Source organism: Pleurodeles waltl, chromosome 4_1, assembly GCF_031143425.1.
Source record: "Pleurodeles waltl isolate 20211129_DDA chromosome 4_1, aPleWal1.hap1.20221129, whole genome shotgun sequence".
NCBI lineage: Eukaryota > Metazoa > Chordata > Amphibia > Caudata > Salamandridae > Pleurodeles > Pleurodeles waltl.
This window is the reverse complement of record NC_090442.1, coordinates 22,555,084-22,843,441: the sequence shown is the minus strand read 5'-3', so window position 1 is coordinate 22,843,441 and position 288,358 is coordinate 22,555,084. Positions and strand designations below refer to the sequence as shown.

The following is a 288,358-nucleotide window of genomic DNA, read 5'->3' as shown; positions in this document are numbered from 1 at the left end:
GCTTTGACAAGGCCTCAGGCCAAAAAGCAAAAAGGACAGGGTGACTTGGATCCTGGAACAATGGACCAAGTGCTCCCTAAAGCTAGGGTTAGTAAAGATAAATCACTACCTACTATCCCTCCCTCTACAGATGATTCAACTTCTGAGAAAGAAGAATTTCCACCCTGTGCAGAACCTTCACCAGAGGAGCTGGAAGCAGACACTGCTGAGCTTTTGGGTGGAGGGGGGCCTGCCAGGGAGGAGCTGAGTGTGGAACAGCAGACCTATCCCACACTAGAGGGTCTAAGACAGCAAGCTGTCAAACAGCAAAATGGGGATGTCAGTGACTCTCACAGAGTTTACTGGGAGGACAACCTCTTGTATACAGAGGCAAGGGACCCAAAACCTGGAGCTGCCAGAAGATTTGTTATTCCCCTGCAATACAGAGAGTTCCTCCTAACTCTAGCTCACGAAATTCCCTTGGCTGGACATTTAGGGCAGATGAAAACATGAGATAGGCTTGTCCCCCTGTTTCATTGGCCTAGAATGTCAGAGGACACAAAGGAATTTTGTAAGTCTGGTGTCACCTGTCAAGCCAGTGGCAAAACAGGTGGCACCCCAAAGGCACCCCTTATTCCACTGCCTGTGGCTGGGGTTCCCTTTGAAAGGGTAGGGGTTGACATAGTTGGCCCCCTTGACCCTCCTACTGCTTCAGGCAATAGGTTTATCTTGGTGGTAGTGGACCATGCCACAAGATATCCTGAAGCAATTCCTCTAAGGACCACTACAGCTCCTGCAGTGGCAAAGGCCCTCCTGAGAATCTTTTCCAGGGTGGGTTTCCCAAAAGAGGTGGTATCAGACAGGGGTAGCAACTTTATGTCTGCATACTTAAAAGCCATGTGGAAGGAATGTGGTGTAACATACAAATTCACCACGCCTTATCATCCACAAACAAATGGACTGGTTGAGAGGTTTAACAAAACTCTCAAAGGAATGATAATGGGACTCCCTGAAAAACTCAGGAGGAGATGGGATGTCCTGATAACTTGCCTCCTTTTTGCTTACAGGGAGTTACCCCAAAAAGGAGTGGGCTTCAGCCCCTTTCAACTCCTATTTGGACACCCTATAAGAGGTCCTCTAACACTTGTAAAGGAGGGTTGGGAACAACCTTTAAAAGCACCTAAGCAAGACATAGTGGACTATGTACTTGGCCTAAGATCCAGAATGGCTGAGTATATGAAAAAGGCCAGTAAAAACCTTCAGGCCAGACAAGAGCTCCAAAAGCAATGGCATACCCAGAAGGCTGTTCTGATTCAGTACCAACCAGGGCAGAAAGTGTGGGTCTTCGAGCCTGTGGCCCCAAGAGCTCTCCAAGATAAATGTAGTGGTCCCCACATTATTGTTGAGAAAAAGGGAGAAGTCACCTACTTGGTTGACTTAGGCACTGCCAGGAGTCCCCTTAGGGTGCTCCATGTCAATCGCCCGAAACCCTACTATGACAGGGCTGATCTCACCCTGCTCATGGCAACAGATGAAGGACAGGAAGAAGAGAGTAACCCTCTCCCTGATCTCTTCTCTTCCACAGAACAAGATGCTCTAGTGGAAGGTGTGGGTTTGGCAGATTGTTTTACTGCTGAGCAGAAAAACCACTGCATAAATCTCCTGGGTCAGTTTTCTGAACTCTTTTCTACTGTGCCAGGCACCACTTCTTGGTGTGAGCACACTATAGATACTGGAGACAGCTTGCCTGTCAAAAGTGAGATCTATAGGCAGCCTGACCATGTCAGGGACTGCATAAAACAAGAAGTTCAGAAAATGCTTGAACTGGGAGTGGTTGAGCACTCTGAAGTCCATGGACCTCTCCTGTGGTACTTGTACCAAAACCTCATTCCAAAGATGGGAAAAAGGAAATGAGATTTTGTGTGGATTACAGAGGTCTCAACCAGGTAACCAAAACTGATGCTCACCCTATACTTAGGGCAGATGAGCTAATAGATACACTGGCATCTGCCAAGTATCTAAGCACCTTTGATTTGACTGCAGGGTATTGGCAGATCAAGTTATCAGAGGATGCTAAAGCAAAAACTGCATTTTCAAACATTGGAGGGCACTACCAATTCACAGTAATGCACTTTGGTTTGAAAAATGCACCTTCCACTTTTCAAAGGTTGGTGAATACAGTCCTGCAAGTGTTGGAGGCTTTTAGTGCAGCATATCTAGATGATATAGCTGTCTTTAGCTCCACCTGGGATGATCACCTGGTCCACCTGTGGAAAGTTTTGGAGGCCCTGCAAAAGGCAGGCCTCACTATCAAGGCTTCAAAGTGCCAGATAGGGCAGGGGAAAGTGGTTTATCTGGGACACCTTGTAGGTGGAGAACAGATTGCACCACTTCAGGGGAAAACCCAAACTATTATAGATTGGGTTCCCCCTACAACTCAGACCCAGGTGAGAACCTTCTTAGGCCTCACTGGGTACTACAGGAGGTTCATAAAGAACTATGCCTCCATAGCAGCCCCTCTTAATGACCTCACTTCAAAGAAAATGCCTAAAAAGGTATTATGGACAGCTAGCTGTCAGAAAGCTTTTGAGGCGCTGAAACAGGCCATGTGCTCTGCACCTGACCTAAAAAGCCCATGTTACTCCAAAAACTCATTGTCCAAACTGATGCATCTGAATTAGGGGTAGGGGCAGCCTTATCACAACTCAATTCTGAGGGCCAGGATCAACCTGTTGCTTTTATCAGCAGGAGGTTGACCCCTAGAGAAAAGCGTTGGTCTGCCATAGAGAGGGAGGCCTTTGCTGTGGTCTGGAGACTGAAGAAGTTGAGGCCATACCTGTTTGGCACTCACTTCATTGTTCAGACAGACCACAAACCTCTACTTTGGCTAAAACAAATGAAAGGTGAAAACCCTAAATTGTTGAGGCGGTCCATATCCCTACAGGGAATGGACTATACAGTGGAACATAGACCTGGGAGTACCCACTCCAATGCAGATGGACTCTCCAGATATTTCCACTTAGACAATGAAGACTCATCAGGTCATGGCTAGTCTTATTGTCCTTCGTTTGGGGGGGGGTTGTGTAGGAAAGTACCATCTTGCCTGGCATGTTACCCCCATTTTTCACTGTATATATGTTGTTTTAGTTGTATGTGTCATTGGGACCCTGCCAGCCAGGGCACCAGTGCTCATAAGTGTGCCCTGTATGTGTTCCCTGTGTGATGACTAACTGTCTCACTGAGGCTCTGCTAACCAGAACCTCAGTGGTTATGCTCTCTCTTTGCTTTCCAAATTGTCACTAACAGGATAGTGACTAATTTCACCAATTCACATTGGCATACTGGAACACACTTATAATTCCCTAGTACATGGTACTGAGGTACCCAGGGTATTGGGGTTCCAGGAGATCCCTATGGGCTGCAGCATTTCTTTTGCCACCCATAGGGAGCTCTGACAATTCTTACATAGGCCTGCCACTGCAGCCTGAGTGAAATAACGTCCACGTTATTTCACAGCCATTTACCACTGCACTTAAGTAACTTATAAGTCACCTAAATGTCTAACCTTTACCTGGTAAAGGTTGGGTGCTAAGTTACTTAGTGTGTGGGTACCCTGGCACTAGCCAAGGTGCCCCCACATTGTTCAGGGCAAATTCCCCGGACTTTGTGAGTGCGGGGACACCATTACACATGTGCACTATACATAGGTCACTACCTATGTACAGAGTCACAATGGTAACTCCGAACATGGCCATGTAACATGTCTAAGATCATGGAATTGTCACCCCAATGCCATTCTGGCATTGGGGAGACAATTCCATGATCCCCCGAGTCTCTAGCACAGACCCGGGTACTGCCAAACTGCCTTTTCCGGGGTTTCACTGCAGCTGCTGCTGCTGCCAACACCTCAGACAGGTTACTGCCCTCCTGGGGTCCAGCCAGGCTTGGCCCAGGAAGGCAGAACAAAGGACTTCCTCAGAGAGAGGGTGTTACACCCTCTCCCTTTGGAAAAAGGTGTCAGGGCTGGGGAGGAGTAGCTTCCCCCAGCCTCTGGAAATGCTTTGATGGGCACAGATGGTGACCATCTCTGCATAAGCCAGTCTACACCGGTTCAGGGATCCCCCAGCCCTGCTCTGGCGCGAAACTGGACAAAGGAAAGGGGAGTGACCACTCCCCTGACCTGCACCTCCCCTGGGAGGTGCCCAGAGCTCCTCCAGTGTGCTCCAGACCTCTGCCATCTTGGAAACAGAGGTGCTGCTGGCACACTGGACTGCTCTGAGTGGCCAGTGCCAGCAGGTGACATCAGAGACTCCTCCTGATAGGCTCTTACCTGTGTTGCTAGCCTATCCTCCTTCCTAGGTAGCCAAACCTCCTTTTCTGGCTATTTAGGGTCTCTGCTTTGTTGAATCCGGTAGATAACAAATGCAAGAGCTCATCAGAGTTCCTCTGCATCTCTCTCTTCACCTTCTGCCAAAGGATCGACCGCTGACTGCTCAGGACGCCTGCAAAACCGCAACAAAGTAGCAATGACGACTACTGCAACCTTGTATCGCTGATCCTGCCACCTTCTTGACTGTTTTCCTGGTGGTGCATGCTGTGGGGGTAGCCTGCCTCCTCTCTGCACTAGGAGCTCTGAAGAAATCTCCTGTGGGTCGACGGAATCTTCCCCCTGCAACCGCAGGCACCAAAAGACTGCATCACCGGTCCTCTGAGTCCCCTCTCAGCACGACGAGCGTGGTCCCTTGAACTGAGCAACTCTGTCCAAGTGACTCCCACAGTCCAGTGACTCTTCAGTCCAAGTTTGGTGGAGGTAAGTCCTTGCCTCCCCACGCTAGACTGCATTGCTGGGTACCACGTGATTTGCAGCTGCTCCGGCTCCTGTGCACTCTTCCAGGATTTCCTTTGTGCACAGCCAAGCCTGGGTCCCCGACACTCTAACCTGCAGTGCACAACCTCCTGAGTTGTCCTCCGGCATCGTGGGACTCCCTTTTGTGTCTTCAGGTGAGCTCTGGTTCACTCCTCTTCGTAGTGCCTGTTCCGGCACTTCTGCGGGTGCTGCCTGCTTCTGTGAGGGCTCCCTCACTTGCTGGGCGCCCCCTATGTCTCCTCATCCAAGTGGCGACATCCTGGTCCCTCCTGGGCCACAGCAGCATCTAAAAATCCTAACAGCGACCCTTGCAGCTAGCAAGGCTTGTTTGCGGTCTTTCTGTGTGGGAACACCTCTGCAAGCTTTTTCACGACGTGGGACATCCATCCTCCAAAGGGGAAGTTCGTAGTCCTCTTCGTTCTTGCAGAATCCACAGCTTCTACCATCCGGTGGCAGCTTCTTTGCACCCTCAGCTGGCATTTCCTGGGCATCTGCCCAATCTCGACTTTGTCGCGACTCTTGGACTTGGTCCCCTTGTTCCACAGGTACTCTTGTCCGGAAATCCACTTTGGTTGCATTGCTGGTGTTAGTCTTCCTTGCAGAATTCCCCTATCACAACTTCTGTGCTCTCTGGGGAATATAGGTGCACTTTACACCTACTTTTCAGGGTCTTGGGGTAGGCTATTTTTCTAACCCTCACTGTGTTCTTACAGTCCCAGCGACCCTCTACAAGCTCACATAGGTTTAGGGTCCATTCGTGGTTCGCATTCCACTTTTGGAGTATATGGTTTGTGTTGCCCCTATACCTATGTGCTCCTATTGCAATCTACTGTAACTTTACATTGCTTGCATTGCTTCCTTTTGCTATTACTGCATATTTTTGGTATTGTGTACATATATCTTGTGTATATTTGGCATCCTCATACTGAGGGTACTCACTGAGTTAATTTTGGCATATTGTCATAAAAATAAAGTATCTTTATTTTTAGTATATCTGTGTATTGTGTTTTCTTATGATATTGTGCATATGACACCAGTGGTATATTAGGAGCTTTGCATGTCTCCTAGTTCAGCCTAAGCTGCTCTGCTATAGCTACCTTCTATCAGCCTAAGCTGCTAGAAACACCTCTTCTGCACTAATAAGGGATAATTGGACCTGGTACAGAGTGTAAGTACCCCTTGGTACCCACTACAAGCCAGGCCAGCCTCCTACAGGCACCATGGAGCCGGAACTCCCATTACTCCCTGCGATAGTGTTCCTGCTCCTGTACGATGACCATCAACGCCGGCGCCGAAGAAAACGGTGAGTACTGCACCTACGACATAGGGGAGGCAAAAGTCAGGGACACACACGCAACACTCCCACCCTGACCCTCACCCACTACAACAGACACACCAATGCATATCCAAACATTACAGTAACTACCCCCAACCCCCCCGGAATAATGCAAAGACAAAAGGAAATGAGTGAAACCATTGTAATGTTTAAAAATACAGTAAGCTAATATATACAGATATATATATACACATTCAACAAAATATACATCACGATTAGTAGTGCAGGTAATGCACCATTCAATGTCTGTGGACCACTGGCCCCAAAATGCATGGGTGAGGCCCACACACGATACGAGAACACTGCTGGGGCATCAGATCGAAATACAACAGGCACCTCAGGGGGAAGGGTAGGGGGGCACCTCAGCCGGATGACAGCACCACGCCAGATCCACGAGGGGGCTCCATGCCCATTGATGTATCCTGGGGAGTGCAAAGTCACAGTCTCACAAGTCTCTATAGTGGGTGGTTTGCCAACTGCTTTATCCTGGGGAGTGCAAAGCCATAGTCTCACAAGTCTTTTCAGTGGGTGGTTTGCCCACTGTACCATCCTGGGGAGTGCAAAGCCACTGTCTCACAAGTCTTTTCAGTGGGTGGTTTACCCACTGTACCATCCTGGGGAGTGCAAAGCCACAGTCTCGCAAGTCTTTTCAGTGGGTGGTTTGACCACTGCTTTATCCTGGGGAGTGCAAAGCCACAGTCTCACAAGCCTTTGCAGTGGGTGGTGTGCCCACTGTACCATCCTGGGGAGTGCAAAGCCACAGTCTCACAAGTCTTTTCAGTGGGTGGTTTGCCCACTGCTTTATCCTGGGGAGTGCAAAGCCACAGTCTCACAAGTCTTTTCAGTGGGTGGTTTGCCCACTGTACCATCCTGGGGAGTGCAAAGCCACAGTCTCTCAAGTCTCTACAGTGGGTGGTTTGCCCACTGCTTTATCCTGGGGAGTGCAAAGCCACAGTCTCTCAAGTCGATAACAGGCTCCACTGGTTCTGGAGGGGGTCTGGTGCCTAGAGTGCTTTATCATGTTAAGGACAGGCGCAGTGGATGCATGTCTCCACTGGTTCTGGAGGGGGACTTGTTGCCCAGAGTGCTTCATCCTGTTAAGGACAGACGGAGTGGATGCATGTCTTCACTGGTTCTGGAGGGGGACTGGTGCCCAGAGTGCTTCATCCTGTTAAGGACAGACGGAGTGGATGCTGTTCTCCACTGTTTCTGGAGGGGGACTGGTGCCCAGAGTGCATCACTGTCCCTGTGACAGTCCCAGTTCTGTCACTGCCCCTGCCGCACATGGGCTAGCGGTGCTTGAGTTGGCGGTGCTTGCCCTGTTCAGTTGTGCTTGCCATGGCGGTCTTTGCCCTGTTCAACGGTGCTTGCCCTGTTCAGTGGTGCTTGCCATGGCGGTCTTTGCCCTGTTCAGCGGTGCTTGCCCTGTTCAGCGATGCTTGTCATGGCGGTCTTTGCCCTGTTCAGCGGTGCTTGACTTTGCAGTTTCTGACCTGTTCAGCGGTGCTTGCCATGGCGATCTATGCCCTGTTCAGCGGTGCTTGCCCTGTTAGGCGGTGCTTGCCATGGCAGTCTTTGCCCTGTTCAGCGGTGCTTGCCCTGTTCAGCAGTGCTTGACTTTGCTGTCTCTGACCTGTTCAGCGGTGCTTGCCATGGCGGTCTTTGCCCTGTTCAGCGGTGCTTGACTTTGCAGTTTCTGACCTGTTCAGCGGTGCTTGCCATGGCCGTCTATGCCCTGTTCAGCGGAGCTTGTCCTGTTCAGCGGTGCTTGCCATGGCGGTCTTTGCCCTGTTCAGCGGTGCTTGACTTTGCAGTTTCTGACCTGTTCAGCGGTGCTTGCCATGGCGGTCAATGCCCTGTTCAGCGGTGCTTGTCCTTTTCAGCGGTGGTTGCCATGGCGGTCTTTGCCCTGTTCAGCGGTACTTGACTTTGCAGTTTCTGACCTGTTCAGCGGTGCTTGCCATGGTGGTCTATGCCCTGTTCAGCGGTGCTTGCCCTGTTCAGCGGTGCTTGCCATGGCGGTCTTTGCCCTGTTCAGCGATGCTTGCTCTCTTCAGCGGTGCTTGACTTTGCAGTTTCTCACCTGCTCAGCGGTGCTTGCCCTGTTCAGCGGTGCTTGACTTTGCTGTCTCTGACCTGTGCAGCGGTGTTTGCCATGGCGGTCCCTCATTGCCCAGCGGGGCTGTGGCTGCCGGGGCCCTCCTGGGCACTGACTCTGGCGGTAGTCTCCGGACCAGTGACGATTGGACTGCCCTCCTGGGCACTGACTCTGGCGGTGGTCTCCTGACCAGTGACGATGGGACTGCCCTTCTGGGTACTGACTCTGGCGGTGGTCTCCGGACCAGTGACGATGGGACTGCCCTCCTGGGCACTGACTCTGGCGGTGGTCTCCTGACCAGTGACGATGGGACTCTCCTCCTGGGCACTGACTCTGGAGGTGGTCTCCGGACCAGTGACGATGGGACTGCCCTCCTGGGCACTGACTCTGGCGGTGGCGTCCTGACCAGTGACGATCGGGAGGCCTCCTGGGCAGCGGGGATGATGGCGGCCTTCTCCGCCGTGCTGCTCTTCCCAGACTTTGGCGCTTTCTTCTGCCCCTTCCCCAACTTGGGAGGAGTCACAGCTGACTCAACACTCCCCCGGGACACTTGTGAGCGGCTTTGCCGGCTGGAGTCTTTCCCCTATCCCATCGGGCACTGTCCAACTTCTGGTGCTTCACAGGGGGGGGACTGGCTGTGCTTTGGCTTTGTGTCACACTGGCTGCCCTGGTGCCCGGTGCACTCCACATACCTCTAACAGGCACCACTGGTACCGGAGATTTTTTGGCTGAGGTGCTGGTACGGGACCTATGAATTGGAGGGGGGGGTGGTGGGAAAGAGGTCAACGTTGCTCAGGAAAAGTTTCTGACGAACACTGGGACGGGTAGCTGGAGGGGGTCTGGGAGTGGAGGAAGAGGAGGTGGTTGTAGGAGGTGTAACTTTGGATGATTTGGGTACAGGTGCATGTTCTAGGGGCTGTTGTGAGGTGGATGGATGTTGGGTGTGTGTGTGCCAGCGTTTGTGTACTTTGGGAGGGGGCGTCACAGACACACTGGGAGAGGACACAGGTGACGTGTAAATGGTAGTGGGGATGGTGAGTGCAGGTGAGCGGGTTGTGGTGGTGGGTGTGCTGGTGTGAGTCCTAGTGGCTGTAGTGGTAGTGCATGCAGTGGAGAGTGTAGACGACACTGGGAGGGAGGAGGGAGACAACGAGGAGGGGGACACAGTGGAGGTAGTGGATGTTGCTGTGTCTGTATGTGGGTGATGCTTGTGTGAGTGCCTGTGGGATGTGTGGTGCCTATGTTTGCCTGAGCTTCCCTTGTGTGTTGACGTGTGTGCAGGCTGGTCTGATGGTGTGCTTGGGATAGGTAGAGGTACAGGGGATTGGGTCTCGGTGGAGGAAGTTGGAGGTGGGAGGCTAGACACAGGGACAATGGCTGCCATCAGTGCTGAGGCCAGAGATTGCAGGGTTCGATGATGGGCAGCCTGACCAGAATGAATGCCCTCCAGGAATGCATTAGTGTTGTGCAACTCCCTTTCTGCACCCTGGATGGCATTCACAATGGTAGACTGCCCAACAGTGAGTGACCTGAGGAGGTGCAAGCGCCATCAGTGCTCCATATCCTTGCAAGTGGGTCATTTCAAACAACAGTGGCCATGGCATCAGGGATGTCCCAGCCTATGTTATCCAACGTGTTGTCCAGAGTGTTGTCTGCCCTGCTTAAACACATGAGGAGCTACATCGTTTTCCCTCAGGTGGAGGATTTGGCTACTGTTAAAGGTGACTTCTATGCCCTTGGACATATCCCTAACATCATAGGTGCCATTGATGGGACCCATGTAGCTCTGGTCCCACCCCACAGGAGTGAACAGGTGTACAGGAACCGGAAGAGTTATCATTCGATGAATGTACAGATGGTATGTTTGGCAGACCAGTACATCTCCCAGGTAAATGCTATGTTCCCTGGCTCTGTGCATGACGCCTACATCCTGCGGAATAGCAGCATCCCTTATGTGACGGGTCAACTCCAGAGGCACCGGGTGTGGCTACTAGGGGACTCTGGTTACCCTAACCTGTCATGGCTATTGACCCCAGTGAGGAATCCCAGGACAAGGGCAGAGGAACACTACAATGAGGCCCATGGGTGGACTAGGAGGGTGATCGAACGCACCTTCGGCCTCCTGAAGGCCAGGTTCAGGTGCCTCCATATGATAGGTGGTTCCCTATTCTACTCACCAAGGAAATTGTGTGCCAGATCATCATCGCCTGCTGTATGCTTCAGAATCTTGCTTTGCGACACCAGGTGCCTTTTCTGCAGGAGGATGGTCCAGATGATGGTGTTGTGGCAGCTGTGGAGCCTGTGGACAGTGATGAGGAGGAAGCAGAGGAAGAAGACATTGACAACAGGGACTCAGTCATACAGCAATATTTCCAGTGACACACAGGTGAGAACACTTTCTTGACTACTACAAGTACTTTAACACTTCTACCTCTATCCTGTCTGTCAATTTCAACCAGTATTAGGTAACTGAGTTGTACATTTCCATTACGGTTTCACAGGTGTGGTTACCAACGTGTGTCATCTGCTTGCATCCTTCATGGACTTGTGATGTGTGACATAGATATGTTGACATTACTATTGAGAATGAATTTTGTCACTGTCATAGCTAATACACATTTTCTAAATCACAGACTGACTCCAGATTGTTTTGTGGTTCAAGGGTGTTTATTGAAGTGCTAATTATTGGAGGGGTGGTAAAATGGTGAGGGGTGTTGGTGGAGGAATGTCCATGGCAGAGTCCAGTCTATTACTCTCACAGGTGCACTGCCCATATGGCCATAGGAAGTGGAGCTGGGGCTGTTCCAATATGGACAGGGTTACAAAGTGGGACAGTGGGATGACAATCAGGGTGGTCTCATTTCTTGGCAGGGGTCTTGCTATCGTGCTCTGTCCTGTTCCTGGATCTCAGGGACCGCTTGCGGGGTGGTGCTCCGTCTACAGGGGGTGGGGTGCTGGTGTGGTGGTCCTGTGGCGGGACGTCCTGTCCACTAGCGCCGGCGGAGGTGGTGGGCAGTTCATCATCCATGCTAGTGTCAGGGGCCCCTTGGAGTGCCACGGTGTCCCTCATGGTGTTCTGTATGTCCTTCAGCAGCCCTACGATGGTGCGCAGGGCGGAGCTGATGGTTCTGAGTTCCTCCCTGAAGCCCAAATACTGTACCTCCTGCAGGCGCTGGGTCTCCTGAAACTTGGCCAGGACCGTAGCCATCGTCTCCTGGGAGTGGTGGTATGCTCCCATGATGGAGGAGAGGGCCTCGTGGAGAGTGGGTTCCCTTGGCCTGTGCACCACCTGTCGCACGGCAGCCCTCCCAGTTCCCCTGTGTTCCTGTGCCTCTGTCCTCTGGACCTTGTGCCCACTACCACTGACCCCAGGTCCCTGTTGTTGTTGGGGTTGTGGGTTATCCTGGGTTCCCTGTAGTGGTGGACACACAGCTGATTGACGTGTCCTGGGTACGGAGGTATGGGCCTGCTGGGTGGGTGCTGTGCTGGTGTTTCCAGAGGGTGGAAGGTCTGTTTTGGGCTGTGCCTGTGTGAGAGGAACCGACTGTCCCGAGGCCCACGATGGTCCGGGCTGGTCATCTGGATCCAGTTGGCCAGAGCTGCTGTCATCACTGTGGGCCTCTTCTGTGGGTGGGGTAGAGATGTATGGACCCTCATGTCTGGTGACGTTAGGTAGTGGTCCTGCAGGGGTGTAAAAGTATGATTATTGCATGTGTGTGTGTCATGGTGTGCAATGGGTGGGTGAGTGTGTACCCCAGTGCTAGCATTCCACCAGAGGGTGGAAGGTCTGTTTTGGGCTGTGCCTGTGTGAGAGGAACCGACTGTCCCGAGGCCCACGATGGTCCGGGCTGGTCATCTGGATCCAGTTGGCCAGAGCTGCTGTCATCACTGTGGGCCTCTTCTGTGGGTGGGGTAGAGATGTATGGACCCTCATGTCTGGTGACGTTAGGTAGTGGTCCTGCAGGGGTGTAAAAGTATGATTATTGCATGTGTGTGTGTCATGGTGTGCAATGGGTGGGTGAGTGTGTACCCCAGTGCTAGCATTCCTGTGTGGGGGCTTGTGTGATGATGGTTGGGGGGGATGTTATGGGTATGTGCCATGGGCATGCTTTAGTGAGGGGTGTCCATGCTTTGTTGTGTCATGCAGGGCTTGGTGTTGGGATGGGAGGTTTGTGTTATTAGTACATTAGTGAGGAGTTGGAGTGATAGGGGAGGGGGTGAGGGTGGGGGTGTGTGATAGCATGCAGGTAGGGTGGGAGATATGATAGTTAAGATTTGACTTTCCAGTGTCCATTCCTCCACCGACTCCTCCGAGGCCCTCAGGATGCATAATGGTCAAGACCTGCTCCTCCCATGTTGTTAGTTGTGGGGGAGGAGGTGGGGGTCCGCCGCCAGTCCGCTGTACCGCGATGTTGTGCCTGGAGACCACGGAACGCACCTTTCCCCGTAGGTCGTTCCACCTCTTCCTGATGTCATCCCGATTTCTTGAGTGCTGTCCAACTGCGTTGACCCTGTCGACTATTCTTCGCCATAGCTCCATCTTCCTAGCTATGGAGGTGTGCTGCACCTGTGCTCCAAATAGCTGTGGCTCTACCCGTACTATTTCTTCCACCATGACCCTGAGCTCCTCCTTGGAGAACCTGGGGTGTCTTTGCCGTGCCATGGGGTGGTGTAGGTGATGTGTGGGGTGGTGTATGTGGTGATGAGTGTGGTGATGTGTAGTGGTGTGTGGTGTTTTGTGCTTGGATGTTGTGTGGGTGATGGTGTTGTGTGCCTCTGTGTGGTGGGGTTGTCTATTCTGTGCTCTCTCTCTGGCCTTCGTCAATAATTTTGGGTTGTAGGGGTTTGTGGGTGATGTGGGTGTGTGTTTTATATTGTGTTGGGTGTGTGGGAGTGGTGTTTGTATGTGTATCAGGTGTGTGTAATTCGAATTGTCCAATGTGGCGGTGTTTTGGAGATGTGTGTGTATTTTGAGCGCGGCGATGTGTACCGCCAATGGAATACCGCGGTTGAAAGACCGCCGCATGGATTTGTGGGTTGTGATAGCATGGGCGTGTTTCTGTTGGCGTGATGGTGGAGGCTTTGTTTTCGCCAGTTTATCACTGACCTTTGGTGTGGCGGACTTGTGTGGGTGTCTGAATTTCGGCAGATTCCGAGATGTGGGTCATAATAGCTGTGGCGGATTTCCGCGGCCGCGGCGGTGTATTTGCGGTCTTCTGCACGACGGTAAGCAGCTTTTACCACCAATGTTGTAATGACCCCCAATGTGCCAAAAATATCTCAGAGGATATACTCCCTTAGGAAGTAAGTAAAATACACAAAATATACACACAAACCAGAATCGGGTAAGTAAACAGTTAGAAAAGTAGTGCAAACACTGTAGAATACAATAGGATGCAATAGGCCTAGGGGCAACACAAACCATATACTAAGAAAGTGGAATGCGAACCACTTAGGGACCCCAGACCTAGTGTAGTGTGTAGAGGGTTGCTGGGAGTGTAAGAAAACACTAAGGGTGTCCAACATACCCCACCCCAAGACCCTGAAAAGTAGGAGTAAAGCTATCCTACTTCCCCAGAAACACAGTAAAGTCGTGATAGGAGATTCTGCAAAGACCACAACAGACTGGAAAGCACTGAAGACGGATTCCTGGACATGAGGACCTGCAAAGGAAAGGGACCAAGTCCAGGAGTCACGAAAGTGTCCAGCGGGGGCAGGCGCCCACTAAAACCCAGATGAAGGTGCAAAATGGCTGCCTCCAGGTGGAAGAAGCTGGAGATTCTGCAACAATGAAAAATGCCAGGAACTTCTCCTTTGCGCAGAAGATGTCCCACGGTGTGCTGGAGGATACAGAGTTGTTTCCACGCAGAAAGACCACAAACAAGCCTTGCTAGCTGCAAAGGTCTTGGTTAAAGAAAATGGGTGCTGCCCGGGCCCAGAAAGGACCAGGAGGTTGACCCTTGGAGGAGGAGACAGAGGGGGCACTCAGCAGCACAGAGAGTCCATGCAGAAGCTGGCAGCACCCACAGAAGCACTTGAACAGGCATTCAAGAAATCTGAGCACAGCAGTTGTCTCAACACTACAAAGGAGGGTCCCACGAAGTCGGTGGTCAACTCAGCAAGTTGAGCAATGCAGGACGGAGTGCTGGGGACCTGGCTATGCTGTGCATGAAGGATTCCTTGCAAAAGTGCACAGAAGACCTAGCATCTGCAGTTCACGCAGTACACAGGATTACTGTCTAGCGTGGGAGGCAAGGACTTACCTCCACCAAATTTGGACAGAAGGACCACTGGACTGTCGGAGTCACTTGGATCTAGCTCCTGTGTTCTAGGGACCATGCTCGTCGAGATGAGAGGGGACCCAGAGGACTGGTAATGCAGACGTTTGGTGCCAGCGTTAGCAGGGGGCAGATTCCGTCGACGCACGTGAGATTTCTTCTTGGCTTCCAGTGCAGGGTGAAGGCAGACAGCCCTCAGAGCATGCACCACCAGGAAACAGTCGAGAAAGCCGGCAGGATTAGGCGCTACAATGTTGCTGGTAGTTGTCTTGCTACTTTGTTGCAGTTTTGCAGGCGTCCTGGAGCAGTCAGTGGTCGATCCTTGGCAGAAGTCGAAGAGAGAGATGCAGAGGAACTCTGGTGAGCTCTTGCACTCGGTATCTGACGAGAAGCCCACAGGAGAGACCCTAAATAGCCCTCAGAGGAGGATTATCCACCTAACCAGGTAAGCACCTATCAGGAGGGGTCTCTGATGTCACCTACTGGCAATGGCCACTCAAAGGTCTCCATTGTGCCCTCACACCTCTACATTCAAGATGGAAGATGTCTGGGACACACTGGAGGAGCTCTGGGCACCACCCTTGAGGTGGTGATGGACAGGGGAGTGGTCATTCCTCTTTCCTTTGTCCAGTTTCACGACAGAGCAGAGGCTTGGGGATCCCTGAACCGGTGTAGACTGGTTTATGCAAGGAGGGCACCATCTGTGCCCTTCAAAGCATTTCCAGAGGCCAGGAGAGGCTACTCCTCTCAGGCCCTTAACACCTATTTCAAAAGGGAGAGGGTGTAACACCCTCTGTAAGAGGAAATCCTTTGTTCTGCCTTCCAGGGACTGGGCTGGTCAGACCCCAGGAGGGCACAAGCCTGTCTGTGGATTGGCAGCAGCAGTAGCTGCAGTGAAAACCCAAGAGAGCTAGTCCATGTTGGAGCCCCGGGGATGGATTGGATTGGCACCCCAATACCACATTTGGCATGGAGGGACAATTCCATAATCTTAGACAAGTTACATGGCCATATTCAGAGTTACCATTGTGAAGCTACATAGAGATATTGACCTATATGTAGTGCACACGTGTAATGGTGTCCCCGCACTCACAAAGTCCGGGGAAATTGCCCTGAACAATGTGGGGGCACCTTGGCTAGTGCCAGGCTGGCCTCACACGTAGTAACTTTGCACCTTACCTTCACTAGGTGAGGGTTTTACTTGTAGGTGACTTATAAGTTACTTAAGTGCAGTGTAAAATGGCTGTGAAAAAACGTGGACGTTATTTCACTCAGGCTGCAGTGGCAGTCCTGTGTAAGAATTGCCTGAGCAATGGGTGTCAAAAGAAATGCTGCAGCCCAAAGGGATCTCCTGGAACCCCAATACCCTGGGTACCTAGGTACCATATACTAGGGAATTATAAGGGTGTTCCAGTGTGCCAATCAGAATTGGTAAAAATGGCCACTAGCCTGCAGTGACAATTTTAAAGACAGAGAGAGCATAAGCACTGAGGTTGTGATTAGCAGAGCATCAGTGACACAGTTAGGCACCACACAGAAAACACATACAGGCCACAACTATGAGCACTGGGGTCCTGGCTAGCAGGATCCCAGTGACACAGGCAAAAACAAACTGACTCACGCAAAACTGGAGGTAACATGCCAGGCAAGATGGTATTTTCCTACAAGTGATGATTGTGACCATTAGTGTGAAAAATACAAACAGTCCTAACATCCTGAAATAGTCATAACAATAAGCCCTGCTTCCCATCCTGGTGTAAAAGAGGAGCTGCGACCCCATACCTGGAAAAGCGCGTAGGATCTACCTTTTGTTCTGCCGACTATCCTCTTGGTTAGCTGGAAGACAAAGCCAGGGTTGGTGAATCTGTCGATGGACTAGCACACAGCGTGCAATGGCTCTGTCCAGAATGCCCTGTTTTGACTCTTGGAGCAGTGATACTAGGTAAATTATCGTGCACAGCCTTGAGCAGGGCACAGAGTGAAATGCGTGCAAAGGACTGATGTAAAACACAAACCCCAATGCCTTCTCACAAAAACCGCTGAATAAGAATTAAAAAACACCAAACTAAAACTAAGCCATGCTAAAATGTAATAAAATGAGTAAACAAATAAAATGTACATGCAGGCAAAAGAGCATAGGCCGCAGGCCTAAAACTAAAATAAGGGTGCCCAAGCAAGGTGCTAAAATGAACCCACAACACTAACAGATCCACGCATCTCTATCAAACAAAATAAAGTTCTTTGTCTTTTGGAAGTGGAAGCTGTCCCCCTTGGATGGCCTTCAGTTTGTGGATTTAAGGGCACTTCCTTTTAGGCCTGGGGGATGTGATCAATGGTTTACAGCTGCAGAGTTGTCCCCCGCTGCTTCCAGATCACAAGGAGTTACAGTATAATCCTATCCCTCGGACAGTCATTTGCCTCTCACAATGACCCTTCTGTACAAGGCCTCCCAGGGATAGTAATGTTGATGTAAATTCTTCACCCCTGAGAGTTCCCAAGTCACTCCCTCTCCTCTCACTGTCATCCTATGTGTGGTGGCCACATCTCCCACCATGAAATGAACTGCCCTGCACCTTCTCCCTGCCCCGAGGGCTGAATAACTCTCAATGCCCTCCACTCTGCCCAGCCTGATGAGATGGGAATGAAAAGCTGAGAGGCAGAGACCTACTCAGTCATAGATAGTGAACATCTTGGAACAGAAGTCTGGTTTCCTCTTCAATGGACATTCGTTTGTACAGGAGCAGATTGTTCTAAATGATTTGCACCATAGCAAGGATGTTAAAATCACTAGGGTTAAAACTAAGTATTGTTGATAAAGCCAAATTCCTACGAATTATTCTAGAAAACCGCTTCTCCCTACAAGGCTGCAATAATAACATTGTGAACGATGTGCTCACAATTTACACCACTGGTGTCAGATGTTGGTACAGAAGGTGAGGGAGAAGCACTACAGATATTTGTAAAGACACATATTTACAACTGTGTGGAGTCACACCCATCCACTACTCCTTGTGCAACTATAACTTACACACCCACTGTTCCTCATGCAGATATTATTCCCCACCACAACTCTTACACACCCACTGCTCCTCATGCAGATATTATTCCCCACCACAACTCTTACACACCCACTGCTCCTCATGCAGATACTATTCCCCACCACAACTCTTACACACCCACTGCTCCTCATGCAGATACTATTCCCCACCACAACTCTTACACACCCACTGCTCCTCATGCAGATACTATTCCCCACCACAACTCTTACACACCCACTGCTCCTCATGCAGATACTATTCCCCACCACAACTCTTACACACCCACTGCTCCTCATGCAGATACTATTCCCCACCACAACTCTCACACACCCACTGCTCCTCATGCAGATACTATTCCCCACTACAACTCTTACACACCCACTGCTCCTCATGCAGATACTATTCCCCACCACAACTCTTACACACCCACTGTTCCTCATGCAGATATTATTCCCCACCACAACTCTTACACACCCACTGCTCCTCATGCAGATACTATTCCCCACCACAACTCTTACACACCCACTGCTCCTCATGCACATACTATTCCCCACCACAACTCTTACACACCCACTGCTCCTCATGCAGATATTATTCCCCACCACAACTCTTACACACCCACTGCTCCTCATACAGGTGTCACTTAGACACCCCCTGATCCTATGCAGATGTCACTTACGCACCCAGTGCTGCTTGTGCAGGTGTCACATTTGCACCCACTGCTGCTCACGCAGGTGCCTTTTACACAGGCTCTGCTTCTAGTGCAGGTGTCACTTACACACGCTGGTCCTCGAGTAATTGTCACTTACACACCCACTGCTTCTCGGTCAAATGTCACTTTTACACCCAGTGCTCCTCATGCAGGTGTCACTTAGACACCTCCTGATCCTATGCAGATGTCACTTACGCACCCAGTGCTGCTTCTTCAGGTGTCACATATGCACCCACTGCTCCTCGTATAGCTTTCACTTATACACCTACTACTCTTTGTGCAGGTGTCACTTATAGTGCTTAATTTGTAAATAAAAAGGTGCCCGTGCCCAAAGCCCTCCTCTTAAACATGCGGCTGCTACAATGAAATGTGTGAGTACGGAATACTGAGGCGGCGTGATCCTGAAGCCATCTCGGGCCTCTCACTGCCCCTTCAGCTCACTCTTGCAGCTTTCTCCTTTCTCCCTTTGTGAAGCTTTTTTGTTTTTCCCTTCCTCCATCTTTCCTATATGTGTCTTTTGCTCGCAGCAAATGATTGAGGCAGAGGAATAAGCCCCGGCCCTCAAAAATAAGTGCCGGTGCTCAGCACCGGAAAGAACAAGCACAAATTAAGCACTGGTCATATATGCACCCACTGCTCCTCGTATAGGTGTCACTTACACACCTCCTGCTCTTTGTGCAGGTGTCACTTATGCACTCACTGCTGCACATACAGGTGTCACTTACACAGCCACTGCTCCTCGACAGGTGTCTTTTACACACCCATTGCTCCTAGTGCAGGTGTCACTTACACACACTGCTCCTCGAGTAATTGTCACTTACACACCCACAGCTCCTTGTGTAAGTGTTACTTACACACCCACTGCTCCCTGTGCAGGTGTCACTCACACCCACTGCTCCTCTTGTAGGTGTCACTTACACACCCACTGCTCCTCGTGCAGGTAACACTTACATACCCACTGCTCCTCATGCAGGTAATACTTACACACTCACTGCTTTTCGGTCAAATGCCACTTTCACACCCAGTGCTCCTCATGCAGGTGTCACTTACTCACCCATTGCTACTCGTGCAGGTGTCACTCACATGGAAATAACTGCGATCAGAGTAGACTTTCCAGAAGCATAGGTGAAGCTGGGTTGGGTTTGTGAAATGCCAGTGAGGTTTATGCACTTCCATGGATTTCTGCCCTTTGTGCACGTGAAATGTTGTAGGAATCTGCCACTCAGAAGGGATTTGTGCTTTACCTTCAAAACTGTGAGAACTGTTTCTAAGGATGTGCCAGTAATTAAGCTTTGAGATTAAAAATCTAATTTAAATTAGAAAATTAATTATTCGGTTTGTTGTTCCAATGCTGCAGAACCTGCTTATAACTTCTGAAGTAGTCACAAACATTTTGAGCCAAAAGTTATGTCCTCTTTGCAGAGATTTGTGTGACCTGTTGAAACCTGGGCTCTTTTGATTGCCAAATGATAACAGCTATTGGTTAAAAAGGTGAATTTCAGGGCACATCATCACATGGGCTGAAGGGCAAATAAGCTCCTGGGGAGATGGGCTCACTTGCACCTTGTTTGGAGGGCTCATCAGCATTGCATGAGTAGGCACAACTCTACTTGAAGTGGAGGATATATTAGCGCCTGCAGTGGGGGGGACATCTGCACCCACGATGGAGTGTATGCTGACACTGCGGAAGAGGGGACAGCAACACCTGGGATAGAGGGCACATCAGCATCTTAGGTGGAAAGTACATCAGCCCCTTAGGTGGAGGTACATCAGCCCCTTAGGTGGAGGGTACATCAGCACCTTAGTTGGAGGGTACATCAGCCCCTTAAGTGGAAGGTAGATCAGCCCCTTAGGTGGAGGGTACATCAGCCCCTTAGGTGGAGGGTACATCAGCCCCTTAGGTGGCGGGAGCATCAACACTTCAGTTGGAGGGAGCATCAGCACCGTAAGTGGAGAGTACATCAGCACCTTAGGTGGAGGGTACATCAGCCCCTTAGGTGGAAGGTACATCAGCCCCCTAGGTGGCGGGAGCATCAACACTTCAGTTGGAGGGAGCATTAGCACCGAAAGTGGAGAATACATCAGCACCTTAGGTGGAGGGTACATCAGCACCTTAGGTGGAGGGCACATCAGCACTTTAGGTGGAGGGTACATCAGCCACTGAGGTGGAGGGAGCATCAGCACCTTAGGGGATGGAGGATCAGCACCTTAGGTGGAGGGCACATCACCACCTTAGGTGGAGGGTACATCAGCCCCTTAAGTGGAAGATAGATCAGCCCCTTAGGTGGAGGGTACATCAGCCCCTTAGGTGGAGGGTACATCAGCCCCTTAGGTGGAGGGAGCATCAACACTTCAGTTGGAGGGAGCATCAGCACCGTAAGTGGAGAGTACATCAGCACCTTAGGTGGAGGGTACATCAGCCCCCTAGGTGGCGGGAGCATCAACACTTCAGTTGGAGGGAGCATTAGCACCGCAAGTGGAGAATACATCAGCACCTTAGGTGGAGGGTACATCAGCACCTTAGGTGGAGGGCACATCAGCACTTTAGGTGGATGGTACATCAGCCACTGAGGTGGAGGGAACATCAGCCCCTTAGGTGGAGGATACATCAGCACCTTAGGTGGAGGGAGCATCAACACCTTAGTTGGAGGGTACATCAGCCCCTTAAGTGGAAGGTTCATCAGCCCCTTAGGTGGAGGGAGCATCAACACCTTAGTTGGAGGGTACATCACCACCTTTGGTGGAAGGTACATCAGCACCTTAGGTGGAGGGAGCATCAACACCTTAGTAGGAGGGCACATCAGCACCTTAGGTGGAAGGTACATCAGCACTTTAGGTAAAGGGTACATCATCACCTTAGTTGGAGGGAGCATCAACACCTTAGTTGGAGGGTACATCATCACCTTAGGTGGAGGGCACATCAGCACTTCAGGTGGAGGATACATCAGCCACTGAGGTGGAGGGGACATCAGCCCCTTAGGTGGAGGGTACATCAGCACCTTAGGTGGAGAGAGCATCAACACCTTGGTTGGAGGGTACATCAGCCTCTTAGGTGGAGGGTACATCAGCACCTTAGGTGGAGGGTACCTCATCACCTTCGGTGGAAGGTACATCAGCACTTTAGGTAAAGGGTACATCATCACCTTAGTTGGAGGGAGCATTAGCCATTGGGATGGAGTGCACATCTGCACCTTGGGTGGTGTAGGAGGCTGGCCTGGTTTGTAGTGGGTACCATAGGAACATACACCTTATACCAGGTCCAGTTATCCCTTATTAGTGAAATGTAGTCAGTGTCTAGCAGCTAGGCTGTCTGGAGGTAGCTGTAGCAGAGCAGCTTAGGCTGAACTAGGAGACGTGCAAAGCTCATGCAATATCACTGTAGTCACACAATAAGTACACACATGAAGGAAAATACTCACTGTTACAAAAATAAAGGTATTTTATTTTGGTGACACAAATGCCAAAAATACCTTAGAGACTATACTCCCTTAGGAGGTAAGTAATATACACAATATACACACTAGTATCCAAAAACAGGTAAGTACACAGTCAGAAAACATTGCAAATAGTGAAAATCACAATAGGTTGCAATGGGCCTAGGTGGAACACAAACCATATACTAAAATAGTGGAATGCAAAAGTTGGTTTCCCACCAAGTCAAATGTAGTGTGTAGAGGGGCGCTGAGAGTGTAAGAAAACACCAAAGGTAAGTAATAGAACCCACCCCAGAGCCTAGGAAAACATGAGTGAAACAGAGCAAGTTTCCTGAAACACACCAGAAGTAGTGATAGAAGATTATGCAAGAACCAGAAGCGACTGCAAGACACCAATGATGGATACCTGGACCTGAAGACTTGTAGAAGAAGGGGACCAAGTCCAAGAAGCACTGAAGAGTCCATGGAGAACAGGAGCCCCTGCTAACCCGGATCAAGGTGCAAAAGAAGAACCACCGGTGAGAAGACAAAGTCAGTTATGCATCCAAGAAGACAGATGCGGGTTCCTGGTTGGTGCAGAAGATGTCCCACGCCAGATGAATGATTGCAGTCTCAATTGCGTCGCTAGATTCCGAAAACAAGCCTTGGCACACACAAAGCTTGCAGTTAGCAGAAAATGGCACTGCCCGGAACCAGGAGGGACTTGGTGGCCTCTGCCCAGGATAGGAAGACAGAGGGGCTCTCAGCAACTCAGAGATCCCACAGAAGACCAGGCAGCATGCACAGAAGTCCCACAGCACGGGGACAAAGAAGGTGCAAATGGAGGCCCATGCAGCATGACACAAAGGGATCCCATGCCGCTGGAGAACCACTCAGGAAGCTATGCATTGTAGGAAGGAGTGGTGGAGGCTTAAGCTGTGCTGTGCACAAAGAAATTCTTGGAAGGTTGCACATAAGCCTTGGCAACTGTACGTCACACAGTGCACGGGGTACTGTCTTGCATGGGGAGGCAACCTCTTATCTCCACCAAAGTTGGACAGCTGGACCTTGGGACTGTTGGTGTCACTTTAGTCCACTGTAGGAAAGTACCATCTTGCCTGGCATGTTACCCCCATATTTCACTGTATGTATGTTGTTTTAGTCCATGTGTCACTGGGACCCTGCCAGACAGGGCCCCAGTGCTGATAAGTATGTGCCCTGTATGTGTTCCCTGTGTGATGCCTAACTGTCTCACTGAGGCTCTGCTAACCAGAACCTCAGTGGTTATGCTCTCTCTGCTTTCCAAATTTGTCACTAACAGGCTAGTGACTAAATTTACCAATTCACATTGGCACACTGGTACACCCATATAATTCCCTTGTATATGGTACTGAGGAACCCAGGGTATTGGGGTTCCAGGAGATCCCTATGGGCTGCAGCATTTGGGGGCACCACCTATGTGTAGCGTCACAATGGTAACTCCGAACATGGCCATGTAACATGTCTAAGATCATGGAATTGTCACCCCAATACCATTCTGGTATTGGGGAGACAATTCCATGATCCCCCGGGTCTTTAGCACAGAACCCGGGTACTGCCAAACTGCCTTTCAGGGGTTTCACTGCAGCTGCTGCTGCTGCCAACCCCTCAGACAGGTTTCTGCCCCCCTGGGGCCCAGGCAGCCCTGGCCCAGGAAGGCAGAACAAAGGACTTCCTCAGAGAGAGGGTGTTACACCCTCTCCCTTTGGAAAAGGTGAGAAGGGCTGGGGAGGAGTAGCCTCCCCCAGCCTCTGGAAATGCTTTGGTGGGCACAGATGCTGCCCATCTCTGCATAAGCCAGTCTACACCGGTTCAGGGATCCCCCAGCCCTGCTCTGGAGCGAAACTGGACAAAGGAAAGGGGAGTAACCACTCCCCTGACCTGCACTTCCCAGAGGAGGTGCCCAGAGCTCCTCCAGTGTGCCCCGGACCTCTGCTACTGGGAGGAGAACCTCTTGTACACTGAGGCAAGGGACCCAAAACCTGGAGCAGCCAGGAGATTGGTCATTCCCCTGCAGTACAGAGAGTTCCTCCTAACTCTTGCACATGACATTCCTTTGGCTAGGCATTTGGGACAGATCAAAATATGGGAAAGGCTTGTCCCCCTGTTTCACTGGCCTAGGATGTCAGAGGACACTAAAGATTTTTGCAACTCTTGTGTGACCTGCCAAGCCAATGGCAAGACTGGTGGCACACCAAAGGCTCCCCTTATTCCACTACCTGTGGTTGGGGTCCCCTTTGAAAGGGTAGGGGTTGACATAGTTGGCCCCCTTGACCCTCCTACTGCTTCAGGCAATAGGTTTATCTTGGTGGTTGTAGACCATGCCACAAGATATCCTGAAGCAATTCCTCTAAGGACCACTACAGCACCTGCAGTGGCAAAAGCCCTCCTGGGAATCTTTTCCAGGGTGGGTTTTCCAAAAGAGGTTGTATCAGACAGGGGTAGGAACTGTATGTCTGCATACTTGAAAGCTATGTGGAAGGAATGTGGTGTAACCTACAAATTCACCACACCTTGTCATCCACAAACTAATGGACTGGTAGAGAGGTTTAATAAAACTCTCAAAGGTATGATAATGGGACTCCCTGAAAAACTCAGGAGGAGATGGGATGTCCTGTTACCTTGCCTCCTTTTTGCTTACAGGGAGGTACCCCAGAAAGGAGTGGGCTTCAGCCCCTTTGAACTCCTCTTTGGACACCCTGTAAGAGGTCCACTAACACTTGTGAAGGAGGGTTGGGAACAACCTTTAAAAGCTCCCAAACAGGACATAGTGGATTATGTATTTGGCCTAAGATCAAGAATGGCTGATTATATGAAAAAGGCCAGTAAAAACCTTCAGGCCAGCCAAGAGCTCCAAAAGCGATGGCATGACCAGAAGGCTGTTCTGATCCAGTACCAACCAGGACAGAAGGTGTGGGTATTGGAGCCTGTAGCCCCAAGAGCACTCCAGGACAAATGGAGTGGACCCCATCTCATTGTTGAGAAGAAGGGTGAGGTTACCTATTTGGTAGACCTGGGCACTGCCAGGAGTCCCCTTAGGGTGATTCATGTCAACCGTCTAAAACCCTACTATGACAGGGCTGATCTCACCCTGCTCATGGCAACAGATGAGGGACAGGAAGAAGAGAGTGACCCTCTCCCTGATCTCTTCTCCTCCACTGAAAAAGATGCTTTAGTGGATGGTGTAGTTTTGGCAGACTGTCTTACTGCAGAACAGAAAGACAACTGCATATATCTCCTTGGACAATTCTCTGACCTCTTTTCAATTGTGCCAGGTACCACCTCCTGGTGTGAACACACAATTGATACTGGAGACAGCTTGCCAGTCAAAAGTAAGATTTATAGGCAGCCTGACCATGTCTGGGACTGCATAAAACAAGAGGTGCAGAAAATGCTTGATCTAGGATTGGTTGAACCTTCTGAAAGCCCAGGGGCGAGTCCTGTGGTGCTTATACCAAAGCCTCACTCAAAAGATGGAAAAAGGGAGATGAGGTTTTGTGTAGACTACAGAGGTCTCAATCAGGTAACAAAAACTGATGCTCACCCTATATCCAGGGCAGATGAGCTCATAGATACACTGGCATCTGCCAAGTATCTAAGCACCTTTGATTTGACTGCAGGGTATTGGCAGATCAAATTGGCTGAGGATGCTAAACCTAAAACTGCATTTTCAACTTTAGGAGGGCACTACCAATTTACAATGATGCCCTTTGGTTTGAAAAATGCACCTGCCACTTTTCAGAGGTTGGTGAACACAGTCCTGCAAGGGTTGGAGGCTTTTAGTGCAGCATATCTAGATGATACAGCTGTCTTTAGCTCCACCTGGGATGAGCACCTGGTCCACCTTTGGAAGGTTTCAGAGGCCCTGCAAAAGGCAGGCCTCACTATCAAGGCCTCAGAGTGCCAGATAGGGCATGGAAAGGTGGTTTATCTGGGACACCTGGTAGGTGGAGAACAGATTGCACCACTACAGGGGAAAATCCACACAATCATGGATTGGGTTTCCCCTACAACACAGACCCAGGTGAGAGCCTTCTTAGGCCTCACTGGGTATTACAGGAGATTCATTAAAAACGATGGCTCCATAGCAGCCCCTCTTAATTATCTCACTAGTAAAAAATGCCTAAAAAGGTATTATGGACAGCTAGCTGTCAGAAAGCTTTTGAGGAGCTGAAACAGGCCATGTGCTCTGCACATGTCCTAAAAAGCCCAAGTTACTCCAAGAAATTCATTGTTCAAACTGATGCATCTGAATTAGGGGTAAGGGCAGTCTTATCACAACTCAATTCTGAGGGCCTGGATCAACCAGTTGCTTTTATTAGCAGAAGGTTGACCCCCAGAGAAAAGCGTCGGTCTGCCATAGAGAGGGAGGCCTTTGTTGTGGTCTGGGCACTGAAAAAGTTGAGGCCATACCTGTTTGGCACTCACTTTATTGTTCAGACAGACCACAAACCTCTACTTTGGCTAAAACAAATGAAAGCTGAAAATCCTAAATTGTTGAGGTGGTCCATATCTCTACAGGGAATGGACTATACAGTGGAACATAGACCTGGGAGTACCCACTCCAATGCAGATGGACTCTCCAGATATTTCCACTTAGACAATGAAGACTCATCAGGTCATGGCTAGTCTTATTGTCCTTCGTTTGGGGGGGGTTGTGTAGGAAAGTAGCATCTTGCCTGGCATGTTACCCCCATATTTCACTGTATGTATGATGTTTTAGTCCATGTGTCACTGGGACCCTGCCAGGCAGGGTCCCAGTGCTCATAAGTATGTGCCCTGTATGTGTTCCCTGTGTGATGCCTAACTGTCTCACTGAGGCTCTGCTAACCAGAACCTCAGTGGTTATGCTCTCTCTGCTTTCCAAATTTGTCACTAACAGGCTAGTGACTAAATTTACCAATTCACATTGGCACACTGGTACACCCATATAATTCCCTTGTATATGGTACTGAGGTACCCAGGGTATTGGGGTTCCAGGAGATCCCTATGGGCTGCAGCATTTCTTTTGCCACCCATAGGGAGCTCTGACAATTCTTACACAGGCCTGCCACTGCAGCCTGAGTGAAATAATGCCCACATTATTTCACAGCCATTTTACACTGCACATAAGTAACTTATAAGTCACCTATATGTCTAACCTTCACCTGGTGAAAGTTGGGTGCAAAGTTACTTAGTGTGTGGGCACCCTGGCACTAGCCAAGGTGCCCCCACATTGTTCAGGGCAAATCCCCCTGACTTTGTGAGTGCCGGGACACCATTACACACGTGCCTTACACATGGGGCACCACCTATGTGTAGCGTCACAATGGTAACTCCGAACATGGCCATGTAACATGTCTAAGATCATGTAATTGTCACCCCAATACCATTCTGGTATTGGGGAAACAATTCCATGATCCCCCGGGTCTCTAGCACAGAACCCGGGTACTGCCAAAATGCCTTTCCAGGGTTTCACTGCAGCTGCTGCCAATCTGTCAGACAGGTTTCTGCCCCCCTGTGGCCCAGGCAGCCCTGGCCCAGGAAGGCAGAACAAAGGACTTTCTCAGAGAGAGGGTGTTACAGCCTCTCCCTTCGGAAAAGGTGAGAAAGGCTGGGGAAGAGTAGCCTCCCCCACCCTCTGGAAATGCTTTGATGGGCACAGATGCTGGCCATCTTTGCATAAGCCAGTCTACACCGGTTCAGGGATCCCCCAGCCCTGCTCTGGCGCGAAACTGGACAAAGGAAAGGGGAGTGACCACTCCCCTGACCTGTACCTCCCAGAGGATCTCCTCCAGTGTGCCCCAGACCTCTGCCATCTTGGATTCAGAGGTGTTGCAGGCACACTGGACTGCTCTGAGTGGCCAGTGCCAGCAGGTGACGTCAGAGGCTCCTTCTGATAGGCTCTTACCTCTCTTAGTAACCAATCCTCATTCCTAGGTAGCCAATCCTCCGTTGCTGGCTATTTAGGGTCTCTGCTTTGAGGATCTCACCAGTTAACGAATGCAAGAGCTGATCATAGTTCCTCTGCATCTCCCTCTTCACCTTCTGCCAAAGGATCGACCGCTGACTGCTCAGGACGCCTGCAAAACTGCAACAAAGTAGCAAGACGACTATTAGCAACCTTGTATCGCCTCATCCTGCCGGCTTTCTCGACTGTTTCCAGGTGGTGCATGCTCTGGGGGTAGCCTGCCTCCTCCCTGCACCAGAAGCTCTGAAGAAATCTCGCGTGGGTCGTCGGAATCTTCCTCCTGCAACCGCAGGCACCAAAAGACTACATCACTGGTCCTCTAGGTCCCCTCTCAGCATGACGAGCGTGGTCCCTGGAACTCAGCAACTCTGTCCAAGTGACTCCCACAGTCCAGTGACTTTTCAGTCCAAGTTTGGTAGAGGTAAGTCCTTGCCTCCCCACGCTAGACTGCATTGCTGGGTACCGCATGATTTGCAGATGCTCCGGCTCCTGTGCACTCTTCCAGGATTTTCTTTATGCACAGCCAAGCCTGGGCCCTCGACACTCCTTCCTGCAGTGCACAACCTTCTGAGTTGTCCTCCGGCGTCGTGGGACTCCCTTTTGTGACTTCGGGTGAACTCCGGTTCACTCCTCTTCCAAGTGCCTGTTCAGATACTTCTGCGGGTGCTGCCTGCTTCTGTGAGGGCTCCCTGACTTGTTAGACGCCCCCTCTGTCTCCTCTTCCAAGTGGCGATATCCTGGTCCCTCCTGGGCCACAGCAGCACCCAAAAACCTCTACCTCAACCCTTGCAGCTAGCAAGGCTTGTTTGCAATCTTTTTGCATGGGAACACCTCTGCAAGCTTCATCGTGACGTGCGACATCCATGTTCCAAAGGAGAAGTTCCTAGTCCTCTTCTTTCTTGCAGAACTCCAAGCTTCTTCCAACAGGTGGCAGCTTCCTTGCACCCTCAGCTGGCATTTCCTGGGCTCCTGCCCACTCTCAACACTGTTGTGACTATTGGACTTGGTCCTCTTGTCTTAAAGGTACTCAGGTCAGGAAATCCCCTGTTGTTGCATTGCTGGTGTTTGTTCTTCCTGCAGAATCCCCCTATCACGACTTCTGTGCTCTCTGGGGGTAGTAGGTGCACTTTACACCTACCTTTCAGGGTCTTGGGGTGGGCTATTTTTCTAACCCTCACTGTTTTCTTACAGTCCCAGCGACCCTCGACAAGCTCACATAGGTTTGGGGTCCATTCGTGGTTTGCATTCCACTTTTGGAGTATATCGTTTGTGTTGCCCCTATGTGCTCCTATTGCAATCTTTTGTAATTCTACACTGTTTGCATTACTTTTCTTGCTATAACTTACCTACGTTTGGGTTGTGTATATATATCTTGTGTATATAACTTATCCTCATACTGAGTGTACTCACTGAGATACTTTTGGCATATTGTCATAAAAATAAAGTACCTTTATTTTTAGTATATCTGTGTATTGTGTTTTCTTATGATATTCTGCATATGACACCAGTGGTATAGTAGGAGCTTTACATGTCTCCTAGTTCAGCCTAAGCTGCTTTGCCATAGCTACCTTCTATCAGCCTAAGCTGTTAGACACACCTCCTCTACACTATTAAGGGATAACTGGACCTGGCACAGAGTGTAAGTACCCTTGGTACCCACTATAAGCCAGGCCAGCCTCCTACATCCACCACCTGTGTTGCTGGATCCACGCTCGTCGTCTGGAGAGAGGACCCACATCACCAGCCGTCGCTGCAGAGAGGTTCTGCTTAAATAGAGAAGTGACTCGGTCACTCCACCGGAGATTCCTTCGGTTCTTCTGGCGCAGGCTGAAGACAGGCAGTCCTCCGAGGATGCATGACCTGGAAACTGTTGCAGTTGCTGGCAGGAGCTGAAGTTACAATGTTGCAGAAGTCGTCTTTGCTTCTTTTTTGCAGTTTGTAGAGTTCCTGGAGGGTTCAGCTGTGGTTCTGTCAGTAGAAGATAAAGTTAAAGTTGCAGAGGATTCCTGCTGAAGTCTTGCAATCCGAACCTGAAGAAACACCCAGAGGAGAGACCCTAAATAGCCCTGAAAGGGGGATTGGTCACCTAACCAGATAAGCACCTATCAGGGGAGGGCTCTGACATCACCTGCTGGCACTTGCCACCCACATACTCCTAGAGTGCTCCACCACCTTGGAATCCAAGCTGGCAAAACCTAGGGACACTCTGCAGCAGCTCTGGGCACCACCTCTTGGGTGGTGATGGACAGGGGAGTGGTCACTCCCCTTTCCTTTGTTCAGTTTCGCACCAGAGCAAGGACTGGGGTACCCTGTACCAGTGTAGACTGGATTATGCAAGGAGGGCACCATTTGTGCCCTTCAGAGCATTTCCAGAGGCTCTGGGAGGCTACTCCTCCCATGCCTGTAACATCTATTTCCAAAGGGAGAGGGTGTAACACCCCTCTCCCAAATGAAATCTTTTGTTCTACCTTCGTGGGCTTGAGCTGCTCAAGCAACAGGAGGGATGAAACCCGTCTGTGAGGTGGCAGCAGCTGGGGCTGCCTGGAAAACCTCAGAAGGCTGGCATGGCAGTACTGGGGGCACACTGTGGAGCCCCAGAGTGCATGGATTGTACAACCAATACTAGAATCAGTATTGGGGTACAATTCCCAGTTGTTAGACACCTTACATGGCCATATTCGGGGTTACCATTGTGAAGCTGGACATAGGCATTGACCTATGTCCAGTCGACACGTAAAATGGCGTCCCCGCACTCAAGAAGTCTGGGAAAATGGGCCCGGATGACGTGGGGGCATCTCTGCTAGTGCAGGAGTGCCCTCACACACAGGTACTCTGCACCCAGCCTTCAGGGTTGGAAGGCATGACATATAGGTGACTTATAAGTTACCTGGTGCAGTGAAACTGGCTGTGAAATAGTGCATGCACTATTTTACACAGGATGCAATGGCAGTCCTATAAAAGCCTTTGTGTGGGCTCCCTATGGGTGGCAAAAGTAATGCTGCAGCCCATAGGGATCTCCTGGAATCCCAATGCCCTGGGTAGCTAGGTACCATATACTAGGGACTAATAAGGGGTGACCAGTATGCCAATTTGGAGTGAAATACTGGGTGACCAGTATGTAGAGACAAATTTGGGAACAGAGAGAGCATGAGCACTGGGGTCCTGGTTAGCAGGACTCCAGTGACACAGTCAAGAATACTGACAACAACAGTGAAGCATACTGACAAGTAGGCCACAAACCATAAGCACTGGGGTCCTGAGTAGCAGGATCCCAGTGACACAGTTAATACACACTGACAAACAGGCCACAAATGGGGGTAACCATGCTAGAAAGAGGCTGCTTTCTCACAGGTGGAGGGCACATCAGCACCTTAGGTGGAAGGCACATCAGCCACTGGGGTGAAGGGCACATTAGCACCTTATGTGGAGGGAGCATCCGCACCTTAAGTGGAGGGTACATCAGCACCCTAGGTGGAGGAAGCATTAGCCACTGGGGTGGAGGGTACATCAGAAGATTCAGAGGAAAGGCAATCTTCACCTGGAATGGAGGGCACATCAGCTCTTTGGTTAGAGGGCACAGTAGCAGCCTTGATGGAGAGCACATCAGCTTCTTTAGTGGTGGGCATGTCCACACAGGGTGATGAGTGACTGAGCACCAGGGTTGGAGGGCATCCTAAGGCCTAGAGTACAATGTGTAAAAACACATCTGATGCAGAGAACATCAGCATCTCTGGTGGAGGGAACTTCAGCACCTGGGATGGGGGGCACATCAATGCCAAGGTCTGAGGGCTCATCATCACCTGATATGGAGGGCACATCACCACATTTTAGAGGTTACTTCAAGACGTGAGGTGGAGGGAACATAAGCATCTGGACTGGAGCGCACATCATTACTAGTATTGGAGGGTGAACCAGTAGAAGGGTTGGAGTACTGGGTGTGGAGGGCACATCAGTGCATACTTGTGACTGTGAGACAGAGATTTGTCTGAGGTCACACAGAGTGTCATTAGCTCTCACGCCTCTCCCTGCAGTACTGGGCAGTGACACGTCTGAGGTCACACAGTGTGTCATTAACTCTCTCTCCTCTCTCTGCAGTGCTGGGGTTTCTAGGCAGTGATATGCCTCAGGACACACAAAGTGTTATTAACTCTCTCTCCTCTCTTTGCAGTGCTGGGGTCTCTAGTCTGGGCAGTGATACGCCTGAGGTCACATAGTGTGTCATTAACTCTCTCTCCTTTCTCTGCAGTGCTTGGGTCACTAGGCAGTGATATGTCTCAGGACACACAGAGTGTTATTAACTCTCCTCTTTAGTGCTGGTGATTCTGGGCAGTGATATGACTGAAGTCACACAGTGTGTCATTTCCTCTCTCTGCAGTGCTGGGGTCTCTAGGCAGTGATATGTCTAAGGTCACACAGTGTATCATTAACTTTCTCCCCTCTTTCTGCAGTGCTGGGGTCTCTGGGACCATCAGTGATACGCCTGAGGTCATACAATGTGTCATTAATTCTCCCAATGGGAGGGCTCCCAGACCTCATCCCTAGAGAGTGGTAGAGAGACTGATCAGGAGGGTGAGAATGACCGGGTAGGGACGCCAGTTGACAGGGAAGGCCCCAGTGATAGGGAGTCCCTTACTGGGTCCAGTGTAAGAAGAAGGGCTACCTCTCATTCCTTGACGCCTGATGAGCTAAGAGATAGGCGGGAAGAGAGGGACCTAAGTTGCAGTTAGGGCGCCTAGCTGTTTAGGAGAGAAGGGCTGAGGTAGAGAAGGCCTTAGTACAGGAGAGGATGGCAGAGAGGGCCTTTGCCAGAGAGAGACTTGCTGTCGAGCGCAGTCTGAAGGTTCTGGACTCACCAGAACTGCAGGTGGAGTTCAGTGGTGGCAGCAATATAGAGTGCTGTAGCAAAGATGTTCCTCACATACCCATAGATCTGGTACCTCAGTTCCAAGAGGGGGTTGAAGGAATATGAGAGGGCTCTGGAACTGCGCAGGATCGCTGAGAAGGATTGGAGGACTGGCCTAGGCAGCTATATTCCTGAGGAGGGGAGGGATTCCCTACTGACTCTGAAAGGGAGTGACAGGGAGGGGTACTCCACTATGAAGAACGCACTGATTGAGAAGTATGGTTTTTCCCCTGACGATCACAGAAGGAGGTTTAGAGGCTGTAAGAAACTGTCCCACCAGTCTCGACAGGAGTTAGTGGAGGATTGCTGCATTGCACTAGATGGATGGGTGAAGGGTAGAACAGTAAACAATTTTGAAGGGCTGTTTAATCTGATTGTCAGAGAGCACCTGCTTCATTGTTGTTTTTCAGAGTTACGCCAACACTTGTCAGCGTGTGAACACTCTGACCCCAGGGAGCTTGCAAAGGAGGCGGACTTCTGGTTGCGTACCAGAGGGTCTGGTGTGGCATTAAGGGGTGTTCTTAATGAGAGTGGTCTATGTGTTTCCCAACCAGGTGTGGTGGGAAAGGCTTGTGTCCCAGGTAGGTCCCAGTATAATGAGAGGGGTTCGGGATCCCATGTCTTGTCTCAGAGGAGAGGGAGTGTGAGTGGGCTGTGTCCCAGGATGTCCGAGATCCGGTCTCATAGCTTGGTTGGCTTCATGAGTGGACGCCAAGATGGGAGCCTAGCCTGCACCGTAGGGCCAGCTGCTCAGAGGGATCCCATTTTGCCAGTAGGACTTGGGCAGGTGGCTGGTGATAGCGTTCCGCCTGTTCTGTTGTCTGGTAGTCTCATTGACAGAGAGATCCAAGTGGAGTCAGGACAGGAAGGCGTAGAACTGGAACATGCCCCTGCTGTTGTGGGCCTGGGTCCTTGTTCTGTCGCCCCAATCAGGGAAGTACATCAAGGTATTGATTGTTCTCCCCTGCCTTTAGGCTGGTATGGGGTCATGTTGGACTTTTTTCCTTACGCAGGGTCATCCCCAGTCTTTTTGCCTCCTTCTTTCTGGTTTTCGGACCTCTCGCTGTTGGCTCTAGGACTCTGAGCACTTTATCACTGATGACCAGTGCTAAAGTGCAGGTGCTCTCCCATCTAAAGTTGGTATGCTTGGCTTATACCTATTTGGCATACTTAATCTACCTGTAAGTCCCTTGTACTGTGGTATATCTATACCCAGGGCCAGTAAATTAAATACTACTAGTGGGCCTGCTGCGCTGCTTGTGCCACCCACTGCAGTAGACTTTCAAACCTGTCCCAGGCCTGCTAGCGCAGGGCCTGTGTGCGCAGTTTTCTGCCACAAGGACCTGGCATCTAAATTTACTTGCCAGGCCCAGAACTCCACTTTTACTACATGTAAGTCACCCCTAAGGTACGCCCTAGCTAACCCTATGGGCAGGGTGCCATGTATGTAGAAGGCAGGACATGTGCCTGGTTGCGAGGCCTGTCCTGGTAGTGACAAACAGCCTAACTTGGTGTCTCACTGCTGTGAGTGCTTACTTCTCATAGGATTGCATTAGAAATGCCCTGCCTTATTTGTAAGGGGTATTGTCTGATTTATGAGGTGTAGCGTAGGTGTGTTTGGTATGGTTGTAATGGTGATAATAAATGCTGCTTACTGGTGTAGGTGTATTTTTCATTACTATTACAGAAATGCCACTTCTAGAAAGTGCGCATTTATCTGTGCTTATGACTCTGGTGTTTTGCAGCTTGACTCCAATCCACGTCTGGGCAGAGTGACAGTTGGGGCTTTGTGCATACTTTTCAGACAGCCTGTGCTCAGGGAGGGTGGAGGTGTCACAGAGGTGCATCTGCATACTGAATAGTCTTCCTGGGCTGAGAGAAGGAAGAGGTGGGGCACACCTACATTTGTAAAGGCTGGGCCCTAGCCTCACACAATAGGGTTGTTAACCCCCCACTGATGTTTTGAGCCTGTGCTGAAGGAGAGAGGGGGCTCTCCCAGAACCAGTTGTAACTGGCTGGAACCTCCTCTCCCTACAATTGCAAAGCATTGTAAGGACTGAGTATAAGTACAGGGGAATTTTCCCCACAATTTGGAGACTCTTGAACTTACCTGGAACTGGACACAGACTGCTGGAAGAATTCACCAGGAACCGCCATGGACAACTGCTGCTGTGCTGACCTGTGACCTGCTTGGTCACTAAAGAGGACTTGCCACTTGCTACATACTCCTTGTGCTGGCCTGTTGTTGGGCCCTCCACCTGTGGGCTTTTTCTTGCAAGCTTTTGCTCCCCAGGGGCAGGGTGCTGTGGCTCCTGACCCCTGCATTTCACCCTGAAGCACCAGGGGTGCTTCACCTTGCTGAAAAGCTAAGCTCTTGGGAAAACGACCCGGAGGGGATTTCATTAGCACTGGAACGCGCTTCCCCTTGCTGGTGTTTCGCGCTGTGAAAAGCACTATTCCTTTTCTTTGTTAGCCCGAAGAAAATCACCGCCTCAGCCCGGGGAAAGCTGCTGCACTGAGCGGGAGTGCGCACGCTGCTCTGTTCCCCCAGGGAACCCGAAGATTCCTTTCTCAGCAAATTTGGAGCATGAGCGCTCCTGTCGTGCCCCCAGGGAGAAGCAAGCTCCGTGGAGCGCACCCGGGGCACTGGCAGGCACTGACTTTGGTGCCTGCCCCCTTCTCGACGGCCGGGCAGGCCGCTGAGTACTGTGAGAGCCGGCGGGCAGAGAGGAAGCCTCATTGGAGTTTCCCTCACCCCACCAGGCCCCTTTCTAGAGGATTTCTGTCGGGCAGGGGGAAAGAAAGCCTCACCAGAGGTTCCCCCTGCTCCCCCGACGTCCCTGACTCCCTGGTGTGGCCCAGTGCGGGCCGGTCTTGGCAGTTGTGGTCTCTCCCACAGCAGAGGGCCTGGACAGGCCTGGGGGAGACCCTAGGAGACCACTCTCCTCCCCCATTATCCAGAGGACATTGCCCCCCCCCCTCGTGATCACAGGTCCCACGAGGGGCCTGTCTACAAAAGAGAGGAGGTGCGTGCTGCCCTCCTCTGGTCTAAGGATAAGGGAGGCCCCCATTTTGCACAGAGGAGCGCCGGGGCCCCATTTTTCACCTTCTTCATTCTTTGGGCACTAGAGGTGCCTTCATCTTACACAGGTACTTACTAAGGACCAATATATAGAACATACGTTCTTGCTAGAGACTTTTAAGATTTATATATTGCCTACCTGTTTGATGGCATTTTTATATATATGTGCAAATGTTCCTTTTATGGACATAACATGCTAATATATTTTCGACTTGCGATACGTTTTCCAATGTTCCTACTATGGGCATTTATGATATTCTTATGACAAGTGTGTTGGTGTAATAACGTGTTTCCTGACTACTGCTTATTTTGCAGAATACCGAGTAACCTGTGTGTTATGTTTGATTACTGCTAGTTTGCAGAGTAACTAATGTGTAACGTTCTGACAACTGCTAAGGTAGCAGGATGGTACTGATATGTGATGTTTGGTCTAATAATTGCATTGTGTACAATACAGTATATTTTCATATAATCTGGTGTTGTGTTTTCTTTGTGGTGGGGATATTGCGTCACGTGTGTTGTGTGTGTTGTGCAATGCTTTACACATTGCCTCTGGGATAGGCCTGACTGCTCGTGCCAAGCTACCAAGGGGGTAAGCAGGGGTTATCTTGGACGTGTAACTCCCTTGCCCTGACTAGAGTGGGTAGGTTCTGCCTGGCTGAGGTGCATACCCTAGCCAACCAGAATCCCCATTTCTAACACCATCTTACCCTCCACCTTTTTAGGTTGGTGGTCTTTGTATGTTTTTTTTGCTCATGCAGTAAATGTTCTATTTAAAGCACTCTAATAACTACTATGTAAGGTGCGCTATAGAAATACAACTTAATAAATAAATGTCTCAGCCTGAATAAAAGTGACCACCTTTTGTGGCTAGTTGAACAAAGTTCTGTAGACCAGTGTTTGACTCCCCTAGAAGAACCGGACACCATGAGGCTTGGAGGCCAAAGTTTGACTCTGTGAGAAGAACCAGACACCATGGCCTGTGACCGCTGTGACCCCTGCACTCTGTGAGAAGAACCGGACATCTTGAACTCTCCATGCTGTGACCCCTGCCCTCTGAGGTGAGAGGCCAAAGTTTGACAGTGAGAAGATCTGGACACCGTGGCCTGTCACTAGTGTGACCCCTGCACAGTGCAGGTGAGAGGCCAAATTATGACTGTAAGAAGAACTGGACACCTTGGCCTGTCACCGCTGTGACCCCTGCACTCTGAGGAGAGAGGCCAAGGTTTGACTCTGTGAGAAGAACCGGACACAGTGGTCTGTCACCACTGTGACCCCCGCCCTCTGCGGTGAGTGGCTAAAAGTTTGAATGTGAGAAGAACCGAATTGTGCCTCCGGTCCATCTGTCCCCGCGTGAGCGTGTACTGTATGGAAGAGGGTCTAAGGTGGGGGGGAGTTTAGTTATGGCCATCTACATGGGTTTACCAGGTGGGATGAGCTGGCAATGCCCACACGGGGAGATTGAGTTGAAAAGGGCCTGTACCCCACTACTAGAATCAGCTGCCACCAACCATTAGTAGTGTCAGACCCTGGCATGAGGATCGTAGTCACCCACATACTGAAAGGAGCACCCCAAGAGAGTCTTGCACTCTGTCAGCCAGAAAATGCCTTATTACCAAAGGCCATTTGTGAAGACACTTGTGACAATGGTGTCTTGCACCAGAAAACATATGGGGTCTGACACAGCAGTTAAAATGAGGAACCGGTTCTCATATGGACCTGTGCCAGGGACCTTGAATCCCACAAAAGCCCCAGGGTTGGAATCTGATGTCCTTGATGAAATGGAATCACCAGGTAGCTTTATATGTAACATAACATGTCATCACATTGTGTATTGTGCCTCCTCTCTGAGTTACAACTGTGTTCATCTGCAGTGTCACAGAGAGGGTCCACCTTGTGAGCAGGAGGAAGGTTTTAGGTGCAGCGTTCCTCCTCGTGTGACCCTCTCTTAAACAAGGGACTTGTAGCTGACTTGGTGAAAAGTGTCAGACTCCAGGACAGATATGGGACTGTGATGGAAAGTCTGGGACGTCTGGTCACCTAGGCTAAGGTGAATCTGGCCTAACCTTTCCTGAGCTTCTCAGCCACCTGAGGAGGGTGTGACAGACGAATCTTCTGGTGTTTGCTCAAGATCACACTGACTTTATGTCGAGCCCCTCACTTGTCACTGCTGCACACTCTCATCCAAGAGTGAAAATAGTGTTTATGACTCTGTATTTTGGCAGTAGGGAGGGACTATTCTGACATAGGGGCTGATTTATATAATGGCGGACAGCCCATTGTCATACCAAGGGGGCGGAGTAAATTACTGGCGGTCATTTATAAACCATTGGCAGGAAGCGCTGTCACACTGCTTCCTGTCAATGCATATTGCTGTTTGGTGCAGGGTTGCGTCAGCATGCTGTACTCCTGCAAAGTTACCCAAGATGGGAATGAGTCCTGACCTGCCCTGTCACGGGTGTTGTTTGGAGGAGGGCACCTTTTTCAACGTAGGATGGGATTGCCCAGTCACCCTTACAGGACATGGGGAAGATGTACAAAGCATTTTTTCAGTGGCAAATGGCCTGATTCACAGAATCAAGCCGTTTGCGACTGCACACATGCTATTTGTAATGTAGAAATTCCAAACTGTGATTCAGTAAATCACTATTTGGAAAGGGCATGTTCAGGGAGTCCCTTCCAAATAGGGAACCAGAATGGTATGTACCAGTGTTTTGGGACCGAAATGTGGTAGCAAAACATTCCTACTTTACCACCAACTTAAATTTCGTGTTCATCCATTTGCTAATGAGAAGGGGTAACTTGGGGACCCCTTCCCTTTTGACAACATTTTTTTTTTTAATGAACTATTTCAGTTTTATTTGTAAACGCATCCTCAGTTCTTTTAAGGGCAATGGGCTGCATTTTAAAACAAGAACTTGCAATGAAATAGGTCTCGCATCAGCGAGAGTTAGAGCTGTTGGCGTTGTAAATGGTAATGACAAGCTCGCCTTTGGGACCGTATAAATATTTAGCCAAGCTGCACATTAAACCCTTATCAGAAATAAACTGTTTGTGCATTCCTTCATACACTTGGCATTAGACTGTAATGGTCTGAACAGTCCCTACAGAGCACCACATTAAAAATGGCATTCAGAAGAAACATGGTCATATGACCATATATTCAGCCCCTAGAGGGCATAATCACATAAAAAAGAATGATAAGGAACATTGCAGTGTAACCATATAATCAGCCCCTTGGGGGCGTGGCTAGGCCGACCAGAAAGATGGCCGCCACTCTGTGAGGTTCTGCTGGGCTGGGGGCCTGATCCGTTCATTTCTCCTGGTGAGCGGCCCCTTTGCTCCTGGAACGGACTGGAACGGCACTGACAGCTGGGGAGAGGCTACGGGCCACGTCTGCGGACGACCTGGGTGGCTGGTGGTGCTCGGCATGCCCGGTTGTTCGGGGAGGGCCTGGCAGCGTGGGAGGCACGCGCAGGCTTTGGAAGTGGCGGCGGGTCCGTGTGTGACCGGGCCAGAGTGTGTAGGTGGCCTTGGAGCTACCTGCGGTGTTGCACTCCGGCGGCTCCTGCTGGCCGGGCTGGGGCCTGGAGGGGACCTTTTGAGCTTAATCCTATGGTGACCTGCAATCTTCTTCCCTCGGGCCCAATCGGCGGTTGTGGCAGACCGCGGGCGCCCGAGGGAGGTGGGGCCTTGTTTTGTGCTGGTGCTGGCCCCTCCGGTTAACCTTCCTGCGACTGGGCACATCTGGAGAGACTTGCTGTTGCCGTGGGCTGCGTTGGCAGACCACCCAGGCGGTTGGGAGTGCCTCGGCTTGCCCGGCTCTTCGGGGCGGGCCCCGCTGCGCATGGGGTGCACGCGGGCCTTGAAGGCTGCGGACATGTGCCTCTGAGGAGGTCCTGTATTACAGAACTCCTGTTGCTCCTGCTGCCTGGAGCTGGGGCCTGGCGGCGGCCTCGGGAGCCCATTCGTATGGCGCCCTGTCGTCCTCTCGCTTCGGGGCTCAATCGGCAGTTGGGTCGTACCATGAGCACCCGCCAGTTGGGGATTCCCTTTGCTTCAGTGCTGACCCCTCTACTATACTTACCTGAGACTGGGCATTCCTTGGAGGACCTGCTGCCACCCCGGGCTATTGGAGGTCGTGGCCCGGTGCCCTGGATTTGCCTGGGGCCTGGCTGTGGGCTATTGGCAAGACTTGTCCGGTGGCGAGTAGCGGGTTACTTGGGCCTGGGGTGTAGGCCGGGGTGCCCCACTGGACGGCGGTGACCGGGTATCTCCGGCTGTATCTGATCGTGCAGGGCCAGCGTGGGACTGTCTTTGGGGTCTGTCGTGCTGCCTTTTTTCCCCTGCTGCGACGAGCCAGTGCTGTTGCGCTGAAGTGAGTGGTCAAGGAGTGCTGTCTGGTCTGGTGGACCTCTCCTCCTCTGGTAACCACTCACGCCGTGTTACCACAGCCTAAGGTTACATTTGAAGGGGGTAAAAGGAAGGGTGGTGTGTCTTGCCCTCCGGTGGAGGATATGCCATCTGAGGAAGGGCCCCCGGTTGCCTCAGTGAAGGCCATGTTTCTGGACCTTAAGAATAGCCTCGCTGGCATCGACACTAAGTTTGACCAACTGACTGACCAAATGGATAGTATAAAGGCTCAGGTGGATGACCATGATGCCCGATTTGAGCAGTTGGCGGCGCGAATGTCGGAGCTGGAGGATCAGCGCCGTGGTGATGGTGAGCAATTGATGCGTATGGAGCGTGTACTGGAAGTGATCCGTAGCAAAAATTAGGACTTGGAAGCTCGGTCGCGCCGTAATAACATTCGCATACATGGCCTCCCGGAGTCGACAGATGTGGGGCGGATGGAGGATTTTGTGGAAACCATGCTGACTGAGCTCTCCCAGTTGTTGGTGGTGGAGAGGGCTCACAGATCTCTGGGACCTCGTCCGCCGCCAGGTACGCCAAAGTGCGTATGCTGAACTATCAGGATAGGGACACCATACTTAGGCTGGCCAGAGAGCGGAGGACGGTGATCTATAAAAGCGCTGAACTGAGCATCTTTCCCAATTACACTCTGGGAGTGCAGGCTGCACGTAGAGCTTTCTTGCCGATCAAACATACTCTGAGCCAGACAGAAGCTAAATACTCACTTATTTACCCTGCGAAGTTGAGAGTGCAGCATAAGGGCAAACTGCATTTCTTCAAGGATCTGAAATTGGTGGCTAGGTTTGCTAAATCTGTCCCTAAAAAGGCGTCGCCGGAGAGCCCGAGAGATACTGGTGTAGAGAGAGATGCCCTCAGTGACAATGACTAAAAGTTTCTTACTGTTGAGGGTTTTGGCAGCTCTTCTAGAGTTCATATGGAGGGTGCCATGTCACTGTTATACTTGTTCATATGGGCTGCTCTGTTATATACTCTGTTAGCAAGTCCCCTCGCCCCCCCATCCCGTTCGGATGGCCTGGCTCGCGCCCCCCTGGATGCGTATTGTTGTTCTATGGGATATACATTTTGGGGTGGGAAGGGTTGTAGCTATGACCCGATTGGGGGGTCAGCATGGGTGGGGGGTGGAAATATCTTGTTTCTGGTTTGCTTCCTCTATTCTTTTTCCTCTCTTCTTGCTTCTTTGCATGCATGCTGCAGTCACCTATACTGAGATGTTTTGGGAGGGTGGGTCCTTTGCTTGGATATCACAATGGCACGGAGGGATGTGACGCCAGTGCGTTGTCTTACTTGGAATGTGCGCGGACTGAATGATGGGCGTAAGACGATGCTGCTGTCCGCCTCTGTGCAGCGCCATGCAATTGATATTTGAATGTTGCAAGAGACCCATTTAGTCGAGGCACCCAAAAAACAGGTAAAGGCAGGTGGATTGGAGAGTATCATGGTGCGTTTTGTTTGCGATACGCTAGAGGGGTGGCAATTATGCTTTGGAAAGGGCTGCAGTGGCGAACCGAGAGGGTAATTGTGGACCCCAATGGCCGATATGTTATGATGAGCCGCACATTATTGGATAGAACTTGCAGACTAGTATCGATTTATGGCCCTAACACTGATGACCCTGAATTTTTAGGGGAAGTGTAGCAGTTGATTGAGTCATTGGGGAATGGGCCTTTGCTGTGGGGAGGGGATTTCAATGTGGTCTTGGACCCTGTGGCGGATCGTGAAAGCCTGGCTCGACCGCAACATGTGGCGGCTGCCAAGGTTCTGTCGCTTGTGATGGATGAGGGTGCTTTAGTAGACCTATGGAGGGCAAAACACGGAGCTGCAAGGGAGGGCACCTGCGTTAATTATGTTCATAGCAGCTGGTCCTGCATTGACAGATGGCTGGGTACCAGGGATGTTGAGCGATGGACGCAGTCGGTTGAACAAATGGCACGTACCTTGTCGGATCACTCGCCGGTCCTGCTGGAGTTCGCGGTGTCTGGGTGTCCCGGGCGTGCCTTTATGTGGAGGCTGCATCATGGTGCATTGTGTGACCAGGTATTTCGGGAAGAGATTCGTGAGGCTAATACTCATTACTTTGCGGAGAATTGTGGGTCGGTGATCTCTGCCGGAACCCTCTGGGAGGCTTTTAAGGTGGTGATTCGTGGAATATGCCTCTCTAAACAGCATGGGGTGTTGAAAATGTTGCGGTGTGACCTGGCTGATCTGGAGGCCAAGCTTGTTGATATGGAAAAACGTCTAGTTGTGGACTGATCTGGGGACCTTTTGGCTGCCCTGAGAAGCACTACGACGCAATATGAGGAGGCGGCGCTGCGCGAGGTCTGCTTTTTTGGGGAAACATGCCAAGGCGAGGAGATACTGTGAGGGGGAGAGGGCTGGTCGTACGCTTGCAAACATGCTCCGAAAGCCGTGGGCCAGTAACTATATTGTTGAGCGATCAAACAAGCGGGTTACTGGCACTAACGTGATCACGTGTGTCCTCACTGACTTTTTCGTTGACTTATATGCAGAACCTCCTGGGTTACACTTTGCAGCGGCCCATGATTACTTCTCTGAGATTAGTTTACTGTGGTTTGAGGAATCTTACAGGTCCTATCTAGATGTCCCATTCTCGATGGATGATGTGATACAGGAGATTCGTAGTCTGCCCGGTCTAAAGGCACCTGGGCTGGATGGCCAGACTCCATCCTTCTATAAGGAATATGCTGATATCCTTGCGCCGCGCCTCTTGGAGGTTTACGCAGAATCACTCAAGACCGGGGTCCTCCCTGCCTCACTGCGTGAGGCTCTGATTGTAACTATTTTGAAGCCTGGAAAGGATCCGTGCAGTTGTGATTCATACCGGCCACGGTCCTTAATCAATATAGACAATAACATTTTGGCTAAGATGATAGCTGCCCGATTACAGTCGACACTGGCTTTGTACCGGGCCGATCTACATTGCATAATCTCTGTACGTATTTCGCAGTAGTGACTACAATTGACCCTGATGATAATGTGGCAGCGGTGTTTTTAGATGCCACCAAGGCCTTTGAATCCCTGGCGTGGTCATACATGTTTGCCCTGCTGGCTCGGGTGGGTATGAGTGCGCGGTTTATCCAGTTGATCCGCTTGCTGTATTCGGAACCTTCAGCTCGGCTGCGTGTAAAAACCGACCCCTTTTGGATCGCTCGGGGCACACAGCAGGGCTGACCACTTTCTCCGTTGCTTTTTGCAATAGTGATGGAGCCGCTGGCGGCGTGCCTGAGACAGCATAATAATCATAGAGGACTGGCGTTTCGCCAGCGCCCAATATTAATTTCTATGTACGCGGATGACATTGCTTTGTATGTTTGCGAACCGCAGCGTCACCTTGATACTCTACTGGATGAAATAGTGTTTTTTGGTCGGTTTTCCGGGAACACTATCAACTGGTCCAAGTCTGTGGTGTTACCTATCTCTGAGGATACGCGCGGTTCTCCTCCAAGTAAGCTATTGGTTGGGCTGATGGTCCGGTGCACTATTTGGCCGTCTGGCTGAGTAGAGATGTGGAGACGCTTTGGTCTGCAAATTACGGTAAAGCCATGGCGTGGCTAGAGGACAAGGTGGAGATATGGTGAGAGAACAATGCCAAGACCCCGCCAAGAAATGAGACCACACTGAATGTCATCCCCCTGTCCCACTTTGTAACCCTGTCCATCCATCAACTGCCCCAGCTCTACTTCCTATGCCCCTTTGGACAATGCACCTGTGAGACCAATAGACTGGACTCTGCCATGGACATTCCTCCACCATCACCCCTCACCATTTTACAACACCCTCAAATATTTAGCAATTAAATAAACACCCTCAAAGCACAAAACAATCTGGAGTCTGTCTGTGATTTTGAAATGTTGTATTAGCAATTACAGTGACAAAATGCTCTTTCAAAAGTAATGTCAACATACCTATGTCACACAGCTCTAGTCCATGAGGAAACAAAGCAGATGTCACACAGTGGGACCCACATCTCTGAAATCGTAAGGGAAAGTGACAACTCAGTGATCATACACTGGGGGAAAACGACAGACAGTAGAGAGGTAGTAGTGCTAAAGTACATGTAGTAGGCAGGTTTGTATTCTTACCTGTGTCTCACTGGAAGTATTGCAGGATCCCTGTTGTCGACGTCCTCTTCTTCTGCTTCCTCGTCTTCGCTGTCCACAGGCTCCACAGCTGCCACAACACCTCCATCATCCTGCAGAAAAGGCACATGTCGTTGCAAAGCTAAGTTATGAAGCATACAGCAGGCCACGATGATCTGGCACACCTTCTTTGGTGAGTAGAATAGGGAACCACCTGTCATATGGAGGCACCGGAACCTGGCCTTCAGGAGGCCAAAGGTTCTCTCTATAACCCTCCTTAGTTGTAGCGTTCCTCTGTCCTTGTCCTGGGATTCCTCACTTGGGTCAGTAGCCATGACAGGTTGGGGTAGCCAGGGTCACCTGCAAATGTCGAGGGACAACTGTTAGACACACACTACCCTATAGGGATAGCCCCAGACAAATGTTCCCAACAATTATGTTCCAGGTGCTCACCTAATAGCCACACACTGTGCCTCTGGAGTTGCCCCATCACATAAGGGATGCTGCTATTCCGCAGGATGTAAGTGTCATGCACTGAGCCAGGGAATTTGGCATTAACATGGGAGATGTACTGGTCGGCCAAACACACCATCTGCACATTCATCGAATGGTAACTCTTCCGGTTTCTGTACACCTGTTCACTCCTGCGGGGGGGACCAAGGCCACATGTGTCCCATCAATGGCACCTAAGATGTTGGGGATATGTCCCAGGGCAAAGAAATCACCTTTCACTGTAGGCAAATCCTCCACCTGAGGGAAAACGATGTAGCTCTGCATGTGTTTCAGCAGGGCAGACAACACGCTGGACAACACGTTGGAAAACATAGGCTGGGACATCCCTGATGCTATGGCCACTGTTGTTTGAAATGACCCACTAGCAGGGAAATGCAGTACTGACAGCACCTGCACTTGAGGGGGGATTCCTGTGGGATGGCGGATAGCTGACATAAGGTCTGGCTCCAACTAGCCACACATTTCCAGGATTGTGGAACGATCAAGCCTGTAGGTGATGATGACATGTCTTTCCTCCATTGTCGACAGGTCCATCAGCGGTCTGTACACCGGAGGATGCCGCCATCTCCTCACATGTCCCAGCGGACGGTGCCTATGAAGAACAACAGCGAGCACAGAGTCAACCAACTCAGAGGTACGTAAACACAGCTTACTCAGAAAACCATTCATAACCCGATTTATGCCTGTATGAGTGTTGAGCCAAGGCCTAGGTATGTGTGACGCAGTTATAATTCAAGCCATGTGGGCCCCTGAAATGGCGGCTGCCTGACCTGTAAAGTGGGACAATGGGATGTGAGGCAACTGTGCTGGCATTATACACCGTCGCGGTGGGCGGTCGAAGACCACGGCGCAATTCTGCATTGGTTAACATTGGACCCTATGGGTCCAAGGAGCCAATGACGATGTACGCCGGCGGTGACGGTACGCACCGCCGCGGACGTGACGGTACGCACCGTTGCGGACGTGACCGCCATTTTCTATCTGTTCAATCACTTAATACCTGATCTTCGACAGGAGAGGACCTACACTGCAAGTGCTGCTGTGACCTCAGTCTGGAAGAGACAATGGCTCATGCGTCTGGGGAAAGGGCCCCTGCCTTCACCATGGAGGAGTTGGAGAAACTCGTGGATGGGGTCCTCCCCTAATACACGCTACTCTACGGTCCTCCAGACAAACAGGTAAGTAAACTGGGAGCATGCTGTATGGTCAATGCCTGTGTGGAGTGTGGTGGATGAAAGAGAGGGGGGGGGAGAATGAGGCATGCATGAAACAACGGTGAGTGCATGTGCCACATGGCAAGGGTAGGGATGTGGGCCAATGACTGTGACGGTGCAGTTGGTAATAACTTCTCTTTTTCCCCTGTACACTTCCTGTAGGTCAGCGCCCACCAGTAGAAGGATATTTGGCGTGCCATCGCCAAGGACGTCCGGACCCTGGGGGTCCATCACAGACGGAGCACCCACTGCCGTAAAAGATGGGAGGACATTCGCCGCTGGAGCAAGAAGACGGCGGAGGCCCAGCTGGGGATGGCCTCCCAATGTGGGAGGGGTGCCCGTCGCACCATGACCGCCCTGATGTTCAGGATCCTGGTAGTGGCGTACCCGGAGTTGGATGGGCGCTTGAGGGCATCACAACAGCAACTCTCATTCAGCTGATTCAGGGCGTAGTGGAGATGTCTTCTGTGGGTTTCCCTAGGCCAGGGCGAGTGTGCTAGTAAGTCCCCTTTTTCAGGCTGATCCTGTGGCACCTTCCCCACCTGGGTACAGTGCCAACTACAGCTAGTCCGGATCCTGTGACATCCATGTGTGCAGATATCGGCCATAGCCTTGTAGGCCATTTACCAGGCATTGAATAGTGGACCCCAAATGCGCGGCATAGTGCAGGGGTCTTCTGTGTCTGTCGTGTCCGCCAATGGTAGTGGTAATGCATGCACCCAACTTGTCTTTCTTCTGTCTTCCCCCCCTTTTTGTGGTCTCCCTGTACATGTGTGCATTAGCATCATCAGGCGGAGGAGCAGTGGCACTGGAGCAGGAGCGAGCTGCATCCCATATGGCCCTGGAGGGCGACACTACGGACTTTGAGTTCATCAGTGGGACGGAGGGCGAGGGGAGCTCCACGGCGGGGACAGGAGCTGACACCAGCGAAACGGACTCGTCCTCTGATGGGAGCTCTCTTGTGGTGGCAGCCCCATCTGTGCCCCCCGCATTTACAGGTACAGCCTCACCCCCCCCCAGCACCGCCCTCCCAGCAGCCCCTCAGCCTTTGCCCCGTAGCCGCTCACCCAGGAGGGTGGGCATCTCCTTCGCCCCAGGCACTTCAGCCCCTGCCCCAGTAACCCCTGCTGCCCTCAGTGAGGAGGCCATTGACCTCCGCAGGTCCTTCACTGTTTGGCAGTCTACCATTTTGAATGCCATCCAGGGTGTACAGGGACAGTTGCAACAAACCAATGCATTCCTTGAGGGCATTCATTCAGGTCAGGCAGCCCTTCAGCAAGCTTTTCAGACTCTGGCCTCAGCACTGATGGCAGCCATTGTCCCTGTCTCTAGCCTCCCCCCTCCAACTTCCTCCACCCAGACCCAATCCCCTGTACCCTAAGCACACCATCAGACCAGCATGCACACATCTCAACACACAAGGGAAGCTCTGGCAAACATAAGCACCACACATCCCACAGGCACTCACGCAAGCATCACACACATGCAGACATGCCAACATCCACTGCCTCCACTGTGTCCCCCTCCTCCTCGTCTCCCTCCTCCCTCCCAGTCTCGTCTCCACTCACACCTGCATGCACTACATCTACAGCCACTACGTCCATCACCAGCACACCCACCACCACACCCCACTCACGTGCAGTCACCACCCCCACTACCATTCACACATCCCCTGTGTCCTCTCCCAGTGTGTCTGTGACGCCACCTCCCAAGGTGCACAAACACAGGCACACACCCGCCCAACAGTCATCCACCTCACGACAGCCTCCAGCGGATGCACCTTCACCCAAAGTCACCAAACATACACCTCCTACAACCACAACCTCTTCCTCCACTCCCAAACCCCCTCCAGCTACCCGTCTCAGTGTTCCTAAGAAACTTTTCATGTCCACCCTTGAGCTCTTTCCCTCCCCAACCCGTCTCCTAGGGCCCGACTCTCCAGGTCCCAACCTAGCACCTCAGCCACAACATCTCTGGGACCAGTGGTGCCAGTAGTCACCGGATTCTGGAGTGCACCAGACACCAGGGCACCCAGTGTGGCAAGGAGCCACAGCACAGACAGTCCCCCACCTGTCATGCATCAAAAGGTGGCCAGTGCCCGGCGGGAGAGGGGGAACACAACAGCCAGCAAAGCCACTCCCAGTGGCACAGGTGGGAGTGTGGAGTCAGCAGCGACAGGATCACCACGACGGAGAAGACCGCCAGCAGCCCCGCTGGGCCAGAGAGGACTGCCAGCAGCCCCGCTGGGCCAGACAGGACCGCCAGCAGCAGCCCCGCTGGGCAAGAGAGGACCGCCAGCAGCAGCCCCGCTGGGCCAGAGAGGACCGCCAGCAGCCCCGCTGGGCCAGAGAGGACTGGCAGCCGCCCCGCTGGGCCAGACAGGACCACCAGCAGCAGCCCCGCTGGGCCAGAGAGGACCGCCAGCAGCAGCCCCGCTGGGCCAGAGAGGACCGCCAGCAGCCCCACTGGGCCAGAGAGCACCGCCAGCAGCAGCCCGCTGGGCCAGAGAGGACCACCAGCAGCTGAACCGCTGGCCCAGACAGAACCGCCAGCAGCTGAACCGCTGCCCAAGACAGAACCGCCAGCAGCTGAACCGCTGCCCAAGACAGGACCGTCACATGCAGCGCTGCCAAAGACAGGACCGCCACATGCACTGCTGCCAAAGACAGGACCGCCACAAGCACCGCTGCCAAAGACAGGACCGCCACATGCACCGCTGCGAAAGACAGGACCGCCACAAGCACCGCTGCCAAAGACAGGACCGCCACATGCACCGCTGCCAAAGACAGGACCGCCACAGGCACCACTTCCAAAGACAGGACCGCCACATGTACCGCTGTCAAAGACAGGACCGCCACATGCACCGCTGCCAAAGACAGGACCGCCACAAGCACCGCTGCCAAAGATAGGACCGCCACATGCACCGCTGCCAAAGACAGGACCACCACAAGCAGCATGAAGCACTCTGGGCACCAAGCCCCCTCCAGAACCAGTGGAGTATCACATCCACTACCTCTGTCCTTGGCAGGACGAAGCACTCTGGGCACCAAGCCCCCTCCAGAACCAGTGGAGAAAGGCATCCACTACCTCTGTCTTTGGCAGGATGAAGCACTCTGGGCACCAAGCCACCTCCAGAACCAGTGGTGTATCACATCCACTACCTCTGTCCCTGGCAGGATGAAGCACTCTGGGCACAAAGCCCCCTCCAGAACCAGTGGAGTATCACATCCACTACCTCTGTCCTTGGCAGGATGAAGCACTCTGGGCACCAAGCCCCCTCCAGAACCAGTGGAGAAAGGCATCCACTACCTCTTTCCTTGGCAGGATGAAGCACTCTGGGCATCAAGCCCCCTCCAGAACCAGTGGAGTATCACATCCACTAACTCTGTCTTTGGCAGGATGAAGCACTCTGGGCACAAAGCCCTCTCCAGAACCAGTGGAGTATCACATCCACTACCTCTGCCCTTGGTAGGATGAAGCACTCTGGGCACCATGCCCCCTCCGGAACCAGCAGTGTATCACATCCACTACCTCTGTCCTTGGCAGGATGAAGCACTCTGGGCACCATGCCCCCTCCAGAACCAGTGGAGTATCACATCCACTACCTCTGTCCTTGGCAGGATGAACCACTCTGGGCACCATGCCCCCTCCAGAACCAGTGGAGACTGTTATCTGCTTGAGAGACTGTGGCTTTGCACTCCCCAGGATATAGCAGTGGGCAACTCACCCACTGTAGAGACTTGAGAGACTGTGGCTTTGCACTCCCCAGGATTGCACAGTGGGCAAACCACCCACTTGGGAGACTTGAGAGACTGTGGCTTTGCACTCCCCAAGATGGTACAGTGGGCAACCCACCCACTGTAGAGACTTGAGAGACTGTGACTTTGCACTCCCCGGAATTGAACAGTGGGCATGTGGCTCCCTCGTGGATTTGGCGTCATGCACTCAACCACCTGAGGTGCCACCCCTTTCCCTTCCCCCTGAGGTGCCTGTTTTATTGCTATCTGATGCCCCTGCAGTATTCTCTCCGTCATGTTCAGGGATTGAGTGTGGGCCTCGCCCATGCCGTGTGGGCCCGTGTTCCACGGACTTCAATGGAGCACTACCTGGACTACTATTCTTGGTGTATATATTTGTTTATAGTGTATATATTTTTTTTTGTGTACTGGATTTTAATATATTACAATGGTTACACTAATTTCCTTTTGTCTTTGCATTCTTCCGGGGATTTGGGGGTGTAACTGTAATGTATCATGCTGTATTAGTGTGTGTGTTGTAGTGGGTGAGGGTGGGGGTGGGGATTATTGCGTGTGTGTGTCCCTGTTTTTTCCCCTCCCCTCCCCTGTGTCGTAGGTGCAGTACTCACCGTTGTCTTTGCCGCCGGCGTTTGTGCTCCTGGTAGAGGAGCAAGAAGATAAGGGCTGGCAGGATGTGGAGCTCGTGTTCCATGGCGTCCGGATTCCTCGTGGGGTGTGTAGAGGTGAGCATTTTCCCTTCGAAGTCCTGTTTCCGCCGTGTTTTTGTTTGCGGTGAATCCACCCCGGAAAAGGTGGCGGATTGGCCTGATGTAATACTGTGGGCGGTACATTGTCTCCCGCCTGTCTGTTGGCGGTGACCGCCGTGCTGTTTGTTTGTACCGCCGTGGCGGACAGAGTGTTAAAGTGGCTGTCTTTGTTGGCGGTTTCCACCACGTTCGTAATTCCATTTTTTTTACCGCTGGCCTGTTGGTGGTCTTACCGGCGCTTTAACACCGACCGCCAGGGTTGTAATGACCACCTGTGTCTTGTACAGCAAGACCTGACTGCGCTGGTGCGCCGGGCCAATGTGCGTGAGCCTTTTTCCCCTGCGATGTCGGTGTTGGATGTTGCAGATGTGCAGATGTCCAGGGATGCCCGTTTGCATGAATTTCTCTGCGAGTCGAGTTTAACGACTTTGGGTGACTGGTTTGCAGATGGGCGGTTTCACTCCTTGGAGGTGGCGCTTGGAGATGGGCGTGATACAGCGCTGAACCGGCTATACGTACTACATATTGACACAATGCTTCACATGCGCATCCCCTGCTTTCCTGAGCCAAGCGCTAGAGCTGATGTATCGGGCGCAGTCCCCGCGCAGACTTATTACCAAGCTATACACTTGAATGCAGAGCGAGATGTCTGAGACCGAGATTAAAGCTAAGACGCGCTGGGAGGTGGACATCGGCGAGGCTTTACCCGCTGAGATGTGGCGAAAATGCTACGCACATATGAGGGTGCTGCCCCCTAATTATAGACGGCGACTTATCCATTTCAAATTTCTACATCGACTGTACTCTACACCCTGCGGCTTGCGCAGTATGGGTCTGGGTGATGATGCGTGTTGTGCTAGATGTAAGGCTCCGGATGCAGATTTTCTGCATGTGGCGTGGAGTTGTGCTGCTTTGCGTGCCTATTGGACTGAGGTGCTGCAGATGATTGAGGCGATGACTGGTCTTGATCTGCTCTATACTCCTAAACTGGCTCTTTTGGGCTATGTGGAAGAGATCCCCTCCGCTCATAGGAGGCTAGTGGGATTGCTGCTGCTGTTGGCTAAGCACAGAGTTGTGATGTGCTGGGCACGTAGTCGGACTCCCCGTTGTTCTGAGTGGTTGCGAGATGCCTCGTTCTGCCAAGAACAGCTTATGATATATTGGGAATTGATGCCTGAGGGGTCTCGGCCTAGAGACATATGTGCACCCCTGCGCTCCTTCTTGGAGTCCGAGACTCTGATGATATCGGATGGATAGGCATACTTCCCTGTGAATATAAATGGATAGGATCCTCTCCATGACATCCATCACCCTCTGTAGATACTCTGGTAGATGGACGGCTGCATTGGCTTTCTGTGTCTCTCTCTTCTGTCGGTTTCTTCTTTTTCTCTTCATGTCTATCGTTGTCTCCTGTTCTATAGTCCTCTTTCTGCTTCCAGGATTTTGCTGTTCTCTGTTATTGCATTCTCCAGTGGGCCTGTTGGGAGGCCACAGGATATCGGTATGCTAGGCTGCTTTTGATGGAAGCCAGCTTCAATTTATTGTTTTATGGTATGTTGATGCATGCGTTTGCCTTTGCCTACTTTTCAATCAGTCTATAAGAAGAAGTTTTGGCCTCCCAGCTGGGATGCTATGGTTGTGCTTATTATAAATGCTCAATAAACAAACATATAAATAAAAATATATATATAATCAGCCCCTTGAGGGCATAACATATTACCCATTTTCACGCCTAGCAGGCCCTTTAAATATTTAACTGTGGAGTCAGTGGCACACGGGTGCAGTACCACTGGTGGTGGCTTGATGTCCCTGTTGAGTCAACAGCAGAATGTGCAGTACCACTGGCCGTGGCTAGATGTGCCTGTAGAATCAACAGCAGAAGATGCAGTACCACTGGTTGTGGCTAGAGGTCTCTGTAGAGTCAACAGCAGAAGGTGCAGTACCACTGGCCATGGCTAGATGTGCCTGTAGAGTCAACAGCAGAAGGTGCAGTACCACTGGTCGTTACTAGATATCCCTGTAGAGTCAACAGCAGAAGATGCAGTAGCACTGGTCGTGCCTAGATGTTCCTGTGGAGCCAAATCACAGAGTGCAGTGTCACAGAACGCTGCAGGAACTTCTTCTGATGTCAGAAGCTCAGAATGTCCACCAAACCCGGAAACAGCTGGAGAAGTACCAGGTCCTCAGTGTAATGGCTGAAATATTTAGCCATGCTGTACATTAAACCTTTATCAGAAATAAACCTCGTTTGTGCATTAGCAGAAGGTGTAATACCACTGGCCGTGGCTATATGACCCTCTAGAGTTGTCGCGTAGGTTCTCATTATCCTAATGAGACTACTGGATTTGGGTGGCAGAATCTCCCGGACTGCGGGGGATTGAGTCTGAACCTGCTCCAGGTGACATCTGACAGCCTAATCCGGGTTTCTTCTGGCTAACAACCAGTCCCTCATCTCCACTCAAGAGCGGGGATCATTTGGGCAACCGGGTGCATGACATAAATGATTTCTGAGGGAAATCGTGGTCACTCAGATCTCATCCGTTTCTCTCAGTTACATTAGTCTCACTTATGCAAGGACAATCAGAGGCAGAGTAAAGTTCAATAAGGTTTTATTGAGGTAACTGCATCTTAGATAATAAAGCATGTATTGCAATAACTAGGACGATAAAGCATGAGAGAAGTAACAAGGAGAGTGAAACACAGAAATAACGCTACCACATTGTCACTGGGGTTTGAATACATAGTTTCTACCTAGGCTATGTTAGAGCACAGCAGATTAAGCTCTAATTCTACCCTTCGGGTTCCCCCTGGGAAGACATCATCCCTCATACCTGAGCAAGAGGCCTGTAGTCTACATAAGCAGCTGCAGAAAAGGCACCTGGCGTCTCAAGGCCAGGTTGGACAACATGCAACATGCAACGATGATCTGGCACACCTTCTTGGGTGAGTAGTACAGGGATCCACCTGTCAGATGGAGGCAACTGAACCTGGCCTTCAGGAGGCCAAAGGTTCTTTCAATTATCCTCCTTGTTCGCCCATGTGCCTCATTGTAACGTTCCTCTGCCCTTGTCCTGGCATTCCTCACTGGGGTCAGTATCCTTGAGAGGTTGGGGTAACCAGAGTCACCCGCAAATATCGAGGGATACCTGTTAGGCACACACTCACCCTTAGGGACAACCCAATACCCATACACCAACATATACTGGGTGGGGACCTTGGGCTCACCTATTAGCCACACCCAGTGCCTCTAGAGTTGAGCCATCACATATGGGATGCTGCCATTCCTCAAGATAAAGGCATCATGCACAGAGCCAGGATACTTGGCATTCACATGGGAGATGTACTGGTCAGCCAAACACACCATCTGCACATTCAGAGAGTGAAAGCTTTTTCTATTCCTGAACACTTGTTCATTTTTCCGGGGGGGGGGGGACAAATGCTACATGTGTACCATCAATGGCACCAATGATGTTGGGGATATGTCCCAGGGCATAAAAGTCAGCCTTCACTGTGGTCAAATCCTCCACCTGGGGGAATACGATGTAGCTGCGCATGTGTTTCAGAAGGGCAGACAACACTCTGGTCAACACGTTGGAGAACATTGGCTGAGACATCCCTGATGCCATGGCCACTGTTGTTTGGAAGGAACCACTTGCTAGGAAATCGAGGACTGACATGACCTGCACTAGAGGGGGGATACCTGTGGGCTGGTGGATAGCTGAAATTAGGTCTGGCTCCAATTGGGTACACAGTTCTTGGATTGTGGCCCGATCAAGTCTGTAGGTAAGGATAATGTGCCTGTCCTCCATAGTCACCAGGTTCACCAGGGGTCTATACACGGGGGATGTCTCCATCTCCTATTCATCCTCAGCGGTTGAAGTCTAGGGTGGAAAACTATGAGCAGAGGGTCATATTCACACATATGTGAAAATAAAAATGCATTTCTTCCTGTACAGAAACAGTATGTGAATACGAAAGTCAGTTGATGTGCCAATGTCTGCTGTGATGCAGTTAGGTGCCATGGCCTGTGCCCCCCTGAAAAGGCGGCTGCCTGACCTAAAAGGAGGGACAAGTGGAAATGAGGTCATTCCGCTGGTGTTGTGCGCCGTTGCGGTCGGCGGTTGACGACCGCCGTGCAACTTCACATTGGTTTTTATTGGGCCCTATGGGTTCCAGGAGCCAATGGCGATGTACGCCGGCGGTGACAGTATGCACCGCCGCGGATGTGACCGCCATTTTCTATCTGTTCACTCACTTGCTACCTGACCTTCAACAGAAGAGGACCTACACTGCAAGTGCTGCTGTGACCTGTGTCTGGAAGCAACAATGGATAGAGTGTCTGGGGAAAGGGTCCCCGCCTTCACTTTGGAGGAGTTGGAGAGACTGGTGGGTTGGGGTCCTACCCCAGTATACTTTACTCTATGGTCCTCCAGACAAATAGGTGAGTACACTGTGAGCATGATGTGTGGGCCATGAATGTATGGATTGCTGTGTGTGTAAGCCTTGTGTAGGACCCTGACCCCCCGATGTTCTGCATCCTGGCGGTGGCCTATCCAGAGTTGGATGGGCGCTTGACGGTATCACAGCAGCCACAAGGGGGTGAGTACAGATTCAGATTCATTACTTTGCGCGCGTTAAGGTTGTACCTGGGTGAGGGATGTGAGCTGTGGATGCCCTTAGGCCAGGGCAAACTGGCAGGGTTAGGTCCATTGTTGGGCAGGCTCTGAAACACTCCAACCCCAACAGTGTTAGTGGGCATCTACTACTGGGCAGGGTCCTGTTGGTTTCAGGTGTGCAGCCAATGGCGTTGGGCAATGTACCCCATGGGCTGGTGACTAGCATTGTAACTGGTAGTGCATGGCCTAGTGCATAGGGCTGATCCCTGTGTGTTGTGTATGCCAACGGTAGTGTTGTTGTTGGCATTGACCAAGTGTATCCTCTGTCTCTCCCCCCCTTCTTGTTTTGTCACCCTGTCCTTGTGTGCATTAGCATCGTCTGGCGGAGGAGCAGAGGCACCGGCGACGGAGGGAGCTGCATCCCACATGGGCCTGGAGGCCGAATCCACCAACAGTGAGGGCACCAGTGGGACGGAGGACGAGGGGAGCACCATGACAGAGACAGGAGGGGACACTACAGACAGCGACTCCTCCTCCATTGGAAGCTCCCTGGTGGTGGCGGACACCTCTGTGCCCACCCCAACAACAGGTACAGACGCCTACCCCTGTACCAGCACCGCCCTCCCAGCAGCCCCTCAGCGGGTTTCCCGTGCCCGCTCACCTAGGAGGGAGGGCATCTCCTTCGCCCAGGCACCTCAGGCCCTGCCCCAGTCAGCCCTGCTGCCCTCAGCGAGGAAGCTATTGACCTCCTGAGATCCCTCAATGTTGGGCAGTCAACCATACTGAATGCCATCCAGGGTGTCGAGAGGCATTTGCAACAAACAAATGCATACCCGGAGGGCATTCACTCTGGCGTGGCGGCCCAACAAAGAGCCTTTCAGGCTCTGGCCTCTGCACTGATGGCAGCCATTGTCCCTGTCTCCAGCTCCAACCTATCCCAAGCACACCTTCAGACCAGCATTCACCCAGATCAACACACAGAAGTGGCTCAGGCAAACACAAGCACCACACTTCATCTCACAGGCACTCACACATGCACCATCCCCATGCAGACACTCCAACATCCAGTGCCTCCCTGTGTCCCCCTCCTCCTCCCCATCCACCTCCCTCCCAGTAGCGTCTTCACTCACACCTGCATACACTACATCCTCATCCACTACCTCCATCACCAGCACACCTATCACAACACGCCCCTCACTTGCAGTCAACACCCCCACATCCATACACACGTCCCCTGTGTCCTCTCCCACTGTGTCTGTGACCCCGCCTCCCATAGTACACAAACGCAAGCACACACCCACCCAACAGCCATCCACCTCACAACAGCATCCAGCTCATGCACCTGCACCCAAACACAGCAGACTGACCCCTCCTACAACCACTCCCTCTTCCTCCACTCCCAAATCTTCACCCTCTTCCAGCCCCAATGTCCCTAAGAAGCTTTTCCTCACCAACGTTGACCTCTTCCCTACCTCTCCCCCGTCCTTTACCTCGGGCTAGGGTGGCCAGAACCCAGCCCAGCACCTCAGCCACCAAGTCCACGTCCGCTGTGGTTTCTGCAGGTCTGAGAGGCTCTAAGGAGGCACCCGTCTGCCCAGCCAGTGTGCCACAAACACCTGCCAAGGTCAAGAAGGTTCCGCCACCAGGAAAGGGCAAAAAGGGGAGAGCATCCTGCAAGGAAAAGGAGGCACAACCAGCCAGCAAGGCCAAGGGAAAGACTCCAGCTAGTAGAAGCAAGGAGGCGCCACCATCTGCCAGGGCAGGAAGGGGCACAGAACATCAGCCAGGGCACTTCAGCCGTCCGAGGCTGCTGGGGAAGGGCTGGAGCCTCCCCCCTCCACAGGCAGCACCGCCACCTGCACCGCGGCCAGCACTGCCACCTCCCCCACGGCCAGCAGCGCCGCAAGCAGCACCGCCACCAGCAGCAGCAGCCCCAGTGGGCAGCCGTCCGAGGCTGCAGGGGAAGGGCTGGAGCCTCCCGCCACCACTGGCAGCACCGACAACTACACCGACACTGCAACCACTGTACAGCCGTCCTTGGCAGGAGGAAGCACACTGGGCACCAAGCCCACTCCAGAACCACTGGAAGAAGGCATTCACTCACCCTATCCTTCGCAGGATGAAGCACACTGGGCACAAAGCCTCCTCCAGAACCAGTGGAAGAAGGCATCCATTCACCCTATCCTTGGCAGGATGAAGCACACTGGGCACAAAGCCCCCTCCAGAACCAGTGGGAAACTGGCACCCACTTGAGAGACTGTGGCTTTGCACTCCCCAGGACCAAGCAGTGGGAAAACCACCCACTTGAGAGACTGTGGCTTTGCACTTCCCAGGACATAGTGATGGGCATGTGGCCCCCTCCAGGAGCAGTGGTGTTGTACCATCTTCCGGTTGAGGTGCCCCCTCGTCCCCGTCCCCATGAGGTGCCTGTGTGTTTTCAACCTGATGCCCCTGCAGTGTTCTCTCCGTATTGAGGCAGGAGTCAAGTGGGACCTTGGCCTATGTGTTTTGGGCCAGTGGGCCACGGACATTTTGATTGGGCATTGTCCCGCATTTTGTAAATATTGTTTATTTTGTAAATACTGTTTTTGAATTTTAAACGTATGTCTAACTATTTCTAATATAACACTCATTTGACTCCATTCCTTTTGTCATTGCGTTATTCCAGAGGGTTACAGGGTGTATTTGTAATGTTGCTGCATGTGTTTGTGTGTATGGTGTTGGGGGTGGGCGTGGGGGTGTTGCGTGTTGCATGTGTGTGTCACTCTCTTTTTCTTCCCCTCTCCTCTGTGCTCGAGGTGCAGTACTCACCGTGGTCGTCGTCTACGGGGTTGGTACTCCTGGTATATGAGCAGATACACCAGCATGGGGAAGACCTGCAGCTCGGGCTCCATGGCGTCCTGGTTCTTCCTTGAGTGTCGAAAGATGAGTCGTTTCCCTTCAGGACACTGTTTCCGCTGTGCTTTTGATGGCTTTGGTACCGCCCCGTAAAAAGGTGGCAGCTAGGCTGCTTGTAATACCTTGTCTTCCGCCTGACTGTTGCCGGTTACCGCTGCGGTGTTTGTTGCTACCGCCGTGGCGGTCGGAGTGTTAAAGTGGCTGTATGTGTTGGCGGTTTCCGCCGTGGTCATGATTACATTTTTGTTACCACCGACGGCCAGGGTTGTAATGAGGCCCTGTATTTTGAACTATACCCGCATGTTCAGATGACACATAGCGAGGGCCTGGCCTACTTGTTCTAAAACCCCCAGTGGAGTTTACAAAATGTTTATGACACCCATTGGTATGTATTGCTCTCAATAACCACCCACCAGGATGTGAAAGTGAAGCATTAAACGTGCCATTCTGGACCATTCATCAAGCTGATCTTCAGTTGCATTGATATACTTTTGCCATTTGTAAAATGTTGCAGGGGCAGGAATGCTGGGCGCATTCAATTCCTTAATTTTTGCTAAGCCTCAGCAGCTTGTCTGTTGTACAGTTTCATTCACAATTGGGAATTGGTATAGCGGAAATGTTCAAGAAAGACAAGTCTCTGCGGAACGTGTGAGAAGAAAAAAGAGGTTTTAGGACCTCATGACCAGTTAAACCATTCATCGTTCAGGAAGGTAATGATATTAATACAAAGAAAGTAATAACAAAGCCAATCCAAAGGAGGAAAGCTAATATAGTCAAGGAAAGCCACAGATCGTTCCATGGGAAAATTAAGTAATTTGTTTTAAGCCGATTTATCAGCTTACGTGTTTTTGACAGTTCAGATACAGGAGAGGCAGATGAGTCCGAAAAGGTGTCATTGATGTCAGCAAAGTATCCAGAAACAGTTTGTGCAAAAACTGGAGCCGTATTTGAAGGGAGGAGAACTGGTAGGGGTCTCCCGCAGTGGTTCATAATAAATGACGCCATCTGTCTGTGTAGAAGTCGAGTTAAACCGATCAGCAGTTTCCATGCTGCTTGTTGTAATCGATGTTAGTGGAACTAATGCAAGATCATTTTCTACCCTCCCCAAGCTCGGAGAGGTGTCAGTGTTGCTGCTTAAGTCTTGTACCAGTAGTGAGAGGGATTCTGGAACTACTGGTTGTTCCTCCTAGTCTGCTGTGCAGGATCGACCCCATGGTGTAACTTGACATTGTCGATGGAGCCAAAGCGTTTTTCTTTAGAACCAGGCAGCGGTGATAAAATGACAGTTCTGGGACCGTGTATTCCCAGGACTGGGACCGGTGCACGATAGGAAGGACCTAACTCATTTTTCACAGCAACTTTTTCACGTACTAGATCTCCAACCTTTGGAATCCAGCCGGTAGGTGTTGTTGGTACATCCTTAATTCCTATGGAGGCAGCACTGGCAGAAGCGTTGTTGTTACGACTATTGTAATTCCTGCAAGACAGTGACAAGTTCATTTATATCAAAAGGTGTTTCTGCCGCCTCCACGCCAGGACCATCAAGATCTGGAACATACATTTCCAAACAGGCACTCGTATGAAGTATGTCCCCCCAGGGACCTTCTAGGCATAATCTTAAGTGCTCTCTGGACTCCATATAGGTGATTAAGCCAACTACGACCTGTACCTAATACTCTGGCTGTTAAGGATTGCTTTAAATCTCAGTTTTGTCACTCCACTACACTATTTCCTTTGGGATGAAATGGAGACGAGTAATGGAGTTGGACCCCTAATGAAGCCATGGCGTCCCTGAATGCCCTTGAGGCGAAAGCATGGCCCTGTCCGAGTGGAAAGCCGCAGCTGCATATGTGCCGATAAAGACTTGCAAATCTTTAATAACAGTCCGAGCGTCAGCCGAGCATTGTGGTCACACCCATAGAAATCTGGAGCAGGAATCAACAGCGTCTAAGATGTATTTGTATGCACTGTCCGGTGTTAGGGGACCGCAATGGTCCAAGTACACACATTGTAATGGTTTGTTGGAAATTAGGAGGGGTGTCTGCGGTGGGCGTTTGACGGTGGATCCCTTTATTTTTTGGCAGATGTCACAACAAAGGACATATTGCTTGGTCTGTTTGCATAGACCTGCCCACCAATAATGTGCTTGCAACAATGATATTGTAGCCGCCACACCAGCATGGGCATAGGAAACCCCCTCATGCGCTGCTTTAATCAACTCTGATCTTAGGTCTTTATTGGGATTTACTCAAACTCCCACACTTGGTATTGTTACTTCTGCGTTAAGGAGGCCTCCTATCCTGTAGAAATATTTAGAAGGGAATGCTTTTGGGAAAGGCGTGCCTTCAGCTGTTGCTTTCACGGCAGCCCATATGACATCGTCTGGTTTCATTCTAGAGCGAGTTACTGCAGCAACAGAAGCCGTAGCTACTGCTGATCTGGCTGCTTCATCAGCCAATGTATTTCCATCAACGTGTATTCCAACCGGCTGGTGTCCAAGTGTATGCACAACATGGACATTTGGTAGTGTTTCTTTTAGATCCGCTACTTTCCCCCACAGTAGTCTGTGTTTGATGGTGTTACCTTTAGAATCTCTAAACCCATTCTGGCGCCAGTAATGCAGATATTCATTGAAGGACTGGACACAGTAGTACAAATCACAGACAATCAGCGTTAGCTGGTCAGGATCTGTATGTTCCAGTGCCATCACCAGATCCTTCAGCTCTGCTAGTTGTGCTGTGTAATCCCCTAGGGTTTGCGTAAAGGTATATTGTGGATAGAATTTGCCACCTTCTATGTAGCCGCTCATGACTGCGCAAGCAGCGGAGTATTGGTGTTTTGTGCCTATAGCAGGTTGTGCTGAGCAATCAGTGTACATAACTCTTTGATATTGATCAATAGGCAATGTATTTGCCGGAACTGGGTATTCTAGTTCGTATTGCAAAAATTCTTGAGTTTGTAGCTTTGGGTCAAAAATATAGTCTACATCAGTGGCTGTAAGAGACGTTGCCCTTTGGATCCAACGTGGATGTAATGCTTTAGCATTTGAAACTCTGCTTTAGTAACAGCCTCAAGGGCTGGGATTGGAGATACTACAATAATGCATTTCCCCTGGGATAGTGGTCTTTCTTTAATGACAGCCATCTGAACAGCAGTGAGTATTTTCTCAGTGGGAGCAAAGTGTTGTTCTGCTGCTGAATACAAAGGTGATTTGTATGCAATCGGACGGTCTCAACCTCATTAAATGTCACATAGGTGAAACCAATGGTACCAGCAATTACTCTGATGACCAGACGTTTTTTATTGTTCCTTGTGTGTAGGTGTTGCGCTGCAATCATGTCTGTTTGCAAAGCTCTGAGAATGCGTGTGTGTTCAACTTTCCAGAATTTACTGGAGAAATCGGGAAGTATTAAGTTATATAAGGCTTTCTTTGCATCATGTGTAATCTGGAAAGTGAGTTATGCCAAAGTTTAGGAAACCCAATAGAGATTGGAGTTTTTTAATGGTATTTGGAGGTTGTAAATGTACGCATTTTTCTAAGAATTGTGGTGCAAGACCCTTTCCTTCCCTTGATAATTTGTATCCAAGAAACAGGACGTTGACTATTTTTGTTTTCTTGAAATTGAATTTGTAGCCGAATTTGGCAAATCCTACAACAATGCGGGCTACCCGTCTTGGATGTTGCAGTAGTTCATCGTCCGTAAGATAGATATCATCTACATAGGACCATGCTTCAGGGTCAATGTCGTGCAATATTGAAGTTACACGATCCGCAAACAGTCCTGGACTGTTCTTGTACCCTTTTGGTAAACAACAGAATTTTTTCTGGGAGCCCAGTGTGCTGAAACTTGTTAGGTCTCTACTCTCAGGCGCTATGTTTTGGCAGAAGAAACCATTGAAAATGTACAGTGTTGTTTTGTATTTTTTGCACACTATGTTGTTCATAAGTGCTGTACTTTGAGAGTTTTGTATAGCATATGTATGTGTATGACTGTTTAAGTGTCTGTAGTCTAAGGCTATTCTGCACGAAAGTTCTGGTCTAGCTACTGGGAATAAAGGATTATTCATTGGTGAGACACAGGGTTCGATTACACCCTGGTACTCTAGTTGTGTGAGAATTTCCCTCACGGGTGCTTTAGCATCATGTTTTATTGGATACTGAGGTTGAGGTTGGGGTTGATTTTTTTAATTGGGATTACATGACAGGGGGAATCTTTATCCCACCCTACGTGGTTGTGGTATAACACGGGTGCCTGCGCCAATGCCCAATCAATGGCGTAGGATTCTGTGAGCTCTTGCGAAACAAGAGGCGAGAAAGAAGGTTTGATAACCTCTTACCCATATGGGCAAGTATGGACAAAATCAGGTGGCCAATCCCTTTCAGCAAGTAGAATAGCATATACATTTACAACGCAATCCCAAAAGATTGCGTTGATTGTGCGTTCCATGTCTCCTTTTAATTGTAACGTTACTTTGTACACCCTGTCAGGCGTGTTTCAACTTGTAAGAGGTCATCAGTTGCTTTCTCCTCCAGATGCTCTTGAAGATTCTGGCAAACTATTGTGACCTATCTGCTGCGCTGTCTAATAGCACTAATGCCCACTGTAACCGGGCGTCTATTGCCACGGTTACGAACCATCACTACGAGCCAATAACTCCATACCCCGGGGGTACGGCAGAACGAACAACTAAACCAGAAGTGACGTCGGAGGAGGAGTTCCTGGTAACAAACACGGAAGTAGAGAGAGCCGTAGGACAAATGGGGTGTTGTTCCGACAAGCCGGAGGAAGACTTGTGCACGGAGACCGGAGAGAGAGAAACGCCAGGAACCCAAGCAGGACAGCGACCTGGAGAAACGGAAAGAAGGGAGACTGCAAATGAAGACCGACGGAGACCCGAGACCGGAGAACAGCTGCGGGAGGATCCGAAGAGCCCCAGAGAGACGCCGAGGAGAAACGAAGGAAGCCACCACGTCCCAGGAAGGGCGTGGCATACTCAGGTATGATCGTACCTCGCATTAAAACTTCTACCCGAATGGCTGAAGGGTGGGAGAAGCCTTGAGGGAGTGGAGGGAGGACTGGGGAAGAGATGTTTAAGGGAAGGCGATCACATTCAACACACGGACAAGGTGGTGAAAATAACCATCCTCCTATATAAAATTACTATAAAACGGGAGAAAGAGAGAGAGAGAAAACACTATAAATTTAGTCCCCACGCACAACCCTGCACCCCTTCCCTCCCACAACCACACTAACCCTATAAAAACCCTAAAACCAACATCTACACTTACCTCTTTTCCGTTCTTTCTATTGTTTTGGGGAAACCGGTCCACCTCTTCTGGAACGAGCTCCTGACCCTACTCGACCAGCAGACAAACGGGTTTCGGACATCCACTGGAACGACCTGAAGGAAAGCAATTACATCACATCACAGTTATGAACTAAAAGGAAGAAAAAGCGTTCCCCCAAGAAAGACCCTGAAATAGAATACAAATAAAGAAAATACCAACAAAGCCCTGTGCCTATAGAGTCATTTCAATATCCATCATGGGTAGACAAAGAACCCATTACACCCACTTCTTGTTCTTCAATAGAGCCCTCTTCTTGAGTGGCATGACGAATTGCAACTGCTGCCACTTTTTTCTTTTAAATTGAGGTTTTTGTTGGGTAAATTTCTCTTCTTTTTTAACAGAAACTTCTGTAGAGCGCTGTGATTCCTGTCTCAGTTTCACGTACTCAGTTCTTCGCTCTGACCGCCCACCTCTCTCACTGCGTCTTTCCAGTGAGTCCTGAAAGGAACGAGACTAGCGTGTATCAATATATTGATATCTGTCAGGCATTTTTATATTATCTTTATTTCTGAGATTATATCTATTCTGTGGGATCTCCGTATGTGGCGATTCTCCCTTTTCATTTTTAGGTGTTTGCTGTTTTTTATACCAGGGTTTTTTAGAACCCTCAGATGCTTGCTTGGTAGTATCTTTATTAGATTTACCATGAAACTGTGGTTTTGTGGGTCTGACCCCAAGACTATCTCGACCAATATTGAGTAGGTCTCCCTGGTAATCTTTGGCAGCTCACGTTCTTGATCCTGTGGAGGAACGTCCTGGAGCCGCATTCGCACTGCTAGTGCAACTGCTTCCCCTTTAAGGTTGCTTAATATTATTGACCATATCGTGGCAAAATTGCCCATGAGTTGCATCCCCAAGTCCAGGGCAGTCCTGTATTCATCTTGAATCTGTTTTAACACTTCCGGAAGATTGGCAAGTGTCGATGTACCATGTGCGGTAGTATACAGCGTGGCAAATACCGTGACCCAAGTACTGCAGTTATCTACTGTTGGAACCATTCCAAGTGGCAAGCACATATTTAATATTCTATGCTTATCCTGAGATCCCGTATGGGGAAATACTGCTTCCAGCACATTTATTTTTTGTGCTAATCAAAACGGAATCTCTTCTCGATTGGCGAGTACCTTACCCATGATCGAATGTGCAGTCGCCGGTTTAATACCTGGCGTTACTGCATGTGGTTGCGATGGGGCAGCACGTGCTGGGTTTGTATTTAATGTTTGCATTACAAACTGCACTAATCGTCTATATATTTCTGTCAGCTCAGCATATAAGTGGCGGACCTCAGCTACCGTCAATGTTGCCGCATCAGGGTGCGGTGTATATGTGGCCAATAAAGGTCAGATAGGTCTATCATTGCCTAGATAATACCACGGACATCTCTGTATATGGTACTGAGGTGTCTTTGAATGTAGTGAGACAGAGATACCCAGGAGAACCCAAAAATGAGAGCCTGACCAAACGTTGGCGGCGCCATGTCGCGTAGGTTCTTCTCATCCTAATGAGATTACTGGATTTGGGTGGCAGAATCTCCTGGACTGTGAGGGTCTAAGTCTGAACCCACTACAGGTGACACCTGTCGGCCTAATCTAGGTTTGTTCCAGCTAACTAGCAGTGCCTCATCTCCACTCGAGAGCAGGGATGATTTGGGCAACCAGCAGCATGACATAAATGATTCCTCAGGGAAATCGTGGTCACTCAGATCTCATCCATTTCTCTCAGTTACATTAGTATCACGTATGCAAGGACAATCAGAGGCAGAGTAAAGTTCAATAAGGTTTTATTGAGGTAACTGTATCTCAGATAATAAAGCATGTTTTGCATTAACTAGGATGATGAAGCACAAGAGGATTAAAAAAGTAACAAGGAGAGTGAAACACAGAAATAACGCTACCATATTGTCACTAGGGTTTGTACACATAGGGGGTCATTCCAAGTCTGGCGGACGGCAGAGGCCGGCCGCCAGACTTCCCCCCTCCGAAATACCGCTCTGCGGTCGAAAGACCGCGGAGGGTATTCTAAGTTTTTCCCTGGGCTGGCGGGCGGTCGCCAAAAGACCGCCCGCCAGCCCAGGGAAAAACTCCCTTCCCACGAGGATGCCGGCTCGTAATCGAGCCGGCGGAGTGGGAAGGTGCGACGGGTGCTGTTGCACCCGTCGCGTATTTCACTGTCTGCCAAGCAGACAGTGAAATACTTGTAGGGGCCCTCTAACGGGGGCCCCTGCAGTGCCCATGCCAGTGGCATGGGCACAGCAGGGGCCCCCAGGGGCCCCGCGACCCCCCCTACCGCCATCCGGTTCCCGGCGGGCGGACCGCCGGGAACTGGATGGCGGTAGGGGGGGTCGGAATCCCCTCGGCGCCTTGGAGGATTCCAAAGGGCGGCGGTACACTGGCGGGAGACCGCCAGTGTTGCCGGTCCGACCGCGGCTTTACCGCCGTGGTCGGAATGCCCTTGGGAGCACCGCCGGCCTGTCGGCGGTGCTCCCGCGGTCCTCCAACCCGGCGGTCATTGACCGCCAGGGTTGGAATGACCGCCATAGTTTCTACCTAGGCTATGTTAGAGCACAGCATGTTAAGCTCTAATTCTGCCGTTAGGGTTCCCCCTGGGAAGACATCATCCGTCATACCTGAGCAAGAAGCCTGTAGTCTACATAAGCAGCTGTAGCGAAGCACTCAGCAATCAGCATACAGTCGTGGTCATCTGGCTGGAATCTCCCTCTAACGTACATGGGTCAAAGTCGTGTTTTTACAATAACGCAGCTGATGTTCCAAGAAAATATCCCCACGTAAGAGTGTATATGTTTCTGTGAACCGTGGAGACAAAGCGTGCCACTTTTGCCGGCAACCTATCTCACTGCAGCCTTGAGAAAGCACAGAGTGAAAGACATGTCTTGGGGTTGTTGTGTGTGTGTGTCTGAGTGTGTGAGTGCGTGTGTGAAAGCGTCTGTGTGTGTTGTGTTGTATGTGTATGAGTGAATGCATGTAAGAATGGTGTAGTGAGTGCATGTCTGCATGCTAGTGTGTCTGTGTGTATGAATGTGTGAGTATGTCTGGACGATTGCGTCTGTGAATGCGTGTATGCCAGGAAATGAGTGAATGCGTGTATGCCAATGTACGTGAATGACTGCATGTGTGGTGCGCGTGGGTATATGTGTGCGTGTATGCGGGGAGGGGGGTGTTGGGTGAGGGGCACTGTGACTGTAGTGGGGGTTAGGGGGTGATTTGTGCGTGCGTTTATGAGGGATGGGGGTGAATGCGTATATCGGAAGGGGTGGGGGTATTTGAATCAGGGGGTGGGGGTGTTTGGATGGATGGGGGTGTTAGGTGAATGTTGGGGGGGCCACCTACCGATGACAGAAGGAATTCCCTGTCACCGGTAGGGCCGACCTCCATGGTTTTCTTGGTGTTGAGAACGCCACAGAAACCAAGGCCGTAGGCCGGCTCATAATGACACTGGCAGTACTCTGTGGGCTGCAGGGTCAGAGATTGACATCTCCGGCCCATCGGCTCATACCGCCATGGTGGTATGAGTGGAGAAGTGGCAGGTTGGCTGCAGCCAACCAGCCACACTTATCTGGTGGTATGCACCACCAGCCTAATGGCAGTAATACCGCCACATTAACCCTGGCAGTCAGAAGACCGTCAGGGGCATAATGAGGGCCTATGTCTACAATTAGCACTATGCACTGCAGTGCCTGTGCACCCTTGCTGCTTGTTTGTAAGATCCAAATGCACAGCTCACGCCTCCACTACTGGCACCTTTGACTTTGTTATCCCTTTCACATGCTAAAAACTGTTACGAGCACCCGCTTCACCTGCTAGGCTCCTTTGTCATTTTCGTCCCTGCCTGCAACTCTAGACACACAAGCACCTCTATGCCCCCTGCCAGCACACTACACTTTTGTGTTGTTGTGCTTATTGCTGACAGCCGGAAAGGTTTATCACCATAGGTTCGGTTTGACAGTCTGGGATCGGGTTGAATAGACACATTATGGGCCTCATTACAACTTTGGGGGGCGGCAACCGCTGCCCGCCAAGTTGTAACCGGCGTGCGGCCGCCAATGCAGCTGCACTCCTGCGGTGCCCATTTTAACATCCCCGCTGGGCCGGCGGGGATGTGGGCCGCAACATGGGAGCCGGCTCCAAATAGAGCCGGCGGTGCTGCGGCCGTGCGACGGGTGCAGTTGCACCTGTCGCGCTTTTCACTGTCTGCACAGCAGACAGTGAAAAGTCACATGGGGCCCCTAGGGGCCCGCGACTCCCCATACCGCCAGCCTTTTCCTGGCGGTTAAAACCGCCAGGAAAAGGCTGGCGGTCAGGGACTCGTAATCCCCTGGGCAGCGCTGCTAGCAGCGCTGCCCAGGCGGATTATCACAGCGGGGGCAAATGTGGCGTGCCGGCCCCTGTGGTGCGACCGCGCCGCAACCGCCGCAGTCGTAATGACCTCGGAAGCACCGCCAGCCTGTTGGTGGTGCTTCCGTCATTTCAGCCCTGGCGGTCCTGTACCACCAGGGTTGAAATTAACCCCTTTGTCTTTTATCCCTCATTGTTCTTTTAGAGCCCCTCTAAACTGACACGTAACACTGTATAGCATTCTACTGTTCTAATTGCCGATGAATGTTGACATTTTTAACAATTTTAACTAACTGAAACAAAAAAAGTATTACTTACTCCTGGTCACCAGAAAAGCAGTCTTAGAGGTAAGCAGCCTTAGAGGGCAGCTGTGCAGCCCTTCAATGAGCAAGCACATCAGAAATGTGAGTACAGTGTTCAAAGCCTATTGGGGCATGACAAGTGGCCTCACATCTGTAACGGAACCTCCTACTCAGCTTCTTCCAATTCGGGTTCTGCAGCAACCACAGCACCGAGACAGCCCATGCGGCTACCAATGACATCCGAGCCCTTCTCGCCCGAGGAGAGACTGTGTCTCTGATCATCCTAGACCTCTCAACTGCCTTTGATTTGGTCTTCCCCCACACACTCGTCACAAGGCTACACAACATAGACATCCAAGGAGTCACGTGGATTCCTCTCCGAAGTCACCACCAACACCAAGACCAGGTTCCACAACTGGATGACAGAAGTCACCAACTGGATGAAGGACAACTGCCTGAAGCTCAATATGGATGTAGAAGGCTGGCCTGGTTTGTAGTGGGTACCTAAGGTACTTACATCTTATACCAGGCCCAGTTATCCTTTATTAGTGAAATGTAGGCAGTGTCTAGAAGCCAGGGTCTCTAGGGATGGCTTGGGGAGGCTACCCCTCCCAAGCATGTAACACCTATTTCCAAAGATAGAGGGTGGAACACCCCTCTCCCAGAGGAAATGTTTTGTTCTGCCTTCCTGGTGGTCCTTCTTTTGCACCTTTATCCTGGTTATCAGGGGCTTCTGTTCTCCCTGGACTCTTCTGCACTTCTTGGACTTGGCCCCCTTCTTCCACAGGTCTCCAGGTCCAGCAATCCATCCATTGTTGGTGTCTTGCAGTCTCCTCTGGTTCTTATATAATCTTCTTTCTCGTGTTCTTGTATGTTCTATGAAAGTTACTGTGATTTACTCCTGCTTTCCTGGGCTCTTGGGTGGGTTCTATTACTTACCTTTGGTGTTGTCTAATACTCCCAGCGCCCCTCTACACACTACACTTACCTAGGTGGGGGACCGACTTTCGCAATCCACTTTCTTAGTATATGGTTGTGCCCCCCCAGGCTATTTCTAACAATTGTGATTTTCACTAATTGCACTGTTTTCTAACAGTTGTTATGCCTATTTCTGTATATTAGTGTATATAATTTATGTATTACTTACCTCCTAAGGGAGTATAGTCTCTATGGTATTTTTGGTATTTGTGTCATCAAAATAAAGTACCTTTATTTTTGTAACACTGAGAATTTTCTTTCATTTGTGTAAGTGCTGTGTGACTACAATGGTATTGCATGAGCTTTGCATGTCTCCTAGATAAGCCTTGGCTGCTCATTCACAGCTACCTCTAGAGAGCCTGGCTTCTAGACACTGACTACACTACACTAATAAGGGATATCTGGGCCTGGTATAAGGTGTAAGTACCATAGGTATCCACCACACAACCATACACAACACTGCAGCCACAATCTTCCTGGATCTTCCTAAAAGAACCCACATTGCCCCTACACAAAAGATGCCAGTTCAAGCTCCTGACCCATGCATACAATGCACTACAGAACTCCAATGTGCCTACTTGAGTCACCGCCTGAACTTCCATTAGCTCACCTGATACTTCTGCTTACCTTTCTCTAGTCCTCACCACCAGCATCCTATGTAGCAGAAGCAGAGGTCGCTCCTTCTCTAAACTAGCAGTGAAGACATGGAACGAGCTAGCCTTTTATCTCCAGAGCTCCCAATCTCTTCCAGAAAGTCCCAGAAGACCTGGCTATTTGGCTGATCAACTGGACGCTGCCAGTGCGTGCATACCCTCATGGGTGATAAGAAGTGCTCTACAAATCTGCTGATTTACGGAGGAGGAAACGTGTTGCAGACCTTTTACGAACTGAGCCACACTGGGTGATTTAAACGCAGAAGGTTGGTCTGCCAACTGCAAGGATGCAGAAGTGGCTGAGAGGTAGCCCTTAACTGTGCTGGGAGAGGAGCCCTGGTGGGCCAAAGAAAGAACAAAAAGTAGAACCTGGGAGAGAGGTGCAGACAGTGTCAATATGTCTGGATGGCCACCACGCTATAAACTTATCCCACTGCAAGGTGTATACAGTTTTAGTGGAGGGACAACTGGCTGCCAGAATAACATCACAGGGTTCAGGAGGAAGATCAAAAGCTGTCAACTGTTGCCACTCAATCTCCACACATGAAGGTAGAGGGTGCACAGGTTTGGGTGCAGGGCCCTACCCTTTTGCTGCAACAGAAGATCCTCCCAAAAGTCAGCCTATCTGGAGGACAGATGTTCATGCTCAAATGTTCTGGATACCAGACTCGCCATGCCCAGCTCTTTTAGTAATCTTGGATGACACACACAAAATATTTTACCAGTTATTGCTAATAACAGAGAAGGCCATGGTTGCATTGGTTTCCTCCCTTAGTTCAGACAGGAGCTCCTTCCCTGCTGTGGGTTTGCCAGGCACTTGAATAGTAAAAGGTATTCCCTGGTTCATTCTCAGGTTAAATTTGATCTGTGACGGCACAACATATCACTTTAGCAGTTAGATTAGCATTAGAGCACCAGTAACACACACCTTATGGCGAGGGGCATCCATAACACCGGAGGGGGGTAAATGTGTTACTCATGTCTACTCTTCAGTCCTGTAGATCCGAACACTGCAATGGTTAATACATTCAAAGCGCTGCTTTGCCTACTAATTATGAATCTTATTGTGACTCAGAACTCCTGTTGGGCTATCAAAGACACCAAGCAGGGTTTTGTGGACAACTACTTCATGGATCACAGAAAATAAGAATGGCTCCCTAAAGGAAATAAAGGGGCTTTGTGGTTTACGGTTCACATGGTTCTCTACTCTCATGTCAGCATGTTGTCTCGCTCTGTGCAGCCAGAAGGTCTTTAGAACCTATAGCTCAGACCGTATTGTGGATAAATCCAGAAAACATATCAATATGATGGAGGTGTTATATATTACGTGATCAGTCTGTAGCTTGGTATCTTAGATCTGGGATGGAGGTTGGTATCTTAGCTCTGGGATGGAGCTTGGTATCTTAGATCTGGGATGGAGCTTGGTATCTTAGCTCTGGGATGGAGCTTGGTATCTTAGCTCTGGGATGGAGCTTGGCGCCTTAGGTCTGGGATGGAGGTTGGTATCTTAGCCATGGGAGGGAGGTTGGAATCTTAGCTCTGGGATAGAGGTCCGTTTCGTAGCTCTTGGATGGAGGACGGTATCTTAGGTCTGGGATGGAGGCTGGTATCTTAGCTCTAGGATGGAGCTTGGTATCTTTGCTCTGGGATGGAGCTTGGTATCTTAGCTCTGGGATGGAGGTTGGTATCTTAGCTCTGGGATGGAGCTTGGTATCTTTGCTCTGGGATGGAGGTTGGTATCTTAGCTCTGGGATGGAGGCTGGTATCTTAGCTCTGGGATGGAGCTTGGTATCTTTGCTCTGGGATGGAGCTTGGTATCTTAGCCCTCGGATGGAGGTTGGAATCTTAGCTCTGGGATGGAGGTTGGTATCTTAGCTCTGGGATGGAGGTCAGTTTCTTAGCTCTGGGATGGAGGTCGGTATCTTAGGTCTGGGATGGAGGCTTGTATCTTAGCTCTGGGATGGAGCTTGGTATTTTAGCTCTGGGATGGAGGCTTGTATCTTAGCTCTAGGATGGAGCTTGGTATATTTGCTCTGGGATGGAGGTTGGTATCTTAGCTCTGGGATGGAGGCTGGTATCTTAGCTTTGGGATGGAGCTTGATAGCTTCGGTCTGGGATGGAGGTTGGTTTCTTAGCTCTGGGATGGAGGTTAGTATCTTAGATCTGGGATGGAGGTCGGTATCTTAGCTTTTGGTATCTTAGCTTTGGTATGGAGCTTGGTATCTTAGCTCTGGGATGGAGCTTGGTATCTTAGTCCTGGGATGGAGGTTGGTTTCTTAGCTCTGGGATGGAGGTTGGAATCTTAGCTCTGGGATGGAGCTTGGTATCTTAGCTCTGGGATGGAGGCTGGTATCTTAGCTATCTTAGCTCTGGGATGGAGGTTGCTATCTTAGCTCTAGGATGGAGGTTGGTATCTTAGCTCCTTCCCTTCATCCAGCTCTGTATCTGTTTCCACCTCTGTTTCTGCATGATAATTTCAACCCAAACAGATACTTCCCCAGATCAGCCCTGTGTCTATGGTGCTCCAGTTTGCCACATTACTACTACATTGCTTCCATAGAGGGGACTGACACCTGTAAATACCCAGACAAGGAAACAGGTGAAATGTCTCGGGCCACGGTCTCGGTCCTACACACAGGAAGCAGGTGCTCCTGCCCCACTTTTTAGGTTGAGCGTAGGTGTTCGACGTGGTGTATACTATAGTATACTTATACTAGGGGTTTAAAGCGATTTCGTTCTGCCTCATTTTTCCTCTTTTTTCTCTTTCATAGCAGGGACCAAGTATTGTAAATTTACACTTTGCCCTGTTTATCTCTTTTCTAGGGGACAGTTTCCAGTGTTTGCCTGCTCGTCTTACACTGCGGGTGGGTGTTTCAGAGCAGCCACGCTTTCTCGAGCGAGTCTTCCGGCAGGCCTGCCTTCCCCACCTCCCTCTGCAAACATAAAACAAGAGTAGAGGGGGCTTTCCAGGGCAGCTGGGTCCTTTGTGTCATTTGGAATTATTCCACTTCTGTGGATGTCTGCCTTTCAGAAGATAAACCCAGGACGGTCAGGGCTGCTGACATAACATCCCAAGTCAAGGAGTCTGCGTTCCTCTCCATCTCCTGCTTCCATTACCAGTATGAAAGGTGCACCTAGCGTCGATCCGCCCAGCTTTGAAGCGCCCAAGTGGCGACCCGTGTTTGATATGAGGGTGTCTGGCCGCCTCACTGCCCTTCAGCGCCACACCTTGTGAAGCCTGGGCTCGGGATGACCATGTGGCGGACATCCAGGTGAACAAATGGCTTTAGAATCGCAGTTCCCGGTTGCGCTTGTCGCTCCTGAAGGCTGTGCTCGCTGGCAGCAAGATTGCGTGGCAGTATGGGGTTTCTGCTCTCCACTGCGTGTGATAAGCTGCAAAGGGTTCCTTTAATTCAGCCTGTGCATACTCAGTCTTACCCCCAGCCCCCCCCAGCCCTCGCTCCAAGCTCCGCTGACCCCTTCCTGTAAAGAGCTGTAAATCCTGCTCGTATCTCGTCACAAACGCGGCTGCTGCTGTGAGTCCATGTGGGCGCTACACTGCTGAGCGCAGAGCACCGGGCAGGCGGCTCCTCATTTCTGCATCTCCATCATTCCCCGAGGGCCCGGGTTCACGTGGTGCCAATGCTCAGTCTTTTCAAGAACATCAGGAGTTTGCCAATTACCCTGTATTGGATCAGCTGTTTTTCTGTCAACCTTGTAATTTCTGGTTTCTGTTGCACTGTTTACCATAAAATGGATATTTCCAATTCAGCCATAAATCCTGAGTGCGGGTGAGACAGACTTCTGCATCCGGCGGGTGTTGGGACACAGCTATATTCCCATTCCCACACCGTCTGAAACCTGTCTTAATTTAAAAACATATCCAGGCGCTATAGTGGAGTACGCTATATTACAGTGTATGGGTGTAATATTGACAATGGCATGCACCCAAGACAATCACCCGAGCCGCAAGTTGCTTCACGTAACAGCATCGCTTACCCAACTCAGCCTACTCATGTTATCATCATTGGAAAGATGAAATGCTAAACCACCCCGGGTCACGGGTTTGAAGAGGATTCAAACCCGTGACCTTCAGACTATTAACAGATTTCTGCAAGGTTATAGTAACACCCTGAGATATTTCACTTTCATATACAATATTTCAGAGTATTAAAGTAGCTTTCCCAGATGTACCATGCATATACTTGCAAATAAACAAAAACAGGTCAGGCACATCCTCATACATGCAGCTGGGGGACACATGTGTGTGCTCAAACATGGAAAGAAATTCCGAAGGAGAGAACGGGTCAGCTTGCAACAGAACATTCCCGCAGCTGACCTGCCAGTGACCGCAGTGCGCCTTGAAATATGCTTCAGTGCGCTGTGCATGCAGCACAGTGAAGTGCTTTATCATATATTGAGCAGAATGACGGGGGCAGGAAGTCTCGGGGAGTTCAAAACACACAGAAGGCTGAGACAGATCCCAAGAGCCAGGGCAGGCTGGAGAAAGAGCACCCCTGGAAATCTCGAACCCCGACACTGCACCCCTTAATCTAGAGACTGGCTCCGGTACATAAAAAGCCTGAGTTGAGACAGCACTTTGACACATTTTATTCCCAGAAGACAGGGTTCAGATGAACGGGGTGCACACACGATGTCAGTCTGTGGGAACTGAAAAGAGCTATTGATTAATCGTTTCCCAGTACAACAAGGGTGACCTCCCGCCCGTACTTTCGCCCTGCCGTCCGTTGTCCCTGATGAAAGGCTTAAGGATCCGTAATTTTAGCCTTACACCGAAATGACAAAATGTAATTAGGGCTGATGAGTTTCCCCAGGGGGATTGAAGGGCAGGGGGTCTCCTGTGCTCTGAGGGAGGGAGGGGCAGATGGAGAAGAAACAGACCTTCTTGCCAGGGGGTCTCCTTCCCTAAAGAAATGCAAATGTGCCGAACTGGTAAATCTGCAAGTGTGAAGGGGCTTGGAAACCTGCACTGACTTTAATCAAAGGAGTCACTTTAAGCTTTCTAAAGGCAAAAATATTTTATTTTAGAGAGGTACTGTAAGGGTGTTCCCAGTTGAGCTGTAAACTAAACTTCACACTTGTATAGCACACTACTCACTTGTTAGGGTCTCAAGGCACTCTACGCATACCGCTGTGGAACCCCTCCTGGCTTTTCCCTGTGAGGTACCCACTTCTAGACAGCCCCAGGGTGAAGCCAGGCTTCCAAGTGCTGTGAGGGCCTGTTGTGGAGATTAAGTAAGCTACTGCCCAGAGTTACAGAGTGGGACCCATTAATTAGCACTGAGGCAAGAATTATCTGGTCCAAGGAAATTGAGCCTAAGACCCGCCAAGTCGGGAATTGAACCCTGGTCCTGGGCCAGATCTCTCCATCAGGGTCTTCCACTCTAACCATTGTGCCACACTACTACACTGCTATGGAATGCGTGGTTTTATTGGACTGTTATAAAATTGTACTAGGTATCAACTTGATATTATTCAAATCTGTGTTTAAATAAGGACTTACAGAGTCACAGTTCTTTCAGGGACCTCAGAACCTCATAGTATTAACAAACATTGGCAAACCCAATAAGTCTCGTCTACGCAAGAGTTGTTGGCTTTGCCAATGTGTTTTACCCATGTTAACCCCTTCGCTGCCAGGCCTTTTCCCCCTCCTGTGCCGAGCCTTTTTTTGGCTATTTGGGGCAGTTCGCGCTTAGGCCCTCATAACTTTTTGTTCACATAAGCTACCCCCGCCAAATTTGCGCCCTTTTTTCCAACATCCTAGGGATTCTAGAGGTACCCAGCCTTTGTGGGTTCCCCTGAAGGAGACCAAGAAATGAGCCAAAGTACAGTGAAAATTTTGTTTTTTTCAAACAAATGGGAAAAAAGGGCTGCAGAAGGCAGCTTGTGTTTTTTTCCCTGAAAATGGCACAAGCAAAGGGTTTGTGGTGGCAAGATCACCATCTTCCCAGCTTTCAGGAACAGGCAGACTTGAAATGGAAAACCCAATTTTTCAATACAATATTGACATTTTACTGGGACATACCCCATTTTTACTATTTTTTGTGCTTTCAGACTCCTTCAAGTTAGTGACCAAAATGGGTGAGAAACCAATGCTAAACATTTCTGAAAAGTAGACAAAATTCTGAATTCAGCAAGGGGTCATTTGTGTAGATCCTACAAGTGTTTCCTACAGAAAGTAACAGCTGAAATAAAAAAATATTGAAATTGAGGTGAGAAAAACAGCCATTTTTCTCCACGTTTTACTCTGTAACTTTTTCCTGCGATGTCAGATTTTTTAAAGCAATATACCGTTACGTCAGCTGGACTCCTCTGGTTGCAGGGATATATGGGGCTTGTAGGTTCATCAAGAACTCTAGGTACCCAGAGCCAATAAATGAGCTGCACCTTGCAAAGGGTTTTTATTCTATACCGGGTATACAGCAATTCATTTGCTGAAATATAAAAAGTGAAAAATAGGTATCAAGAAAACCTTTGTATTTCCAAAATGGCCACAAGACAAGGTGTTGAGAAGCAGTGGTTATTTGCACATCTCTGAATTCCGGGGTGCCCATACTAGCATGTGAATTACAGGGCATTTCTCAAATAGACGTCTTTTTTACACACTGCCTTACATTTGGAAGGAAAAAATGTAGAGAAAGACAAGGGGCAATAACACTTGTTTTGCTATTCTGTGTTCCCCCAAGTCTCCTGATAAAAATTGTACCTCACTTGTGTGGGTAGGTCTAGCGCCCACGAAAGGAAATGGCTCAATACACAACGTGGACACATCACATTTTTTCACAGAAAACAGAGGTGTTTTTTGCAAAGTGCCTACCTGTGGATTTTGGCCTTTAGCTCAGTCGGCACCTGAGGAAACCTAGCAAACCAGTGCATTTTTGAAAACTAGACAACTAGGCGAATCCAAGATGGGGTGACTTGTAGGGATCTGACCAGGTTCTGTTACCCAGAATCCTTTGCAAACCTCAAAATTTGACCCAAAAAACACTTTTTCCTCTCATGTCGGTGACAGAAAGATCTGGAATCTGAGAGGAGCCACAAATTTCCTTCCACCCAGCGTTCCCCCAAGTCTCCCGATAAAAATGGTACCTCACTTGTGTGGGTAGGCCTAGCGCCCACAAAAGGAAATGGCCCAAAACACAACATGGACACATCACATTTTTTCACAGAAAACAGAGGTGTTTTTTTGCAAAGTGCCTACCTGTGGATTTTGGCCTCTAGCTCAGCCGGCCCCAGAGGGGGCAGAAATGGCCCCCAGCCCCCCCCCCCCCGGGGAGCAACCCTTGCCTACGGGGTCGCTCCTCCTGCGTGACATTGGCGCAAAAAAAAGATCCCTGGTGCCTAGTTGTTTCTTCCCCCCTTGGGGGCAGATTGACCTAAAATTGCCCGATTTGCCCCCCAAGGGGGGCAGAAATGGTCTAAATACAATTTTCCCTCCAGGGGAGCGACCCTTGCCTAATGGGTCGCTCCCCATCAAAAAAAACCACAAAAAAAAAACACAAATTTCTTTTTAGCCCTGGCGCCTAGAGGTTTCTGCCCCCCCCTGGGGGCTGATCGGCCTAATAACAATAGGCCGATCTGCCCCCAGGGGGAGCAGATATGGCCTATAATAAATTTGCCCCCCCAACCCCCCCGGGGAGCGACCCTTGCCTACGGGGTCGCTCCCCTTGCCTACGGGGTCGCTCCCCTTGCGTGACGTTGGCGAAAAAAAAAGATCCCTGGTGCCTAGTGGTTTCTGCCCCCCTTCGAGGCAGATTGACCTAAAATCGGCCAATCTGCCCCCAAAGGGGAGCAACCCTTGCCTACGGGGTCGCTCCTCCTGCGTGACATTGGCGCAAAAAAAAGATCCCCGGTGCCTAGTTGTTTCTTCCCCCCTTGGGGGCAGATTGACCTAAAACTGCCCGATTTGCCCCCCAAGGGGGGCAGAAATGGTCTAAATACAATTTGCCCTCCAGGGGAGCGACCCTTGGCTAATGGGTCGCTCCCCATCTAAAAAAAAAACAAAAACAAAAAACACAAATTTCTTTTTAGCCCTGGCGCCTAGAGGTTTCTGCCCCCCCCCCGGGGGCTGATCGGCCTAATAACAATAGGCCGATCTGCCCCCAGGGCGAGCAGATATGGCCTATAATAAATTCCCCCCCCCCAACCCCCCTGGGGAGCGACCCTTGCCTACGGGGGTCGCTCCCCTTGCCTATGGGGTCGCTACCCTTGCGTGACGTTGGCGAAAAAAAAAGATCCCTGGTGCCTAGTGGTTTCTGCCCCCCTTCGAGGCAGATTGACCTAAAATCGGCCGATCTGCCCCCAAAGGGGGCAGAAATGGCCTAAATACAATTTGCCCCTCCTGGGGAGCGACCCTTGCCTAAGGGGTAGCTCCCCATCTGTAAAACAACAACAACACAAAAAATCCCCGGTGACTAGTGGTTTCTGCCCCCATTTGGGGCAGATCGGCCAAATTAAAATAGGCTGATCTGCCCCCCAAGGGGACAGAAATGGCCTAAAATAAATTTGTCCCCCAGGGGAGCGACCCTTGCCTAAGGGGTCGCTCCCCTTGCGTGAAATTCACAAAAAAAAAACCTCCCTGGTGTCTAGTGGTTTCTGTCCCCCTTGGGGGCAGATTGGCCTCATGAAAATAGGCCAATCTGCCCCCAAAGGGGGCAGAAATGGCCTAAATATAATTTGCCCCCAATGGGAGCGACCCTTGCCTAAGGGGTCGCTCCCCACCTCTAAAAAAAAAAAAATGTATCCCTGGTGCCTAGAGGTTTCTGCCCCCAGGGGGGGCAGAAAAGGCCTTAAAAAAAATGCCCCCCCTGGGAGCGACCCTTGCCCAAGGGGTCGCTCCCTCATGCCAGTTTCTTTAAAAAAATAAATCCCTGGCGTCTAGTGGGCGTTTTAGCAGCCGGATTGCTTGCAATCCGGCGGCTAAAACGCTGAGAGAGACTTCAAAGGGAAGGAAATTATTTTCCTTCCCTTTGAAGCCTCTCTGGCCACCTCCACGTGATCGGAAGAGAAATTCTTTGCATTTCTCAGCTTCCAGCGCGATGGAGGAGGCCCTCTGTGATTGTCAGCGCGCAGGGGGGGGGGGGGATGGGGTGGAGTCGGGGTGGAAGGGGAAGGTCTTCCCCTGCCATCCCTGCCTTGGGGGGTGGGGGGGAACCCCGCAGAGGGAGTGCTAGCGCTCCCTCTGGGCTCTGTGCCCAGGATATAATGGTTACGTCCTGGGCACACAAGCACTGTGCCTCAGGACGTAACCATTACATCCTGGGCACAGAAGGGGTTATACACCAGAGCGTCTGCTGTTCAGCATGGCTAAAAGTTAGTGGTGTAGAGTGGCATAGGAGCAGTGGCGTAGAGCACAGTGGTGCAGAGTAGAGTGCAGTGGGGTACAGTGCAGTTCTTTAGACTGCATTGGCGTATAGCGCAGTGGTTTAGAGTGCAGTGCCATGGAGTGACGTGGGGCATAGTTGAGTGGCGTAGAGTGGCATACAATAGAGTGGCAGAGAGTGCAGCGTAGACTCGAGTGGCATAGAGTACAGTGCCGTAGAGTGGTGCAGAGTGGAGTAGTGTAGCATGGTGCAGAGCAGAGTGCTGTAAAGTGCAGTGACATAGAGTGGAGTTATGCAGAGTAGAGTGGTATAGAGTGCAGTGGAATAGAGTGTATTGGTGCAGAATGCAATAACACAGAGTAGAGTATAGTGCAGTGTTGCAGAGCAGAGTGTCAGAGTGCAGTGGTGTATAGTGCAATTGTTTAGAGTGCATAGGCGTAGAGTGCATTGAAGTAGAGTGCAGTGGTTTAGAGTGCAGTGGGGCAGAGTGGCGTAGAGTGCAGTGACGTAGAATAGATTGTTTCAGAGTAGAGTGCAATGGCAGAGTGGAGAGGTGCAGGGTAGAGTGCAGTGGCATAGAATGCAGTGGCACAGAGTGCAGTGGCATAAACTAGATTGTTTCACAGTAGAGTGAAGTGGCTCAGAGTGGAGAGGTGCAGGGTAGAGTGGAGTTGCATAGAGTGGCATAGAGTGTGATGGCACAGAGTAAAGTGGTGTAGAGTGCTGTGGCATAGAGTGCAGAGTAGATTAGAGTGCCAGTCAGTGTATTGATGTAGAGTGCACTGGCATAGAGTTGAGTGTTACAGAGTAAAGTGCACTAGCATAGAGTGTATTAGCACAGAGTGCAGTGGCGTACAGTGCAGTGTTGCAGAGTGGCGAAGAATGGAGTTGTGAGGACTAGATTGTGTTGCCTAGACTGGAGCGGTATAGCGTGCAGAGGCGCAGAGCGCAATGGTGTAGAGAGGCGTAAAGTGCATTGGCATAGAGTAGAGTGGTACAGAGTAGAGTAGACAGGCGTAGTGTGGCGTAGCATAGAGTGCAGTGGCATAGAGTGGAGTGGTTCGAGAAGAGAAGAGAGGAGTGCAGTGGCCCACAGTGCAGTAGCATGGAGTGGTGTAAATTGGAGTGGTGCAGAGTGGAGTGGAGTATGCACGGTGTGGTAACACACTGCCATTACAGACAACACGTTTTTGATTGAAATTACCATTACATTTGCACAGACATGCAGTTTTTCAAATAAAACTATACAGTGCACGGACGATGATGTGTGGAAATTGCATCACCTAATGCAATGATTTGTTTTAATCAAGTAAAGGTATTTGTTTCCAGCACAGTTCAGATTAAAGAAAAATGTGCTTAATTTGTACTTCTAGTTCTGATATATTCTGAAGTTTATTTAAATGTTGTCAGGTGATAGAAAAAATGATTTCCTAACCCCAGTATCCAGCAAGATTGTTGCATAAATCCTCTCACTTTGAAGTCAGAGAAAGAAAAGTAAACACTAAGGGCTACATGTACGAAGCTAAAGAATCGCAATTTCTGACTCACAAATCTGAATGTATGAAAAAATAGCATATCAATTTTGCGATTCGGTGCTGAGTCGCATCGCAATCACAAATGCGATTTCCTAAATTGCACATGGGGGTGTAACCGAATCAGAATTTGCGAGCCGGAATCGCAAATTGCGACTGAGTCGCAATTAGCGAACGGGTGCAAAAGAAAAGAGAAATTACACTTCCTGGTGCTGGATGATGACCTCCGGACCAGGAAGTACCTCTCATGGAAGTGGGAGGAGTCTAGCCAGGACAGACCGCAGAGGCACACCCAGCTGAGAGGAGCAACTGCAGCCATGGCAAGCCAAACTAAGGAGGCAAACACTGCAGGGAGGAAGAGAAAGCAAAAATTATCTGACAGAGTCGGAGGTCCTCACTGAGGAGTGCTGCCTACTCCATGAGGTACTGCTTGGGAAGGCAGCAATGAGTGTCTCTGACTCACAAAAAATGAAAATTTGGCTCAACATACAAAGTAAGATCAATGCCATTGGAGTCAGTCACCGCTCCATCGAGGAAGTGCGCAAAAGATGGTATGACCTCAGGTCAAGAACCAAGGAAAGGGTTGCAGAGCGGATGAGGAAGGTGCATGGAACAGGTGGGGGACCATCCACAGTACCACCACCCACAGCAATAGAGAGCATGGTGGAGACAACACTGGAGCTAGAGGTTGTTGCTGGAATTGGGGACCTGGTCAGTTCAGCACCTGGAACCTCCAAACGTAAGTAGCAAATCTCACTTATTTACACTATTGAAGGCACCATGCACACAACCACAGTCCCAAAAGCATGCATCATCCAAAGTGTTCCATGCCGATATGCCAACCTCAAGTTCAGTGCATTATGGGTAATGTAGTACATTAATCCAATATATGAGGAATTTTTATTTTGATACGCCACACATCTGAGAGGCACTGACAGTGTATCCCCTGTGTCCCACAGGTCTCCCTCAGGTATCCACTGATGACCCCAGTGCGGAGGGAGATGACGATGCCACTATGGCAGCAGACAAGGCAGTCAGCAATTCCACAGAGGAGTGTAGCACAACACCAATTGTTCCTCATGCACATCAAACAACAGAGGACACAGATGTGGACAATGAGGTAGTAAACCTGACTCTCGGGCCACAGATGGGTGAGAGATGGCCACTGAGATCAGCAGGGTCTGGGCGTAGAAGGTGTCGTCTGACACATGATGCAGGTGAGGAGGATGCCAGTACACAACTATTCCTGGGACTGGAGGCATCCCTACTCAGCAGTCACCACCTGCAAAACAAACACATGCGATTGATGAAATGGAATCTACATCGAATGCAACAGACCCTCACACAGTGATTTGTGAATGTTGAAACGCAATTATCCACCATGAACACCAACATGGTCAACCTCGCCACTGCCATCAGTGACTTATGTAGGGAAATGGTGGCAGATCGGGCCCATGTAAGGCGCAAAGAGCGCAATACAGTTGCACGGTTGGACCAGCTAAGTCAGTCCATTGGCCGCCTAGCCACCACAACCACCCGCCTGTCAAGACGCACTGTCACGCTCCAGGTTGAACTAGGGCATTTTGCTGGAGATGTGGCAAGGGGACTAGGGCGCATTACTGCTGCTGTGGACCTTATTCATACCTCCCAGGCAGCAAGAGGTACTGGTGACACCCCTCAGGACAGTGAGGACATATCAAGCGTAAGCAGCGTTTCTGCCTCAGATGCCCGCATCCTGCGTAGTATCAGTGCCCGCCAGACATCTGTGGACCAACCAGGCACAGGCCTTGGTGGTCATAGCCATAGGAGGGTGTGATGTTTCTCACTAGGTTTAGCCTAAGGCACATGAGTTGAATGTGTTAGGCTTTGTTACATTATACTTCTTTACTGCTGGCTATACGCCACCATTTACGTTATATACTCCTTACATTAAAGAATATTTTTGTTTTGCACAACTTGGCTATATGTGTCTTACATTTGTGAGTGCTGTTACAGTTGTCACTTACCTGGCAAAGTAATGAGTTGCTATGTGATTCCGTCCCCGTCTGCCCTCCATTGCGTTGCTAACATCCCCAGGCTGTCGTTGTGGTGGCTCCTGCTCCTCATCCTCCGAATCTGTGTCATCTAGGGTGAGACGTAGCCCACGTCTGGTTGCTATGTTGTGTAGGACGGCACATGTCACCACAATCTTGCATGCAGTCTCTGGGGCATACTGGAGTGCACCTCCACTTTTGTGCAGGCATCTAAAACGTGACTTTAACATGCCAAAGGTCCTCTTAGTGACGGTTCTGGTTCGACGATGTCCATTGTTGTAGCGCCTCTCATTCTGATTGGCAGGTGTTAGGTATGGTGTGAGTACCCATGGCCTCAGAGCATATGCACTGTCACCTGTGTAACAAAACAGCAGATATGAGCATGGCTTTACATGGTTATGCATTGACATGTATTTCTGCCATTGGTGTGTACTACACAGTACCTATAAAATATCCATCATCAAACTCCCCACGTTCTAGGCGTTGGTGTATCCCACTGTGCCTGAATATGTATGCATCATGTGTGCTCCCTGGAAATGTTGCCACTATATCAGTTATGACCTTATGGGCATCACATACCACCTGGATGTTGAGCGAGTGAGTAAATTTCCTTTTGCGAAACACACATTCCAGATTTGCGGTAGGACATATGGGTACATGTGTCCCGTCCACACACCCTATTACATGGGGAACGTTTGCAATTCTGTAGAAGTCCAATTTGGTGTTGTGTATTTCCTCTGCATTCCTGGGAAGGTAAATTTATCTGGACATGTGTGCGAGTATGGCATCTAAGAACCGTCTAAAGAATCGTGACAGGGCACTTTGGGACACCCCACCAGCAACAGCAATCGCCTCCTGGTAGCTACCCGAGGCCAAGAGGTGCAGTGAGCAGAGCACTTGCACATGTGTATGGATGGAGCAGCTGCACAGGGTTTGGCTTTCTAGTTGAGGTTTCAGCAGTTCAATGATCTCTAAGATAACTGCGCTGCTCAGTCTATATTTATCATATATTTCCTCCTCAGTTTGTTGAAATATGGTCTGCCTGGTTCTGTATATCCTCTCCTGTCTCCGCCTCCTCCTCCTCTGCTGGGCATGCTTGACTCGCCTCCTCCATGCAATCACGTACAGTACAGCCATTTTGAAAAACCCAGATGCCTTCTGGGTCTGCTTTTATACTTTGGTTCTGACTACCACCTGTTTGGAATCAGTGCTAATCTGGGTGTGCAAAATGACCTATTTGAGACTAATCACAATTTGCGACTGCCTTTGTACATTCGGTTTATGAGTCGCAAATTGCGATTTCTTATTTGAGAGTCGCAAAATCCAGTTGCAAATGTTTGCAATTCAGTAATTGGTTGCATCGCTATTTGGGACTCCGAAATGGCATTTATACATACCATTTCGCATTTTGCGCGGTCGCAAATAGGGATGTGACGGATTTGGTGAGTCGCAAAACGTACGTACATGTGGCCCTAAGTTCCCACCAAAGACAAAGCCTAACATTTGACCTTGTTCTTTGAATGCACAGCAAATGTGATGAGATAAGAATGAGATTTACAGGCCTGTTTACAGAAAGGGAGCACTCAGAAGGACACTGTAAATAAGGTTTGGGCAAGGAAAGGGATGAACCCAAGCTGCATAGCCTAAAACAAATAAAGCCAGCAAACTAAAAGCAACCAACTATGAGTTACAAACCACAAAGCCAATGGCAAGCAACAGGCGGACTCCATTTCCAAGAAAGCACTATGAATGTACTTAAAGTGACAGTAATGGGATACTTTGTGGGTAAAATCCAGTATTTTAGTCCAGTCCGTACCTTGCAGAGGTTTGGCCATATCAATCACCCAGGTAGTATGACGAGAAGACTTGGAGCGGTCTCAATGTTGCAGGAAAGGTCTGCACACCCATTCGATCAGTTTACCACCAGTCTCTATCTTGTAGATTACCTGGCACACCTCTTGTAGGGTTAGTGCTAGGTGGCAGACATGAAATATGGCATTTAATTATTTGTTTAAGGTAGTTGTAAGGAATTGACCGGGTTAAGGATGGTAGTCTGCCCCAAGGGTTTGGAAATTTAGTAGCTCACCGTCCACAAACAAATCCCCCAATTTTAAGACACCTGCAGCATGCCTCTGATGGAGTTGCTCTGAGTGCAGCCGTCCTGTGCAAGTGAGAAGGCTTTGCAAAGGTAGTGCAGGAGCACAGGATGTCTTTGTCAGTGAGTTTACAGGTTCCAGCAAGGAAGGGGAAAGCTGTGCATGATAACCCCGGATGGTCAGTAGGAAACAATGAGCAGTGCAGTAAGCCCTCCTTAAAAGTCTTTACGGATAAACCACATGTCATGCAGGGAGGTGGGCAGAAAGCCAGTGAGCCACCCATTGGACCTGTGCAGCTGACTATTCTAAGTCCAGAAGGCCTAATCCACCCGCAGTCACAGGTAGCTTTAGATTGGAAAGAGCTACCCGAAGGCGCCTCAGCGACCAAATTAGATGTGCGGCATATCTGAAGAAGGAAAGAATGATGAGCAGGGGAAGGTTTGCAAAATAATACTATCATCACGGTAGCACACCATCTTCACTAGTGCCACGTGACCCACTACAGAAAGCAGAGGAGAAGACCAAACCTAGCTTGGAGGGACTGTGACGCTCTGCCGAGATTTCCATCCTGCAAATCCCTGGGAGAATGGTAGATAATAATCACTAGGTATCAAAAGGTAACTGGTTCCCAGTGCAACCTGTGATCAAATTGTATATAAAGGGAAAACAGTGCCATATTTTAAAGAAACATTAATTACATTTTAACATTTTAACATCCCAAATATTTTGAAGATTTTATGTGTACTTGACCTTTAGGGATAACCCAGATCGCTAGTTTGGCTTTTGATCAATTTCAAAACCATATAAAGACATGGACAAAGTGGGCAATTGCCTTGCACAACCCTGCAAGGGGTCTGGCCCCTGCTCATCTATCACAAGCCCCAACAGCGGACCATTGCACCAGAAGAGTTTGCCAATGTGGATGGGTGTTGATTGTTCTACCACTTGACAGTGCCTCTTCTGTTTCTCTCATGCGTGCAGAGACAACTCCACAGGTACCCAATACCTTCCGTTAGTCTTGGTGGACCCATCTTGTCTGATTTTAGGAACTGTCCCAGCTTGTTCTTCTCTTCCTTATTTATGCGGTTCTTAGCAACAACCTCCCATTTGATCTCAATGTCACCCTTCTCTTTTATTACCTTTGATTGGTAGTCTGGGCTCCCATTTCTGAGATAAATATAGAGTCCCAGACATACACTCTAGTGCTGTGAGACTACAGACAAGTTGTGGGTACCTCACATCCCGACATTAGGTGTGAGACTGTCGCCCACACCATCTGCCCTGCCTCATTAAATTGTTTTAGGTTGAAAGTCCATGGGCATTTGGAGTGAGCCAGATGTTTTTGTTTAATTTGTTTAAACTAGCATAAGGTTAATTACCTTAATGTTTCTCAAACTGTTTGTCAGGGGTTTTAAAATGTTCAGAAACATAATCAAAATGTTGTTGTTACTTTCTCTCCAAAAAAGATTGGGTAGATTTGGGTATGGGTGATGGCCTTGACACAGTGCTGAAGGGCATTAATTTACTACTAAACCAGGACATAATGTGCGGCCTGAATGTAGCATACCAGGAGGCAATCACAAAAAGACTGCAGTAACAAAATAGTGATATGTTAAAAAAGAGTAAATAAATACACTGATAACATAGTGAGGCATAGCCTCTCTTGGGTATGTCTGTGAAACTGAAGTTTGTTCTTCAATTTTTGTCCTGAATTTTGACCATTTGTCCTGAATTTTTTACAGTCCTGTCCAGAATTTGCCTCAATGTCAGGTGGTCACCCTAAGTAGGATGTTTGCTATGGCCGGCTATTGTCTTTCATAGCGCTATGTATAACAAGGGCTACTGTTGTGTGCCTCGATGGACCGGAAATAACAGCTCGGACCAATGCAGGGCAGATGAACTGAGGAGGATGGCACTGTAGGAAAGTAGCCTCTTTCTAGCCTTGTTACCCCCCACTTTTGGCCTGTTTGTGAGTATATGTTTTTATTGTCTCACTGGGATCCTGCTAGCCAGGGCCCAGTGCTCATAGTGAAAACCCTATGTTGTCAGTGTGGTTGATATGTGTCACTGGGATCCTGCTAGACAGGACCCCAGTGCTCACAAGTTTGTGGCCTATATGTATGTGTTCCCTGTGTGATGCCTAACTGTCTCACTGAGGCTCTGCTAACCAGAACCTCAGTGGTTATGCTCTCTCTGCTTTCCAAATTTGTCACCACAGGCTAGTGACTACATTTACCAATTCACATTGGCACAATGGTACACCCATATAATTTTCTTGTATATGGTACTGAGATACCCAGGGTATTGGGGTTCCAGGAGATCCCTATGGGCTGCAGCTTTTCTTTTGCCACCCATAGGGAGCTCAGGCAATTCTTACACAGGCATGCCACTGCAGCCTGAGTGAAATAACGTCCACGTTATTTCACAGCCAATTTCACTGCACATAAGTAACTTATAAGTCACCTGTATGTCTGACCTTCACTGGGTGAAGGTTGGGTGCAAAGTTACTTAGTGGGTGGGCACTCTGGCACGAGCCAAGGTGCCCCCACATTGTTCAGGGCAAATTCCCCGGACTTTGTGAGTGCGGGGACACCATTACACGCGTGCACTACATATAGGTCACTACCTATGTGTAGCGTCACAATGGTAACTCCGAGCATGGCCATGTAACATGTCTAAGATCATGGAATTGTCACCCCAATACCATTCTGGTATTGGGGATACAATCCCATGATCCCCCGGGTCTCTAGCACCGAACCCGGGTACTGCCAAACTGCCTTTCCGGGGTTTCCACTGCAGCTGCTGCTGCTGCCAACACCTCAGACAGGTTTCTGCCTTCCTGGGGTCCAGGCAGCCCTGGCCCAGGAAGGCAGAACAAAGGATTTCCTCTGAGAGAGGGTGTTACACCATCTCCCTTTTGAAATAGGTGAGAAGGGATGGGGAGGAGTAGCCTCCCCCAGCCTCTGGAAATGCTTTGATGGGCACAGATGGTGCCCATCTCTGCATAAGCCAGTGTACACCGGTTCAGGGATCCCCCAGCCCTGCTCTGGCGCAAAACTGGACAAAGGAAAGGGGAGTGACCACTCCCCTGACCTGCACCTCCCAGGGGAGGATCCATCTTGGATTCAGAGGTGTTGCAGGCACCCTGGACTGCTCTGAGTGGGCAGTGCCAGCAGGTGACGTCAGAGACCCCCTCTGATAGGCTCTTACCTTTCTTGGTAGCCAAACCTCCTGTCTTGGTAGCTAAACCTCTTTTTCGGGCTATTTAGGGTCTCTCCTCTGGGGTATTCTTCAGATAATGAATTCAAGAGCTCACCAGAGTTCCTCTGCACTTCCCTCTTCGACTTCTACCAAGGATCGACCGCTGACTACTCCAGGATGCCTGCAAAACAGCAACAAAGTAGCAAGATGACTACCAGCAACCTTGCAGCGCTTCATCCTGCCGGCTTTCTCGACTGCTTCCTGGTGGTGCATGCTCTGAGGGCTGTCTGCCTTCACCCTGCACTGGAAATTCTGAAGAAATCTCCAGTGGGCTGACGGAGTCTTCCCCCTGCTCAAGCAGGCACCAAACGTCTGCATCACCAGTCCTCTGGGTCCCCTCTCATTATGACGAGCGTGGTCCCTGGCACACAGGAGTGGCATCCAAGAGACTCCCACAGTCCAGTGATTCTTCAGTCCAAGTTTGGTAGAGGTAAGTCCTTGCCTCCCTACGCCAGATGACATTCCTGTGTTCTGCGTGATCTGGAGCTGCTCCGGCTCCTCTGCACTTTTCCAAGACTTCCTTGGTATACAGCCTAGCCTGGGTCCCCAGCACTCCCTCCTGCAGTGCCCAGCTCACTGAGTTGGCATCCGATGTCGTGGGACCCTCTTTTGTGACTCTGAGTTCTCTCCAGTTCACAAGTCTTCTAAGTGCCTGCTCTGGTACTTCTGTGGGTGCTGCCTGCTCCTGTGGGGGCTCTCGGAGTTGCTGAGCGCCCCCTCTGTCTCCTCCTCCAAGTGGTGACATCCTGGTCCCTCCAGGGCCCCTGCAGCACCCAAAAACCTCTAACGCAACTCTTGCAGCTAGCAAGGCTTGTTGGTGGTAATTCTGGGTGGGAACACCTCTGCATCCTTCATCGCAACGTGAGACATCTTCCATCCAAAGGAGAAGTTCCTAGTCCTCTTCATTGTTGCAGAATTCCAAGCTTCTTCCTTCCAGAGGCAGCTTCCTTGCACCTTCATCTGGGGTTTTCTGGGCTCCTGCCCCCCCCCCGGACACTATCACGACTATTGGACTTGGTCCCCTTCTGCCGGTGTTTGTTGTTCTTGCAGAATCCCCCTATCATGACTATTGTGTCCTATTGGGGTATTAGGGGTGCTTTACTCCTACTTTTCAGGGTCTTGGGGTGGGGTATTTTGGTAACCCTCTCTGTTTTCTTACAGTCCCAGCGAGCCTCTACAAGCACCCATAGGTCTGGGGTCCATTCGTGATTCGCATTCCACTTTTGGAGTATATGGTTTGTGTTGCCCCTAGACCTATGTGTACCTATTGCATCCTAATCAAATCCTACACTGTTTGCATTACTTTTCTTGCTGTTACTTACCTAATTTTGGTTTGTGTACATATAACTTGTGTATATTACTTACCTTCTAACTGAGGGTACTCACTGAGATACTTGTGGCATATTGTCATAAAAATAAAGTACCTTTATTTTTAGTAACTCTGTGTATTGTCTTTTCTTATGATATTGTGCATATGATACAAGTGGTATAGTAGGAGCTTTGCATGTCTCCTAGTTCAGCCTAAGCTGCTTTGCCATAGCTACCTTCTATCAGCCTAAGCTGCTAGAAACACCTCTTCTACCTAATAAGGGATAACTGGACCTGGCACAAGGTGTAAGTACCACAAGGTACCCACTGTAAGCCAGGCCAGCTTCTCACAGGCACTCAGTCTCTGGTCTTCTAGATAAGGATGTCCCTGTGCATTCAGTCAGATAGTCCCTCACTTACTGAGTGTGCAGCTCCGAGCAGAGTGGCCTCCTGGCCTCTCCACGTCAGGATGAGGGAAAGCGCCCACACCGCCCCATTACACCCTGCAGTGTGCAGGGATTGCGCAGCAGGAGCCCTTTAGTTGTGGGCGCTGGTCTGGGGTGCAGGGAGCTGGGCTGGTTGCCCAAGATCACACAATGTCGACAGGTAGATGAGCCAACATCAGCACTCAGCTCTCTGCACTGCGCAGTTCGGGCTGGACTGTTCCCATGAGGAACAGGGTCAAAACTGATTTGCATATGGCTGGGTCCAAACTGGGGTGGCATGGTAAGCAAAAAAACGATGGATTAAACCCAGATCTATGACTGGGGGTGAGTGTTTGACAATGTTCAGCATTCCGTCCATCTCTTGTTGTTTTTGCTTTGTCGCCCTAAGTGTGAAGGGTATGCCCAGACTTGGGTCCCGTGCTTCCCATGCCACTGGATTCAAGCTAGCCTGGCTGATGAGGGGTGAAACCCCGAAACCGGTCCCAGGATGCTTGTTTCCGGTCCAGTGAGGACCTGGCTTGGCAGTTCGGGCTGGACTGTTCCCATGAGGAACAGGGTCAAGACTGATTTGCATATGGCTGGGTCCAAACTGGGGTGGCATGGTAAGCAAAAAAACAATGGATTAAACCCAGATCTATGACTGGGGGTGAGTGTTTGACAATGTTCAGCATTCCGTCCATCACTTGTTGTTTTTGCTTTGTCGCCCTAAGTGGGAAGGGTATGCCCAGACGTGGGTCCCGTGCTTCCCATGCCACTGGATTCAAGCTAGCCTGGCTGATGAGGGGTGAAACCCCGAAACTGGTCCCAGGATGCTTGTTTACGGTCCAGTGAGGACCTGGCTTGGCAGTTCGGGCTGGACTGTTCCCATGAGGAACAGGGTCAAGACTGATTTGCATATGGCTGGGTCCAAACTGGGGTGGCATGGTAAGCAAAAAAACGATGGATTAAACCCAGATCTATGACTGGGGGTGAGTGTTTGACAATGTTCAGCATTCTGTCCATCACTTGTTGTTTTTGCGTGGACACACAAAGATGCTGTGCACAGATGCTGCACACAGATGCTGCACACAGGATGCTGCACATAGATGCTGCACATAGATGCTGCACGCAGATGCTGCACACAGGATGCTGCACACAGATGCTGCACACAGGATGCTGCACACCGATGCTGCAGACAGGGTGCTGCACACAGATGCTGCACACAGATGCTGCACACAGGATACTGCACACAGGATACTGCACACAGATGCTGCACACAGACACTGCACACAGATGCTGCACACAGAATGCTGCACACAAGGACGCTGCACACAGGATGCTGCACACAGATGCTGCACACAGATGCTGCACACAACGATGCTGCACACAGGATTCTGCACACAGGATTCTGCACACAGATGCTGCACACAGATACTGCACACAGGATGCTGCACACAGATGCTTCACACAGGATGCTGCACACACATGGTGCACACAGATGCTGCACACAGACGCTGCACACAAGGACGCTGCACACACAGGATGCTGCACACATGATGCTGCACACATGATGCTGCACACAGATGCTGCACACAGATGCTGCACAGAAGGATGCTGCACACAGATGCTGCACACAGATGCTGCACAGAAGGATGCTGCATACAGGATGGTATACACAGATACTGCATACAGGATGCTGCACCCAGATGCTGCACACAGGATGGTGCACACAGATGCTGCACACAGATGCTGCACACAGATTCCGCACACAGGATGCTGCACACAGACACTGCACACAGGATGCTGCACACAGATGCGCCATACAGGATGCTGCACAGAAGGATGCTGCACATAGATGCTGCACACAGATGCTGCACACAGATACTGCACACAAGGATGCTGCACACAGATACTGCACACAGGATGCTGCACACAGGATGCTGCACACAAGTTGCTGCACACAGATTCTGCATACAGGGTGCTGCACACAGATGCTGCACACATGCTGCACACAGTATGCTGCACACATGCTGCACACAGTATGCTGCACACAGGATGCTGCATACAGGATGCTGCACACAGATGCTGCACACATGCTGCACACAGATGCTGCACACAAATACTGCACACAGGATGCTGTACACAGATGCTGCACACAGATGCTGCACACAGATACTGCACACAGGATGCTGCACACAGGCTGCTGCACACAGGTTGCTGCACACAGATGCTGCACACAAGGATGCTGCACACAGATACTGCACACAGGATGCTGCACACAGGATGCTGCACACAGGATGCTGCACACAAGGATGCTGCACACAGATACTGCACACAGGATGCTGCACACAGGATGCTGCACACAAGGATGCTGCACAGAGATGCTGCACACAGTATGCTGCACACAGTATGCTGCACACAGTATGCTGCATACAGGATGCTGCGCACAGGATGCTGCACACAGTATGCTGCACACAGGATGCTGCACACAGGTTGCTGCATACAGGATGCTGCACACAGATGCTGCACACATGCTGCACACAGATGCTGCACACAGGAGGCTGCACACAGTTTCTGCACACAGATGCTGCAGCAAGGTCAGCTCCTCAGTATCGTCTCTAGAGCTTGTTGGCAGCGACTCTGCTTGAAAGAGGCCAGTGTTGGAAGTGTGGCCTCCGCTCGGGGCTGTGATGGGAGACGAAGCACACACCCCTCAGAGCCACCTATAGGGGGCCCACTGCACCCCTGCGCACCCTGCCGGTCCCTCTGCTCTGAGACCACTTACCCTGGGCCTTGAGGTGCAGGGAGACAACCTCCTGAGCCCAGATGGGTCCTTTTCATGAGGGAGCCCCCTGCACTGTTGCTCCCGCCCCGGGGGTGTGTTGGGGGGCTGCAGCAGGGGACCCTAAACCAGACACAGACCAGGATTCACCGTTCCTTACTTCCAGGCTTTACACAGCCCCTTACAGCACTCTAGCGCCCAGAAGAGACAGGTAAAGAACACAGAAAACTTAAAGCGAGGTATCTGCTCGCACTCATACAAATGCCCCTCAACAAGCTGCGGCTTCTCGCAATCACAAGGTGTTTTTCTGTTAACCAGAATTGCAGTTTTGTTTTCTCTTGGACTTTGTGGTTCTTTAATGCTCAGTTTGTTGCACACGGCGCTTTCTTAAAAAGAGCCCAGAATGCTCATGCGGTGAAACATTTAGCATCTGAAGGTCTAAGGGCCGCTTTAAGATTGAATTCCTAACATCACACGCAGTTGTAAACTGTATTAGACTCCTTTGAAGTCCAGCCACCCCAATGGAAAACATTGCAGTGTTACCAATAAAGGCGTCACATAAAAGAACACCGTGGCATTGCTGCAGAAGGCGGAGTACTTACCTAGCAAACAATACTTTCTTTATAAATCTGACATGTTCTCCCTCTTCCTTCTTTCATTTTATCATGTAAACCATTTTACAATTGTTGATTAAAGCAATTTGGCAAAAGCAATTCATCATCGCCCCACTGCTGTTTTAAATAGCACACACAGTAGGGCAATTATTATCATGTACTAATAAATCCTTGCCTTTTAACATTCTGTAAACCTCAATCAATTGGAAATTAAACGTGGACAGGAATCTTGTTCATTGTTTCAGAATTTCCATTGCATTTTGTTATAACTTGTGCAATACTGGGTAGAACCTTGCAGTTGCAGATTTAAGGGCCTTGTTTGAAAAAAGAATCCATTAGCCCTACTGGGCCGTTATATGCAGGGCCACTGGAACTATGTGGCAAAAAGACCAAAATATGTGGCAGGGTTGAGCAATTAATGCGGCAAAAAAGTCCAAAGCAATGCCAATAGCTCCAACTCAAGTAAACGCGAGACCTATTGCATTGCAAATGTTTGTTTATTAGAGTCAAGCCTGCATGCGCATGCCTATCGCTAAGTGAGGCGCTTTAGGAATTAAAAAGGGCTCGGAGCCCCGTCCACGTCACGTCAGTGTCTTTCATTGGTTCGTGGGCTTGCCTGTTAGAATCTGCTTGCTTTCATTAGTGGAAGGCATGCATACTTCATGACTTTTCCGGTGGTTAGCCCTCCTCGAGCGCATCGACCAAGTACAGAAAACATACGAGGCTCGCTGTTTTCCGTCCGGTTCGTGGACTACTTTTTCTCAATTTTCGCAGCACAATCTCGCTTGGCAGAAGTCGAGCGCTTTGCATAATATATCGACCCTGTTACACAGTTAATTGCACTTTTTCCGGTTATGTACATAGTTTATGTGGCAAGAAAAGTCCTATTAGGAGTTTACAATGCTATTAGCTCTAACTCAAGTAAACGCAAGACCCTTTGCATTGCAAATGCTTGGTTTTTTTTGGGGAGGGAGAGGTGAAGTGTTCTGCACAGGGGGTGGAGCTGACACCATTCCCGGGTCCGCAGCTGGCACCGCTGCCTTGAGGCACCGCCCTCACCTCCGTCTGGGTGTGGAGGGAGATGTGGTGCTGGCACCGCTGCCTTGAGGCCCTGCCCTCACCTCCGTCTGGGTGTGGAGGGAGATGTGGTGCTGGCACCGCTGCCTTGAGACCCCGCCCTCACCTCGGTGTGGAGGGAGATGTGGTGCTGGCACCGCTGCCTTGAGGCCCCGCCCTCACCTCCGTCTCGGTGTGGAGGGAGATGTGGTGCTAGCACCGCTGCCTTGAGACCCCGCCCTCACCTCCGTCTCAGTGTGGAGGGAGATGTGGTGCTGGCACCGCTGCCTTGAGACCCCGCCCTCACCTCCGCCTCTGTGTGGAGGAGATGTGGTGTTGGCACCGCTGCCTTGAGGCCCCACCCTCACCTCCGTCTCAGTGTGGAGGGAGATGTGGTGCTGGCACCGCTGCTTGAGGCCCGCCCTCACCTCCGTCTCGGTGTGGAGGGTGATGTGGTGCTGGCACCGCTGCCTTGAGGCCACGCCCTCACCTCCGTCTCGGAGTGGAGGGAGATGTGGTGCTGGCACTGCTGCCTTGAGGCCCGCCCTCACCTCCGTCTCAGTGTGGAGGGAGATGTGGTGCTGGCACCGCTGCCTTGAGACCCCGCCCTCACCTCCGTCTCAGTGTGGAGGGAGATGTGGTGCTGGCACCGCTGCCTTGAGGCCCGCCCTCGCCTCCGTCTCGGTGTGGAGGGAGATGTGGTGCTGGCACCGCTGCCTTGAGACCCCGCCCTCACCTCCGTCTCGGTGTGGAGGGAGATGTGGTGCTGGCACCGCTGCCTTGAGGCACCGCCCTCACCTCCGTCTCGGTGTGGAGGGAGATGTGGTGCTGGCACCGCTGCTTGAGGCCCGCCCTCACCTCCGTCTCGGTGTGGAGGGTGATGTGGTGCTGGCACCGCTGCCTTGAGGCCACGCCCTCACCTCCGTCTCGGAGTGGAGGGAGATGTGGTGCTGGCACTGCTGCCTTGAGGCCCGCCCTCACCTCCGTCTCGGTGTGGAGGGAGATGTGGTGCTGGCACCGCTGCCTTGAGGCCCTGCCCTCACCTTCGTCTCGGTGTGGAGGGAGATGTGGTGTTGGCACCGCTGCCTTGAGGCCCGCCCTCACCTCCATCTCGGTGTGGAGGGAGATGTGGTGTTGGCACCGCTGCCTTGAGGCCCCGCCCTCACCTCCATCTGGGTGTGGAGGGAGATGTGGTGTTGGCACCGCTGCCTTGAGGCCCCGCCCTCACCTCCGTCTCAGTGTGGAGGGAGATGTGGTGCTGGCACCGCTGCCTTGAGGCCCCGCCCTCACCTCCGTCTGGGTGTGGAGGGAGATGTGGTGTTGGCACCGCTGCCTTGAGGCCCTCCCTCACCTCCGTCTCAGTGTGGAGGGAGATGTGGTGTTGGCACCGCTGCCTTGAGGCCCCGCCCTCACCTCCGTCTCAGTGTGGAGGGAGATGTGGTGCTGGCACCGCTGCCTTGAGGCCCAGTGTGGAGGGAGATGTGGTGTTGGCACCGCTGCCTTGAGGCCCGCCCTCACCTCCGTCTCGGTGTGGAGGGAGATGTGGTGTTGGCACCGCTGCCTTGAGGCCCCGCCCTCACCTCCGTCTCAGTGTGGAGGGAGATGTGGTGCTGGCACCGCTGCCTTGAGGCCCAGTGTGGAGGGAGATGTGGTGCTGGCACCGCTGCCTTGAGACCCCGCCCTCACCTCCGTCTCAGTTTGGAGGGAGATGTGGTGCTGGCACCGCTGCCTTGAGGCCCGCCCTCACCTCCGTCTCGGTGTGGAGGGAGATGTGGTGCTGGCACCGCTGCCTTGAGGCCCGCCCTCACCTCCGTCTCAGTGTGGAGGGAGATGTGGTGCTGGCACCGCTGCCTTGAGGCCCGCCCTCACCTCCGTCTGGGTGTGGAGGGAGATGTGGTGCTGGCACCGCTGCCTTGAGGCCCCGCCCTCACCTCCGTCTCTGTGTGGAGGGAGATGTGGTGTTGGCAGCGCCCACAGAACAGGGGTGGACACTCCACCATTACCCGAGATGTTGTTTAGATGTAGAGAATCCACCGGGAGGACAGGGTCAGTGCAAGGGCCCTGCAGGCCAGACTGGAGCCATCCAGGATGTGATTGTGTTCAGCTGGTCCCACAACTGATGGCTGGTGGGTTTTCAAGCATCTTCTCAGAAGCTGCGCCAATGAGGCCGCTCTAGAATTATCTGGAATATTCGGATCTGCGGTGTTAGGGTTTCAGGATGGTTGTAACCGGAGCTGCTTCCAGAAGGTCTGGACAGAGGCTGACTCCATGGACGTGTTTAGCAGCTCACACATCAAAGGGACAACTGATGAAGCGGCTAGAAGGAGGGCAGGGGTCACCGAGAGAACCTGGTTTATAACAAGGGCGTGTCATCAGTCTCACCTCTCTTGATATATGTTTTGCACACTTCAAATTATTGCTGTGAAAGGTAGCTTTAGATCATTTTCTTTCTTTGTGAAATACTTTTTCTGTGATATGCCTAAAGTGCACCTCCATTTTTCTAATGGATTACACTGTTTTCATACATCAACAAATTATTTGTACGTCAAGAAGTAGCATTCAAATATTTGTGTTAGGAAAAAACACGCTTTATATCTCCAAATACAGGTCCCTAAACACAAGAGTTTGGAAAGGCCCAGCACTGACCCCTCTGCACCAGTGCTGTGCCGGTGCCCAAAGCCCCCCCTTAAACTCGCGGCTGCTGCAATTAAATGTGCGACACTGAATCCTGAAGCCACCGCTGGCCTCTTCAATCCATTTACAGCCACTCCCTGCCCCTTCAGCTCACTCTTGCAGCTTTCTGCCTTTGTGACGCTTTTCCATTTTTCTCTTCCTCCGTCTTTGCCATGTGTGTCTTTAGCTCGCAGTAAATTCTTGAGGCTGAAAAATAAGTGCCGGTGCATTGAAACAGCGAGCACAAATTAAGCACTGCTCTGCACACAGGAGAGCCCTGCCACACTCTAACAAGTGAACAAGCTCCTTCACAGAAGAAAGTGGATGTGGTGCTTTCAGAAGGGCAGGAGCATCCTGTATCCTAGACTGGGTTTCTCATGGTCTGGGAACTGTCACTGTCCCAGACAATCACCCGGGGGCGGGGAGGCGGTCCTTAATAGAGGTAAATACTTCCTCTTCATGGGTGACTGACAGATCACCAGGGGAGGCTTCTCTCAAGTTTCTCCTGGTGCCAGCCTCAGGGTCTGATGTTCTCTTCCTCCACTCTGTGACCACAGCCCGAGATGTGCAGATGGCACTGAATATGCTGAGGCTGCAGGAGGGCTGTGTGTGAATGTCATCAGGAGGTTTGTGGTGTTCAATAGAGGTGAAGACATTACCTTTGGGGGTAACTGACAGATCACAAGGGGGGGAGGCATCCCTCAAGCCTCTCCTGGTGCCAGCCTCATGTTCTCTTTCTTCACACTGTGACCACAGCCAAGGATCTGCAGATGGCACTGAATGTGCTGAGGCTGCAGGAGGTTCTTGTGTGATTGTCATCAGGGGGTTTGTGGTGTTTAATAGAGGTAAAGACTTCACCTTTGGGGGTAACTGACAGCTCACAAGGGTGGGAGGTACCACTCAACCCTCTCCTGGTGCCAGCCTCGGCGTTCAATGTTCTTTTCCTCCACACTGAGGCTGCAGGAGGCTCCTGTGTGATTGTCATCAGGAGGTCTGTGGTGTTTATTTCCTCGTGTTCTGATTGAATATCTTTGCAGAAGCCATATCCGGATGTTTCTATCTCACTGGAAGATCGTGTTCTCTGAATATGGGCTCCTGGGACCAGACCACAGCAGCGTGAGCCTTTCACCACAGAGGGCGAGAGAGGGGGTGAGGAGGGGAGGGAGGGTGGAGGGTACGAGGGAGGGAAGGAGGGAGGGAGGGTGGAGGGAGGGAGGGAGGGAGGGTGGATGGAGTGAGTGAGGGAGGGAGGGTGGAGGGAGTGAGGGATGGAGCTTCAGAGGGAGCAAGGGTTTGAGTCATTCACAGAGGTGTTATTGAATATGTTTATTGTATTAAAATGAGGCTCTGGTTTGGTACTATAAAAGAGTGGTCGCTGAATGCTGTTCTCTTTAAGGAATTTAAGTAGTTCTACTTAAGTAGAACTAATTCTCGCCACATCCTTCCAACTGTTATGAAAGCTTCTACAAATGTAAACTGGATATTCTAGATGTCCACTGATTTAGCAACTGTTACCTTAAACAAAGGTGGCTTCACAAACAGTGATTTTTTAAACAAGCATTGTAAAGTCAATACCTCTGAGAAAACTGGAACAATGCAAGGAGATACAACCATGTACAAATGATGTTTTGATCAAATTGATCATTAAAGCCAAAATGATTTCCTTTGCCAGTACATAGGCCCTCATTACGACTTTGGCAGTCTTTTTACAAGACCGCCAAAGCCGCGGGTGCCAGAAGAACGTCCGACCACCATGTTACGAGTACTGTAGGATTTCCTCCACATTTTGGGTGGAAATCCTCCAGTAGTCGTGCTGGCGGTTGGAAGTGCATGTGCGGTTCCACCACCGGCCCGCCCCACCAAAAGAACTCCACCAGGCGTATTACGACCTGTAATACAGCTTGGTGGTGTCCTGATGGCGGGGCGCTGCCGGCGGTGGAAGCGTCCATTCCCGTTCCCTGCTGGACCTCCTCGCCGGACAAGGTAAGTTGGGCGTCCAGCAGGAGTGATGTTGTGTGTGCATGTGTGATTGGGTGTTGTCTGCGTGTGTGAATGTAAGTGTGTATGCATGTTTATATGCATGTGTGTATGGGTGTGTGCATGCATGTGTGAATGTATGTGTGTATGTGTGTATGAATGTTGAAGTGAATGCGTGTACAGATGAGGGGTGTGTGAATGAGTGTATGCAGGATGCGTGAATGAGTGTATGCGGGGTGCGTGTGGGTGTCTGTGTGCATGTATGTGGGGGTGAGGTCAGGGGGCGCTGTAGTAGAAGTGGGGTGGGTAGGCGTTCGCTGTTCTGGTGGGGGGGGATTGGGCTTGCAGGAGGGGGATGGGGGATCGTCTGCTGCTGACAGGAAAGAAATGTCCTGACACCGGTAGCCTTTCCGCCAGGGTTTTCGTGGCAGTGCTGCCGCCACTGAAAACCTCGTGGAAAGCCCACTCCTAATACCGCCGGCGGTCTTCATTGGACCGCCAGGTCAGAGATGCTAATCTCTGGCTCAGCGGGCCCAACCACTCTGGCGGTACAGGCGTGGATGTGGCGAGTTGGCAGAGGCCACACTCATAATGTGGTAGTCTTCACTGCCGGCCCATCGGCTGTGAGATCACCATTGTAGCCCTGGAGGTCAGAAAACCGCCAGGGCTATAATGAGGGCCTGGTAATGTTACTATAGTTTTGTCAGTGGTGGTATTGTTGGTGTGTGGTACAGGTTATGTGTTCTATTGGTGGTAGTATTAGGAAAAGTGCTGGTGTAGTATAGTATTGGTGGTGGTATTAGGAGTGGTACTGATGGTATAGTACTGGTGGTGGTGTGGTGTTGGTGATAGTTTTGTTGGTGTAGTATTAGTGTGATGGTGGTGGTGTTTGTGCCTATGGTGTTGGTGGAAGTGTAGCAGTAGTGGAAGTGGTGATATTGGTGCTAGTGGTTCTGGTGTCATTACTGTTACTGATAGTGCTATTAGTGTGGTTGATGTCATTGGTGGTGGTGATAGTGTTGTTGAACTGGTATTAGCATTGTGGTGGTGCTGTTTGTGGCAGTGGTGTTGTTGGTAGTGTGACATTGGTGGTAGTGGTGGTATTGGTGTTATAGGCGCTAGTCTCAGTGGTGTTATTTGAGGTGATGTTGGTGTAGGCAATATTGACTGTGGTGGTATTTGGCTAGGTGGTGTTATTGGTGGTAGTGTGGTATTGGTGGCATGGTGTTGTTAATGTTATCATGGTTTTTGCAGTGGTCATGGTATTGGTGTGTGGTATTAGTCATGTGTTGTATTGGTGGAGGTGGTATTAGGGACTGTGCTGATAGTGTAGAACTGGTGGTAGTGTAGTGGTAGTATAGTGGTAGTGTTATTTTGTAACAATGGTGTTGTAGGAAGAGTAGTGTTGGTAGAAATGGAAGTATTGATGCTATAGCCCTGATCTGATTAGTGTTATTGGTGTTGGTATTGGTGATAGAGTTGATGGTGCTGGTATTGGTGGAGGCAATGTTGTTGAGGTGATACAGGTGGAGGCAGTGTTGTTGGGGTGATACAGGTGGAGGCAGTGTTGTTGGGGTGGTATTGGTGGAGGCAGTGTTGTTGAGGTGATACAGGTGGAGGCAGTGTTGTTGGGGTGGGATTGGTGGGGGCAGTGTTGTTGTTGGTGGTGGTATTGATGGAGGAAGTATTGTTGGTGTGGTACTGGTGAAGACCGTGTTATTGGTTTGTATTGGTGGAGACAGTATCGTCGGTGTGGTATTGGTGTAGGCAGTGTTGTTGAGGTGATACAGGTGGAGGCAGTGTTGTTGGGGTGGTATTGGTGGAGGCAGTGTTGTTGGTGGTGGTGGTATTGATGGTGGAAGTATTATTGGTGTGGTATTGGTGGAGACCGTGTTACTGGTTGGTATTGGTGGAGACAGTATTGTTGGTGTGGTATTGGTGGAGGCAGTGTTGATGGTGTGTTATTGGTGGAGGTAGTGTTGATGGTGTGGTATTGGTGGAGGCAGTATTGTTGGTGTGGTATTGGTGGAGGCAGTTTTGTTGGGGTGGTAGTGGTGGAGGCAGTGTTGTTAGGGTGGTATTGGTGGAGGCCGTGTTGGTGGTGGTATTGGTGGAGACAGTGTTGGTGGTGGTGGTATTGGTGGAGGAAGTCTTGTTCGTGTGTATTGGTGATGTTTATGTGTTTTATAAAGCTCTTCTATGACCCACTTGGGTATCAAGGCGCTGAAAACCGATCATAAATAAACCTGCTGCTGGTATTTGGATAGCCAGGCCCTCAGCCTTCTCCTGGAGCTCTGATGGTCTAACTCTCCTCTAAGGGCATCCGAGAGCACATTCCACGTATGTGCAGCAAATACTGAAAAGGCTCAGCTCCACCTGTCCTACGAAGAACTTTAGGAACTATTAGGGTCATCTTGGAGGGGGATCTCAGTGTTCATGTGGGAGGATCATAGTGTGATATTGTCATTTAAAGAAAAAATAGCAATATTTATAATCAATTGCCGGTCAGACTGCAGCAATGAACACCGGTGAAAATACAAGCACATGAAAATCCTGTTTGTCATTGCATTTATACCAATGTGAACACAATGCCTCAAAAAGACTACATACCAATAAAACATATACAAATAAATAATTATTTCATGGCAGAACATCACAAATACATCCTAATGTGAAACTGGCATTTGTTTTATCCATACTTGGCATTAGCCCATCAATGTAATGCAAATAACTCATTTTAAAAAACACCAACAAACTTTTTACAAATAGTAAAAAACATATTGACAATATTGATAAGCACATTTTGATAATCTTACTGAAATAAATCCTTGGAGTGATATGTAAATCATGAGTATACTGTAGTATATATGTATATATATCACCCAGTGTCGGTCGCCCCTGGGTAGCTATAGTTAGCATTACAGGTTGGCGAAATATTCCCTTCCGCTGGTGGAATTGGCAGAACTTTGGCGACTCCGCATTACTCTTGTAACATCGAGTTTTGGTCAAATTCCACCAGCCACTGTGTGTGGAACGCTTTTCTGGTGCCTGTGCCAAAACAGAAAGTTGGTAAGTGCAAGAAAGATGTGGTGCCCCTTAGCACAATTTTCTGTCGCTTGGAGGACATCCAGCAAGATTTTTCCAATGTGGACACTGTGGGTGGCTGCGACCGTTCATGGTCAGGAGTCTGCTGCTCAACTCAAGTAGTTGCACCCTCTGGCATGCCCACCTCATTCTGCTCTGCTCGTACCAGAGTGACTGCCTCCTAGCCTGTGACATGCAGCAAGTGTCACTTGGAGAAGGTCCTACAGGTGTCCATCCCACCTCATTCTGCTCTGCTCGTACCAGAGTGACTGCCTCCTAGCCTGTGACATGCAGCAGGTGTCACTTGGAGAAGGTCCTACAGGTGTCCATCCCACCTCATTCTGCTCTGCTCGTACCAGAGTGACTGCCTCCTAGCCTGTGACATGCAGCAAGTGTCACTTGGAGAAGGTCCTACAGGTGTCCATCCCACCTCATTCTGCTCTGCTCGTACCAGAGTGACTGCCTCCTAGCCTGTGACATGCAGCAGGTGTCACTTGGAGAAGGTCCTACAGGTGTCCAGCCCACCTCCTTCTGCTCTGCTTGTACCAGAATGTCTGCGTCTGAGCCTGTGACATGCAGCAGGTGTCACTTGGAGACGGTCCTACAGGTGTCCATCCTGTCTCCTTCTGCCCTGCTCGTACAAGAGTGTATGCCCCCGAGCCTGTCTAGGACAGCAGGTATTACTTGGAGATGGTCCGACAGGTGTCCAGCACTCCTCCTATGGCCTGCTTGTACCAGAGTGTCTGCCTCTGAGCCTGTGACGGACAACAGGTGTAACTTGGAGACAGTCCTACAGGTGTCCATCCTGCCGCCTTCTGCGCCGCTTGTACAAGAGTGTATGCCCCCGAGCCTGTGACAGACAACAGGTGTCACTTGGAGACAGTTATAGAGATGTCCATCCCACATTCTTCTGCTCTGCTTGTATCAGATGGACATCTCTGTCTTCAAGTGTCTGCCTTGGAGCATGTCTCAGGCAGCAGGTGTCACTTGGAGATAGTCCTACAGGTGTCCAGCCCTCCTCCTTCTGGTCCACTTGTACCAGAGTTTCTGCCACCGAGCCTGGCTTGGGCAAGAGCTGTTATTTGGAGGTGGTCTGACAGGTGTCCATACCTCCTCCTTCTGCTGTTCTTGTACAAGAGTGTATGCCCCCAAGCCTGTGACAGACAACAGGTGTCACTTGGAGACAGTTATAGAGGTGTCCATCCCACATTCTTCTGCTCTGCTTGTATCAGATGGACAGCTCTGTCTTCTAGTGTCTGCCTTGGAGCATGTCTCAGGCAGCAGGTGTCACTTGGAGATAGTCCTACAGGTGTCCAGCCCTCCTCCTTCTGGTCCACTTGTACCAGAGTTTCTGCCACCGAGCCTGGCTTGGGCAAGAGCTGTTATTTGGAGATGGTCTGACAGGTGTCCATACCTCCTCCTTCTGCTGTTCTTGTACAAGAGTGTATGCCCCCAAGCCTGTGACAGACAACAGGTGTCACTTGGAGACAGTTATAGAGGTGTCCATCCCACATTCTTCTGCTCTGCTTGTATCAGATGGACAGCTCTGTCTTCTAGTGTCTGCCTTGGAGCATGTCTCAGGCAGCAGGTGTCTCTTGGAGATAGTCCTACAGGTGCCCAGCCCACCTCCTTCTGCTTTGCTTGTACCAAAGTGTTTGCCTCTGAGTCTGTGACAGGCAGCAGGTGGCACTTGGAGATGGTCTTGCAAGTGTCCATCCCACCTCCTTCTGCTGTTCTTGTACCAGAGTGTCTGCCTCTGAGCCTGTGATGGACAGCAGGTGTAACTTGGAGATTATTGGACAGGTGTCCATCCTACATTCTTCTGCTCAGCTTGTACCAGAGGGACAGCTCTGACTTCAAGTGTGTGCCTTGGAGCCAGGCTCTGGCAGCAGGTGTTACTTAGGCTGTCTGCCTCAGAGCCTGTGACGGGGAGCAGTGTCACTTGGAGACATTCCCACAGGTGTTCAGCCCTCCTCCTTCTGTTCCGCTTGTTCCAGAGTGTCTGCCCCCGAGCCTATCTCAGGCAGCGGGTGTCTCTTGGAGACAGTACTACAGGTGTCCATCCTGCCACCTTCTGCTCCACTTGTGCCAGAGTGTCTGCCCACGAGCCTGTCTACAGAGCCACCCTGTATGTATGTATGCATGCATGTATGTATGTATATGTGTATGTATGCATGTATGTTGTATTTCTATAGCACAAACACATCCCCCTCTGAGAGGGGCCACCCTCCCTGGAGACACACCTCAGCACTGAACATGGAGAAGTAGTTAATTAATGTATGTATATATGTATGTATGTATGTATGTACATATGTATGTAGGAATATATGTATGTATTTGTAGAAGGCTGGCCTGGCTTGTAGTGGGTACCAATGGTACTTACACCTTATGCCAGGTCCAGTTATCCCTTATTAGTAGAGTGTAGTAGTGTTCTAGCAGCTTAGGCTATAGCTGATAGCAGAGCAGCCAATTCTGAACTAGGAGACATGCAAAGCTCATGCAATACCACTTGTATCATATATGTACTATATCATAAGAAAGAGAATACTCATAGTTACAAAAAATAAAGGTACTTTATTTTATTGACAATGTGCCAAAAATATCTCAGAGGATATACTCCCTTAGGAGATAAGTAACATACACAAATATACACAACTAACCAAATCAGGTAAGTAAAACAGTCAGAAAGTAGTGCAAACACTCTAAAATAACAATAGGATGCAATAGGCCTAGGGTCAACACAAACCTTATACTAAGAAAGTGGAATGCGAACCACGAATGCACCCCTAGGCAAGTGTAGTGTGTAGAGGGTTGCTGGGAGTGTGAGAAAACACTAAGGGTGTAAAGGAGACTCCACCCCAGGACCCTGGAAAGTAGGAGTAAAGTACTACTATTTCCCCCAAAACATACTAAAGTTGTGATAAAGGATTTTGCAAGGACCACAACAGACTGCAAAGCACTGAAGACTGATTCCTGGACCTGAAGACCTGCAAAGGAAGGGGACCAAGTCCAAGAGTCGCTAAAGTGTCCAGGGGGGCAGGAGCCCACTAAACCCCGGTTGAAAGTGCAAAATGGCTGCCTCCGGTTGGAAGAAGCTGCAGGTTTTGCAACAACGAAAGGAGGTAGGAGGTTCTGCTTTGTACAGAAGATGTCCCACCGCATGCTGGAGGACGCAGAGTTGTTTCCTTGGCAAAGTACCGCAAACAAGCCTTCCTACCTGCAAGAGTCACGATTCGAGAAAAAGGGTGCTGCTCGGGCCTAGGAAGGACCAGGATGTCGCCACTCAGGTGAGGGGACAGAGGGGGCCCACAGCAATGCAGAGAGCCCATGGACAGAAGGGAAGCACCCACAGAAGTCCTTGAACACGGGTTCAAGAAGACTGAACATGGCGATCATCTCAACACTGCAAAGAGAGGTCCCACGACACCGGAGGTCAACTCAGGGAGCTGAGCATTGCAGGACGGAGTGCTGGGGACATAGACTCAGCTGTGCATGCAGGATTTCTTGGAAATGTGCACAGAAGCCCTTGTAGCTGCAGATCACACGGTGCACAGGATTACTGTCTGGGGAGGGGACGCAAGGACTTAACTCCTCCAAATGTGGATAGTTGGACCACTGGACAGTCTGGGTCACTTGGGTTAACCACCTGTGTTCCAGGGGCCACACTCGTCAGGATGAGAGGGGACCCAGAGTACCAGTGAAGCTGAAGTTTGGTGCCTGCTAGAGCAGGGGGAAGGTTCTGTCGACCCACAGGAGATTTCTTTATGGCTTCCAGTGCAGGGTGAAAGCAGGCAGCCCCCAGAGCATGCACCACCAGGAAACAGTAGAGAAAGCCGGCAGGATTAGGCGCTACAATGTTGCTGGTAGTCTTCTGGCTACTTTGTTGCAGTTTTGCAGGCGTCCTGGAGCAGTTAGTGGTCGATCCTTGGCAGAAGCCTAAGAGACAAGTGCAGAGGAGTTCTGCTGTATTCTTACAAGTCGTAATATGAAGAGAAGCCCCCAGGAGAGAACCTAAATAGCCCTCAGAGGAGGAGTGTCTACCTAGTCAGGTATGCATCAATCAGGAGGGGTCTCTGACATCACCTGCTGGCACTGGCCACTCAGAGGCCTCCAGAGTGCCCCCACACCTTTGAAAACAAGATGGCAGAGGTCTAAGACACACTGGAGGAGCTCTGGGCACCACCCCTGTGGTGGTGATGGACAGGGGAGTAGTCACCACCCTTCCCTTTGTCCAGTTTCGCACCAGAGCAGGGACTGGGGGTTCCCTAAACTGGTGTAGACTGGCTTATGCAAGGAGGGCACCATCTGTGCCCTTCAAAGCATTTCCAGAGCTGGGAGAGGCTACCCCTCCCCAGCCTTTAACACCTATTTCCAAAGAGAGAGGGTGTAAAACCCTGGTCCCAAAGGAAATCCATTGTTCTGCCTTCCTGAGACTGAGCTGCTCAGACCCCAGGAGGTCAGAACCCTGTCTGTGGGGTGGTAGCAACTGTAGCTGCAGAGAAAACCCCAGACAGCTGGTTTGGCAATACTGGGGGTCCATAGAGGAGCCTTCAGGTTGTATGGAATTGACTCCCCTATACCAGATTTGGAATGGCGGGACAATTCCATGATCTTAGACATGTTATATGGCCATATTCGGAGTTACCATTGTGAAGCTACATATAGGTATTGACCTATATGTAGTGCACGTGTATAATGGTGTCCCCGCACTCACAAAGTCCAGGGAAATGGCCCTGAACTATTTGGGGGCACATTTGCTAGTGCAAGGGTGCCCTCACACTTAGTAACTTTGCACCTAACCTTCAGCAAGTGAAGGTTAGACATATAGGTGACTTATAAGTTACTTTAGTGCAATGAAAATGGATGTGAAATAATATGTGCGTTATTTCACGCAGGCTGCAATGGCAGTCATGTGTAAGGGTTGGTCTGAACTCCCTATGGGTGGCAAAAGAAATGCTGCAGCCCATATGGATCTCCTGGAACCGCAATGCCCTGGGTTCCTAGGTACCATATACTAGGGACTTATAAGGGGGGTCCAGTATGCCAATTGAAATTGGTAAATGTAGTCACTAGCCTATAGTGACAGATTTAAAGGCAGAGAGAGCATGAGCACTGAGGTTCTGATAAGTAGAGCCTCAGTGACACAGTTAGGCACTACACAGGCATACACATTTAGGCCACAAACTATGAGCACTCGGGTCCTGGCTAGCATGATCCCAGTGAGACAGGCAAAAACATACTGATATACATCTAATATTAGGGGTAACATGTCAAGAAAGATGGTACTTTCCTACACAACCCCCCCCAAACGAGGGACAATAAGGCTTACCTTGCCCAGATGATTCTTCATTGGCTAAGTGGAAATATCTGGAGAGTCCATCTGCATTGGAGTGGGTACTCCCAGGTCTATGTTCCACTGTATAGTCCATTCACTGTATCGAGATGGACCACATCAACAATTTAGGGTTTTCACCTTTCATTTGTTTAAGCCATAATAGAGGTTTGTGGTCTGTTTTAACAATAAAGTGAGTACCAAAGAGGTATGGTCTCAACTTTGTCAAGGCCCAGACCACAGCAAAGGCCTCCCTCTCTATGGCAGACCAACGCTTTTCTCTAGGGGTCAATCTCCTGCTGATAAAAGCAACAGGTTGATCCTGGCCCTCTGTGCTTAGCTGTGATAGAACTGCCCCTACCCCTAATTCAGAAGCATCAGTTTGTACAATGAATTTTTTGGAGTAACAAGGGCTTTGGAGGACAGGTGCAGAACACATGGCCTGTTTGAGCTCATCAAAAGCCTTTTGACAGCTAGCTGTCTATAATACCTTTTTAGGCATCTTAAGAGGGACAGCTATAGTGCCATAATTCTTAATGAATCTCCTGTAGAACCCAGTGAGGCCTAGGAAGGCTCTTACTTAGCTCTGAGTTGTAGGGGAAGTCCATGCCATAATGGTTTGGATCTTCCCCTGAAGTGGTGCAATCTGTTCCCCACCTACCAGGTGGCCCAAATAAACCACTTTCCCCTGCCCTATCTGGCACTTTAAAGCCTTGATAGTGAGGCCTGCCTTTTGCAGGGCCTCCAAAACTGTCCATAGGTGGACCAGGTGATCATCCCAGCTGGAGCTAAAGACAGCAATATCATCTAGATATGCTGCACTAAAGGCTTCCAATCCTTGGAGGGCTTTGCTCACCAACCTCTGAAAAGTGGCAGGTGCATTTTTCAATCCAAAGGGCATTACTGTGAATTGATAATGCCCCACAATGGTTGAAAATGCTGTCTTTGTTTCTGCATCTTCTGATGACTTAATCTGCCAATACCCTGCAGTTAAATCAAAAGTGCTTAGATACTTGGCAGAAGCCAGTGTATCTATCAACTCATCTGCCCTGGTGTAGGAGGCTGGCCTGGCTTGTAGTGGGTACCAAGGGGTACTTACACTCTGTACCAGGTCCAGTTATCCCTTATTAGTGTAGAAGAGGTGTTTCTAGCAGCTTAGGCTGATAGAAGGTAGCTGTAGCAGAGCAGCTTAGGCTGAACTAGGAGACATGCAAAGCTCCTACTATACCACTGGTGTCATATGCACAATATCATGAGAAAACACAATACACAGATATACTAAAAATAAAGGTACTTTATTTTTATGACAATGGGGGTCATTACAACATTGGCGGTAAAAGCCGCTTACCGCCGTGCAGAGAACCGCCAATACACCGACGCGGCCGCAGAATTCCGCCACAGCTATTATGACCCACATCTCGGAATCCGCCGAAATTCAGACACCCACACAAGTCCGCCACACCAAAGGTCAGTGATAAAGTGCCGAAAACAAAACCTCCACCGTCACGCCAACAGAAACACGCCCATGCTATTACGACCCACGAATCCAAGTGGCGGTCTTTCAATCGCGGTATTCCATTGGCGGTACACACCGCTGCGCTCAAAATACACACACATCTCCAAAACACCGCCACATTGGACAATTCGATTTACACACACCTGATACACATACAAACACCACTCCCACACACCCATTACAATATAAAACACACACCCACATCACCCACAAACCCCTACGACCAAAAATTATAGACGAAGGCGACAGAGAGAGCACAGCATAGACAATCCCACCACACAGAGGCACACAACACCATCACCCACACAACATCCACGCACAAAACACCACACACCACTACACATCTCCACACTTATCACCACATACACCATCCCACACATCACCTACACCACCCCATGGCACAGCAAAGATTCTCCGAGGAGGAGCTCAGGGTCATTCGTACGTGTAGAGCCACAGCTATTTGGATCACAGATGCAGCACACCTCCATTGCAAGGAAGATGGAGCTATGGCGAAGAATAGTCGACAGGGTCAACGCAGTGGGACAGCACCCAAGAAATAGGGACGACATCAGTAAGAGGTGGAACGACCTACGGGGGAAGGTGCGTTCCATGTTCTCCAGGCACAACATCGCAGTACAGCGGACTGGCGGCGGACCCCCACCTCCTCCCCCACAACTAACAACATGGGAGGAGCAGGTCTTGACCATTATGCATCCAGAGGGCCTCGGTGGAGTCGGTGGAGGAATGGACACTGGTAAGTCAAATCTTAACTATCATATTCCCCACCCTACCTGCATGCTATCACACCCCCACACCCCACCCTCCCCCCCTCCCCTATCACTCCAACTTCTCACTAATGTACTAATAACACAATCCATCCATCCCAACACCAAGCCCTGCATGACACAACAAAGCATGGACACCCATCACTAAAGCATGCCCACTGCACATACCCATTACACCCCCTAACCATCATCACACAAGGTCCCACACAGGAATGCTAGCACTGGGGTACACGGTCACCCACCCATTGCACACCATGACACACACAGATGTAATAATCATGCTTTTACACCCCTGCAGGACCACTACCTAACGTCACCAGACAGGAGGGTCCAGACATCTCTACCCCTCCCACAGAAGAGGCCCACACTGATGACAGCAGCTCTGGCCAACTGGATTCAGATGACCAGCCCGGACCATCGTGGGCCTCGGGACAGTCGGTTCCCCTCGCACAGGCACAGCCCAACACTGACCTCCCACCCTCTGGAAACACCAACAACAGGGACCTGGGGACAGTGGTAGTGGGCACACGGTCCAGGGGACGGAGGCCCAGGAACACAGGGGAACTGGGAGGGCTGCTGTGCGACAGGGGGCGGACAGGCCAAGGGAACCTACTCTCCACAAGGCCCTCTCCTCCATCATGGGAGCCTACCACCACTCCCAGGAGACGATGGCAAAGGTCCTGGACAAGTTGCAGGAGACCCTGCGTCTGCAGGAGGAGCAGTATTTGGGGTTCAGGGAGGAGCTCAGGACCATCGGCTCCGCCCTGGGCACCATCGTAGGGGTGCTGACGGACATTCAAAAGACCTTGAGGGACACCGTGGCACTCCAAGGGGCCCCTGACACTAGCCAGGATGACGAACAGCCCACCACCTTTGCCGGCGCTAGTGGACAGGACGCCCCGCCACAGGACCACCACACCAGCACCCCACCCCCTGCAGACGGGGAACCACCCGCAAGCGGTCCCTGAGATCCAGGAACAGGACAGAGCAAGATGGCAAGACCCCCGCCAGGAAATAAGACCACCCTGATTGTCCCCCCACTGTCCCACTTTGTTACCCTGTCCAAATCAGAACTGCCCCAGCTTCACTTCTAATGGCCAGATGTGCAATGTACCAGTGAGACTAATAGACTGGACCTTGCCATGGACATTCCTCCACCATCACCCATCCCCATTTCACAACCCCCCTTCATTTTTTAGCACTTAAATAAACACCCTTGAAACACTAAAAAAACTGGAGTCAGTCTATGATTTTGAACTTTGTATTGTCAATTACAGTGTCAAAATGGGTTACCCATTGGAGGGCTAACATACCAATGTCACACATCACAAGCCCTTCAAGGATGCAAGCAGTTGACACGTAGGTTACCACATTTGTGAAACTGAAATGGAAGGGGACAACTCAGTTAACAAATAGTGAGTGAAATGTCGGTACAGGATAGAGGTAGACGTGTGAAAGTTAATATAATGTGAAACCTGAAAATGTACTCACCTCTGTTTCACTGGAAATATTGCTGTATGACTGACTCCCTGTTGTCGTTTTCTTCTTCCTCAGCTTCATCTTCATCACTGTCCACAGACTCCACAGGCTCCACAGCTGCTACAACACCATCATCTGGATCATCCTCCTGGAGAATAGGCACCTGGCATCGCAATGCCAAATTATGGAGCATGGAGCAGGCGATGATGATGTCGCACACCTTCTTCGGTGAGTAGAATAGGGACCCACCTGTCATATGGAGGCACCTGAACCTGGCCTTCAGGAGGCCGAAAGTGTGTTCGATAACCCTCCTAGTCCGCCCATGTGCCTCATTGTAGCGTTCCTCTGCCCTGGTCCTGGGATTCCTCACTGGGGTCAGTAGCCAGGAAAGGTTGGGGTAATCAGAGTCCCCCAATAGCCATACACGGTGCCTCTGGAGTTGAGCCATCATATCAGGGATGCTGCTATTCCGCAGGATGTAGGCGTCATGCACAGAGCCAGGGAACATAGCATTTACCTGGGAGATGTACTGGTCTGCCAAACAGAATATCTGGACATTCATGGAATGATAACTCTTCCTGTTCCTGTACACCTGTTCACTCCTGCGGGGGGGACCAGAGCTACATGGGTCCCATCAATGGCACCTATGACGTTGGGGATATGTCCAAGGGCATAGAAGTCACCTTTCACTGTAGGCAAATCCTCCACCTCAGGGAAATTGATGTATCTCCTTACGTGTTTCAGCAGGGCAGACAACACTCTGGACAACACGTTGGAAAACATAGGCTGGGACATCCCTGATACCATGGCCACTGTTGTCTGAAATGACCCACTTGCAAGGAAATGGAACACTGACAGCACCTGCACGTCAGGGGGGATTCCAGTCGGATGGCGGATTGGTGACATCAGGTCTGGCTCCAACTGGGTACATAGTTGCTGGATTGTGGCACGCTCAAACGGTAGGTGACGATTAAATGTCTCTCTTCCATTGTCAACAGGTACATCAGCGGTCGGTACACCGGCGGATTCCTTCATCGTCCCATATGTCCCAGCTGACGGTGCCTAAGAAGGACAACAGTGAAGAAACAGTCACTATTCCTCCAGGTATGTACCCACAGTCACACACAAGACTACACCAGACAATTCACCCTTCCTGGATATGTTTTGAGTGTAGGCCTCGGTATGTGTGACGCAGTAGTAAATGAAGCCATGTGGGCCCCTGAAATGGCGGCTGCCTGACCTCTAAACTGGGACAATGGGATTGTGGGGTAACAGCGCTGGCGTTGCACACCGTCGCGGTAGGCGGTCGTAGACCGCAGCGCAATGCTGCATTGGTTAACATTGGACCCTATGGGTCCCAGGAGCCAATGAACAGGTGCGCCGGCGGTGATGATGCACAATGCCGCGGACGTCACCGCCGTGGATGTCACCGCCAATTTCTATCTGTTCAATCACTAGATACCTGATCTTCGACAGGAGAGGACCTACACTGCTAGTGCTGCTGTGACCTCGGTCTGGAAGCGACGATGGCTGCTGCGTCTGGGGAAAGGGCCCCTGCCTTCACTGCACAGGAGTTGGAGAAACTTGTGGATGGGGTCCTCCCCCAGTACATGCTACTCTACGGTCCTCCAGACCAACAGGTTAGTACACAGGGAGCACGTTGTATGGGCTAGGCCTGGGTGGACAGGGCTGGGTGGAAGAGGGAAGGGGGCAGAGTTCATAGAACATTAATGCATGTGAATGAATGGGCCACATGGCCAGAGTAGGGAGGGGGCCACTCACATTGACGGTGCAGTTGGTAATGACTGTTCCTCTTTCCTTGTGCATGTCATGTAGGCCAGCGCCCACCAGAAGAGGGACATTTGGCGTGCCATCGCCAAGGAAGTCCGGACCCTGGGGGCCCACCAGAGACGGGGCACCCACTGCCGTAAGAGATAGGAGGACATTCACCGCTGCAGCAAGAAGACGGCGGAGGCTCAGCTGGGGATGGCCTCCCAACGTGGGAGGGGTGCCCGTCGCACCATGACCCCCCTGATGTTCCGGATCCTGGCGGTGGCCTACCCGGAGTTGGATGGGCGCTTGAGGACATCACAGCAGACACAAGGGGGTGAGTACACTCTCATTCAGCGGACTTTGCGTGCAGTGGAGGGGTCTGGGTGGGGGAGGTGGGCTGTGTGTGTCCCTAGGCCAGGGCGAGTTAGGTAGGTAAGGCCCCTCCGTAATGTAGGCCATGTGGCACTCTACCCAAGCTCAGAAGAGTGGCAAGTTGAGGCATAGTTGCCCCTTTGCCATCCATGTGCGCAGATTTCTAACATTGCCATGTAGGCCATATCCCAGAAATTGCATGTGCAGAGGCCAGGAGCACGGCGTAATGCAGGGGGCTGATGTGTCTGTATTGTCCGCCAACGGTCGCGGTATGCCATGCACTCAACCTGTCATACTTCTGTCCCCCCTCCCCCTTTCCTGCTCTCCCTGTTCTTTTGTGCAACAGCATCATCAGGCGGAGGTACAGTGGCACCGCAGCACGAGGGAGATGCATCCCACATGGCCATGGAGGGCCACACCACAGACTCTGAATGCACCAGTGGGACGGAGGGCGAGGGGAGCTTCACGTCGGCCACCGGATCACCAACCAGCAACACGGACTCGTCCGCCGATGGGAGCTCCCCTGTGGTGGCGGCACCATCTGTGCGCCCTACTACTACAGGTACAGCCGCCACCTCCCCTACCTGCACCGCCCTCTCGGCAGCCCCTCAGCGTTCGCCCCGTGCCCGCTCACCTAGGAGGGTGGGCATCACCTTCGCCCCAGGCACCTCAGGCCCTGCCCCAGTCACCCCTGCTGCCCTCAGTGAGGGGGCCATTGACCTCCTCAGGTCACTCACTGTTGGGCAGTCTACCATTGTGAATGCCATCCAGGGTGTAGAACGAGAGTTGCAACACAGTAATGCATTCCTGGAGGGCATTCATTCTGGTCAGGCTGCCCTTCAACGAACCCTGCAATCTCTGGCCTCAGCACTGATGGCAGCCATTGTCCCTGTGTCCAGCCTCCCATTTCCAGCTTCCTCCACCCAGACCCAATCCCCTGTACCCCAGCCCATCCCAAGCACACCTACAGACCGGCATGCACATAAGTCAACACCCAAAAGTAGCTCAAGCAAACATAGGCACCACACACACCACAGGCACTCACACAAGCATCACACCCATACAGACACAGCAACATCCACTGCCTCCACTGTGTCCCCCTCCTCCTCTTCTCCCTCCTTCCTCCCTGTCTCGTCTACACACACACCTGCATGCACCACATCTACAAGCACTAGGCCTCGCACCAGGACACCCAGCACCACAAGGCGCTCACCTGCACTCACCACCTCCACTGCCATTTACACGTCCCCTGTGTCCTCTCCCAGTGTGTCTGTGACGCCCCCTCCCAAAGTACAAAAACGCCGGCAATCACTCACCCAACATCCATCCACCTCACGACAGCCTCCAAAACCTGCACCTGCACCCAAAACACCTAAAGTGACACCTTCTACAACCACCTCCTCTTCCTCCACTCCCAGACCCCCTCCAGCTACCCATCCCAGTGTCCGTCAGAAACTGTCCCTATGTCAAATCGACCTTTTTGCCCCCACCCCCCCCTCCAATTCATCAGTCCAGTCGTAGTGCCTCAGCCAAAAAGCCTCCAGTACCAGTGGTGCATGTTCCAGGTTTTTGGAGTGCACCGTCCACCAGGGCAGGCAGTAGGACCCGGAGCCAAGGCACTGGCAGCCCACCCCCTGTAAAGGCTCTGAAATTGGGGAGTGGACGATGGGACCGTGTAGGAGGCTGGACTGGCTTGTAGTGAGTACCAAGGGGTACTTGCACCTTGCACCAGGCCCAGTTATCCCTTATTAGTGTATAGGGTGTCTAGCAGCTTAGGCTGATAGATAATGGTAGCTTAGCAGAGCAGCTTAGGCTGAACTAGGAGACGTGTGAAGCTACTACAGTACCACTTAGTGTCATATGCACAATATCATAAGAAAACACAATACACAGTTATACTAAAAATAAAGGTACTTTATTTTTATGACAATATGCCAAAGTATCTTAGAGTGTACCCTCAGTGAGAGGATAGGAAATATACACAAGATATATATACACAATAGCAAAAATATGCAGTATAGTCTTAGAAAACAGTGCAAACAATGTATAGTTACAATAGGATGCAATGGGGAAACATAGGGATGGGGGCAACACAAACCATATACTCCAAAAGTGGAATGCGAACCACGAATGGACCCCAAACCTATGTGACCTTGTAGAGGGTCGCTGGGACTATTAGAAAATAGTGAGAGTTAGCAAAATAACCCTCCCCAAGACCCTGAAAAGTGAGTGCAAAGTGCACTAAAGTTCCCCTAAGGACAAAGAAGTCGTGTTAGAGGAATAATGCAGGAAAGACACAAACCAGCAATGCAACAACTGTGGATTTCCAATCTAGGGTACCTGTGGAACAAGGGGACCAAGTCCAAAAGTCACAAGCAAGTCGGAGATGGGCAGATGCCCAGGAAATGCCAGCTGCGGGTGCAAAGAAGCTTCTACTGGACAGAAGAAGCTGAGGTTTCTGCAGGAACGAAAAGGGCTAGAGACTTCCCCTTTGGTGGACGGATCCCTCTTGCCTTGGAGAGTCGTGCCTTGGAGAGTCCCGCCGAAAGGACGCCAACAAGCCTTGCTAGGCGCAAATCATGCGTTTGGCGTTTTTGGACGCTGCTGGGGCCCAGGAGGGACCAGGAGGTCGCAAATTGGACCTGAAGAGAGAGGAGACGTCGAGCAAGACAAAGAGCCCTCACTGAAGCAGGTAGCACCCGGAGAAGTGCCAGAAACAGGCACTACAAGGATGCGTGAAACGGTGCTCGCCGCAGTTGCACAAAGGAGTCCCACGTCGCCAGAGACCAACTTAGAAAGTCGTGCAATGCAGGTTAGAGTGCCGTGGACCCAGGCTTGGCTGTGCACAAAGGATTTCCGCCGGAAGTGCACAGGGGCCGGAGTAGCTGCAAAGTCGCGGTTCCCAGCAATGCAGCCCAGCGAGGTGAGGCAAGGACTTACCTCCACCAAACTTGGACTGAAGAGTCACTGGACTGTGGGGGTCACTTGGACAGAGTCGCTGGATTCGAGGGACCTCGCTCGTCGTGCTGAGAGGAGACCCAAGGGACCGGTAATGCAGCTTTTTGGTGCCTGCGGTTGCAGGGGGAAGATTCCGTCGACCCACGGGAGATTTCTTCGGACCTTCTGGTGCAGAGAGGAGGCAGGCTACCCCCACAGCATGCACAAGCAGGAAAACAGTCGAGAAGGCGGCAGGATCAGCGTTACAGAGTTGCAGTAGTCGTCTTTGCTACTATGTTGCAGGTTTGCAGGCTTCCAGCGCGGTCAGCAGTCGTTTCCTTATCAGAAGGTGAAGAGGGAGATGCAGAGGAACTCGGATGAGCTCTTGCATTCGTTATCTAAAGTTTCCCCAGAGACAGAGACCCTAAATAGCCAGAAAAGAGGGTTTGGCTACCTAGGAGAGAGGATAGGCTACTAACACCTGAAGGAGCCTATCAGCAGGAGTCTCTGACGTCACCTGGTGGCACTGGCCACTCAGAGCAGTCCAGTGTGCCAGCAGCACCTCTGTTTCCAAGATGGCAGAGGTCTGGAGCACACTGGAGGAGCTCTGGACACCTCCCAGGGGAGGTGCAGGTCAGGGGAGTGGTCACTCCCCTTTCCTTTGTCCAGTTTCGCGCCAGAGCAGGGGCTAAGGGGTCCCTGAACCGGTGTAGACTGGCTTATGCAGAACTGGGCACATCTGTGCCCAAGAAAGCATTTCCAGAGGCTGGGGGAGGCTACTCCTCCCCTGCCTTCACACCATTTTCCAAAGGGAGAGGGTGTCACACCCTCTCTCAGAGGAAGTTCTTTATTCTGCCATCCTGGGCCAGGCCTGGAGGACCCCAGGAGGGCAGATGCCTGTCTGAGGGGTTGGCAGCAGCAGCAGCTGCAGTGAAACCCCAGGAAGGGCAGTTTGGCAGTACCAGGGTCTGTGCTACAGACCACTGGGATCATGGGATTGTGCCAACTATGCCAGGATGGCATAGAGGGGGCAATTCCATGATCATAGACATGTTACATGGCCATATTCGGAGTTACCATTGTGAAGCTACATATAGGTAGTGACCTATATGTAGTGCACGCGTGTAATGGTGTCCCCGCACTCACAAAGTTCAGGGAATTGGCTCTGAACAATGTGGGGGCACCTTGGCTAGTGCCAGGGTGCCCTCACACTAAGTAACTTTGCACCTAACCTTTACCAGGTAAAGGTTAGACATATAGGTGACTTATAAGTTACTTAAGTGCAGTGTAAAATGGCTGTGAAATAACGTGGACGTTATTTCACTCAGGCTGCAGTGGCAGGCCTGTGTAAGAATTGTCAGAGCTCCCTATGGGTGGCAAAAGAAATGCTGCAGCCCATAGGGATCTCCTGGAACCCCAATACCCTGGGTACCTCAGTACCATATACTAGGGAATTATAAGGGTGTTCCAGTAAGCCAATGTAAATTGGTAAAAATGGTCACTAGCCTGTTAGTGACAATTTGGAAAGAAATGAGAGAGCATAACCACTGAGGTTCTGATTAGCAGAGCCTCAGTGAGACAGTTAGTCACTACACAGGTAACACATTCAGGCACACTTATGAGCACTGGGGCCCTGGGTTACCAGGGTCCCAGTGACACATACAACTAAAACAACATATATACAGTGAAAAATGGGGGTAACATGCCAGGCAAGATGGTACTTTCCTACAGACCGTGTCAAGACTCCTGGTGGGACAACAAGTGAAATGGGATCGAAGGTGATTGGTGAGTCAGCTGTAACTCCTAAGAAGGTGGGGAAGGTCCAGAAAAAGTCTCCCCAGCCTGTTGTGAGTGTCACGGCGGAGAAGTGCACCATCATTTCTGGCGGTCCAGACACAACCGCCAGCACCGTCATCACTGGTCCAGAGCCCACCGCCAGAGTCACAGCCCAGGAGGGCCCAAGTATCGTTACTGGTCAGGAGACCACCGCCGGAGTCACAGCCCAGGAGGGCCCAAGTATCGTTACTGGTCAGGAGACCACCGCCGGAGTCACAGCCCAGGAGGGCCCAAGTATCGTTACTAGTCAGTGCCCAGGTGGGCCCAAGTATCGTTACTGGTCAGGAGACCACCGCCGGAGTCACAGCCCAGGAGGGCCCAAGTATCGTTACTGGTCAGGAGACCACCGCCGGAGTCAGTGCCCAGGAGGGCCCAAGTATTGTTACTGGTCAGGAGACCACCGCCAGAGTCACAGCCCAGGAGGGCCCAAGTATCGTTACTGGTCAGGAGACCACCGCCAGAGTCACAGCCCAGGAGGGGCCAGGATGCCACAGCCCCGCTGGCTAATGATAGAGTGGCAAACCACCCACTGTAGAGACTTGAGAGACTGTGGCTTTGCACTCCCCAGGATGGTACAGTGGGCAGCCCACCCACTGTAGAGACTTGAGAGACTGTGGCTTTGCACTCCCCAGGATGGTACAGTGGGCAGCCCACCCACTGTAGAGACTTGAGAGACTGTGGCTTCACACTCCCCAGGATGGTACAGTGGGCAAACCACCCACTGTAGAGACTTGTGAGACTGTGGCTTTGCACTCCCCAGGATGGTACAGTGGGAAAACCACCCACTGTAAAGACTTGAGAGACTGTGGCTTTGCACTCCCCAGGATGGTACAGTGGGCAATCCACCCACTGTAGAGACTTGAGAGACTGTGGCTTTGCACTCCCCAGAATGGCACAGTGAGCAAACCACCCACTGTAGAGACTTGAGAGACGGTGGCTTTGCACTCCCCAGGATACACCAATGGGCATGGAGCCACGTCGTGGATCTGGCTTTGCAGTCATCCGGCTGAGGTGCCCCCCCTTCTCTTCCCCCTGAGGTGCCTGTAGTGTTTCTATCTGATGCCCCGGCAGTGTTCTCTCAGATTTTGGTCAGGTATCTATTGTGGGCCTCACCCATGCATTTTTGGACTGTTGGTGCACGGACATTGTTGTGTACAAATCTTCACTACTTCTTGTATTGTATATATAATTATGAGTGATTTAGAGATATATATATGTATATTTTTGTATGACATGTAAATTGGCACATTACAATGTTTGGCCGCAATTCGCTTTGTCTTTGCATTCTTCCGGGGGGATTGTGGGTTGTTAATGTGATCTTTGTGACTGCATTGGTGTGTATGTTGTAATGTGCAAGGGTGGGGGTGTTTGGTGGGTGTCCCCCTGACTTTTGCCTCCCCCCGCCCCCGTGTCGTAGATGCAGTACTCACCGGTATCTTCTGCGCCTACGTCGCTGTTGGTCGTAAACGAGCAGAAAGACAAGGGCAGGTAGTATTTGGAGTTCCGGCTCCATGGAGTCGTCGTTCTTTTTGGGATGTGTTCAGGTGAGCATTTTCCCATAGCATAAGCTGTTTCCGCCGTTGTTTTTATCCACGGTGAATCCGCCCCGGAAAACGTGACAATCTACTCTTTTACTCAGGTGAGCAAATGGAAAACTCGTTCCGATATCAGGGTTTTTGTAAAAGCGCTTTCTCATATTGGAATTGAATCCAGGAATATGTTGCCTCTTTTATTTAGGTTAATATTACAAATGGGATGAAACTTATGTTCCGTATACGGAACAATTGGATTAATAGAGAGGTGAGCGAGTTTAATAAAAAACGCTCTGATTATTTAATTACTAAGAGGGCTTACGCTACAAAATTATACATTGTAATCCATATTGTATTGACTGGTTTGGTATAGGTGAAGCTGGAAGCCACTGCAAACTAAGTAACAGCTTTTCACAAACTACACATTATACCATAAAGCAGAACGAGATACAGATCAGAAGATAAACTAATATTCAAGTGAAATAGTTGAGAGGTAATTATAGAATACACCAATGAATTAGTAGGGTGCACTGCATGGATTCTGCATGCAAATATACACATTGAATGCACATTTAATGGGGTAACGATGGCACTGAGGTGATTTAACTTAATCTAATCTAATAAATACAAAAAATCTTACCAAATTGAGTTCATCTAAACAGTATAAACAAGTATTTGTATTACTCTAATAACTATTGTAAATGACTGTCACCAACAATTATAATATTACTAGTTCCATAGCACTTTATTACACGTTGGTTATAACTAGAAAATTCTTAAATTTCAAACTTTAAAATATTTACATTTTTGGATTCAAATTATTTTGTTTTATTGGACGCTACATACAAAATATCATATGTTATATATTGTTTACAGCCTGTAAAAGCCCTCAGGAAGTCGTGGGCAACGTACTCCAGATGAAACACGTGTTGGCTTTGGCTGAAGTGATGCTCATAAAAAATGTAATAAAGAAGAATGTCTGAGCAATATATTGGGACCTGATTTCTTTAATCAATTGTTATACCAGAGGATGTGTGCATATTAGATTATATACAGGGACAGGTATATGCAAATCATCCTTGATCCCACAGGAACAGTCTAGACCAAACCACCAGATGGGTCACCTCTGAACCGTGGCACAAGCAACCCCAGACGTATTTCACCCGAGTTGGAGCTCATCAGAGCAGCTTGGTAGCAGTGGCACAAAGAGTTTCAATGATCACCAGTCTTGCCATCTTCTCCCCTCTCTCTCTCGCCCACACACACTCTCACACAGGCATGCTCTCTGTCACATACTCACACACACCCATGAGCTCACACACACGCACACACCCACAGACTCACATGCATGCATGCTCTCCCACACACACACCCACACTCAAACCAAACTCACACACATGCATGCTCTCGCACACACACACACTCTCACACAGACATGCTGTCTGTCACACATTCACACACATGCATGATCTCACATACACACACACACACACACAGACTCACATACATGCATGCTCTACCACACACACACACTCATGCATGATCTCTCACACACACACCGACACTCAAACCAAATTCACACACATGCATGCTCTCGCACACACACACTCTCACACATGCATGCTCTCTGTCACACACTCACATCTATGCATGATCTCTCTCACACACACACACACGTACTCACATGCATGCTCTTGCTGACACACACACTCTCACACATGCAAACTGTCTACTACACACTCAAACACGCATGCCTACACACAAACACACACACACACATGTACAGACACACACACTTGCAAGCTCTCTCTCTCTCTTACACACACACACACAGACACACACTGAGACAGAGTGCACATTGACACCTGGGTTATATTAGAGAGTTGTCTAGAGTCCCACCACATGCAGACATTCTATAGGAGTGAGACATGGAGATTATTATAGACTCTTATCTGCACCCGCATCCTCCAACCCTCACACACAGATTGCACAATGCTGCCATCAGCACTTTCTAAGTGGAGTTTCCTATATCTGTTATATAGACCCCTCCCTAGCGGCTCAAGAGATGCAGCTCATACTAGGGCCCCTCTCACTGCTTCCTGCACCTCTCAGTATCCTGAGCATCTGTGGAGGCTCCAATGGCATTGAGGAGAGCTCAGAGAATGAATCAAACTACGGGTACTTCTGATGCGGCCTCACAGGAGAGAGGTGAGTAGACCTCATCTACAGGTACTTTGATGCAGCCTCACAGGAGAGAGGTGATTAGACCTCATCTACAGGTACTTCTGATGCAGCCTCACAGGAGAGAGGTGAGTAGACCTAATCTACAGGTACTTCTGATGCAGTCTTGCAGGACAGAGGTGAGTAGACCTCATATGGTTAGTGTTAAATGGTCTGGACGGGAGGCTGAAGAAACCCCTCTTTTATCTAATAGTGTGCCTGATGCAGTCTGGCCAGAGTAAATGTACACGGTCAGTGCAGGGCAAGTGAAGTAATCACACATAAAAGTAGGACACGCAACGCAGCAGACAGATTTGCTGCACTGTGCTGCGCAGGGGAGAAGGGAAGAACCTTGCAGGGACATTTCTGATAAGACTGGCCTGCTGCCATCGCCCAATGGACGGCCTTGCACTATGGTGCAAAGTTGAGAGTGTGCTGTATAGCTTAGGATTTGTACTTAAAGCATATCCTTCCAGCGTAAAGTCCTATACTTAGACAAGCTCAAAAGGATCCCTATTATTAGGACGTGTGCTGTGTCCTGCAGCACCCTAGAAATAAAAACATTTCCCCTTGTTAACACTTGCTTCAAGGAAGCATTAGCTAAGATGCAAAGCCTGGTCTGGATATCTTCGTAGATTCAGCTTTTCATCCAAAATATGGGTGTTTGTGCTGATCCATCCCACTAACACCCCAAGAATGCCCCAAGTACAAAGTGATGCAAAGTGAAGCAAAGCTGCACTAGGAGTTTTTTTAACTGAGGGAGGAAGCCCTTTCCAGCACAAAGTAACTTTTCCAGTGGAAACTCAATCCCAAACTATCATATTGGTCAGTTTGCAACGGGAGAAAGTGTAAGTACATCTGGACTTGAGTGTAACTATCCTATCTTGGTACCAGATGACATTGGCATGGTCCCAGCTTTGGCAGTCACAGTCCTGAGCTGGTGTCCTGTGACATTACTGAGTTATTGTGACACACACAGGAGTAACTGGCCAGTGTTCGTGCACACTGGGAGGTAATGACTTGTAACTGCACTGGCTGACACTGGCGTGCTACCACAAAATATAGTTTTTAATATTAATCTGCAAACGTATCAACTCCACAATACTGGTTAGCATCATATCGTGAAGGTATGCAGCTGTGGGGTTAGAGTAGTAAATCTATACTTCCCTGTGTATGTTTACCTTGGTGATATATTGGTCGATGATGATTTGGAAAGATACATGTGCAAGTCAATTTGATATAAAACCACTGACAATCAGTGATCAGACTGGACACACAACAAGACAGTGGGTTATTCTTCACAACCACTGAGAGGCAATGACCAGCATTGGCACACACTGAGAGACAATGGTCAGCATTGGCACACTGAAAGGCAATGGTCAGCATTGACACATATTAAGAGTCAACGGTCTGCTTGGCACACACTGAGAGGCAATGGTCAGCATCGGCACACACTGAGCGGTAATGGTCAGCATTGGCACACACTGAGCGGCAATGGTCAGCATTGGCACACACTGAAAGGCAATGGTCAGCATCGGCACACACTGAGCGGCAATGGTCAGCATTGGCACACACTGAGAGGCAGTGGTCAGCATTGGCACACACTGAGAGGCAGTGGTCAGCATTGACATAGACTGAGCGGCAATGGCCATTATTGGCACACACTGAAAGGCAATGGTGAGCATCGGCAGACACTGAGCGGCAATGGTCAGCATTGGCACACACTGAAAGGCAATGGTCAGCATTGGCACACAGTGAGAGGCACTGGCCAGCATCAGCACACACTTAGAGGCAATGGTCATTATTGGCAAAAAATGAGATGCAATAGTCGGCATTGACACACACCAAGAGGCAATGGTCAGCATCAGCACACATCACGAGGCAATGTTGAACCCAATGAAATAATGACTCATTCTTGGTGCTCACTAAAAAGAAATATCAGACACTAGTACACATTGAGAGGTTGTGGTGAACATTGGCACCCTTTGAACTTTTTCACTAAGGCAAACTTAAACTTTTGTGTATGGTTACTATTTTTTAGTATTCACAAACTATGAGTTTTGTTTTACTAATAATAATTTTACAACTATGGAGACTTCACACTCATAGAAGAGACTCTGCATATAAAAAGATAGGCCTATTCTATCATTTTATATGCAGAGTTCTCTGTTTCAGTCTTGGCACGTACTGAGACTCAGAGACCAGTCTTGGCACACACCGAGACTCAGTGACCACTCTTGACACACACTGAGATTCAGTGACCAGTCTTGGTACACACTGAGACTCAGTGACCAGTTCTGGTACACACTGTCACTCAGTGACCAGACTTGGCATACACTGAGACTCAGTGACCAGTCTTCATACACAGTGAAACTCAGTGACCTGTCCTTGCACACACATTGAGACTCAGTGAAGAGTCTTCATATACACTGAGGCTCAGTGACCACTCTTCATACAAACGTAGACTTAGTGACCAGTTTTGACACACACTGAGTCTCAGTGACCAGTCTTGGCACACACCAAGACTGAGTGACCAGTCTTCATACACAATAAGAGTCAGTGACCAGTTTTGGCACACACTGAGACTCAATGACCAGTCTTCATACACACTGAGACTCAATGACCAGTCTTGGCACACACTGAGACTCAGGGACCAGTCTTGACACACACTGAGGCTCAGTGACCAGTCATGGAACACACATTGAGACTCAGTGGCCAGTCTTGACACACATTGAGATTCAGTGACCAGTCTTCATACACACTGAGACTCAGTGACCAATCTAGACACACACTGAGACTCAGGGAACAGTCTTGACACACACTGAGACTCAGTGACCAGTCTTCGTACACACACTCAGTGACCAGTCTTCGCACACACTGATATTTATTGGAATGACCTGACACACACTAACTGAGTCTATTACAAGTCCTCCTATGGTTTTGTTCTCCAGCTACAAGCAGGTGATCCTCTCCCACATGTAAAGTTAAATGCCGGATTCTGTGATTTCCTCTCCAGGTGGCCCGCAGATCCCTCGTGTAAGGAAGCAGGCGATAGCCCTGGGAGTGATGGTTGCAGTGACTACATTCATAAACATCGTGCTTTACCGTCTGGGTAAGAAGTGTGGAGTTGATTTTTAAACCCTGCGACCCCCCGTGGCACGTGAAAGAGCTTCTCTGCTTCAGACATGATTAGAAGAACTGCAGATGAAAAGAAATGGAGGCTCCTAATTCTACATTTTAATCAGAGAGGTGCAGTTTGTAGTTGTTCGTCGGCCCCAGCAGTAACGCCTGATTCACAGTTTTGTCCTAAACATTGTTTAATATTGTACATTCCGCTGGATGGTGATGATGAGGATGGTGATGATGATGAAGATAAAGGACCCGATTCTCAAAGGTAAAGTTAGACCGAAAGTCTAACTTTACTACTTTTCAATATTCACAAAGGTAAAGTACTGCTGATAACTTTACTACTAGGGATTTTACTACTAATAAGTTTACTAGCAGTAAACTTGCTAGTAGGAACTTACCTTTGTGAATATCGAAAAGTAGTAGAGTTAGACGTTTGCTCTAAGTTAGAGTTTAGGTCTTAACTTACACTTCAGATGTAAAGTTAGACTTCATGTGTAATGTTGCACTTCAGGTGTAAAGTTAGGCTTCAGGTGTAAAGTTAGACATGAAGTATAAAGTTACATTGCAGGTGTAAAGTTACACGTCAGGTGTAATGTTGGACTTCAGGTGTAAAGTTCTGCTTCAGGTGTAAAGTTAGAGTTCTGGTGTGAAGTTGCACTTCAGGTGTAAATTTGGATTTCAGGTGTAATGTCAAATTCAGGTGTGAAGTTCCACTACAGGTGTAAAGGCAGGCTTCAGGTGTAAAGTTAGACTTTTGGTCTAACTTTATCTTTGCAAATCGGGCCCTAAGTGTTGACAGTTGCAGAAAGCTCCTGAAGGGGGGCCCCTCTCAGTGATGATGATGATGGTGATTATCAAATCGTGCCAGGGTTGAGAGCTACAGATGGCTCATGAAGGAGGTGCCCTGGTCATTATTGGTGATGATGATGGTGATTATTAAGTGTTCTGCGTCTCGAGAGCTGCTGAAGGCTCCTGAAAGGGCTGCTTTGGCCAGTGATGATGATGATGGTGATGATGATGATGATTATTAAATGTTCTGAGTCCTGAGAGCTGCTGAAGGCTCCTGAAAGGGCTGCTGTGGCCAGTGATGGTGATGATGATGGTGATTATTAAGTGTTCAGAGTCTCAAGAGCTGCTGAAGGCTCCTGAAGGGGCTGCTGTGGCCAGTAATGATGATGATGGCGACAATGGTTATGACGATAGTGAAGATGGTGATGATATTGATGATGATTGTGATGATGATGATTATTAAATGTTCCGAGTCCCGAGAGCTGTGGATGGCTCCTGAAGAGGGCACCGTGGCCAGTGATGATGGTGATGGTGATGATGATTATTAAATGTTCTGAGTCCCGAGAGCTGGGGAAGGCTCCTGAAGGGGGCGACGTGGCCAGTGATGATGATGATGATTATTAAATGTTCTGAGTCCCGAGAGGTGTGGAAGGCTCCTGAAGGGTGTGCTGTGGCCAGTGATGATGATGATGGTGACGATGACACGTCAGAAAGGGCTGAGTGAAGAGCGGTCGCTGATGAAATGTGAATGTGCTTTAAATCCGTGCCCTGACTCTGACTGACTGAAATAAGGGCACACACGTTCAGCCGGTCTGGGGGAAATAGTTCATCTTTGAAAATAGTTTTTAAGGTAAGTTGTCACATCAGCCCTAGGTTTGAAGGCAAGGCTCACAGTGAGCACATGAACCCATGTAATCTGGTTATAAACACTCCACTTTTCACAACGTTTTCCACCAAGTCCTCCTGAACAGCCATTCAGGACCCCTCTCGCCGAACAGTGCCAGGACATTAAATATTATTTGCTCCCTTCACTCCCTCAGGGACAGCTCCACCCGTGGGGTCTCCTTTTACGCTTTCCATCCTACACCCACCTTCTTTCTCCTCCTTTCAATCCTCTCACTCTATATCACCTCCCATCTACCTTCTCCCTCGCTGCTTCCCTTGGTCCTGAGTCCTTTTCCTTATCTTTTATGTCCCTCAGTTTGTGCCCCTCTCTCTCCATCCTTCAGTCCCTCAGGAAGCTGCACTGATCCTGCCCTGGAGACCCTTCACATCCCCTCCTGGGATAACAGCTGCGTTTTGTACTAAGATGAAATCACAGTTCTAAGACAGTGAATAGAAACAAGCGGTTTATGTCCGACTCGAGGAGCTTTAGTCTGACTTCTTAGTTATTATGATTCAGTAAAAATGTATTAACATGAACTTGAAGTTGCGCACCCTAAGGAGGTGTGATGGTGCCACATGAGCTATTAAAATAAATAAAATGCAAAAACCTGCCGTCACGTACCTGTGTATGTGGTGGCATTTATGAAATGTGGACTTAGGGGGAAGCAACAGAGCTCAGAGTTAGCTGAAACGTGCAGAAGAAAACATTCTGGCCCAGATTTAAGAGGGCCTAGCGCCATTCCAATGCCACATTAGCATCATTTTAATAACCCTAATGTGGCGTTGGAAGGCCAAAAACACTGCACCATATTTATAAAGTGCAGAGTGCGTGAATTGCACTATTTTGAAACCCCTTGCGCCACATTATGCCTGTGCCAGGCATAATGTATCCAAGGGGGGCGTCCCGGCGCTAGGGGGGCTGAAGAAGTAGGGCAAAGAAATCTAAGAGATTTCTTTGCGTCATTTTTATCAGCATTTTTAATACCTGATAAGAGTTTTCAATGGGCCTCTGGGTGCTTTGCAGGATTAGCATCAACATTTTTGGCGCTAAACCTGTAAAGTGCCAGACTACCGTCCGAAATTATGATGCTAGTACCCCTGACTTCTGCCATGGTGCGTTGTATTTTAAATACGGCGCACACATGGTGGCGTTAAGGGAGGCATTAAGGGGCGCAAGAAAAGAGGCGCTGCACTAGCTGCAGTGCCACTTTTCATAAATCTGCCTAAGGCAGTGTCTGAAACATATACTTATTAAAGAGCAGCAGTAATTACAAAACAATTGGACAGAAGAGTGTGGAACATACATGCATACCAACTAATCTATACCTTGAGCCATACCATGGAGACTTGAACCAGGTTTCACTGTCAGTGCCCTTCACTGGTACTCCTCCTACCTTTTCAGTCAACACCAGTTTGTTCACATCGTCACCTTCAGGTCCCAGAAGATCCTATCACCTGCGAGTCCCACGGAGATTGACACCAACGTGTTCACAATTAACACCTCCAGGTCCCGAAAGATCCCATGAGGAGTTCCACAGGGATCAACACCAGCTTGTTCCCATGGACAACTCCAGGTCAGAGAAGATCCCATCACCTGTTGAGTGCCACAGGTATTGATACAATATGGTGTGTGAGAAAGTAGCCTCTTTCTAGCCTTGTTACCCCCACTTTTGGCCTGTTTGTGAGTGTATGTCAGGGTGTTTTCACTGTCTCACTGGGATCCTGCCAGCCAGGGCCCAGTGCTCATAGTGAAAACCCTATGTTGTCAGTATGTTTGTTATGTGTCACTGGGACCCTCCTAGCGACGACCCCAGTGCTCATACCTTTGTGGCCTATATGTATGTGTTCGCTGTGTGATGCGTAACTGTCTCACTGAGGCTATGCTAACCAGATCCTCAGTGGTTATGCTCTCTCATTTCTTTCAAATTGTCACTAACAGGCTAGTGACCAATTTTACCAATTTACATTGGCTTACTGGAACACCCTTATAATTCCCTAGTATATGGTACTGAGGTACCCAGGGTACTGCAGCCTGAGTGAAATAACATCCACGTTATTTCACAGCCATTTTACACTGCACTTAAGTAACTTATAAGTCACCTATATGTCTAACCTTTACCTGGTAAAGGTTAGGTGCAAAGTTACTTAGTGTGAGGGCACCCTGGCACTAGCCAGGGTGCCCCCACATTGTTCAGGGCCAATTCCCCGGACTTTGTGAGTGCGGGGACACCATTACACGCGTACACTACATATAGGTTACTACCTATATGTAGCTTCACCATGGTAACTCCGAATATGGCCATGTAACATGTCTATGATCATGGAATTGCCCCCTCTATGCCATCCTGGCATAGTTGGCACAATCCCATGATCCCAGTGGTCTGTAGCACAGACCCTGGTACTGCCAAACTGCCTTTTCAGGGGTTTCACTGCAGCTGCTGCCAACCCCTCAGACAGGTTTCTGCCCCCCTGGGGTCAAGCCAGACTTGTCCCAGGATGGCAGAACAAAGGACTTCCTCTGAGAGAGGGTGTTACACCCTCTCCCTTTGGAAAATGGTGTGAAGGCAGGGGAGGAGTAGCCTCCCCCAGCCTCTGGAAATGCTTTCATGAGCACAGATGTGCCCAATTCTGCATAAGCCAGTCTACACCGGTTCAGGGGACCCCTTAGCCCTGCTCTGGCACGAAACTGGACAAAGGAAAGGGGAGTGACCACTCCCCTGACCTGCACCTCCCCTGGGAGGTGTCCAGAGCTCCTCCAGTGTGCTCCAGACCTCTGCCATCTTGGAAACAGAGGTGCTGCTGGCACACTGGACTGCTCTGAGTGGCCAGTGCCACCAGGTGACGTCAGAGACTCCTCCTGATAGGCTCCTTCAGGTGTTGCTAGCCTATCCTCTCTCCTAGGTAGCCAAACCCTCTTTTCTGGCTATTTAGGGTCTCTGTCTCTGGGGAAACTTTAGATAACGAATGCAAGAGCTCATCCGAGTTCCTCTGCATCTCTCTCTTCACCTTCTGCCAAGGAATCGACTGCTGACCGCGCTGGAAGCCTGCAAAACTGCAACATAGTAGCAAAGACGACTACTGCAACTCTGTAACGCTGATCCTGCCGCCTTCTCAACTGTTTTCCTGGTGGTGCATGCTGTGGGGGTAGTCTGCCTCCTCTCTGCACTAGAAGCTCTGAAGAAATCTCCTGTGGGTCGACGGAATCGTCCCCCTGCAACCGCAGGCACCAAAGAACTGCATCACCAGTCCCTTGGGTCCCCTCTCAGCACGACGAGCGAGGTCCCTTGAATCCAGCAACTGTGTCCAAGTGACCCCCACAGTCCAGTGACTCTTCAGTCCAAGTTTGGTGGAGGTAAGTCCTTGCCTCCCCACGCCAGACTGCATTGCTGGGAACCGCGACTTTTGCAGCTACTCCGGCCCCTGTGCACTTCCGGCGGAAATCCTTTGTGCACAGCCAAGCCTGGGTCCATGGCACTCTAACCTGCATTGCACGACTTTCTAAGTTGGTCTCCGGCGACGTGGGACTCCTTTGTGCAACTTCGGGTGAGCACCATTTCACGCATCCTTGTAGTGCCTGTTTCTGGCACTTCTCCAGGTGCTACCTGCTGCTGAGAGGGCTTCTTGTCTTGCTCGATGTCCCCTCTGTCTCCTGGCGCAAATTGCGACATCCTGGTCCCTCCTGGGCCACAGCAGCGTCCAAAAACACTAACGGTACGATTTGCAGCTAGCAAGGCTTGTTGGCGGTCTTTTGGCGGGAAAACACTTCTGCACGACTCTCCACGGCGTGAGGGATCCGTCCTCCAAAGGGGAAGTCTCTAGCCCTTGTCGTTCCTGCAGAAACCTAAGATTCTACTGTCCAGTAGCAGCTTCTTTGCACCCACAGCTGGCATTTCCTGGGCATCTGCCCATCTCCAACTTGCATGTGACTTTTGGACTTGGTCCCCTTGTTCCACAGGTACCCACGACTGGAAATCCATTGTTGTTGCATTGTTGGTTTGTGTCTTTCCTGCAGAATTCCCCTATCACGACTTCTATGTCCTTTGGGGAACTTTAGTGCACTTTGCACTCACTTTTCAGTGTCTTGGGGTGGGCTATTTTTCTAACCCTCACTATTTTCTAATAGTCCCAGCGACCCTCTACAAGGTCACATAGGTTTGGGGTCCATTCGTGGTTCGCATTCCACTTTTGGAATATATGGTTTGTGTTGCCCCTCTCCCTATGTGTCCCCATTGCATCCTATTGTAACTATACATTGTTTGCACTGTTTTCTAAGACTATACTGCATATTTTTGGTATTGTGTATATATATATCTTTTGTATATTTCCTATCCTCTCACTGAGGGTACACTCTGAGATACTTTGGCATATTGTCATAAAAATAAAGTACCTTTATTTTTAGTATAACTGTGTATTGTGTTTTCTTATGATATTGTGCATATGACACTAAGTGGTACTGTAGGAGCTTAATTCGTCTCCTAGTTCAGCCTAAGCTGCTCTGCTAAACTACCATTATCTATCAGCCTATGCTGCTAGACACCCTATACACTAATAAGGGATAACTGGGCCTGGTGCAAGGTGCAAGTACCCCTTGGTACTCACTACAAGCCAGTCCAGCCTCCTACATTGGTTGTGCAGCGGTGGGATAAGTGCTTTGAGACTACTTACAACTCTTGTCATTGTACTTTTCATAAGATAAAAATATACAAAACAAGTTCAGTGTATATACATGTAGGAAAGTACCATCTTGCTTGGCATGTTACCCCCATTTTTCACTGTATATATGTTGTTTTAGTTGTATGTGTCACTGGGACCCTGTTCTCCAGGGCCCCAGTGCTCATAAGTGTGCCTGAATGTGTTACCTGTGTAGTGACTAACTGTCTCACTGAGGCTCTGCTAATCAGAACCTCAGTGGTTATGCTCTCTCATTTCTTTCAAATTGTCACTAACAGGCTAGTGACCAATTTTACCAATTTACATTGGCTTACTGGAACACCCTTATAATTCCCTAGTATATGGTACTGAGGTACCCAGGGTATTGGGGTTCCAGGAGATCCCTATGGCCTGCAGCATTTGTTTTGCCACCCATAGGGAGCTCTGACAATTCTTACACAGGCCTGCCACTGCAGCCTGAGTGAAATAACGTCCACGTTATTTCACAGCCATTTTACACTGCACTTAAGTAACTTATAAGTCACCTATATATCTAACCTTTACCTGGTAAAGGTTAGGTGCAAAGTTACTTAGTGTGAGGGCACCCTGGCACTAGCCAAGGTGCCCCCACATTGTTCAGGGCCAATTCCCTGAACTTTGTGAGTGCGGGGACACCATAACACGCGTGCACTACATATAGGTCACTACCTATATGTAGCTTCACAATGGTAACTCCGAATATGGCCATGTAACATGTCTAAGATCATGGAATTGCCCCCTCTATGCCATCCTAGCATTATTGGGACAATTCCATGATCCCAGTGGTCTGTAGCACAGACCCTGGTACTGCCAAACTGCCTTTCCTGGGGTTTCACTGCAGCTGCTGCTGCTGCCAACCCCTCAGACAGGGTTCTGCCATCCTAGGGTCAAGCCAGGCTTGTCCCAGGATGGCAGAACAAACGACTTCCTCTGAGAGAGGGTGTTACACCCTCTCCCTTTGGAAAATGGTGTGAAGGCAGGGGAGGAGTAGCCTCCCCCAGCCTCTGGAAATGCTTTCTTGGGCACAGATGTGCCCAATTCTGCATAAGCCAGTCTACACCGGTTCAGGGACCCCTTAGCCCCTGCTCTGGCGCGAAACTGGACAAAGGAAAGGGGAGTGACCACTCCCCTGACCTGCACCTCCCCTGGGAGGTGTCCAGAGCTCCTCCAGTGTGCTCCAGACCTCTGCCATCTTGGAAACAGAGGTGCTGCCAGCACACTCGACTGCTCTGAGTGGCCAGTGCCACCAGGTGACGTCAGAGACTCCTTCTGATAGGCTCCTTCAGGTGTTAGTAGCCTATCCTCTCTCCTAAGTAGCCAAACCCTCTTTTCTGGCTATTTAGGGTCTCTGTCTCTGGGGAAACTTTAGATAACGAATGCAAGAGCTCATCAGAGTTCCTCTGCATCTCTCTCTTCACCTTCTGCCAAGGAATCGACTGCTGACCGCGCTGGAAGCCTGCAAAACTGCAACATAGTAGCTAAGACGACTACTGCAACTCTGTAACGCTGATCCTGCCGCCTTCTCGACTGTTTTCCTGCTTGTGCATGCTGTGGGGATAGTCTGCCTCCTCTCTGCACCAGAAGCTCCGAAGAAATCTCCCGTGGGTCGACGGAATCTTCCCCCTGCAACCGCAGGCACCAAAAAGCTGCATTACCGGTCCCTTGGGTCTCCTCTCAGCACAACGAGCGAGGTCCCTCGAATCCAGCAACTCTGTCCAGGTGACCCCCACAGTCCAGTGACTCTTCAGTCCAAGTTTGGTGGAGGTAAGTCCTTGCCTCACCTCGCTGGGCTGCATTGCTGGGAACCGCAACTTTTGCAGCTACTCCGGCCCCTGTGCACTTCCGGCGGAAATCCTTCATGCACAGCCAAGCCTGGGTCCACGGCACTCTAACCTGCATTGCACGACTTTCTAAGTTGGTCTCTGGCGACGTGGGACTCCTTTGTGCAACTTCGGCGAGCACCGTTTCACGCATCCTCTTAGTACCTGTTTCTGGCACTTCTCCGGGTGATACCTGCTTCAGAGAGGGCTCCTTGTCTTGCTCGACGTCTCCTCTCTCTCCTGGTCCAATTTGTGACCTCCTGGTCCCTCCTGGGCCTCAGCAGCGTCTGAAAACGCTAACCGCACGATTTGCAGCTAGCAAGGCTTGTTGGCATTCTTTCGGCGAAAAAACACTTCTGCACGACTCTCCACAGCAAGAGGAATCCGTCCACCAAAGGGCAAGTCTCTAGCCCTTTTCGTTCCTGCAGAAACCGCAGCTTCTTCTGTCCAGTAGAAGCTTCTTTGCACCCGCAGCTGGCATTTCCTGGGCATCTGCCCATCTCCGACTTGCTTGTGACTTTTGGACTTGGTCCCCTTGTTCCACAGGTACCCTAGATTGGAAATCCACAGTTGTTGCATTGTTGGTTGGTGTCTTTCCTGCATTATTCCTCTATCACGACTTCTTTGTCTTGTGGGGAACTTTAGTGCACTTTGCACTCACTTTTCAGGGTCTTGGGGAGGGCTATTTTTCTAACTCTCACTATTTTCTAATAGTCCCAGCGACCCTCTACAAGGTCACATAGGTTTGGGGTCCATTCGTGGTTCACATTCCACTTTTGGAGTATATGGTTTGTGTTGCCCCTATCCCTATGTGTCCCCATTGCATCCTATTGTAACTATACATTGTTTGCACTGTTTTCTAAGACTATACTGCATATTTTTGGTATTGTGTACATATAACTTGTGTATAATTGCTATCCTCATACTGAGGGTACTCACTGAGATACTTTGGCATATTGTCATAAAAATAAAGTACCTTTATTTTTAGTATATCTGTGTATTGTGTTTTCTTATGATATTGTGCAAGTGACACTTGTGGTACTGTAGTAGCTTCACACGTCTCCTAGTTCAGCCTAAGCTGCTCTGCTAAGCTACCATTATCTATCAGCCTAAGCTGCTAGACACCCTATACACTAATAAGGGATAACTGGGCCTGGTGCAAGGTGCAAGTACCCCTTGGTACTCACTACAAGCCAGTCCAGCCTCCTACAATACACATAACCAAAAAGTTTTGCATTTCCTCTTTTCACTCTTTTCTAAGTGCTGAAAAGTACTTCTAACTTTCTAAAAAGTTCTAAAAAGTTTAAAAAGTTTTTTTCTGTCTTTCTAAAAGTTCTGAAAACTTTTTTCTCTTTTTCTATCACTTTAACTCTCTCTAAAAATGTCTGGCACAGGCCAAAATGTTGATCTGTCCAAACTTGCATATGATCACCTTAGCTGGAAAGGAGCAAGGAGTCTCTGCATAGGGAGAGGTTTGAGTGTAGGGAAGAATCCTTCCTTGGAATTGTTACTTAACATGCTTAGAGAACAAGATAAGGCTAAAAGTGCCCCATCTGTTGAAAAAGTAGCTAATGGTTCCCAATCTGATCCAGGGACTCCCCCAGGAAAAGATTCAGGAAAGAAACTTTCTAGCCTGCCCATTACTAGACAGTATAGCATAGTTGGTACTGAGGTGGAGTCACATCATACAGATGGTGTGCTCTCACATTACACTGTCAGCCAAGCTGTTAGGGTGCCCTCTGTAAGGGACAGGTCTCCTTCTGTTCATTCTCATCATACTTCTGTGTCTAGGAATGTCCCTCCCACCAACCCTGATGACAGAATGTTAGAAAGGGAACTCAATAAGTTGAGGGTGGAACAAACCAGACTGAAGCTTAAAAAGCAACAGCTGGATTTGGATAGACAGTCTTTAGAACTAGAGAAGGAAAGACAGAAGTTGGGTTTTGAAACCCATGGTGGCAGCAGCAGTATTCCACATAGTCATCCTGCAAAAGAGCATGATTCCAGGAATCTGCAAAAGATAGTTCCCCCTTATAAGGAGGGGGATGACATTAACAAGTGGTTTGCTGCACTTGAGAGGGCCTGTGCAGTACAGGATGTCCCTCAAAGGCAGTGGGCTGCTATCCTATGGCTATCATTTAGTGGAAAAGGTAGGGATAGGCTCCTTACTGTGAAAGAAAATGAAGCTAATGATTACAAAGTTCTTAAGAATGCACTCCTGGATGGTTATGGCTTAACCACTGAACAATACAGGATAAAGTTCAGAGAGACCAAAAATGAGTCTTCACAAGACTGGGTTGATTTCATTGACCATTCAGTGAAGGCCTTGGAGGGGTGGTTACATGGCAGTAAAGTTACTGATTATGACAGCCTGTATAACTTGATCCTGAGAGAGCATATTCTTAATAATTGTGTGTCTGATTTGTTGCACCAGTACTTGGTGGACTCTGATCTGACCTCTCCCCAAGAATTGGGAAAGAAGGCAGACAAATGGGTCAGAACAAGGGTGAACAGAAAAGTTCATACAGGGGGTGACAAAGAGAACACTAAGAAGAAAGATGGTGAAAAGTCTCAAGATAAGCATGGGGATAAGGGTAAAACCAAAGATCCCACTTCAAATCTTAAACACTCTTCAGGGGGTGGGGATAAAACAAATTCTTCCTCTTCTTCTCAACCTACACAATTTAAAAAGCCTTGGTGCTTTGTGTGTAAAAATAGAGGCCATAGGCCAGGGGATAAGTCCTGTCCAGGTAAACCCCCTGAGCCTACCACCACTAATACATCAAGCTCTAGTGCCCCTAGCAGTAGTGGGACTAGTGGTGGGACTGCTGGCAACAGTCAAGTTAAGGGTGTAGTTGGGTTCACTTTTGGGTCCATAGTAGAAACTGGGGTAGTCAGTCCCAAGACAGTTTCTGTCACACCTAGTGGCATTGGCCTTGCCACACTGGCTGCTTGTCCCCTTACAATGGATAAGTACAGGCAGACAGTTTCAATAAATGGTGTTGAGGCCTTGGCCTACAGGGACACAGGTGCCAGTATCACTTTGGTGACTGAAAACCTAGTGCACCCTGATCAACACATCATTGGACAACAGTATAAGATTATTGATGTCCATAACTCCACTAAGTTTCTTCCCTTAGCTATAATTCAGTTTAGTTGGGGTGGAGTTACTGGCCCTAAGCAGGTGGTGGTATCACCTAGCTTACCTGTAGACTGTCTCTTAGGTAATGACCTAGAGGCCTCAGGTTGGGCTGATGTAGAGTTTTATGCCCATGCAGCCATGCTGGGCATCCCTGAGGAATTGTTCCCTCTCATTTCTACTGAAATGAAAAAGCAAAGGAGAGAAGGCCTGAAAACTCAGGAACCCTCTCCATCAACAGGTAAAAAGGGTATCACAGTATCCCCTAACCACCCTACCATTCAGGATACCATTCCTGTGGTGGGAGAAACCTCTCCTGGGGTGGCACCTATTCCAAGGGAATCATCAGCTGGCAAAGCTGGACTCCCTGAGGTAGAAGTACCTCTCTATGGGATAACTAACATTGGTGAGAAAAAGAGCACCATTTTAGTTAACATGGAGCATCCCTCCAACCCTCCCAGAGAAACTTTAGTGCAGAAACCCTGCACTGCCTCACAACACTTAGGACAGCATCCCTGCCCTAGTGTGGAGCTCATAGGACAGCATCCCTGCCCTGCTCAAACTCAAGAGAAACAGCATCCCTGTTCTCTCTTCCAGCCATATGGACACAGTTTTTGCCCAGCTATGGCTTTTCTGAGACAGCATCCCTGTCTGGCATTTCCATCACTACAAATAGGTTCAGTGGACAATTCCCACTGCTCTAAACTAAAACTTACTGATAAAAACTCTGAAAATACATCTTCACATTATTGCTTAGTTAAAAACTTCAAACAGGGTGGTTTACATCCCCACTGGGAAGTAAACATATAGTGTTTGATAAAGGGAGTAACCAGTCTATTGCAGAGCTACTCTCTACTTATCACCACTTAGACAATAAAGTCTCAACTGGCCAAGGTTAGCCTTATTGTCCTTCGTTTGGGGGGGGGGTTGTGTGAGAAAGTAGCCTCTTTCTAGCCTTGTTACCCCCACTTTTGGCCTGTTTGTGAGTGTATGTCAGGGTGTTTTCACTGTCTCACTGGGATCCTGCTAGCCAGGGCCCAGTGCTCATAGTGAAAACCCTATGTTTTCAGTATGTTTGTTATGTGTCACTGGGACCCTGCTAGCCAGGGCCCCAGTGCTCATAAGGTTGTGGCCTATATGTATGTGTTCCCTGTGTGATGCCTAACTGTCTCACTGACGCTCTGCTAACCAGAACCTCAGTGGTTATGCTCTCTCATTTCTTTCAAATTGTCACTAACAGGCTAGTGACCAATTTACCAATTTACATTGGCTTACTGGAACACCCTTATAATTCCCTAGTATATGGTACTGAGGTACCCAGGGTATTGGGGTTCCAGGAGATCCCTATGGGCTGCAGCATTTCTTTTGCCACCCATAGGGAGCTCTGACATTTCTTACACAGGCCTGCCACTGCAGCTTGAGTGAAATAACGGCCACATTATTTCACAGCCATTTTACACTGCACTTAAGTAACTTATAAGTCACCTATATGTCTAACCTTTACCTGGTAAAGGTTAGGTGCAAAGTTACTTAGTGTGAGGGCACCCTGGCACTAGCCAGGGTGCCCCCACATTGTTCAGGGCCAATTCCCCGGACTTTGTGAGTGCGGGGACACCATTACACGCGTGCACTACATATAGGTCACTACCTATATGTAGCTTCACCATGGTAACTCCGAATATGGCCATGTAACAAGTCTATGATCATGGAATTGCCCCCTCTATGCCATCCTGGCATAGTTGGCACAATCCCATGATCCCAGTGGTCTGTAGCACAGACCCTGGTACTGCCAAACTGCCTTTCCTGGGGTTTCACTGCAGCTGCTGCCAACCCCTCGGGCAGGTTTCTGCCCTCCTGGGGTCAAGCCAGGCTTGTCCCAGGATGGCAGAACAAAGGACTTCCTCTGAGAGAGGGTGTTACACCCTCTCCCTTTGGAAAATGGTGTGAAGGCAGGGGAGGAGTAGCCTCCCCCAGCCTCTGGAAATGCTTTCATGGGCACTTTTGGTGCCCATTTCTGCATAAGCCAGTCTACACCGGTTCAGGGACCCCTTAGCCCTGCTCTGGTGCGAAACTGGACAAAGGAAAGGGGAGTGACCACTCCGCTGACCTGCACCTCCCCTGGGAGGTGTCCAGAGCTCCTCCAGTGTGCTCCAGACCTCTGCCATCTTGGAAACAGAGGTGCTGCTGGCACACTGGACTGCTCTGAGTGGCCAGTGCCACCAGGTGACGTCAGAGACTCCTTCTGATAGGCTCCTTCAGGTGTTGCTAGCCTATCCTCTCTCCTAGGTAGCCAAACCCTCTTTTCTGGCTATTTAGGGTCTCTGTCTCTGGGGAAACTTTAGATAACGAATGCAAGAGCTCATCCGAGTTCCTCTGCATCTCTCTCTTCACCTTCTGCCAAGGAATCGACTGCTGACCGCGCTGGAAGCCTGCAAAACTGCAACATAGTAGCAAAGACGACTACTGCAACTCTGTAACGCTGATCCTGCCGCCTTCTCGACTGTTTTCCTGGTGGTGCATGCTGTGGGGGTAGTCTGCCTCCTCTCTGCACTAGAAGCTCTGAAGAAATCTCCCGTGGATCGACGGAATCGTCCCCCTGCAACCGCAGGCACCAAAGAACTGCATCACCGGTCCCTTGGGTCTCCTCTCACCACGACGAGCGAGGTCCCTCGAATCCAGCAACTGTGTCCAAGTGACCCCCACAGTCCAGTGACTCTTCAGTCCAAGTTTGGTGGAGGTAAGTCCTTGCCTCCCCACGCCAGACTGCATTGCTGGGAACCGCGACTTTTGCAGCTACTCCGGCCCCTGTGCACTTCCGGCGGAAATCCTTTGTGCACAGCCAAGCCTGGGTCCACGGCACTCTAACCTGCATTGCACGACTTTCTAAGTTGGTCTCCGGCGACGTGGGACTCCTTTGTGCAACTTTGGGTGAGCACCGTTTCATGCATCCTCGTAGTGCCTGTTTTTGGCACTTCTCTGGGTGCTACGTGCTGCTGAGAGGGCTCCTTGTCTTGCTCGACGTCCCCTCTGTCTCCTGGCACAAATTGCGACATCCTGGTCCCTCCTGGGCCACAGCAGCATCCAAAAACACTAACCACACGATTTGCAGCTAGCAAAGCTTGTTGGCGGTCTTTCGGCGGGAAAACACTTCTGCACGACTCTCCACGGCGTGAGGGATCCGTCCTCTAAAGGGGAAGTCTCTAGCCCTTGTCGTTCCTGCAGAAACCTAAGCTTCTACTGTCCAGTAGCAGCTTCTTTGCACCCACAGCTGGCATTTCCTGGGCATCTGCCCATCTCCGACTTGCTTGTGACTTTTGGACTTGGTCCCCTTGTTCCACAGGTACCCACGACTGGAAATCCATCGTTGTTGCATTGTTGGTTTGTGTCTTTCCTGCAGAATTCCCCTATCACGACTTCTATGTTCTTTGGGGAACTTTAGTGCACTTTGCACTCACTTTTCAGGGTCTTGGGGTGGGCTATTTTTCTAACCCTCACTATTTTCTAATAGTCCCAGCGACCCTCTACAAGGTCACATAGGTTTGGGGTCCATTGGTGGTTCGCATTCCACTTTTGGAGTATATGGTTTGTGTTGCCCCTATCCCTATGTGTCCCCATTCCATCCTATTGTAACTATACATGTTTGCACTGTTTTCTAAGACTATACTGCATATTTTTGGTATTGTGTATATATATCTTGTGTATATTTCCTATCCTCTCACTGAGGGTACACTCTGAGATACTTTGGCATATTGTCATAAAAATAAAGTACCTTTATTTTTAGTATAACTGTGTATTGTGTTTTCTTATGATATTGTGCATATGACACTAGTGGTACTGTAGGAGCTTCACTCGTCTCCTAGTTCAGCCTAAGCTGCTCTGCTAAGCTACCATTATCTATCAGCCTATGCTGCTAGACACCCTATACACTAATAAGGGATAACTGGGCCTGGTGCAAGGTGCAAGTACCCCTTGGTACTCACTATAAGCCAGTCCAGCCTCCTACAGTGGCAAAGCAGCTTAGGCTGAACTTGGAGACATGTAAAGCTCCTACTATACCACTGGTGTCATATGCACAATATCATAACAAAACACAATATACAGAGTTACTAAAAATAAAGGTACTTTATTTTTATGACAATATGCCACAAGTATCTCAGTGAGTACCCTCAGTATGAGGATAAGTTATATACACAAGATATATATACACAAACCAAAATTAGGTAAGTAATAGCAAGAAAAGTAATGCAAACAGTGTAGAATTACAATAGGTTGCAATAGGAACACATAGGTATAAGGGTAACACAAACCATATACTCCAAAAGGGGAATGCGAACCACAAATGGACCCCAGACCTATGTGAGCTTGTAGAGGGTCGCTGGGACTGTAAGAAAACAGTGAGGGTTAGAAAAATAGCCCACCCCAAGACCCTGAAAAGTAGGTGTAAAGTGCACCTACTACCCCCAAAAAGCACAGAAGTCATGAAAGGGGGATTCTGCAGGACGAACAAACACCAGCAATGCAACAACAGTGGATTTCCGGACCTGAGTACCTGTTAGACAAGGAGACCAAGTCCAATAGTCGCAACAGTGTCGAGAGTAGGGAGGAGCCCAGGAAATGCCAGCTGAAGATTCAAGGAAGCTGCCACCAGTTGGAAGAAGCTTGGAGTTCTGCAAGAAAGAAGAGGACTAGGGACTTCTGCTTTGGAGGATGGAGGTCCCACATCACGATGAAGCTTGCAGAGGTGTTCCCATGCAGAAATACTGCAAACAAGCCTTGCTAGCTGCAAGGGTCGCAGTAGAGGTTTTCGGATGCTGCTGTGGCCCAGGAAGGACCAGGATGTCGTCACTTGGAGGAGGAGACAGAGGAGATGCTCAGCAACTCGGAGAGCCCTCACAGAAGCAGCCAGCACCAGCAGAAGTACCCTAACAGGCACTTAGAAGAAGAGTGAACTGGAGTCCACACAAAGTTACAAAAGGGAGTCCCAAAATGTCTGATGCCAACTCAGTGAGCTGGGCACTGCAGGACGGAGTGCTGGGGACCCAGGCTAGGCTGTGCACGAATGAAATCTTGGAAGAGTGCACAGGAGCCGGAGCAGCTGCAAATCATGGGGAACACAGCTTTGCAGTCTGGCGTGGGGAGGCAAGGCTTACCTCCACCAAACTTGGACTGAAGAGTCACCGGACTGTGGGAGTCGCTTGGACAGAGTTGCTGTGTGCCAGGGACCACGCTCGTCAGGATGACAGGGGACCCAGAGGACCAGTGATGCAGTCTTTTGGTGCCTGCGTTAGCAGGGGGAAGATTCCGTCGACCCACGGGAGATTTCTTCTGAGCTTCTGGTGCAGGGTGAAGGCAGGCTACCCCCAGAGCATGCACCACCTGGAAACAGTTGCGAAAGCCTGCAGGATGAAGTGCTACAATGTTGCTGGTAGTCGTCTTGCTACTTTGTTGCAGTTTTGCAGGCGTCCTGAGCAGTCAGCGGTCGATCCTTTGGTAGAAGGTGAAGAGGGAGATGCAGAGGAACTCTGATGAGCTCTTGCATTCGCTATCTGAAGAATTCCCCTAAGCAGAGACCCTAAATAGCCAGAAAAGGAGGTTTGGCTACCAAGTTAGGAGGATTGGCTACCAAGAGAGGTAAGAGCCTATCAGAAGGAGCCTCTGACGTCACCTGCTGGCACTGTCTAGTCCAGTGTGCCAGCAACACCTCTGAATCAAAGATAGCAGAGGTCTGGGGCACGCTGGAGAAGCTCTGGGCACCTCCCCTGGGAGGTGCAGGTCAGGGGAGTTGTCACACCCCTTTCCTTTGTCCAGTTTTGCGTCAGAGCCGGGCTGGGGGATCCCTGAACCGGTGTAGACTGGCTTATGCAGAGATGGGCAGCTCTGTGCCCATCAAAGCATTTCCAGAGGCTGGGAGAGGCTACTCCTCCCCAGCCCTTCTCACCTTTGCCAAGGGGAGAGGGTGTAACACCCTCTCTCAGAGGAAGTCCTTTGTTCTGCCTTCCTGGGCCAGGCCTGGCTGGACCCCAGGAGGGCAGAAACCTGTCTGAGGGGTTGGCAGCAGCAGCAGCTGCAGTGAAACCCCGGGAAAGGCAGTTTGGCAGTACCCGGGTTCTGTGCTAGAGACCCGGGGGATCATGGAATTGTCTCCCCAATGCCAGAATGGCATTGGGGGGACATTTCCATGATCTTAGACATGTTACATGGCCATGTTCGGAGTTACCATTGTGAGGCTATACATAGGTAGTGACCCATGTATAGTGCACGCGTGAAATGGTGTCCCCGCACTCACAAAGTCCGGGGAATTTGCCCTGAACGATGTGGGGGCACCTTGGCTAGTGCCAGGGTGCCCACACACTAAGTAACTTTGCACCCAACCTTCACCAGGTGAAGGTTAGACATATAGGTGACTTATAAGTCACTTAAGTGCAGTGGTAAATGGCTGTGGACGTTATTTAACTCAGGCTGCAGTGGCAGGCCTGTGTAAGAATTGTCAGAGCTCCCTATGGGTGGCAAAAGAAATGCTGCAGCCCTTAGGGATCTCCTGGAACCCCAATACCCTGGGTACCTCAGTACCATATACAAGGGAATTATATGGGTGTACCAGTATGCCAATGTGAATTGTTAAATTTAGTCACTAGCCTCTTAGTGACAAGTTTGGAAAGCAGAGAGAGCATAACCACTGAGGTTCTGGTTAGCAGAACCAGACAGGTTGACAGAAACCCCTCAGACAGGTTTCTGCCCCCCTGGGGCCCAGGTAGCCCTGACCCAGGAAGTCAGAACAAAGAACTTCCTCTGAGAGAGGGTGTTACACCCTCTCCCTTTGGAAAAGGTGAGAAGGGCTGGGGAGGAGTAGCCTCTCCCAGCCTCTGGAAATGCTTTGATGGGCACAGATGCTGCCCATCTGTGCATAAGCCAGTCTACACCGGTTCAGGGATCCCCCAACCCTGCTCTGGCGCACAACTGGACAAAGGAAAGGGGAGTGACCACTCCCCTGACCTGCACCTCCCAGGGGAGGTGCCCAGAGCTCCTCCAGTGTGCCCCAGACCTCTGCCATCTTGGATTCAGAGGTGTTGCTGGCACACTGGACTGCTCTGAGCGGCCAGTGCCAGCAGGTGACGTCAGCGGCTCCTTCTGATAGGCTCTTACCTCTCTTGGTAGCCAATCCTCCTAACCTGGTAGCCAAACCTCCTTTTCTGGCTATTTAGGGTCTCTGCTTTGGAGAATTCTTCAGATAACGAATGCAAGAGCTCATCAGAGTTCCTCTGCATCTCCCTCTTCACCTTCTACCAAAGGATTGATCGCTGACCTTTCCAGGACGCCTGCAAAACCGCAACAAAGTAGCAAGACGACTACCAGCAACATTGTAGCGCCTCATCCTGCCGGCTTTCTCGACTGTTTTCATGTGGTGCATGCTCTGGGGTAGCCTGCCTTCACCCTGCACCAGAAGCTCCGAAGAACTCTCCTGTGGGTCGACGGAATCTTCCCCCTGCTAACGCAGGCACCAAAAGACTGCATCACTGATCCTTTGGGTCCCCTCTCATCCTGACGAGCGTGGTCCCTGGCACACAGCAACTCTGTCGAAGCGACTCCCACAGTCCAGTGACTCTTCAGTCTAAGTTTGGTGGAGGTAAGTCCTTGCTTCCCCACGCCAGACTGCAAAGCTGTGTTCCCCGTGATTTGCAGCTGCTCCGGCTCCTGTGCACTCTTCCAGGATTTCCTTCGTGCACAGCTAAGCCTGGGTCCCTAGCACTCCGCCCTGCAGTGCCCAGCTCGCTGAGTTGGCATCAGACGTCGTGGGACTCCCTTTTGTAACTTCGCGTGGACTCCGGTTCACTCTTCTTCTAAGTGCCTGTTGGGGTACTTCTGCGGGTACTGCCTGCTTCTGTGAGGGCTCTCCGAGTTCCTGAGCGCCCCCTCTGTCTCCTCCTTGAAGAGGCAACATCCTGGTCCCTCCTGGGCCCCTGCAGCACCCAAAAACCTCTAACGCGACTCTTGCAGCTAGCAAGGCTCGTTGGCTGTCATTCTGCACAGAAACACCTCTGTAAGCTTCATTGCGACGTGGGACATCAGTCTTTCAAAGGAGAGGTCCCTAGTCCTCTTCTTTCTTGCAGAACTCCAAGCTTCTTCCAACCAGTGGCAGCTTCCTTGAATCTTCAGCTGGCATTTCCTGGGCTCCTGCCCACTCTCGACACTGTTGCGACTATTGGACTTGGTCCCCTTGTCTTACAGGTACTCAGGTCCGGAAATCCACTGTTGTTGCATTGCTTGTGTTTGTTCTTCCTGCAGAATCCCCCTATCACGACTTCTGTGCTCTCTGGGGGTAGTAGGTGTACTTTACTCCTACTTTTCAGGGTCTTGGGGTGGGGTATTTTTCTAACTCTCACTGTTTTCCTACAGTCCCAGTGACCCTCTACAAGCTCATATAGGACTGGGGACCATTCGTGGCTCGCATTCCACTTTTGGAGTATATGGTTTGTGTTGCCCCTATAGCTATGTGTTCCTATTGTAATCTATTGTGATTCTACACTGTTTGCATTACTTTTCTTGCTATTACTTACCTAATTTTGGTTTGTGTATATATATCTTGTGTATGTAACTTATCCTCAGACTGAGGGTACCCACTGAGATACTTGTTGCATATTGTCATAAAAATAAAGTACTTTTATTTTTAGTAACTCTGTATATTGTGTTTTCTTATGATATTGTGCATATGATACAAGTGGTATAGTAGGAGCTTTGCATGTCTCCTAGTTCAGCCTAAGCTGCTTTTCTATAGCTACCTTCTATCAGCCTAAGCTGGTCTGGTAAGTTAAGTATGATCGGTAGGCGTGATATATTTGGTAAGTATTATACATTATGTATGTTAGGTTGGGCATGGGAATCAGAGTAGGTAAGGTAGATTAGGTATGTGAGGTAGATATGTAGTTAAGGTAGATAGATAGTGAAGGTTAGGTACAGTAGGTATAGTAGGTGAATAGGTCAGGTAAATTAGGTGTGGGGTAGGTATGGTTGGTACTAGATAGTTTAGGTATATTAGGTTTGATAGGTAAGGAGGTTAGCTATTGAAGTAATACTAGTTAGGTACGTTATATGGCTATGTAAGGTGTGGTTGGTTACGTGTGGTAGATTACAAATGGCAAACAAGCCAATGGCTAAAGAAGCTTGACCCAAAGTACCTTTCTGAAGATGATATGTTGTCTTGTATGTGTTGTGTTGTTTCTACGATGTGTAGCCTGTAGCGTGTAGTGGTGGCATGAGGTCTTGTCAAACAGTTACACAGTGTGAAGCTGAAGCTGTGTCCACAAAGAAGAGTGTTATGGAGGGAGTGAGAAGGTGACCGCTGCCCTGTACAAGGCACGCACAGCAAAATTTTCTACAGTTGAGACCTTTGACCCAGGGCTAGTATTTTTAATTGGTTATTTTTATTGAATGTTTAGGAAAGTCTACATGGGCACGCGTTTTTACTTTGTGAACTAAAAAGCTGTAAATCCTACAACAGCAAAGTAAACATGTGACTGTGCAATGGCAATTCGTGCGGCGTCTTAAAGATGGGCTCACCCATTCATACAGCGAGGACCTAAAAAGGCATGAACCATTCTTCTCTTATAGATTGTTGTTTTAAGAAAGGAGATTTGCGTGGACAACCACATGTGGCACCTTCATTGTGTGGCGCATCAGTGGATTGTGGATGGTTTAAGGGTTGGGAGTCTGAACCTGTCCTGCTGATGATTAGTTGTTTTCACAGTGGCCATGAGAGCCCTTTTTTCCACCACTTGGATGTTCACCCGGGGAACATATTACAGGAAGTGTCCTATGAGCACCACTTGTATATGAGCTCCCTTTGTGCATATGTGGGGCACGTTGGTATTATAGAAGAGGCCAATGATGCTTGTGCGGCAACTTGTATAATACGGATCACATTGGTGCCTCTTTTCCACCACTTATATGTTCACCAGGGGACATATTACAGGAAGTGTCCTATGGGCGCTATTTGTATATGAGCTCCCTTCGTGCAGACCTGCATCACGTTGGTATTATAGAAGAGGCCAATGATGCTTGTGCGGCAACTTGTATAATACGGATCACATTGGTGCCTCTTTCCCACCAGCAGGAGCACAAGGGGGCTTTCCCTCTTTTGCATGTAGATGGGGCCCAACACAAATGAAAGAACACTTCGTCTCTGTGCCATATTATAGGCATGGTTGCAGAGGCAAAGGAGATATCTGGGGGACGCTGATTGTGCAGCCAAGAAACTTAGTAGACAGTCGGTTCTGACGGCTGTTCACCAAACTTTAAACAAAGTGAGAGTCTGTTTTTGAAAAACAAAAACTAATGACTCTCACAGCTTGGGAGTTCTCTTCCAGGTTGTGGGGTCCTTACTCTGTCCACCCTTAATAGTTCAGGCAGCATATTACTCTTCATTTGGTGGCCCCTCCTCTATCATAGGTAGCTTTATGTCAACAGAGTCAATGTCCACGGAAACCTTATAGTCCCGCCTTCTAATAATGAGGCAAGCTGACCAAGAGTTTGGGGGACAGGGTACTCTTAATCAGGCCCTCTGTGTATATTTGAGTAACTGTACTGTTGCAGCCTGACTTAGCTTTTTGTGGTCATCGTCAACAAATGTTTCACACCTTATTTAGAATCAGGGAAAGGAGCTACAGTGGGACTTATTCACAAAGATAAGCTTACACTTTTGTGTAAGTTTACAATTGTTTGCTATTCACAAAGGTATTTTATGAGTAGTTTCTTTATGACAGAGGAGCCTCCACATATAACAAGCATTTGCAATGCAATGGGTCTCGTGCTTGCTCAAGTTAGAGCGATTAGCGTTGTAAATTCCTAACTGGACTTTTCTTGCCACATAAATTGAAAATGAAAAGTAAAACAGTCTACACAAGCAAGTCAGTTCAAAGTGCCATGGCTGCCACGAGTGCGAGAGTTATTGGCTCCATGTGTGAATGTCTAGAAAGGATCCCGGCTGGGATGAAAGGCAAACCGAGACCGGAGGAGGGGCCATCACAACTGTAACAGGAGGAAGCGTGATGGCAACAGAAATATTCACTTAGTTAAATCGCCTGGGGAGGGAACTCAGCACACAAACAAGGGACATTTCACAAAATGCTCCAATACCAAACATTTACAATGCATTTGCGAGAGTGGGAGCTGTTGACTTTTTTTTTAGCTACGTGTTTTTGTTTATAGTGAAATGGCTGTATGTGGTTTGTTGAGGAGTTATGTGTGTTGAATTGAATTGTTAGTTGTGGAATTGTGTTGGGTGGAATTGTGTGGTGTGTAGTATCCTTGTGTAGTGGAATTATGTGATGTGGTGAATAGATAGGGGTAAGAACTGCACAGAATAAATATAAAGGAAATAGCGAGAGATAGGTAGTTTGTGTACGCAGTGGTGACTGAGCTCTAGATAGAGGAGCAGAGCGAGTATGTGAGAAAGAGAAAAAGAAGGGGAGAGTGGGCCACAGATCCATAAAAATGTGTAAAAGAAAAGTGTGCGTGAGAGTTGATAAGATGGATAGATGTAGATAATATTGATGACAGTGTGGAGAGACAATGAAGATGATGGTGAGATTTTGTTATGACTTCATAAAGATTGAAGAGGAAAAGTCAAAGAGAACTAGTGTTATGAATTAGAGGGTCAGCATATGAAAGCATGCATGCAACAAATGTAATTTATAAGAGAAAGATTGCATAAAACGTGTGTGTGCTACAAGTTTTTAATACCGTCACAAAATAGACACCATACAGTTCATAATGTTTTCATTTTTGCAGTCTTCAAATTCTGAAACCGTTCTGTGCCATGTCATAAAGATTTGACCACTCTGCATAATTAAAAAAACAATGAACATTCTTTTGGTACACAAAACACACAGCAAAACCAAAGATTTGGGTCTGCTCTTCTAAGCAGGTATTGTACGTCTCTGCCTGTCGGGTAATGTGAAACACAGAGGAAATGCAGCGTTAATGCAAATACTTTGTTTATTTCGTGAGCTTCTCCTTATAATGATAGCAAGGTGGGATATACAAAGTAATTTACTGGCACTGTTTATCTTAAATTGCAACAACACAATGGAAAATAAACCAACTTGGTTCTCACTCTGAAGCAACTATTTTCTGTCTCCGTTCGGCCACCGTAAAATGCAAAAAGCATTTGCAATGCAACAGTTCTCGCATTTCTCAAAGTTAGAGCTATTAGCAGTTGTAAAGTCCCAACTGGACTTTTCTTGCCTCATTAATTGGGAAAAAAACAAGTGTGATCGCACTGCTAACCATGCGAGATCACACTGCGAAATAAGAGGAAAAGTAGTCCACAAACCAGACGGAAAACAGAGAGCCTCGTGTGTTTTCAGTACTTGGTCGCTGCGCTCGAGGAGGGCTAACCACCGGAAAGCATTGACGTATGCGTGCCTTCCACTAATGAAAGCAAGCAGATTTTAAAAGGCAAGTCCACGAACCAATGAAAGACACTGACGTTACATGGACGGGGCTCTGAGCCCTTTTCTAACTAGTACAGCGTCTCACAAGCGTTACGCACGCATAAGCGCATGCTACGCAGGCTCGACCCTAAAAAGGTACCAAAACAATGTTAAAAAGTTAAGACATTGTGATAATAGTAATCCACATTTAAAATTAGGATTTAGCAAAAAACATTAGAAGGTTCAAAGCAGCATGATCGCATAGCCTTCCAGTTTTTTGCAAGCTTTAAAAATTTTGTAAAATTACAGTTCAAAGCGGTGTTCATTGCCTTAAGCATGTGATCACAGATTGACTACACGAGCTAATTCCGCGCTGGTTAAAAAGTGCACTTAACAGTCTCATCCTCTTGTTCAGCAGACCGGGCAGAGAGAGGTTATGTGGATAATGTAAGCAGTGTTTACGAGAATACTAAAGGAAAGGAGTTCCATTGAACCAGCCATTGAGGTGAATTTTTAAATCTGGAGTCTCAGACCTCGCATATGAGCTACAATTGTTGCCATCACCTTGTTAAATATTGAGCAGATGTTTATTTAAGAATCAACAGTGATAGTTAGTATTTATCAGTGTTCCCTATCCTAAATCACATGGGTTAGCTGATTAAATAAAATACAAATATACAAAAAAACAGAAATATGCAGTAAAAATCTGAGCTAGCGTGACTATCTTTAACTGCTTGAGAGGAAAGGAATAATTTAAGTGGAAGAAATCCAGAATGATACATTGTTGTTTCCCTCTCCACTGCCAAGAAACATCAAGCATAAACCATGACCAATCTGACAGAAATCAGTTATACCATTTTCATGTGTAAAGGTTTCTTTCCATCCTGCTAATGTTCTCTGCGGTTTGTGCATGGAGTCAGGAAGGAGGTAGTTGATGGTCACACTTGTAAAGAGAAGTTAAGCTAAACACTAAAAGGACCAAGGGTTTTGTAGCGAGGCTAGACTGGGGAAACTTGGGATATCACTATCAGCCGCAGCTGTTGCTTGGACCACGTTGATGCAATGGTAAAGAACCATTGGGTTCCTTGTCCTCAAAGGTGAAGCTGAAGGCGAACCAGTTCGGTTGGTACATTAGGATTTTCGCTCTCTGGCCATTGGGCAAGTGGTCTAACTTTACCTTAAACTTTGCAAACCGCTGGTAGCTCTGCATGAGAACTAGTCCACCTCAGTGAACTGTCTCCTGAATGAAGGGCTCAGTATGGGGCCCCAAAGAAATAACGTGTTTTTGCACTTAGTCTCGATTTGTACTTGGTGAGGATTTCATCCGACAACCTTAAAACTGCTTTCCTATGATATTTACCATTTGCCTTTGGTCTCTTGCAAAGATCATTCACAATATATATCAATAAGCAAATTCACAGCATTACAAAACTCTGAGCAAACTTCCTGTCACTTGAGAGGGTATTCTGTTTATCCTTTGAAGCTCTTCTGGCTACGTAGGTAATATCTGGCTAAGAGTCAGCCTGTTTGGGAGCTAGTGCGGACCACAGAAAAATACTTTACCCAAGCCATCTGTAAAAGTAACCTCCTTATTAGGGCTATTTGTAGAGGCTACTAGTATCAGTATCAGATCTGGGTCACCTACACTATAACAATGGTGCCTGCAGTACAGTTGGTTCCTCGATCGTCCGAGGGTGAACTCCATATAGTGCACTCTTGGTGTGTTAACAGTCCTTCTAAAGAACTGGGACATGCATTTGCCTGGTTTGACTTCTTGTAATACTCCATATAGGCTTAACAGTTCCTGCCCTAAAGTTGGTTTCCATATTGCCCCTGGGTGTGCATCATACAGTACTCCCTTGGTGGTTTAGCAGTGGTACCAACAGCTTGGGTCTTTCCAGTTGTGCTGGTGGACTCCATAAACTGATCCATAGCGATGCCCATTAACGTTTGATGCTGTCTACCAAATGATAGGGTCCTGCAATACGTTTATGTGCAGCAGTGTTTGACGCGTTGCATCTAAACCACGTTGTCAAACCACCCATGTTGGCTATCCTTGCAACCATGCATTCCAAAAGGTGCACTGCAACCCAATGCAATGCGGAGCAGTTCATGTCTTCACAAGGGGAATGAAGCCCTATATGAATAATACAAAAATAACACACACCAGAAAGTGCTCTGGTAAGAAGATGATCCAAAGACCAATGCAGTACAATACTTGATGACCTCAATGTAATCCTTTAGGATGGTAGTGGGGCTGCACTTCATACCAACTCCTTGACTGCCTCTGTCAAACCTGGGTCAGATTCTAGAGCCTAACTTTTTTTTAAATTTCCAACCTGACTGCTCCATGGAAAATCTCTTCGCCACTGTTCTGCGCCATCTTTTGATTTCTGCCACAATGTTCTTCCTTGGGTTCTACATTTTAAAACTTCCACACTAAACTTTAGCCACTCTTAGTTAATCTTCTGACTTCCTATTTTCCTATAGCATTTAAATTCAAATTAACATTCGATTGGTAGAAAAAGAGGCTTTGGATATGGCTCACTTCCAAGAGTGTATGTCATTCTATTGGCATTAGACGAGGTCCAACTCTCTGTCACTGAAATATGGCAAAATGGAATTTCTGTTTGTGGAGAGTTGCCCACCCACTAGGTCTGCGGAATGGTGGCCTGCTTCTCTGCCCTTCTCAAATCCGGTTAGTAGGGTTTGCAATCCTAAGGTCACCTTTGACTCCACTCTTTCACTTGCACCCCAGGTCAACAAATTAGCAGCCTCTTGTTCCCCCCCCAACTCAAAACTCTTAGGAAAATTATCTCTGTTCCACCCAAGCTTTTTTTGAGAAATGTTGTTCAGGCCATTTTCTCCTCTGACTTAGGCAACGGGAATGCCTTGTATTCCCAATCTCTAGTTCAGGCATGTGCACTGGCTACTTGTTGCCTTGAGTGTCTATCACTGTGCTGGCCCTGTGTTCTTCCAAAAGCATTTTAAATGCTACACCCACTATACGTAGTTTGTGTTTAAAGTAGTGTTGCCATCTGGTTCTGTCTATGATGTTCGGGTTGTGGATGGGTGAGCGTTTTCTTTCTTTGCTGTCAAACATTGGCATAACCTTAACGCAGCCATTTCAGCAGACAAAAATCATGTCCCAATTCAGAAGAACCTTTAAGAAAAGAAAAAAAAAAGCTGTGTTTTTATTTTTTGCAAACTAACCGTACCAACTGCCTCTGCACCAGTCCCAACACTGTGTGGGGGAGAAAGGAGGGGGTGCCTGAGCCTTAAAAGAGCATAACTCTTGATGCACCTATCAGCCTTTGTAGAACGTCACCTGCCTACAAATCATTCTCGCCTGCCCATGAGCGCTATCTGGTTCATCCACTCTTGATTGTTCTTCACTCCCAACACCCCCCAAAAAAAACACCTATTCGCCTCCGTTAAGTTTAATGAGATCACTTCCCACAAACACTTCGAGAGGCATGGAAGGGGAATGAGACAGAGAAACATGATAGATCGGGTTCGAGAAAGAGGATTGGAGACACACAAGGCTGCAAAGAGGAAGGTTTCAGGCAAAATAAAGTTATGTCTGGCATGGCATGGGTTATTTCGACAGGGCAGCAAATATCGTTAAAATTAGCTAAACTCTAGAGGTTTGAAATTGAGTTGCCTAAAGGAGGCTGGTTTGGTAACTAAAAGACAAACTGTGTTTAGCTTTAACAAATCCATCACTCACGCCTATCAAGCGTTATACTTGCATAGCATTTAAAACCCTTCACTGAGAAGCATACAGCTGACCGTTTGAGGTGACTTTTAATGAGAAGTAATCCTGATGTCGAGGGTTTTAAAAAAAAAAACTTTTGCTTTAATATGCTTCCAATTTGAAAACAAATAAAAAAGATGGAAACAAACACGTCATATAGGCGCAAGTCGCTTCACACCGCATCGAAAGTATAATTAGATCTGCCCCTTGTACATAATGCTCGTCTTTCAAGCAGTTATCTTCTTTTAAACAGTTGCTTCTTTCACAATAAAATACATAGAAACAAATAAACAAATTCACCTTTGGAGTTCTCTTTCCGGCTTTAAGTAATGCCCTATGGAAAAATCAGTCAGCGTGCCGCTGCCCTTTGAAAAAGGGTCATGTGGTGCAAGTTATACTGAAAACGACTCTGACAATGGCTTAAACAGTGCTCAATGATGGTGTTAACCGCTGACGAGAATGTGTTGAGCAGCTCATGTCCCCACCCAAGAAGGCCCTTGTTTGCATTTTAAATAGGTCTGCTAGACCAAACCGCCCTCAACCAGTGGCAAGGCCGGTCGATAACACGACTGGGGAAATTTCCAAAGCAAAATAAACAAGCATTTGGAATGCAATAGTCTCGTGTTTGCTCGAGTTAGAGCTCTTAGCGTTGTAAATTACTGACTGGACTTTTCTTGCCACACAGACTAAAAATAACAAGAGGAAGAGAGCGAGCTGACCCTGGAAAAGCCCCCCACTGGTGTTGGTTTATGTTTACAGAGGGAGGTGGTGGGGAGGAGGGGTTGATTATACAACCACAGTGTAAAACAAACAGGCCAATACTGAAAGAAAAAGTCCCACTCAGAAGAGATAAACAGGACATAGCGTAATTACACAGTACTTTGTGCTGCTCCCAAAGTGAAAAAAGGCAGGACAAAGAGGCAGAACTGACCACTAGCAAGCAAGGATTTTTGAAGGACATTGCAACTAACAAATGAAAACGCTGGAACTCACTGCATAGTATACTTAAAAGTATACAGCAGGCCGAACGCTAACGCTCGACCTAAAAATCAGACGAAATGCAACTGCAGTGCTGTCTCATGGGTTATTTCATAAGATCCTTTAAATGATATTAAAGGTGAAATGTGCATGCCGTATATACCAATCAAACAAATAAAAAAAGATTATTTAAACACAACTCCATATAACATAGCCATATGTATTCATTTTGGGAAAGTTTTGGCATGCGCTGCAAAGATATTATGTTACTAATAAATAGAATAGCTTGGATGCTTGTTAAAGTTAAACAAATGTTTTTTGTGTTTTTTTTATCGTAAACACATGAACCTCAAGCTTGTGGGGACTTTCTTGGTTGCTTTTTTCCCTCTCTACTTTTTACTTGCTAAAATCGTAATTACTGACCTGTATGGCAATCCAGACTACTAACCAGACACCGCCTTTGATTACTCAGCCGTGTCCCCGCAGGGCTGGCTCCATCCTAGAACACCAAGGGAGCATGTACATTCTTCACAGTAAAGTGTGCTTAAAATAAACAAAAGGTTGCTGCTGCCACAGAAAGGTAGACTGCGACTTGCTACTCCACCCCCTTTACACCAAATGCAATTGCTAATACCCTGTCTACTTCGTGCCTAGCAGGCATTTTCTTGCATTTGGTAATGCTGAGGTAGGGTCATTTATATGTAATATATGCAACGTCTCACAAGTGCCAGTAAACAAGGGCAAACCTAACACATTGTACAAAGAATAGAGCTCCAGATGAGCCGATAAGGCAGGGCAGACTTCGTGAGTTTTATTCACTTCAAAGGCACTTGACCAAATTTTGTTACAGTCGAGCACAAAAGGCCGAGACTGTTGAAAACACTTATGAGAGAACTGACGCTTCAGCAAGTGTTAAAGGCTGTAAGTTACCATCTCTGCAAAGATAGTTAATAGACCTTAGATGGTAATGTTAAACTGTTGGACGGTAGGTTTGTTTCCGGGAGACAATCATACTTGGGACAGCAGCATAAGAGCGTCATTTATGTTTACATACCCTGCCAAAACCTTGTGCTAAAACCAACAGAGAATAGGTGAAATCACCCATGCATGCTGAACAGTAACTAAAGGTAAATAGAAATCCGATTTTACAATAAAGCCCCTATTGGGTGAGCGCGTTTTGGGTAGAAACAAAATACATTGTTTTTCAAAGGCAGAGGATACTGGGATACAGTCGGTGATGTGGGAAACAATATATTTACAAGCATTTGCAATGCAATAGTTCTCGCGTTTGCGCGAGTTAGAGCTATTTGCATTGAAAATTACTAACTGGACTTTTTTTGCCACACAAAATGAAAATATAAAGTAAAACAGTTGACATAAGCGAGCCGATTAGAGAAAAAAAAGCGCAGCGTGATCGCACTATGTAAAATGCAGCGCGATCACGCTGTGTGAAAAATAAACAGATAAAGTAGTCCGAACCCCAGGCTGAAAACATCTAGCCTCAGATGTTTTTAGTAGTTTACTGGTGCTGTGTAGGTGGGCTAAACACCAGAAAAGGCATGACGTATGCATGCCTTTCACAAATGAAAGCAACAGGATTTTAAAAGGCAAGCCCACAAACCAATGTGAGTGACTGACGTGCCATGGGCGTGGAATAACAAACAATTGTAAACGTAGACAAAAGTGTAAGTTTACCTTTGTGAATCAGGCTCATTCACAAGCACACAATTTTGTATCTTGTGATGAACAAGAATAATAGCGCATTGAAGTTAAACATGTCTAACACCCTGTTACTGTGCTACTAGAGGGTGCAAAGTGCTGAAGACTTTCTTAATTATTGTCAGTGAAAGTTAATTTGGGCCCTGCAGTTTGGAGTGGAAAAAAATCACACCTTCTTTCCTCACTTAACCTCTTGTATTTGTTTTCTCTCTCTCATCTCCACCTCTCCTCTCTTCGGGTTCTACCACCCTGCAGTGGAGAGAGAAGTGTTCTACTGCCCAAGGGTGCAGAGCTGTGCTGGTCTCCAAGGCCAGGCTGGAGATGGTCAAGGGTCTTCCCAGAATCCTCCGCTCTCTCTTCTGAAAACCTCTCTGTGCCTCCGTACAGGTAAAACACTTCTCTTACTTTGAGTCAACATGTTATCTCTCTGTGTCTCCACCCAGGTAAAAAGCTTCTCCTACTTTGGGTCAACATGTTATGTCTCCGTGCCTCTACCCAGGTAAAAAGCTTCTCTTTGTGAGAAAAGGCCTATTTTTGACAATGTTATCCCCCACTTTGTGCCTGATGTATAATGTAGCCTAGAAAGTATTATGCCCAGGGCCCCTGCTAACCAGGTTCCCTGGGCCAGAGCTCTTGCCCTAAAACTGTTGTGATGCATTGGTACTATTGGATACACCCCTAGCTACCACTAGAAGTCCCTAGTAGGAGAGTACTTAGGTACCCAGGGCATGAGTGTAGGAAAGTACCATCTTGCCTGGCATGTTACCCCCATTTTTCACTGTATATATAACGGTTGTTTTAGTTGTATGTGTCACTGGGACCCTGTCACCCAGGGCCCCAGTGCTCATAAGTGTGCCTGAATGTGTTACCTGTGTAGTGACTAACTGTCTCACTGAGGCTCTGCTATCCAGAACCTCAGTGGTTATGCTCTCTCATTTCTTTCAAATTGTCACTAACAGGCAAGTGACCAATTTTACCAATTTACATTGGCTTACTGGAACACCCTTACAATTCCCTAGTATATGGTACTAAGGTACCCAGGGTATTGGGGTTCCAGGAGATCCCTATGGGCTACAGCATTTCTTTTGCCACCCATAGGGAGCTCTGACAATTCTTACACAGGCCTGCCACTGCAGCCTGAGTGAAATAACGTCCACGTTATTTCACAGCCATTTTACACTGCACTTAAGTAACTTATAAGTCACCTATATGTCTAACCTTTACCTGGTAAAGGTTAGGTGCAAAGTTACTTAGTGTGAGGGCACCCTGGCACTAGCCAAGGTGCCCCCACATTGTTCAGGGCCAATTCCCCGGACTTTGTGAGTGCGGGGACACCATTACACGCGTGCACTACATATAGGTCACTACCTATATGTAGCTTCACAATGGTAACTCCGAATATGGCCATGTAACATGTCTATGATCATGGAATTGCCCCCTCTATGCCATCCTGGCATAGTTGGCACAATCCCATGATCCCAGTGGTCTGTAGCACAGACCCTGGTACTGCCAAACTGCCTTTCCTGGGGTTTCACTGCAGCTGCTGCTGCTGCCAACCCCTCAGACAGGTTTCTGCCCTCCTGGGGTCAAGCCAGGCTGGTCCCAGGATGGCAGAACAAAGGACTTCCTCTGAGAGAGGGTGTTACACCCTCTCCCTTTGGAAAATGGTGTGAAGTCAGGGGAGGAGTAGCCTCCCCCAGCCTCTGGAAATGCTTTCATGGGCACTTTTGGTGCCCATTTCTGCATAAGCCAGTCTACACCGGTTCAGGGACCCCTTAGCCCTGCTCTGGCGCGAAACTGGACAAAGGAAAGGGGAGTGACCACTCCCCTGACCTGCACCTCCCCTGGGAGGTGTCCAGAGCTCCTCCAGTGTGCTCCAGACCTCTGCCATCTTGGAAACAGAGGTGCTGCTGGCACACTGGACTGCTCTGAGTGGCCAGTGCCACCAGGTGACGTCAGAGACTCCTTCTGATAGGCTCCTTCAGGTGTTGCTAGCCTATCCTCTCTCCTAGGTAGCCAAACCCTCTTTTCTGGCTATTTAGGGTCGCTGTCCCTGGGGAAACTTTAGATAACGAATGCAAGAGCTCATCCGAGTTCCTCTGCATCTCTCTCTTCACCTTCTACCAAGGAATCGACTGCTGACCGCGCTGGAAGCCTGCAAAACTGCAACATAGTAGCAAAGACGACTACTGCAACTTTGTAACGCTGATCCTGCCGCCTTCTCGACTGTTTTCCTGGTGGTGCGTGCTGTGGGGGTAGTCTGCCTCCTCTCTGCACTAGAAACTCTGAAGAAATCTTCCGTGGGTCGACGGAATCGTCCCCCTGCAACCGCAGGCACCAAAGAACTACATCACCGGTCCCTTGGGTCTCCTCTCAGCACGACGAGCGAGGTCCCTCGAATCCAGCAACTGTGTCCAAGTGACCCCCACAGTCCAGTCACTCTTCACCCAATCAATAATTGTTTGGATTTTCCCCTGAAGTGGTGCAATCTGTTCCCCACCAACAAGGTGTCCCAGATAAACCACCTTACCCTGCCCTATCTGGCACTTTGAAGCCTTGATAGTGAGCCCTGCCTTTTGCAGGGCCTCCAAAACTTTCCATAGGTGGACCAGGTGATCATCCCAGCTGGAGCTAAAGACAGCTATATCGTCCAAATATGCTGCACTGAAAGCTTCCAGCCTTTGTAGGACTGTGTTCACCAACCTCTGAAAAGTGGCAGGTGCATTTTTCAATCCAAAAGGCATTACTGTGAACTGGTAATGTCCTCCAATGGTTGAAAATGCAGTTTTAGGTTTAGCATCTTCTGATAATTTGATCTGCCAATACCCTGCAGTCAAATCAAAAGTGCTTAGATACTTGGCAGATGCCAGTGTATCTATGAGCTCATCTGCCCTGGGTATAGGGTGAGCATCAGTTTTGGTTACCTGGTTGAGACCTCTGTAGTCTACACAAAACCGCATTTCCTTCTTTCCATCTTTGGAATGAGGTTTTGGTACACGTACCACAGGAGAAGCCCATGGACTTTCAGAGTGCTCAACCACTCCCAGTTCTAACATTTTCTGCACCTCTTGCTTTATGCAGTCCCTGACATGGTCAGGCTGCCTATAGATCTTACTTTTGACAGGCAAGCTGTCTCCAGTATCTATAGTGTGCTCACACCAAGAAGTGGTACCTGGCACAGTAGAGAAGAGCTCAGAAAACTGACCCAGGAGATTTATGCAATGGTCTTTCTGCTCAGCAGTAAGACAATCAGCCAAAACTACACCTTCCACAAGAGCATCTTGTTCTGTGGAAGAGAAGAGATCAGGTAGAGGATCACTGTCTTCTTCCTGTCCCTCATCAGTTGCCATGAGCAGGGTGAGATCAGCCCTGTCATAGTAGGGTTTCAGGCGGTTGACTTGGAGCACCCTAAGGGGACTCCTGGCAGTGCCTAAGTCAACTAAATAGGTGACTTCACCCTTTTTTTCAACAATTGTGTGGGGACCACTCCATTTATCTTGGAGTGCTCTTGGGGCCACAGGCTCCAAGACCCACACTTTCTGCCCTGGTTTGTACTGAACCAAAACAGCCTTCTGATCATGCCATTGCTTCTGGAGCTCTTGGCTGGCCTGAAGGTTTTTACTGGTCTTGTTCATATACTCAGCCATCCTTGATCTGAGGCCAAGTACATAATCCACAATATCATGTTTTGGAGCTTTTAAAGGTTGTTCCCAACCCTCCTTGACAAGTGTTAGTGGACCCCTGACAGGGTGACCAAAGAGGAGTTCAAAGGGGCTTAAGCCCACTCCTTTCTGGGGTACCTCCCTGTAGGCAAAAAGGAGGCATGGTAACAGGATATCCCATCTCCTGCGGAGTTTTTCAGGGAGACCCATAATCATGCCTTTGAGAGTTTTGTGAAATCTCTCCACCAGTCCATTTGTTTGTGGATGATAGGGCGTAGTGAACTTGTAAGTCACACCACACTCTTTCCACATGGCCTTTAAGTATGCAGACATGAAATTGCTTCCCCTGTCTGATACTACTTCCTTTGGGAAGCCCACCCTAGAAAATATTCCCAGGAGGGCCTTTGCCACTGCAGGTGCTGTAGTGGTCCTTAAAGGAATTGCTTCAGGATATCTTGTGGCATGGTCCACTACCACCAAGATAAACCTATTGCCTGAAGCAGTAGGAGGGTCAAGGGGGCCAACTATGTCAACCCCTACCCTTTCAAAGGGAACCCCAACCACAGGCAGTGGAATAAGGGGTGCCTTTGGGGTGCCACCTGTCTTGCCACTGGCTTGACAGGTTTCACAGGACTTACAAAATTCCTTTGTGTCCTCAGACATCCTAGGCCAATGAAACAAGGGAACAAGTCTGTCCCAAGTTTTCATTTGTCCCAGATGTCCAGCTAGGGGAATGTCGTGGGCTAGAGTTAGGAGGAACTTTCTATACTCCTGAGGAATCACTAACCTCCTGGCAGTTCCAGGTTTAGGATCCCTTGCTTCAGTGTACAAGAGGTTGTCCTCCCAGTAAACTCTGCGAGAGTCACTGACATCCCCATTAGCCTGTTTGACAGCTTGCTGTCTTAGACCCTCTAGTGTGGGACAGGTTTGCTGTGCCACACTCAGCTCCTCCCTGGCAGGCCCCCCTTCACCCAAAATCTCAGCAGTGTCTGCTTCCAGCTCCTCTGGTGTAGGTTCTGCACAGGGTGGAAATTCTTCTTCCTCAGAAGTAGAATCCACTGTAGAGGGAGGGATAGTAGGAAGTGGTTTGCTTCTATTAGCCCTAGCTTTAGGGAGCACTTGGTCCATTGTTCCAGGATCCAAGCTTCCCTGTCCTTTTTGCTTTTTGGCCTGAGCCCTGGTTAAAGCAAAAATATGCCCTGGGATGCCCAGCATTGCTGCATGGGCCTCCAACTCCACATCTGACCAAGCTGATGTCTCCAAATCATTTCCTAGTAGACAGTCTACAGGTAAATCTGAGGCTACCACAACTTTCTTTGAACCAGTAACCCCCCCCTGTTGAGATTTACAACAGCCATGGGGTGGCTAAGTGTGTTGTTGTGAGCATCGGTTACTTGGTACTGGTGACCAAGTAGGTGTTGTTCAGGGTGGACCAGTTTCTCTATGACCATTGTCACACTGGCACCAGTGTCCCTGTAGGCCTGAACCTCAACACCATTTATTAGGGGTAGCTGCTTGTACTTATCCATATTAAGGGGACAAGCAACTAAGGTGGCTAAATCAATAGCGCCCTCAGAGACTAACACAGCCTCTGTGGTCTCCCTAACAAGACCAACCCCAACTAAGTTACCAAAAGTGAGCCCAGCTACTCCCTTAGATTGGCTATTAGTAGGTTTGCTCCCACCACCACTGCTATTAGTAGGGACACTAGGTGTAGCAGTAGGGGTTGTAGTGGTAGGAGGCTTGGTGCTTTTCTTTGGACAACTGGGATCTGTTGTCCAATGGCCTTTTATTTTACATAAATAGCACCATGGTTTCTTTTCTTTGTTTTGATTGGAAGTGGATTTGGGCCCACCACCCCCACCAGAGTGTTTTTGTGGGCCTGATGAAGACTCATTTTTAGATTTGTCCCCACCCTTGTCAGAAGACTTACCATCCTTCTTCCTGTTGCCATCTTTGTCACCCCCTGTATGAACTTTTCTGTTCACCCTTGTTCTGACCCATTTGTCTGCCTTCTTTCCCAATTCTTGGGGAGAGGTCAGATCAGAGTTCACCAAGTACTGGTGCAACAAATCAGACACACAATTATTAAGAATATGCTCTCTCAGGATCAAGTTATACAGGCTGTCATAATCAGTAACTTTACTGCCATGTAACCACCCCTCCAAGGCCTTCACTGAATGGTCAATGAAATCAACCCAGTCTTGTGAAGACTCCTTTTTGGTCTCTCTGAACTTTATCCTGTATTGTTCAGTGGTTAAGCCATAACCATCCAGGAGTGCATTCTTAAGAACTGTAAAATTATTGGCATCACTTTCTTTCACAGTAAGGAGCCTATCCCTACCTTTTCCACTAAATGATAGCCATAGGATAGCAGCCCACTGCCTTTGAGGGACATCCTGTACAACACAGGCCCTCTCAAGTGCAGCAAACCACTTGTTAATGTCATCCCCCTCCTTATAAGGGGGAACTATCTTATGCAGATTCCTGGAATCATGCTCTTTTGCAGGATGACTATGGGGAATACTGCTGCTGCCACCATGGGTTTCAAAACCCAACTTCTGTCTTTCCTTCTCTAGTTCTAAAGACTGTCTATCCAAATCCAGCTGTTGCTTTTTAAGCTTCAGTCTGGTTTGTTCCACTCTCAACTTATTGAGTTCCCTTTCTAACAATCTGTCATCAGGGTTGGTGGGAGGGACATTCCTAGACACAGAAGTATGATGAGAATAAACAGAAGGAGACCTGTCCCTTACAGAGGGCACCCTAACAGCTTGGCTGACAGTGTAATGTGAGAGCACATCATCTGTATGATGTGACTCCACCTCAGTACCAACTATGCTAGACTGTCTAGTAATGGGCAGGCTAAGAAGTTTCTTTCCTGAATCTTTTCCTGGGGGAGTCCCTGGATCAGATTGGGAACCATTAGCTACTTTTTCAACAGATGGGGCACTTTTAGCCTTATCTTGTTCTCTAAGCATGTTAAGTAACAATTCCAAGGAAGGATTCTCCCCTACACTCAAACCTCTCTCTATGCAGAGACTCCTTGCTCCTTTCCAGCTAAGGTGATCATATGCAAGTTTGGACAGATCAACATTTTGGCCTGTGCCAGACATTTTTTTAGAGAGAGTTAAAGTGATAGAAAAAGAGAAAAAAGTTTTCAGAACTTTTAGAAAGACAGAAAAAAAAAACTTTTAAAACTTTTTAGAACTTTTTAGAAAGTTTAGAAGTACTTTTCAGCACTTAGAAAAGAGTGAAAAGAGGAAATGCAAAACTTTTTGGTTATGTGTATATACATTGAACTTGTTTTGTATATTTTTCTCTTATGAAAAGTACAATGACAAGAGTGGTAAGTAGTCTCAAAGCACTTATCCCACCGCTGCACAACCAATGTAGGAGGCTGGACTGGCTTGTAGTGAGTACCAAGGGGTACTTGCACCTTGCACCAGGCCCAGTTATCCCTTATTAGTGTATAGGGTGTCTAGCAGCATAGGCTGATAGATAATGGTAGCTTAGCAGAGCAGCTTAGGCTGAACTAGGAGACGTGTGAAGCTACTACAGTACCACAAGTGTCACTTGCACAATATCATAAGAAAACACAATACACAGTTATACTAAAAATAAAGGTACTTTATTTTTATGACAATATGCCAAAGTATCTTAGAGTGTACCCTCAGTATGAGGATAGCAAATATACACAAGTTATATGTACACAATACCAAAAATATGCAGTATAGTCTTAGAAAACAGTGCAAACAATGTATAGTTACAATAGGATGCAATGGGGACACATAGGGATAGGGGCAACACAAACCATATACTCCAAAAGTGGAATGTGAACCACGAATGGACCCCAAACCTATGTGACCTTGTAGAGGGTCGCTGGGACTATTAGAAAATAGTGAGAGTTAGAAAATTAGCCCTCCCCAAGACCCTGAAAAGTGAGTGCAAAGTGCACTGAAGTTCCCCAAAAGACAAAGAAGTCGTGGTAGAGGAATAATGCAGGAAAGACACAAACCAACAATGCAACAACTGTGGATTTCCAATCTAGGGTACCTGTGGAACAAGGGGACCAAGTCCAAAAGTCACAAGCAAGTCGGAGATGGGCAAATGCCCAGGAAATGCCAGCTGTGGGTGCAAAGAAGCTTCTACTGGACAGAAGAAGCTGCGGTTTCTGCAGGAACGAAAAGGGCTAGAGACTTCTCCTTTAGTGGACAAATTCCTCTCGCCATGGAGAGTCGTGCAGAAGTGTTTTCCCGCCAAAAGAACGCCAACAAGCCTTGCTAGTTGCAAATAATGCGGTTACAGTTTTTGGACGCTGCTGCAGCCCAGGAGGGACCAGGAGGTCGCAAATTGGAACAGAAGAGAGAAGGGACGTCGAGCAAGACAAGGAGCCCTCTCAGCAGCAGGTAGCACCCAGAAAAGTGCCAGAAACAGGCACTACGAGGATGCATGAAATGGTGCTCGCCAAAGTTGCTCAAAGGAGTCCCACGTCGCCGGAGACCAACTTAGAAAGTCGTGCAATGCAGGTTAGAGTGCTGTGGAACCAGGCTTGGCTGTGCACAAAGGATTTCTGCCGGAAGTGCACAGGGGCCGGAGTAGCTGCAAAAGTTGCGGTTCCCAGCAATGCAGCCCAGCGAGGTGAGGCAAGGACTTACCTCCACCAAACTTGGACTGAAGAGTCACTGGACTGTGGGGGTCACTTGGACAGAGTTGCTGGATTCGAGGGACCTCGCTCGTTGTGCTGAGAGGAGACCCAAGGGACCGGTAATGCAGCTTTTTGGTGCCTGCGGTTGCAGGGGGAAGATTCCGTCGACCCACGGGAGATTTCTTCGGAGCTTCTGGTGCAGAGAGGAGGCAGACTACCCCCACAACATGCACAAGCAGGAAAACAGTCGAGAAGGCGGCAGGATCAGCGTTACAGAGTTGCAGTAGTCGTCTTAGCTACTATGTTGCAGTTTTGCAGGCTTCCAGCGCAGTCAGCAGTCGATTCCTTGGCAGAAGGTGAAGAGAGAGATGCAGAGGAACTCTGATGAGCTCTTGCATTCGTTATCTAAAGTTTCCCCAGAGACAGAGACCCTAAATAGCCAGAAAAGAGGGTTTGGCTACCTAGGAGAGAGGATAGGCTACTAACACCTGAAGGAGCCTATCAGAAGGAGTCTCTGACGTCACCTGGTGGCACTGGCCACTCAGAGCAGTCCAGTGTGCTGGCAGCACCTCTGTTTCCAAGATGGCAGAGGTCTGGAGCACACTGGAGGAGCTCTGGACACCTCCCAGGGGAGGTGCAGGTCAGGGGAGTGGTCACTCCCCTTTCCTTTGTCCAGTTTCGCGCCAGAGCAGGGCTAAGGGGTCCCCTGAACCGGTGTAGACTGGCTTATGCAGAATTGGGCACATCTGTGCCCAAGAAAGCATTTCCAGAGGCTGGGGGAGGCTACTCCTCCCCTGCCTTCACACCATTTTCCAAAGGGAGAGGGTGTAACACCCTCTCTCAGAGGAAGTCCTTTGTTCTGCCATCCTGGGACAAGCCTGGCTTGACCCCAGGGGGGCAGAAACCTGTCTGAGGGGTTGGCAGCAGCAGCAGCTGCAGTGAAACCCCAGGAAAGGCAGTTTGGCAGTACCAGGGTCTGTGCTACAGACCACTGGGATCATGGAATTGTGCCAACAATGCCAGGATGGCATAGAGGGGGCAATTCCATGATCTTAGACATGTTACATGGCCATATTCGGAGTTACCATTGTGAAGCTACATATAGGTAGTGACCTATATGTAGTGCACGCGTGTAATGGTGTCCCCGCACTCACAAAGTTCAGGGAATTGGCCCTGAACAATGTGGGGGCACCTTGGCTAGTGCCAGGGTGCCCTCACACTAAGTAACTTTGCACCTAACCTCTACCAGGTAAAGGTTAGACATATAGGTGACTAATAAGTTACTTAAGTGCAGTGTAAAATGGCTGTGAAATAACGTGGAGGTTATTTCACTCAGGCTGCAGTGGCAGGCCTGTGTAAGAATTGTCAAAGCTCCCTATGGGTGGCAAAAGAAATGCTGCAGCCCATAGGGATCTCCTGGAACCCCAATACCCTGGGTACCTCAGTACCATATACTAGGGAATTATAAGGGTGTTCCAGTAAGGCAATGTAAATTGGTAATTGGTCACTAGCCTGTTAGTGACAATTTGGAAACAAATGAGAGAGCATAACCACTGAGGTTCTGATTAGCAGAGCCTCAGTGAGACAGTTAGTCACTACACAGGTAACACATTCAGGCACACTTATGAGCACTGGGGCCCTGGAGAACAGGGTCCCAGTGACACATACAACTAAAACAACATATATACAGTGAAAAATGGGGGTAACATGCCAGGCAAGATGGTACTTTCCTACACAACCCACCCCCCCCCCCCCAAATGAAGGACAATAAGACTAGCCATGACCTGATGAGTCTTCATTGTCTAAGTGGAAATTTCTGGAGAGTCCATCTGCATTGGAGTGGGTACTCCCAGGTCTATGTTCCACTGTATAGTCCATTCCCTGTAGGGATATGGACCACCTTAACAATTTAGGATTTTCACCTTTCATTTGTTTTAGCCAAAGTAGAGGTTTGTGGTCTGTCTGAACAATGAAGTGAGTGCCAAACAGGTATGGCCTCAACTTCTTCAGAGCCCAGACCACAGCAAAGGCCTCCCTCTCTATGGCAGACCAACGCTTTTCTCTAGGGGTCAAACTCCTACTAATAAAAGCAACAGGTTGATCCTGGCCCTCAGAATTAAGTTGTGATAGGACTGCCCCTACTCCTAATTCAGATGCATCAGTTTGGACATAGAATTGTTTTGAGTAACAAGGGCTTTTCAGGACAGGTGCAGAGCACATGGCCTGCTTCAGCTCCTCAAAAGCTTTCTGACAGTTTGCTGTCCATAATACCTTTTTAGGCATTTTCTTGGATGTGAGGTCATTAAGAGGGGCTGCAATGGAGCCATAGTTCTTAATGAACCTCCTGTAATACCCAGTGAGGCCTAGGAAGGCTCTCACTTGAGTCTGTGTAGTAGGGGGAACCCAATCAATAATTGTTTGGATTTTCCCCTGAAGTGGTGCAATCTGTTCCCCACCAACAAGGTGTCCCAGATAAACCACCTTACCCTGCCCTATCTGGCACTTTGAAGCCTTGATAGTGAGGCCTGCCTTTTGCAGGGCCTCCAAAACTTTCCATAGGTGGACCAGGTGATCATCCCAGCTGGAGCTAAAGACAGCTATATCGTCCAAATATGCTGCACTGAAAGCTTCCAGCCCTTGCAGGACTGTGTTCACCAAACTCTGAAAAGTGGCAGGTGCATTTTTCAATCCAAAAGGCATTACAGTGAACTGGTAATGTCCTCCAATGGTTGAAAATGCAGTTTTAGGTTTAGCATCTTCTGACAATTTGATCTGCCAATACCCTGCAGTCAAGTCAAAAGTGCTTAGATACTTGGCAGATGCCAGTGTATCTATGAGCTCATCTACCCTGGGTATAGGGTGAGCATCAGTTTTGGTTACCAAGTTGAGACCTCTGTAGTCTACACAAAACCGCATTTCCTTCTTTCCATCTTTGGAATGGGGTTTTGGTACAAGTACCACAGGAGAAGCCCATGGACTTTCAGAGTGCTCAACCACTCCTAGTTCTAACATTTTCTGGACCTCTTGCTTTATGCAGTCCCTGACATGGTCAGGCTGCCTATAGATCGTACTTTTGACAGGCAAGCTGTCTCCAGTATCTATAGTGTGCTCACACCAAGAAGTGGTACCTGGCACAGTAGAGAAGAGCTCAGAAAACTGACTCAGGAGATTTATGCAATGGTCTTTCTGCTCAGCAGTAAGACAATCAGCCAAAACTACACCTTCCACAAGAGCATCTTGTTCTGTGGAAGAGAAGAGATCAGGTAGAGGATCACTGTCTTCTTCCTGTCCCTCATCAGTTGCCATGAGCAGGGTGAGAATAGCCCTGTCATAGTAGGGTTTCAGGCGGTTTACATGGAGTACCCTAAGGGGACTCCTTGCAGTGCCTAAGTCAACTAAATAGGTGACTTCACCCTTTTTCTCAACAATTGTGTGGGGTCCACTCCATTTATCTTGGAGTGCTCTTGGGGCCACAGGCTCCAAGACCCACACTTTCTGCCCTGGTTGGTACTGAACCAAAACAGCCTTCTGATCATGCCATTGCTTCTGGAGCTCTTGGCTGGCCTGAAGGCTTTTACTGGCCTTTTTCATATACTCAGCCATCCTTGATCTGAGGCCAAGTACATAGTCCACAATATCTTGTTTTGGAGCTTTTAAAGGTTGTTCCCAACCCTCCTTAACAAGTGTGAGTGGACCCCTAACAGGGTGTCCAAAAAGAAGTTCAAAGGGGTTGAAGCGCACTCCTTTCTGGGGTACCTCCCTGTAGGCAAAAAGGAGGCATGGTAGAAGGATGACCCATCTCCTGCGGAGTTTTTCAGGGAGACCCATAATCATGCCTTTGAGAGTTTTGTTAAATCTCTCCACCAGTCCATTAGTTTGTGGATGATAGGGTGTAGTGAACTTATAAGTCACACCACACTCCTTCCACATGGCCTTTAAGTATGCAGACATGAAATTGCTTCCCCTGTCTGATACTACTTCCTTTGGGAAGCCCACCCTGGAAAATATTCCCAGGAGGGCCTTTGCCACTGCAGGAGCTGTAGTGGTCCTTAAAGGAATAGCTTCAGGATATCTTGTGGCATGGTCCACTACCACCAAGATAAATCTGTTGCCTGAAGCAGTAGGAGGGTCAAGGGGGCCAACTATGTCAACCCCTACCCTTTCAAAGGGAACCCCAACCACAGGCAGTGGAATAAGGGGTGCCTTTGGAGTGCCACCTGTCTTGCCACTGGCTTGACAGGTTTCACAGGACTTACAAAATTCTTTTGTGTCCTCAGACATCCTAGGCCAATGAAACAAGGGAACAAGCCTGTCCCAAGTTTTCATTTGTCCCAGGTGCCCAGCTAGGGGAATGTCGTGTGCCGGAGGAACTTTCTGTACTCCTGAGGAATCACTAATCTCCTGGCAGCTCCAGGTTTAGGATCCCTATGCTCAGTGTACAAGAGGTTGTCCTCCCAGTAAACTCTGTGAGAGTCACTGACATCCCCATTAGCCTGTTTGACAGCTTGCTGTCTCGGACCCTCTAATGTGGGACAGGTTTGCTGTGCCACACTCAGCTCCTTCCTGGCAGGCCCCCCTTCACCCAAAAGCTAAGCAGTGTTTGCTTCAAGCTCCTCTGGTGTAGGTTCTGCACAGGGAGGGAATTCTTCTTCCTCAGAAGTTGAATCCACTGTAGAGGGAGGGATAGTAGGAAGTGGTTTGCTTCTACTAGCCCTAGCTTTAGGGAGCACTTGGTCCATTGTTCCAGGATCCAAGCTTCCCTGTCCTTTTTGCTTTTTGGCCTGAGCCCTGGTTAAAGCAAAAATATGCCCTGGGATGCCTAGCATTGCTGCATGGGCCTCCAACTCCACATCTGACCAAGCTGATTTCTCCAAATCATTTCCTAGTAGACAGTCTACAGGTAAATCTGTGGCTACCACAACTTTCTTTGGACCAGTAACCCCCCCCCCAGTTGAGATTTACAACAGCCATGGGGTGGCTAAGTGTGTTGTTGTGAGCATCGGTTACTTGGTACTGGTGACCAAGTAGGTGTTGTTCAGGGTGGACCAGTTTCTCTATGACCATAGTCACACTGGCACCAGTGTCCCTGTAGGCCTGAACCTCAACACCATTTATTAGGGGTAGCTGCTTGTACTTATCCATATTAAGGGGACAAGCAACTAAGGTGGCTAAATCAATAGCCCCCTCAGAGACTAACACAGCCTCTGTGGTCTCCCTAACAAGACCAACCCCAACTAAGTTACCAATAGTGAGCCCAGCTACTCCCTTGGATTGGCTATTAGTAGGTTTGCTCCCACCACCACTGCTATTAGTAGGGACACTAGGTGTAGCAGTAGGGGTTGTAGTGGTAGGAGCTGTGGTGCCTTTCTTTGGACAACTGGGATCTGTTGTCCAATGACCTTTTATTTTACATAAATAGCACCATGGTTTCTTTTCCTTGTTCTGATTAAAGGAGGATTTGGACCCACCACCCCCACCAGAGTGTTTTTGTGGGCCTGATGAAGACTCATTTTTAGATTTGTCCCCACCCTTGTCTGAAGACTTACCATCCTTCTTTTGGTTGCCATCTTTGTCACCCCCTGTATGAACTTTTCTGTTCACTCTTGTTCTGACCCATTTGTCTGCCTTCTTTCCCAATTCTTGGGGAGAGGTCAGATCAGAGTCCACCAAGTACTGGTGCAACAAATCAGACACACAATTATTAAGAATATGCTCTCTCAGGATTAAGTTATACAGGCTGTCATAATCAGTAACTTTACTGCCATGTAACCACCCCTCCAAGGCCTTCACTGAATGGTCAATGAAATCAACCCAGTCTTGTGAAGACTCCTTTTTGGTCTCTCTGAACTTTATCCTGTACTGTTCAGTGGTTAAGCCATAACCATCCAGGAGTGCATTCTTAAGAACTTGGAAATTATTAGCATCATTTTCTTTCACAGTAAGGAGCCTATCCCTACCTTTTCCACTAAATGATAGCCATAGGATAGCAGCCCACTGCCTTTGAGGGACATCCTGTACAACACAGGCCCTCTCAAGTGCAGCAAACCACTTGTTAATGTCACCCCCCTCCTTATAAGGGGGAACTATCTTGTGCAGATTCCTGGAATCATGCTCTTTTGCAGGATGACTATGGGGAATACTGCTGCTGCCACCATGGGTATCTAAACCCAACTTCTGTCTTTCCTTCTCTAATTCAAAAGACTGTCTATCCAAATCCAGCTGTTGCTTTTTAAGCTTCAGTCTGGTTTGTTCCACCCTCAACTTATTGAGTTCCCTCTCTAACATTCTGTCATCAGGGTTGGTGGGAGGGACATTTCTAGAAACAGAGCTATGATGGGAATGAACAGAAGGAGACCTGTCCCTTACAGAAGCCACCCTAACAGCTTGGTTTACAGAAACATTACTACCAGTATGGTGAGAATAAATGCTTTTGCTATGATGTGAGACAACACTATTTATTTGGTGTGGCTCATCATCATTACCATCTATGCTAGATTGTCTAGTAATGGGCAGGCTAGGAAGTTTCTTTCCTGAATCTTTTCCTGGGGGAGTCCCTGAATCAGATTGGGAACTATTAGGTACTTTTTCAACAGATGGGGCACCTATGGCCTTATCCTGTTCTCTAAGCATGTTAAGTAACAGTTCCAAGGAAGGATTCTTCCCTACACTCAAACCTCTCTCTATACAGAGACTCCTTGCTCTTTTCCAGCTAAGGTTGTCATATGCAAGTTTGGACAGATCAACACTTTGGCCTGTGCCAGACATTTTTTTAGAGAGAGTTAAAGTGATAGAAAAAGAAAAAAAAGTTTTCAGAACTTTTTGGAAAGACAGAAAAAAACTTTTTAAACTTTTAAGAACTTTTTGAAAGTTTAGAAGTACTTTTCAGCACTTAGAAAAGAGTGAAAAGAGGAAATGCAAAACTTTTTGGCTATGTGTATATACACTGACCTTGTTTTGTATATTTTTCTCTTATGAAAAGTACAATGACAAGAGTGGTAAGTAGTCTCAAGCACTTATCCCACCACTGCACAACCAATGTAGGAGGCTGGACTGGCTTGTAGTGAGTACCAAGGGGTACTTGCACCTTGCACCAGGCCCAATTATCCCTTATTAGTGTATAGGGTGTCTAGCAGCTTAGGCTGATAGATAATGGTAGCTTAGCAGAGCAGCTTAGGCTGAACTAGGAGACGTGTGAAGCTACTACAGTACCACTTAGTGTCATATGCACAATATCATAAGAAAACACAATACACAGTTATACTAAATGTGAGAAGGTAGCCTCTTTCTAGCCTTGTTACCCCCACTTTTGGCCTGTTTGTGAGTGTATGTCAGGATGTTTGTCACTGTTTTCACTGTCTCACTGGGATCCTGATGGCTAGGCCCCAGTGCTCATAGTGAAAACACTATGGCCCATATTTATACTTTTTGACGCTAAACTGCGCTAACGCAGTTTAGCGTCAAAAAATTTTGCGCCGTCTAACGCCATTCTGAAGCGCCATGCGGGCGCCGTATTTATGGAATGGCGTTAGCCGGCGCTAGCAGACCGGCGCTGCCTGGTGTGCGTGGAAAAAAACCACATAGACCAGGCAGCGCCGGCGTAGGGGGAAAATGGCGTTAGGGTGTCTTAAAATGGGGCAAGTCAGGTTGAGGCAAAAAAAGCGCCTCAACCCGATTTGCGCCATTATTTTCGACGCCCAGAAGCCATTTAAATGACTCCTGTCTTAGTAAAGACAGGAGTCATGCCCCCTTGCCCAATGGCCATGCCCAGGGGACTTATGTCCCCTGGGCATGGTCATTGGGCATAGTGGCATGTAGGGGGGCCCAAATTAGGCCCCCCTATGCCACCCAATTTTATTTTAAAAAAATAAAAAATTATACTTACCTGAACTTACCTGAATGTCCCTGGGGTGGGTCCCTCCATCCTTGGGGGTCCTCCTGGGGTGGGCAGGGGTGGCAGGGGGGGTCCCTGGGGGCAGGGGAGGGCACCTGTGGGCTCATTGTGAGCCCACAGGCCCCTTAACGCCTACCCTGACCCAGGCATTAAATAGTGGCGCAAATGCGGGGTTTTTTGACCCGCCACCTCCCGGGCGTGATTTTTGCCCGGGAGTATAAATACGACGCATTTGCGTCGCCGTCATTTTTTTAGACGGGAACGCCTTCCTTGCATCTCATTAACGCAAGGAAGGCGTTCACGCAAAAAAATGACGCTATTTGCCCATACTTTGGCGCTAGACGCGTCTAACGCCAAAGTATAAATATGGCGTTCGTTTTGCGCCGAATTTGCGTCGAAAAAAACGACGCTAATTCGGCGCAAACGGAGTATAAATACGGGCCTATGTTTTCAGTATGTTTGTTATGTGTCACTGGGACCCTGCTAGTCAGGACCCCAGTGCTCATAAGGTTGTGGCCTATATGTATGTGTCACTGGGACCCTGTCACACAGGGCCCCAGTGCTCATAGGTGTGCATGTATGTGTTCCCTGTGTGGTGCCTAACTGTCTCACTGAGGCTCTGCTAACCAGAACCTCAGTGGTTATGCTCTCTCATTTCTTTCCAAATTGTCACTAACAGGCTAGTGACCATTTTTACCAATTTACATTGGCTTACTGGAACACCCTTATAATTCCCTAGTATATGGTACTGAGGTACCCAGGGTATTGGGGTTCCAGGAGATCCCTATGGGCTGCAGCATTTCTTTTGCCACCCATAGGGAGCTCTGACAATTCTTACACAGGCCTGCCACTGCAGCCTGAGTGAAATAACGTCCACGTTATTTCACAGCCATTTTACACTGCACTTAAGTAACTTATAAGTCACCTATATGTCTAACCTTTACCTGGTAAAGGTTAGGTGCAAAGTTACTTAGTGTAAGGGCACCCTGTCACTAGCCAAGGTGCCCCCACATTGTTCAGAGCCAATTCCCTGAACTTTGTGAGTGCGGGGACACCATTACACGCGTGCACCACATATAGGTCACTACCTATATGTAGCTTCACAATGGTAACTCCGAATATGGCCATGTAACATGTCTATGATCATGGAATTGCCCCCTCTATGCCATCCTGGCATAGTTGGCACAATCCCATGATCCCAGTGGTCTGTAGCACAGACCCTGGTACTGCCAAACTGCCCTTCCTGGGGTTTCACTGCAGCTGCTGCTGCTGCCAACCCCTCAGACAGGCAGCTGCCCTCCTGGGGTCCAGCCAGGCCTGGCCCAGGATGGCAGAACAAAGAACTTCCTCTGAGAGAGGGTGTGACACCCTCTCCCTTTGGAAAATGGTGTGAAGGCAGGGGAGGAGTAGCCTCCCCCAGCCTCTGGAAATGCTTTGTTGGGCACAGATGTGCCCAATTCTGCATAAGCCAGTCTACACCGGTTCAGGGACCCCTTAGCCCCTGCTCTGGCGCAAAACTGGACAAAGGAAAGGGGAGTGACCACTCCCCTGACCTGCACCTCCCCTGGGAGATGTCCAGAGCTCCTCCAGTGTGCTCCAGACCTCTGCCATCTTGGAAACAGAGGTGCTGCTGGCACACTGGACTGCTCTGAGTGGCCAGTGCCACCAGGTGACGTCAGAGACTCCTTGTGATAGGCTCCTTCAGGTGTTGCTAGCCTATCCTCTCTCCTAGGTAGCCAAACCCTCTTTTCTGGCTATTTAGGGTCTCTGTCTCTGGGGAAACTTCAGATAACGAATGCAAGAGCTCATCCGAGTTCCTCTGCATCTCTCTCTTCACCTTCTGATAAGGAAACGACTGCTGACCGCGCTGGAAGCCTGCAAACCTGCAACATAGTAGCAAAGACGACTACTGCAACTCTGTAACGCTGATCCTGCCGCCTTCTCGACTGTTTTCCTGCTTGTGCATGCTGTGGGGGTAGTCTGCCTCCTCTCTGCACCAGAAGCTCTGAAGAAATCTCCAGTGGGTCGACGGAATCTTCCCCCTGCAACCGCAGGCACCAAAAAGCTGCATTACCGGTCCCTTGGGTCTCCTCTCAGCACGACGAGCGAGGTCCCTCGAATCCAGCGACTCTGTCCAAGTGACCCCCACAGTCCAGTGACTCTTCAGCCCAAGTTTGGTGGAGGTAAGTCCTTGCCTCACCTCGCTGGGCTGCATTGCTGGGAACCGCGACTTCGCAGCTACTCCGGCCCCTGTGCACTTCCGGCGGAAATCCTTTGTGCACAGCCAAGCCTGGGTCCATGGCACTCTAACCTGCATTGCACGACTTTCTAAGTTGGTCTCCGGCGACGTGGGACTCCTTTGTGCAACTTCGGCGAGCACCGTTTCACGCATCCTCGTAGTGCCTGTTTCTGGCACTTCTCCGGGTGCTACCTGCTTCAGTGAGGGCTCTTTGTCTTGCTCGATGTCCCCTCTCTCTACAGGTCCAATTTGCGACCTCCTGGTCCCTCCTGGGCCCCAGCAGCGTCCAAAAACGCCAAACGCACGATTTGCGCCTAGCAAGGCTTGTTGGCGTCTTTTCGGCGGAAAAACACTTCTGCACGACTCTCCAAAGCGAGAGGGATCCGTCCACCAAAGGGGAAGTCTCTAGCCCTTTTCGTTCTTGCAGAAACCTCAGCTTCTTCTGTCCAGTCGAAGCTTCTTTGCACCCGCAGCTGGCATTTCCTGGGCATCTGCCCATCTCCGACTTGCTTGTGACTTTTGGACTTGGTCCCCTTGTTCCACAGGTACCCTAGATTGGAAATCCACAGTTGTTGCATTGCTGGTTTGTGTCTTTCCTGCATTATTCCTCTAACACGACTACTTTGTCCTTAGGGGAACTTTAGTGCACTTTGCACTCACTTTTCAGGGTCTTGGGGAGGGTTATTTTTCTAACTCTCACTATTTTCTAATAGTCCCAGCGACCCTCTACAAGGTCACATAGGTTTGGGGTCCATTCGTGGTTCGCATTCCACTTTTGGAGTATATGGTTTGTGTTGCCCCTATCCCTATGTTTCCCCATTGCATCCTATTGTAACTATACATTGTTTGCACTGTTTTCTAAGACTATACTGCATATTTTTGCTATTGTGTATATATATCTTGTGTATATTTCCTATCCTCTCACTGAGGGTACACTCTAAGATACTTTGGCATATTGTCATAAAAATAAAGTACCTTTATTTTTAGTATAACTGTGTATTGTGTTTTCTTATGATATTGTGCATATGACACTAAGTGGTACTGTAGTAGCTTCACACGTCTCCTAGTTCAGCCTAAGCTGCTCTGCTAAGCTACCATTATCTATCAGCCTAAGCTGCTAGACACCCTATACACTAATAAGGGATAACTGGGCCTGGTGCAAGGTGCAAGTACCCCTTGGTACTAACTACAAGCCAGCCCAGCCTCCTACACTAAAAATAAAGGTACTTTATTGTTATGACAATATGCCAAAGTATCTTAGAGTGTACCCTCAGTGAGAGGATGGGAAATATACACAAGATATATATACACAATAGCAAAAATATGCAGTATAGTCTTAGAAAACAGTGCAAACAATGTATGGTTACAATAGGATGCAATGGGGAAACATAGGGATAGGGGCAACACAAACCATATACTCCAAAAGTGGAATGCGAACCACGAATGGACCCCAAACCTATGTGACCTTGTAGAGGGTCGCTGGGACTATTAGAAAATAGTGAGAGTTAGAAAAATAACCCTCCCCAAGACCCTGAAAAGTGAGTGCAAAGTGCACTAAAGTTCCCCTAAGGACAAAGAAGTCGTGTTAGAGGAATAATGCAGGAAAGACACAAACCAGCAATGCAACAACTGTGGATTTCCAATCTAGGGTACCTGTGGAACAAGGGGACCAAGTCCAAAAGTCACAAGCAAGTCGGAGATGGGCAGATGCCCAGGAAATGCCAGCTGCGGGTGCAAAGAAGCTTCGACTGGACAGAAGAAGCTGAGGTTTCTGCAGGAACGAAAAGGGCTAGAGACTTCCCCTTTGGTGGACGGATCCCTCTCGCCGTGGAGAGTCGTGCAGAAGTGTTTTCCCGCCGAAAGGACGCTAACAAGCCTTGCTAGCTGCAAATCGTGCGGTTAGCGTTTTTGGACGCTGCTGGGGCCCAGGAGGGACCAGGAGGTCGCAAATTTGACCTGAAGAGAGAGGGGATGTCGAGCAAGACAAAGAGCCCTCACTGAAGCAGGTAGCACCCAGAGAAGTGCCAAAAACAGGCACTATGAGGATGCGTGAAACAGTGCTCGCCGAAGTTGCACAAAGGAGTCGCCGGAGACCAACTTAGAAAGTCGTGCAATGCAGGTTAGAGTGCCGTGGACCCAGGCTTGGCTGTGCACAAAGGATTTCCGCCGGAAGTGCACAGGGGCCGGAGTAGCTGCAAAGTCGCGGTTCCCAGCAATGCAGCCCAGCGAGGTGAGGCAAGGACTTACCTCCACCAAACTTGGGCTGAAGAGTCCCAGGACTGTGGGGGTCACTTGGACAGAGTCTCTGGATTCGAGGGACCTCGCTCGTCGTGCTGAGAGGAGACCCAAGGGACCGGTAATGCAGCTTTTTGGTGCCTGCGGTTGCAGGGGGAAGATTCCGTCGACCCACGGGAGATTTCTTCGGAGCTTCTGGTGCAGAGAGGAGGCAGGCTACCCCCACAGCATGCACAAGCAGGAAAACACTCGAGAAGGCGGCAGGATCAGCGTTACAGAGTTGCAGTAGTCATCTTTGCTACTATGTTGCAGGTTTGCAGGCTTCCAGCGCGGTCAGCAGTCGATTCCTTATCAGAAGGTGAAGATGGAGATGCAGAGGAACTCGGATGAGCTCTTGCATTCGTTATCTAAAGTTTCCCCAGAGACAGAGACCCTAAATAGCCAGAAAAGAGGGTTTGGCTACCTAGGAGAGAGGATAGGCTACTAACACCTGAAGGAGCCTATCAGCAGGAGTCTCTGACGTCACCTGGTGGCACTGGCCACTCAGAGCAGTCCAGTGTGCCAGCAGCACCTCTGTTTCCAAGATGGCAGAGGTCTGGAGCACACTGGAGGAGCTCTGGACACCTCCCAGGGGAGGTGCAGGTCAGGGGAGTGGTCACTCCCCTTTCCTTTGTCCAGTTTCGCGCCAGAGCAGGGGCTAAGGGGTCCCTGAACCGGTGTAGACTGGCTTATGCAGAATTGGGCACATCTGTGCCCAAGAAAGCATTTCCAGAGGCTGGGGGAGGCTACTCCTCCCCTGCCTTCACAACATTTTCCAAAGGGAGAGGGTGTCACACCCTCTCTCAGAGGAAGTTCTTTGTTCTGCCATCCTGGGCCAGGCCTGGCTGGACCCCAGGAGGGCAGATGCCTGTCTGAGGGGTTGGCAGCAGCAGCAGCTGCAGTGAAACCCCAGGAAGGGCAGTTTGGCAGTACCAGGGTCTGTGCTACAGACCACTGGGACCATGGGATTGTGCCAACTATGCCAGGATGGCATAGAGGGGGCAATTCCATGATCATAGACATGTTACATGGCCATATTCGGAGTTACCATTGTGAAGCTACATATAGGTAGTGACCTATATGTAGTGCACGCGTGTAATGGTGTCCCCGCACTCACAAAGTTCAGGGAATTGGCTCTGAACAATGTGGGGGCACCTTGGCTAGTGCCAGGGTGCCCTTACACTAAGTAACTTTGCACCTAACCTTTACCAGGTAAAGGTTAGACATATAGGTGACTTATAAGTTACTTAAGTGCAGTGTAAAATTGCTGTGAAATAACGTGGACGTTATTTCACTCAGGCTGCAGTGGCAGGCCTGTGTAAGAATTGTCAGAGCTCCCTATGGGTGGCAAAAGAAATGCTGCAGCCCATAGGGATCTCCTGGAACCCCAATACCCTGGGTACCTCAGTACCATATACTAGGGAATTATAAGGGTGTTCCAGTAAGCCAATGTAAATTGGTAAAAATGGTCACTAGCCTGTTAGTGACAATTTGGAAAGAAATGAGAGAGCATAACCACTGAGGTTCTGATTAGCAGAGCCTCAGTGAGACAGTTAGTCACTACACAGGTAACACATTCAGGCACACTTATGAGCACTGGGGCCCTGGGTTACCAGGGTCCCAGTGACACATACAACTAAAACAACATATATACAGTGAAAAATGGGGGTAACATGCCAGGCAAGATGGTACTTTCCTACATGCACTTCCGGCGGAAATCCTTTGTGCACAGCCAAGCCTGGGTCCACGGCACTCTAACCTGCATTGCACGACTTTCTAAGTTGGTTTCCGGCGACGTGGGACTCCTTTGTGCAACTTCTGGTGAGCACCGTTTCACGCATCCTTGTAGTGCCTGTTTATGGCACTTCTCCGGGTGCTACCTGCTGCTGAGAGGGCTCCTTGTCTTGCTCGACGTCCCCTCTGTCTCCTGTCGTAATTTGCGACATCCTGGTCCCTCTTGGGCCACAGCAGCGTCCAAAAAGACTAACCGCACGATTTGCAGCTAGCAAGGCTTGTTGGCGGTCTTTCAGCGAGAAAACACTTCTGCACGACTCTCCACGGCGTGAGGGATCCGTTCTCCAAAGGGAAAGTCTCTAGCCCTTGTCGTTCCTGCAGAAACCTAAGCTTCTACTGTCCAGTAGCAGCTTCTTTGCACCCACAGCTGGCATTTCCTGGGCATCTGCCCATCGCCGACTTGCTTGTGACTTTTGGACTTGGTCCCCTTATCCACAGGTACCCTCGACTGGAAATACATCGTTGTTGCATTGCTGGTTTGTGTCGTTCCTGCAGAATTCCCCTATCACGACTTCTATGTCCTTTGGGGAACTGTAGTGCACTTTGCACTCACTTTTCAGGGTCTTGGGTTGGGCTATTTTTCTAACCCTCACTATTTTCTAATAGTCCCAGCGACCCTCTACAAGGTCACATAGGTTTGGGGTCCATTCGTGGTTCGCATTCCACTTTTGGAGTATATGGTTTGTGTTGCCCCTATCCCTATGTGTCCCCATTGCATCCTATTGTAACTATACATTGTTTGCACTGTTTTCTAAGACTATACTGCATATTTTTGGTATTGTGTATATATATCTTGTGTATATTTCCTATCCTCTCACTGAGGGTACACTCTGAGATACTTTGGCATATTGTCATAAAAATAAAGTACCTTTATTTTTAGTATAACTGTGTATTGTGTTTTCTTATGATATTGTGCATATGACACTAAGTGGCACTGTAGGAGCTTCACTCGTCTCCTAGTTCAGCCTAAGCTGCTCTGCTAAGCTACCATTATCTATCAGCCTATGCTGCTAGACACCCTATACACTAATAAGGGATAACTGGGCCTGGTGCAAGGTGCAAGTACCCCTTGGTACTCACTACAAGCCAGTCCAGCCTCCTACAATGAGGTACTATGGGTAGGCCCCTGAGGGCAGCAGCACCGATTGTGCCACCCTCTAGGGCCATGCATCCAGATGTACCCAGCACTGCCATCAAAGGCTGAAAGTCCTGGTGCAAACCTAAAACACAAACTCGACATAGCACACTGCCTGTGTGCCCTGTCCTCCATCAACTGCATTTACTATGGGTAAGTGTAGGAGCTGGCCTGGTTCGTAGTGGGTACCAAAGGTACTTACTCCTTATACCAGGTCCAGTTATCCCTTGTTAGTGAAATGTAGTCAGTTTCTAGAAGCCAGGCTCTCTAGGGGTAGTATAGGCGAGCATCCAAGGCCTAACTAGGAGTCATGTAAGCTCATGCAATACCACTGTAGACACACCGTATTTACACACATGAAAGAAAATACTCAGGCCCATATTTATACTTTTTTAGCGCCGCATTTGCGCCGCATTTTGACGCAAAAGTACTATACAATTGTAATTTGTAAGTTTACACCATTTTTGAGTAAAAAAAGCAGCAAAAATGCAGCCCTAAAAAAGTATAAATATGGGCCTCAGTGTTACAAAAATAAAGGTACTTTATTTTGGTGAAACAAATGCCAAAAATACCCTAGAGGCTATACTCCCTTAGGAGGTAAGGAATGTACACAAATTATATACACTAGAATGCAGAATTAGCTGTAAAAACTGTTAGAAAACAGTACACATAGTGAAAAACACAAGAGTTAGAAATGGGCCTAGGCGGAACGCAAACCATATACTAAAATAGTAGAATGCGAAAGTCGTTTTCCCACCCAGGCAAGTGTAGTGTGTAGAGGAGCGCTGCTGGGAGTGTAAGAAAACACCAAAGGTAAGTAATATAACCTACCCCAGAGCCCATGAAAGCAGGAGTAAATCACAGAAAGTTTCCTAGAACACACAAGAACACGTGATAAAAGATGTTGCAAGAACCAGAATATGGGAAAGTAGCCTCAGCATGGTTACCCCCATTTTTGGTCTGTTTGACAGTGTGTCTTGACTGTGTCACTGGGATCCTGCTAGACCCTCTTATATGTCCCTAGTACGTGGTACTCAGGTACCCCGGACATTGGGGTTCCAGGGGATCCCTATGGGCTGCAGCATTACTTTTGCCACCCATAGGGAGCCCATGCAAAGGCTCCTACAGGACTGCCATTGCAGCCTGTGTGAAATAGTGCATGCACTATTTCACAGCCATTTTCAATGCACCAGGTCACTTATAAGTCACATAAGTCACATATATGTCAGGCCTTCAGACGCTGAAGGCTGGGTGCAAAGTACCTGTGCGTGAGGTCACCCCTGCACTAGCAGAGGTGCCACCACGTCGTCCATGCTCATTTTCCCAGACTTTGTGAGGTCGGGGACGTCATTTTAAGTGTGCACTGGACATAGGTCAATACCTATGTACAGCTTCACAGTGGTAACTCAGAATATGGCCAAGTAAGGTGTTTACCAACTGGGAATTGTACCCCAATACTGATTGCAGTATTGGTTGCACAATTCCATGCGCTCAGGGTGCTCCACAGTACTGCCATACCAGCCTCCTGTGGTTGCCCCAGCTGCTGCCACCTCACAGACAGGCTTCTGCCCTCCTGGGGCCTGAGCAGCTCAATCCCAGGAAGGCAGAACAATGCGTTCCCTTTAGGAGCCGGGTGTTACACCCTCTCCCTTTGGAAATAGGTGTTACAGGCATAGGAGGAGTATCCTCCCAGAGCCTCTGGAAATGCTTTGAAGGGCACTGATGGTGCCCTTCTTGCATAATCCAGTCTACACCAGTTCAGGGACCCCCAGTCCCTGCTCTGGCGCGAAACTGGGCAAAGGAAAGGAGAGTGACCACTCCCCTGTCCATCACCACCCTAGAGTGTCCCTGGATTTTGCCATCTTGGATTCCAAGGTTACCCCACATAAACTTACCTGCACAGACCTTTTCCACGTGCAGTGGCTCGCAGTGGTCCTGCATCAGCTCCAGATACTTTTAACCGCTGCTCCTGGCAAAACCAGGAGCCGTCTGAACTTCTCCAGCTGGCACAGTGTGCCCACCAACAACCTCGACCAACCTGCAAAAGAAGAACTTGGTAAAGCAACTGTGATTTTATATGTATTTCTTAAAGGTGACTTTCCATTGATTCCCATGGTGCGTAATTACGCACTAAACTACTATTTTTTTTTAATCTTCAAAAATCCATATATCAAAAAGTACTTAACCAATTTTGAAAATCTTGGTCTTAAAAATTATATAAAACTCTGAAGTATTTTTATAAATTGGTCTCGAGTTATTCCTTTGAATGCTTGAGTTGCATGATTGATACTGTGAAAAAATGCTTTGCAGTTCTCCAAGATTAGCCTAACTGCTCGACCAAGCTACCATAAAAATTAGAGCATCAGGTGATCTAGTTTTTACATTTGTAAACCAGCATGTGGTTGCCGGACCCCCTGGACAGTGTGCCTAGCTTTGCACACTACATAGAGGGCCAGCCTCCTACACCCTTACTTTGGGTCAACATGTTATGTCTCTGTGTCTCTGGCCAGGTAAAAAGCTTCTCTTACTTTGAGTGGACATGTTATGTCTCTGTGTCTCTGGCCAGGAAAAAAGCTTCTCTTACTTTGAGTCGACATGTTATGTCTCTGTCACTGGCCAGGTAAAAAGCTTCTCTTACTTTGAGTCAACATGCTATGTCTCTGTGTCTCTCTCCAGGTAAAGATTGTTTTCTGCTCTGTTCCAACATGTTGTGGTGCATGACATCATGTCAGATGTGCCCAGTGCCTCTATGGCACGGCCTGGCCTTCATGTAGGTTTGGGTTCAGCCATGTTAGTGAGCATCACTGTGGGAGAGTAGATGCTGAAAGTGAGGGCGGTGGTTGTAGACACAGGGGTGAGGTAGACGTGGGTAGTGTTGGTAAATGTACCCTTCTTACTTTTACCGTGTGCAGCTCGTTCAACATATCTGTCTTGTACCAGTGGTGCAGCAGGGATGCCAAGAGCTCTAAACCAGATACAACTGGAGTGCAGTGGGCCCCTCACAGCCCTGGGGCCTTCACAGCCCAGGCCCCAGTGCCACTACACCTGCTGCACTCTTGGTAGGTACGCCCCGGCCTGACTCCCCTTCCACCTCACAGTCTCACATGTAAGTATGTTCCTAACATGTCACGTTATATTGTACTAGGCTGTTTCAGCTCACACCCCTCACAGCCCTGTACCCCAGTGCCACTACAACTGCTGCACGCTTGGTGGGTACGCCCCTGCCTCCCACCCCTCCCACCTCCCACTCTCACATGTAAGTATGTTCCTAACATGTCATGTTATATTGTACTAGGCTGTTTGAGCTCACACCCCTTACAGCCCTGGGCCCCAGTGCCACTACACCTGCTGCACGCTTAGTAGGTACGCCCTGGCCTGACTCCCCTTCCACCTCACAGTCTCACATGTAAGTATGTTCCTAACATGTCACGTTATATTGTACTAGGCTGTTTCAGCTCACACCCCTCACAGCCCTGTACCCCAGTGCCACTACACTTGCTGCACGCTTGGTGGGTACGCCCCTGCCTCACACCCCTCCCACCTCCCACTCTCACATGTAAGTATGTTCCTAACATGTCACGTTATATTGTACTAGGCTGTTTCAGCTCACACCCCTCACAGCCCTGTACCCCAGTGCCACTACACCTGCTGCATGCTTGGTGGGTATGCCCCTGCCTCACACCCCTCCCACTCTCACATGTAAGTATGTTCCTAACACGTCATGTTGTATTGTACTAGGCTGTCTGAGCTCACACCCCTCACAGTCCTGTGGGCCCCAGTGCCACTACACCTGCTGCACGCTTGGTGGGTACGCCCCTGCCTCCCACCCCTCCCACTCTCACATGTAAGTATGTTCCTAACACGTCATGTTGTATTGTACTAGGCTGTCTGAGCTCACACCCCTCACAGTCCTGTGGGCCCCAGTGCCACTACACTTGCTGCACGCTTGGTGGGTACGCCCCTGCCTCACACCCCTCCCACCTCCCACTCTCACATGTAAGTATGTTCCTAACATGTCACGTTATATTGTACTAGGCTGTTTCAGCTCACACCCCTCACAGCCCTGTACCCCAGTGCCACTACACCTGCTGCACGCTTGGTGGGTACGCCCCTGCCTCCCACCCCTCCCACTCTCACATGTAAGTATGTTCCTAACATGTCATGTTGTATTGTACTAGGCTGTTTGAGCTCACACCCCTCACAGTCCTCCGTGACCTGGTCTGTGATACCTCCACACTGCCGATGCTCTTGTGTTACTGTGCACAGCACTTCTGTCTACAGCTGTGAAAAGAAACACAAACACAAAGAGGGTTGAGTGTCAGAGAATCATCAACAAAATGAATGTCTGACTCTAATATTGTGACTTAAATGTCATTTACAAAACAGCTCTCTCTTTGGTGGTTGATTTTCTATAAACTCCAAAGGGACGATGATGGACATTTATGACACAATGGCCCAGATTTAAGAAAAGTGCCGCTTCATTACATGATTCATTACATGATTCATTCATTATATGATTTACTCATTACGTTATTTTTTCATTAAATGATTCATTCATTACATGATTCGTTATTACATCATTCATTCATTACATGATTTCTTCATTACATGAAGCGCCTCTTTTCTTGCACCCCATTGCGCCCCCCCTAACACCACCATGTGTGCTCCGTGTCAATGATTCAGCGCCCTATGGCTCACGTTAGGATCAATAGTGTCACAATTTCTGACGCTGTTTTGATACTTTGCAGGACTAACACCAAAAATGTTGGTGCTAATCCTGTAAAGTACACAGAGGCCCATTATAAACAAAGGTGCGCCTCACTTTAACGCCTGCACTGAGCAGCCGTTAAAAATGCTGTGACGCAAAGGTTTACAAAGTGGCACAATGAGTGCATTGCACCACTGTAAATTTGGCGCTGTGTTTTTGCCAACCTAACGCCACATTAGTGGAAAAAAATGGCGCTAATGTGCCCCTAGGTGGCACTAGGCCCTTCTTAAATTTGGCCAATATTTTTCTCAGACAATATATCAGATTGATCTGAACTCCTCTTTTTCTCCTCTCTCTTTTCCTGTAACTGTTTCTCTCCCTCTTTGTCTTCCGCTTCCTCTTCCTCCTTTCCTCTAACTCTCTGTACCCGTCTCTCCCTCCTCCCTCCATCTCTCTGTACCTGTCTCTACCTCTATCTCTCTGTACCTGTCTCTCCCTCCTCCCTCCATCTCTCTGTACCCGTCTCTCTCTCCTCCCTCCATCTCTCTGTACCCGTCTCTCTCTCCTCCCTCTATCTCTCTGTTCCTGTCTCTCCCTCCCCTCTCTATCTCTCTGTTCCTGTCTCTCCCTCCTCCCTCCATCTCTCTGTAACTGTCTCTCCCTCTCTCTCTCTCTACCTGTCTCTCCCTCCTCTCTCTATCTCTCTGTACCTGTCTCTCCCTCCCTCCATCTCTCTGTACCTGTCTCTCCCCTCCTCCCTCCATCTCTCTGTACCCATCTCTCTCTCTTCCCTTCCTCTATCTCTCTGTACCCGTCTCTCCCTCCTCCCTCCATCTCTCTGTACCCGTCTCTCCCCTCCTCCCTCCATCTCTCTGTACCCGTCTCTCTCTCTTCCCTTCCTCTATCTCTCTGTACCCGTCTCTCCCTCCTCCCTCCATCTCTCTGTACCCGTCTCTCCCTCCTCCCTCCATCTCTGTACCTCCCTCTTCCTCCTCCCTCCATCTCTCTGTACCTGTCTCTCCCTCCTCCCGCCATCTCTCTGTACCTGTCTCTACCTCTCTCTATCTCTCTGTACCTGTCTCTCCCTCCTCCCTCCATCTCTCTGTACATGTCTATCTCCTCTCTATCTCTCTGTACCTGTCTCTCCCTCCTCCCTCCATTTCCTTGTACCTGTCTCTACCTCTCTCTATCTCTCTGTACCTGTCTCTTCCGCCTCCTTCTATCTCTCTGTACCTGTCTCTCCTTCTATCTCTTTGTACCTGTCTCTCCCTCCTCCCTCCATCTTTTTGTACCTGTCTCTCCCTCCTCCCTCTCTCTCTCTGTACATGTCTCTCCCTCATCTCTCTCTCGCTCTACTTGTCTCTCCCTCCTCCCTCCATCTCTCTGTACCTGTCTCTCCCTCTGTCTCTCTGTACCTGTCTCTCCCTCCTACCTCTCTCTCTCTGTACATGTCTCTCCCTCCCTTCATCTCTCTGTACATGTCTCTCCCTCCTCCCTCTCTCTCTCTGTACATGTCTCTCCCTCCCTCCATCTCTCTGTACTTTCCTCTCCCTCCATCTCTCTGTACCTGTCTCTCCCTCCTCTCTCCATCTCTCTGTACCTGTCTCTCCCTCCTCCCTCCCTCTCTCTGTACCTGTCTCTCCCTCCTCACTCCATCTCTCTGTACCTGTCTCTCCCTCCCTCTATCTCTCCTTACTTGTCTCTCCTCTCTTAATCTCCCTGTACCTATCTCTCCCTCCTCCCTCCATCTCCCTATACCTGTCTCTCCCTCCCTCTATCTTTCTGTACCTGTCTCTCCCTCCTCCCTCCATCTCTCTGTACCTGTCTCTGTCTCCCTCTATCTCTCTGTACCTGTCTCTCCCTCCCTCCATCTCTCTGTACCTGTCTCTCCCTCCTCCCTCAATCTCTCTGTACCAGTCTCTCCCTCCTCTGTACCAGTTTCCCAGTGCAACCTTCATGACAGACAAGGAAGTCTCCCTGGACAGAGCTGCCCCTGGGTGAGAGATGAGCCTGGAACAGAAGATTCCTCTTCATGGAGAGATTTACAGCCTCATCTGAGAGAGACTCTGTGTCTGCACAAAGGTGGGAATATTTTACTTTTTAGCTTTCCACACCCACATTTGATTTATAAATAAAACAAATATTGTTTCAGAAATATACATAACTTACACAGAACAATATTTGATTTGAATGTGCTTTTTTGAAGGTTAGTGCCTTTCATATATTTTTTAAACATCTTTCCTTTTGGACAGTCTAAAATAAGAATTCTGAAAATAAGGTTGAAAAGCACCTACGCCTTTTGTGAATATGCACAACAGTGATGGATGGATGCTTGAATTAATGTCAGCCACTGGTAATCACTCGGGCCGCATCGCAATCCATTGTAATCCTGCACACGAGGACACCTCAGTTTGGACCAGCCATATGCAAATCAGTCTTGGCCCTGCTCCAATAGGAACAGTCCAGCCCGGCCAGGTCCTCCCTGAACCAGAACACAAGTAACCCAGGACCGGTTTCACCCTAGTTATGAGCTCATCAGCCGGTTACAGCTCGGTTCCAGTGTCCGTTTGTGAAAACAGCCACTTATGAGTTCAAGAAGACCATGAAAGAAGGAGGAAGGATCAGGGGAGGGACTGAGAGAGGCAGTGGAGAGAGTGGGTGGATTTACCCGGTGCTTTGACTCCAGTTGGTCAGTTAGATTCAGCAAATCATACATGTTTGGTGTTTGGGTTTGGAGAAGAAGAAAGGACTAGTCAAAAAGACAGAGAGAGAGGGAGGGAGAGAGAAATGGAGGAACACTGCCCCCAGCACTGAAACATATGTTTGTACATGTGTGTACATACACATATACACACAAACACACATACATACACACACACACACACACACACACTTACACAAAGAAATGCATACAGCCATGCAAACACAGGGATACACATACACACAAACACAACAGGCATACTCCAAAGACACCCAATGAGAGGCTACGAATAAAGCCAGGGTGGGTATATAAATAACACCCAATGAGAGGCCACGTATGAGGCCTGGGAGGTTGTATAAGTAACACCCAATAAGAGCCCATGTATGAGGCTGGGTGGGTATAGAAATAACATCCAATGAGAGGCAACATATGAGGCCTGGGTTGGTATATATATAACACCCAATGAGAGGCCACATATGAGGCCTGGGTTGGTATATAAGTAACACCCAATGAGAGCCCGTGTATGAGGCTGGGTGGGTATAGAAATAACATCCAATGAGAGGCAACATATGAGGCCTGGGTTGGTATGTAAATAACACCCAATGAGAGGCCATGTATGAGGCCCAGGTGGGTATATGAATAATACTCAATGAGAGACCACGTATATATATATATATATATATATATTATATTATATTATATTATATATATATATATATTATTTATTTTATTTTATATATATATATATATCTAGGAGGCTGGCGGTACTTTCCTACAATATATACCAACCAATGAGAGGCCCTGTATGAGGCCTAGGTGGGTATTTAAATAATATCCAATGAGGGGCCATGTATGAGACCTGGCTGGGTACATATATAACACCCAATGAGAGACAATGTATGAGGCCCAGGTGGGTATATAAGTAACACCCAATGAGAGGCCATGTGTCAGGCCTGGGTGGGTATTTATATAACACCCAATGAGAGCCCACGTATGAGGCCCAGGTGGGTACATTTATAACACCTGTTGAGAGACCACGTATGAGGCCCGGGTGGATATATAAATAACACCCAATGAAAGGCCACGTATGAGGCCCGGGTGGGTATATAAATAACACCCAATGAGAGGCCACGTATCAGGCCTGGGTGGGTATTTATATAACACCCAATGAGAGGCCACGTATGAGGCCCAGTTGGATACATTTATAACACCAGTTGAGAGACCACATATGAGGTCCGGGTGGATATATAAATAACACTGAATGAGAGGCCACGTATGAGGCCCGGATGGGTATATAAATAACACCCAATGAAATGCCATGTATGAGGCCCGGGTGGGTATATAAATAATACTCGATGAGAGGCCACGTATGAGGCCTGGGTGGGTATATAAATAACACCCAATGAGAGGCCATGTATGAGGCCCGGGTGGGTATATATATAATTTGCAATGAGAGGCCGCGTATGAGGCCCGGGTGGGTATAGAAATAACACCGAATGAGAGGCCACGTATGAGGCCCGGGTGGGTATATATATAACACCCAATGAGAGGCCACGTATGAGGCCCGGGTGGATATATAAATAACACCCAATGAGAGGCCACGTATGAGGCCCGGATGGGTATATAAATGTGCAGCAGTCTTACCTGCTACTCCTGCCCCTCCCTCACGGCTGCACTCCCTCTTAATCACTCATCCCTACTGAGGCCTCTGCGCACAGTCCTGTTTCTGTGCTTCTGACACATGGGCTTCCCTTTAGCCCAAGAGACAAAGAGATTTGGGTTGCGGCTCTTTGTATTCTCAAGGGAGGCATATCTCTACACCAATAACACATTTATCAAAAGCTCATGCGGCACAGCGGGTCACCTTGCTGCACTGCGCTGCGGGATAGTGAAAGGGTAGGATTGTACCGTATTCAACAATATATGGCGCATTCCTGTCTTTCCCTGCGCTGGCGCACAATCTGCTGCCCAGCGCCAACATAGGTACCCCTGCTCAATGGTGCAAGTGTGCCTGCGTTATTTTTGTGCAGGAAGGATTGTTTCCTGCACAAAAACAATCTCCTGAGGCATTTTCCTCTTTCTATGCGTGCTGCAAAATGCATCACACATAGAAAGAGGAAAAACAAGGAGAAAAAAGATATCTCTCCTCGTTACTCCCCTTCCTCCCAGGGAGTCACAGCATTTTGACACATTCCCAGGTCTACCAGTAATGGTAAATCTAGAAATGCGCCAAAATTCATTTGTGGATGCGTGGGAACTCCAACGCTCCACCCATGGAACGCCTTCCTGGAGCAGAGCAACGCAATGCAGCAATGTACGCTGTGTTGCATTACTCTAGATTTATCAAGCCCCTCAGGTGGCCTTGTGAGCCTTGATAAATCTAGCTTAAGAGTTGCATTGCTCTTGTGCCCCGTTGTGTGGTGCAAAGGTGACACAACTACTTGATAAATCTGGCCCCATGTTCCTGGACAGGAGGAGGTGTGTGTTAAAATGTTAATTTAATGCTTACATGTATTTTAATTTCTTTTCCAAATTGAATTGTGTGTCAGTGTGTGTGTGTGTGTGTGTGTGTGTGTGTGTGTGTGTGAGAGATTGTGTGTGTATGTGTGTGTGCGTGTGTGTTTGTGAGATTGTGTGTGTTTGTGCGTGAGATGAGATTGCAGGGCAGATAATGGTTGCTTTTTGGCCTATTGTACCAAGCTGAAGTCTGAAACACTATCCAGATTCAGAGTTATAAACTCTATCATATCTTCCTCCATATTTTATACAAAGGTTTTATCAGGAAATAGTCCGTTCTGGACAAGATTTAGTTTAGGGCGGAGCAGTGGGTGCATTCAAGTGCTTATGGATTTAAAGGTCTCCATACACATGTATATCCAGTGATGTGACACCAGGTACTCTGTGGTGCAGACTGGGCATGAGGTTACCACCACAGCTATTTATGATGGATGACAGTGTTATAGCGCCACATGTGTGGTAAGCATTGGCTATCGTGCATGATGGACGCGGATGTGCTCCAGTCTTCTTGCTGCACACTTGGTGCTCCGCCTTGGCATGTCGGTCATTCATAGAGAAGGGTGTGAGGACGATCGGTCACGTGAGTTAGTGCCCTGCCTGGTTTGTGTGATGGGGATGATGTATCTTCATAGTGTCACCTTTATGTGAAACATTGTGTACGGCCTGCGTGGATTGGGGACCACTGATGCTGTTTTGCTGTGCACTTGGTGCTCCACCTCGGCATGTCGGTCATTCATAGAGAAGGGTGTGAGGATGATCGGTCATGTTAGTTAGTGCCCTGCCTGGTTTGTGTGATGGGGATGATGTATATTCATAGTGTCACCTTTATGTGAAACATTGTGTACAGTGTGAGTGGATAGGGGACCACTGATGCTGTTTTTCTGCGCACTTGATGCTCCGCCTCGGCATGTTGGTCATTCATAGAGAAGGGTGTGAGGACGGTCGGTCATGTTAGTTAGTGCTCTGCCTGGTTTGTGTGATGGGGGTGATGTATCTTCATAGTGTCATCTTTATGTGAAACATTGTGTACGTTATGCATGGATTGGGGACCACTGATGCTGTTTTGCTGCGCACTTGGTGGTCCGCCTCGGCATGTCGGTCATTCATAGAGAAGGGTGTGAGGACAATCGGTCACTTGAGTTAGTGTCCTGCCTGGTTTGTGTGATGGGGATGATGTATCTTCATAGTGTCACCTTTATGTGAAACATTGTGTACGGCGTGCATGGATTGGGGACCACTGATGCTGTTTTGCTGCGCGATTGGTGGTCCGCCTCGGCATGTTGGTCATTCATAGAGAAGGGTGTGAGGACGATCGGTCACGTGAGTTAGTGCCCTGCCTGGTTTGTGTGATGGGGATGATGTATCTTCATAGTGTCACCTTTATGTGAAACATTGTGTACGGCGTGCATGGATTGGGGACCACTGATGCTGTTTTGCTGCGCACTTGGTGGTCCGCCTCGGCATGTCGGTCATTCATAGAGAAGGGTGTGAGGACGATCGGTCACGTGAGTTAGTGCCCTGCCTGGATTGTGTGATGGGGATGATGTATCTTCATAGTGTCACCTTTATGTGAAACATTATGTACGGCGTGTGTGGATTGGAGACCACTGATGCTGTTTTGCTGCAGACCTGGTGCAGTCAGTGCCAACCTATCTCAAATGATCATACCAAAGCACGCCAATGGCTGGGACCGGGAGTGGTACGGACTTTGGTGCCCCCCAATTAAACCTGTCAATGGTATATTTGAGATCAAGTTCAGTATTCAGCTCTGAGGCATTTTGATGAGAATGACAGACACCGGTTATGATTTGAAAGTTTAAATGAGGAGATTATTTGCAAAATACATGGAATAGACCATCAATAAGTTAACAGCTAAAGTGCATAATTAATAAGTAAGTAAAGTTCTATATAAAATCTGTCATAGATTTGCCTCCTAAAAATGGAAGTTAGAGAGTTCCAGAGGACAGAGAAATGCTTTTCCTTTTATAGGAGTTTAGAGAAAGGGAATGCACCTGTAGTGTCCTGCTGGACACGTTGTGGTGTTTTGCCAGCCACTCGGGTGAGGGCTGGCCTTACATCTACACCCCACACCCACCTAACACAGGCGTCACCGGTCAGGTGATCCTGCCAATAAAAGGGTCGGAAGCACGTGCCCGAGGCCAGTTATTAGCACCAGGCCACTGTGTCTGCGTCATGTTATTCTCTAGTATGAGGGCCTAGCCCCCCCAACTCTACAGCACCAATGAGGACAAGCTTGAAAAGACGTTATATATTAAAATATTGCCATCAAATTTGGAAGGTCTGGACAAGAGACCCTGCAGAAAGGATTAAAATAGTGGTTCCCAACCTTTTGATTTCTGTGGACCCCCACTTTAACATTAATGGAACCCAGGGACCCCCACTGAATCATATTTAGAATCTGGGTACCCCGCCTGAGTCATTACTGGAAGCTGGGGACCTAATTTGTCAATATTTGTTAATATGTTTTAATTTTCTAGGCTCTTGTGGACCCCCTGAGAAGGCTTTGCGGACCCCCAGGGGTCCCCGGACCACAGGTTGGGAACCACTGCCCTGGGACCTATACAGGTCACTGCCCAGTAACCAATGAGTGCCCAAGGAACCTGCCCTGTAACCAGTGAGTGCCCGAAGACTCAGACAGGACACTGCCCTGTAACCACTGAGTGCCGCAGGACCGACAGGATGCTGCCCAGTTACCACTGAGTGCCCGAGGACTCAGACAGGACACTGCCCAGTAGCCAGTGAGTGCCCCAGGAAACTGCCCAGTAACCAATGAGTGCCCCAGGATCCGCACAGGACACTGCGGAGTAAACACTGAGTGCCCTAGGACCCATAAAAGGTCACTGCCCAGTAAGCAATGAGTGCCCAAGGACACTGCCTAGTAACCACTAAGGGGGTCATTCTGACCCCGGCGTCACCGCCGACAGGCCGGCGGTGCCCCGCAGGGCATTCTGACCGCGGCGGTTCGGCCGCGGTCAGAAGTGGCAAACCGGCGGTCTCCCGCCGGTTTACCGCTGCCCTTAGAATCCCCCATGGCGGCGCAGCTTGCTGCGCCGCCATGGGGGATTCTGACACCCCCTACCGCCATCCTGTTCCTGGCGGTTCGCCCGCCAGGAACAGGATGGCGGTAGGGGGTGCCGCGGGGCCCCTGGGGGCCCCGAAAAGTATTTCAGTGTCTGCTAAGCAGACACTGAAATACGCGACGGGTGCAACTGCACCCGTCGCACCCCTGCAACTACGCCGGCTCAATTCTGAGCCGGCGTCCTCGTTGCAGGGGCATTTTCTCTGGGCCGGCGGGCGCTCTTTTGGAGAGCGCCCGCCGGCCCAGAGGAAATGTCTGAATGGCCGCCGCGGTCTTTTGACCGCGGTGCGGTCATTCAGCGGCGGGACCCTGGCGGACGGCCTCCGCCGTCCGCCAGGGTCAGAATGAGGCCCTAAGTGCCCGAAGACACCGCCCAGTAAGCATTGAGTGCCACATGGAACTGCCCAGTAACCACTGAGTGCCCCAGAACCCCAGTAGCTACTGAGTGCCCCAGGACCCAGACAGGACACGGGCCAGTAACCACTGAGTGCCCAAGGACACTTCCCAGTAAATACTGAGTGCCCCAGGGTTTGGCCCAGTAACCACTGAGTGCCTGAGGACTCGGACAGGGCACTGCCCAGTAAACACTGAATGCCCTAGGACACTTCCCAGTAACCACTGAGTGCCCAAGGACCTGAACAGGACACAGCCCAGTATCCACTCAGTGACCGATACCTCAGACAGGAGACTGCCCAGTAACCACTGAGTGCCCGAAGACTCAGACATGACACTGCCCAGTAACCACTGAGTGCTCCAGGACACTGCCCAGTAACCACTGAGTGCCCCAGGACCCAGACAGGACACTGCCCAGGACCTAGACAGGGCAGTGCCCGAGAAGTCAGACAGGACACTGCCCAGTAACCACTGATTGCCCAAGGACTCGAGCAGGGCACTGTCCATGAACCACTGAGTGCCCGAGGACTCTGACAGGACACTCCCCCATAACCAGTGAGTGCCCAGAATGCTGCCCAGTAACCACTGAGTGCCCCAGGACACTGCCCAGAAACCACTGAGGACCCAAGGACTTGGATAGGACACTTCTCAGTATTCACTGGGTGCCTCAGGACCTATAGTGGTCACTGCCCAGTAACCACTGACTGCCCCAGGACCCAAAGTGATCACTGCTCAGCAACTACTGACTTCCCAAAGACCCATAGAGATCACTGCCCAGTAGCGGAGTGCCCAAGGGCACAGCACAGTAACCACTGAGTGCCCCAGGGAACTGCCCAGAAACCACTGAATGCCCGAGAACTCGGACAGGGTCCTGCACAGTAACCACTGAGTGCCCCAAGACCCAGACAGGACATTGCACAAGAACCACTGACTGCTTCAGGACCTATAGTGGTCACTGCCCACTAACCACTAAGTGCCCAAGGACACTGCCCTGTAACCAATGCGTGCCCCTGGGAACTGCAAAGTAACCACTGAGTGCCACAGGACCCAGACAGGACACTGCCCAATAACCACTGAGTGCCAGAAGACTCAGACAGGACACTGCCCAGTAACCATTGAGTGCCCTAGGACTAGGACCTATACAGGTCACTGCCCAGTAACCAATGAGTGCCCAAGGAACCTGCCCAGTAACCAGTGAGTGCCCGAAGACTAAGACAAGACACTGCCCTGTAACCACTGAGTGCCGCAGGACCCAGACAGGACACTGCCCAGTTACCAATGAGTGCCCGAGGACTCAGACAGGACACTGCCCAGTAGCCACTGAGTGCCCCAGGAAACTGCCCAGTAACCAATGAGTGCCCCAGGATCCGCACAGGACACTGCGGAGTAAACACCGAGTGCCCTAGGACCCATACAGGTCACTGCCCAGTAACCAATGAGTGCCCAAGGACACTGCCTAGTAACCACTGAGTGCCCAAGGACTCAGACAGGACAGTGCCTAGTAACAACTGACTGCCCAATGACTCAGGGGCATATTTATACTCTGTTTGCGCCGGAATTGCGTCGTTTTTTTTTACGTAATTCCGACGCAAAACTAACTCCATATTTATACTTTGGCGTTAGAGGCGTCTAGCGCCAAAGTCCATGGAGTTAGCGTCATTTTTAGCGTGGACACCTACTTTGCGTTAATTATATGCAAGGTAGGCGTTCCCGTCTAAAAAATCGACTCCGAGGCATGTGCGTCGGATTTATACTCCCGGGCAAAATTCACGCCCGGGAGTGGGCGGGTCAAAAAAAATTACGTACGGCCGCTTTTGCGCCGTTTTTTAGCGCCTGCAAAAGGCAGGCGTTAAGGGACCTGTGGGCTCTGAAGGAACCCAGAGGTGCCCTCCCATGCCCCCAGGGACACCCCCTGTCACCCTTGCCCACCACAGGAGGACACCCAAGGCTGGAGGGACCCATCCCAGGGACATTAAGGTAAGTTCAGGTAAGTGTATTTTTATTTTTATTTTTTTGGCATAGGGGGGCCTGATTTGTGCCCCCCTACATGCCACTATGCCCAATGACCATGCCCAGGGGACAGAAGTCCCCTGGGCATGGCCATTGGGCAAGGGGGCATGACTCCTGTCTTTGCTAAGACAGGAGTCATTTCTATGGGGGTTGGGAGTGAAAAAAAAATGGCGCAAATCGGGTTGAGGCGAAAAAATTGCCTCAACTTGACTTGCCCCATTTCTTGACGCCCAAGCCCCATATCCCCCTACGCCGGCGCTGCCTGGTGTACGTCGTTTTTTTTAACGCACACCAGACGGCGCCGGCGGCTAACGCCGGCTAACGTCATTCAATAAATACGGCGCCCGCATGGCGCTTCAGAATGGCGTTAGACTGCGCTAATTTTTTTGCCGCAAAACTGCGTTAGCGCAGTTTTGCGTCAAAAAGTATAAATGTGGGCTAACGTCATTCAATAAATACGGCGCCCGCATGGCGCTTCAGAATGGCGTTAGACTGCGCTAATTTTTTTGCCGCAAAACTGCGTTAGCGCAGTTTTGCGTCAAAAAGTATAAATGTGGGCCTCAGTCCGGACAGTGCCCAGTAACCACTGAGTGCCCCAGTGTAGGAAAGTAGCCTCTTTCTATCCTTGTTACCACCACTTTTGGCCTGTTTGTGAGTATATGTCAGGGTGTTTTTTCTGTCTCACTGGGATCCTGCTAGCCAGGACCCCAGTGCTCATAGGTTTGTGGCCTACATGTGTTCCCTGTGTGGTGCCTAACTGTACCACCGAGGCTCTGCTAACCAGAACCTCAGTGTTTATGCTCTCTCTGCTTTTAAAACTGTCACTGCAGGCCAGAGTGCTTCATCCTGCACGTGACGAACTCAGTAGCGTCAGTGCCCTTGGAGCTCATGGGCCAGCGGTGCCTCTTGTGGCGGTGCCCTGTTCAGCGGTGCTTCCTGTGGCGGTGCCCTGTTCAGCGGTGCTTCTTGTGGCGGTGCCCTGTTCAGCGGTGCCTCTTGTGGCGGTGCACTGTTCAGCGGTGCTTCTTGTGGCGGTGCCCTGTACAGCGATGCTTGTGGCAGCGGGGTCCTTTGCATGTGACTCAGCTTCTGGCAGTCCTGTCTGGCAGAGTGGGGCTGGTGCTGGCGGTCCTCTCAGGCCCAGCGGGGCTGGTGCTGGCGGTCCTCTCTGGCCCAGCAGGGCTGGTGGCAGTGGCCTCCTGGGCAGCAGGGCAGGTGCTGGCGGTGGACTTCTGGGCGGCGGGGATGATGGCGGTCTTCTCTGCCGTGCTGGTCTTCCCAGACCTGCTGACCTTCCTGTGTCCCTTCCCCACCTTGCAAGGTGTTGCAGCTGACTCCGCACTCCCACCTGTATCCCTGGGAGCGGCTTTGGTGACTGGAGGCTTCCCCCTCTCCCGCCAGGCACTGGCCAACTTCTGATGCTTGACAGGTGGGGGACTGTCTGTGTTGTGGCTCCGTGCCACACTGGCTGCCCTGGTGGCCGGTGCACTCCAGATACTGGTGACAACAGGCACCACTGGTCCCGGAGAGGTTGTGGCTGAGGTGCTAGGTAGGGACCTGGAGAGTTGGGCCCTAGGAGACGGACGGGGTGGGGGAGGTGTGGGAAAGAGGTCAAGTTTGGCTAGGAAAAGTTTTTTGGGAGCAGTGGGATGGGTAGCTGGATGGGGTTTGGGAGTGGAGGAAGAGGTTGTGGTTGTTGGAGGTGTTAGTTTGGTGACTGTGGGTGAAGGTGCATGCGCTGGAGGCTGTCGTGAGGTGGATGGCTGTTGGGTGGGTGTGTGCCTGCGTTTGTGTATCTTGGGAGGTGGCGTCAGAGACACACTGGGAGAGGACACAGGGGACGTGTAAATGGTAGTGGGGGTGGTGACTGCATGTGAGCGGGCTGTGGTGGTGTGTGTGCTGGTGATGGACGTAGTGGCTGTAGATGTAGTGCATGCAGGTGTGAGTGGAGACGAGACTGGGAGGGAGGAGGGAGACAAGGAGGATGGGGACACAGTGGAGGCAGTGGATGTTGGTGTGTCTGCATGTGTGTGATGCTTGTGTGAGTGCCTGTGGGATGTGTGGTGCTTATGTTTGCCTGAGCTTCCCTTGTGTGTTGACGTGTGTGTATGCTGGTCTGCCTGTGTGCTTGGGATAGGCTGAGGTACAGGGGATTGGGTCTGGGTGGAGGAAGTTGGAGGTGGAGGCTAGAAACAGGGACAATGGCTGCCATCAGTGCTGAGGCCAGAGTCTGAAAAGCCCGCTGAAGGGCTGCCTGGCCAGAATGAATGCCCTCCAGGAATGCATTTGATTGCTGCAACTGCCTTTCTATACCCTGGATGGCATTCAAAACAGTGAGGGACCTGAGGAGGTCAATGGCCTCCTCACCGAGGTGACTGGGGCAGGGCCTGAGGTGCCTGGGGCGAAGGTGATGCCCACCCTCCTGGGTGAGCGGGCACGGGGCAAAGGCTGAGGGGCTGCTGGGAGGGCGGTGCTGGTAGGGGGGGTGGCCGCTGTCCCTGTAGATGCGGGGGCACAGATGTTGCCACCACCACAAGGGAGCTCCCATCAGAGGACGAGTCAGTGTCACTGGAGTCAGCTCCTGTCCCCGCCGTGGAGCTCCCCTCGCCCTCCGTCCCACTGGTGACCTCTGAGTCAGTTGTCTCGCCCTCCAGGGCCATGTGGGATACACCTCCCTCCTGCTCCGGTGCCACTGCTCCTCCGCCTGATTATGCTAATGCACACAAGAACAGGGAGACCACAAAAAGGGGGGGACGACAGAAGAAAGACATGTTGAGTACATGCATTACCGCTACCGATGGCAGACACGACAGACACACAAGCCCCCTGCACTACGCCGTGCACTTGGCCTCCACTGTTCACTACCTGGCAAATGGCATACAAGGCTATGGACGACATCAGCACACATGGATAACACAGGGGCCTTGTAGGAAAGTACCATCTTGCCTGGCATGTTACCCCCATTTTTCACTGTATATATGTTGTTTTAGTTGTATGTGTCACTGGGACCCTGGTAACCCAGGGCCCCAGTGCTCATAAGTGTGCCTGTATGTGTTACCTGTGTAGTGACTAACTGTCTCACTGAGGCTCTGCTAATCAGAACCTCAGTGGTTATGCTCTCTCATTTCTTTCCAAATTGTCACTGACAGGCTAGTGACCATTTTTACCAATTTACATTGGCTTACTGGAACACCCTTATAATCCCCTAGTATATGGTACTGAGGTACCCAGGGTCTTGGGGTTCCAGGAGATCCCTATGGGCTGCAGCATTTCTTTTGCCACCCATAGGGAGCTCTGACAATTCTTACACAGGCCTGCCACTGCAGCCTGAGTGAAATAACGTCCACGTTATTTCACAGCCATTTTACACTGCACTTAAGTAACTTATAAGTCACCTATATGTCTAACCTTTACCTGGTAAAGGTTAGGTGCAAAGTTACTTAGTGTGAGGGCACCCTGGCACTAGCCAAGGTGCCCCCACATTGTTCAGAGCCAATTCACTGAACTTTGTGAGTGCGGGGACACCATTACACGCGTGCACTACATATAGGTCACTACCTATATGTAGCTTCACCATGGTAACTCCGAATATGGCCATGTAACATGTCTATGATCATGGAATTGCCCCCTCTATGCCATCCTGGCATTGTTGGTACAATTCCATGATCCCAGTGGTCTGTAGCACAGACCCTGGTACTGCCAGACTGCCCTTCCTGGGGTTTCTCTGCAGCTGCTGCCAACCCCTCAGACAGGCATCTGCCCTCCTGGGGTCCAGCCAGGCCTGGCCCAGGATGGCAGAACAAAGAACTTCCTCTGAGAGAGGGTGTGACACCCTCTCCCTTTGGAAAATGGTGTGAAGGCAGGGGAGGAGTAGCCTCCCCCAGCCTCTGGAAATGCTTTGTTGGGCACAGATGTGCCCAATTCTGCATAAGCCAGTCTACACCGGTTCAGGGACCCCTTAGCCCCTGCTCTGGCGCGAAACTGGACAAAGGAAAGGGGAGTGACCACTCCCCTGACCTGCACCTCCCCTGGGAGGTGTCCAGAGCTCCTCCAGTGTGCTCCAGACCTCTGCCATCTTGGAAACAGAGGTGCTGCTGGCACACTGGACTGCTCTGAGTGGCCAGTGCCACCAGGTGACGTCAGAGACTCCCTGTGATAGGCTCCTTCAGGTGTTAGTAGCCTTTCCTCTCTCCTAGGTAGCCAAACCCTCTTTTCTGGCTATTTAGGGTCTCTGTCTCTGGGGAAACTTTAGATAACGAATGCATGAGCTCAGCCGAGTTCCTCTGCATCTCCCTCTTCACCTTCTGATAAGGAATCGACCGCTGACCGCGCTGGAAGCCTGCAAACCTGCAACATAGTAGCAAAGACGACTACTGCAACTCTGTAACGCTGATCCTGCCGCCTTCTCGACTGTTTTCCTGCTTGTGCATGCTGTGGGGGTAGTCTGCCTCCTCTCTGCACCAGAAGCTCCGAAGAAATCTCCCGTGGGTCGACGGAATCTTCCCCCTGCAACCGCAGGCACCAAAAAGCTGCATCTCCGGTCCCTTGGGTCTCCTCTCAGCACGACGAGCGAGGTCCCTCGAATCCAGCGACACCGTCCAAGTGACCCCCACAGTCCAGTGACTCTTCAGCCCAAGTTTGGTGGAGGTAAGTCCTTGCCTCACCTCGCTGGGCTGCATTGCTGGGAACCGCGACTTTGCAAGCTTCACCGGCCCCTGTGCACTTCCGGCGGAAATCCTGTGTGCACAGCCAAGCCTGGGTCCACGGCACTCTAACCTGCATTGCACGACTTTCTAAGTTGGTCTCCGGCGACGTGGGACTCCTTTGTGCAACTTCGGCGAGCACCGTTTCATGCATCCTCGTAGTGCCTGTTTCTGGCACTTCTCCGGGTGCTACCTGCTTCAGTGAGGGCTCTTTGTCTTGCTCGACGTCCCCTCTCTCTGCAGGTCCAATTTGCGACCTCCTGGTCCCTCCTGGGCCCCAGCAGCGTCCAAAAACGCCAAACGCACGATTTGCGTGTAGCAAGGCTTGTTGGCGTCCATCCGGCGGGAAAACACTTCTGCACGACTCTCCAAGGCGTGGGGGATCCATCCTCCAAAGGGGAAGTCTCTAGCCCTTGTCGTTCCTGCAGTATTCACAGTTCTTCAGCCTAGTAAGAGCTTCTTTGCACCAACCGCTGGCATTTCTTGGGCATCTGCCCATCTCCGAGCTGCTTGTGACTTTTGGACTTGGTCCCCTTGTTCCACAGGTACCTTCAGACAGGAATCCATCGTTGTTGCATTGCTGATTTGTGTTTTCCTTGCATTCTCCCTCTAACACGACTATTTTGTCCTTAGGGGAACTTTGGTGCACTTTGCACTCACTTTTCAGGGTCTTGGGGAGGGTTATTTTTCTAACTCTCACTATTTTCTAATAGTCCCAGCGACCCTCTACAAGGTCACATAGGTTTGGGGTCCATTCGTGGTTCGCATTCCACTTTTGGAGTATATGGTTTGTGTTGCCCCTATCCCTATGTTTCCCCATTGCATCCTATTGTAACTATACATTGTTTGCACTGTTTTCTAAGACTATACTGCATATTTTTGCTATTGTGTATATATATCTTGTGTATATTTCCTATCCTCTCACTGAGGGTACACTCTAAGATACTTTGGCATATTGTCATAAAAATAAAGTACCTTTATTTTTAGTATAACTGTGTATTGTGTTTTCTTATGATATTGTGCATATGACACTAAGTGGTACTGTAGTAGCTTCACACGTCTCCTAGTCCAGCCTGAGCTGCTTTGCTAAGCTACCATTATCTATCAGCCTAAGCTGCTAGACACCCTATACACTAATAAGGGATAACTGGGCCTGGTGCAAGGTGCAAGTACCCCTTGGTACTCACTACAAGCCAGTCCAGCCTCCTACAGGCCTGACTAGGTGTGTTTGGCACTGTACACAGGTGGGGTGGGGTGCCACTGGGTCTGCCAGAAGAAGGGGAACTTGCCTACTTAACTCGCCCTGGCCTAGGGAAACCCACAGCCCACGTCCCCCACCCAGACACCTCCACTGCGTGCAAAATCAGCAGAATGAGAGTGTACTCACCCCCTTGAAGCTGCTGTGATGCCCTCAAGCGCCTATCCAACTCCGGGTACCCCACCGCCAGGATCCTGAACATCAAGGGGGTCAAGGTGCGATGGCACCCCTCCCACGTTGGGAGGCCATCCCCAGCTGGGCCTCCGCCATCTTCTTGCTCCAGCGGCGAATGTCCTCCCATCTCTTGCGACAGTGGGTGCTCCGTCTGTGGTAGACTCCCAGGGTCCGGATGTCCTTGGTGATGGCACGCCAAATATCTTTTTTCTGGTGGGCGCTGACCTACATGAATTGTACAGGGGGAAAAGAAAAGTTATAACCAAATGCACCATCACAGTCATTGGCCCCCATCCCTACCCTTGCCATGATGCACATGCACTCACCGTTGTTTCATGCACGCCTCAATCTCCCCCCCCCATCTTTCATCCACCCCACTCCACACAGGCATAGCCCATACAGCATGCTCCCAGTGTATTTACCTGTTTGTCTGGAGGACCGTAGAGTAGCGCGTACTGGGAGAGGACCCCATCCACAAGTTTCTCTAACTCCTCCGATGTGAAGGCAGGGGCCCTTTCCCCAGACGCACGTGCCATTGTCTCTTCCAAACCGAGGTCACAGCAGCACTTGCAGTTTAGGTCCTCTCCTGTCGAAAACCAGGTATCGAGTTATTGTACAGATAGAAAATGGTGGTCACATCTGCGACGGTGCGTACCGCCACCGGCGGCGTACATCATCATTGGCTCCTGAGACCCATAGAGTCCAATGTTAACCAATGCAGCATTGCGCCGCGGTCTTCGACCGTCTACCGCAACGGTGTACAACGCCAGTGCAGTTACCTCACATCCCATTGTCACACTTTACAGGTCAGGCAGCCGCCATTTCAGGGGCCCACATGGCTTAATTTCTAACTGCGTCACACATACCTAGGCCTTGCCTCAACACTCATACAAGCCATTATATGGATCATGATTTGTGTTCTGTGTAAGCTGTGGGTACGTACCTCTGAGTTGTTTGACTCTGTGCTCGCTGTTGTCCTTCATAGGCACCGTCCGCTGGGACATGTGAGGAGATGGCGGCATCCTGCGGTGTACAGACCGCTGGTGGACCTGTTGACAATGGAGGAGAGACATGTGATCCTCACATACATGCTTGACCGTGCCACAATCCAGGAACTGTGTGCCCAGCTGGAGCCTGACCTGATGTCAGCTATCCGCCATCCCACAGGAATTCCCCCTCAAGTGCAGGTGCTGTCAGTACTCCATTTCCTAGCAAGTGGGTCATTTCAAACAACAGTGGCCATATCATCAGGGATGTCCCAGCCTATGTTTTCCATCGTGTTGTCCAGAGTGTTGTCTGCCCTGCTGAAACACATGCGGAGCTACATCGTTTTCCCTCAGGTGGAGGATTTGGCAACAGTGAAAGGAGACTTCTATGCCCTCGGACATATCCCCAACATCATAGGTGCCATTGATGGGACCCATGTGGCTTTGCTACCCCCGCAGGAGTGAACAGGTGTACAGAAACCGGAAGAGTTATCATTCGATGAATGTACAGATGGTGTGTTTGGCAGACCAGTACATCTCCCATGTTAATGCCAAGTTCCCTGGCTCAGTGCATGACGCCTACATCCTGCGGAATAGCAGCATCCCTTATGTGATGGGGTAACTCCAGAGGCACTGTGTGTGGCTAATTGGTGACTCTGGTTACCCCAACCTGTCATGGCTACTGACCCCACTGAGGAATCCCAGGACAAGGGCAGAGGAACGCTACAAGGAGGCGCATGGGCGAACTCGGCGGATAATTGAGCGAACCTTCGGCCTTCTGATGGCCACGTTCCGCTGCCTCCATATGACAGGTGGATCCCTATTCTACTCACCAAAGAAGGTGTGCCAGATCATCGTGGCCTGCTGTATGCTTCACAACCTGGCTTTGCGACGACAGGGGCCTTTTCTACAGGAGGATGGTCCAGATGGTGGTGTTGTTGCAGCTGTGGAGCCTGTGGAGAGTGAAGACGAGGAAGCACAAGAAGAGAACATAGACAACAGGAACACGGTGATCCAGCAATATTTCCAGTGAGACACAGGTAAGAATACAAACCGGCCTACTACATGTACTTAAACACTACTAACTCTCTACTGTCTGTCCTTTTCATCCCAGTGTACGGTAACTGAGTTTTCACTTTCCCTTACGTTTTCACAGATGTGTGTCCCACAGTGTGACATCTGCTTTGTTTCCCCATGGACTAAAGCTGTGTGACATTGGTATGTTGACATTACAATTGTAAAAGCATTTTGGCACTGTAATTACTAATACAGTATTTCAAAATCACAGACAGACTCCTGAATGTTTTGTGCTTTAATGGTGTTTATTTAAGTGCTAATTATTGGAGGGGGTTGTAAATTGGTGAGGGGTGATGGTGGAGGAATGTCCATGGCAGAGTCCAGTCTATTAGTCTCACAGCTGCATTGTCCAAATGGGTCTGGGAAGTGGAGCTGAGGCAGTTTGAGGATTTACAGGGTGACAAAGTGGGACAGTAGGATGACATTCAGGGTGGTCTCATTTCTTGGCGGGGGTCTTGGCATTTTTCTCTGTCTTTGTCCTGGATCTCAGGGACCATTTGCGGGGTGGTTCTACCTCTGCAGGGGGTGGGGTGCTGGTGTGGTGGTCCTGTGGCGGAGCCTCCTGTCTACTAGCACCGGCGGGGGTGGTGGGCAGTTCATCGTCCATGCTAGTGTCAGGGACCCTTCGTAGTGCCACAGTGTCCCTCAAGGTGGTGACTACTTCATTCAGCACCCCTACGATGGTGCCCAGGGTGGAATTGATGGCTCTGAGTTCCTCCCTGAAGCCCAAATACTGTTCCTCCTGCAGGCGCTGGGTCTCCTGAAACTTGGCCAGTACTGTTGCCATCGTCTCCTGGGAGTGGTGGTATGCTCCCTCGATGTTGGAGAGGGCCTCATGGAGAGTGGGTTCCCTGGGCCTGTCCTCCCCCTGTCGCACAGCAGCCCTCCCAGTTCCCCTGTTTCCCTGGGCCACTGTCCCCTGGACCGTGTGCCCACTGCCACTGCTCCCAGGTCCCTGTTGTTGTTGGGGTGGTGGGTTAGCCTTGGTTCCCTGTAGTGGTGGACACACTGCTGATTGACGTGTCCTGGGGACAGAGGTATGGGCCCGCTGGGTGGGTGCTGTGCTGGTGTTTCCAGAGGGGGGAAGGTCTGCAGTGGCCTGTGGCAGTGTGAGGGGAACCGACTGTCCCGAGGTCCCCGATGGGCCGGGCTGGTCATCTAGATCCAGTTGGACAGAGCTGCTGTCATCACTGTGGGCCTCTTCTGTTGGTGGTGTGGACATGTCTGGACCCTCCTGTGCGGTGACGTTGGTTAGGGGTCTTGCAGGGGTATGAAAGCATGATTATTGCATCTGTGTGTGCCATGGTGTGCAATGGGTGGGTGACCGTGTACCCCAGTGCTTACATTCCTGTGTGGGAGCTTGTGTGATGGTGGTTTGGGGGGTGTATGGGTATGTGCAGTGGCCATGCTTTGGTGATGGGTGTCCATGCTTTGTAGTTGCATGCATGGCTTAGTGTTGGGATGGGTGGGTTCTGATAGTGGGACATTTGTGAGGAGTAGGAGTGATGGAGGTGAGGGTGAGGGTGGGGGTATGTGATGGCATGCAGGTGGGGTGGGGGGGATAAAGTAGTTAAGATCTGACTTACCAGAGTCCATTCCTCCATCTACTCCTGCGAGGCCCTCTGGATGCAGAATCGCCAAGACCTGCTCCTCCCATGTTGTAAGTTGTAGGGGAGGAGGTGGGGGTCTGCCGCCAGTCCTCTGTACCGCTATGTGGTGTCTTGAGACCACGGAACGCACCTTCCCCCGTAGGTCGTTCCACCTCTTCCTGATGTCATCCTGTGTTCTTGGGTGCTGTCCCACTGCGTTTACCCTGTCGACTATTCTTCGCCATAGCTCCATCTTCCTAGCAATGGAGGTCTGCTGCACCTGTGATCCGAATAGCTGTGGCTCTGCCCGGATGATTTCCTCCACCATAACCCTGAGTTCCTCCTCCGAGAACCTGGGGTGTCTTTGCGGTGCCATGGGGTGGTGTGGGTGATATGTGGGGTGGTGTGTGTTGTGATGTGTGGGGTGATATTTAGTGGTGTGTTGTGTGAGGTGCGTGGAAGTAATGTGGATGATGGTATTGTGTGCTTGTGGAAGCTAGTTTGTTGATGGTGGTGTCTCTCTCTCTGTGCTTCGTTCTCAGTTTTGGTCGTAGGGGTTTGTGGGTGATGTGGGTGTCTGTTTTATATTGTATTGGGTGTGTGGGAGTGGTGTGTGTATGTGTATCAGGTGTGTGTATTTCAAATTGTCCAATGTGGCTATGTTTTGTATATGTGTGTGTATTATGAGCACGGCAGTGTGTACTGCCAATGGAATACCGCGGTTGAAAGACACCCCCTGGATTCGTGGGTCGTGATAGTGTGGGCGTATTTGTGTTGGCGTGATGGTGTCATTTTTGTTTTCGCCAGTTTATCACTGACCTTTGGTGTGGCGGACTTCTGTGGGTGTCTGTATTTTGGCGGGTTCAGTGCTGTGGGTCATAATGGCTGTGGTGGGATTCCGCGGCCGCGGCGGTGTGTTGGCGGTCTTCTGCACGGCGGTAAGCAGCTTTTACCGCCAATGTTGAAATGAGGGCCTAAGTAACTTGGCACCCAACCTTCACTAAGTGAAGGTTAGGCATATAGGTGACTTAATAAGTTACTTATGTGCAGTGAAAAATGGCTGTGAAATAACGTGGACGTTATTTCACTCAGGCTGCAGTGGCAGGCCTGTGTAAGAATTGCCTGAGCTCCCTATGGGTGGCAAAAGAAATGCTGCAGCCCATAGGGATCTCCTGGAACCCCAATACCCTGGGTACCTAGGTACCATATACAAGGAAATTATATGGGTGTACCAATGTGCCAATGAGAATTGGTAAATTTAGTCACTAGCCTGCAGTGACAAATTTGGAAAGCAGAGAGAGCATAAACACTGAGGTTCTGGTTAGCAGAGCCTCAGTGATACAGTTAGGCACCACACAGGGAACACATATAGGCCACAAACTTATGAGCACTGGGGTCCTGGCTAACAGGATCCCAGTGACACATAACAAACACACTGACAAAATAGGATTTTCAGTATGAGCACTGGGCCTGGCAAGCAGGATCCCAGTGAGACAGTGAAAACACCGTGACATATACTCACAAACAGGCCAAAAGTGGGAGTAACAAGGCTAGAAAGAGGCTACCTTCCTATACCGGTCCTCTGGGTCCCCTCTCATCCTGACGAGCGTGGTCCCTGAGACACAGGAGCTGGGTCCAAGTGTCTTCGACAGTCCAGTGGCCCTTCTGTCCAAATTTGGTGGAGGTAAGTCCTTGCCTCCCCACGCCAGACAGTAATCCTGTGTACTGTGTGAACTGCAGCTACTGGGGCCTCTGTGCACTTTTGCAAGACTTCCTTTGTGCACAGCCTAGCCCAGGTCCCCAGCAGTCTGTCCTGCATTGCCCAACTTGCTGAGTTGGACTCTGACGTCGTGGGACCCTCTTTTGTTGTTCTGAGTCGACCGTCGTCCTCAGATCTTCTAAGTGCCTGTACAGGTGCTTCTGCGGGTGCTGCCTGCTTCTGTGTGGGCTCTTTGTGTTGCTGAGTGCCCCCTCTGTCTCCTCCTCCAAGGGGCGACCTCCTGGTCCTTGCTGGGCCCTGGCAGCACCCAAAGCCTTCAACTGCGACTCTTGCAGCTAGCAAGGCTTGTTTGCAGTCTTTCTGCGTGGAAACAACTCTGCATCCTCCAGCGCTCCGTGGGACATCTTCTGACCAAAGGAGAAGTTCCTGGCACCTTCCGTTGTTGCAGAATCTTTGGCTTCTTCCACCCGGAGGCAGCCCTTTTGCACCTTCATCCGGGGTTTAGTGGGCTCCTGCCCCCTGGACACTTGCGTGACTCTTGGACTTGGTCCCCTTCCTTTACAGGTCCTCAGGTCCAGGAATTTGTCTTCAGTGTTTTGCAGTCAGTTGTTGTCCTTGCAGAGTCCCCTATCTCGACTTTACTGTCTTTCTGGGGTAGTAGGGTAACTTTACTCCTACTTTTCAGGGTCTTGGGGTGGGGTATCTTGGACACCCTTAGTGTTTTCTTATACTCCCAGCGACCCTCTACACACTACACTAGGCCTGGGGTCCACTCGTGGTTCGCATTCCACTTTTGGAGTATATGGTTTGTGTTGCCCCTAGGGCCTATTTATCCTTATTGCATTCTATTGTGTTCTACAGTGTTTGCGCTAATTTTCTATCTGTTTACTTACCTGATTTTGGTTTGTGTGTGTATATTTTGTGTATATTACTTACCTCCTAAGGGAGTATATTCTCTGAGATACTTTTGGCATATTGTCACTCAAATATAGTACCTTTATTTTTAGTAACTCTGAGTATTGTGGTTTCTTATGATATAGTGCTAAGTGATATAAGTGGTATAGTAGGAGCTTTGCATGTCTCCTAGTTCAGCCTAAGCTGCTCTGCTATAGCTACCTCAATCAGCCTAAGCTGCTAGAACACCTCTAATCTACTAATAAGGGATAAGTGGACCTGGCACAAAGTGTAAGTACCACTAGGTACCCACTATAAGCCAGGCCAGCCTCCTACATTGGTGGCAGCGGTGGGATAAGTACTTGTAACTGCTTTACCACTTTGTCATTGGAGCTTTTCATGAGAAAAACATATACCAAATACTTCAAGATATACACAGTAACCTAAACAGTTTAACTTTCCTTCTCTAAAACTTTCTAAACTCTTCTGAAAACTTTAAAAAGTTTCAAAAGTTTGAAAAAGTTTTTCTCTGTTCTTTTGAAAGTTCCAAAAACGTTTTTCTCTCTCTGTCCTAAACCTTTTCTATCGTGTCTGCAGTAGAGCTTACTTCCACAGTTGTCCAGGCAACATATGGGAATCTAAACTTTAAAGGTTTGAGGGGTCTCTGCATAGAAAGATGTGCAGCAATTGGTAAGAATCCTATCAAAGATTTTCTCCTCAGCCTTCTCCTAGAAAGTGACCAGAACCACTCTGGCCCATCCCAGGATCAGGAGGTAGAGGAGGGGGGTACCCAGGCAGACTCAGAGGAGTCTCCTGAGGTTGCTGGGGAGGGTTCTTCCAATGACCTGTGAGCTAGCAGGCCATCTAGTGACACTGGTAGTGGGAGGGGGGTCACTCATTAGTAGGGCACCTTTCACTCCTAAAGGCCAGGTTACTAGAGTCCAGTCAGGGACAGGTCCAACTCTGCCAATTCCCACATTTCTTCTATGTCTCACAATTCTCAAGCCCACCACCCTGAGGATAACTTAATGGAAAGGGAACTCAGAAAGCTGAGGTTGGAAGAGACCAGACTGAAGCTTAAACAGCAGCAGCTGGCCTTAGGCAGGGAATCCTTAGACATAGAGAGGGAAAGACAGAGATTGGGATTAGTTTCCCATGGTGGCAGGAGCTGTGTTTTTGATAGCACACCTGTTAGAGAGCAAGATTCCAGGAATCTGCATAAGATAGTCCCCCCTTACAAGGAGGGGGATGACATTACCAAGTGGTTTGCTGCACTTGAGAGGGCCTGTATGGTACAGTTGGTCCCTCAAAGGCAGTGGGCTGCTATCTTGTGGCTATCTTTCACTGGAAAGGGTAGGGATAGGCTCCTTACTGTCAGAGAAAGTGATGCCAATAACTACAAAGTTTTGAAGGATGCACTCTTGGATGGATTCGGCCTAACCACTGAACAATACAGGATTAAGTTCAGAGACACCAGAAAAGAGTCCTCTCAAGACTGGACAGACTTTGTAGACTGTTCAGTGAAGGCCTTGGAGGGTTGGTTACATGGCAGTAAGGTGACTGACTATGAAAGCCTGTATAATCTAATCCTGAGAGAGCATATTTTGAACAATTGTGTGTCTGATTTGTTGCACCAGTACTTGGTAGACTCAGATCTGACCTCTCCCCAAGAATTGGGAAAGAAGGCAGATAAATGGGTCAGAACAAGAGTGAACAGAAAAGTTCATACAGGAGGCGACAAGGATGGCAAGAAGAAAGATGGTGAGAAGTCTCAGGATAAGCATGGGGAAAAGGATAAAACTAAAGATCCTTCTTCAAATCCTAAACACTCTTCAGGGGGTGGGGATAAATCAACTTCTTCCTCTTCTACACAATCTACACACATTAAAAAGCCTTGGTGCTATGTGTGTAAAAATAAAGGCCAGAGGCTAGGGGATAAGTCCTGCCCAGGTAAACCCCCTGAGCCTACCACCACTAATACATCAAACTCTAGTGCCCCTAGCAGAAGTGGTAATAGTGGTGGGACTGCTGGCAACAGTCAAAATAAGGGTGTAGTTGGGTTCACTTATGGGTCCATCATAGAAACTGAGGTAGTCAGTCCCAAGACAGTTTCTGTCACATCTGGTGGCACTGGCCTTGCCACACTGGCTGCTTGTCCCCTTACAATGGATAAGTACAGGCAGACAGTTTCAATAAATGGTGTTGAGGCTCAGGCCTACAGGGACACAGGTGCCAGTATCACTTTGGTGACTGAAAACCTAGGGCCATATTTATACTTTTTGACGCACAACTGCGCCAACGCAGTTGTGCGTCAAACATTTTACCGCCGGCTAACGCGATTCCAAAGCGCCATGCGGGCGCCATATTTATTGAATGACGTTAGCCGGCGCTGTGGACTGGTGTGCGTAAAAAAAAATGACTCACACCAGGCAGCGCCGGCGTATGGGAAAATGGGGCTTGTATGCCAAAAAATGGGGCAAGTCAGGTCTGAGGCAAAATTCTTGCCTCAACCAGATTTGCGCCATTTTTTTTGACGCCCAACCTCCATTGACATGACTCCTGTCTTAGCAAAGACAGGAGTCATGCCCCCTTGCCCAATGGCCATGCCTAGGGGACTTATGTCCCCTGGGCATGGTCATTGGGCATAGTGGCATGTAGGGGGGCACAAATCAGGCCCCCCTATGCCACAAAAAAAAAACGTAAAAAAATACTTACCCCAACTTACCTCACCTTCCCTGGGATGTGTCCCTCCATCCTTGGGTGTCCTCCTGGGGTGGGCAAAGGTGGAAGGGGGTGTCCCTGGGGGCATGGGAGGGCACCTCTGGGCTCCTTCTGAGCCCACAGGTCCCTTAACGCCTGCCATGACCCAGGCGTTCAAAAACGGCGCCCATCAGGCTGGGCGCCGTTTTTTTTAGGCCTGCCCCCTCCTGTGCGTCAAAATGACGTCACAATATAATAAGGTGCACAGGCCTTAGAGTCATTTTTTAGAAGGGAACGCCTACCTTGCATATAATTAACGCAAGGCTGGTTCCCCCTTCTAAAAAATGGCGCACATGGTGGAACTTTGACGCCCGCGGGGTCGGGCGTCAAAGTATAAATATGAGGCAGGGTTTGCGCCAATTGTGCGACAAAAATTTTGACGCACATTCGGCGCAAACAGAGTATAAATATGCCCCCTAGTGTCTCCTACACAGCACATCATTGGACAATAGTACAAGATTATTGATGTCCATAACTCCACTAAGTTCCTTCACTTAGCTATAATTCAGTTTAGTTGGGGTGGAGTTACTGGCCCTAAGCAGGTGGTAGTATCACCTAGCTTACCTGTAGACTTTCTCTTAGGTAATGACCTAGAGGCCTCAGGTTGGGCAGAGGTAGAGTTTAATACCCATGCAGCCATGCTGGGTATCCCTGAGGAATTGCTGCCTCTCATTTCAGCTGAAATGAAAAAGCAAAGGAGAGAAAAAGGCCTGAAAACTCAGGATGCTTCTCCAACAACAGGTAAAAAGGGCATCAAAGTATCCCCTACCCACCCTGCCATTCAGGATACCATTCCTGTGGTGGGAAAAACCTCTCCTGGGGTGGCACCTGTACCAAGGAAAGCATTAGCTGGCACAGCTGTACTCCCTGAGGTGGAAGTACCTCTCTGTGGGATAACTAATATTGGTGAGAAAAAGTGCACCACTTTAGTTAACATGGAGCATCCCTCAAACCCTCCCAGAGAAACTTTAGTGCACCAACCCTGTACTGCCTCGCAACACTTAGGACAGCAGCCCTGCCCTAGTGTGGAGCTTATAGGACAGCATCCTTGCCCTGCTCCAACTGAAGAGAAACAGCAACCCTGTTCTCTCTTACAGCCATATGGACAACGTTTTTGCCCAGCTATGGCTTTACTGAGACAGCATCCCAGTCTGGTATTCTCATCACTTGATATAGGTCCAGTGGACAACTCCCACCGCTCTAAACTTAAACATACTAATAGGAACTCTGAGAATATAACTTCACATTGCTGCCTATCTAAAAAACTTCAAACAGGGTGGTTTACATCCCCACAGGGAAGTAACCATATAGTGGATGAAAAAGGGAGTAACCAATCTATTGCAGAGCTATTTTCCACTTATCACCACTTAGACAATAAAGACTCAACTGGCCAAGGTTAGCCTTATTGTCCTTCGTTTGGGGGGGGGTTGTGTAGGAAGGTAGCCTCTTTCTAGCCTTGTTACCCCCACTTTTGGCCTGTTTGTGAGTATATGTCAGGGTGTTTTAACTGTCTCACTGCGATCCTGCTACCCAGGGCCCATTGCTCATAGTGAAAACTCTATGTTGTCAGTGTGTTTGATATGTGTCACTGGGATCCTGCTAGCCAGGACCCCAGTGCTCATACATTTGTGGCCCTGTATGTGTTCCCTGTGTGGTGCCTAACTGTATCACTGAGGCTCTGCTAACCAGAACCTCAGTGTTTATGCTCTCTCTGCTTTTAAAATTGTCACTGCAGGCTAGTGACTAATTTTACCAATTCTGATTGGCACACTGGAACACCCTTATAATTTCCTTTTATATGGTACCTAGGTAACCAGGGTGTTGGGGTTCCAGGAGATCCCTATGGGCTGCAGCATTTCCTTTGCCACCCATAGGGAGCTCAGACAATTCTTACACAGGACTGCCACTACAGCCTGAGTGAAATAACGTCCACGTTATTTCACAGCCATTTTACACTGCACTTAAGTAACTTATAAGTCACCTATATGTCTAACCCTCACTTAGCGAAGGTTAGGTACAAAGTTGCTTAGTGTGTGGGCACCCTGGCACTAGCCAAGGTGCCCCCACATTGTTAAGGGCAAATTCCCCGGACTTTGTGAGTGCAGGGACACCATTACACGTGTGCACTACATATAGGTCAATACCTATATGTAGCTTCACAGTGGTGACTCCAAACATGGCCATGTAACATGTCTAGGATCATGGAATTGTCACCCCCATACCATTCTGGTATTGGAGGGACAATTCCATGCATCCCCGGGTCTCCAGCATAGAACCCAGGTACTGCCAAACTAACTTTCCGTGGTTTTCTCTGCAGCTACCGCTGCTGCCAACCCTCAAACAGGTTTCTGCCACCCTGGGGCCTGGGCAGCCCAGTCCCCGGAAGGCAGAACAAAGGATTTCCTTTGAGAGAGCGTGTTACACCCTCTCCCTTTGGAAATAGGTGTGAAGGGCCTGGGAGGAGGAGCCTCTCCTGGCCTCTGGAAATGCTTTGAAGGGCACAGATGGTGCCCTCCTTGCATAAGCCAGTCTACACTGGTTAAGGGATCCCCCCCAGCCCTGTTCTGGCGCGAAACTGGACAAAGGAAAGGGGAGTGACCACTCCCTTGAACTGCACCTCCCAAGGGAGGTGCCCAGAGCTCCTCCAGTGTGTCCCAGACCTCTGCCATCTTGGATGCAGAGGTGTGAGGGCACAATGGACATCTCTGAGTGGCCAGTGCCAGCAGGTGACATCAGAGACCCCTCCTGATAGGTGCTTACCTTTCTCTGTAGCCAATCCTCCTCTGAGGGCTATTAAGGGTCTCTCTTGTGGGTATCTCACCAGATAACGAATGCAAGAGCTCACCAGAGTTCCTCTGCACTTCCCTCTTTGACTTCTGCCAAGGATCGACTGCTGACTGCTCCAGGATGCCTGCCTAACTGCAACAGAGTAGCAAGAAGACTACCAGCAACATTGTAGCACCTCATCCTGCCGGCTTTCTCGACTGTTTCCTGGTGGTGCATGCTCTGAGGGCTGTCTGCCTTCACCCTGCACTGGAAGCCAAGAAGAAATCTCCAGTGGGTCGACGGAATCTTCCTCCTGCTAACGCAGGCACCAAACTTCTGCATCACCGTTCCTCTGGGTCTCCTGTCATCTTGACGAGTGTGGTCCCTGGAACACAGGTGCTGGATCCAAGTGTCCCCGACAGTCTAGTGGCCCTTCTGTCCAAATTTGGCGGAGGTAAATCCTTGCCTCCCCACACCAGACAGTAATCCTGTGTACTGCGTGAACTGCAGCTGCTAGGGCTTCTGTGCACTTTTGCAAGACTTCCTTGGTGCACAGCTTACCCAGGTCCCCAGCAGTCCGTTCTGCATTGCCCAACTCCCTCAGTTGGACTCTGACATCGTGGGACCCTCTTTTGTTGTGCTGAGTCGACCGTTGTGCTCAGATCTTCTGAAAGCCTGTTCAGGTGCTTCTGCGGGTGCTGCCTGCTTCTGCATGGGCTCTCCGTGTTGCTGAGTGCCCCCTCTGTCTTCTCCTCCAAGGGGCAACCTCCTGGTCCTTTCTGGGCCCTGGCAGCACCCAAAATCCTCAACTGCGACTCTTGCAGCTAGCAAGGCTTGTTTGCGGTCTTTCTCCGTGGAAACAACTCTGCATCCCCCAGCGCGCCGTGGGACATCTTCTGACCAAAGGAGAAGTTCCTGGCATCTTTGTTGTTGCAGAATCTTTGGCTTCTTCCACCCGGAGGCAGCCCTTTTGCACCTTCATCCAGGGTTTAGTGGGCTCCTGCCCCCCCTGAACACTTGCGTGACTCTTGTACTTGGTCCCCTTCCTTTACAGGTCCTGAGGTCCAAGAATCTGTCTTCAGTGCTTTGCAGTCAGATGTTGTCCTTGCAGAATCCCCTATCTCGACTTTATTGTCTTTCTAGGGTAGTAGGGTAACTTTACTCCTACTTTTCAGGGTCTTGGGGTGGGGTATCTTGGACACCCTTAGTGTTTTCTTACACTCCCAGTGACCGTCTACACACTACACTAGGCCTGGGGTCCATTCGTGGTTCGCATTCCACTTTTGGAGTATATGGTTTGTGTTGCCCGTAGGCCTATTTCTCCCTATTGAATTCTATTGTGATCTACAGTGTTTGCACTACTTTTCTAACTGTTTACTTACCTGATTTTGGTTTGTGTGTGTATATTTTGTGATGGGTCTCCTGGCAGTGAGATGCCTTAGGTCACACAGTGTCATTAACTGTCTCTCCTCTCTCTGCAGTGCTTTGGTCTCTGGGCTGGTCTGTGAAACACCTGAGATCACACAGTGTGTCATTGATTCTCTTTCCTCTCTCTGCAGTGGTTGGCTCTCTAGGCAGTAATATGCCTGAGGTCACACAGTGTGTCACTACCTCTGTCCTACCTCTCTGCAGTGCTGGGGTCTCTGGGCTCGTCAGCGATACACCTTAGATCAATGTGTGTCATTCTCTCTCTCCTCCCTCTCTGCAGTACTGGGACTCTGGGCAGTCATACGTCTGAGATCACACAGTGTGTCATTAACTCTCTCTTCTCTCAGAAGTGCTGGGGTCTCTGGGTAGTGATGTGCTTGAGGTTACACAGTGCGTCATTACCTCTCTCTCCTCTCAGAAGTGCTGGGGTCTCTGGGTAGTGATATGCCTGAGGTCACAGAGTACATCATTACCTCTCTCCCCTCTCTCTGTAGCGCTGGGGGTCTCTGGGTAGTGATATGCCTGAGGTTACACAGTGCGTCATTACCTCTCTCTCCTCTCAGAAGTGCTGGGGTCTCTGGGTAGTGATATGCTTGAGGTCACACAATGTGTCATTACCTCTCTCTCCTCTCTGCAGCGCTGGGGGTCTCTGGGTAGTGATATGCCTGAGGTCACACAGTATGTCATTACCTCTCTCTCCTCCCAGAAGTGCTGGGGTCTCTGGGTAGTGATATGCCTGAGGTTACACAGTATGTCATTACCTCTCTCTCCTCCCAGAAGTGCTGGGGTCTCTGGGTAGTGATATGCCTGAGGTCACACAGTGTGTCATTACCTCTCTCTCCTCTCTGCTGTGCTGCGGTGTTGGGTAGTGATATGCCTGAGGTTACACAGTGTGTCATTAACTCTCTCTTCTCTCAGAAGTGCTGGGGTCTCTGGGTAGTGATATGCTTGAGGTCACACAGTATGTCATTACCTCTCTCTCCTCCCAGAAGTGCTGGGGTCTCTGGACAGTGATATGCCTGAGGTCACACAGTACATCATTACCTCTCTCTCCTCTCTCTGCAGCGCTGGGGGTCTCTGGGTAGTGATATGCCTGAGGTTACACAGTACATCATTACCTCTCTCTCTTCTCTCTGCAGCACTGGGGGTCTCTGGGTAGTGATATGCCTGAGGTCACACAGTGTGTCATTACCTCTCTCTCCTCTCAGAACTGCTGGGGTCTCTGGTTAGTGATATGCCTGAGGTCACACAGTGTGTCATTACCTCTCTCTCCTCTCAGAAGTGCTGGGGTGTCTGGGTAGTGATATGCCTGAGGTCACACAGTACATCATTTCCTCTCTCTCCTCTCTGCTGTGCTGCGGTCTCTGGGTAGTGATACGCCTGAGGTCACACAGTACATCATTACCTCTCTCCCCTCTCTCTGTAGTGCTGGGGGTCTCTGGGTAGTGATATGCTTGAGGTCACACAGTATGTCATTACCTCTCTCTCCTCTCAGAAGTGCTGGGGTCTCTGGACAGTGATAGGCCTGAGGTCACACAGTACATCATTACCTCTCTCTCCTCTCTCTGCAGCGCTGGGGGTCTCTGGGTAGTGATATGCCTGAGGTCACACAGTGTGTCATTACCTCTCTCTCTTCTCTCTGCAGTGCTGGGGACTCAGGGTAGTGATATGCCTGAGGTCACACAGTACATCATTATCTCTCTCCCCTCTCTCTGTAGTGCTGGGGGTCTCTGGGTAGTGATAAGCTTGAGGTCACACAGTATTTCATTACCTCTCTCTCCTTTCAGAAGTGCTGGGGTCTCTGGGTAGTGATATGCCTGAGGTCACACAGTACATCATTACCTCTCTCCCCTCTCTCTGTAGTGCTGGGGGTCTCTGGGTAGTGATATGCTTGAGGTCACACAGTATGTCATTACCTCTCTCTCCTCTCAGAAGTGCTGGGGTCTCTGGACAGTGATATGCCTGAGGTCACACAGTGTGTCATTACCTCTCTCTCCTCTCAGACGTGCTGGGGTCTCTGGGTAGTGACATGCCTGAGGTCACACAATACATCATTTCCTCTCTCCCCTCTCTCTGTAGTGCTGGGGTTTTCTGGGTAGTGATATGCTTGAGGTCACACAGTATGTCATTACCTCTCTCTCCTCTCACAAGTGCTGGGGTCTCTGGAAAGTGATATGCCTGAGGTCACACAGTACATCATTACCTCCCTCTCCTCTCTCTGCAGCGCTGGGGGTCTCTGGGTAGTGATATGCCTGAGGTCACACAGTGTGTCATTACCTCTCTCTCCTCTCTCTGCAGTGCTGGGGTCTCTGGATAGTTATATGCCTGAGGTCACACAGTGCGTTATTACCTCTCTCTCCTGTCAGAAGTGCTGGGGTCTCTGGACAGTGATATGCCTGAGGTCACAGAGTACATTATTACCTCTCTCTCCTCTCTCTGCAGCGCTGGGGGTCTCTGGGTAGTGATATGCCTGAGGTCACACAGTGTGTCATTACCTCTCTCTCCTCTCTCTGCAGTGCTGGGGTCTCTGGGTAGTAATATGCCTGAAGTCACACAGTGCGTCCTTACCTCTCCCTCCTCTCAGAAGTGCTGGGGTCTCGGGGTAGTGATATGCCTGAGGTCACACAGTACATCATTACCTCTCTCCTCTCTCTCTGTAGTACTGGGGGTCTCTGGGTTGTGATATGCATGAGGTCACACAGTATGTCATTACCTCTCTCTCCTCTCAGAAGTGCTGGGTCTCTGGGTAGTGATATGCCTGAGGTCACACAGTACATCATTATCTCTCTCCCCTCTCTCTGTAGTGCTGGGGGTCTCTGGGTATTGATATGCTTGAGGTCACACAGTATGTCATTACCTCTCTCTCCTCTCAGAAGTGCTGGGGGTCTCTGGACAGTGATAAGCCTGAGGTCACACAGTACATCATTACCTCTCTCTCCTCTCTCTGCAGCGCTGGGGGTCTCTGGGTAGTGATATGCCTGAGGTCACACAGTGTGTCATTACCTCTCTATCCTGTCTCTGCAGTGCTGGGGGTCTCTGGGTAGTGATATGCCTGAGGTCACACAGTGTGTCATTACCTCTCTCTTCTCTCTCTGCAGTGCTGTGGGTCTCTGGGTAGTGATATGCCTGAGGTCACACAGTGTGTCATTACCTCTCTCTCCTCTCTCTGCAGCGCTGGGGGTCTCTGGGTAGTGATATGCCTGAGGTCACACAGTGTGTCATTACCTCTCTCCCATCTCTCTGTAGTGCTGGGGGTCTCTGGGTAGTGATATGCTTGAGGTCACGCAGTATGTCATTACCTCTCTCTCCTGTCAGAAGTGCTGGGGTCTCTGGACAGTGATATGCCTGAGGTCACACAGTACATCATTACCTCTCTCTACTCTCTCTGCAGCGTTGGGGGTCTCTGGGTAGTGATATGCCTGAGGTCACACAGTGTGTCATTACCTCTCTCTCCTCTCTCTGCAGTGCTGTGGGTCTCTGGGTAGTGATATGCCTGAGGTCACACAGTGTGTCATTACCTCTCTCCCCTCTCTCTGCAGCGTTGGGGGTCTCTGGGTAGTGATATGCCTGAGGTCACACAGTGTGTCATTACCTCTCTCTCCTCTCTCTGCAGCGTTGGGGGTCTCTGGGTAGTGATATGCCTGAGGTCACACAGTGTGTCATTACCTCTCTCCCCTCTCTCTGCAGCGCTGGGGGTCTCTGGGTAGTGATATGTCCGAGGTCACACAGTGTGTCATTACCTCTCTCTCCTCTCAGAAGTGCTGGGGGCTCTGGGAAGTGATATGCCTGAGGCCACACAGTGCGTCATTACCTCTCTCTCCTCTCTCTGCAGCGCTGGGGGTATCTGGGTAGTGATATGCCTGAGGTCACACAGTACATCATTACCTCTCTCTCCTCTCTCTGCAGCGCTGGGGGTCTCTGGGTAGTGATATGCCTGAGGTCACACAGTGCGTCAATACCTCTCTCTCCTCTCTCTGCAGTGCTGGGGGTCTCTGGGTAGTGATATGCCTGAGGTCACACAGTACATCATTACCTCTCTATCCTCTCTCTGCAGCGCTGGGGGTCTCTGGGTAGTGATATGCCTGAGGTCACACAGTGTGTCATTACCCCTCTCTCCCCTCTCTGCAGTGCTGAGGTCTCTGGATAGTTATATGCCTGAGGTCACACAGTGCGTCATTACCTCTCTCTCCTCTCAGAGGTGCTGGGGTCTCTGGGTAGTGATATGCCTGAGGTCACACAGTGCGTCATTACCTCTCTCTCCTCTCAGAGGTGCTGAGGTCTCTGGATAGTTATATGCCTGAGGTCACACAGTGCGTCATTACCTCTCTCTCCTCTCAGAGGTGCTGGGGTCTCTAGGTAGTGATACGCCTGAGGTCACACAGTACATCATTACCTCTCCCCTCTCTCTGTAGTGCTGTGGGTCTCTGGGTAGTGATATGTTTGAGGTCACACAGTATGTCATTACCTCTCTCTCCTCTCAGAAGTGCTGGGGTCTCTGGACAGTGATATGCCTGAGGTCACACAGTACATCATTTCCTCTCTCCCCTCTCTCTGCAGCGCTGGGGGTCTCTGGGTAGTGATATGCCTGAGGTCACACAGCGTGTCATTACCTCTCTCCTCTCTCTGCAGCACTAGGGGTCTCTAGGTAGTGATATGCCTGAGGTCACTCAGTACATCATTACCTCTCTCCCCTCTCTCTGTAGTGCTGGGGGTCTCTGGGTAGTGATATGCCTGAGGTCACACAGTGCGTCATTACCTCTCTCTCCTCTCAGAAGTGCTGGGGTCTCTGGGTAGTGATATGCCTGAGGTCACACAGTGTGTCATTACCTCTCTCTCCTCTCTGCTGTGCAGCGGTCTCTGGGTAGTGATACGCCTGAGGTCACACAGTACATCATTACCTCTCCCCCCTCTCTCTGTAGAGCTGGGGGTCTCTGGGTAGTGATATGCTTGAGTTCACACAGTATGTCATTACCTCTCTCTCCTCTCTGTGGAGCGCTGGAGGTCTCTGGGTAGTGATATACCTGAGGTCACACAGAGCGTCATTACCTCTCCCTCCTCTCAGAAGTGCTGGGGTCTCTGGGTAGTGATATTCCTGAGGTCACACAGTGTGTCATTACCTCTCTCTCCTCTCTCTGCAGTGCTGGGGTCTCGGGGTAGTGATATGTCTGAGGTCACACAGTGTGTCATTACCTCTCTCTCCTCTCAGAAGTGCTTGGGGCTCTGGGTATTGATATGCCTGAGGTCACACAGTGCGTCATTACCTCTCTCTCCTCTCAGAAGTGCTGGGGTCTCTGGGTAGTGATATGCCTGAGGTCACACAGTGTGTCATTACCTCTCTCTCCTCTCTGCAGTGCTGGGGGTCTCTGGGTAGTGATATGCCTGACGTCACACTGTACATCATTTCCTCTCTCCCCTATCTCTGTAGTGCTGGGGGTCTCTGGGTAGTCATATGCTTGAGGTCACACAGTATGTCATTACCTCTCTCTCCTCTCAGAAGTGCTGGGGTCTCTGGACAGTGATATGCCTGAGGTCACACAGTACATCATTACCTCTCTCTCCTCTCTCTGCAGCGCTGGGGGTCTCTGGGTAGTGATATGCCTGAGGTTACACAGTGTGTCATTACCTCTCTCTCCTCTCTCTGCAGTGCTGGGGTCTCTGGATAGTAATATGCCTGAGGTCACACAGTGCGTTATTACCTCTCTCTCCTCTAAGAAGTGCTGGGGTCTCTGGGTAGTGATATGCCTGAGGTCACACAGTGCGTCATTACCTCTCTCTCCTCTCAGAAGTGCTGGGGTCTCTGGACAGTGATATGCTTGAGGTCACACAGTACATCATTACCTCTCCCCTCTCTCTGTAGTGCTGTGGGTCTCTGGGTAGTGATATGATTGAGGTCATACAGTATGTCATTACCTCTCTCTCCTCTCAGAAGTGCTGGGGTCTCTGGACAGTGATATGCTTGAGGTCACACAGTACATCATTACCTCTCTCTCCTCTCTCTGCAGCGCTGGGGGTCTCTGGGTAGTGATATGCCAGAGGTCACACAGTGCGTCATTACCTCTCCCTCCTCTCAGAAATGCTGGGGTCTCTGGGTAGTGATATGCCTGAGGTCACACAGTGCGTCATTACCTATCTCTCCTCTCAGAAGAACTGGGGTCTCTGGGTAGTGATATGCCTGAGGTCAAACAATGTGTCATTACCTCTCTCTCCTCTCTGCAGTGCTGGGGATCTCTGGGTAGTGATATGCCTGAGGTCACACAGTACATCATTACCTCTCTCCCATCTCTCTGTAGTGCTGGGGGTCTCTGGGTAGTGATATGCTTGAGGTCACACAGTATGTCATTACCTCTCTCTCCTCACAGAATTGCTGGGGTCTCTGAACAGTGATATGCCTGAGGTCACACAGTAGATCATTACCTCTCTCTCCTCTCTCTGCAGCGCTGGGGATCTCTGGGTAGTGATATGCCTGAGGTCACACAGTGTGTCATTACCTCTCTCTCCTCTCTCTGCAGTGCTGGGGTCTCTGGGTAGTGATATGCCTGAGGTCACACAGTGCGTCATTACCTCTCTCTCCTCTGAGAAGTGCTGGGGTCTCTGGTTAGTGATATGCCTGAGGTCACACAGTGTGTCATTACCTCTCTCTCCTCTCTGCTGCGGTCTCTGGGTAGTGATACACCTGAGGTCACACAGTACATCATTACCTGTCTCCCCTCTCTCTGTAGTGCTGGGGGTCTCTGGGTAGTGATATGCTTGAGGTCACACAGTATGTCATTACCTCTCTCTCCTCTCAGAAGTGCTGGGGTCTCTGGACAGTGATATGCCTGAGGTCACACAGTACATCATTACCTCTCTCTCCTCTGTCTGCAGCGCTGGGGGTCTCTGGGTCGTGATATGCCTGAGGTCACACAGTGTGTCATTACCTCTCTCTTCTTCTCTCTGCAGTGCTGGGGGTCTCTGGGTAGCGATATGCCTGAGGTCACACAGTACATCATTACCTCTCTACCCTCTCTCTATAGTGCTGGGGGTCTCTGGGTAGTGATATGCTTGAGGTTACACAGTATGTCATTACCTCTCTCTCCTCTCAGAAGTGCTGGGGTCTCTGGACAGTGATATGCCTGAGGTCACAGAGTACATCATTACCTCTCTCTCCTCTCTCTGCAGCGCTGGTGGTCTCTGGGTAATGATATGTCTGAGGTCACACAGTGTGTCATTACCTCTCTCTCCTCGCTCTGCAGTGCTGGGGTCTCTGGGTAGTGATATGCCTGAGGTCACACAGTGCTTCCTTACCTCTCCCTCCTCTCAGAATTGCTGGGGTCTCTGGGTAGTGATATGCCTGAGGTCACACAGAAGATCATTACCTCTCTCTCCTCTCTCTGCAGCGCTGGGGATCTCTGGGTAGTGATATCCCTGAGGCCACACAGTGTGTAAATACCTCTCTCTCCTCTCTCTGCAGTGCTGGGGTGTCTGGGTAGTGATATGCCTGAGGTCACACAGTGTGTCATTACCTCTCTCTCCTCTCAGAAGTGCTGGGGTCTCTGGGTAGTTATATGCCTGAGGTAACACAGTGCGTCATTACCTCTCTCTCCTCTCAGAAGTGCTGGTGTCTCTGGGTAATGATATGCCTGAGGTCACACAGTGTGTCATTACCTCTCTCTGCTCTCTGCTGTGCTGCGGTCTCTGGGTAGTGATACGCCTGAGGTCACACAGTACATCATTACCTCTCCCCTCTCTCTGTAGTGCTGGGGGTCTCTGGGTAGTGATATGCTTGAGGTCACACAGTATGCCATTACCTCTCTCTCCTCTCAGAAGTGCTAGGGTCTCTGAACAGTGATATGCCTGCGGTCACACAGTACATCATTACCTCTCTCTCCTCTCTCTGCAGCGCTGGGGGTCTCTGGGTAGTGATATGCCTAAGGTCACACAGCGTGTCATTACCTCTCTCCTCTCTGCAGCGCTCGGAGTCTCTGGGTAGTGATATGCCTGAGGTCACACAGTTCATCATTACCTCTCTCCCCTCTCTCTGTAGTGCTGGGGGTCTCTGGGTAGTGATATGCATGAGGTCACACAGTGCGTCATTACCTCTCTCTCCTCTCAGAAGTGCTGGGGTCTCTGGTTAGAGATATGCCTGAGGTCACACAGTGTGTCATTACCTCTCTCCTCTCTGCTGCGGTCTCTGGGTAGTGATACGCCTGAGGTCACACAGTACATCATTACCTCTCTCCCCTATCTCTGTAGTGCTGGGGGTCTCTGGGTAGTGATATGCTTGAGGTCACACAGTATGTCATTACCTCTCTCTCCTCTCAGAAGTGCTGGGGTCTCTGGGTAGTGATATGCCTGAGGTCACACAGTGCGTCATTACCTATCTCTCCTCTCAGAAGAACTGGGGTCTCTGGGTAGTGATATGCCTGAGGTCAAACAATGTGTCATTACCTCTCTCTCCTCTCTGCAGTGCTGGGGATCTCTGGGTAGTGATATGCCTGAGGTCACACAGTACATCATTACCTCTCTCCCATCTCTCTGTAGTGCTGGGGGTCTCTGGGTAGTGATATGCCTGAGGTCACACAGTGTGTCATTACCTCTCTCTCCTCTCTCTGCAGTGCTGGGGTCTCTGGGTAGTGATATGCCTGAGGTAATACAGTGCGTCATTACCTCTCTCTCCTCTGAGAAGTGCTGGGGTCTCTGGTTAGTGATATGCCTGAGGTCACACAGTGTGTCATTACCTCTCTCCTCTCTGCTGCGGTCTCTGGGTAGTGATACGCCTGAGGTCACACAGTACATCATTACCTCTCTCCCCTATCTCTGTAGTGCTGGGGGTCTCTGGGTAGTGATATGCTTGAGGTCACACAGTATGTCATTACCTCTCTCTCCTCTCAGAAGTGCTGGGGTCTCTGGGTAGTGATATGCCTGAGGTCACACAGTGCGTCATTACCTATCTCTCCTCTCAGAAGAACTGGGGTCTCTGGGTAGTGATATGCCTGAGGTCAAACAGTATGTCATTACCTCTCTCTCCTCACAGAATTGCTGGGGTCTCTGAACAGTGATATGCCTGAGGTCACACAGTAGATCATTACCTCTCTCTCCTCTCTCTGCAGCGCTGGGGATCTCTGGGTAGTGATATGCCTGAGGTCACACAGTGTGTCATTACCTCTCTCTCCTCTCTCTGCAGTGCTGGGGTCTCTGGGTAGTGATATGCCTGCGGTAATACAGTGCGTCATTACCTCTCTCTCCTCTGAGAAGTGCTGAGGTCTCTGGTTAGTGATATGCCTGAGGTCACACAGTGTGTCATTACCTCTCTCTCCTCTCTGCTGCGGTCTCTGGGTAGTGATACACCTGAGGTCACACAGTACATCATTACCTGTCTCCCCTCTCTCTGTAGTGCTGGGGGTCTCTGGGTAGTGATATGCTTGAGGTCACACAGTATGTCATTACCTCTCTCTCCTCTCAGAAGTGCTGGGGTCTCTGGACAGTGATATGCCTGAGGTCACACAGTACATCATTACCTCTCTCTCCTCTGTCTGCAGCGCTGGGGGTCTCTGGGTCGTGATATGCCTGAGGTCACACAGTGCTTCCTTACCTCTCCCTCCTCTCAGAATTGCTGGGGTCTCTGGGTAGTGATATGCCTGAGGTCACACAATGTGTCATTACCTCTCTCTCCTCTCTGCAGCGCTGGGGGTCTCTGGGTAGTGATATGCCTGAGGTCACACAGTATGTCATTACCTCTCTCTCCTCTCAGAAGTGCTGGGGTCTCTGAACAGTGATATGCCTGAGGTCACACAGAAGATCATTACCTCTCTCTCCTCTCTCTGCAGCGCTGGGGATCTCTGGGTAGTGATATCCCTGAGGCCACACAGTGTGTAAATACCTCTCTCTCCTCTCTCTGCAGTGCTGGGGTGTCTGGGTAGTGATATGCCTGAGGTCACACAGTGTGTCATTACCTCTCTCTCCTCTCAGAAGTGCTGGGGTCTCTGGGTAGTTATATGCCTGAGGTAACACAGTGCGTCATTACCTCTCTCTCCTCTCAGAAGTGCTGGTGTCTCTGGGTAATGATATGCCTGAGGTCACACAGTGTGTCATTACCTCTCTCTGCTCTCTGCTGTGCTGCGGTCTCTGGGTAGTGATACGCCTGAGGTCACACAGTACATCATTACCTCTCCCCTCTCTCTGTAGTGCTGGGGGTCTCTGGGTAGTGATATGTTTGAGGTCACACAGTATGCCATTACCCCTCTCTCCTCTCAGAAGTGCTAGGGTCTCTGAACAGTGATATGCCTGCGGTCACACAGTACATCATTACCTCTCTCTCCTCTCTCTGCAGCGCTGGGGGTCTCTGGGTAGTGATATGCCTAAGGTCACACAGCGTGTCATTACCTCTCTCCTCTCTGCAGCGCTCGGAGTCTCTGGGTAGTGATATGCCTGAGGTCACACAGTGCGTCATTACCTCTCTCTCCTCTCTCTGTAGTGCTGGGGGTCTCTGGGTAGTGATATGCATGAGGTCACACAGTGCGTCATTACCTCTCTCTCCTCTCAGAAGTGCTGGGGTCTCTGGTTAGTGATATGCCTGAGGTCACACAGTGTGTCATTACCTCTCTCCTCTCTGCTGCGGTCTCTGGGTAGTGATACACCTGAGGTCACAGAGTACATCATTACCTCTCTCTCCTCTCTCTGCAGCGCTGGGGGTCTCTGGGTAGTGATAAGCCTGAGGTCACACAGTGTGTCATTACCTCTCTCTCCTCTCTGCTGTGCTGCTGTCTCTGGGTAGTGATATGCCTGAGGTCACACAGTATGTCATTACCTCTCTCTCCTCTCTCTGCAATGCTGGGGTCTCTGGGTAGTGATATGCCTGAGGTCACACAGTGTGTCATTACCTCTCTCTCCTCTCTGCTGTGCTGCTGTCTCTGGGTAGTGATACGCCTGAGGTCACACAGTACATCATTACCTCTCCCCTCTCTCTGTAGTGCTGGGGGTCTCTGGGTAGTGATATGCTTGAGGTCACACAGTATGCCATTACCTCTCTCTCCTCTCAGAAGTGCTGGGGTCTCTGGACAGTGATATGCCTGAGGTCACACAGTGTGTCATTACCTCTCTCTCCTCTCTCTGCAGCGCTGGGGGTCTCTGGGTAGTGATATGCCTGAGGTCACACAGTACATCATTACCTCTCTCCCCTCTCTCTGTAGTGCTGGGGGTCTCTAGGTAGTGATATGCTTGAGGCCACACAGTATGTCATTACCTCTCTCTCCTCTCAGAAGTGCTGGGGTCTCTGGACAGTGATATGCCTGAGGTCACACAGTACATCATTACCTCTCTCTCCTCTCTCTGCAGCGCTGGGGGTCTCTGGGTAGTGATATGCCTGAGGTCACACAGTGTGTCATTACCTCTCTCTTCTCTCTCTGCAGTGCTGTGGGTCTCTGGGTAGTGATATGCATGAGGTCACACAGTACAACATTACCTCTCTCCACTCTCTCTGTAGTGCTGGGGGTCTCTCGGTAGTGATATGTTTGAGGTCACGCAGTATGTCATTACCTCTCTCTCCTCTCAGAAGTGCTGGGGTCTCTGGACAGTGGTATGCCTGAGGTCACACAGTACATCATTACCTCTCTCTCCTCTCTCTGCAGCGTTGGGGGTCTCTGGTTAGTGATATGCCTGAGGTCACACAGTGTGTCATTACCTCTCTCTCCTCTCTGCAGTGCAGGGGTCTCTAGGTAGTGATATGTCTGAGGTCACACAGTGCGTCATTACCTCTCTCCTCTCAGAAGTGCTGGGGGCTCTGGGTAGTGATATGCCTGAGGTCACACAGTACATCATTACCTCTCTCTCCTCTCAGAAGTGCTGGTGTCTCTGGCTAGTGATATGCCTGAGGTCACACAGTGCGTCATTACCTCTCTCTCCTCTCAGAAGTGCTGGTGTCTCTGGGTAGTGATATGCCTGAGGTCACACAGTGTGTCATTACTTCTCTCTCCTCTCTGCAGCGCTGGGGGTCTCTGGGTAGTGATATGCCTGAGGTCATACAGTGCGTCATTACCTCTCTCTCCTCTCAGAAGTGCTGGTGTCTCTGGGTAGTGATATGCCTGAGGTCACACAGTGTGTCATTACTTCTCTCTCCTCTCTGAAGTGCTGGGGGTCTCTGGGTAGTGATATGCCTAAGGTCACACAGTACATCATTTCCTCTCTCCCCTCTCTCTGTAGTGCTGGGGGTCTCTGGACAGTGATATGCCTGAGGTCACACAGTACATCATTACCTCCCTCTCCTCTCTCTGCAGCGCTGGGGGTCTCTGGGTAGTGATATGCCTGAGGTCACACAGTGTGATTACCTCTCTCTCCTCTCTCTGCAGTGCTGGGGTCTCTGGATAGTTATATGCCTGAGGTCACACAGTGCGTTATTACCTCTCTCTCCTCTCAGAAGTGCTGGGGTCTCTGGGTAGTGATATGCCTGAGGTCACACAGTGTGTCATTTCTCTCTCTCCTCTCTGAGGCGCTGGGGGTCTCTGGGTAGTGATATGCCTGAGGTCACACAGTACATCATTACCTCTCTGCACTCTCTCTGTAGTGTTCAGGTCTCTGGGTAGTGATATGCTTGAGGTCACACAGTATGCCATTACCTCTCTCTCCTCTGAGAAGTGCTGGGGTCTCTGGACAGTCATATGCCCGAGGTCACACAGTACATCATTACCTCTTTCTCCTCTCAGAACTGCTGGGGTCTCTGGTTAGTGATATGCCTGAGGTCACACAGTGTGTCATTACCTCTCTCTCCTCTCTGCTGTGCTGCGGTCTCTGGGTAGTGATACGCCTGAGGTCACACAGTACATCATTACCTCTCTCCCCTCTCTCTCTAGTGCTGGGGGTCTCTGGGTGGTGATATGCTTGAGGTCACACAGTATGTCATTACCTCTCTCTCCTCTCAGAAGTGCTGGGGTCTCTGGACAGTGATATGCCTGAGGTCACACAGTACATCATAACCCCTCTCTCCTCTGTCTGCAGCGCTGGGGGTCTCTGGGTAGTGACACGCCTGAGGTCACACAGTGTGTCATTACCTCTCTTCTCTCTCTGCAGTGCTGGGGGTCTCTGGGTAGTGATATGCCTGAGGTCACACAGTACATCATTACCTCTCTACCCTCTCTCTGTAGTGCTGGGGGTCTCTGGGTAGTGATATGCTTGAGGTCACGCAGTATGTCATTACCTCTCTTTCCTGTCAGAAGTGCTGGGGTCTCTGGACAGTGATATGCCTGAGGTCACAGAGTACATTATTACCTCTCTCCTCTCTCTGCAGCGCTGGGGGTCTCTGGGTAGTGATATGCCTGAGGTCACACAGTGTGTCATTACCTCTCTCTCCTCTCTCTGCAGTGCTGGGGTCTCTGGGTAGTAATATGCCTGAGGTCACACAGTGCGTCCTTACCTCTCCCTCCTCTCAGAAGTGCTGGGGTCTCTGGGTAGTGATATGCCTGAGGTCACACAGTGCGTCATTACCTCTCTCTCCTCTCAGAATTGCTGGGGTCTCTGGGTAGTGATATGCCTGAGGTCACACAATTTGTCATTACCTCTCTCTCCTCTTTGCAGCGCTGGGGGTCTCTGGGTAGTGATATGCCTGAGGTCACACAGTACATCATTACCTCTCTCCCCTCTCTCTGTAGTGCTGGGGGTCTCTGAGTAGTGATATGCTTGAGGTCACACAGTATGTCTTTACCTCTCTCTTCTCTCAGAAGTGCTGGGGTCTCTGGACAGTGATATGCCTGAGGTCACACAGTAGATCATTAACTCTCTCTCCTCTCTCTGCAGCGCTGGGGATCTCTGGGTAGTGATATGCCTGAGGCCACACAGTGTGTCATTACCTCTCTCTCCTCTCTCTGCAGTGCTGGGGTGTCTGGGTAGTGATATGCCTGAGGTCACACAGTGTGTCATTACCTCTCTCTCCTCTCAGAAGTGCTGAGGTCTCTGGGTAGTGATATGCCTGAGGTAACACAGTGTGTCATTACCTCTCTCTCCTCTCAGAAGTGCTGGGGTCTCTGGGTAGTGATATGCCTGAGGTCACACAGTGTGTCATTACCTCTCTCTCCTCTCTGCTGTGCTGCGGTCTCTGGGTAGTGATACGCCTGAGGTCACACAGTACATCATTTCCTCTCCCCTCTCTCTGTAGTGCTGGGGGTCTCTGGGTAGTGATATGCTTGAGGTCACACAGTATGCCATTACCTCTCTCTCCTCTCAGAAGTGCTGGGGTCTCTGGACAGTGATATGGCTGAGGTCACACAGTACATCATTACCTCTCTCTCCTCTCTCTGCAGCGCTGGGGGTCTCTGGGTAGTGATATGCCTAAGGTCACACAGTGTGTCATTACCTCTCTCCTCTCTCTGCAGTGCTGGGGGTCTCTGGGTAGTGATATGCCTGAGGTCACACAGTGTGTCATTACCTCTCTCTCCTCTCTGCAGTGCTGACGGTCTCTGGGTAGTGATATGCCTGAGGTCACACAATACATCATTTCCTCTCTCCCCTCTCTCTGTAGTGCTGGGGGTCTCTGGGTAGTGATATGCTTGCGGTCACACAGTATGTCATTACCTCTCTCTCCTCTCACAAGTGCTGGGGTCTCTGGAAAGTGATATGCCTGAGGTCACACAGTACATCATTACCTCCCTCTCCTCTCTCTGCAGCGCTGGGGGTCTCTGGGTAGTGATATGCCTGAGGTCACACAGTGTGTCATTACCTCTCTCTCCTCTCTCTGCAGTGCTGGGGTCTCTGGATAGTTATATGCCTGAGGTCACACAGTGCGTCCTTACCTCTCCCTCCTCTCAGAAGTGCTGGGGTCTCTGGGTAGTGATATGCCTGAGGTCACACAGTGCGTCATTACCTCTCTCTCCTCTCAGAATTGCTGGGGTCTCTGGGTAGTGATATGCCTGAGGTCACACAATGTGTCATTACCTCTCTCTCCTCTTTGCAGCGCTGGGGGTCTCTGGGTAGTGATATGCCTGAGGTCACACAGTACATCATTACCTCTCCCCTCTCTCTGTAGTGCTGGGGGTCTCTGGGTAGTGATATGCTTGAGGTCACACAGTATGTCATTACCTCTCTATTCTCCCAGAAGTGATGGGGTCTCTGGACAGTGATGTGCCTGAGGTCACACAGTAGATCATTACCTCTCTCTCCTCTCTCTGCAGCGCTGGGGATCTCTGGGTAGTGATATGCCTGAGGCCACACAGTGTGTCATTACCTCTCTCTCCTCTCTCTGCAGTGCTGGGGTGTCTGGGTAGTGATATGCCTGAGGTCACACAGTGTGTCATTACCTCTCTCTCCTCTCAGAAGTGCTGGGGTGTCTGGGTAGTGATATGCCTGAGGTCACACAGTGTGTCATTACCTCTCTCTCCTCTCAGAAGTGCTGGGGTCTCTGGGTAGTGATATGCCTGAGGTCACACAGTGTGTCATTACCTCTCTCTGCTCTCTGCTGTGTTGCGGTCTCTGGGTAGTGATACGCCTGAGGTCACACAATACATCATTACCTCTCCCCTCTATCTGTAGTGCTGGGGGTCTCTGGGTAGTGATATGCTTGAAGTCACACAGTATGCCATTACCTCTCTCTCCTCTCAGAAGTGCTAGGGTCTCTGAACAGTGATATGCCTGCGGTCACACAGTACATCATTACCTCTCTCTCCTCTCTCTGCAGTGCTGGGGGTCTCTGGGCAGTGATACGCCTGAGGTCACACAATACATCATTACCTCTCTCTCCTCTCTCTGCAGCGCTGGGGGTCTCTGGGTAGTGATAAGCCTGAGGTCACACAGTATGTCATTACCTCTCTCTCCTCTCTCTGCAATGCTGGGGTCTCTGGGTAGTGATATGCCTGAGGTCACACAGTGTGTCATTACCTCTCTCTCCTCTCTGCTGTGCTGCTGTCTCTGGGTAGTGATACGCCTGAGGTCACACAGTACATCATTACCTCTCCCCTCTCTCTGTAGTGCTGGGGGTCTCTGGGTAGTGATATGCTTGAGGTCACACAGTATGCCATTACCTCTCTCTCCTCTCAGAAGTGCTGGGGTCTCTGGACAGTGATATGCCTGAGGTCACACAGTACATCATTACCTCTCTCTCCTCTCTCTGCAGCGCTGGGGGTCTCTGGGTAGTGATATGCCTGAGGTCACACAGTACATCATTACCTCTCTCCCATCTCTCTGTAGAGCTGGGGGTCTCTGGCAGTGATATGCTTGAGGCCACACAGTATGTCATTACCTCTCTCTCCTCTCAGAAGTGCTGGGGTCTCTGGACAGTGATATGCCTGAGGTCACACAGTACATCATTACCTCTCTCTCCTATCTCTGTAGTGCTGGGGGTCTCTGGGTAGTGATATGCTTGAGGTCACACAGTATGTCATTACCTCTCTCTCCTCTCAGAAGTGCTGGGGTCTCTGGGTAGTGATATGCCTGAGGTCACACAGTGCGTCATTACCTATCTCTCCTCTCAGAAGAACTGGGGTCTCTGGGTAGTGATATGCCTGAGGTCAAACAATGTGTCATTACCTCTCTCTCCTCTCTGCAGTGCTGGGGATCTCTGGGTAGTGATATGCCTGAGGTCACACAGTACATCATTACCTCTCTCCCATCTCTCTGTAGTGCTGGGGGTCTCTGGGTAGTGATATGCCTGAGGTCACACAGTGTGTCATTACCTCTCTCTCCTCTCTCTGCAGTGCTGGGGTCTCTGGGTAGTGATATGCCTGAGGTAATACAGTGCGTCATTACCTCTCTCTCCTCTGAGAAGTGCTGGGGTCTCTGGTTAGTGATATGCCTGAGGTCACACAGTGTGTCATTACCTCTCTCCTCTCTGCTGCGGTCTCTGGGTAGTGATACGCCTGAGGTCACACAGTACATCATTACCTCTCTCCCCTATCTCTGTAGTGCTGGGGGTCTCTGGGTAGTGATATGCTTGAGGTCACACAGTATGTCATTACCTCTCTCTCCTCTCAGAAGTGCTGGGGTCTCTGGGTAGTGATATGCCTGAGGTCACACAGTGCGTCATTACCTATCTCTCCTCTCAGAAGAACTGGGGTCTCTGGGTAGTGATATGCCTGAGGTCAAACAGTATGTCATTACCTCTCTCTCCTCACAGAATTGCTGGGGTCTCTGAACAGTGATATGCCTGAGGTCACACAGTAGATCATTACCTCTCTCTCCTCTCTCTGCAGCGCTGGGGATCTCTGGGTAGTGATATGCCTGAGGTCACACAGTGTGTCATTACCTCTCTCTCCTCTCTCTGCAGTGCTGGGGTCTCTGGGTAGTGATATGCCTGCGGTAATACAGTGCGTCATTACCTCTCTCTCCTCTGAGAAGTGCTGAGGTCTCTGGTTAGTGATATGCCTGAGGTCACACAGTGTGTCATTACCTCTCTCTCCTCTCTGCTGCGGTCTCTGGGTAGTGATACACCTGAGGTCACACAGTACATCATTACCTGTCTCCCCTCTCTCTGTAGTGCTGGGGGTCTCTGGGTAGTGATATGCTTGAGGTCACACAGTATGTCATTACCTCTCTCTCCTCTCAGAAGTGCTGGGGTCTCTGGACAGTGATATGCCTGAGGTCACACAGTACATCATTACCTCTCTCTCCTCTGTCTGCAGCGCTGGGGGTCTCTGGGTCGTGATATGCCTGAGGTCACACAGTGCTTCCTTACCTCTCCCTCCTCTCAGAATTGCTGGGGTCTCTGGGTAGTGATATGCCTGAGGTCACACAATGTGTCATTACCTCTCTCTCCTCTCTGCAGCGCTGGGGGTCTCTGGGTAGTGATATGCCTGAGGTCACACAGTATGTCATTACCTCTCTCTCCTCTCAGAAGTGCTGGGGTCTCTGAACAGTGATATGCCTGAGGTCACACAGAAGATCATTACCTCTCTCTCCTCTCTCTGCAGCGCTGGGGATCTCTGGGTAGTGATATCCCTGAGGCCACACAGTGTGTAAATACCTCTCTCTCCTCTCTCTGCAGTGCTGGGGTGTCTGGGTAGTGATATGCCTGAGGTCACACAGTGTGTCATTACCTCTCTCTCCTCTCAGAAGTGCTGGGGTCTCTGGGTAGTTATATGCCTGAGGTAACACAGTGCGTCATTACCTCTCTCTCCTCTCAGAAGTGCTGGTGTCTCTGGGTAATGATATGCCTGAGGTCACACAGTGTGTCATTACCTCTCTCTGCTCTCTGCTGTGCTGCGGTCTCTGGGTAGTGATACGCCTGAGGTCACACAGTACATCATTACCTCTCCCCTCTCTCTGTAGTGCTGGGGGTCTCTGGGTAGTGATATGTTTGAGGTCACACAGTATGCCATTACCCCTCTCTCCTCTCAGAAGTGCTAGGGTCTCTGAACAGTGATATGCCTGCGGTCACACAGTACATCATTACCTCTCTCTCCTCTCTCTGCAGCGCTGGGGGTCTCTGGGTAGTGATATGCCTAAGGTCACACAGCGTGTCATTACCTCTCTCCTCTCTGCAGCGCTCGGAGTCTCTGGGTAGTGATATGCCTGAGGTCACACAGTGCGTCATTACCTCTCTCTCCTCTCTCTGTAGTGCTGGGGGTCTCTGGGTAGTGATATGCATGAGGTCACACAGTGCGTCATTACCTCTCTCTCCTCTCAGAAGTGCTGGGGTCTCTGGTTAGTGATATGCCTGAGGTCACACAGTGTGTCATTACCTCTCTCCTCTCTGCTGCGGTCTCTGGGTAGTGATACGCCTGAGGTCACACAGTACATCATTACCTCTCTCCCCTATCTCTGTAGTGCTGGGGGTCTCTGGGTAGTGATATGCTTGAGGTCACACAGTATGTCATTACCTCTCTCTCCTCTCAGAAGTGCTGGGGTCTCTGGACAGTGATATGCCTGAGGTCACAGAGTACATCATTACCTCTCTCTCCTCTCTCTGCAGCGCTGGGGGTCTCTGGGTAGTGATAAGCCTGAGGTCACACAGTATGTCATTACCTCTCTCTCCTCTCTCTGCAATGCTGGGGTCTCTGGGTAGTGATATGCCTGAGGTCACACAGTGTGTCATTACCTCTCTCTCCTCTCTGCTGTGCTGCTGTCTCTGGGTAGTGATACGCCTGAGGTCACACAGTACATCATTACCTCTCCCCTCTCTCTGTAGTGCTGGGGGTCTCTGGGTAGTGATATGCCTGAGGTCACACAGTGCGTCATTACCTCTCTCTCCTCTCAGAAGTGCTGGGGTCTCTGGACAGTGATATGCCTGAGGTCACACAGTACATCATTACCTCTCTCTCCTCTCTCTGCAGCGCTGGGGGTCTCTGGGTAGTGATATGCCTGAGGTCACACAGTATGTCATTACCTCTCTCTCCTCTCTCTGCAATGCTGGGGTCTCTGGGTAGTGATATGCCTGAGGTCACACAGTGTGTCATTACCTCTCTCTCCTCTCTGCTGTGCTGCTGTCTCTGGGTAGTGATACGCCTGAGGTCACACAGTACATCATTACCTCTCTCCCATCTCTCTGTAGAGCTGGGGGTCTCTGGCAGTGATATGCTTGAGGCCACACAGTATGTCATTACCTCTCTCTCCTCTCAGAAGTGCTGGGGTCTCTGGACAGTGATATGCCTGAGGTCACACAGTACATCATTACCTCTCTCTCCTCTCTCTGCAGCGCTGGGGGTCTCTGGGTAGTGATATGCCTGAGGTCACACAGTGTGTCATTACCTCTCTCTTCTCTCTCTGCAGTGCTGTGGGTCTCTGGGTAGTGATATGCATGAGGTCACACAGTACAACATTACCTCTCTCCACTCTCTCTGTAGTGCTGGGGGTCTCTCGGTAGTGATATGTTTGAGGTCACGCAGTATGTCATTACCTCTCTCTCCTCTCAGAAGTGCTGGGGTCTCTGGACAGTGGTATGCCTGAGGTCACACAGTACATCATTACCTCTCTCTCCTCTCTCTGCAGCGTTGGGGGTCTCTGGCTAGTGATATGCCTGAGGTCACACAGTGCGTCATTACCTCTCTCTCCTCTCAGAAGTGCTGGTGTCTCTGGGTAGTGATATGCCTGAGGTCACACAGTGTGTCATTACTTCTCTCTCCTCTCTGAAGTGCTGGGGGTCTCTGGGTAGTGATATGCCTAAGGTCACACAGTACATCATTTCCTCTCTCCCCTCTCTCTGTAGTGCTGGGGGTCTCTGGACAGTGATATGCCTGAGGTCACACAGTACATCATTACCTCCCTCTCCTCTCTCTGCAGCGCTGGGGGTCTCTGGGTAGTGATACGCCTGAGGTCACACAGTGTGATTACCTCTCTCTCCTCTCTCTGCAGTGCTGGGGTCTCTGGATAGTTATATGCCTGAGGTCACACAGTGCGTTATTACCTCTCTCTCCTCTCAGAAGTGCTGGGGTCTCTGGGAAGTGATATGCCTGAGGTCACACAGTGTGTCATTTCTCTCTCTCCTCTCTGAGGCGCTGGGGGTCTCTGGGTAGTGATATGCCTGAGGTCACACAGTACATCATTACCTCTCTGCACTCTCTCTGTAGTGTTCAGGTCTCTGGGTAGTGATATGCTTGAGGTCACACAGTATGCCATTACCTCTCTCTCCTCTGAGAAGTGCTGGGGTCTCTGGACAGTCATATGCCTGAGGTCACACAGTACATCATTACCTCTTTCTCCTCTCAGAACTGCTGGGGTCTCTGGTTAGTGATATGCCTGAGGTCACACAGTGTGTCATTACCTCTCTCTCCTCTCTGCTGTGCTGCGGTCTCTGGGTAGTGATACGCCTGAGGTCACACAGTACATCATTACCTCTCTCCCCTCTCTCTCTAGTGCTGGGGGTCTCTGGGTGGTGATATGCTTGAGGTCACACAGTATGTCATTACCTCTCTCTCCTCTCAGAAGTGCTGGGGTCTCTGGACAGTGATATGCCTGAGGTCACACAGTACATCATAACCCCTCTCTCCTCTGTCTGCAGCGCTGGGGGTCTCTGGGTAGTGACACGCCTGAGGTCACACAGTGTGTCATTACCTCTCTTCTCTCTCTGCAGTGCTGGGGGTCTCTGGGTAGTGATATGCCTGAGGTCACACAGTACATCATTACCTCTCTACCCTCTCTCTGTAGTGCTGGGGGTCTCTGGGTAGTGATATGCTTGAGGTCACACAGTATGTCATTACCTCTCTTTCCTGTCAGAAGTGCTGGGGTCTCTGGACAGTGATATGCCTGAGGTCACAGAGTACATTATTACCTCTCTCCTCTCTCTGCAGCGCTGGGGGTCTCTGGGTAGTGATATGCCTGAGGTCACACAGTGTGTCATTACCTCTCTCTCCTCTCTCTGCAGTGCTGGGGTCTCTGGGTAGTAATATGCCTGAGGTCACACAGTGCGTCCTTACCTCTCCCTCCTCTCAGAAGTGCTGGGGTCTCTGGGTAGTGATATGCCTGAGGTCACACAGTGCGTCATTACCTCTCTCTCCTCTCAGAATTGCTGGGGTCTCTGGGTAGTGATATGCCTGAGGTCACACAATTTGTCATTACCTCTCTCTCCTCTTTGCAGCGCTGGGGGTCTCTGGGTAGTGATATGCCTGAGGTCACACAGTACATCATTACCTCTCTCCCCTCTCTCTGTAGTGCTGGGGGTCTCTGAGTAGTGATATGCTTGAGGTCACACAGTATGTCATTACCTCTCTCTTCTCTCAGAAGTGCTGGGGTCTCTGGACAGTGATATGCCTGAGGTCACACAGTAGATCATTACCTCTCTCTCCTCTCTCTGCAGCGCTGGGGATCTCTGGGTAGTGATATGCCTGAGGCCACACAGTGTGTCATTACCTCTCTCTCCTCTCTCTGCAGTGCTGGGGTGTCTGGGTAGTGATATGCCTGAGGTCACACAGTGTGTCATTACCTCTCTCTCCTCTCAGAAGTGCTGGGGTCTCTGGACAGTGATATGGCTGAGGTCACACAGTACATCATTACCTCTCTCTCCTCTCTCTGCAGCGCTGGGGGTCTCTGGGTAGTGATATGCCTAAGGTCACACAGCGTGTCATTACCTCTCTCCTCTCTCTGCAGTGCTGGGGGTCTCTGGGTAGTGATATGCCTGAGGTCACACAGTGTGTCATTACCTCTCTCTCCTCTCTGCAGTGCTGGGGGTCTCTGGGTAGTGATATGCCTGAGGTCTCACAATACATCATTTCCTCTCTCCCCTCTCTCTGTAGTGCTGGGGGTCTCTGGGTAGTGATATGCTTGAGGTCACACAGTATGTCATTACCTCTCTCTCCTCTCACAAGTGCTGGGGTCTCTGGGTAGTGATATGCCTGAGGTCACACAGTGTGTCATTACCTCTCTCTCCTCTCTCTGCAGCGCTGGGGTCTCTGGATAGTTATATGCCTGAGGTTACACCGTGCGTTATTACCTCTCTCTCCTGTCAGAAGTGCTGGGGTCTCTGGACAGTGATATGCCTGAGGTCACAGAGTACATTATTACCTCTCTCTCCTCTCTCTGCAGCGCTGGGGGTCTCTGGGTAGTGATATGCCTGAGGTCACACAGTGTGTCATTACCTCTCTCTCCTCTCTCTGCAGTGCTGGGGTCTCTGGGTAGTAATATGCCTGAGGTCACACAGTGTGTCCTTACCTCTCCCTCCTCTCAGAAGTGCTGGGGTCTCTGGGTAGTGATATGCCTGAGGTCACACAGTGCGTCATTACCTCTCTCTCCTCTCAGAATTGCTGGGGTCTCTGGGTAGTGATATGCCTGAGGTCACACAATTTGTCATTACCTCTCTCTCCTCTTTGCAGCGCTGGGGGTCTCTGGGTAGTGATATGCCTGAGGTCACACAGTGCGTCATTACCTCTCTCTCCTCTCTCTGTAGTGCTGGGGGTCTCTGAGTAGTGATATGCTTGAGGTCACACAGTATGTCTTTACCTCTCTCTTCTCTCAGAAGTGCTGGGGTCTCTGGACAGTGATATGCCTGAGGTCACACAGTAGATCATTACCTCTCTCTCCTCTCTCTGCAGCGCTGGGGATCTCTGGGTAGTGATATGCCTGAGGCCACACAGTGTGTCATTACCTCTCTCTCCTCTCTCTGCAGTGCTGGGGTGTCTGGGTAGTGATATGCCTGAGGTCACACAGTGTGTCATTACCTCTCTCTCCTCTCAGAAGTGCTGAGGTCTCTGGGTAGTGATATGCCTGAGGTAACACAGTGTGTCATTACCTCTCTCTCCTCTCAGAAGTGCTGGGGTCTCTGGGTAGTGATATGCCTGAGGTCACACAGTGTGTCATTACCTCTCTCTCCTCTCTGCTGTGCTGCGGTCTCTGGGTAGTGATACGCCTGAGGTCACACAGTACATCATTTCCTCTCCCCTCTCTCTGTAGTGCTGGGGGTCTCTGGGTAGTGATATGCTTGAGGTCACACAGTATGCCATTACCTCTCTCTCCTCTCAGAAGTGCTGGGGTCTCTGGACAGTGATATGGCTGAGGTCACACAGTACATCATTACCTCTCTCTCCTCTCTCTGCAGCGCTGGGGGTCTCTGGGTAGTGATATGCCTAAGGTCACACAGTGTGTCATTACCTCTCTCCTCTCTCTGCAGTGCTGGGGGTCTCTGGGTAGTGATATGCCTGAGGTCACACAGTGTGTCATTACCTCTCTCTCCTCTCTGCAGTGCTGACGGTCTCTGGGTAGTGATATGCCTGAGGTCACACAATACATCATTTCCTCTCTCCCCTCTCTCTGTAGTGCTGGGGGTCTCTGGGTAGTGATATGCTTGAGGTCACACAGTATGTCATTACCTCTCTCTCCTCTCACAAGTGCTGGGGTCTCTGGAAAGTGATATGCCTGAGGTCACACAGTACATCATTACCTCCCTCTCCTCTCTCTGCAGCGCTGGGGGTCTCTGGGTAGTGATATGCCTGAGGTCACACAGTGTGTCATTACCTCTCTCTCCTCTCTCTGTAGTGCTGGGGTCTCTGGATAGTTATATGCCTGAGGTCACACAGTGCGTTATTACCTCTCTCTCCTCTCAGAAGTGCTGGGGTCTCTGGGTAGTGATATGCCTGAGGTAACACAGTGTGTCATTACCTCTCTCTCCTCTCAGAAGTGCTGGGGTCTCTGGGTAGTGATATGCCTGAGGTCACACAGTGTGTCATTACCTCTCTCTCCTCTCTGCTGTGCTGCGGTCTCTGGGTAGTGATACGCCTGAGGTCACACAGTACATCATTTCCTCTCCCCTCTCTCTGTAGTGCTGGGGGTCTCTGGGTAGTGATATGCTTGAGGTCACACAGTATGCCATTACCTCTCTCTCCTCTCAGAAGTGCTGGGGTCTCTGGACAGTGATATGGCTGAGGTCACACAGTACATCATTACCTCTCTCTCCTCTCTCTGCAGCGCTGGGGGTCTCTGGGTAGTGATATGCCTAAGGTCACACAGCGTGTCATTACCTCTCTCCTCTCTCTGCAGTGCTGGGGGTCTCTGGGTAGTGATATGCCTGAGGTCACACAGTGTGTCATTACCTCTCTCTCCTCTCTGCAGTGCTGGGGGTCTCTGGGTAGTGATATGCCTGAGGTCACACAATACATCATTTCCTCTCTCCCCTCTCTCTGTAGTGCTGGGGGTCTCTGGGTAGTGATATGCTTGAGGTCACACAGTATGTCATTACCTCTCTCTCCTCTCACAAGTGCTGGGGTCTCTGGAAAGTGATATGCCTGAGGTCACACAGTACATCATTACCTCCCTCTCTTCTCTCTGCAGCGCTGGGGGTCTCTGGGTAGTGATATGCCTGAGGTCACACAGTGTGTCATTACCTCTCTCTCCTCTCTCTGCAGTGCTGGGGTCTCTGGATAGTTATATGCCTGAGGTCACACAGTGCGTCCTTACCTCTCCCTCCTCTCAGAAGTGCTGGGGTCTCTGGGTAGTGATATGCCTGAGGTCACACAGTGCGTCATTACCTCTCTCTCCTCTCAGAATTGCTGGGGTCTCTGGGTAGTGATATGCCTGAGGTCACACAATGTGTCATTACCTCTCTCTCCTCTTTGCAGCGCTGGGGGTCTCTGGGTAGTGATATGCCTGAGGTCACACAGTACATCATTACCTCTCTCCCCTCTCTCTGTAGTGCTGGGGGTCTCTGGGTAGTGATATGCTTGAGGTCACACAGTATGTCATTACCTCTCTATTCTCCCAGAAGTGATGGGGTCTCTGGACAGTGATGTGCCTGAGGTCACACAGTAGATCATTACCTCTCTCTCCTCTCTCTGCAGCGCTGGGGATCTCTGGGTAGTGATATGCCTGAGGCCACACAGTGTGTCATTACCTCTCTCTCCTCTCTCTGCAGTGCTGGGGTGTCTGGGTAGTGATATGCCTGAGGTCACACAGTGTGTCATTACCTCTCTCTCCTCTCAGAAGTGCTGGGGTGTCTGGGTAGTGATATGCCTGAGGTCACACAGTGTGTCATTACCTCTCTCTCCTCTCAGAAGTGCTGGGGTCTCTGGGTAGTGATATGCCTGAGGTCACACAGTGTGTCATTACCTCTCTCTGCTCTCTGCTGTGTTGCGGTCTCTGGGTAGTGATACGCCTGAGGTCACACAGTACATCATTACCTCTCCCCTCTATCTGTAGTGCTGGGGGTCTCTGGGTAGTGATATGCTTGAAGTCACACAGTATGCCATTACCTCTCTCTCCTCTCAGAAGTGCTAGGGTCTCTGAACAGTGATATGCCTGCGGTCACACAGTACATCATTACCTCTCTCTCCTCTCTCTGCAGCGCTGGGGGTCTCTGGGTAGTGATATGCCTAAGGTCACACAGCGTGTCATTACCTCTCTCCTCTCTGCAGCGCTCGGAGTCTCTGGGTAGTGATATGCCTGAGGTCACACAGTTCATCATTAACTCTCTCCCCTCTCTCTGTAGCGCTGGGGGTCTCTGGGTAGTGATATGCATGAGGTCACACAGTGCGTCATTACCTCTCTCTCCTCTCAGAAGTGCTGGGGTCTCTGGTTAGTGATATGCCTGAGGTCACACAGTGTGTCATTACCTCTCTCTCCTCTCTGCTGCGGTCTCTGGGTAGTGATACGCCTGAGGTCACACAGTACATCATTACCTCTCTACCCTCTCTCTGTAGTGCGGGGGGTCTCTGGGTAGTGATATGCTTGAGGTCACACAGTATTTCATTACCTCTCTCTCCTCTCAGAAGTGCTGGGGTCTCTGGACAGTGATATGCCTGAGGTCACAGAGTACATCATTACCCCTCTCTCCTCTCTCTGCAGCGCTGGGGGTCTCTGGGTAGTGATAAGCCTGAGGTCACACAGTGTGTCATTACCTCTCTCTCCTCTCTCTGCAATTCTGGGGTCTCTGGGTAGTGATATGCCTGAGGTCACACAGTGTGTCATTACCTCTCTCTCCTCTCTGCTGTGCTGCTGTCTCTGGGTAGTGATACGCCTGAGGTCACACAGTACATCATTACCTCTCCCCTCTCTCTGTAGTGCTGGGGGTCTCTGGGTAGTGATATGCTTGAGGTCACACAGTATGCCATTACCTCTCTCTCCTCTCAGAAGTGCTGGGGTCTCTGGACAGTGATATGCCTGAGGTCACACAGTACATCATTACCTCTCTCTCCTCTCTCTGCAGCGCTGGGGGTCTCTGGGTAGTGATATGCCTGAGGTCACACAGTACATCATTACCTCTCTCCCCTCTCTCTGTAGAGCTGGGGGTCTCTGGCAGTGATATGCCTGAGGTCACACAGTGTGTCATTACCTCTCTCTCCTCTCAGAAGTGCTGGGGTCTCTGGGTAGTGATATGCCTGAGGTCACACAGTATGTCATTACCTCTCTCTCCTCTCAGAAGTGCTGGGGTCTCTGGACAGTGATATGCCTGAGGTCACACAGTACATCATTACCTCTCTCTCCTCTCTCTGCAGCGCTGGGGGTCTCTGGTTAGTGATATGCCTGAGGTCACACAGTGTGTCATTACCTCTCTCTTCTCTCTCTGCAGTGCTGTGGGTCTCTGGGTAGTGATATGCCTGAGGTCACACAGTACATCATTACCTCTTTCCACTCTCTCTGTAGTGCTGGGGGTCTCTAGGTAGTGATATGTTTGAGGTCACACAGTATGTCATTACCTCTCTCTCCTCTCAGAAATGCTGGGGTCTCTGGACAGTTTTATGCCTGAGGTCACACAGTACATCATTACCTCTCTCTCCTCTCCCTGCAGCGCTGGGGGTCTCTGGGTAGTGATATGCCTGAGGTCACACAGTGCGTCATTACCTCTCTCTCATCTCAGAAGTGCTGGTGTCTCTGGGTAGTGATATGCCTGAGGTCACACAGTGTGTCATTACTTCTCTCTCCTCTCTGCAGCGCTGGGGGTCTCTGGGTAGTGATATGCCTGAGGTCACACAGTACATCATTTCATCTCTCCCCTCTCTCTGTAGTGCTGGGGGTCTCTGGACAGTGATATGCCTGAGGTCACACAGTACATCATTACCTCCCTCTCCTCTCTCTGCAGCGCTGGGGGTCTCTGGGTAGTGATATGCCTGAGGTCACACAGTGTGTCATTACCTCTCTCTCCTCTCTCTGCAGTGCTGGGGTCTCTGGGTAGTGATATGCCTGAGGCCACACAGTGTGTCATTACCTCTCTCTCCTCTCTCTGCAGTGCTGGGGTGTCTGGGTAGTGATATGCCTGAGGTCACACAGTGAGTCATTACCTCTCTCTCCTCTCAGAAGTGCTGGGGTCTCTGGGTAGTGATATGCCTGAGGTCACACAGTGTGTCATTACCTCTCTCTCCTCTCTGCTGTGCTGCGGTCTCTGGGTAGTGATACGCCTGAGGTCACACAGTACATCATTTCCTCTCCCCTCTCTCTGTAGTGCTGGGGGTCTCTGAGTAGTGATATGCTTGAGTTCACACAGTATGCCATTACCTCTCTCTCCTCTCAGAAGTGCTGGGGTCTCTGGACAGTGATATGGCTGAGGTCACACAGTACATCATTACCTCTCTCTCCTCTCTCTGCAGCGCTGGGGGTCTCTGGGTAGTGATATGCCTGTGGTCACACAGTGCGTCATTACCTCTCTCCTCTCTCTGCAGTCCTGGGGGTCTCTGGGTAGTGATGTGCTTGAGGTCACACAGTGCGTCATTACCTCTCTCTCCTCTCAGAAGTGCTGGAGTCTCTGGACAGTGATATGCCTGAGGTCACACAGTGTGTCATTACCTCTCTCTCCTCTCTGCTGTGCTGCGGTCTCTGGGTAGTGATACGCCTGAGGTCACACAGTACATCATTACCTCTCTCTCCTCTCTCTGCAGTGCTGGGGTCTCTGGGTAGTGATACGCCTGAGGTCACACAGTACATCATTACCTCTCTCTCCTCTCTCTGCAGCGCTGGGGGTCTCTGGGTAGTGATATGCTTGAGGTCACACAGTGTGCCATTACCTCTCTCTCCTCTCAGAAGTGCTGGAGTCTCTGGACAGTGATATGGCTGAGGTCACACAGTACATCATTACCTCTCTCTCCTCTCTCTGCAGCGCTGGGGGTCTCTGGGTAGTGATATGCCTGACGTCACACAGTGTGTCATTACCTCTCTCTCCTCTATGCAGCGCTGGGGGTCTCTGGGTAGTGATATGCCTGAGGTCACACAGTACATCATTACCTCTCTCCCCTCTCTCTGTAGTGCTGGGGGTCTCTGGGTAGTGATATGCTTCAGGTCACACAGTATGTCATTACCTCTCTCTCCTCTCTCTACAGTGCTGGGGTCTCTGGGTAGTAATATGCCTGAGGTCACACAGTGTGTCCTTACCTCTCCCTCCTCTCAGAAGTGCTGGGGTCTCTGGGTAGTGATATGCCTGAGGTCACACAGTGCGTCATTACCTCTCTCTCCTCTCAGAATTGCTGGGGTCTCTGGGTAGTGATATGCCTGAGGTCACACAATGTGTCATTACCTCTCTCTCCTCTTTGCAGCGCTGGGGGTCTCTGGGTAGTGATATGCCTGAGGTCACACAGTACATCATTACCTCTCTCCCCTCTCTCTGTAGTGCTGGGGGTCTCTGGGTAGTGATATGCTTGAGGTCACACAGTATGCCATTACCTCTCTCTCCTCTCAGAAGTGCTGGAGTCTCTGGACAGTGATATGGCTGAGGTCACACAGTACATCATTACCTCTCTCTCCTCTCTCTGCAGCGCTGGGGGTCTCTGGGTAGTGATATGCCTAAGGTCACACAACGTGTCATTACCTCTCTCCTCTCTCTGCAGTGCTGGGGGTCTCTGGGTAGTGATATGCCTGAGGTCACACAGTGTGTCATTACCTCTCTCTCCTCTCTGCAGTGCTGGGGGTCTCTGGGTAGTGATATGCCTGAGGTCACACAGTACATCATTTCCTCTCTCCCCTCTCTCTGTAGTGCTGGGGGTCTCTGGGTAGTGATATGCTTGAGGTCACACAGTATGTCATTACCTCTCTCTCCTGTCAGAAGTGCTGGGGTCTCTGGACAGTGATATGCCTGAGGTCACAGAGTACATCATTACCTCTCTCTCCTCTCTCTGCAGCGCTGGGGGTCTCTGGGTAGTGATATGCCTGACGTCACACAGTGTGTCATTACCTCTCTCTCCTCTATGCAGCGCTGGGGGTCTCTGGGTAGTGATATGCCTGAGGTCACACAGTACATCATTACCTCTCTCCCCTCTCTCTGTAGTGCTGGGGGTCTCTGGGTAGTGATATGCTTCAGGTCACACAGTATGTCATTACCTCTCTCTCCTCTCTCTACAGTGCTGGGGTCTCTGGGTAGTGATATGCTTGAGGTCACACAGTGCGTCCTTACCTCTCCCTCCTCTCAGAAGTGCTGGGGTCTCTGGGTAGTGATATGCCTGAGGTCACACAGTGTGTCATTACCTCTCTCTCCTCTCAGAAGTGCTGGGGTCTCTGGGTAGTGATATGCCTGAGGTCACACAGTGCGTCCTTACCTCTCCCTCCTCTCAGAAGTGCTGGGGTCTCTGGGTAGTGATATGCCTGAGGTCACACAGTGTGTCATTACCTCTCTCTCCTCTCAGAATTGCTGGGGTCTCTGGGTAGTGATATGCCTGAGGTCACACAATGTGTCATTACCTCTCTCTCCTCTTTGCAGCGCTGGGGGTCTCTGGGTAGTGATATGCCTGAGGTCACACAATACATCATTACCTCTCTCCCCTCTCTCTGTAGTGCTGGGGGTCTCTGGGTAGTGATATGCTTGAGGTCACACAGTACATCATTACCTCTCTCTCCTCTCAGAAGTGCTGGGGTCTCTGGACAGTGATATGCCTGAGGTCACACAGTAGATATTACCTCTCTCTCCTCTCTCTGCAGCGCTGGGGATCTCTGGGTAGTGATATGCCTGAGGCCACACAGTGTGTCATTACCTCTCTCTCCTCTCTCTGCAGTTCTAGGGTGTCTGGGTAGTGATATGCCTGAGGTCACACAGTGTGTCATTACCTCTCTCTCCTCTCAGAAGTGCTGGGGTCTCTGGGTAGTGATATGCCTGAGGTAACACAGTGCGTCATTACCTCTCTCTCCTCTCAGAAGTGCTGGGGTCTCTGGGTAGTGATATGCCTGAGGTCACACAGTGTGTCATTACCTCTCTCTCCTCTCTGCTGTGCTGCGGTCTCTGGGTAGTGATACGCCTGAGGTCACACAGTACATCATTACCTCTCCCCTCTCTCTGTAGTGCTGGGGGTCTCTGGGTAGTGATATGCTTGAGGTCACACAGTATGCCTTTACCTCTCTCTCCTCTCAGAAGTGCTGGGGTCTCTGGACAGTGATATGGCTGAGGTCACACAGTACATCATTACCTCTCTCTCCTCTCTCTGCAGCGCTGCGGGTCTCTGGGTAGTGATATGCCTAAGGTCACACAACGTGTCATTACCTCTCTCCTCTCTCTGCAGTGCTGGGGGTCTCTGGGTAGTGATATGCCTGAGGTCACACAGTGTGTCATTACCTCTCTCTCCTCTCTGCAGTGCTGGGGGTCTCTGGGTAGTGATATGCCTTAGGTCACACAGTACATCATTTCCTCTCTCCCCTCTCTCTGTAGTGCTGGGGGTCTCTGGGTAGTGATATGCTTGAGGTCACACAGTATGTCATTACCTCTCTCTCCTCTCACAAGTGCTGGGGTCTCTGGACAGTGATATGCCTGAGGTCACACAGTACATCATTACCTCCCTCTCCTCTCTCTGCAGCTCTGGGGGTCTCTGGGTAGTGATATGCCTGAGGTCACACAGTGTGTCATTACCTCTCTCCTCTCTCTGCAGCACTAGGGGTCTCTGGGTAGTGATATGCCTGAGGTCACACAGTACATCATTACCTCTCTCTCCTCTCTCTGCAGTGCTGGGGATCTCTGGGTAGTGATATGCCTGAGGCCACACATTGTGTCATTACCTCTCTCTCCTCTCTCTGCAGTGCTGGGGTGTCTGGGTAGTGATATGCCTGAGGTCACACAGTGTGTCATTACCTCTCTCTCCTCTCAGAAGTGCTGGGGTCTCAGGGTAGTGATATGCCTGAGGTAACACAGTGCGTCATTACCTCTCTCTCCACTCAGAAGTGCTGGGGTCTCTGGGTAGTGATATGCCTGAGGTCCCACAGTTTGTCATTACCTCTCTCTCCTCTCTGCTGTGCTGCGGTCTCTGGGTAGTGATACGCCTGAGGTCATACAGTACATCATTACCTCTCCCCTCACTCTGTAGTGCTGGGGGTCTCTGTGTAGTGATATGCTTGAGGTCACACAGTATTCCATTACCTCTCTCTCCTCTCAGAAGTGCTGGGGTCTCTGGACAGTGATATGCCTGAGGTCACACAGGACATCATTACCTCTCTCTCCTCTCTCTGCAGCGCTGGGGGTCTCTGGGTAGTGATATGCCCAAGGTCACACAGCGTGTCAATACCTCTCTCCTCTCTCTGCAGTGCTGGCTGTCTCTGGGTAGTGATATGCCTGAGGTCACACAGCTCATCATTACCTCTCTCCCCTCTCTCTGTAGTGCTGGGGGTCTCTGGGTAGTGATATGCATGAGGTCACACAGTGCGTCATTACCTCTCTCTCCTCTCAGAAGTGCTGGGGTCTCTGGTTAGCGATATGCTTGAGGTCACACAGTATGTCATTACCTCTCTCTCCTCTCAGAAGTGCTGGGGTCTCTGGACAGTGATATGCCTGAGGTCACACAGTACATCATTACCTCTCTCTCCTCTGTCTGCAGTTCTGGGGGTCTCTGGGTAGTGACATGCCTGAGGTCACACAGTGTGTCATTACCTCTCTCTTCTCTCTCTGCAGTGCTGGGGGTCTCTGGATAGTGATATGCCTGAGGTCACACAATACATCATTACCTCTCTACCCTCTCTCTGCAGTGCTGGGGGTCTCTGGGTAGTGATATGCTTGAGGTCACAGAGTATGTCATTACCTCTCTCTCCTCTCAGAAGTGCTGGGGTCTCTGGACAGTGATATGCCTGAGGTCAGAGAGTACATTACCTCTCTCTCCTCTCTCTGCAGGGCTGGGGGTCTCTGGGTAGTGATATGCCTGAGGTCACACAGTGTGTCATTACCTCTCTCTCCTCTCTCTGCAATGCTGGGGTCTCTGGGTAGTGATATGCCTGAGGTCACACAGTGCGTCCTTACCTCTCCCTCCTCTCAGAAGTGCTGGGGTCTCTGTGTAGCGATATGCCTGAGGTCACACAGTGCATCATTACCTCTCTCTCCTCTCAGAATTGCTGGGGTCTCTGGGTAGTGATATGCCTGAGGTCACACAATGTGTCATTACCTCTCTCTCCTCTCTGCAGCGCTGGGGGTCTCTGGGTAGTGATATGCCTGAGGTCACACAGTACATCATTACCTCTCTCCCCTCTCTCTGTAGTGCTGGGGTCTCTGGGTAGTGATATGCCTGAGGTCACACAGTACGTCCTTACCTCTGCCTCCTCTCAGAAGTGCTGGGGTCTCTGTGTAGTGATATGCCTGAGGTCACACAGTGTGTCATTACCTCTCTCTCCTCTCAGAAGTGCTGGGGTCTCTGGGTAGTGATATGCCTGAGGTAACACAGTGCGTCATTACCTCTCTCTCCTCTCAGAAGTGCTGGGGTCTCTGGGTAGTGATATGCCTGGGGTCACACAGTGTGTCATTACCTCTCTCTCCTCTCTGCTGTGCTGCGGTCTCTGGGTAGTGATACGCCTGAGGTCACACAGTACATCATTTCCTCTCCCCTCTCTCTGTAGTGCTGGGGGTCTCTGGGTAGTGATATGCTTGAGGTCACACAGTATGCCATTACCTCTCTCTCCTCTCAGAAGTGCTGGAGTCTCTGGACAGTGATATGGCTGAGGTCACACAGTACATCATTACCTCTCTCTCCTCTCTCTGCAGCGCTGGGGGTCTCTGGGTAGTGATATGCCTAAGGTCACACAACGTGTCATTACCTCTCTCCTCTCTCTGCAGTGCTGGGGGTCTCTGGGTAGTGATATGCCTGAGGTCACACAGTGTGTCATTACCTCTCTCTCCTCTCTGCAGTGCTGGGGGTCTCTGGGTAGTGATATGCCTGAGGTCACACAGTACATCATTTCCTCTCTCCCCTCTCTCTGTAGTGCTGGGGGTCTCTGGGTAGTGATATGCTTGAGGTCACACAGTATGTCATTACCTCTCTCTCCTGTCAGAAGTGCTGGGGTCTCTGGACAGTGATATGCCTGAGGTCACAGAGTACATCATTACCTCTCTCTCCTCTCTCTGCAGCGCTGGGGGTCTCTGGGTAGTGATATGCCTGACGTCACACAGTGCGTCATTACCTCTCTCTCCTCTCAGAATTGCTGGGGTCTCTGGGTAGTGATATGCCTGAGGTCACACAATGTGTCATTACCTCTCTCTCCTCTATGCAGCGCTGGGGGTCTCTGGGTAGTGATATGCCTGAGGTCACACAGTACATCATTACCTCTCTCCCCTCTCTCTGTAGTGCTGGGGGTCTCTGGGTAGTGATATGCTTCAGGTCACACAGTATGTCATTACCTCTCTCTCCTCTCTCTACAGTGCTGGGGTCTCTGGGTAGTAATATGCCTGAGGTCACACAGTGCGTCCTTACCTCTCCCTCCTCTCAGAAGTGCTGGGGTCTCTGGGTAGTGATATGCCTGAGGTCACACAGTGCGTCATTACCTCTCTCTCCTCTCAGAATTGCTGGGGTCTCTGGGTAGTGATATGCCTGAGGTCACACAATGTGTCATTACCTCTCTCTCCTCTTTGCAGCGCTGGGGGTCTCTGGGTAGTGATATGCCTGAGGTTACACAGTGTGTCATTACCTCTCTCCTCCCTCTCTGCAGTACTGGGACTCTGGGCAGTCATACGCCTGAGATCACACAGTGTGTCATTAACTCTCTCTTCTCTCAGAAGTGCTGGGGTCTCTGGGTAGTGATATGCCTGAGGTCACACAGTGTGTCATTACCTCTCTCTCCTCTCTCTGCAGTGCTGGGGTCTCTGGGTAGTGATACGCCTGAGGTCACACAGTACATCATTACCTCTCTCTCCTCTCTCTGTAGTGCTGGGGGTCTCTGGGTAGTGATATGCTTGAGGTCACACAGTATGTCATTACCTCTCTCTTCTCTCAGAAGTGCTGGGGTCTCTGGACAGTGATATGCCTGAGGTCACACAGTAGATATTACCTCTCTCTCCTCTCTCTGCAGCGCTGGGGATCTCTGGGTAGTGATATGCCTGAGGCCACACAGTGTGTCATTACCTCTCTCTCCTCTCTCTGCAGTGCTGGGGTGTCTGGGTAGTGATATGCCTGAGGTCACACAGTGTGTCATTACCTCTCTCTCCTCTCAGAAGTGCTGGGGTCTCTGGGTAGTGATATGCCTGAGGTAACACAGTGCGTCATTACCTCTCTCTCCTCTCAGAAGTGCTGGGGTCTCTGGGTAGTGATATGCCTGAGGTCACACAGTGTGTCATTACCTCTCTCTCCTCTCTGCTGTGCTGCGGTCTCTGGGTAGTGATACGCCTGAGGTCACACAGTACATCATTACCTCTCCCCTCTCTCTGTAGTGCTGGGGGTCTCTGGGTAGTGATATGGCTGAGGTCACACAGTACATCATTACCTCTCTCTCCTCTCTCTGCAGCGCTGCGGGTCTCTGGGTAGTGATATGCCTAAGGTCACACAGCGTGTCATTACCTCTCTCCTCTCTCTGCAGTGCTGGGGGTCTCTGGGTAGTGATATGCCTGAGGTCACACAGTGTGTCATTACCTCTCTCTCCTCTCTGCAGTGCTGGGGGTCTCTGGGTAGTGATATGCCTGAGGTCACACAGTACATCATTTCCTCTCTCCCCTCTCTCTGTAGTGCTGGGGGTCTCTGGGTAGTGATATGCTTGAGGTCACACAGTATGTCATTACCTCTCTCTCCTCTCACAAGTGCTGGGGTCTCTGGACAGTGATATGCCTGAGGTCACACAGTACATCATTACCTCCCTCTCCTCTCTCTGCAGCTCTGGGGGTCTCTGGGTAGTGATATGCCTGAGGTCACACAGTGTGTCATTACCTCTCTCTCCTCTCTCTGCAGTGCTGGGGTCTCTGGATAGTTATATGCCTGAGGTCACAGAGTGCGTTATTACCTCTCTCTCCTCTCAGAAGTGCTGGGGTCTCTGGACAGTCATATGCCTGAGGTCACACAGTACATCATTACCTCTTTCTCCTCTCAGAACTGCTGGGGTCTCTGGTTAGTGATATGCCTGAGGTCACACAGTGTGTCATTACCTCTCTCTCCTCTTTGCTGTGCTGCGGTCTCTGGGTAGTGATACGCCTGAGGTCACACAGTACATCATTACCTCTCTCCCCCCTCTCTGTAGTGCTGGGGGTCTCTGGGTAGCGATATGCTTGAGGTCACACAGTATGTCATTACCTCTCTCTCCTCTCAGAAGTGCTGGGGTCTCTGGACAGTGATATGCCTGAGGTCACACAGTACATCATTACCTCTCTCTCCTCTGTCTGCAGCGCTGGGAGTCTCTGGGTAGTGATACGCCTGAGGTCACACAGTGTGTCATTACCTCTCTCTTCTCTCTCTGCAGTGCTGGGGGTCTCTGGGTAGTGATATGCCTGAGGTCACACAGTACATCGTTACCTCTCTACCCTCGCTCTGTAGTGCTGGGGGTCTCTGGGTAGTGATATGCTTGAGGTCACACAGTATGTCATTACCTCTCTCTCCTGTCAGAAGTGCTGGGGTCTCTGGACAGTGATATGCCTGAGGTCACAGAGTACATCATTACCTCTCTCTCCTCTCTCTGCAGCGCTGGGGGTCTCTGGGTAGTGATATGCCTGACGTCACACAGTGTGTCATTACCTCTCTCTCCTCTCTCTGCAGTGCTGGGGTCTCGGGGGAGTGATATGCCTGAGGTCACACAGTGCGTCCTTACCTCTCCCTCCTCTCAGAAGTGTTGGGGTCTCTGGGTAGTGATATGCCTGAGGTCACACAGTGCGTCATTACCTCTCTCTCCTCTCAGAATTGCTGGGGTCTCTTGGTAGTGATATGCCTGAGGTCACACAATGTGTCATTACCTCTCTCTCCTCTCTGCAGCGCTGGGGGTCTCTGGGTAGTGATATGCCTGAGGTCACACAGTACATCATTACCTCTCTCCCCTCTCTCTGTAGTGCTGGGGGTCTCTGGGTAGTGATATGCTTCAGGTCACACAGTATGTCATTACCTCTCTCTCCTCTCAGAAGTGCTGGGATCTCTGGACAGTGATATGCCTGAGGTCACACAGTAGATCATTACCTCTCTCTCCTCTCGCTGCAGCGCTGGGGATCTCTGGGTAGTGATATGCCTGAGGCCACACATTGTGTCATTACCTCTCTCTCCTCTCTCTGCAGTGCTGGGGTGTCTGGGTAGTGATATGCCTGAGGTCACACAGTGTGTCATTACCTCTCTCTCCTCTCAGAAGTGCTGGGGTCTCAGGGTAGTGATATGCCTGAGGTAACACAGTGCGTCATTACCTCTCTCTCCACTCAGAAGTGCTGGGGTCTCTGGGTAGTGATATGCCTGAGGTCCCACAGTTTGTCATTACCTCTCTCTCCTCTCTGCTGTGCTGCGGTCTCTGGGTAGTGATACGCCTGAGGTCATACAGTACATCATTACCTCTCCCCTCACTCTGTAGTGCTGGGGGTCTCTGTGTAGTGATATGCTTGAGGTCACACAGTATTCCATTACCTCTCTCTCCTCTCAGAAGTGCTGGGGTCTCTGGACAGTGATATGCCTGAGGTCACACAGTACATCATTACCTCTCTCTCCTCTCTCTGCAGCGCTGGGGGTCTCTGGGTAGTGATATGCCCAAGGTCACACAGCGTGTCAATACCTCTCTCCTCTCTCTGCAGTGCTGGCTGTCTCTGGGTAGTGATATGCCTGAGGTCACACAGCTCATCATTACCTCTCTCCCCTCTCTCTGTAGTGCTGGGGGTCTCTGGGTAGTGATATGCATGAGGTCACACAGTATGTCATTACCTCTCTCTCCTCTCAGAAGTGCTGGGGTCTCTGGACAGTGATATGCCTCAGGTCACACAGTACATCATTACCTCTCTCTCCTCTGTCTGCAGTTCTGGGGGTCTCTGGGTAGTGACATGCCTGAGGTCACACAGTGTGTCATTACCTCTCTCTTCTCTCTCTGCAGTGCTGGGGGTCTCTGGATAGTGATATGCCTGAGGTCACACAATACATCATTACCTCTCTACCCTCTCTCTGTAGTGCTGGGGGTCTCTGGGTAGTGATATGCTTGAGGTCACAGAGTATGTCATTACCTCTCTCTCCTCTCAGAAGTGCTGGGGTCTCTGGACAGTGATATGCCTGAGGTCAGAGAGTACATTACCTCTCTCTCCTCTCTCTGCAGCGCTGGGGGTCTCTGGGTAGTGATATGCCTGAGGTCACACAGTGTGTCATTACCTCTCTCTCCTCTCTCTGCAATGCTGGGGTCTCTGGGTAGTGATATGCCTGAGGTCACACAGTGCGTCCTTACCTCTCCCTCCTCTCAGAAGTGCTGGGGTCTCTGTGTAGCGATATGCCTGAGGTCACACAGTGCATCATTACCTCTCTCTCCTCTCAGAATTGCTGGGGTCTCTGGGTAGTGATATGCCTGAGGTCACACAATGTGTCATTACCTCTCTCTCCTCTCTGCAGCGCTGGGGGTCTCTGGGTAGTGATATGCCTGAGGTCACACAGTACATCATTACCTCTCTCCCCTCTCTCTGTAGTGCTGGGGTCTCTGGGTAGTGATATGCCTGAGGTCACACAGTACGTCCTTACCTCTGCCTCCTCTCAGAAGTGCTGGGGTCTCTGTGTAGTGATATGCCTGAGGTCACACAGTGTGTCATTACCTCTCTCTCCTCTCAGAATTGCTGGGGTCTCTGGGTAGTGATATACCTGAGGTCACACAATGTGTCATTACCTCTCTCTCCTCTCTCTGCAGCTTTGGGGGTCTCTGGGTAGTGATATGCCTGAGGTCACACAGTGTGTCATTACCTCTCTCTCCTCTCTCTGCAGTGCTGGGGTCTCTGTAGTGATATGCCTAAGGTCACACAGTGCGTCATTTCCTCTCTCCTCTCTCCTCTCTGCTGCGGTCTCTGGGTAGTGATAAGCCTGAGGTCACACAGTACATCATTACCTCTCTCCCCTCTCTCTGTAGTGCTGGGGGTCTCTGGGTAGTGATATGCTTGAGGTCACACAGTATGTCATTACCTCTCTCTCCTCTCAGAAGTGCTGGGGTCTCTGGACAGTGATATGCCTGAGGTCACACAGTACATCATTACCTCTCTCTCCTCTGTCTGCAGTTCTGGGGGTCTCTGGGTAGTGACATGCCTGAGGTCACACAGTGTGTCATTACCTCTCTCTTCTTTCTCTGCAGTGCTGGGGGTCTCTGGATAGTGATATGCCTGAGGTCACACAATACATCATTACCTCTCTACCCTCTCTCTGTAGTGCTGGGGGTCTCTGGGTAGTGATATGCTTGAGGTCACACAGTATGTCATTACCTCTCTCTCCTCTCAGAAGTGCTGGGGTCTCTGGACAGTGATATGCCTGAGGTCAGAGAGTACATTACCTCTCTCTCCTCTCTCTGCAGCGCTGGGGGTCTCTGGGTAGTGATATGCCTGAGGTCACACAGTGTGTCATTACCTCTCTCTCCTCTCTCTGCAATGCTGGGGTCTCTGGGTAGTGATATGCCTGAGGTCACACAGTGCGTCCTTACCTCTCCCTCCTCTCAGAAGTGCTGGGGTCTCTGTGTAGCGATATGCCTGAGGTCACACAGTGCATCATTACCTCTCTCTCCTCTCAGAATTGCTGGGGTCTCTGGGTAGTGATATGCCTGAGGTCACACAATGTGTCATTACCTCTCTCTCCTCTCTGCAGCGCTGGGGGTCTCTGGGTAGTGATATGCCTGAGGTCACACAGTACATCATTACCTCTCTCCCCTCTCTCTGTAGTGCTGGGGTCTCTGGGTAGTGATATGCCTGAGGTCACACGGTACGTCCTTACCTCTGCCTCCTCTCAGAAGTGCTGGGGTCTCTGTGTAGTGATATGCCTGAGGTCACACAGTGTGTCATTACCTCTCTCTCCTCTCTGCAGTGCTTGGGGTCTCTGGGTAGTGATATGCCTGAGGTCACACAGTGTGTCATTACCTCTCTCTCCTCTCTCTGCAGTGCTGGGGTCTCTGTAGTGATATGCCTAATGTCACACAGTGCGTCATTTCCTCTCTCCCCTCTCAGAAGTGCTGGGGTCTCTGGGTAGTGATATGCTTGAGGTCACACAGTATGCCATTACCTCTCTCTCCTCTCAGAAGTGCTGGGGTCTCTGGACAGTGATATGCCTGAGGTCACACAGTACATCATTACCTCTCTCTCCTCTCTCTGCAGCGCTGGGGGTCTCTGGGTAGTGATATGCCTGAGGTCACACAGTGTGTCATTACCTCTCTCCTCTCTCTGCAGCGCTGGGGGTCTCTGGGTAGTGATATGCCTGAGGTCACACAGTGTGTCATTACCTCTCTCCTCTCTCTGTAGTGCTGGGGGTCTCTGGGTAGTGATATGCCTGAGGTCACACAGTGCGTCATTACCTCTCTCTCCTCTCAGAAGTGCTGGGGTCTCTGGTTAGTGATATGCCTGAGGTGTCAAAGCCCAGCTCACCTGAGTTCTTGTTCAGTTCTGATGGAGGTTGAAGACAATCCGACCCCACCCTGAAACTGCTTGTTCCAGCACACTAGTTTTTAAAACAGTGCACTAAGAACAGAAGCTCAAGGGAAGGGGGGAAGTGGATAAAATAAAAAAAAGAGACAACACCGTTCTTGCGTTTCCACTGTTGAAGTGCTGCACAAATCTGCAGCCCTTTCTGACTTCTGTAGAAACTGGTGCCTAATGAAACATAAACAAAGAACAGATAAGTGCAACCTATTCCTAAATGGGTTCCTGACTATCCCTTTATTTATTAGAAATTCTCTTCTAAAAGTACCTCTTGGATCCTGGTCTCTAGTTTCCAGGTTTGGAATGTGTCACTGCTCTGGGATGTGTTTTCTATTACTGTAGAGCTTCTAAAACATTAAACAAATACCGTTATCAGAATTACCAATATCAAACATTCATCATAATATAACTAAAGCCTAAATTCCCAATAGGAGACTCACTTTTCCCATATTTCCAGAATCTTTTATAAAACAAATACTGTACTTTTACATCAAAATACAGCATGTAATTTGTGCAAGTCCTTGATTTACTGTTTGCCTTGTTGTTAATGGTTTCCACTGTTCGATTCTTAAAAGTTCCATAAAAAAAAAAAAAATGTTTGCTTACAAAGTTCCGCAAAGTATTGTAACAAGGGGTTTGAATCACAATGTTCGTGGAAGGTATCTTGTTTCCAATTGTCTATACACGAATCCAGAAATTGTTGTCAAAGTTCTTTCAGGTAATAAAAAGTTTTGCACTTACTTGTTGCTGGCAAGAGATACTGATCAGTCTAACCTTGTCTTCTTTCTCTTTTGCAGGTTGCTCGTAGGAGAGAGGCTGAGGCAAGGAGGAACCGGAAACCGGCAGAAGGAAGAGCCAGCAGCTGCGCCCATTGAAGCCAATGAAAGTCTGTAGAGAGCAGGAGTGCCAGCGCCGAGGGATCTGTTCTCAGGTAAGCGGGAGGTAGACGAGCACAAGCACTGGGTGAGGCTCGGGGATGCCTTTTATAGACAGGGCTGGGTGTGGTTCGAAGAGCTGGGTGTGGTTTGAAGAGCTGGGTGTGGTTTGAAGGGCTGGGTGTGGTCCTCACATGCTGCACATGTTCTTGGAAGGTGTGCAGAGCTGGGTGTGGTTTGAAGAGCTGGGTGTGGTCCTCACATGCTGCACATGTTCTTGAAAGGTGTGCAGAGTTTCAGTTATTATGCAAATGAGTTGAATTAACACATGGCCTGGGGAGGAGTGTTTTAAAGAAGCCTTGGTAAAAGCAAGGCCCAATGTGTAAACAAAACAGCACATTAAACAACATACACAGAAGCCTAGGGGGGGGAAAGGTGAGATAACAAGAAAGGCTTTCAATAAAGTTTAAAAGGGAGCTATTACAGAACCCACTACTGCAGTGAGAGGGGACATGCTCTTTGCTGTGCACAAACCCTAACATGATGTCACATAGTGTGTCATTACCTCTCTCTCCTCTCTGCTGTGCTGCGGTCTCTGGGTAGTGATACGCCTGAGGTCACACAGTACATCAATACCTCTCTCTTCTCTCTCTGTAGTGCTGGGGGCCTCTGGGTAGTGATATGCTTGAGGTCACACAGTGGGGGTCATTCTGACCCTGGCGGTCTTTTACCGCCAGGGTCACGAATGACGGAAGCACCGGCAACAGGCTGACGGTGCTTCACATGCCATTCCGACCGCGGCGGGAAAGCCGTGGTCGCTCCGCCGGGGCTGGCGGTTTTCCGCCGTTTTTGCCCCGGCTGGGGAATCCGCCAGGGCAGCGCTGCAAGCAGAGCTGCCCTGGGGATTCTGACTCCCGTACCAGCAGCCTGTTTCTGGCGGTTGTCACCGCCAGGAAGAGGCTGGCGGTAAGGGGTGTCACGGGGCCCCTGGGGGCCCCTGCACTGCCCATGCCACTGGCATGGGCAGTGCAGGGGTCCCCTAACAGGGCCCCGGCCAGCTATTCACTGTCTGCCTAGCAGAGAGTGAAAAGCGCGACGGGTGCAACTGCAACCGTCGCACGGCTGCAACACCGCCGGCTCCATTCGGAGCCAGCTCCTGTGTTGCAGCCCTCATTCCTGCTGGGCCGGCCGGCGCTAACATGGTTAGCGCCCGCTGGCCCAGCGGGAATGTCGGAATGGAGGAAGCGGTATTTTGGCCACGTGGCGGCCAAATGGCGGTTCCCGCCTGGCGGGCGGCTACTGCCGCCCGCCCGAGTTGGAATCACCCCCAGTATGTCATTACCTCTCTCTCCTCTCAGAAGTGCTGGGGTCTCTAGACAGTGATATGCCTGAGGTCACACAGTACATCATTATCTCTCTCTCTCCTCTCTCTGCAGCGCTGGGGATCTCTGGGTAGTGATATACTTGAGGTCACACAGTATGTCATTACCTCTCTCTCCTCCCAGAAGTGCTGGGGCTCTGGACAGTGATATGCCTGAGGTCACAGAGTACATCATTACCTCTCTCTCCTCTACATCATTACCTCTCTCCCCTCTATCTGTAGTGCTGGGGGTCTCTAGGTAGTGATATGCTTGAGGTCACACAGTATGTCATTACCTCTCTCTCCTCTCAGAAGTGCTGGGGTCTCTGGTCTCTGATATGCCTGAGGTCACACAGTGCGTCATTACCTCTCTCTCCTCTCAGAAGTGCTGGGGTCTCTGGGCAGTGATATGCCTGAGGTCACACAGTACATCATTATCTCTCTCTCTCCTCTCTCTGCAGCGCTGGGGGTCTCTGGGTAGTGATATGCCTGAGGTCACACAGTACATCATTACCTCTCTCTCCTCTCAGAAGTGCTGGGGTCTCTGGACAGTGATATGCCTCAGGTCACACAGTACATCATTACCTCTCTCTCCTCTGTCTGCAGTGCTGGGGGTCTCTGGGTAGTGATATGCCTGAGGTCACACAGTGTGTCATTACCTCTCTCTTCTCTCTCTGCAGTGCTGGGGGTCTCTGGGTAGTGATATGCCTGAGGTCACACAGTACATCATTACCTCTCTACCCTCTCTCTGTAGTGCTCGGGGTCTCTGGGTAGTGATATGCTTGAGGTCACACAGTATGTCATTACCTCTCTCTCCTCTCAGAAGTGCTGGGGTCCCTGGACAGTGATATGCCTGAGGTCACACAGTACATCATTACCTCTCCCTCCTCTCTCTGCAGCGCTGGGGTCTCTGAGTAGTGATATGCCTGAGGTCACACAATGTATCACTACCTCTCTCTCCTCTCTGCAGCGCTGGGGGTCTCTGGGTAGTGATATGCATGAGGTCACACAGTACATCATTACCTCTCTCTCCTCTCTCTGCAGCGCTGGGGGTCTCTGGGTAGTGATATGCCTGAGGTCACACAGTGTGTCATTGCCTCTGTCTCCTCTCTCTGCAGTGCTGGAGTCTCTGGGTAGTGATATGCCTGAGGTCACACAGTGCGTCATTACCTCTCTCTCCTCTCAGAAGTGCTGGGGTGTCTGGGTAGTGATATGCCTGAGGTCACACAGTGCGTCATTACCTCTCTCTCCTCTCAGAAGTGCTGGGGTCTCTGGGTAGTGATATGCATGAGGTCACACAATGTGTCATTACCTCCCTCTCCTCTCTGCTGTGCTGCGGTCTCTGGGTAGTGATACGCCTGAGGTCACACAGTACATCATTACCTCTCCCTCTCTCTGTAGTGCTGGGGGTCTCTGCGTAGTGATATGCTTGAGGTCACACAGTATGTCATTACCTCTCTCTCCTCTCAGAAGTGCTGGGGTTTCTGGACAGTGATATACCTGAGGTCACACAGTACATCATTACCTCTCTCTCCTCTCTCTGCAGCGCTGGGGGTCTCTGGGTAGTGATATGCCTGAGGTCACACAGCGTGTCATTACCTCTCTCCACTCTCTGCAGCGCTGAGGGTCTCTGGGTAGTGATATGCCTGAGGTCACACAGTACATCATTACCTCTATCCCCTCTCTCTGTAGTGCTGGGGGTCTCTGGGTAATGATATGCCTGAGGTCACACAGTGTGTCATTTCCTCTCTCTCCTCTCAGAAGTGCTGGGGTGTCTGGGTAGTGATATGCCTGAGGTCACACAGTGTGTCATTACCTCTCTCTCCTCTCTGCTGTGCTGCGGTCTCTGGGTAGTGATACGCCTGAGGTCAAACAGTGCATCATTACCTCTCTCCCCTCTCTCTGTAGTGCTGGGGGTCTCTGGGTAGTGATATGCTTGAGGTCACACAGTGTGTCATTACCTCTCTCTCCTCTCTGTAGTGCTGGGGGTCTCTGGGTAGTGATATGCCTGAGGTTACACAGTATGTCATTACCTCTCTCTCCTCTCTGCTGTGCTGCAGTCTCTGGGTAGTGATACGCCTGAGGTCACACAGTGCATCATCACCTCTCTCTCTCTTCTCTCTGTAGTGCTGGGGGTCTCTGGGTAGTGATAAGCCTGAGGTCACACAGTACATCATTACCTCTCTCTCCTCTCTCTGCAGCGCTGGGGGTCTCTGGGTAGTGATATGCCTGAGGTCACACAGTGCGTCATTACCTCTCCCTCCTCTCAGAAGTGCGGGGGTCTCTGAGTAGTGATATGCCTGAGGTCACACAGTGCATCATTACCTCTCTCTCCTCTCAGAAGTGCTGTGGTCTCTGGGTAGTGATATGCCTGAGGTCACACAATGTGTCATTACCTCTCTCTCCGCTCTGCAGTCCTGGGGGTCTCTGGGTAGTCTCTGGGTCCCTGAGGTCACACAGTACATCATTACCTCTCTCCCCTCTCTCTGTAGTGCTGGAGGTCTCTGGGTAGTGATATGCTTGAGGTCACACAGTATGTCATTACCTCTCTCTCCTTTCAGAAGTGCTGGGGTCTCTGGGTAGTGATATGCCTGAGGTCACACAGTGTGTCATTACCTCTCTCTCCTCTCTGCTGTGCTGCGGTCTCTGGGTAGTGATACGCCTGTGGTCACACAGTACATCATTACCTCTCTCCCCTCACTCTGTAGTGCTGGGGGTCTCTGGGTAGTGATATAGTTGAGGTCACACAGTATGTCATTACCTCTCTCTCCTCTCAGAAGTGCTGGGGTCTCTGGACAGTGATATGCCTGAGGTCACACAGTACATCATTACCTCTCTCTCTTCTCTCTGCAGCGCTGGGGATCTCTGGGTAGTGATATGCCTGAGGTCACACAGTGTGTCATTACCTCTCTCTCCTCTCTGCTGTGCTGCGGTCTCTGGGTAGTGATACGCCTGAGGTCACACAGTACATCATTACCTCTTTCCCCTCTCTCTGTAGTGCTGGGGGTCTCTGGGTAGTGATATGCCTGAGGTCACACAGCGTGTCATTACCTCTCTCTCCTCTCAGAAGTGCTGGGGTCTCTAGACAGTGACATGCCTGAGGTGACACAGTACATCATTATCTCTCTCTCTCCTCTCTCTGCAGCGCTGGGGTCTCTGGGTAGTGATATGCTTGAGGTCACACAATGTGTCATTACCTCTCTCTCCTCTCTGCAGCGCTGGGGGTCTCTGGGTAGTGATATGCCTGAGGTCACACAGTACATCATTACCTCTCTCCCCTCTCTCTGTAGTGCTGGGGGTCTCTGGGTAGTGATATGCTTGAGGTCACACAGTATGTCATTACCTCTCTCTCCTCTCAGAATTGCTGGGGTCTCTGGACAGTGATATGCCTGAGGTCACACAGTACATCATTACCTCTCTCTCCTCTCTCTGCAGCGCTGGGGGTCTCTGGGTAGTGATATGCCTGAGGTCACACAGTGTGTCATTACCTCTCTCTTCTCTCTCTGCAGTGCTGGGGGTCTCTGGGTAGTGATATGCCTGAGGTCACACAGTACATCATTACCTCTCTCCCCTCTCTCTGTAGTTGTGGGGGTCTCTGGGTAGTGATATGCTTGAGGTCACACAGTATGTCTTACCTCTCTCTCCTCCCAGAAGTGCTGGGGTCTCTGGACAGTGATATGCCTGAGTTCACAGAGTACATCATTACCTCTCGCTCCTATACATCATTACCTCTCTCCCTTCTATCTGTAGTGCTGGGGGTCTCTGGGTAGTGATATGCCTGAGGTCACACAGTGTGTCATTACCTCTCTCTCCTCTCAGAAGTGCTGGGGTCTCTGGGTAGTGATATGCCTGAGGTCACACAGTGTGTCATTACCTCTCTCTCCTCTCTGTAGTGCTGGGGGTCTCTGGGTAGTGATATGCCTGACGTCACACAGTACATCATTTCCTCTCTCCCCTCTCTCTGTACTGCTGGGGGTCTCTGGGTAGTGATATGCTTGAGGTCACACAGTATGTCATTACCTCTCTCTCCTCTCAGAAGTGCTGGGGTCTCTGGACAGTGATATGCCTGAGGTAACAGAGTACATCATTACCTCTCTCTCCTCTCTCTGCAGCGCTGGGGGTCTCTGGGTAGTGATATGCCTGAGGTCACACAGTGCGTCATTACCTCTCTCTCCTCTCAGAAGTGCTGGGGTCTCTGGGTAGTGATATGCCTGAGGTCACACAGTGTGTCATTACCTCTCTCTCCTCTCTCTGCAGTGCTGGGGTCTCTGGGTAGTGATATGCCTGAGGTCACACAGTGCGTCATTACCTCTCTCTCCTCTCAGAAGTGCTGGGGTCTCTGGGTAGTGACATGCCTGAGGTCACACAATGTGTCATTACCTCTCTCTCCTCTCTCTGCAGTGCTGCGGTCTCTGGGTAGTGATACGCCTAAGGTCACAGAGTACATCATTACCTCTCTCTCCTCTCTCTGCAGTGCTGGGGGTCTCTGGGGAGTGATATGCTTGAGGTCACACAGTATGTCATTACCTCTCTCTCCTCTCAGAAGTGCTGGGGTCTCTGGGTAGTGATATGCCTGAGGTCACACAGTGTGTCATTACCTCTCTCTCCTCTCTGCTGTGCTGCGGTCTCTGGGTAGTGATACGCCTGAAGTCACACAGTACATCATTACCTGGGGGTCTCTGGGTAGTGATATGCCTGAGGTCACACAGTACATCATTATCTCTCTCTCCCCTCTCTCTGCAGCACTGGGAGTCTCTGGGTAGTGATATGCCTGAGGTCACACAGTGTGTCATTACCTCTCTCTTCTCTCTCTGCAGAGCTGGGGGTCTCTGGACAGTGATATGCCTGAGGTCACACAGTACATCATTATCTCTCTCTCCCCTCTCTCTGCAGCACTGGGAGTCTCTGGGTAGTGATATGCCTGAGGTCACACAGTGTGTCATTACCTCTCTCTTCTCTCTCTGCAGTGCTGGGGGTTTCTGGGTAGTGATATGCCTGAGGTCAAACAGTACATCATTACCTCTCTCCCCTCTCTCTGCAGCGCTGGGGGTCTCTGGGTAGTGATATGCCTGAGGTCACACAGTGCGTCATTACCTCTCCCTCCTCTCAGAAGTGCGGGGGTCTCTGAGTAGTGATATGCCTGAGGTCACACAGTGCGTCATTACCTCTCTCTCCTCTCAGAAGTGCTGGGGTCTCTGGGTAGTGATATGCCTGAGGTCACACAATGTGTCATTACCTCTCTCTCCGCTCTGCAGTCCTGGGGGTCTCTGGGTAGTGACGTCCCTGAGGTCACACGGTACATCATTACCTCTCTCCCCTCTCTCTGTAGTGCTGGGGATCTCTGGGTAGTGATATGCTTGAGGTCACACAGTATGTCATTACCTCTCTCTCCTCTCAGATGTGCTGGGGACTCTGGACAGTGATATAACTGAGGTCACAAAGTACATCATTACCTCTTTCTCCTCTCTCTGCAGCGCTGGGGATCTCTGGGTAGTGATATGCCTGAGGTCACACAGTGTCTCATTACCTCTCTCTCCTCTCTGCTGTGCTGCGGTCTCTGGGTAGTGATACGCCTGAGGTCACAGAGTACATCATTACCTCTCTCTTCTCTCTCTGCAGAGCTGGGGGTCCCTGGGTAGTGTCATAATCCTGAGGTCACACAGTGTGTCATTACCTCTCTCTCCTCTCTCTTCAGTGCTGGGGTCTCTGGGTAGTGATATGCCTGAGGTCACACAGTGTGTCATTACCTCTCTCTTCTCTCTCTGCAGAGCTGGGGGTCCCTGGGTAGTGATATGCCTGAGGTCACACAGTACATCATTACCTCTCCCCTCTCTCTGTAGTGCTGGGGGTCTCTGGGTAGTGATATGCTTGAGGTCACGCAGTATGTCATTACCTCTCTCTCCTCTCACAAGTGCTGGGGTCTCTGGACAGTGATATGCCTGAGGTCACACAGTACATCATTACCTCTCTCTCCTCTCTCTGCAGCACTGGGGGTCTCTGGATAGTGATATGCCTGAGGTCACACAGTGCATGATTACCTCTCCCTCCTCTCAGAAGTGCGGAGGTCTCTGAGTAGTGATATGCCTGAGGTCACACAGTGCATCATTACCTCTCTCTCCTCTCAGAAGTGCTGGGGTCTCTGGGTAGTGATATGCCTGAGGTCACACAGTGCGTAATTACCTCTCTCGCCGCTCTGCAGTCCTGGGGGTCTCTGGGTAGTGATGTCCCTGAGGTCACACAGTACATCATTACCTCTCTCCCCTCTCTCTGTAGTGCTGGGGTCTCTGGGTAGTGATATGCTTGAGGTCACACAGTATGTCATTACCTCTCTCTCCTCTCAGAAGTGCTGGGGTCTCTGGACAGTGATATGCCTGAGGTCACACAGTACATCATTAACTCTCTCTCCTCTCTCTGCAGCGCTGGGGATTTCTGGGTAGTGATATGCCTGAGGTCACACAGTGTCTCATTACCTCTCTCTCCTCTCTCTGCAGTGCTGGGGTCTCTGGGTAGTGATATGCCTGAGTCACACAGGGTGTCATTAACTCTCTCTCTGCAGTGCTGGGGGTCTCTGGGTAGTGATACGCCTGAGGTCACACAGTACATCATTACTTCTCCCCCCTCTCCTTGTAGTGCTGGGGGTCTCTGGGTAGTGATATGCTTGAGGTCACACAGTATGTCATTACCTCTTTCTCCTCTCAGAAGTGCTGGGTTCTCTGGACAGTGATATGCCTGAGGTCACACAGTACATCATTACCTCTCTCTCCTCTTTCTGCAGCGCTGGGGGTCTCTGGGTAGTGATATGCCTGAGGTCACACAGCGTGTCATTACCTCTCTCCTCTCTCTGCAGCGCTGGGGGTCTCTGGGTAGTGATATGCCTGAGGTCACACAGTACATCATTACCTCGCTCCCCTCTCTCTGTAGTACTGGGGGTCTCTGGGTAGTGATATGCCTGAGGTCACACAGTGCGTCATTACCTCTCTCTCCTCTCAGAAGTGCTGGGGTCTCTGGACAGTGATATGCCTGAGGTCACACAGTACATCATTATCTCTCTCTCTCCTCTCTCTGCAGCGCTGGGGGTCTCTGGGTAGTGATATGCCTGAGGTCACACAGTGTGTCATTACCTCTCTCTGCAGAGCTGGGGGTCTCTGGACAGTGATATGCCTGAGGTCACACAGTACATCATTATCTCTCTCTCCCCTCTCTCTTCAGCACTGGGAGTCTCTGGGTAGTGATATGCCTGAGGTCACACAGTGTGTCATTACCTCTCTCTTCTCTCTCTGCAGTGCTGGGGGTCTCTGGGTAGTGATATGCTTGAGGTCACACAGTATGTCATTACCGCTCTCTCCTCTCAGAAGTGCAAGGGTCTCTGGACAGTGATATGCCTGAGGTCACAGAGTACATCATTACCTCTATCTCCTCTCTCTGCAGCGCTGGGGGTCTCTGGGTAGTGATATGCCTGAGGTCACACAGTGTGTCATTACCTCAATCTCCTCTCTCTGCAGTGCTGGGGTCTCTGGGTAGTGTTATGCCTGAGGTCACACAGTGTGTCATTACCTCTCTCTTCTCTCTCTGCAGCGCTGGGGGTCTCTGGGTAGTGATATGCCTGAGGTCACACAGTACATCATTACCTCTCTCCCCTCTCTCTGTAGTGCTGGGGGTCTCTGGGTAGTGATATGCTTGAGGTCACACAGTATGTCATTACCTCTCTCTCCTCTCAGAAGTGCTGGGGTCTCTCGACAGTGATATGCCTGAGGTCACAGAGTACATCATTACCTCTCTCTCCTCTCTCTGCAGTGCTGGGGGTCTCTGGGTAGTGATATGCCTGAGTTCACACAGTGCGTGATTACCTCTCCCTCCTCTCAGAAGTGCGGAGGTCTCTGAGTAGTGATATGCCTGAGGTCACACAGTGCATCATTACCTCTCTCTCCTCTCAGAAGTGCTGTGGTCTCTGGGTAGTGATATGCCTGAGGTCACACAATGTGTCATTACCTCTCTCTCCGCTCTGCAGTCCTGGGGGTCTCTGGGTAGTCTCTGGGTCCCTGAGGTCACACAGTACATCATTACCTCTCTCCCCTCTCTCTGTAGTGCTGGAGGTCTCTGGGTAGTGATATGCTTGAGGTCACACAGTGTGTCATTACCTCTCTCTCCTTTCAGAAGTGCTGGGGTCTCTGGGTAGTGATATGCCTGAGGTCACACAGTGTGTCATTACCTCTCTCTCCTCTCTGCTGTGCTGCGGTCTCTGGGTAGTGATACGCCTGTGGTCACACAGTACATCATTACCTCTCTCCCCTCACTCTGTAGTGCTGGGGGTCTCTGGGTAGTGATATGCTTGAGGTCACACAGTATGTCATTACCTCTCTCTCCTCTCAGAAGTGCTGGGGTCTCTGGACAGTGATATGCCTGAGGTCACACAGTACATCATTACCTCTCTCTCTTCTCTCTGCAGCGCTGGGGATCTCTGGGTAGTGATATGCCTGAGGTCACACAGTGTCTCATTACCTCTCTCTCCTCTCTGCTGTGCTGCGGTCTCTGGGTAGTGATACGCCTGAGGTCACACAGTACATCATTACCTCTCCCCTCTCTCTGTAGTGCTGGGGGTCTCTGGGTAGTGATATGCCTGAGGTTACACAGTGCGTCATTACCTCTCTCTCTTCTCAGAAGTGCTGGGGACTGTGGGTAGTGATATGCCTGAGGTCACACAGTGTGTCATTACCTCTCTCTCCTCTCTGCTGTGCTGCGGTCTCTGGGTAGTGATACGCCTGAGGTCACACAGTACATCATTACCTCTCTCCCCTCTCTCTGTAGTGCTGGGGGTCTCTGGGTAGTGATATGCTTGAGGTCACACAGTATGTCATTACCTGTCTCTCCTCTCAGAAGTGCTGGGGTCTCTAGACAGTGACATGCCTGAGGTGACACAGTACATCATTATCTCTCTCTCTCCTCTCTCTGCAGCGCTGGGGTCTCTGGGTAGTGATATGCCTGAGGTCACACAGTATGTCATTACCTCTCTCTTCTCTCTCTGCAGTGCTGGGGGTCTCTGGGTAGTGATATGCCTGAGGTCACACAGTACATCATTACCTCTCTCCCCTCTCTCTGTAGTTGTGGGGGTCTCTGGGTAGTGATATGCTTGAGGTCACACAGTATGTCTTACCTCTCTCTCCTCCCAGAAGTGCTGGGGTCTCTGGACAGTGATATGCCTGAGTTCACAGAGTACATCATTACCTCTCTCTCCTATACATCATTACCTCTCTCCCTTCTATCTGTAGTGCTGGGGGTCTCTGGGTAGTGATATGCTTGAGGTCACACAGTATGTCATTACCTCTCTCTCCTCTCAGAAGTGCTGGGGTCTCTGGTCTCTGATATGCCTGAGGTCACACAGTGCGTCATTACCTCTCTCTCCTCTCAGAAGTGCTGGGGTCTCTGGACAGTGATATGCCTGAGGTCACACAGTACATCATTATCTCTCTCTCTCCTCTCTCTGCAGCGCTGGGGGCTCTGGGTAGTGATATGCCTGAGGTCACACAGTGTGTCATTACCTCTCTCTTCTCTCTCTGCAGAGCTGGGGGTCTCTGGACAGTGATATGCCTGAGGTCACACAGTACATCATTATCTCTCTCTCCCCTCTCTCTGCAGCACTGGGAGTCTCTGGGTAGTGATATGCCTGAGGTCACACAGTGTGTCATTACCTCTCTATCCTCTCTCTGCAGTGCTGGGGGTCTCTGGGTAGTGATATGCCTGAGGTCACACAGTGTGTCATTACCTCTCTCTCCTTTCAGAAGTGCTGGGGTCTCTGGGTAGTGATATGCCTGAGGTCACACAGTACATCATTACCTCTCTCCCCTCTCTCTGTAGTGGCGGGGGTCTCTGGGTAGTGATATGCTTGAGGTCACACAGTATGTCATTACCTCTCTCTCCTCTCAGAAGTGCTGGGGTCTCTGGACAGTGATATGCCTGAGGTAACAGAGTACATCATTACCTCTCTCTCCTCTCTCTGCAGCGCTGGGGGTCTCTGGGTAGTGATATGCCTGAGGTCACACAGTGCGTCATTACCTCTCTCTCCTCTCTCTGCAGTGCTGGGGTCTCTGGGTAGTGATATGCCTGAGGTCACACAATGTGTCATTACCTCTCTCTCCTCTCTCTGCAGTGCTGCGGTCTCTGGGTAGTGATACGCCTGAGGTCACAGAGTACATCATTACCTCTCTCTCCTCTCTCTGTAGTGCTGGGGGTCTCTGGGGAGTGATATGCTTGAGGTCACACAGTATGTCATTACCTCTCTCTCCTCTCAGAAGTGCTGGGGTCTCTGGGTAGTGATATGCCTGAGGTCACACAGTGTGTCATTACCTCTCTCTCCTCTCTGCTGTGCTGCGGTCTCTGGGTAGTGATACGCCTGAAGTCACACAGTACATCATTACCTCTCTCCCCTCACTCTGTAGTGCTGGGGCTCTCTGGGTACTGATATGCTTGAGGTCACACAGTATGTCATTACCTCTAACTCCTCTCAGAAGTGCTGGGGTCTCTGATATGCCTGAGGTCACACAGTGCATATTTACCTCTCTCTCCTCTCAGAAGTGCTGGGGGTGTCTGGGTAGTGATATGCCTGAGGTCACACAGTGTGTCATTACCTCTCTCTCCTCTCTCTGCAGTGCTGGGGTCTCTGGGTAGTGATATGCTTGAGGTCACACAGTGTGTCATTACCTCTCTCTCCTCTCTCTGCAGCGCTGGGGATCTTTAGGTAGTGATGTACCTGAGGTCACACAGTGTGTCATTACCTCTCTCTTCTCTCTCTGCAGAGCTGGGGATCTCTGGGTAGTGATATGCCTGATGTCACACAGTACATCATTACCTCTCTCCCCTCTCTCTGTAGGGGTGGGGGTCTCTGGGTAGTGATATGCTTGAGGTCACACAGTGCGTCATTACCTCTCTCTCCTCTCAGAAGTGCTGGGGTCTCTGGTCTCTGATATGCTTGAGGTCACACAGTATGTCATTACATCTCTCTCCTCTCAGAAGTGCTGGGGTCTCTGGGTAGTGACATGCCTGGGGTCACAGAGTACATCATTACCTCTCTCTCCTCTCTCTGCAGCGCTGGGGCTCTCTGGGTAGTGATATCCCTGAGGTCACACAGTGCGTCATTACCTCTCCCACCTCTCAGAAGTGCGGGGATCTCTGAGTAGTGATATGCCTGAGGTCACACAGTGCGTCATTACCTCTCTCTACTCTCAGAAGTGCTGGGGACTGTGGGTAGTGATATGCCTGAGGTCACACAGTGCGTCATTACCTCTCCCACCTCTCAGAAGTGCGGGGATCTCTGAGTAGTGATATGCCTGAGGTCACACAGTGCATCATTACCTCTCTCTCCTATACATCATTACCTCTCTCCCTTCTATCTGTAGTGCTGGAGGTGTCTGGGTAGTGATATGCTTGAGGTCACACAGTATGTCATTACCTCTCTCTCCTCTCTGCTGTGCTGCGGTCTCTGGGTAGTGATACGCCTGAAGTCACACAGTACATCATTACCTCTCTCCCCTCACTCTGTAGTGCTGGGGGTCTCTGGGTAGTGATATGCTTGAGGTCACACAGTATGTCATTACCTCTCTCTCCGCTCAGAAGTGCTGGGGTCTCTGATATGCCTGAGGTCACACAGTGCGTCATTACCTCTCTCTCCTCTCAGAAGTGCTGGGGTCTCTGGACAGTGATATGCCTGAGGTCACACAGTACATCATTACCTCTCTCTCCTCTCTCTGTAGTGCTGGGGTCTCTGGGTAGTGATATGCTTGAGGTCACACAGTGTGTCATTACCTCTCTCTCCTCTCAGAAGTGCTGGGGACTCTGGACAGTGATATGCCTGAGGTCACACAGTACATCATTACCTCTCTTCTCTCTCTGCAGCGCTGGGAGTCTCTGGGTAGTGATATGCCTGAGGTCACACAGTACATCATTACCTCTCTCTCCTCTCTCTGTAGTGCTGGGGTCTCTGGGTAGTGATGTGCTTGAGGTCACACAGTATGTCATTACCTGTCTCTCCTCTCAGAAGTGCTGGGGTCTCTGGACAGTGACATGCCTGAGGTGACACAGTACATCATTACCTCTCTCTCTCCACTCTCTGCAGCGCTGGGGTCTCTGGGTAGTGATATGCCTGAGGTCACACAGTGTGTCATTACCTCTCTCTTCTCTCTTTGCAGTGCTGGGGTTCTCTGGGTAGTGATATGCCTGAGGTCACACAGTACATCATTACCTCTCTCCCCTCTCTCTGTAGTTGTGGGGGTCTCTGGGTAGTGATATGCCTGAGGTCACACAGTATGTCATTACCTCTCTCTCCTCCCAGAAGTGCTGGGGCTCTGGACAGTGATATGCCTGAGGTCACAGAGTACATCATTACCTCTCTCCCCTCTATCTGTAGTGCTGGGGGTCTCTAGGTAGTGATATGCTTGAGGTCACACAGTATGTCATTACCTCTCTCTCCTCTCAGAAGTGCTGGGGTCTCTGGTCTCTGATATGCCTGAGGTCACACAGTGCGTCATTACCTCTCTCTCCTCTCAGAAGTGCTGGGGTCTCTGGGCAGTGATATGCCTGAGGTCACACAGTACATCATTATCTCTCTCTCTCCTCTCTCTGCAGCGCTGGGGGTCTCTGGGTAGTGATATGCCTGAGGTCACACAGTACATCATTACCTCTCTCCCCTCTCTCTGTAGTGCTGGGGGTCTCTGGGTAGTGATGTGCTTGAGGTCACACAGTACATCATTACCTCTCTCCCCTCTCTCTGTAGTACTGGGGGTCACACAGTACATCATTACCTCTCTCTCCTCTCTCTGCAGCGCTGGGGGTCTCTGGGTAGTGATATGCCTGAGGTCACACAGTGTGTCATTACCTCTGTCTCCTCTCTCTGCAGCGCTGGGGGTCTCTGGGTAGTGATAGGCCTGAGGTCACACAGTACATCATTACCTCTCTCCCCTCTCTCTGTAGTACTGGGGGTCACACAGTACATCATTACCTCTCTCTCCTCTCTCTGCAGCGCTGGGGGTCTCTGGGTAGTGATATGCCTGAGGTCACACAGCGTGTCATTACCTCTCTCCTCTCTCTGCAGCGCTGAGGGTCTCTGGGTAGTGATATGCCTGAGGTCACACAGTACATCATTACCTCTATCCCCTCTCTCTGTAGTGCTGGGGGTCTCTGGGTAGTGATACGCCTGAGGTCAAACAGTGCATCATTACCTCTCTCCCCTCTCTCTGCAGTTCTGGGGGTCTCTGGGTAGTGATATGCCTGAGGTCACACAGTGTGTCATTACCTCTCTCTCCTCTCTCTGCAGTGCTGGGGTCTCTGGGTAGTGAGATGCCTGAGGTCACACAGTGCGTCATTACCTCTCCCTCCTCTCAGAAGTGCTGGGGTCTCTGGGTAGTGATGTGCCTGAGGTCACACAGTGCGTCACTACCTCTCTCTCCTCTCAGAAGTGCTGGGGTCTCTGGGTAGTGATATGCCTGAGGTCACACAGTGTGTCATTACCTCTCTCTCCTCTCAGAAGTGCTGGGGTCTCTGGGTAGTGATATGCCTGAGGTCACACAGTGTGTCATTACCTCTCTCTCCTCTCTCTGCAGTGCTGGGGTCTCTGGGTAGTGATATGCCTGAGGTCACACAATGTGTCATTACCTCTCTCTCCTCTCTGCAGTGCTGGGGGTCTCTGGGTAGTGATATGCTTGAGGTCACACAGTGTGTCATTACCTCTCTCTCCTCTCTCTGCAGTGCTGGGGTCTCTGGGTAGTGATATGCTTAAGGTCACACAGTGTGTCATTACCTCTCTCTCCTCTCACAAGTGCTGGGGTCTCTGGAAAGTGATACGCCTGAGGTCACAGAGTACATCATTACCTCTCTCTCCTCTCTCTGCAGCGCTGGGGGTCTCTGGGTAGTGATATGCCTGAGGTCACACAGTGTGTCATTACCTCTCTCTCCTCTCTCTGCAGTGCTGGGGTCTCTGGGTAGTGATATGCCTGAGGTCACGCAGTTCGTCCTTACCTCTCCCTCCTCTCCGGAGTGCTGGGGTCTCTGGGTAGGGATATGCCTGAGGTCACACAGTGCGTCATTACCTCTCTCTTCTCTCTCTGCAGTGCTGGGGGTTTCTGGGTAGTGATATGCCTGAGGTCAAACAGTACATCATTACCTCTCTCCCCTCTCTCTGCAGCGCTGGGGGTCTCTGGGTAGTGATATGCCTGAGGTCACACAGTGCGTCATTACCTCTCCCTCCTCTCAGAAGTGCGGGGGTCTCTGAGTAGTGATATGCCTGAGGTCACACAGTGCGTCATTACCTCTCTCTCCTCTCAGAAGTGCTGGGGTCTCTGGGTAGTGATATGCCTGAGGTCACACAATGTGTCATTACCTCTCTCTCCGCTCTGCAGTCCTGGGGGTCTCTGGGTAGTGACGTCCCTGAGGTCACACGGTACATCATTACCTCTCTCCCCTCTCTCTGTAGTGCTGGGGATCTCTGGGTAGTGATATGCTTGAGGTCACACAGTATGTCATTACCTCTCTCTCCTCTCAGATGTGCTGGGGACTCTGGACAGTGATATAACTGAGGTCACAAAGTACATCATTACCTCTTTCTCCTCTCTCTGCAGCGCTGGGGATCTCTGGGTAGTGATATGCCTGAGGTCACACAGTGTCTCATTACCTCTCTCTCCTCTCTGCTGTGCTGCGGTCTCTGGGTAGTGATACGCCTGAGGTCACAGAGTACATCATTACCTCTCTCTTCTCTCTCTGCAGAGCTGGGGGTCCCTGGGTAGTGTCATAATCCTGAGGTCACACAGTGTGTCATTACCTCTCTCTCCTCTCTCTTCAGTGCTGGGGTCTCTGGGTAGTGATATGCCTGAGGTCACACAGTGTGTCATTACCTCTCTCTTCTCTCTCTGCAGAGCTGGGGGTCCCTGGGTAGTGATATGCCTGAGGTCACACAGTACATCATTACCTCTCCCCTCTCTCTGTAGTGCTGGGGGTCTCTGGGTAGTGATATGCTTGAGGTCACGCAGTATGTCATTACCTCTCTCTCCTCTCACAAGTGCTGGGGTCTCTGGACAGTGATATGCCTGAGGTCACACAGTACATCATTACCTCTCTCTCCTCTCTCTGCAGCACTGGGGGTCTCTGGATAGTGATATGCCTGAGGTCACACAGTGCATGATTACCTCTCCCTCCTCTCAGAAGTGCGGAGGTCTCTGAGTAGTGATATGCCTGAGGTCACACAGTGCATCATTACCTCTCTCTCCTCTCAGAAGTGCTGGGGTCTCTGGGTAGTGATATGCCTGAGGTCACACAGTGCGTAATTACCTCTCTCGCCGCTCTGCAGTCCTGGGGGTCTCTGGGTAGTGATGTCCCTGAGGTCACACAGTACATCATTACCTCTCTCCCCTCTCTCTGTAGTGCTGGGGTCTCTGGGTAGTGATATGCTTGAGGTCACACAGTATGTCATTACCTCTCTCTCCTCTCAGAAGTGCTGGGGTCTCTGGACAGTGATATGCCTGAGGTCACACAGTACATCATTAACTCTCTCTCCTCTCTCTGCAGCGCTGGGGATTTCTGGGTAGTGATATGCCTGAGGTCACACAGTGTCTCATTACCTCTCTCTCCTCTCTCTGCAGTGCTGGGGTCTCTGGGTAGTGATATGCCTGAGTCACACAGGGTGTCATTAACTCTCTCTCTGCAGTGCTGGGGGTCTCTGGGTAGTGATACGCCTGAGGTCACACAGTACATCATTACTTCTCCCCCCTCTCCTTGTAGTGCTGGGGGTCTCTGGGTAGTGATATGCTTGAGGTCACACAGTATGTCATTACCTCTTTCTCCTCTCAGAAGTGCTGGGTTCTCTGGACAGTGATATGCCTGAGGTCACACAGTACATCATTACCTCTCTCTCCTCTTTCTGCAGCGCTGGGGGTCTCTGGGTAGTGATATGCCTGAGGTCACACAGCGTGTCATTACCTCTCTCCTCTCTCTGCAGCGCTGGGGGTCTCTGGGTAGTGATATGCCTGAGGTCACACAGTACATCATTACCTCGCTCCCCTCTCTCTGTAGTACTGGGGGTCTCTGGGTAGTGATATGCCTGAGGTCACACAGTGCGTCATTACCTCTCTCTCCTCTCAGAAGTGCTGGGGTCTCTGGACAGTGATATGCCTGAGGTCACACAGTACATCATTATCTCTCTCTCTCCTCTCTCTGCAGCGCTGGGGGTCTCTGGGTAGTGATATGCCTGAGGTCACACAGTGTGTCATTACCTCTCTCTGCAGAGCTGGGGGTCTCTGGACAGTGATATGCCTGAGGTCACACAGTACATCATTATCTCTCTCTCCCCTCTCTCTTCAGCACTGGGAGTCTCTGGGTAGTGATATGCCTGAGGTCACACAGTGTGTCATTACCTCTCTCTTCTCTCTCTGCAGTGCTGGGGGTCTCTGGGTAGTGATATGCTTGAGGTCACACAGTATGTCATTACCGCTCTCTCCTCTCAGAAGTGCAAGGGTCTCTGGACAGTGATATGCCTGAGGTCACAGAGTACATCATTACCTCTATCTCCTCTCTCTGCAGCGCTGGGGGTCTCTGGGTAGTGATATGCCTGAGGTCACACAGTGTGTCATTACCTCAATCTCCTCTCTCTGCAGTGCTGGGGTCTCTGGGTAGTGTTATGCCTGAGGTCACACAGTGTGTCATTACCTCTCTCTTCTCTCTCTGCAGCGCTGGGGGTCTCTGGGTAGTGATATGCCTGAGGTCACACAGTACATCATTACCTCTCTCCCCTCTCTCTGTAGTGCTGGGGGTCTCTGGGTAGTGATATGCTTGAGGTCACACAGTATGTCATTACCTCTCTCTCCTCTCAGAAGTGCTGGGGTCTCTCGACAGTGATATGCCTGAGGTCACAGAGTACATCATTACCTCTCTCTCCTCTCTCTGCAGTGCTGGGGGTCTCTGGGTAGTGATATGCCTGAGTTCACACAGTGCGTGATTACCTCTCCCTCCTCTCAGAAGTGCGGAGGTCTCTGAGTAGTGATATGCCTGAGGTCACACAGTGCATCATTACCTCTCTCTCCTCTCAGAAGTGCTGTGGTCTCTGGGTAGTGATATGCCTGAGGTCACACAATGTGTCATTACCTCTCTCTCCGCTCTGCAGTCCTGGGGGTCTCTGGGTAGTCTCTGGGTCCCTGAGGTCACACAGTACATCATTACCTCTCTCCCCTCTCTCTGTAGTGCTGGAGGTCTCTGGGTAGTGATATGCTTGAGGTCACACAGTGTGTCATTACCTCTCTCTCCTTTCAGAAGTGCTGGGGTCTCTGGGTAGTGATATGCCTGAGGTCACACAGTGTGTCATTACCTCTCTCTCCTCTCTGCTGTGCTGCGGTCTCTGGGTAGTGATACGCCTGTGGTCACACAGTACATCATTACCTCTCTCCCCTCACTCTGTAGTGCTGGGGGTCTCTGGGTAGTGATATGCTTGAGGTCACACAGTATGTCATTACCTCTCTCTCCTCTCAGAAGTGCTGGGGTCTCTGGACAGTGATATGCCTGAGGTCACACAGTACATCATTACCTCTCTCTCTTCTCTCTGCAGCGCTGGGGATCTCTGGGTAGTGATATGCCTGAGGTCACACAGTGTCTCATTACCTCTCTCTCCTCTCTGCTGTGCTGCGGTCTCTGGGTAGTGATACGCCTGAGGTCACACAGTACATCATTACCTCTCCCCTCTCTCTGTAGTGCTGGGGGTCTCTGGGTAGTGATATGCCTGAGGTTACACAGTGCGTCATTACCTCTCTCTCTTCTCAGAAGTGCTGGGGACTGTGGGTAGTGATATGCCTGAGGTCACACAGTGTGTCATTACCTCTCTCTCCTCTCTGCTGTGCTGCGGTCTCTGGGTAGTGATACGCCTGAGGTCACACAGTACATCATTACCTCTCTCCCCTCTCTCTGTAGTGCTGGGGGTCTCTGGGTAGTGATATGCTTGAGGTCACACAGTATGTCATTACCTGTCTCTCCTCTCAGAAGTGCTGGGGTCTCTAGACAGTGACATGCCTGAGGTGACACAGTACATCATTATCTCTCTCTCTCCTCTCTCTGCAGCGCTGGGGTCTCTGGGTAGTGATATGCCTGAGGTCACACAGTATGTCATTACCTCTCTCTTCTCTCTCTGCAGTGCTGGGGGTCTCTGGGTAGTGATATGCCTGAGGTCACACAGTACATCATTACCTCTCTCCCCTCTCTCTGTAGTTGTGGGGGTCTCTGGGTAGTGATATGCTTGAGGTCACACAGTATGTCTTACCTCTCTCTCCTCCCAGAAGTGCTGGGGTCTCTGGACAGTGATATGCCTGAGTTCACAGAGTACATCATTACCTCTCTCTCCTATACATCATTACCTCTCTCCCTTCTATCTGTAGTGCTGGGGGTCTCTGGGTAGTGATATGCTTGAGGTCACACAGTATGTCATTACCTCTCTCTCCTCTCAGAAGTGCTGGGGTCTCTGGTCTCTGATATGCCTGAGGTCACACAGTGCGTCATTACCTCTCTCTCCTCTCAGAAGTGCTGGGGTCTCTGGACAGTGATATGCCTGAGGTCACACAGTACATCATTATCTCTCTCTCTCCTCTCTCTGCAGCGCTGGGGGCTCTGGGTAGTGATATGCCTGAGGTCACACAGTGTGTCATTACCTCTCTCTTCTCTCTCTGCAGAGCTGGGGGTCTCTGGACAGTGATATGCCTGAGGTCACACAGTACATCATTATCTCTCTCTCCCCTCTCTCTGCAGCACTGGGAGTCTCTGGGTAGTGATATGCCTGAGGTCACACAGTGTGTCATTACCTCTCTATCCTCTCTCTGCAGTGCTGGGGGTCTCTGGGTAGTGATATGCCTGAGGTCACACAGTGTGTCATTACCTCTCTCTCCTTTCAGAAGTGCTGGGGTCTCTGGGTAGTGATATGCCTGAGGTCACACAGTACATCATTACCTCTCTCCCCTCTCTCTGTAGTGGCGGGGGTCTCTGGGTAGTGATATGCTTGAGGTCACACAGTATGTCATTACCTCTCTCTCCTCTCAGAAGTGCTGGGGTCTCTGGACAGTGATATGCCTGAGGTAACAGAGTACATCATTACCTCTCTCTCCTCTCTCTGCAGCGCTGGGGGTCTCTGGGTAGTGATATGCCTGAGGTCACACAGTGCGTCATTACCTCTCTCTCCTCTCTCTGCAGTGCTGGGGTCTCTGGGTAGTGATATGCCTGAGGTCACACAATGTGTCATTACCTCTCTCTCCTCTCTCTGCAGTGCTGCGGTCTCTGGGTAGTGATACGCCTGAGGTCACAGAGTACATCATTACCTCTCTCTCCTCTCTCTGTAGTGCTGGGGGTCTCTGGGGAGTGATATGCTTGAGGTCACACAGTATGTCATTACCTCTCTCTCCTCTCAGAAGTGCTGGGGTCTCTGGGTAGTGATATGCCTGAGGTCACACAGTGTGTCATTACCTCTCTCTCCTCTCTGCTGTGCTGCGGTCTCTGGGTAGTGATACGCCTGAAGTCACACAGTACATCATTACCTCTCTCCCCTCACTCTGTAGTGCTGGGGCTCTCTGGGTACTGATATGCTTGAGGTCACACAGTATGTCATTACCTCTAACTCCTCTCAGAAGTGCTGGGGTCTCTGATATGCCTGAGGTCACACAGTGCATATTTACCTCTCTCTCCTCTCAGAAGTGCTGGGGGTGTCTGGGTAGTGATATGCCTGAGGTCACACAGTGTGTCATTACCTCTCTCTCCTCTCTCTGCAGTGCTGGGGTCTCTGGGTAGTGATATGCTTGAGGTCACACAGTGTGTCATTACCTCTCTCTCCTCTCTCTGCAGCGCTGGGGATCTTTAGGTAGTGATGTACCTGAGGTCACACAGTGTGTCATTACCTCTCTCTTCTCTCTCTGCAGAGCTGGGGATCTCTGGGTAGTGATATGCCTGATGTCACACAGTACATCATTACCTCTCTCCCCTCTCTCTGTAGGGGTGGGGGTCTCTGGGTAGTGATATGCTTGAGGTCACACAGTGCGTCATTACCTCTCTCTCCTCTCAGAAGTGCTGGGGTCTCTGGTCTCTGATATGCTTGAGGTCACACAGTATGTCATTACATCTCTCTCCTCTCAGAAGTGCTGGGGTCTCTGGGTAGTGACATGCCTGGGGTCACAGAGTACATCATTACCTCTCTCTCCTCTCTCTGCAGCGCTGGGGCTCTCTGGGTAGTGATATCCCTGAGGTCACACAGTGCGTCATTACCTCTCCCACCTCTCAGAAGTGCGGGGATCTCTGAGTAGTGATATGCCTGAGGTCACACAGTGCGTCATTACCTCTCTCTACTCTCAGAAGTGCTGGGGACTGTGGGTAGTGATATGCCTGAGGTCACACAGTGCGTCATTACCTCTCCCACCTCTCAGAAGTGCGGGGATCTCTGAGTAGTGATATGCCTGAGGTCACACAGTGCATCATTACCTCTCTCTCCTATACATCATTACCTCTCTCCCTTCTATCTGTAGTGCTGGAGGTGTCTGGGTAGTGATATGCTTGGGGTCACACAGTATGTCATTACCTCTCTCTCCTCTCTGCTGTGCTGCGGTCTCTGGGTAGTGATACGCCTGAAGTCACACAGTACATCATTACCTCTCTCCCCTCACTCTGTAGTGCTGGGGGTCTCTGGGTAGTGATATGCTTGAGGTCACACAGTATGTCATTACCTCTCTCTCCGCTCAGAAGTGCTGGGGTCTCTGATATGCCTGAGGTCACACAGTGCGTCATTACCTCTCTCTCCTCTCAGAAGTGCTGGGGTCTCTGGACAGTGATATGCCTGAGGTCACACAGTACATCATTACCTCTCTCTCCTCTCTCTGTAGTGCTGGGGTCTCTGGGTAGTGATATGCTTGAGGTCACACAGTGTGTCATTACCTCTCTCTCCTCTCAGAAGTGCTGGGGACTCTGGACAGTGATATGCCTGAGGTCACACAGTACATCATTACCTCTCTTCTCTCTCTGCAGCGCTGGGAGTCTCTGGGTAGTGATATGCCTGAGGTCACACAGTACATCATTACCTCTCTCTCCTCTCTCTGTAGTGCTGGGGTCTCTGGGTAGTGATGTGCTTGAGGTCACACAGTATGTCATTACCTGTCTCTCCTCTCAGAAGTGCTGGGGTCTCTGGACAGTGACATGCCTGAGGTGACACAGTACATCATTACCTCTCTCTCTCCACTCTCTGCAGCGCTGGGGTCTCTGGGTAGTGATATGCCTGAGGTCACACAGTGTGTCATTACCTCTCTCTTCTCTCTTTGCAGTGCTGGGGTTCTCTGGGTAGTGATATGCCTGAGGTCACACAGTACATCATTACCTCTCTCCCCTCTCTCTGTAGTTGTGGGGGTCTCTGGGTAGTGATATGCCTGAGGTCACACAGTATGTCATTACCTCTCTCTCCTCCCAGAAGTGCTGGGGCTCTGGACAGTGATATGCCTGAGGTCACAGAGTACATCATTACCTCTCTCCCCTCTATCTGTAGTGCTGGGGGTCTCTAGGTAGTGATATGCTTGAGGTCACACAGTATGTCATTACCTCTCTCTCCTCTCAGAAGTGCTGGGGTCTCTGGTCTCTGATATGCCTGAGGTCACACAGTGCGTCATTACCTCTCTCTCCTCTCAGAAGTGCTGGGGTCTCTGGGCAGTGATATGCCTGAGGTCACACAGTACATCATTATCTCTCTCTCTCCTCTCTCTGCAGCGCTGGGGGTCTCTGGGTAGTGATATGCCTGAGGTCACACAGTACATCATTACCTCTCTCCCCTCTCTCTGTAGTGCTGGGGGTCTCTGGGTAGTGATGTGCTTGAGGTCACACAGTACATCATTACCTCTCTCCCCTCTCTCTGTAGTACTGGGGGTCACACAGTACATCATTACCTCTCTCTCCTCTCTCTGCAGCGCTGGGGGTCTCTGGGTAGTGATATGCCTGAGGTCACACAGTGTGTCATTACCTCTGTCTCCTCTCTCTGCAGCGCTGGGGGTCTCTGGGTAGTGATAGGCCTGAGGTCACACAGTACATCATTACCTCTCTCCCCTCTCTCTGTAGTACTGGGGGTCACACAGTACATCATTACCTCTCTCTCCTCTCTCTGCAGCGCTGGGGGTCTCTGGGTAGTGATATGCCTGAGGTCACACAGCGTGTCATTACCTCTCTCCTCTCTCTGCAGCGCTGAGGGTCTCTGGGTAGTGATATGCCTGAGGTCACACAGTACATCATTACCTCTATCCCCTCTCTCTGTAGTGCTGGGGGTCTCTGGGTAGTGATACGCCTGAGGTCAAACAGTGCATCATTACCTCTCTCCCCTCTCTCTGCAGTTCTGGGGGTCTCTGGGTAGTGATATGCCTGAGGTCACACAGTGTGTCATTACCTCTCTCTCCTCTCTCTGCAGTGCTGGGGTCTCTGGGTAGTGAGATGCCTGAGGTCACACAGTGCGTCATTACCTCTCCCTCCTCTCAGAAGTGCTGGGGTCTCTGGGTAGTGATGTGCCTGAGGTCACACAGTGCGTCACTACCTCTCTCTCCTCTCAGAAGTGCTGGGGTCTCTGGGTAGTGATATGCCTGAGGTCACACAGTGTGTCATTACCTCTCTCTCCTCTCAGAAGTGCTGGGGTCTCTGGGTAGTGATATGCCTGAGGTCACACAGTGTGTCATTACCTCTCTCTCCTCTCTCTGCAGTGCTGGGGTCTCTGGGTAGTGATATGCCTGAGGTCACACAATGTGTCATTACCTCTCTCTCCTCTCTGCAGTGCTGGGGGTCTCTGGGTAGTGATATGCTTGAGGTCACACAGTGTGTCATTACCTCTCTCTCCTCTCTCTGCAGTGCTGGGGTCTCTGGGTAGTGATATGCTTAAGGTCACACAGTGTGTCATTACCTCTCTCTCCTCTCACAAGTGCTGGGGTCTCTGGAAAGTGATACGCCTGAGGTCACAGAGTACATCATTACCTCTCTCTCCTCTCTCTGCAGCGCTGGGGGTCTCTGGGTAGTGATATGCCTGAGGTCACACAGTGTGTCATTACCTCTCTCTCCTCTCTCTGCAGTGCTGGGGTCTCTGGGTAGTGATATGCCTGAGGTCACGCAGTTCGTCCTTACCTCTCCCTCCTCTCCGGAGTGCTGGGGTCTCTGGGTAGGGATATGCCTGAGGTCACACAGTGCGTCATTACCTCTCACTCCTCTCAGAATTGCTGGGGTCTCTGGGTAGTGATATGCCTGAGGTCACACAATGTGTCATTACCTCTCTCTCCTCTCTGCTGTGCTGGGGGTCTCTGGGGAGTGATATGCATGAGGTCACACAGTACATCATTACCTCTCCCTCTCTCTGTAGTGCTGGGGGTCTCTGGGTAGTGATATGTTTGAGGTCACACAGTGTGTCATTACCTCTCCCCTCTCTCTGTAGTGCTCGGGGTCTCTGGGTAGTGATATGCCTGAGGTCACACAGTATGTCATTACCTCTCTCTCCTCTCAGAAGTGCTGGGGTTTCTGGACAGTGATATACCTGAGGTCACACAGTACATCATTACCTCTCTCTCCTCTCTCTGCAGCGCTGGGGGTCTCTGGGTAGTGATATGCCTGAGGTCAGACAGTGTGTCATTACCTCTCTCCCCTCTCTCTGCAGTGCTGGGGGTCTCCGGGTAGTGATATACCTGAGGTCACACAGTACATCATTACCTCTCTCTCCTCTCTCTGCAGCGCTGGGGGTCTCTGGGTAGTGATATGCCTGAGGTCAGACAGTGTGTCATTACCTCTCTCCCCTCTCTCTGTAGGGGTGGGGGTCTCTGGGTAGTGATATGCTTGAGGTCACACAGTGCGTCATTACCTCTCTCTCCTCTCAGAAGTGCTGGGGTCTCTGGGTAGTGACATGCCTGGGGTCACAGAGTACATCATTACCTCTCTCTCCTCTCTCTGCAGCGCTGGGGCTCTCTGGGTAGTGATATCCCTGAGGTCACACAGTGCGTCATTACCTCTCTCTACTCTCAGAAGTGCTGGGGACTGTGGGTAGTGATATGCCTGAGGTCACACAGTGCGTCATTACCTCTCCCACCTCTCAGAAGTGCGGGGATCTCTGAGTAGTGATATGCCTGAGGTCACACAGTGCATCATTACCTCTCTCTCCTATACATCATTACCTCTCTCCCTTCTATCTGTAGTGCTGGGGGTCTCTGGGTAGTGATATGCTTGAGGTCACACAGTATGTCATTACCTCTCTCTCCTCTCTGCTGTGCTGCGGTCTCTGGGTAGTGACACGCCTGAAGTCACACAGTACATCATTACCTCTCTCCCCTCACTCTGTAGTGCTGGGGGTCTCTGGGTAGTGATATGCTTGAGGTCACACAGTATGTCATTACCTCTCTCTCCGCTCAGAAGTGCTGGGGTCTCTGATATGCCTGAGGTCACACAGTGCGTCATTACCTCTCTCTCCTCTCAGAAGTGCTGGGGTCTCTGGACAGTGATATGCCTGAGGTCACACAGTACATCATTACCTCTCTCTCCTCTCTCTGTAGTGCTGGGGTCTCTGGGTAGTGATATGCTTGAGGTCACACAGTGTGTCATTACCTCTCTCTCCTCTCAGAAGTGCTGGGGACTCTGGACAGTGATATGCCTGAGGTCACACAGTACATCATTACCTCTCTTCTCTCTCTGCAGCGCTGGGAGTCTCTGGGTAGTGATATGCCTGAGGTCACACAGTACATCATTACCTCTCTCTCCTCTCTCTGTAGTGCTGGGGTCTCTGGGTAGTGATGTGCTTGAGGTCACACAGTATGTCATTACCTGTCTCTCCTCTCAGAAGTGCTGGGGTCTCTGGACAGTGACATGCCTGAGGTGACACAGTACATCATTACCTCTCTCTCTCCACTCTCTGCAGCGCTGGGGTCTCTGGGTAGTGATATGCCTGAGGTCACACAGTGTGTCATTACCTCTCTCTTCTCTCTTTGCAGTGCTGGGGTTCTCTGGGTAGTGATATGCCTGAGGTCACACAGTACATCATTACCTCTCTCCCCTCTCTCTGTAGTTGTGGGGGTCTCTGGGTAGTGATATGCCTGAGGTCACACAGTATGTCATTACCTCTCTCTCCTCCCAGAAGTGCTGGGGCTCTGGACAGTGATATGCCTGAGGTCACAGAGTACATCATTACCTCTCTCTCCTCTACATCATTACCTCTCTCCCCTCTATCTGTAGTGCTGGGGGTCTCTAGGTAGTGATATGCTTGAGGTCACACAGTATGTCAATACCTCTCTCTCCTCTCAGAAGTGCTGGGGTCTCTGGTCTCTGATATGCCTGAGGTCACACAGTGCGTCATTACCTCTCTCTCCTCTCAGAAGTGCTGGGGTCTCTGGGCAGTGATATGCCTGAGGTCACACAGTACATCATTATCTCTCTCTCTCCTCTCTCTGCAGCGCTGGGGGTCTCTGGGTAGTGATATGCCTGAGGTCACACAGTACATCATTACCTCTCTCCCCTCTCTCTGTAGTGCTGGGGGTCTCTGGGTAGTGATGTGCTTGAGGTCACACAGTACATCATTACCTCTCTCCCCTCTCTCTGTAGTACTGGGGGTCACACAGTACATCATTACCTCTCTCTCCTCTCTCTGCAGCGCTGGGGGTCTCTGGGTAGTGATATGCCTGAGGTCACACAGTGTGTCATTACCTCTGTCTCCTCTCTCTGCAGCGCTGGGGGTCTCTGGGTAGTGATAGGCCTGAGGTCACACAGTACATCATTACCTCTCTCCCCTCTCTCTGTAGTACTGGGGGTCACACAGTACATCATTACCTCTCTCTCCTCTCTCTGCAGCGCTGGGGGTCTCTGGGTAGTGATATGCCTGAGGTCACACAGCGTGTCATTACCTCTCTCCTCTCTCTGCAGCGCTGAGGGTCTCTGGGTAGTGATATGCCTGAGGTCACACAGTACATCATTACCTCTATCCCCTCTCTCTGTAGTGCTGGGGGTCTCTGGGTAGTGATACGCCTGAGGTCAAACAGTGCATCATTACCTCTCTCCCCTCTCTCTGCAGTTCTGGGGGTCTCTGGGTAGTGATATGCCTGAGGTCACACAGTGTGTCATTACCTCTCTCTCCTCTCTCTGCAGTGCTGGGGTCTCTGGGTAGTGAGATGCCTGAGGTCACACAGTGCGTCATTACCTCTCCCTCCTCTCAGAAGTGCTGGGGTCTCTGGGTAGTGATGTGCCTGAGGTCACACAGTGCGTCACTACCTCTCTCTCCTCTCAGAAGTGCTGGGGTCTCTGGGTAGTGATATGCCTGAGGTCACACAGTGTGTCATTACCTCTCTCTCCTCTCAGAAGTGCTGGGGTCTCTGGGTAGTGATATGCCTGAGGTCACACAGTGTGTCATTACCTCTCTCTCCTCTCTCTGCAGTGCTGGGGTCTCTGGGTAGTGATATGCCTGAGGTCACACAATGTGTCATTACCTCTCTCTCCTCTCTGCAGTGCTGGGGGTCTCTGGGTAGTGATATGCTTGAGGTCACACAGTGTGTCATTACCTCTCTCTCCTCTCTCTGCAGTGCTGGGGTCTCTGGGTAGTGATATGCTTAAGGTCACACAGTGTGTCATTACCTCTCTCTCCTCTCACAAGTGCTGGGGTCTCTGGAAAGTGATACGCCTGAGGTCACAGAGTACATCATTACCTCTCTCTCCTCTCTCTGCAGCGCTGGGGGTCTCTGGGTAGTGATATGCCTGAGGTCACACAGTGTGTCATTACCTCTCTCTCCTCTCTCTGCAGTGCTGGGGTCTCTGGGTAGTGATATGCCTGAGGTCACGCAGTTCGTCCTTACCTCTCCCTCCTCTCCGGAGTGCTGGGGTCTCTGGGTAGGGATATGCCTGAGGTCACACAGCGCGTCACTACCTCTCTCTCCTCTCAGAAGTGCTGGGGGCTCTGGGTAGTGATATGCCTGAGGTCACACAGTGCGTCATTACCTCTCCCTCCTCTCAGATGTGCTGGGGGCTCTGGGTAGTGATATGCCTGAGGTCACACAGTGCGTCATTACCTCTCACTCCTCTCAGAATTGCTGGGGTCTCTGGGTAGTGATATGCCTGAGGTCACACAATGTGTCATTACCTCTCTCTCCTCTCTGCTGTGCTGGGGGTCTCTGGGGAGTGATATGCATGAGGTCACACAGTACATCATTACCTCTCTCTCCTCTCTCTGCAGTGCTGGGGTCTCTGGGTAGTGATATGTTTGAGGTCACACAGCATGTCATTACCTCTCTCCTCTCTCTGCAGTGCTGGGGTCTCTGGGTAGTGATATGCCTGAGGTCACACAGTGCGTTATTACCTCTCTCTCCTCTCTCTGCAGCGCTGGGGGTCTCTGGGTAGTGATATGCATGAGGTCACACAGTACATCATTACCTCTCTCTCCTCTCTCTGCAGCGCTGGGGGTCTCTGGGCAGTGATATGCCTGAGGTCACACAGTACATCATTGCCTCTCTCTCCTCTCTCTGCAGTGCTGGAGTCTCTGGGTAGTGATATGCCTGAGGTCACACAGTGCGTTATTACCTCTCTCTCCTCTCAGAAGTGCTGGGGTCTCTGGGTAGTGATATGCATGAGGTCACACAATGTGTCATTACCTCTCTCTCCTCTCTGCAGCGCTGGGGGTCTCTGGGTAGTGATATGCATGAGGTCACACAGTACATCATTACCTCTCTCTCCTCTCTCTTCAGTGCTGGGGTCTCTGGGTAGTGATATGCCTGAGGTCACACAGTGCGTCATTACCTCTCTCTCTTCTCTCCGGAGTGCTGGGGTCTCTGGGTAGGGATATGCCTGAGGTCACACAGTGCGTCATTACCTCTCACTCCTCTCAGAATTGCTGGGGTCTCTGGGTAGTGATATGCCTGAGGTCACACAGTGTGTCATTACCTCTCTCTCTTCTCTCAGCAGTGCTGGGGACTCTGGGTAGTGATATGCCTGAGGTCACACAGTACATCATTACCTCTCTCTCCTCTCAGAAGTGCTGGGGTCTCTGGCTAGTGATATGCCTGAGGTCACACAGTGCGTCATTACCTCTCTCTCCTCTCTCTGCAGTGCTGGGGGTCTCTGGGTAGTGATATGCCTGAGGTCACACAGTACATCATTACCTCTCTCTCCTCTCTCTGCAGTGCTGGGCGTCTCTGGGTAGTGATACGCCTGAGGTCACACAGTACGTCATTACCTCTCTCCCCTCTCTCTGTAGTTGTGGGGGTCTCTGGGTAGTGATATACTTGAGGTCACACAGTATGTCATTACCTCTCTCTCCTCTCAGAAGTGCTGGGGTCTCTGGTCTCTGATATGCCTGAGGTCACACAGTGCGTCATTACCTCTCTCTCCTCTCAGAAGTGCTGGGGACTCTGGACAGTGATATGCCTGAGGTCACACAGTACATCATTACCTCTCTCTCCTCTCTCTGCAGCGCAGGGGATCTCTGGGTAGTGATATGCCTGAGGTCACACAGTGCGTCATTACCTCTCTCTACTCTCAGAAGTGCTGGGGACTGTGGGTAGTGATATGCCTGAGGTCACACAGTGTGTCATTACCTCTCTCTCCTCTCTGCTGTGCTGCGGTCTCTGGGTAGTGATACGCCTGAGGTCACACAGTACATCATTACCTCTCTCCCCTCTCTCTGTAGTTGTGGGGGTCTCTGGGTAGTGATATGCCTGAGGTCACACAGTATGTCATTACCTCTCTCTCCTCCCAGAAGTGCTGGGGTCTCTGGGTAGTGATATGCCTGAGGTCACACAGTATGTCATTACCTCTCTCTTCTGTCTCTGCAGCGCTGGGGTCTCTGGGTAGTAATATGCCTGAGGTCACACAGTGCGTCATTACCTCTCTCTCCTCTCTCTGCAGCGCTGGTGACTTTGGATCCAGACACAGCTCATAGAAGCCTGACCCTCTCTGAGGACGGGAGACGCGTGGGATGGACAGACAGCGAGCAGCCCCGGCCGGACAACCCCGAGAGATTCACTTATTATTCCTGTGTGCTGGGGCTGGAGGGGTTCACCTCGGGGGGCATTACTGGGAGGTGCAGCTGCTGCAGGAGGGGTGGTGGGCAGTGGGGGTCGCACGAGAGTCCGTGAGAAGGGAGGGGAGTATCCTGTACCCTGAGGGGGGGGTCTGGGCTGTGTGGCGGCGGTATGATGGTCAGTACGTGGCTCTCACGTCCCCTCAAACCCCCCTGAGCCCCCGTCAGCGCCCCCTGAAGCTGGGGCTGTACCTGGACTATGAGGGGGGGCGGCTGTCCGTGTACAATGCAGACACCTGGGAGCATCTCTACACCTTCAATGACTCCTTCACCGGGGGGCTGCGCCCCTACTTCCGGGTCACTGAAGGGGCAGAGCTGCGCCTGGTGTAACTGCTGATGGGCCCCCTCACCTCAACATCAGCGCCTGCTTGAAGTACGTGTGTGTCCCTAGCGCCTAGAAGCCGTGCTGCAGCGCTTTGCCCTCTGTCCCCGATGCCTGCGGACCCCCTCCTCCCCCTACAGACCCTGCTCGGCCCCGGCGGGACTCTCAGCGCTTTGTGTGAAGTGTCCGCGCTCAGTGTAAGAGGCGCTTTCTGTGCAGTTATCACTCGGGGCTTCAGGGAGCTGCAGAGCGCGTCATAAAGCGCCGTCTCCTGACATTTACTGCTTAAATAAAGTGCGAGTGACGAGAACAAATACCGGCTGAGGGTGTTTTTTCCAGTTTTTGTACAGACAGAGACATTAAGGCCCGTATTTATACTTCGTTTGCGCCGAATTTGCGTCGTTTTTTTCGACGCAAATTCGGCGCAAAACTAACGCCATATTTATACTTTGGCGTTAGACGCGTCTAGCGCCAAAGTATGGGTAAATTGCGTCATTTTTTTGCGTGAACGCCTTCCTTGCGTTAATGAGATGCAAGGAAGGCGTTCCCGTCTAAAAAAATGACGGCGACACAAATGCGTCGTATTTATACTCCCGGGCAAAAATCACGCCCGGGAGTGGGCGTGGCAAAAAACCCCGCATTTGCGCCACTTTTTAACGCCTGGGTCAGGGCAGGCGTTAAGGGGCCTGTGGGCTCAAAATGAGCCCACAGGTGCCCTCCCCTGCCCCCAGGGACCCCCCCTGCCACCCCTGCCCACCCCAGGAGGACCCCCAAGGATGGAGGGACCCACCCCAGGGACATTCAGGTAAGTTCAGGTAAGTATAATTTTTTATTTTTTAAAATATTTTTTGGTGGCATAGGGGGGCCTTATTTGTGCCCCCCTACATGCCACTATGCCCAATGACCATGCCCAGGGAACATAAGTCCCCTGGGCATGGCCATTGGGCAAGGGGGCATGACTCCTGTCTTTACTAAGACAGGAGTCATTTAAATGGCGTCTGGGCGTCGAAAATAATGGCGCAAATCGGGTTGAGGCGCTTTTTTTGCCTCAACCTGACTTGCCCCATTTTAAGACGCCCTAACGCCATTTTCCCCCTACGCCGGCGCTGCCTGGTCTACGTGGTTTTTTTCCACGCACACCAGGCAGCGCCGGTCTGCTTGCGCCGTCTAACGCCATTCCATAAATACGGCGCCCGCACGGCGCTTCAGAATGGCGTTAGACGGCGCTAAATGTTTTGACGCTAAACTGCGTTAGCGCAGTTTAGCGTCAAAAACTATAAATATGGGCCTAAATACCGCTACTGCCGGTATAAAACCCGCCCGGAGATAACCCTGTGCGTCTAGCGCCAAGAGGCCTCCAGCCCGGACTGCACTAGCGACGCCTAGTGGCGGCCTGCGGTACTGCACCCGGAGGGGTCTACGGCGCGCGCCCCCGGACGACGTCATCAGCGCTCTTGTCCCGCATTGGTGCACTGTGGGCGCGTGCCGCGGCAAATATCTGCATACCCAGAAGCCACCGCGAGCGACACTTCCGCTTCAAGACCACGGGGGAAACAGACTCTTGTTCAATACTGAAATAAATACCTATGGTTATATATTCAAGAACACTCCTAATATAGATATGAATGCGGATATTTCAAAGTTGCCCTCGCATTAGTGGAGTTGTCTTTTAAGCACAATAGGTAAACGGACGCATGCTATGTGCCCTCTGGGTGTTGTTTTGTTGCTCTCTGATGGTTTTGTTGGATGGGTGTGTGAGTTGTGATGCTGCAGAGAGCTGTTTGTCACATGAGCATTCATATGGGAGTAAATCCTGAGTGCGTCTAGCGCCAAGAGTTCCTGTTTAACTGATGCTTCACGCAGCGCCGCGTTCCTGTCTCACATTCATAGCGCTGTCCTCTGTGACGCATGACCAGCACTGCGTCCTGATTGGTCGCCTTATACAGGATACAGAAAGCACAGCATTGACAGCCCAGAATGCACTGGTGTTTTTCGGCGTTTCCGGAGTGTGTGGGGGTCTGGAGCGGGCAGTGAGTGCAGGTGGGTCTGGAGCGGGCAGTGAGTGCAGGTGGGTCTGGGGTGGGCAGTGAGTGCCGGTGGGTCTGGAGTGGGCAGTGAGTGCAGGTGGGGCAGTGAGTGGAGGTGGGTCTGGAGTGGGCAGTGAGTGCCGGTGGGTCCGGAGTATGTAGTGAGTGCAGGTGGATCTGGAGTGGGCCGTGAGGTTAGGTGGGTCTGGAGTGGGCAGTGAGTGCAGGTGGGACTGGAGAGGCCAGTAAGTGGAGGTGGGTCTGGAGTGGGCAGTGAGTGCCGGTGGGTCTGGAGTGGGCAATGGGTCTGGAGTGGGCAGTGAGTGCAGGTGGGGCAGTGAGTGCAGGTGGGGCAGTGAGCTCAGGTGGGTCTGGAGTGGATAGTGAGTGCTGGTGGGTCTGGAGTGGGCAGTGAGTGCAGGTGGGTCTGGAGTGGGCAGTGAGTGGAGGTGGGTCTGGAGTGGGAAGTGAGTGCTGGTGAGTCTGGAGTGGGCAGTGAGTGCAGGTGCGGCAGTGAGTGCAGGTGGGTCTGGAGTAGGCAGTGAATGCAGGTGGTTCTGGAGTCGGCAGTGAGTGCAGGTGGGGCAGTGAGTGCCGGTGGGTCTGGAGTGGGCAGTGAGTGCCGGTGGGTCTGGAGTGGGCAGTGAGTGCAGGTGGGGCAGTGAGTGCTGGTGGGTCTGGAGTGGGCAGTGAGTGCAGGTGGGGCGGTCGGTGCCGGTGGGTCTGGAGTGGGCAGTGAGTGCTGGTGGGTCTGGAGTGGGCAGTGAGTGCTGGTGGGTCTGGAGCGGGCAGTGAGTGCCGGTGGGTCTGGAGTGGGCAGTGAGTGCAGGTGGGTCTGGGGTGGGCAGTGAGTGCCGGTGGGTCTGGAGTGGGCAGTGAGTGCAGGTGGGGCAGTGAGTGGAGGTGGGTCTGGAGTGGGCAGTGAGTGCAGGTGGGGCAGTGAGTGCCGGTGGGTCTGGAGTGGGCAGTGAGTGCAGGTGGGGCAGTGAGTGCTGGTGGGTCTGGAGTGGGCAGTGAGTGCAGGTGGGGCGGTCGGTGCCGGTGGGTCTGGAGTGGGCAGTGAGTGCTGGTGGGTCTGGAGTGGGCAGTGAGTGCTGGTGGGTCTGGAGCGGGCAGTGAGTGCCGGTGGGTCTGGAGTGGGCAGTGAGGGTAGTGAGTGCAGGTGGGTCGGGAGTGGGCAGTGAGTCTGGAGTGGGCAGTGAGGGCAGGTGAGTCTGGAGTGGGCAGTGAGTCTAGGTGGGTCTGGAGTGCGCAGTGAGTGCAGATGGGTCTGGAGTGGGCAGTGGATCTGGGGTGGGCAGTGAGTGCAGGTGGGGCGGTCGGTGCCGGTGGGTCTGGAG

General features: G+C 50.4%; 2 protein-coding genes across 4 annotated transcripts; one reads left to right on the top strand and one right to left on the bottom strand.

Annotated features, from left to right (window-relative positions):
• Positions 1 to 20,485: 20,485 nt before the first annotated feature.
• LOC138286928 (uncharacterized) lies at positions 20,486 to 21,445 on the bottom strand. The gene has a single exon (XM_069227309.1). It carries the CDS (start codon positions 21,443 to 21,445, stop codon positions 20,486 to 20,488), a length of 960 nt encoding a protein of 319 aa, XP_069083410.1.
• A 99,983-nt stretch (positions 21,446 to 121,428) lies between these two features.
• On the top strand, positions 121,429 to 285,305 carry LOC138288415 (butyrophilin subfamily 2 member A2-like). 3 transcript variants are annotated; one of them, XM_069229974.1, is made up of 5 exons: positions 121,429 to 121,561; positions 124,590 to 124,685; positions 155,162 to 155,293; positions 185,172 to 185,336; positions 284,495 to 285,305. In XM_069229974.1, exons 1-5 carry the CDS (start codon positions 121,492 to 121,494, stop codon positions 284,722 to 284,724), a joined length of 693 nt encoding a protein of 230 aa, XP_069086075.1. In that variant the 5' UTR covers positions 121,429 to 121,491; the 3' UTR covers positions 284,725 to 285,305. The 3 variants fall into 3 exon arrangements, with proteins under 3 accessions (XP_069086075.1, XP_069086077.1, XP_069086076.1); XM_069229976.1 differs by lacking the exon at positions 284,495 to 285,305 and adding an exon at positions 254,188 to 254,315; XM_069229975.1 differs by lacking the exon at positions 155,162 to 155,293.
• The last annotated feature ends 3,053 nt before the right edge of the window (positions 285,306 to 288,358 follow it).

Bases quoted from the DNA above. Each gene is read 5' to 3' on its own strand.
- LOC138286928 (XM_069227309.1), bottom strand. From the start codon at position 21,445: ATGTACCCTTTACCTAAAGTGCTGATGTACCTTCCACCGAAGGTGATG.
- LOC138288415 (XM_069229974.1), top strand. From the start codon at position 121,492: ATGGCATTGAGGAGAGCTCAGAGAATGAATCAAACTACGGGTACTTCT. The intron at 155,294-185,171 runs GTAAAACACTTC...TCTCTGTACCAG, and splicing joins CTCTCTGTGCCTCCGTACAG to TCTCTCCCTCCTCTGTACCA. The intron at 185,337-284,494 runs GTGGGAATATTT...CTCTCTCTGCAG, and splicing joins GACTCTGTGTCTGCACAAAG to CGCTGGTGACTTTGGATCCA.